The sequence below is a fragment of the Anopheles coustani genome, chromosome 2 (genome assembly GCF_943734705.1).
Source record: "Anopheles coustani chromosome 2, idAnoCousDA_361_x.2, whole genome shotgun sequence".
Taxonomy (NCBI): domain Eukaryota; kingdom Metazoa; phylum Arthropoda; class Insecta; order Diptera; family Culicidae; genus Anopheles; species Anopheles coustani.
In genome coordinates this window covers 14,080,365-14,368,722 of record NC_071289.1, presented here as the reverse complement: position 1 = coordinate 14,368,722, position 288,358 = coordinate 14,080,365, and the positions used below count along the sequence as shown (strand labels likewise).

Here is a 288,358-nt window from a genome sequence, read left to right as displayed (position 1 = left end):
GGAGTACCGCTGGAAGACAATGCGAATGAGTTGCCCCCCGAGCGCCCGAGCGCGTTCTTCCGACGAAGCGCAAAATCGATCAACGTTTACTAACTGGCGTTGGACAAGTTAAACAGGACCAAATTTAAATGACTTCAGCCCGGAGGTCATGAACGGAAGGAACACGCGGCGTGGAGTGGACCCGGCGATTCCCTCGATCCCGGTGACGCGTGACGTAGCGCTTTCCTTTGACAGTTCGGTCCGTCGGTTGGCCCGCGGGCTGGTTTTAATTAATTCTACCCTCCGGCACTCCTGCGGCACGGTTCGGTGCTCCTCGGCACATTCTTGTTGTCGTTGTTTTTCGCCGAGATGCTTTTTCTCTAAGTCGCACCCGTCGGGGCTGTGTTTTCCCGAGCAAAGGCCCGCTGAATGGCTTTCGGGGTAGCGGACTTCTTTCATTGTCTCAGATCTTTCATTTTCACGCTCATTTGGTGCGCACCGCGTAACCTCCGAGCGCGGCAGAAGATGTGGAAAACAAGCAGGAAAGGAAAGTTTTTATGTTAAGTGGTCGTACTGGATTGGTTCCGCCAACCCCGGCGGGCAAGACGGAAGGGCTTGTTCTTGTCGATCAACGCGAACGCGACAGTTCGCCTCGGACTGGCAACCACCTTTTTCTTTAATTATCGCGGAACTTTTCCCGGCGCGCTCTGTCCTTCGGGCAGATAATTACCGAGCGGGAGGAACCAAATGGGGGTGGAGGAACGAAATTCCCGGCCCGCTTTCGGGTCATCGGAAGCATTTTGATGAAGTTTAGTGGGCAGTCGACAAATTTTACAGGAAAACAAAAGAGAAACGATTACGTTCCCGCTTACAGCAAACTCGTCCTCGCGGCCCCAAAGGCACAAACATTCCACCCGGTTGTCATTGTGGCGGAAAAATAATGTGACTGAAAAAAAAGACAAAAACCCGCACTCGGTTCGAGTGGTGGAAAATGAAAGAAAACGACGAAAGATATAAAAAACAGAATTCCATAAATTTTATGCCCTTCACGGAAACACTTGCGAAACGATTTGTGGCGAGCGAATGAAACGTTGTTCTGTCAGTCGAGAGCTTTCCCGGTTTCTTCGTTGGGAAACGGTTGGGCGGGTAGGGAGCGACCGCAGCGACCAGGATGCCATCGTAAAGTTGGGTGTGAGTTTTCTGGCCGGTGTGGTTAGGAGAAGTTAAAATATAAAAATAAAAATCCAGCCCGAGTCAAGTCAAGTGTGCAAGTGGAAAGTTTCATATTGTCAAAGGAGTGTCGAACGGGAGGGAAAGTATGGCGAGAACTGAGTTTTCCAGTGAGTTTGTATCTTTGAAGCAGGTGGAAAAAAACACAAACGAGAAAATCTAATTTGCTATTGGCTATGGTTTGGTTTTAGAGATTTATTTAAAAAAAACATTCCTATCGAAAGACATAGAAATGTTTCATGCGACAAATAAACCGAGAAAGACAATATGACAAGGATTCCAAATCTTCAGGAGTCTACTGTAATTCTGGGTGTTTCACTCATTATAAGTGCAACCATTAATTTTATGCTCATGGTTAGTTAATAATAATCTAAATATTCGATTTCTGAACACAAAAAAGGCATTGCCTTTAACTAGGAGGAATTTTAAATACAACTTGAATGGAATTCTCAAACATGAGAAACACATGTACATGAGATTTCCACCTTCATCTCCGAGACGGTGTATGGTGTTTACCGCACCGACACCCTCTTGTATTGCCGTGAGAAAATGAAATAGTAATAAATTGCCACCGAATGTGCTTATTTCCTTACCAATTCACTTCACCGGGGTGAAAATAGACTTATCGCAACGAGTGCAATTAGCCTCGAACAGCTATTAAACACTGCTTACTCCTTGGGACAACCAGCAATTAGGAGCAACCTTCCCATCGAGCAGCTGTCACCTCCTATCTGTGCTGGGGTCGTATGCAAATTCACGTCCTAACGCTCCCTAGATGGCCATGCTCATGGCATGGCAATAAGACTTCCTTCACGAGCAGCGAGCACGTCGAGAGGCGATAACGTGATATGCATCGGGTTCGTCGCATGTCAAGCTGCATTATCTTAAGCGTAGGTTCCAGGCCTCCATTTTAGTTTTATTTTTCGTTGCCGTGCCCTGCACATGGGTGGGAGAAATAGTTTTCCTCGTGTGTGTGTTTCTGCTTCTTGCGATTTCCCGACGTTGGGAGTGCGTTACGGTGGAACGGGTTAAACTGGGAAAATAGAAACGGAAGAAATAGGAATATAAAAGTTGGAAATTAATGTGACACAAACGGAAGGTTCAAGGAATCTATGGAGTGAAAACAAAAAAAAACACAAAAAGCACAAAAGAGAAAGGGACATTCCCACCGAGAGAAGAAACGGTGATCGTTGAAAGGAAAGCAAGAAAACTTCTCCGAATGGATATTGTTTTCCCTTCCGTTCGGTTGCTCGAAGCGGTGGAAGCACGGAACCTGAGCCGGAAATGAACGTAAGAGCCCGGAAAGGCTGGCCGGGCTTCGGGTGAAAGGGAGTGCAGCGATGCCGGAAAAAGAAAGGAAAACGAGGCGAATTGTCAAGAAGTGCAGTTGCCGGAAGTTTCCGTGTCCTTTTGGGGGTTTCGGGTTGAAATTTGTAGGAGTCACCGAACAGAGTTTGTCGCGACGGGTCCGCGTGGGGGTTTCGGGCGGCGGCTGTGGCGGACAAAAACGATTCTGTTTGGACGTGGGACATGGCTGGAACAAACGATTTTTTGATTGTCACTCAAGAGGGTGGAAAGAAACATATTTTTCGTCTTCACAGTGTCGCATTTCCGTCGGAAGACTTGAAATGGAGGGTGCCGGCTGCATTTCTCTACAGTCGGCAGTGCGAGATAGCGCCGACCGAAAGCGAGATAGACGAGGTGGCAATTTCGCTCGGAACCGAGGGTGAAAAGTTATGCCTTGGAATGTGGGCGAATATTCAAATTTATTCCACGTCAGACTCCGCTGCCACTGACAAAAGTTGCGCTCTGTTGAAATGAGTTTTAGAGAGATTAAAAAACACAATAAATTCAAAGCATTATCTGTGTGAGGTGTTAATTGGGTCAACGACGAAGATAGCTGGCCTTTCAACCGGCATGTTTAAGGGTTTCATGTTGGGAACGGTGGTCAACAACTGCCAAAGTGTCTCGGCTCAAAAACGTCTCCTAAGGGAGGTGCTTTAGCATAGAAGATGCGAAGAAAAATCCCACTGAAAACGAGAATTTGGTCGGTTTTCCATACTTCTAACCCGTTACCTCCAGCAAGCGGCAAGATATGAGGATTAAAGAGAAGATTGTGGCGCAGTTTTCCCGACCTTTTCTCATCCCATCTCGTGGAGGTTTCATCCACCGTACGTCCCTCCGAGCAGCCGCGATGAAAGGAGCGAGTTTAAATATTCATATGAAAAACCATAAAAATCTTGCACGGTGATAAAAATTGCCACCAGTCTGGTCCGGGCCCGGAGCGTACGGTTAGGTTGCGCCGTTCGGACTGTCGGAGTCCCTGGCCAACGGTCTCGGACCCAGCGCCAAGGGTGTGGGGATGTGGCCGCCAGTCTGCAAACCAATAAAAAGATGTATGGTGAAATGCTAAAAATATTTATTTATTCGGTATGCTACTGCTATTGCGGTGTGTTTCCCTTGGTCCGACCATGCAGGGAAAGTAGCTTCTTGGCCAGTTTTTTTTTTTACCGTCGCTCGCTACTATCTTCTCGTGATTCCACATTCATCGCTTGCTGTTGCTTCTCGAATATGTATGCAGATTTTTCACTGGTTTATCTTCAACCGTAGGCTGCTCTAGGTCGCGGCGCAATATATGTATATGTGGGAAACCCCGCAGTGCCCAACTCCCCAGCCGGGATTTTCCCGAACGGCAGTGTGCCGGCAATGATGCGGTATGCATTTTGGATTGAAGATTAGGAAAACGTTCCCGCCACCCGGGAACGATGCTCGCAACCTCTACGGCTGCGGCATACATTTGAATGGTGAAAGCGCGATGAAAGAAATGCCTTGGCGGAGATAAAGTGACTCCCGCCATGTACGGGAGCATGTGGCGGTGTCAGATTTTATTGCCATTTTACTGACGATCGTGGTGGAAAGAGAGTGGATGGGAAATTCCTGGGTGGCGTACGTGCACGAGGGAAACATATTTACCCTGAGGTGGGGGAGGGGAGAGGGATTCGACGTGGAAAGCGTGTACCGTGCGAAATTAAATATCCATTTTAAAACATACCGAAAATATTTCCACCCGGATCCATTCCGGATGGGTTTGAACTGCCGCTTTTCACGAGCTGGTAAAATTGCTCAGTGTAGGGTGAAATTAGCATTTCAATATGAGAAATGTTCCACCAGTGACGTGTGCATTCCTCTGTACGGCTTCCATACTACGCCGTTTGGGATGGGAATCGCTTATTTGTTGCAGCAATAGGAATATGTTCTTTTGTGTTCCATGGATCCGCCATTTGTTAATGCTTTGATGAGAGTGTGTATTTAAACGACATCGAAAGAACAGGTTTTAAATTAAATAGAAGATTGAATAAGTTGAAACATCCAGCAAAGGACCTGTGTTCTTACTGTTTTTTCTTTCAATTTACTTGTTGATTATTGTTATCCTCAAAAATCTATTTCTGACCAATATGGCTTGGCAGTTAACTAACGGCATTAAGGAAAACCAAATTCAAAGTAAAATGCCCCTTTCAAAAGCCTTTGTAAAAGACTGTTAAGGTTAATAATTGCTGCTCGAAGGAATTAAAAGTCACTGCAATGGATTCCAAAAATGTCAACATTTTCCAAAGGACGGCTTACCCACAGTAGCAATGACCATTCCGCTTAAACCCTCGTGTGCCATTTCCCTCGATTATGCCTAAAGCACCCGGTTTAATCGAAATGGTTATCCTTTGATTTAGTTTTTGGTGTTTCGAAATCGAAAACCAACCCCAACCCGCCGGAACGGTGTAATTTAGCAAGAGCGAAAGAATGAAGCGGTTGAGGTTGGCTGCAATCGGTTTTCTTCTGCCCAACTGCAGGAACATTTGAACCCCCCCCCCTCCTCCCACCACCCCACCTATATCCCGGTAATGGAAACGGCTGTCCAACGATTCCGTTTCGGACCTCCGAGTGGCATTTGGAGTCGTAAAAATTGTCACTACTAGAGCGGGGCATGTAGGGAGAAGGAGAGAGCGAGAGTGGGAAAGAGTCAAGATGAAAAAGAAAAGCGAACCCGGTTGCCGGAAAAACCGCAGTGTACATACAAATTGAAAAATACCTGTCCCCCCAAAAACCCCAAAATTGGACCTGACCATTATCCTGCCACTGTGGTTTTGGGAGGGCAAGTTGGCTGGCGTACCTCCGCCTCCTCCACCCTCCCGGAGCAGGTCGACTTTTGTTCGAAATAATGTTCGATGATAGCGCAACACGAACGCGATTCGTAAGCTGCGTTTTAGGGTGTTCCGTTTGGATTTCCGATCGGAAAATTCGTGCAAAGTGCAGTGCATTCTGACTCCAACCGCGATGGGGTGGCGATTTTCCGCTAACAAAGCCCTGCACGGTCGGTTTCGAAACATTCGATCGGATGGCAATCGGCACCGGTGGAAAAAGGGTTCTGTTTTTTTCTCCTCCTTTCCCTCCCTCTTTCCCTGTTGTTATCTTTTCGTTCGCCGTTGACCACCGGCTGCGCAAAACGACCAAAACTGACCGGTAACAAGCGAGATGGTATTGGTTACCGATACGATTAGGCTTGTCGAATGGATTTAGAATGGTTTCGGTACGGGTGAAACGGTCGCCCGAAAGTCCCGGTTCCCGGCGCGACCGAAAGTGGATCCGGTGGTCAAAAAGTCCCCACGCCGGTAAATGGCCGTTAGTTGTCGCCGATTTTCGATTGCGCTTCGAAAATTGAGCCCACCGTGAACCGCGACGCCAATAATGGAGCGAGCTAGTATTCGGTGACTTTTTGTAGGATGTTCGGTGAGGTGGTGTTTTTTATCCCGATGCTCTTTTATCGCAGGATTATACGTTTTTGCGAACAACAAGTTCTGCTAGTTCGGATACGTTCAAATGAGTACCTCGTGCATCTTATCGAGAAGAAGAACACTGGAACTGTTGAAATGTCAACGGCAGATTTGTTTTTATTGCAGTTGTCATGAACATTCGTTGGCTCGGATTTTGTAGCACCAGATTAGGACGAACCGTTATTTAGCTGGAAGCATTTATGTGTTGTGCAGATATTCATGAACGTAACGCATTTACGTCTTTTATGTTTAACAAGCACACTCTATTCTTTAATGTTTGGTTGTGCACGTTTAACGGTACGCAGAATTACGAAAACTCTTTCCAGACATTTTGTTCAAAACATTAAGAATATTGAATATGGAAACCGTAGGAAAAAGCACATGAAAAACCTATACAAACGTCACTGATCGGAGCACTTATTTCGTGGAAAACCATCCAAATGGATGTGTTTGCAAATGGAATTACCATTAATCTGATCTTCCGTTGCGTGTCGAGTGGCACGGGATTGCAATTACTCTTGGCGGATTTTAATGCAATTTCAACCATTACACACACACACACACACACACCAACACACCTGGACAAACGATGGCGATTGTGATAAACGAATGGTGGTGGAACGTGAAAAAAAACCGAAATTATAATGAAACAAAATAAAACGACACTCTCACCGGAATGGGGGCGCCCGCTTTTTGGGGGTGGTTTATTTTGGCATTCTGGGTAAGTGTTTGCGGAAAATGCGTTATGCCTGGCGTTCGCGTTCCCACGGCACGGCTGCATGTAAACACTTGGGTGCAATTTGCAAGTTAAGCAATTAAACGAATAATTGGATTGTGGTGCGTTTTGCAGTGAGGTAGGAGAGGGAATTCGACATGCGGGAGGAAACTATCCGGCAAAACTGCGCTGAAGTGCACTAGGTTGAGCGAAAACATTACACATTTGGAAATGGCATGTACATTTTGCTTTCGGTAATGCCCTTACCCGGCTGGCTTTTCGCCAGGAAATTCTGGGTAAGATATTGTGATTTTCAAACAACCTTTTTCCCATAATAATCTTCCCTTTGGTTGGTGTTTCGAGGCCCGTTCGCTCGCGGACGGATGTCCTGTTTGGTCGCTGTTAATTTTACGCTTCACTTGCGCTGGCCGTTCCGGCGGAATGAATCCGTCTGTGGTCATGGCGAATTTTGGGCAAAGGCAAGGCTTACCTGCATGACGCCAGTCATGCTCATCATCATCATCATCATCAGCGAGCCGACCACCGGACAACCCGAGACAGGAAGTATCCATCAGCGAAGGTCGGTCACTCCTTGACCGGGCCGGCGTTTGGCCATCGAGTGCTCGGTTCGGCCGCCAAAGCCCACAACCCGGTGCCGAGCCGAGCGTATTAAAATGATGATATTTGCGATGCGGGAAATTAAACATGGAAAAATCTGGTTGCCGCCGCCGGCTGTTGACACAGTTGGGAAAATAAGTGAACCGTTCGGGCTCCGCTATCTTATGTGGAGGTTTTCCTGCTCTACCCCTTTCATCTACCCGTTTGATTCTCGTCCTTTCGTTTCCACTCGAGCAACGTTTCGGTGATGTGTGTTGTTTTGTTAGCTTTCGCCAGCATGCATGTGAATGTTGGATAGGCTGCCGTTTTATTCGTCAGCCCACAATGAATTTTTAAAACTTTTTCTTCCGTCAAAACACGAAAAGTTTTTCGAAAAAATGTAAATGTTAAATTTTATTAAAATGTGGTCAATCGAAAAATACTGGTTTCGAAGTAAAAGCCTTCGAAAATGTTTTTTCCAATGCATTGTTTCATGCCCAAACTACTTCAAACACCAAAGTCACGCCAAACAGGCCTAGGCACATCCCTGCAAAATAGGTTTGAAACTAATTTTTCTATCGCAAATCCAACAGCAACAGGCAAATATCGAAAACTAGTTTCCCATTCCGAAGCTCGCGAATGCCAAATTTAATAACCCACGTCGGCCTCAAAACCGGAAACCCAGCCGGTGGACGGCGAACGGAAACCGGGCACATCAAAGTTCACCCACGTTCGAGCAAACAGAAGGGCTCGAATGGTATCCGCTTTCGTTTTAATTGGAAACAGTTTTGAAATCGAAGCACGAAGCCAAAATGAGCTGAACGGGAGACGTTCGGTGGCGTATTGTGTGCGTTCCGTCGGCGTTCGGATTGCGGTAGGGCGTGAGTATCCGGTGCGGAGGGATCCATCTAGCCAGTGTCTAGTTTTGACAGGTTCAAAGTTCGGCCGAAAGACTACGTACGCCGTTCCGTGCATAATTCGGTGGCTCGTTAGCAAATTAGGCTCGGTGGGTTTCCGTTGGCATGCCGTGCCGGGGGTTGCGTTCGGGTGTTTTTCCGCTGGCATCCGATCCAACGTGCATCACGCATGGATAGAAGGGTCCTTTTTCAGGCATACTACAACCCTTTTCCCAGAAGGACACTACCCGGTGGACGTAGGAGTTCGTTGGGGTTAAAACGGCCGGATCTAATTGACGGAAACTGATTGTTCAGTAAATGCATGATAGTTGTTGGGATGTTATTGGAGCTTTTGACAAAGTTAAGGTAGCGAAAGATAAGCGTCCAAAGTCACGCTGGATTGTGTGTATTTACTTACCGCACGCGGGTTGATGGGCACATAACCTGAATTCGATTCAATGTCACTGGGTTCATCGGAAATATTGGAAACCTTTTTTTGTAAAATTGTGTATGGAAAAGGTCAATTGGCCATTATACATGTCTTTGTCATTCGACTCGTCGTGTTAATGGAAAACGCTTGTTTGGGGTTTGTGTTTCAAATCAGTGCTTGTCCCACGGTTGAGTCCCCGTCAGAAATCATTCATTCACCATTTCCATGATGTTGCTTTTAAAACATCTTGTCAGTCATTATGATGGCGAGTGAGCAATTCGTTTTGGATTTATGTGCATTTCACTGCACATTTGACTGCTCGAATGATAACAGTAGAACATTCATCATAGTGTTCTTGTTTATTTTTGGAAACTTTTCCGAAAAAAAGATCCAGCGTGGAAATTAAAAAATAGGACCGCTACTAACTCTCCTACAATTGTAGCAGTCACGAATACGTGCAGATCGATCATAAAAATCGATAGAAATCAAAACATGGGGTGAGAAAGTGCAAAAACCGGTCTCGATCGACACCGGTTGCTTTTCCAGACCCCTCCCCCCCATTCCTAAACCGGTAGTTTTAGCGGTGGTAAATGAAACTTCAATCAATCGTAATGAATGATTGTCACGTGAATTTTAATCGCTCCATTTTGCATTCAGCCCAAGTTCGGTTGAGTGATTTTGTGAGCTTTTTTGTTGCTTTTATTCGGCGTGTCCGTTCCACAGATTCTAGTTCGACGATGTTCGATTCGAGCTATACGTGCCAGAGTGTCGAACGGTGATGTGATTTTTTTCTGTACTTGAGCTTCACTTTCGTCCCATCAAGAACATGATATATTTACCCCCACGTTTTGGGCACGGGTTTGGAATATTCAATTTTTCGAAAGCTCTAACCGCAGCCCGCGCCGGATTGTGCACTCGCACACACAGCTGACCAGCCTATTTTTTTCCTATTGTCTACCAGTTTTTTTTTATACGCCAGCGATATGTTGGGGCCTCTATTCGCTGCTTCCGGATCATACGTTACGCATTGCATCCGGTACCGGAACGGATGATGGATGAATCGGGCCAGGAGGCACGCGACCGGGGAAGGGTCTTATGCAGCGATTTTGATTTATGTCAATTACAGATTTAGTGCTCGTGTCCAGCATGTCGATGGAGTGTCTGAGGGGTCCGGTAGGCATAAATGTTAGAGCACGGGGTTCATGCGATCTGTGTCCCTTCCGCACTCTTCTGTGTGTGGTGAGGTTATTTGTCAGAGCTTTTTCCTTAGTTTTTCCGATGCAGTGTTTTGTTTCTGCTTATTTCTATCCATTGTCGGCAATCGTTGGTGCAACTATTAATTTCCCATTTCGTTCTCCGGTCTGTACGGTGTTTTACGAAAAGTTCTCTTCGAAAACAAGCCTCCTCCGGGGTGAAAAATTGGTGGAACCAAAAGGCAAAAAGAAAACCTTCAACCACATGATTGAAATTTTGAAAAATCACCCATCGTAAACTGTTGAATGGACATCGTGTTGGACGGAGCCACCCAACCAGCATTCGGGTTTATTTTTTCCTCTCGCTGCTTTGTTCTGGTTTAGGTTTTTAGGTTTTAATTGGAACAAAGCCGGAATAAAAAGCATCCTTCAAAGAGACATCCTCGCACGACAGTACACTCGGGCCGCAAAATGAGAACACGTTGATTTATCCCCGAGCGAAAAGCTCGGCGACGCTCGTGTTCTCCCTTGACGGCCGTGCACTTTCGCATGCTTGTTTAAAATATATTATACTCTCCACTCACACCGTTCGGAAGCTCTTTCGTATGTGGATGAATGATGTCAGACCCTGTTTTTTTCCTCGGCCGGCTTAATTTCCTTCGCTTGCTGCTGCAGCTTCCCCGAGGAGGACATGTGCTGGCGTTGTGTGTGTGTGCTCGTTTTTTTTTGTGCTCCATAGCATGTGGTTAGTTCGGTTGGAAAAGTTCCGTTTTACCGCAGTGTCGCGCAGTGAAGACCCCAAACTAACCGCACCGACTCGACGCAGCCCCCGAGGCGGTTCGAACCTATCCATGATCGTTCGGCTTGCAAAAGGTGATTCCCCCGGACAGGAGGGCAAGCAATCGCTGGGGAATTTTGGTGAAGCACAAAACCTGGCACAAGTGAGCGTTATTCAAAACAGCACACTGTGAGCAAAAAGGGGTGGCCGAGAAAGTACATCTCATTCAGCGTGACAGCATGTTCTTACTGGGCGACCCGAAGAGTGGGCACATGAATCCCTTGACGTTCGCGGTCTTGTAGGATTCGAAGCCTCTCGGTTGCTCAAAAATAAATGTGCACATATATTGGATTATCGTCATAGGCCGGGGCCTGTTTGTGTTTATTCCCTTCCTTCTATTTTTTTGCGCTTTCCCTTCCAGATGGCCAGCGAGGATAGCAACATCGCAACACAACCGAGTGTTCGTCCACCTCCGGGGGGAGACATAAAGTGAGACACTGCGGAGCCACAAATTGCGCATTATGACAGGGACGGACGAATAATTTCGTGTATTTTCCCTGCTCTCCAATTCATACCCGATGTTCTTTGGTTTTTTGTCTCGTCCTCGTGGAAAGGCTTTTCCTGTACTTTGCTGTAGCAACATGTTTAATTAAGCACCCGGGGAGCCGTTTCAAACAGAGAAGCCGTGGCAAAAAAAAAAAAAAACAGGGAAAAGCAAGCTGACCAGCCCTTTTCCTCGCGCGGCATTTCGGTTCGGAGTATCGGTGCCGCTGCGGATACTTCGTGACTTTCCATCCTTGCAAAGCTCAACTCCCGGACCGATGCGGGATGATCCCGGGCATGATAATGACGATGCTCGGCTCGTGGAAAACTGCCGGTTGATCCTTACACTCTCGGCATGCAGGTTGTGTCCGATTGCTGCTGAGGCAAATAAATATTCAACGATCGAACAGTGAATCGGAAACAAGCAGTAATCGCGAGCAAACAACATGGGGTATCTGGTCAGAAGACACGTTGTTTATTTTACGTTCCACTAATGAATGGTAATGAAAAGCAAAATACGGGGCAACATCATGCCGAACTTTGCGTTGATCGGTAGTCTAAAGTTTTTTTTTTAATATACTTGATGTATACTTAAATCCAGACGTAGCTTTATGTATAATACGTCCATATAATTACCCATATTTGAAGTGGGCGCTTCAAAGTGTGGTATGGAATTTAATCAGCGCTGTGCAGCTCGACAGAGTGTTCCATCAAATGTGCCTTCTGGTTAATTATTTTTAGTTTAAATAATCACTCTCTGGCAAAATAAAAACTAGCACACAAAAACTTGTTGGAACACATCAAACAGAAAACAAAATGGAGCACCTGCTTTTATCTGGCCGTGGATAAAATGGGTCGGATTGCAAAGTTCGCCCGTGCTTTTACTAAAATGAATGTGGTAATTAGCGGCGTGCACCTACCGGGTGCAAAGTGAAAGTCACTCGATTTTCCATTTTTCCCCGGAGTGGCTCCCGGTGGCCGTCGAAAAACAACTCGAGTAAGTGTAACTCGAGAGCACTGGCTTGGTTGTCGGTGTTTTTAATCACAACCTTGCCGACGGTTGGGGCTACCGATTTTGGTTGCAAGAACTCGACTCGACTGGCCCGGTAGTAATTATGCTGGCCTTTTGTTGCAAGCCCCGGCTGGGGGCTGGGTAGAGAGAAGGGAGTGGAAAAATTGAACCATTGCTGAGTTCGTTGACAACTGATCCCATGGTGAGGTGTTTCTCCGTGCTCACCCGTTTCCCGGTGACGGGGTCGGCACTTACGATTCAATCGGCTTTAGCATTCAGTTCTCCTAACGCCGCCCCTTTTTCATTGGGTCCTTAATCATATGCTGTGAGAAGCACGGGGGAAAATAGGTGAGGAAAATTTGCATTTACTCTTATGCTTTCACTGTGCTTGCGCTCCGTGTGAAAGAGGTGGTTCACGTCTCTTCAAAAGCGGTCCTGTAATCAACGGGGTTATTCTATTCGAAATTCACTTTGCACGACGTTCTGTAACCATGCAGAGGTGGGGAGAAAATAAAAAAGAAACCTCATTCACCTCCCCTTCGTAGAAAGATGGCTTGAACTGCGCGAATGGTAAATCAAAAAGCTGGAAATTAAACTCTAATGAAAAAGAGTTCTCTCCCAGTCTTCAGCATTTAAATACTCTCAATACAAAAGCAAAAGTCACTAAAGGGTGCTTTTCGGTCGAACGGGGTGCGCCTTTGCGGAGGCAAGCCAGACGGAACCCTACCACCACCGGATTAGATGATTAATGTGCGCGATAGGAAGAAGTGACGTGTAATAACAATCGGAAACAGTCAGCGCGCGGAAAAAGGAAAAGTCTCCCCGTCGTCGTCGTCGTGTCGTTTTCGTTCTGGTGGAGCCTTCGCTCGGCTGCCATAATAATTAAGCATCGATTTCTTAGCATCTAGCGCGCTGCACTTCGACACAAATAATCCCAACGCTCGAGGGTACCGACGACAAGAAACACCTCCCGGATTGGAGTCTCGTTCCTTTGTTTAACGACACGAATTAGAGCGAATGTCCGGGCCGGAATGCGAGAACCGGGTCGTTCTTCGTTTGCCTACCGTGGTGACTGATTTAGCACCCAACGACCTCAAGAAACCGTGGCCGGTGCGCGACTTCAAGGAACACACACACACAAAGCCACACTTTATCATCGGCCAATCTAATGGATTCGTGTACGACAACAAATGATGATTGCTTTTTAATAGTCGTTCATTAAACGGTGGAATAGTAATGAAAGGCGCAGTCCCGGGCACGTTTCCTACGACGGCTAAGCAAAGTCACGGGTGGCCAACGTTCAGGTCCAGCTGCAGGTTCCGAAAGGATATTCATTAGCGCTGCCGAATGCTGAAGGAACGGAAATTTGTCTTTGCCCTGACGAGTTTCCGAGCGGGTTAAAAAAAGCGGACGGGCGTTGGATCTAAAATTATAAGATCTTATCGCTTCTGGTTCAATTATTGGTTTGAAAGCAGTCTTCAGGCGTTACACTGCCTTTTGCACTGTTGCACTTGAAGCGTTTGTCCTTGTTTTTATGTTTCATGCGGGGCAGATATCTGGAAACTGGTTCGGTGACAATCGGGAGAAGAAAATCTAATTTTCTTTCTTAATCTCTTAATGTACTTTCTGCGTTGCACTCGCAATCTTTCAGCAAGACATGTGTCCTCCCGGTTGGCGGATGTGTTTCCTGCACCGAAGATGCGTGTGTATGCACCGAGCCCGCCGTAAAGAACGTTAATGTCATCAGACTTCCGTTCTGTGAAAGCATGCCTGTCTTCTGTGTGCGTATGTTTGTAAGAGTGTGCCACATTCTTATGCAATTTTCCAGCAATATTCTCCGCACGTTAGTTTTCCCAATGCAAACCCAGCCCACCTCATTCCATCCGTGCGGGGGAAGGAATCTGCCCTCCCAAGAATCCTTTTTACGCCAAACCACGCTCACATGTCGTCGTGCGCTCAAGTGCTGCTAATATAGTTAGCGTCTTATTATAATTAAATATCGTGCGCAAGCGAACCCAGTTTGCAATTCCAGTGAAATCACGGCGACAACCCGAAAGGCATTTGCGGGCATCGTCACGTCGTACGACGGCAGATACGACTCGGGGATGAAAGTTTCCCCGAGCTGTAGGAGACAATTTTACCCTACCAATCAACTAATTTGCTTTACACCGAGCCCTGCAGTGTTTGAGGGAACTAGTTTCTTTTTTCATATTTAAGTTTCCGTTGCGTGATACTTCGGTGTAGGAAATAGTTCCTGAGGAAGTTATCTTAATTGTAAAGTTTTGGAACACTACGCTCCTCAGAGTTCTCCTTAGTAAGTTCTGTTTAACTACACTCAATATCTATAACGCATAAAATGTTTATCTATTGCATTTATATTGATTTTCGCCTTCAAGGACAGCTTCTTAGTTTACTCTAAACGCCTTGAAGGTCCTCCAGCAAACAAGCAGGATTCGTTTTCCCATCAATTGCTTTGGCACCCCCTACTGAGTGTGGAAATGCAATTCCCCTTCAACAACGCTTGTCCACGCCGGGGGTGACTTGTTGGTCGTAATTCCTGGAATTTCGAGCCATCGCTTCCTTCCCATTCCCAACATTCCTGGCCTTATTGTGTCGGGTGTTGTTTGATAGTCTTGTTACATTATTAAGCACCTTATAGCATGTTTTCCCAACCTCCCGCGCAACCGGGGTTTCCCGATACCTCGTTCACGTTCAAACCAACAAGTCCCGACTATTTGCAATTCGCAGAAGTAATAACACAGCAATTTCATTTTCCACGAACCACAACTACGAATCACTTGCCAAAGTGCAGCTCGGTCGATGGTCGGTTTTTCCATCCCGAGAGTGTTTTTTTTTCTCTATTTTGACCTGTCCAAGAAGGTAACGGTGCTCACCTTCGCTTGTAAGACATGTGCAGGGCTGGCAGGACCTTCGCCGGATGACCGAATGGGGAAAGCAGTGTCTAGACAAGCAGGTGCCAGGCAACCTGGCTGTAGGGCTTTTCCACGATGATTACGATGCTTCCGGGGTCGGTTGCTTGCGGTCGGTTTGCAGTTTATGCAAACTTTTGCACCTTCGCCAACCTACAAGTGAAGACTGCAAATTTGCACGTTGATAGAGTTTTTGGTTGGGCTTCAAACCGTTCCATATACGAATATGGTTATCACTTGTTTGAACACTTGCCAAAAGCTGAACCTGAGAAGTCGTGAAAGGGTATTTCAATTCTCAATGTCGCAGGGTTAAACGTAGAAGAGAACTATGATGCTCGTACTTTTAATTGCTTTCATTTACTCGTTTACCAGGTATGTATCATGGCGTGCCATTGTATCAAAGCAACCCTGATCTGGTCGCTGCCTCGCATGCCTTCCCACGTGGAGATTCAGAACGGCCAACTAGATAGTTTCCAACTTCAATCATTCGCACAAATTGCTACCCCGACCTGGTGAGCCTTCTAATTCCTGCGCAACTTCTGTTCAATCTCACTTATCTAAAGTACCAGCCACAAGCGTCAAGGTTGCCCGTCCTCCCGCAAGCCTACCCAGTTGGAGCGAAGTATAAAAGTAAACGGTGCACAAAAACACACAAACACACACACACACAATTTCCCTTCACACTGTCGCCCGAGCGACGAAGGACGATTGTACCGAGGAAGGAGTTTCTTATGATTGCTTTCTCGGCAAATTGGTTTTCGTGTGACTTTGAATCGGGCAGACTGGCAGACACAATCGTACCCCGGGAATGGCTCCGCTTGGAATGCTCGTTAGGTTTCGTAGGGTTTGCTCAGAAACTTTTTCTCTTACGAATGTTTCTCTTTCTGTGTGTAGCATTTGGTTCACTTTTTTAACAATGACCAACCATTTTTTGTCGTTAGGAAATTTGAGACGCCTTTCGGTACGATACGTTTTATGGATAGGAACACGCCGATCTTGTAGCGGCAACATCTACTTAAGGGTATCTCAAGAAACATGTGTTCAATGCCGCACAGATGCCACCGCTTGTCATCAGTGAAATGTAACAAACAATGCACCCCTTCGTCGTGCGATGATTGATGAAAAATCGTGTTCAACGGCGAATCATCATGTGCCGTGCTTATTTCATCTACTGTCGCACCACTTTCAGCCTCCGGTACTCATTTCAAGAGAATTCCCATTAAGCCTGGCACACTTACCGGCACTTAAGGTCAACCCAAGTATTAACAGCCATCTCGAGTCGTCGTTAGCCGCTTTCCCATGTCGTGGCCAGTAACTTCAAATCAATCTATAATGGCCAGTGGACGGACAAAGACCACGTTCAAAACCACTTCTACCAACGTACGGCTTTTTCTTTCTCTACTTCGCCTTTGGCCACAGCCTTATGTCAACGATGAAGGGTAGCTTTTCTTATGCTGCTTGTTTCCCATACAAAGGAAACCGAACGTTCGTCCTTCGGCTATCCTTCGTTAGCTTCGATAGGGAGGTCATCTCGAAGCGCTTCCTTCTATTTCCGGTACAGGCACTATTGTGCTTGCTATCGTGCCATGTCCGTACCGTCGATTTGTTAGTGTTTATCCACTAGTTCGAAAATGTATATCCAACCTCGTGCGACGCGTGACAATAGAATCGGTTCGCCGGAACTCGGTACATGCTATAACTTTGGAAAGTGCTCGTCAACTCCTCTCCACCGGACGATGCAGTTTCCCGGCTATGACCAGAAATAGAAAACGAAAGCAAAGGACAACCCAGAAGGCATTGAATTACAAGCCCCGATTGGTAGATTTTTATCAAAATTGAAATTTTATTATTTAGCCTCGCATTTCGCATCGGACAAGCTCCATTTCATTGCTTCGGCAAATGTCGAAATGTGTCCCGCTTGCTCCACTTTTTGCCTACCCGATCGTTGCACAGTAAGCAATCGACGGGATGGCAAGGAAATGCTAGCAAACTCTTTGCGGCTGTTGTTGTTTGCTGGTTGACGCCGTGATTTATTGCGACATATTGTGAAATATTAAATTTCTCCGGCCAAGATCGAACTGCGAACAGTGAGTGCGGTGCGGTGAAAAACTTTCAGATAAAGTATTTCCCTTGCAGGGGACCCTTGTGGTGTGGATGCACACGAAGAAAATAAAAATAAAACACCAGACACACCAGACATAAATGCAATTGGAGAGAAGTCAAGCAGAAAATGGGGAATCGTTTAAATCACAATGATAAAGTGGATATTGAAGTCGCTGAATGGTGGAAATATTAGTGGAAATAATTTATGTTTTATTTTAATTATATGTTTTGTTGATAAAACTGTTACTTATAATCTAGCCTGTAGCTTAACTCGTAGAAAGTGAGTTTTGCTTTGTATTACTAATCATAGTTTTTTAAGTTGTTCATTTTAAATACGTTTTGGTGGGGAAAGGGTTAAGGTTATTGAAAATGTATTATAAATGTATTACCACAGTTGTAATCTAATAGTATCTAATATTATAAAATGACTTTTTATAATATAGACATTTTAAGTGAAATCTGGTTATTTAATCTTCACGTTTATTGAGTAGTCATCTATTTTTACCTGGTTTTTATTAATTTTCGTAACACAATTATGTCTGATAAGAGTGAATAAGGCGCTTAGGAGTTTACTATTTTTAGTTTAGAGTTATTTTTGAAGAATAAAAAACCATCGGTCCTTACCATGTGCTAGCGGTTTGGAACGAATCTTAAGCATTCTTGAACCCAAAACAGTAAGCCATTTAGCCTCGCATTACAGAAATTGGTTTGCATTTGCGTTTGTAAAATCACCATGGTGTCGTTAGCGTTATCCGCCATCTTGGTCGCAAAAAGGATTCTTGCGCTCATTCGTGCCCTTTTCGGGACTGTAAGAGCAAGCTTTTTGCTCTGTTATTCACCGTTTTCCACCGTTCGGCGCTTGGAATCACTTTCACTACCAAATGGATGTTTTCTATTTACTTTTTAACCAAGTACGGGTTAAGCACTTTTTTATCGCCACCGGAGCCGACTACCAAATGGCTCCCAAGGATGGGAAAAGAATAACCATGAAGACGGGAGCATCCGCAGATTCAGTGAAACAATAGCACCGTATGTTAAACATACGCATAACGATATACCACGCAGTGTTGGTTCAACCGTAACGGCCACGAATGCCAAATCAAATATTTATTTTTATCGTGTACATAAACATTTGCCGTTTCTGTTTCGGCCACCACTCTGGGCAAATGTCGAATAGATATGGTTGTTGGTGAATGTTTATTTAATTTTTATTACCAACCGAAACGCAGTAGCATACTTAAGAAATGTGTTTTTCGTTTCGACCTTTGCTAAAGCTACCCAAAAGGGAAGGAAGCAAACGAAAGTCAGTCGGAAAAAGTGTTGCTAGAGGAAGGGGTAGAAGAGTGGCACCCAGGTCCAATGGCGAGCGTGGATTCTACATGGTTGCAGTCCGAAGTGATTGTTAGGTGTTAACGTCCTGCACCATTACTGGCCATGGGACCGAAAGGCCATCACACCAGTTCAGGCCATCGAAAAAAAAGGAGGGTCCATGCTGGCGCAAACAAGACGTTAACAGGAATTTTGCTATCTTGGTTCGTGCAGTCGTGAAAAAATTAACTAACGTTACACTTTCTGACCCTCGGACCGCTCATTATAGCTTTAAGGGCCATGATGTTTATGTTAGTTTTTTCCTCTTCTTTTTTAGACGCTCGTATCGCCGAGCAACTTTGTTTGAGAGCCTTTTTTGATAGACTTAGCTTAAGCAGAGAGGAAAAAAACGGACAAAGTATAATAAAGCTGCGCCAAGCTGACCGATGAGTTGGGCCGAAGGGCACAAGTAGAGAAAGTACCTAAGAGTAAAATTGTTTTTAAGCAAAGAAAGTCAGCTTCCAACTATGTTTTCTACGAAAAATCAAACTCGCAATGGTAGGCCAAGCGCGTTTGGCGCTTGTTTGTTGCTGGCATGGTACGTGTTAGTGCTCGAGAAAGTCAGGCATAATGAAATCTTTCAAATGCTCATAAAAAAGGTATAAATGTTACTTTTCGAAAGTAATCCACGCTTCGGAGAGGCAAACTTTTCTTCGAGCGTCTTGGGCAGTCCAACCAGCTTTTTTATGTTCCTTTCGGCCGCAAGATACCAACCGACGAGGCGTCCTATCTTCTCGAAGGCCGTGTTGAAAGATATCCTATTTCGGGTGGCTGCTGGTTCGGTAAGTGAAGAGAAGTATTCAATTTTTTGCCTTTTCCATCGAATTACTCTCATTTTCCCGAACTGGAGCGCCAATATCGATGAAGTAATCGCCTCGGAATGCGGCCCAGAGCGTCAATAATAAAGTTTTTTCTATTTGTTCTTCCACGAAGACGCGCGCAACCTGCGAAGTTTTGAACGATAGCAGTGCTCTAGGGAATGGGCCTGGTGTCGTGAAAAGCTTCAAATAGAGCCGGGAGGCTTTTGGTTTTGGAGCAAGATTAAAAATTGATTGACCTCCCGGGCGAAGGAGATTCAACTGGAGTGGCTTTATGTCGATAAAAATATTGAGTAATTGAGAGTTTTATAATGGTCTTCTATCGGGCTATTTTCTGAGTTTCTTTCCGTATATATTGTACATTTTATAATAAGAACTTATTTTAAACAAAATGAAATTTAGTTAACGTTAAGAAAAAACTCTTTAGATGTTTTTTTTAACATCATATTTTTTCAGTCATAGTTCGTCAAACTATTGGTGGAATCGGTTTGTGTTTAACAATTGCAAATCATCATGTACTAAATACATGAACTTTCTATAACTTAATGTTAAAATATTTAACTGTTGTTGAAAAGATTCTTTCGTGCTGTCACGAACCTCACTTTTCCGATTCGTGTTCCAAACAAACTGCCCCTGCAAGAACGATTTCCTTTCGCCATTTGGTTCGACTTCTGTGGATAGTTTCATTTCGCGCATAAATAGAGCTTAACGATCCACATTATGCAGCGTCCTGCAGCTACCCCAGCCCCTTGTTCCCATCGCCCCCCGGGCAAACCACACCAGTTGGACCTCATCTGGTCGGTCGCAGATAAGAAAGACGCTCGCTTCGCTTTGCTGGGCCGAACATAACCACGATACGTTTGACCGTGCCGCCGAGCAAACAAGAAGCGAACGGACCATAACTCAAACTATTATGGCAATTTTTCTTCCAATAGTTTAATGATTCCGGAATTGGCTCGGGCAACGGGGGGAATGCAGGAAAGATGTGCAGTGAAACTTCAAACGAGTCAAACGTTCGCACTCGTGGACAGAGCCGGGAAAGCGGGACGGGATGACGGGTTGTTCGTGTCGGGTCAATAATGTTATTTTTATTTGGCCCCGCAAAGTTAGATGATACATTTTTATCGCTTTTTAATGGGTAATTTACGGTGCGGGATTTATGAGCGCCGATGATGGAGACGATGGTGTTCGATTTCGTGGAATCGTTTTAAGGACATCTCCACGGAGCGATCTTTTTGTGGGCGAGTGCATTGTGAGTGTCTTTTGCACGGTGATAGGCAATCGACCGCCGGTTCGCAAGGTTACCACCGTGCAACACCGCACACAAATGATGAAAAATGGCCCCATTTCTCGGAACCCACCGAGGAGTCCTCGAAGCGTCAAGTGGCAAAGAACCCCAACGTAACGGGTCACAGGAGAAAGAGAAATCGGGGGAGAAGTGTGGGGGCACAAATGCCACGGATTGATATCAACCACCCGGCAGCGGCATCGGGGTGCATCCGGTTTCCTGTCACCCTCTTGTTCACCTTCACCTCCCTCCGCCGTCAACCGCAACGTGGAACGCGAAAAGCGGGCGAAGGATGATTGATTTTCAATAAAGCACTCGACGAAGCACTTTCCGTCAGGGATGCATTTTTCTGCAAATGTGAAATATGATTTTTCTATTCCATCATCAACTGCCGCTGCAACTGGAACTCTCCTTCTCCTCCCCCCCCCACCACGCGGGCACCCGAGCGGCGCGTTTGAGCGCATTCTTCCGCTCAAAGGAGCACAGCATTTCAATAACAGTCAAAGTCGATGTCAGCCCGATGATACGAGCATAAAATAGAAAACGTTAGTGGTCGGGCCGTCCGCGTCGAACTGGCAAGCGGGAGGGAGTGGTAGACAAAAGGGTAGTGCTCGAGTGTGCGGAGATAGTGTCATCAACCGTTGATGCTGATATGATGGTGACACTCGAGAATGCCGATGTCATGCCAGCCCGTCGGGAGCGTTGCTTTTCCTGGTTGCAAACCTAGCCTGCAGCGTTAGGTGCCTCTTCCTTGCTCACCCCGCCTTGCAGTTCGTATGTTCACACGACTACGCCTCTGTGGGGGAGGAATGACTTATGCTGCAACAACTACCTTTTCGCACGGAAATACACATTCAGAAACATCCCTGCTGGTGGAAGGTGCATTCACTCACGTGTCAACACACTCGCACAGAGTCGCATTTCGAGCTCAAATCACCCACCACACTAGCAATGTCTGTTCCGTCCGTATTCGCCTTTTGATTGAAGTGAAAAAGAACAATGTATGACAATTTGTTCCCTCTGCGGGGAGCCAGATCCCACGATGGTACATTTGAATTTTTATCTTAGCACATTGCTCCAGAACCGGATGTGGAACATAACACGAAGTCAAAACGCTTGGGACTGCATGTTGAACAGGAAGATAACACGTGGGATAGAAAACATATTTCTACGTTTGCGAATCTTTCAGCAAGCAGAGTTTAAAAGATCTGGTTAAATGCACCATGAAATTGAACCAATTTTTAATCTTTCAGTAAGAAGTGGAATTTTATACGCAGCAATGTTGAATTGTTCTCATGTGGAAAGGATATGCCATTGCATATATAAACAACAACTCAATAAACATGCAAATAAATAGATGTCTAAATTGCCGAAACATTGGTCCTAATATCGATTGAGATAACAATATGAAAAGGATCGAAAAAGATTTCAAGTATAAATAAACCAGCTTTCAATGATTGAGCGAGGACAAGTTAATCAAAGATAAGAAATAAAGCGTTAATACTATCATTTCCTTTGAGCCACATAACAGTCGATTTACTTCAACGATTTAGTTTGTTTCATTTGAAGTTCATATTCCTCACCAACGTAAAAGTAAGTTATTGGTTGGCTTCTAGTTTCACGAGGCAACGATGAGATATCGGGAAATAAATACTTTCAGTGTTCAGTGGATCCTTTTCCCACCTTCGTTGTTTTTCCATCCCCCACGCTATACGACCTCTAAACTAGCGACGTTGAAAAGGAAACGGAGGTGAATGAAAATTAATTGAAAACGAAAACAACTTCACGCTCCGGGCAACAGATATCGTGCCGTGTTGTGCTGTGGTTTCCGTCCTCCAGCGTCTCAGCGTACCACATTGACCACGTCCCGGCCGCGGTGGGTATCGAGGGCGAACGGTGGATGCAGTCCAACCTTTGCCCCCTTCGTGTGGATACCGCTGTACGCTTGTACGCTTGGCCTCGCTGGGGAAAAAGGAGGGAGAACTCATCGCTCCGGAAGTGCTCACTCCCTAGCGCCCGTTGCGGTCCGTGGTCGTTAGGACGCTCGAGTCATGTATCTAATTTCAATTTGAACTTCTGGTGTTTACGGTTTTATTGCCCGGTGATTAGATAAGATAAAATGCGCGAAGAACCGTTCATCGTGGGCGGGTTAACTGGGTGCTGAAGTTATGTGACCTATAAGGTGGAGTGGTTCCCCTTTCGCTCCTATGTTGATGGGTAATGCTCGTGAAACATGAATCCAACACGTATCGAAGGAAAGCCCCGACGAGCTTCCCTTGTTAGAGTTTGCTCGGTTTTATGATCTTGTTGTAAGTTTCTTGTCTGTAATCGTGAAGCTTCTATGATATTAAGTACGGTTCGATAGTGAATCTATTCATTTTATGATCATTTGAACATAATGTTGTTGATTATATTGCGTTTCATTGAGCGTTTCATTATAACCGATTGGAAGTAATTTTTCAGAGTAGTGTAATTACATTGGAAGATATCAAGATGTAATCTATCAGAAGAACAAACTGATGCTTTCCATTTCCAATTTGTTTACGGGCTTCAAACAGGATCTCATATTGAAGGAAAAAAAATTAAACCGATGACTAAAAACTTCAAAAAAGTTAAAAAGCCCCGAGAGCAAAACACACAACTTGCTCAAAAAAGGTAAATTAGTATTTCTCTACAAAGTATTCCCCAACGGACGGTGCGGTCAGTGCTAGTAGATCCTTCAAGCCAGGCCAGCAGCATCAAGTCGGTAATTGAAACTGAATAATTAACCAGAAAATTATTGCCTTTTTGCCCACCGATGCTGTTTTTCTGCTCCCCAGCGACTCAATAGGCGATATCATCGCCCGGCGAGCCCATTACGTTCAGATTCCGGACCTCATCCTCAACCTCTAGGTTCATCTGTGGAGGGGAGATGGAAAATGATTTGAATTGGGCCGGGTACTCTCCGTTCTGGCTTGTTCTCCGGTACATTTCTGGTAAGAAGATGGAAAAAGGTGGCTTTTTTCCATTACCCAGAAGCGGGTTACTTGGCCTCCCAGTTGGGGGAGGCCCAACTAACGAGTCAAATCAGAAACCCCAACCGGCTTGACGTCACTACGGTTCCTACCTTCGAGGATCGTGGAATGCTTCCATTTCGGACGCACGGGAATCCTCTGGAAGGATATTGATGAATAATTGATAAACCGGAAACGATGCAAAAATGGGATTCGTAAGAGCAAACGGCAATCGCACGGAAGCGGGATCAATTTTCAGCGCCACACCGAGGGCTAATCAACGTCGGCCACACGCTGGCGGTTGCCGGAATGCTCACTTTGGGAAAATCTGACTGCGGGACACTGTTTGTGGTTCGTTGATAGACGATGGGTCGGGGGCGGGCAAACCGGGGGGTGGATAAATAAAAATGATCGCAAAACCACGAACCCACCGGATCCCGGAATCGAAACCCGGGAGAGGGGAGATCGGAGTAACGGCGCCGCAAAATGGCGCCCGATTGTGCGGTTGGTGAAATAATAATAATTGACGAATTAGCCCTTGATTGCATCCTAATTTCGTGGTGGTAACATTAATCAAATATTAACGTTTCATAAATCAACCGAAACGAGCGCAAAACTATTTGAAAACTATGCTATGCTCGTTTGGGTTGTTGTGACACGCGCTTGGTAACGGATGCGACCCGCAGTTTTATGATTCGCTCCGCAATTACTGAAAACAGGCCTCGCAGGCTGTGGCTTGCGCGAGCCAAATTGAATCAGAACGACACGTGATGTTTTCAACATTAAAGTGTACAAATAACGAAAACGCTTCCCTGCATCACAAATGGCCCTAATTTCCGATGGTATTTGTGGTGGATTTACTATGTGCCTTTCTAATTCGGTACTCGGTCAGTACGATTGTTTGAAAGGGTTTGATCAGACTGATGAGGTCTTAAAAAATCATTTATTTTATGTACGATTTAACATACTTTAGTATGTTTTAAACATTTCACTTTGAAGCAACTAAGGGTAGTGATAATTTAAAAATAATTAACACTTGCATAATTAACCTCCGCAATTATTTTTAAACATCACAGCGTACTTAACGTCCTGTTCACCGCACAAGCTTCTAATTATGTTTAATTGAAATTTTGCTCAACAAGCTAAATAACATTACATTTACTCTGCTGTAATTAAGCGCGAAGCTCCGAGAGCGCGACGTTGGGTGTATTGAAGGAAAAATTTGTCTCAACGTAATTATGAAGCAAACCGCCCGGACCGCCCTTTCTTCCGGCCCCACCTTTTGTCTTGCAGCGAAGAAACCCTGTCCATACGAAACGCAGCGAAAGGTTGATAAGAAAAGCAGGAAAAAATTTATAACATCTCGCACCCGGATTGCACGCGCAAAAGCGATGGCCAACATACAAATTGATTGGTTTGCTGCTCTGCTTCTGCCGCTCTCCGGTGCAATGTAATTAAGATCGTTATTTCTTAGATTAATTGGATGAATTTTCCGTGCGCTGCTCGTAAGCAATTTTGTCGCCAGTCGGTGTGAAGCTGTGTACGTGCATGGGTAAGCGTGTGTGTGTGTGTATGGTGGTACGTGAGCCGTTGCAAGTAAAACAAACTGTGCGACTGAATGGGAAAATGGTGCAGGTGAGAACGAACCAGCAGCGTCTCGAAGGACACCAGGTGGAAGACGATGGCATCGCATAAGGGCCGGCAATAATTCACGGACCTGCGCTTCATGTTTGCGGCACATAAGCGCCACCGGCCCCGGTAATGGGAATCTCACCTGGCGGCGCGGGCCTCCGTGATTGCAGAAAGCTGGGGCCGGGCTGCAAAAAGGACAACTGCAGGTGGGAACGAAGAAAAACAAGAATGAAAAAAAAAGTACTCCAAGCCAAGGGTGAAACTCGTCCTCCGACCGGCGGAAGTGGACGTGAGCTCGGGAGGGAGGGTGGGCCGGTGCTGTTGTGTGTGACTTAATTTACGACTTGGTGAGTTTTATTTGTTTCCTAGCGGCTTCTCAAGAGGTCCGCTTTGCTGTGTAGTTACTTCACGGGTTGTTTTTCCTTCGCGCAAGGAATGCGTTTTATTTCACATCGGAGCATGTGTTTCTTAGCCTCGACTTTCCACGGGAAAACCGCCCACGAGTCCCCCGGCACCGGAAGTGCTCGTTTCGCTGTCGAAACGCCACCAAAAGGGGGGCCTTTTGCTTCTCACCTTGAGACGGTGTGAGGGTGTTTCCTTGGCAGAAAGAAGAAGTACCGAAAAGTGTCACCTTGCACACCGGGGCACTTCGGTGCAGGAAGTCACCGCGCACCGCGCGAAGATCATAAAGCCGAGATGCTCAACGAAGGGACCGAAGACGCTTGACGCCAAACGGGAAGGTTGTTTGTGGGAAAACTTTTCCATCCCCGGGTACGGTGTGGGCCCGCGTGCTGCATGAAGTTTTCCCTTATCGCACCGGAAGGCAAGAAACCGGGGAAAGACGTTAGCAACTTTCCCGCCCGCGCTCGTTCCACCGCCTGTCCACGAACTACGAGCATAAACTATATTGTTTACCACCTGCATTGTACCGTGCTGCAGCGCAAGTCGCACTGTTGCACATGAAGCGGAAAGTCGAAACTTAATTATCGCTTGTCACACGTGTATTCACCGTCAACATGAGTCGATGTGGGATGCGGTTGCGCTTCGACACGTACATTTCTCCCGGTTTGTGACCCGTTTCCTGCATCATGGGAAGCGGGAGGAAAAACTGCATCGCACGGGGGCTCGTTGGGGTAGGGAAAATGGCGTGCTTGTTTCAGCCGGCTAGTCCGGGAGAGTTTTCCTTCCTCAAGGGGAAAAGACTTCGGGGCACGTAGAAGACTCGTGGTAAATTTATTTTTGCAAAATTGAACCGAAAGATAAATGACTGAAAAATGGTGCCTTTCACTGGTTTCCGGAAAGGCGGCGAGACACCAGAGGAGCGCCCATCGGCTACATGTGTTTGCTGCGGTGAAACCTTTTACCGGCCACGAACGACGAAAAACGGGGGAAAACACCGGCAAGCCTGGTGCTGGATGTTGTGGGTTTTCCGGTTCGGTTCGGTTTCGCCTCCGATTGGGTATCGATAATTGTTGTTTGCTTCCGCTGGTGTAATACACCATGATAACACGATACGTGCTTAATGTTTGTTAGATTGCTGTTTCGAGCTTGTTGATGGGAAAAGTTGTGTTGCGCTGGTAACGGTTAAACACACGCAAAAACTAGAGAAACCCACCGGGGATGGGGAAATTCGGGGTAACTCATTTGCATCATGTGTGAAAGTTTTACACTAATTTGTAGCTAAACACATGATGATGATGATGATGATGACGATGGCTATGGTAATGATGATGAGAGTTTGCGTTGGTTTAAATAAAACCATGTCAATTAGTTTTTGGTTTTCTTCGCAAGAGAGAGCGTTCCTAGAAGGACGTATTATTTAATCGTAATGATGTATTTTTATTTCACCAATTGCATATTAAATCTTCCTAGGATGCATACCTTGTATTGGAATTTATAAGTAGTAATTATGTTTTTTATTAATGATATGTTTCAGCAATCCTCAATTATGTTTTAAGTATAATTTTCAATTAGAGGAGCGTGCTATAGTACATAATATATTGAATCATTATTAACAAATTAAATTCTGAAATTCGAAAATTATTTGAACAATTTTTAATACGTTCATTGTTTTCTGTTTTAATTGAAATATTAATCTTTTTTTATTTGTTAGTTTCCTTTTACATTTTATGTTCTTAAATGATAGAATTTTATATAGACTTTCATGCAATAAAAACTCTGAAAGGCGTGTAAAATATTTTTCCCAAATGATCTTTTTTAGCAGACATCCGTTCCGGACGCCTTCCTTACTTATGAACATTTCGGAGCATCGAATAAAAGCAACCAGAAACATGCAACTGCACACGAACGCACCCCGGAAGGCCGAAACGTAATCGTATTTGCGCTCTTAACTGATTATCAAACTGTCCAGCCATAAATTCCCATTTCCAATTCCCACCGAGCAGCGATGGCTCGTGCAGCGAGTCGTTAAAATCCTCGACCTCGGGCTCGGGCAGTTGTTTGCATTCCCCGTTTTGGCGCTGAGGCTTTGCTGGTTTCGTGTCCATGGGTTTCCGCTTGCTCGTGGCGGGCCCATGTGCAGTTCAGTGCGGCCTAGTAAAAAAGTTGACAAATATTACAAACGTCAAGCCGAACCTTCGAACAGCAAAAATAAACAGCCCCAACCAGAGCGGGTTTTTCTGCAGTGCCGAACCGAACGTGATATATGATTTCTATCGGCTTGAGTCGCGCCCGCTGCGTGCTTATAATTGAAGCACCACGAGCACATTCGCTGGATACACCAAACGAAGCCTTCGAGTTGAGAAATTGGCGAAGCTGGCGGGCGAGAGATTAATGTCGGATAAAATATATGTTGCATTTGTACTGTCGTTTATTTCATTTCTTCGATAGCAAAATTTGTCAAACGAGGAAACCCCGTGGCAAGGGGTGACGAGGCTCCAGCGGCTTCAAGGATTAAGCAACAATACTCAACAAATACTTGGGAAGGACAAAAACGAAGGGGAGAAACTACAATTCCGTCCCATTTCGAACGGAGGTTGGTCGAGCGCTCCATGGCACACATAAACGGTGACCATGCCTGATGCTGACCGGCTCCGGAGTGGCCCAGTAATCGTGCAGGGACGACGGGAAGGATGCTTTTCCGTCGGTAAATGAGCAAATAAAACCCGAAAATAGCACCAAAAAAGAGTCACGGCTCCAGCGGGCTTAGTGTGCCGTACTGGTGTTCGTGTGAGGGTTTCTGTTTGGTTTGCTGGGAACAACACAACCATCCAGGGTTGCCGAAGGGTTTCGACGTCCGAAGGGATGGGCAAAGGGACACACAAACACACACACACATGTATATACACATAAAATGCTATCGAAAATGGGTGAAACTGTAGGGGCCATAGTTTCTAGATTTAATTATAGATAAATGAAATATATTTGTCGATTGTTGGCATACACCGGGAACGCGACCGGACGAAACCGTGGCCCTGCGAGGGGGCTGGTGGCGGAAAAATGGCAGCGGGATTTGATTCCGATGTTGGATTACGTTGCAGGCCTTTTCAACCGGCGACCGAGTTGACAGTCGCAATGGGGAGCAAATTGTTTTTATCGATATCGCGCGCTTATCGCGACGGGTTTGTGTTGAACGCTTGCCGCCGATGTTGTTTTTTTCCTCCCCCTCCTCAACCGGGCGTTTTCCTTAGCTTTTCGGTTGGCCTGGTTGGTTGATTCCACGGTATAGTTTTTCATACCAACCGCGCCCGCTTTTCTCCCTCGGGCGGCAATAGTTTTATTGTGGTGGATGGATGGAACAAAATAAAGATTTCATCGCTGCTATCGCTACCGGATCGGATGTAACGGAATTGGAATGTTACATCAAACAGCGTCCGAAGAGAAATTCAAACATGAAAAATCCCTATCCATTTCTCCGATGTAGTTTTTTTTTTGGTGCCTTTGTTTTGCCCCAAACGGCTCCGCCAAACAGTTGCCATCCGGGTTTCGGTGGATGAGTTTTGGCTTAACTAAATTGCAATCTGATGACAGATAGCGCTGCATGGATAAATGAAGTGAATAGGGAGAAACACACACTCAGAAAAAAATCAAGTGAACCGCACCCTGGATGCAAAACTGTCATTCGTTTATTTGTATATTTGATCGTTTGCCTGATACTGTCCACAATGCGCACCCTGGATGCGTTTCCCCTGATGTAGGATGGCAGAAATTAAATTCGGTTTACTGTGCATTCGCCCGCTGGATTGCGTTTCAATTGAGTTTGCTTTTACTGAGTGCGAAAAATCGTTTGATTTGTTTGTATGAAGGGATTTCAGCAATGTTTGGATTTGGGGTTAGATTGAAAAGCATGTTTGGTTGAGCATGGAAAGCGAAATAAACTTGATTTTGCCGTACTGCTTTTTCTTGCAAAAGATAGAAACCTTTATGTAATGATATTGCAAAGGATGCTCGGAAAATCAAAATGAAATCTGCATGGAAAATTTTTAAAATTCCTTTTCTTTAAAAATTCAGAATAGTACGCTGTAAAGAATATTTCGTACAGCACACGATCATGTATCGAAACTTAATGAAACTTCTTCCGCTTCTGGTTCGAAATGAACGCTGTTCAACATTCACACGTTCAAAAAGTTTCCCCTCCAGTATGTCTTTATCTCGATCATTTTCCTGTTTTTGCCCTTTTTCCCTTTATTTCCTACAGTATCACGACATTGACGATACCTCATGTTAGACGAAACCATTAGCCCCGAATGGCCGGAACTAGATTTGCAAGCCTATCCAAGGTTCTTTCCTATGCTTTGATCGAGGAACAGGTCCGACCGCTTTGTTGCTTTGCTAAACTCATCGCTTCGGGCACTCGCCTTCCCCCCGGCCTACCGCATCATCAGGTGCGACCGAGACGAATCCTTTATCCGTGCTGCAATAATGCCGAGGGCGAGCGGCGGAACAATCACTGGAGTTTAATTAAAATTGCTTTTCTTTGATTCGTGTATTGGAGAGTGCGTATGTGTGAGAGGCTAGTGATTGAGTGTTTCGGTGCGTACGGTTAGCCAGCGTGTCCACGTGGCCCACAGCAGTACGACGCTAGCTGCAAGGTTCAGGTCAATTAGAGCTCCGGCTTTTCCGTGTTCTCAGGATCAATTTTCGCAGTGTTCGCTTTCCCATTCCGGGGATTGGAGCAAAAGGATACTTTTTTCCAGCGACACACACGCAGCCAAGCCGTTCACTGGACGTTCGGCCAAGACTGGTAGATCTGAAATACTACCTGACAAATGGCCAACGCCTTCTGTGTCGAACCGAACGGACCGAACCGAGTGCACCAGAGCCGGCCGTTCGAAGGATGCATGTCGCACCGGAAGCCGGACCCGATGCATGTCGAATCACTTGCTCGATGCAGATGAAGCAAGTGCTAATTTAAATTTGATTGAAGAGTGATGGCAATCATATTTCAAGCACAATTAGAAACCGTATTATCTCCGGTGCCATTTTGGCGCAAGTGCTCTTTCCGACGGCTGGTTCCGGCTTGCAGTTCGGCTTTGGTTGACTGTGGAAGGATGTTACTGTGGTCATTGGAATTCAAATGAGAATGGAACATGATGCAGAGCTGCAGCAGAGATCATTTTGATGTGCATTAAAAGTGCAAAAATGCACATGGGAATGGTTGGTTGGTATTTAAGTGCTTTGCAATTTGCTGAAATTTAAGCAAATTTGTAGAACCTTTTTAATATAACACAACTTTGAAAAACAGATTTAAATTTAATGAAATGATTTAAGAAACACTACAATCAGCAGTTTTAGAAATCAAGCGTTTTTTAGAGATTAAATTTAATACTCACATATGGTGCAAATTTTAATAGTATTTCTTTAATCTTCTTTGAACAACTTATTTTTTTCATTGAGCTTACTCATTTTATTTATATTTATTATCATTGTTTATTTCTTGCAAGAAAGAACCTGCTTGTCGATATTTTTTTATTTATTTATTGAGGTATGACGGACGTTGCCGTATTGTTAGAGCCAACATGCTCTAACAGACTTTAACATGCTCTAAACAGACTCTAACAGACCTGCTGGTCGATACTTAAAATATGTATGTATGTATAATATAAACAGAAACTTGTCAAATGTACAGCAAGTTTAAAAAATGTTGTCTGTCCAGACAAACTTTCTAAATTTAATCAAGTTTGAAATAAAGGAACAAATTAAAGCAAGCAGCCAACATAAAATTGAAAATACTGTGATGCAAATAGTATGTTTAGATAGGAAACATTGAACAGCATTAAAATAAATGTAGAAACCTTCTATGATACAGTAAAAAAAACTATTTAAAATAACAACAATTCAACAACAAAAGTATGAGATTTCCATGGCATTCAATTGCATTCTCGAGAACTCACATCACTCTACGTTTACTACGAATTCGGTTCCTTCCATTAGATTTTAAGATGATTGCCTGTTGTGCGCAAATGGATAAAACATTCCATGAAACAACCTCGCATTATACACCGAACGTGATCACGTGAACATTTTCAGGACCGATGACAGATTGATTGTTAATCTAATAAGTACTGGTTTGCTGGAAGCCAAAGGATATAAGTAAAAAAGACACCGGTATTGTTGTGCCGGGAAAGTTCAAAGTAAAATTCTTTGGTGCAGTTTCCCTTCGGCTGTGAAAACTCATCAGTCACAGTCGAGAAGTCCAAAGCGAAATACCGTTCCGAATGCCTTTTGCTGGAGGGATGTGAAAACCTATTCTTATCGAGGCAGGGGTGAAGGATTGAAGAAGGGTTTGGTTGTAAACATGATTGCTTGTGTCGCCTGAGAGTGCATCCGATTGAAGGTGGCTTCAGTGCATCGAACTCTTGCCAACATGGCTTTCCATCGTTTCGTCGTTTGGCGAACGAAAGAGGTGGAACAGAGATGTTTCGGCTTAGAAAATTCTCTGTGGTGCACCAGTTAAAGGGGTATTGGGGGCGGAGGGGGAGGGCTGAATGTAGGGGTTTTGTGTTCGTCGGAAATAGAATCAACATTGGTAAAACCCAACACAACCCACATACACGCATATGACCTCCGGACAAACATCCATTGGGATAAAGGGCGACCAAGATGTTTCCCCTTTTATCGCCAAAACACAGAGATTGCTCTTGGCCTTTTTCTTCCGGCTGAAGGGTAATCTTTCCATCGGTTGTGCTATTTGAATAGAAAACCGCACACGAAGCGCTTGGGTGGGGGTTTGGGTGGAAAACTCCGGACCGAGAACCCAGTTGCACCGTCGGCTTTCGAAAAGGCGGAAAGAAATCTTCTCTTGCGAAATGGATTTCATGCTCAATTTCTTTGCCCTTCTTCGTCAGAGACCGGAGCCGATAGTTTTCTTCACCTAACGGAGGCGTTTTTCTTTTGTTTTCCATCCTCGATGCAGGTAAGTGGCCCGTGTACCGTGACCTCAGTCGTGCCATTTCACGAACCCAAGATGATTGCACGTGCGGTTTGTTTCCGTAGCATTTAAATGTCTTGTCAGGCGGTTTTTCTTTCACACTCTTTTTCCCATCCTTCCCTTCACCATATGGAATGTGTAATTTGAAACGAATTGCAAAACAAATCCGATCGTTATCATCGGGGGTAAACGAGAGCAAACACGGGCAAAGAGTGTGTTCCACGTTATCGGCTGTTTTGCCTACCCGCCCAACGTGGGACGCATTCCGAATGCAAACGCCCAGATAAACCGCAAGAGCACGATGTGAGAGACGATGTGGGTTGTTTATTTTTAGTTTTTCGTTGTTCTGCTAGGAAAGGAATAAAAGATAACCGAGTTTCCCAGAGGATCAGGGGTGGGGATAGGAAAAAAATCGTACGAAAACCCATTGGTATCCTTTCTTTAGAAATGCACTTTCGATTCCAAATCGGGAAAGCCCGGAGCGGGTTTTAGAGTAGGAAAACTCGAATGTACTTTCCTTCTACGTACGGTCTGAATAGAGCCTGTATTGGATTGTATTAAGGTACCGGGAAAAAAAACCATCGGTTCAGGGTTGGCTGAACCATCCGACCTCCGAACGACATCCTCAACCGAACTTGGTCCAGAGTTCGCAAACGGATTGAGCCTCGGGATTATCCACGAGTGTAGATAAATTTTCGCCGTAAAAATTTCCCACCGGGCCCGGGTTTCCGGCAATTCGAAATAAAATAACAACGTCTGGCGAAAGCAGCCCAACATGGCCGTGTTCACATCCGTTCCGTTCCGCTCTCGGAAGGAGGCTGATAAAGTGTTCTCGATTTCCAATGCAAACACAAATTCAGTTTAATAGATTTTCGGCAGTGCCACGCGGTACGGATCGGTGTCCACCGAGATAAATCGGTATGTGTCTCGGAAGACAATGCTGCCGGTGGTTCTGGCTTTGCTGACGCTGTTGCGAACCTGGTCGGGAGGCGGGATGACCTCGCTTGTCTGTGCACACGAGTGGCGTCTAGTTGCATACGTAATGCATAAGTTTGCAACTCGCCCCCCTTCGTCGAAGATGTCAAGCCTGCCTGCGCGGTCGGAAGGTCAGAGAAGGGGGAAGGGAGTCAACCCCAGCCGGGGACTAACCACAGAGTGAAGCGGCCAAGCAGGGGCCACCGTCAACATGGGTTCCCGTGATGTTGAGAATTGAAAAATAAATAGATGCAAAAGATGCTTCGGTCGCTCCTGCAGCAGCGGCTGTTGGTAGCAAGTGGATGTGCCATACCCATCGGCAAAAGGGCACATCTCTCACGCCAGCGTGTGACCTCGACCATCGGTTCGAAGGCAACCATTGTCAGATGGAGTACATTCAATGGGAAAAATGTGTTTCTTTACTCCGTCGTACCGCCCGGGGTTTTTTCTTTGCGGTCCCACGGGAGAAGACAATATATTCATGGTAAAATAAACATAAACTTGGCCAGCATCGATCCGTGGAGCCTTGTTGTCACTGTCGGCGCCTCCGGTTCGGAGGGATACCGAGCCAGTCGGTATCCATCCCCCCTTCAACGCAATAACACTCCAGTGTGCCTGGACAATGTGTGAGCGCGATTCTTTTTTGTTGTTGTTCTTGAAAAGGTGAATTGATGGCCATGCAAAACGAGGGGTGCACGAGTTGAAAGTGATGGGAATATTTTATCAAGCGAAATGGATGACCGTAACCACCTACGAGGACGATAAATTGCTCAAAGTTCCCTAATGCCTGTGCGATAAAGCGCGAGCGAGCGTTTTCAGCTTAGATAAAGACAATTTATGCACATATCTATTTCCCGTTTGACACCGGAATGGGTTTTTTATTTGGCTTCCCTATGTTTATCGTTTGTTTAATCCATTTGAAACGGAAAAGATTTGCTTCACTTGTCGAAAAGTTTACTGACAGAGTTCAGTAGAGTCTTTGTAAAATCAATTGAAACCTCTCCTCGCTTCCATTTCAACGTCGCCCATCAATCAAATTTCGATTTCAGTTCACATCAGCGGCAGATGACTCTCCACGTGGAATCGCACTCTGGTTTTTGTCACACAGAAAGGAAAAATGATAAACCATAATCTATCGACGCCATTGCTCCACAATCCACTGTCCAAAGCGGATGAGATCAGCTATGCTTTCCGGTGATGTCTGAGCATTCAACCAGCCAAAGCTTCGATGTGGGTCAACGAGTCATTTGAAGAAGCCTTTTTTCGGCCATTGGCAGTCTCGGCTGTCCGATTGTGGCCAGTTGATTGCCCCCAACTCACGGATTGGGATAACTAATGTACTTTTTAGGTCAGTTCGGTACGACTTTTTGTTTGCAATGTTCATTTCGAATGAAGGAGGAAAATGCTTTCCCAAACTGGCAAGTACGATCGTTTCTGTTATATTTTTCCATTGGATCCATTGCACCGGAGTTTGCTCACGAGTTGTTTTAGCCTTTTTTGTTTTCTAATCGACTTCGACCAAATACCGGAACGTAAACGGAAACTGGCCCTCAGGCCTGGAAGATATTTTTCCCAGAATCCCTCTCGGGTGAAATAATCGCATTTGAATGGTCAAGCGATATCGTGACGATGGTTCGAATGCTCATACTTGCAACCCCATTGCAGCTCCACGGTTCGCAAAGATAAACAGCAAATTGTTAATCCTACTGACCCATTATCCTGCATCCAGGCAAAACCGTTCCGAGTCTGGGCCGCAAGCGTTCGATTTGGGGATCTGTCTTTCTGCATTTGTTTTTTTCCTTAACCGTCGATCGACAGTTTGAGGCCGGGGTACCGTTTCGGTGAACATTTGTTTATGTATCGTGCCAACGCCCGGCAGGAACCCGTGTCCCGGGTGTCTTCTGTCTTTATTACGGCCTGCGAAAATAGTCAGCTGCGTGGGGATCTCTCCGGTATAAGCCGGTGCACGGCAAGGAATCGGGTCCACACCGACGCTCGAAATGCATTTATAGCTCGAGATGAATTTATGGTGCTGATGGCGAACGCTATAGGGTAGGATTTATGGGTTCCTCTCGGATGACAATCGCGTCGATGAGACGATGAGGGAAAGGGCTTGCGGCACCGGCGCACAGGGGTAATGTTTTTCTTCCGTACGAGTTAGTAGTGCCCGCTGTCGATTCGGGTTCGCATTTCACACCGATACAGCTGGGAACGTATCTATTTCGTTTTTTTGTTTTTGGGTGATAGATTTACGATTTAATACCGAGTTTTGTGATTCGGTCTCGTTCACGGCTTTTGGGACGTTTATCAAGAGCACCGTTCGTTCAGGTGGTGTTCGTTCGAAATTTAAATTTATAGAAGACTAAAAAAAAGTTATGATTGGTTAAAAAACTATAGTATTTTGACTCAAAACGTTATTTAGAGCTGGAAAACTCATATAGCTAGCGACATTTATTTTTTTTTACAATATTGATTAAAATTGGATACAGCTTGCTTGATGAAATCTGTCAATACTTATGGTTCAAGATTGATACTGAACTGATTATGGTTTAAGATATAAAATAGAAACAAAATAAAAATAAAAGGGACAATAAAAATTATTTAATAAAACTAATTCTGAAATAAATTTGATTAGAAATTTAAAAGAAGTTTAACAATAAAACCTCTACTATACTAGCGTTTGACCATTGTTAAAAGTTAGTCAAAGCTTTTCAAAATTCACAAGAACATAGTAACATTTTAGACATAGGAACTGTATCGCCACTATAATCATGCAGGTCCAATGGCGTTGCCGAAGATATCCCACCCCAAAACGGGTGGTTCCTTTTTGGCATCACACACGCACACGCAAGATTGGTGCGCATCTAGTTGACTTTACGCTTTTTTCCTCGTGGTGGTTTTTCTCCATTACGGCAAACTGCCAGCAAGCCGACTCAAAGCTGGAACCGCCTACTTTGGCCACTGGCCAAAGCGATTTGGGTTTGGCCCAATGGCCGGCAACATCGGCTCCGCGTCCTTCCCGGTTGGCCTCCCCCTTTTTGTGGAAAGGGGGCCACTTTTCCCTCGGCTATTGTAACTCCGCAACGTACACATTTGGCATTCACGCTGCGTTCGTTGGGCGCGTTTCCCGCAGTTCCGGGTGCGGTTAACCGCGTGCGATGTTGCGCATCCGTCCCGGGTCCTTCGGGTGCAATTGAGTGCCGTCGCTACTGCTGCAAAGCGGAATATCATATCCTCCGCGGGGCAGTGTACGGTGGCTTGAAGCACACTTGAAGCCGTGGAAAATTTTCTCTCGCTTTCCTCCGCTGCGCCAAAGATGGAGATGACAATGGATCTCCTTTGCTCCGAAGCGAGTGGATGACGTAACGCGTGGCTAGCGGAACTGCGCCTCCGGAAGTGGATTTCACCGATGCCATAGATTACAGACCGAGGGCACGATAAATAATAGCGGCTGACTCGGTAGACATATTTTATTGTCTTTGGAAGAAATTTTGAGGTCAACCTCTTGGGATTTCCGCAACACTTGCCGAGAGTTGACGTGCTTGGGAGCATGTATGAGACAATGGATTTCAGGGTTACAGTACATGACGAACAAAATGTTCTAGGGTAAATTCAATGATCGTAAGGAAAGAATGTATTAAAGAAAATTAAAAAATTACAGAATAAACTTCTTGTAAATAAGTAAAGTTTAAAATTGTTAGGAGCATGTTTTGATCCAAGATAAACCACTTTTGATAACTTAATCAAATAATCAAAATATTGTGACAAACGTGAACCCATCTGTTGCTGATCACTCCATCAAAAACCCTAACAGATCTGGCTAGAACGGAAGACAAAGGACATGCAAAGGAACCATTCGACCCACGACGCCACAATACATCAGAACCCGCTGCGAAGTGCAGCCATCCGGAGCAGCCGAGGCCACGCCACGGCACATGCAAAGGCTGTTTGCGGTCAGCGCCGGTTCGGTGGTTTGCAAATCCAGTTGAAAGTTTCTTCTTAATGTGTGCGGTTTTCAGATGCATGAGGGGGGACTCGTGATGCGAGCGGTGCGGAGTGGTTCGAGTTGGCGAATTGCTGCAGGATTTCAGGATTACCATGAGTCCGTGGACGCCCGTGTGTTTGGGTGTGTGTGTGTGTGTAAGTGAAGGAAGGCAAAAGTCATGGAATTCAGTTTTGCTTCTTGCTGTGCTGAGCACGACTGCGTGTAGCGTGGACTCTATCGAGAAGAAGAAACACTCGAGACGCAAGACGATGGCGAAAGTTTCAACTTTGTGCCTCGAGGTAATACCCCGGGAAGGGATTGGGAGGGCAGGGGCAATTTAATTTGAATCTTTTGGATTACACAAACCAATAAACTGAACCGGTCGGGTGCCGTCTTTCACGGAACAAGGATTGGGTCAGTGTGTGTGTGTATGCAAGTTTGTAACTTCACCAACCTTTCGTTTCGTCTGTTTCGGATGGTTATCCTTTTTGGTACGGATCAACACTTCCATGCCGGAGCTGAGCGTCTCGAGCGAAGTTGTGATGCGGTTGCAGCATTATTACGGTTTTCGATTCAAATGGCTTGCTTCATTCACCCTGGCCATCCCGGACCCGGTGGTCAATTGCTTCCCTTGTGCGCCCACGCCGGAGATGGACCAATTGTCGGCAACAAATTGCGCCACCAATAATGGACCCCGAAAGGAGGGACACTTTTCCTACTCACTGCTTCGTGTCACAAGACAAATAGATATAACTTTTATACATGCTTTTAATCAAGCGGTGAAAAGTGTGAACAGCAGCAATTGTTTTATCCTTCTATTGTAAAATCTTTAAAATTTACTTTGAACTTCAAATATGTAATTTGTTCAATTTGGTACATTTAATGAAAACGGACATTGTTGGTAATATCTAAAGCTACAAAAATAGTTAAATAATTTTTCTATTATTCTAACAAAAATTTCCAGTAAACGGACATTGTTTGATATAACTAACATTGCAACAACAGTGAAATAATATTTTTATGAATTCGACTAAAATTGTCGTAAAGTTCGAACGAATTGAATCAACATCGCCCTCTCTTTAAGCACAATTATGCGTTTGAAAGCGTTAACACAGGAGTAATTAAAGTTTATTTTTATTTTTTCAAAAGTGTACTTACAAGAATTTCTAATAACAGTAAACTATGTCATTCATTATTTCTTTGGAATGTTTCATCAAAGGATTTCAGTGATCCGTTGCGCAACTTTGATTTCAAAGACATTTCAAAGACGTTTTGCTTCATTCTTCTGTTCAATTGGGCATTGTTCCCAAAAAAACAAACACATTAAACCCCTCCCGAAATTGTAAGAAGCGTATCCGAAGCGACATAACAAACCGAAGAATAACAGAACTATAATAACAGTATCATCGATGGTTCAATATAGTTTGCGTATGATAACGTTACATTGCTTGAAACGATTATCACGTACTTGGGAAAATTTTATTGATTCTGTTCGACGAACTAATCAAACGACTGGCGGGAGGAGGAAAAAAGGAACAACCCATCCAAAATTGTGTATCATTTCGCATTCTCCGATCGCTTTCGGAAGGAGATAACGTGCCCCAAGGCGATGAAAAAAAAGCACCCAAACGAATGTCGTACTCTGTCGTCCGAAAGTGCGATGGAGGCGACCCCAGTGGGAGCGGGCCACAGTTTTATGCGCAGCACCGAAATGAGCCATAGCCCAGACGGCACGGTCCGAACGGCGGAGATGAAATCATCCGCGTGGCGCCAGCATACGGGTGCCGCAGTGAAAAGAATGTACAATTTTTGCCCATCACCCGGGAACCCCTTTTCCGAAGGCCCTTTAGCCCTCCAGTGAACCCCGAACCGGCCAGCTTCCAATTGTAGCCATCCGTTTGTTTTATTTTTTCGCACGCTGGATGGGGCAGAAAAAAGTTCATTACATTTTATCGCTCTTATATCGAACTTCTTGTTCACCGTCTTTGGGACAGCTTGTCTTCGCCAAACGAGCACGACAACGACGGCGACGGCGAGTGAACGGCACGGAATCCCTCGGAGCATGTAACGGAGCGGCTCTCGGTAATTGTCCTTTTGCGATGAATGTTAAATAAAATGGCGCCTCTAGCCGTCCGGATCTCAACTGCCGCAAGAAACGAGGACTTGACGAAGGACACGACGCTGGGTCACTCTACGAATTGATGATTTGTCTTGATTTACATTTAAATTAGTTTCCCCCCTCACGGCCGGCGATCGTCGGTTTGTTCTTAATAAAATCGTTTGATTGGAGAAGCTCGAGAGTTGCTTGCTGGCGGTGGATTATTCTCCGCCGACGATGGATGTCCCGTGCTGGGTACGGATTCCGTGATGTGTAATGGAACAACCGTCACCAGCGACCTCCCTTAAGCCGCAGGCAAACCAATCTTCCGGCTTGCCATCGGAAATAATTCCACATCGGAAATGCTGGCGTTAAAACCTCCGATGCTGCAATTGCCCAAACCACAAGTCATCCGTAAAACCGCACGTAATTTCGTACGGTTGGGTAGAAATTTCCCCGCCTCGCCCCACAACCCCCGATTGGATCCGGGCCAAATGCAATCCGGATGTGCAACGAGTTAATGGTTAATGGTTGTCGTACGATTGCATGCGGCACTTGTGGACGAGATTGCCTTCCCAGACGGTAGCTTCTACTCCTTGCGGGTAGATTTTTCCCAACTACCCAGTTTTTTTTTCCTCTACACCACACGGAGACTAATTCTGCTGCAGTACGACGGTACCTCAACGAAAACCACCAGGCACCCGGCACGCAGCCGGCAATTAGTCGAAGAAAATGGAAAACAAACCATAATTAATGAGTTCTGCATGGTGCACAACCCGTACGATGTGCTGATGTGTGGAAATGGAGCCGCTGATTGGATTTTCCACCCCCAACCCCGGGGTGGAAAGCAGCAGTCCACAACATTGCGAAAATGTCTGGCCGCACGGGGGGAGGGAAGGTATCCGAGATTTTGTAGAAAACAAATGGTGCCGGCAATTGGAACGGAATAATTGGAGTCTTATTTGCGAGCCTTTCGATCTCGTTGGTGTGGGTGCGGGGAAAACGATGTCGCTTCAAGACTGATTTTTCAGCCCGGCAAACTACTAGAGCTTTTGCTGACTTTTGCAGAATCTTACTGATAAACTTGTCGACAGCGTTTCTTTGAATAGAAAAACAAAAAAAAACCATGTTCCTTGGAGAAAATTTCCTGGCGCGAAAATTCTTCTTTGGCAGCTTCTTCACAAGCCAAGCTGTCGCCTTGCGGAACTAGCGAAACCCCCCACAGGGAAATGAATTCCTAAGACATGCTCTCTTTTTCGTTGAAAAGATCGTCTTTTACCGTCAGCAGGAGGGGGATTTTATCGGATCGAGCTTCTCTTCGCCGGTGAAAACGTTGAAGAAATCCTTTATTTGCTTCAATACTGACTGATAAACAGCATACCGCCAGTCCGCATTGACTGTTTACGGGACACGAGAAAAGTTTTCGTTGCCGGATTGATTAAACGTTGCTGATAGTGCTTGACGGCATAACCATGGACATACTAAATGGTGGTCATTTAGAATTTGCTTGGCTAGTTGGGCTGACAATTTTGGAAAAAATGATTTTAAAATTATTTCTTTAAGGCTTATCAACAGTTTATGAAATTGAATTGTTTACCGAGTTTGTTCATCTACTTACTTTATAAAATGACAACGATAAATTAAACCAAAATTTGGTGCAATGTTGTGTCTCGTATGCAGATAGAGAAATAAATATTAAGTTTTAATACGATTGCAAACGATTTGATTATGCAGATTGCCGATTACGGTTATTTTCTCATTTTTTTGTTTGATTTGAAACATTTCAAAGATCCCAAATAGAATGATTCTGTTTCATGAAAATATAAAGAATCCTAAAATATGTCCATCCCATCCCCGTTCATCGAAGGATCGAAGACAAAACGAGATCCTAACAGAGTGCAGTTCAGCATCATTGGAAAAACAAGGCAAACAGTTTTTCCCCTTTTCGTTGCGGGAAAACTCTTTCTTCAACCGATACCAAACTTGATCAAAGCATCCTTCGACTCTGTGATGTTCTCATCTGGGAGGCTGCTCCTTGCTTGGTGTGTGAGAAAGAGAAGATAAAACTTTGCATTCGAAGGAAACCGAAATCTTTGGTTGAGCGAGAAAGTAACACAGCCCAGGGTTGCGATAAAGAGAGGAAGAGAGACGGCTCTATACGCCTGGGACATTATTTGAGATAGGAAAAAATGTCCTTCATTCACACTCACTTTTCCGGATGATGTGGGATATTTTCTTTGGTTTGATTCTTTGCTAAGCAACCAGTGAGAAAAAATAAGTCTTCTTCTTTGGTTCACTTCTTTTTAAATCGAAAAGCGGTGATCATTTTGTGTATCCTTCATTGTATACATTATCTTTTCTTGTTTTTAAAAGCCAACCCCGTCACATCCAGCGGGAAATTGTAATGATTGTAAATCATCAATTATCGTAATCGTTTCGACAAAAGTAAACATATGAACATCTTGTACCGTTTTGGAGTAAGGCATCCGGAGGGGGCTTGCTGTACTAAAGTAATTTTATATCACCTCTAGGCGTTCCCATTTGGTCGTTCCCTTGGTGCTAAGTACTTGTGGTTCCTGTTTTCCTAAAGGGACCACGCAAGACGCTGGTTGATGAATGTTGTTCAGCCCTTTTAATTTCAGGCCCTGGCATTGAAGTAATCAAGTATGCACTCGAGTCAATGTGATGGAAAACACCCCGGAGGGGTCGTGCCTGTCCATTACCTTCGGTACCGCCAAACGGATAAGACGAGACGGTTCAAGGTTACCGGAGGGAAGTAATTGCTCTGCTCAACAGAGTGCAGCAGTAATGAAGAGCGAACATCCGGCTCCAGACTCGGGAGTGGTGAGGGTTGAGCATCCGTGCGGTTTTGATTTGAAACGTTGGCTCCAAAAGGAAATGGAAAATTAAACAGTAAACGCAATGGAAAGGATTCGCCCGGGGGCAGGGGATAAACGATGACATTTGGTGCTAGCGGCAGCAATTCGTCAAACGTTCGTCAAGCACATGTTTCCGATGCTTTAAGGGTTGTCTTTGGAAATGAGGGGAGATGGAATCTGGCCCTGATGCTAAGAGTGAAGTGTGTCTCGGTTGTTGATGTTTGCCTCAGGGAGAAGGGCCATTGAGTATGTTTCATTTTTCTTTAGGGTTAGGATTTTTCGAGAGTTTCAAGTGGATGTCGGGAATAAAGGACAAGTGTACCGGGCGTTGATCACTTATATTATCTTGTGTTATAAATTGACATATCAAATTTGAAAAGAAAACAGTGATTTTATAGACAATGAAAATTTTCATTCTTGTTAAAACAATTTGTTTAAAAATATTTCATTTTTAGGGGTCATAAGGATTGAGCAATAAAGTAGCATATTTCAAATTACAATGAATGCTGTTGCTTATTCGATTCGGGTTTTTTAATTCATCCTTCATTTTTCTACTTCGTCTAAAGTTGAATTATTTGAAACTCCAACGAAAGCCATTTATTGTGCCGTTCCTTCCAGAAAACCCTTCCGTGGGAGCTGGCGTGGCCAAAAATAATTCTCTCCATTTGCAGCCTGATTCGATTCCAGCCAACGTCGGTCAATGCTTGATCCCATCAACCGTCGATTCGATTCGGTTGACAATTCGAACCATTCTTCTCGAGCGTACGCACCGATGCACAACATCTCTGGCAGGGAAAATCGAGGGAAGGAAGTAGGGCAGCAGATGAAAGGCGGGGGTGAAAAGTGTAGCCATTATCACCTTCCACCAGTCAAAACCGATTTTCTCAATCTCATGAAAACGAGACGATGAACGAGGCGGGACTTAGCTTTCCACTTTTTCTTTGTGTGTGTGTCCACCCCGTAGATGAGAAAAGCAAATCATTCAAATCGGATCAACACTTTTCGGTGGAAGCTGAAAGGATGCCGAACGTTTTGCGGGAAGCACGCGAGACGGTGTCCAACGTGGTCCACCCAGTGGGAGTGATGGTGGAAGCTTTGTGTTTGGTCATTCATTTTCCTACCCTACATGTCCTCTGGTGGAAGCGCCCGTCGACGTTGTTCGATGTCCTCTGGATTTGCATGCGGTAGGAAGTTTGGAAAAATGGGACGGAAAAAACAATACAACGAAGGAAAACAACCGAGCGGTTCATCGCATTCAACAATGCGAGTCGATGGTGACGACGAGACATCTACCTCGCTACCGCTAGACCATGACGTGCGGTGCATCGATACCCGCCGAGTTGATTCGTTTTCCATTAGGGAGGCAACTGATCCTTGGGCTTTCCCGACCAGGGTCCGGCCGGGTTTGAACTGGTCATGCCTTGGGATTGGTTCGCTTTCGGTCTTCGTTATTCAATTCATCCGTTTGGAGTTGGTTTGTCGGGCAGCGTTTTTCCGAGGGATAGCCGAGGGAAAGGAATCCGCTTGAAACTGTCAGGACGTGACTTTACAGGATCAATCTGCACCGCTCATACGCAGTGGGGAAAACGGACAAACGACTCCCTAGGGTGCGTCCCGTTACAGACGCGGGAACGGATGAGGTTTTTCGCACAAATTTTCAACCCCATGCGATCGCACCGCAGGGACACGTTTCTGTTTATGGGACAATTTTCCCAAACTTGACCAACTCGTGGGGGGGGGGGGGGGGAGGGGGGGGGGGAGTTGTGGTAGGTCGTCTCACTAGCATGCGAGAAACCGATCCGATCTCGTGTCGGGATAATTCATCCGGCTGCCCCGAGGGGGACTGATACGGCGTAGTGCATGGAATGAATATTTCAATTCGATCGGTCCGTTTAAGCTCCACGTGAGCGTGTGGTGGTGCTAATGGTTGCGGGTTGGGGGAGGGAAAGGGTAATCAGTTATAAATGCAGGCACCACGAGGGAGCCCTGATTCTGCGTACGGCTTCATTACGGGACGAGCAAGTTGATTTTCCACCGGCACGTTGCGTCGCTGGGGCAACTTCGTAACTCCGGGATGCTGACCGAACCGATGGTGGAGAAGCCGTGAGTGCCAGCGGAAGGGTTTCCCAGGAGGGTGGAAAAACGTTGCCATTGATTGATGAAAGTGTCATTTGAGATGATAACTGCACCAGCCTGGGGATCGGCCCTTGACGGATCCCGTGGTGCCTTTCGGGGAACTGGTGGTACTTGGCAATCACGTTCAGGTGAAACACGAGATGAAGGCTTGACGCTATGGTTGAGGTCAAATGAAGCTGGGTGGATGAGGATAAGTATGGTTAGGAAAGCGAGATTCCGACTGCCCTCGGGGACCTGTTTGTCCGGGAAATATGAGGTGGCATTAGTAAATTAGGGTTATACCCGATGCGTCATTGGACCGCAGCGAGTTTAATTTGTGTTATTCCCATTTGACGCTTCAAGTATCAATTGTTGTTGTAACATATATTAATATAAGGACTGGAATGTTTTTAAACTCAAACATTTCAGATGATAGGTCTATACACATTAAGCACGGTGAAGCACTATTAACAAGACGTGAAGAGTTGCTTCAATAATGAAAAACAAAACACAACAAGAAAATGAAATTTGAATTTAACGCTCCGAACAATAACTTTTTAAAAGTTTGGACTAGTGATGGTTTTTTGAGCAGCTAAAATGCCTATTTAAAAGAATCGAGTAACTGTTTTGGCTTGAGCGCTGTATTTCATGTAATTTTATTGTATTTCATGAACCAAGCTGAATACGATGTATGCATTTCATCAAATTTATTTATTTACTTGTAAACAGAAAAATTACAGAAAAACATCACATCATAAAGGACATGGGTGAATCGATTCCCTTAAATTACTCTAAAGTTTTTGTAAATCCTGTTCTGACTAACAAAACAGACATGTAATTTTATCATGTATCAATTGCATACAACGCTTTGTCATCATTTAGCTTACACAAATCCGCTTTTCGTGATTCCTTTCAGCATCCCTTTTCCGTGTCAAAATACCGCAGAACCCTACCATTCTCTGTATATTTGGTTGAAAAACACCATATGCGTGGCATCGCATAATCCCGTGCTCACATTTATTTATCGAACACATTGAGCAAAATCAATATACTCCTCGATCGTTTCACCCTCATTCGGCCGCGTCCACTTCATTACATTACCGGCGATCAAACACCCTTCGACATGTTGTCCCTTCGTTGGATGTCATTTTTCACCCCGCACCCAATAATCTGCTGCGGCAGTTTTGAGCGACCATTAACCTCCCGATGGTAGCGGCAACAATTGTACCGGGCCGGTCAATTTTTCCACCAATCGAGAAGGGGATTGTAGTGCGCACGCAGCCGACTTTCCCAACGGTTTTCGTCCGATTGCGGGGACGAGATGTCCTGTTGAATGTACTCGAATCGCGCGGGTGATGGTAAGTTATTCACCCTTCTTACATTATTTTCGTTTTGTTTTGCGTCACAAAGGGGGGAGGGTTTTCCCACCAGAATACCGATGTGCATCCCGCAGGGCGCGCTTTACAATGTCCCTCTTTCGTCGAATGTCTTATCAAAAGGACTCTTTAATCAAATATAGACAACCGTCGGTCGGATCCGAATTGCAACGCCGGGTTCCCTAGAGACGGGCAGGAATGTGATTTGTTTGAATTTGATATTCTCCCCCGTCTCTATTCCCCTTTGTCCAGGATTCCCTTCAGCCTTCGCTTTTCCTTACGATAACATCACGGTCACGAGCAAAATTTCCCCCGTTAATGTTCTCGTGTTCGGTTGTCAGCGGGGGATTCTGTCCCTAGCAAAGGGAGAGAAAGACTTTATTGACATCCTGCTCGTTTTCCCAATTGAAATGGCCAGTTGGTGGTGAACACTAGAAGGAGCGGAACGTGAAGCCAAACGTAAATTATTCACGTAGCAATTTTAACGAATCTTCGAGCCGCCCATTGGCATAATTATTCGCACTTTGGGAAATGAGGATAATGGAAATTCCTTCGACCTGCTATTGGTGGTACGGGTGAATCGGGTGGTGGCATTCTCTTTGGGAAACCTCTCAAACACCCTCATTACGAGTGCACAAATGTGACCGGGACGGTATTCACGCAAACTGTCAAATATGAACCATCGAAGCAAAACCGACCGTGGCGTTGTAAAATAAAACCGTGCGTGGCAACCGGAACCGCGGATAACGAACCACTGACAGGGTGCCGTAAAATTAATCAAAAAATGAAAAAGCAACGGAAATGGAAAAATCCACAGCCAGCAGCCCAAGACAACCACGGTAGGAGGATGGTAAGCCGATGGGAATTGAAGGCGGCGGCTTGTGAGAGGAAACACGACATGCTGCAGGCCACCGGGCGATAAGGCGAATGGCGAAGAAGGAGATCGTGATACGCAAGCCATACTTTGTTGTCGCCTGTCAAGCGCCTGCCACGTGTTCCAATGATGCGTGGAGGAAAATGGCGAAACCGGGGGGCCTTCGGGCGGCGGCATCCCATCGCCCCCTGTGGAAGCGGAAAATAAACGCATAAAACAATCCCACAGCAAAACAAAAAGCAGACAGCCGCAAGAAGGCATCTGTTGTTTCGGCATTGCGCTGGCGTATTTCTAATGTTTGTGCAGCATAAATTATTCATCACTAATGGAGCGAAATACCGTACCGAAAATAAAAATAAACGTTAAAGCCAACTGAAGCAACACCGTCGACGATGCGGACGAGCTTTCCGAGTGTCGGGGCGAGTCCGGGAGGAAAACCACTGGGCCCGTTAGTCGAATGGTCAGAACGAATCCGATGGTTGTGGCGTTCTTCGGAAAGATGACGACGGTGAACGGAGCCGTGTCGTGTAAAAGAATGCTGCACCGTGGAAACACATTCACGCGTTGTAATCGTAAAGTAACATAAAATGTTTAGCAGAGTGCCGACCGCGAAATGTAAATGCGAAAAATGTTGCGCTGCGCCAAAGAGACCGACGAGGCGAAACAGTGGCGTGGTTCGATGATGGGATCGCTTCCCGTACGGGATGCTTATAAAAGGTCCTGGCCTGGCGAAACGGCTACAAGACTCGTAATGCGTTTTTATTGCAGTTCAATGGAAAGGCATGTGGTATTGTGGCACTGTATGTTCCGTGTGCCAGCTGAATGGTGGAGGAAATTTAATACGGTACATTATGTTTGTTGTGGTAAGAGTTCTTCAAACGCACTGCTTCTACAGAAACCGTTAAATTATTTATTTGAAGTCATGAATATATTCGTGGAAGTTTAATATGGCTACCAATACTCAATTTCGAACGAAATCTGAATTTTTTTCGAAAGAAATTCCACAGCGATAAATGAGACTTTCAATTCAAGCAATTTAATTGTTTATTTAACCGAGTTAACAAAAATCAACAAGTCCTACTATTTCTGGAATTTCGGACGACAGATGCCAGAACACTGGAGTATCCATTCCGTCAAGGTTTATTTATGGAAAGATTCCCTTAGACGCCCCGGTGAGCCTTTCCAAGTACGATTGAAGAGTTTCTTCATTTAAGACTCATTGAAAATTCATTGGTATTCCTGGTAAGGCATTCTCATCCCCACCCTGCCCACCCGCCTCCCACCAGGAGCACTAGTGCAGAACCCACCTCTTGTGAAGAAGTTTATTTTTGTATGACTCAAGCCACCGAAAATCATAATTCTCAATTACGTTTCAAGAGTTTCCCCGGGCACCCGGTGGGCTGGGAGCTCGGGTCCCATTTGAAAGATGTGCCCGAGGAGCGCTTCCGGAAAAGGGATAACCGGCGCAAATACCGGAACCTTCCTGCTCGCAGTTCGGAATCGGGTTTTTCGTTTGAAGTTTCGAAGTCATCCATTACGGGCTGAATTATTCATGGGCAAAATCACTCAACTTATTTAAATTTGACTCAATTAAAAATGTCGCCCGGTCGGTTTTACAGCAGCAAAGCTGGTACCCCGAGCCGGTGGCCGAGCGCGTGGCCCTCCGGAATGCCCTGGGAATAAAAAAGCCAGACCGTCAGCTGTGTTATGATGGATCGCTTGTCTGGAATATTTGATTAGGACGTTTCTGTGACTGTGCGCACTTCAAAAACAATCCTACCGAGAAAACGTTATTAGGTTTTGCAAGCATACTCAACTTTGTCAAAATCTTCCAAAAGAATTCCATACCATCGTGACGCGTTGTTGGAGAGCGTTCATGACGCTAATGATTAAGACGCAACCCGAACACAAACGCTCATTACGCTGCGGTACGAGACGGCAAACACTAATCGAATCATTCACACTTTTTCGCTCACGAGCTGCAGAACAAATAGATTATGCCAGGGCGAAGGAAAACAATCCCTTTCCCCCCAACGATCGTCTGTTCTTCCACCGAATCCGCTAATTTGTCCATCGGTTAGACTGGAAATGGAACCAACCGTCGGTGGGGTTCATAGATGGCTTAATTTGATTCCCATTTCCACACATCATAATCGTTCCGTTCTGGTGTTCTAATCGAATTATGCAGCCGACGACGCTTTGGCTGCTGCGGTGTCTTGAAATGTGAGACGTTGTCGCCGCATTCTTGGCGCAGCTTTGGATGGCAACATGGCGTAGACGCTTTTCTGCTGTCGTGAACATGTTTTTGAATGAGGTTAGCAAGATTTGATGCTGTTTAAAAACATCGAAAAACGTATTCGATGGATATTCACAAGAGGAAAATAAATAATTATTTAAAAAATATGACAATTTCTTGAATGAATCTTTTGATATTGCATAAGACCCCAGCAATGCTTTGAATGAATGAATATCGACAAAGCCATGTGCCGACTATGTGATCGATTTCAGCCACCAGGTCTTGTCATGTGCGTATTCTTTTTATACGCTTATTTCCAATCACATTGTCCTGCGAAACGTTTTCCAAAAAGCGACGGAATTTTTTTTTCGATTCGGCCAATTTATATTCTTTGCCATCGACAGCCGGTTCGGGTTTGGGTTGTGGTTGTTTCCGTTTTTATTTGTACTCTTTTCCGCGCTCAGCTCGCACGGTGCTGCCCCAGCAACGGGTTGCAAGTTTTGGCCAGCTCCGCTTGTTGCTCGTCGAAGGCCATGTTTCGGTACCAATTGGCAAGTCAATATTTCACGATAAGTTATGACAATTTTATTACGTCTATTATGAATTATTGGCTAGCTCGGCCCGGTCGTCGGGTACGCTGATGCTTCGAGAAGATATCTTCGATCTGTCGGTAACTACGAGCCGGCGTGGAGGGGCGAGATAAGAGAGGGGACAGCGAATAGTGACGCGGCCGAAAACCAAATTCGTTTGATATTTTGTCCAGTCTCTAGTAGACAGCTGTCAAAAGTACCATTTTTGGAAATAGGCGGATGCCTTGTTGGCCAGTAGATTGCCGTTTACTATGTCATGTGTCTGGAAAATACTATTTGAATAAAACAGCAATTGTTGCCTAAACCGGATTCGAATATTCGTTATCCAAGATTGATATATAAGAGAAAAGGAAATGCATAGGACTTCATTATTTGAATCATAAATAACACTTCATTTACAATTCTAAGTGAAGGAACATGAATCTTATCAATTTTTTAAATAAACTCGTAATTGAATTCTGGTGAATTGATAAAATTAAACGTTGCAATAAATGGATTATAATGAGAATCATATTTCATATTGTTAACAGTCACATTCACTTCTTGTAAAAAAATAAATCATACATAAGAAAAAATTTTGAAACCTACTTCCTATAGTTTGTCTTGGTTGGTTGCTATTTGAGAAATATAAAATAACTCATTTAATGTTAAAATAACATTGACTAAAAAAACGCAGTTGAAAGCTTTATTTTTTAACAGAAATAACTTTCGTTATTTGAACCCTAATCCAGTTACGTAGTGACTTTTATCTAGTTTGTTTGGGTACTTAAATGCCCATATTTAGAATTTCAAAAGTATTCTCTTTGTTTTTCTCTCGACAGCTGCAGAACTGTCGCTGACCACCGGCGGAAGTCCGGCACGTCCGCTTTACCATCGCAGCGTGAACCGGCGAGTATTATAGCGCCACTCATTAAAACTTTACAGCCGCTGGATCAATGTAACTATATTTAAACAGGACAAAAAGTTTCCCTTTTTTGAACCTTTTGTTTTTCCGTTTTTATTTTTCCCACTACCACCTTCACGGTTTTCATGAAATTTAAAAGTAGAGGGAGTAAAGAATAAAAAAAACAGATACTCACACATACAGATACTTCACTTGTGAAGAAGATCCACCGGATTGGCGGTGTCCTTCTCGGACAGACCGCTCCGGTGGACAATGCTCTTAGCGATGGCCATTAGCATGCTTCCGGTTTTGCTGTCCGCTGTGTAAACACGGTTCAACACTGGCCGGGGTTCGCTCGCACAAGTACCTGCATAGCAGCCACTCCACGATGGGTCGCTGTTGCACTGTCCGGCAACCGTAATCCCCCCCAAAACCGTAGCAACCCGTTGCCACCCTCGACGAAGTTCGTTCGCGTTGGCTTTAAAAGGATCGAGTTTTAAGTCTCATTTCCGCCGCTTCCGTTCCACCCATGCCACTGTTCCGGTTTTAATTTTGATTTCGGTTCATTCATAAACCCTTGGCGCTTGTTTTGGACCCATTATCAACCATCCCCATGGTGAGGATACTACTTCCGGCGATGGAGGGGGGAAAACGGACTACAAGGCCGGCTCGTGCCTACATTTTTTATCATAATGCCCTTTATTCTTCATTTGCATATTAATACAATTTTCATGTCACCACCATAAAACGACACGGGCGCGGCCACATTTGCACAAACACACGCAGACCCGCCACGGACCCGCTGGAGTGTTCATAAATTTTCCAATAAAACATGTTTCCACCACCAGCTGGCTAGAGGGAGCCAGAGAGAGAGAGGAAACGATAAGGGAAGGTTGTTGGGGGAGGAAAGCAACAGTGAGCTCTGTGGAAGATGGAAAATTATGAACCAGCTCACTCATTCAATCCTACCCTACTGCCCTTTGCGGACCGTTCAAGAGTCGTGGTGTTTTTTTCTGTAGTGTAAAAAGAATTGAGTAAAAAGTAGTTTATTTTTCCCCGACACTCACTCATTGACGCCTTCGGTTCCTCTGGAGAGTTTTCCCGCTGTGAATGGATGACTATTCCTTTCACTTCTGACGCTGTTGGCGTAGGATAATGGGGAAAACTAGTTGACTTCTGCCAGTGGTAATTTTGTTGTGGAAGGTCGCAAGTACAATGTCTCTGATAACCACGTGTTTGTTTAGTTTTTTAACCGTTTTTTCGTTCGGTGAATCAACAAAACGAGTATAATGGATGAATTATCTTCAATTGAGTTATGATAAAAATATGCAGCAAGGTTGATGAGGCAACCAAGTGAAATTAAATGAAAAACATAGACATGTTACACAAGAATACACTAACGAGGTTTACGCTTCCAATATTTTAACACACTTCATCAAAAGGATAGATTAGAAATTTTCCAAGGCGTATCAAACACTCAACACATATCGCTTGAGAATGGGTCAATACATTGTACAGTCATCCGCATGATAATTTCATGACTTTAGGTACAAATAGCTTATGAATTCTTTACTTCTATTTATACAGTTATTGATAGGTATGATAAAGATATTACCATATTAATTATATTGGTTGATGTACTAAATTAGAGTTATATATTATAGTTATTTAACATATTTACTCTGAATATTGGATTTATAAACAGGTACGTAACATAAAGTATTTCAATGGTTTTAATTCATGGATTGTAAATATGTCATAAGAAACAGATGCTTTCTTAATGCCCTTACTCTTATTCTTGTTTTTATAATCATCATCTCTTATTCCTATTTTTATTAACATAAATTATAATGATTACAACGATGAAGAACCGATAATAAAAGGATGATTTAAAATAATGTTGAGTAAATACGTGTTGTCAGTGATAATTTTTTGAAGAAAACCCGTCCCTTTAGTACATATTACGTCATGAGATCCGTGCGAAGACGGCCGTCGACGGATGCCAAGAGCTTTTTTTTCCTAAGGGTTCTAAAACACGTGCCAGAGAGCTCTGCTTGTTAATTTCACCGCTATCTGAAACCATTTATACCATCACCCTGCCCTCGCCTTGGAAGGATGAAACAATGGACAGCAAGCACACAAAAAAGATGCTTGCATAAAATATACACTGGTAAGCCTGCACACTAAGCGCACCTCCCGACCCCTGAACGACCGTTTTCACGCACAGCATCTTCTCGGCGGCGAGTGTCATCCTTTCGCATGGGAAAAGGAAAAATTTGACCAGGAATGGGCTAATTATTCGGACAAGTCGGGCTCTCGACCGTGGCCCGGTGCGTTGGGCATAAATTACACTTTTCCTCGAGAGAAAAACATCGCTTCCGCTGCTTCGCTGACCTTCTTGCGGCCGTTTTCCGGCAGGATGGGAGGACACGAACGACAGTTTCTTGTTCCATCTTCTTACCCCCTGACGTCGACAGTTCACGGTCCAATTACAAGACGCTCGGGTCGGCCCCGGGGATGGTCGGTTGATAATGGCGTTTTCTGCACCCGAAAACTGGCCGTTACTGGCCGCTGCTGCCGCAGGGGAAAACAGAGTGAGTGTGACGCCACGACGCGGCAGAAGAAAAGCCACCCCAGTATTCGTTGAACGCTACGAAGGAGCTGCGGAAAGCAGATGGTGAAAAAAGGGATCCTTCACTGCAAACGGAAAGGAAAAGAAGAATATCTCACTTTCCTTTCGGTTTCCTCCACCCCCCTCCCAGCAGGCCCCACCCGCCTGAGAGCCCTCGCTTCCGGCAGTGGCCCGTTTCCGGTAGGCACGCACTTCCTGAGGCTCGCCGTATCGGCCGACCCGGGTGACACAACAGGCGGCCATATTTACCACGTCATTCCGCTGGCTGCGTGAGGCCGGGGAAATGGCACCACGGGGTCCCGAAACCCGCGCGGGTGTGGGATGACATTTTTCACCCCGTTCTGCGGCCCGCTGTGTCCGTTTCCAGCGCTTCCACGACGCTTTCCGGCAGCGCAGAATGATGTCATTTCTCACCGCATCCGCAACTCATTGGCGAAGGGAACTGCGCGGTGCGCGTCGTGGGGCGAGCACTCCGCGGGTCCTGGACACCCCTCTGCCCCGCGGTCCTCTACCTTGACGTTGTCGCCGTCGTCGTCCTCGTGGTCGTCGCTTTCGATGGCAGCTTCGCCGGACGGATCCGGGAGCGATATCGTCGCCACGGCTCATTTGTTCTAATTACTTATGCACCCAGAAGGTTGTTTAATTAAACGACTAAATTATTTATCGCCCACGGGCCGACCGGGTCGGGTACGGTGATGGTCCTTGGAAAAGGAATCCACAATGTCTAAGGGGGGGGAGGGGAGGGAGTTCCTTTCTCCGAAGCACTCTGGGCGAGCGGATCCAGCGAACGCTTCGCAACGTTTGTTTTCATTTTCCAAAGCAAATAAACAGTTGTACCTACCTCTCTCGGAAAGTGTTAAGGTGTGCATCGGCGGGCATTGTCGATGATGGCGAGGCAAACAAAATACCCGCTGTGAAGTGGGTAAACAAACGAACCCGCAAGCCGGGCGTTGAAAGTAGTCGACTAATGTGTCTTAAATCTGTTAAGACGCTATTTGCCCGCAAGAGAGTATGTGTGTGTGTAGATTTGTAGGCGAGCTGCTACACTCATTTCGACAACCGAAATAGTGTAGGTAAATGATAGAACGACAACTTAAAAGAAGTTGAACACTTAATTAATATAAAATCAAGTTTCTCATAGACAATTTTACATTTCTATTTACCATATAGCATTCTTAAGAATAGATCTTAAGAACGAACGTCTGTATCGTCATAAGAAAGTAGGTCCCAAGAGTGAATCACTGTTTGAATGCTGAAAAAACAATGCAACAATTCATTAGATTCATTTGATAAGGATGATCTATTTGATTTGATCCATCTGTCTTTAAAATCCTGTCATTTGATCTGTGTCTTTTGATAAGCAACTGAAATTTGATTACTTCTGTTGAAAAAGCAATGCTTTTAATTTGATTTGAATGTTCAGCCTTCTCCCTTTGGGTTCCGATCAACAAAAATGGCCTTTCCTGGGACGATCGTTTGATCTTCCCGGCAATCCTAAATATTATTTGGGGCGTCCATTTCCGAACACACCTCAAATGGAGCGCCCCCTTAAGCCTTCGAGGCTGTGGGTAGACTTTCATTAATATTAATTGACTTTTTGTTGTTCAGCTCGGTCCACCGAGACTGGTGAGTGAAATTATTCATCCAAGCATGGACTTTCAAAATCATAGACTCACACCAGTCCAGCATAATGCCAGTCTTGATTCTGCTTAATTTTATCCACACTACTTCAGTGCATCTCCCGTATACGGATCAAAAGTACACCATTTCTCCTTGGCTTGGACGAAAACAACATTCACGATCGTCACCAACAACCTAACCCTTGACGTCGTTTCGTCCGTACGAAGGCAATTTCAACCGACCTGGGGCCATTTTTGGATGCACGAAGATGAAAATTTGTAACTATCCGCAAGACCGCTCACTCCATGCCCTGTTGAAGCGGGGTTCGAGGAACTGGTTGCTTATCAATTAACTATTCATTGAGTGAGCGCACTCCACCATGAAGCCTCATTCTTCCTCTTGCTATCCACAAGCAGTTCATTTTTGTCTCAAGATCAAACGAAATGCCAAAGTGGCCAAAAATCCAGTGTTGTTTCTCACTCAAACAGCAAAGCAACAAATTGTGGTTGGGAAGCCTTTCTTCTCTCTTTGCCATAAGCTTTGGACATCCGAGAAGCAGAAGATTATCTTTTCGCTCTTAAGACCCCGACGATCCGACCCGATAGGAATGATGATTTTACGATGGAAAAGAAACGATGGTAAAATATTTATAAAGATAGCAAGTGTTAATTAAACAACTTCGGCTACAAGGAAAGTTGTCGGTTGAACCAAGGCCCAGTGCGGCAGGTCCCAGTGCGGCAGTTTCCACCGGCGACCGGGCGCCTCCACCGGGCTCCAACCCACGGGTGGGATCAGTGGGAAAACGGGTGTTTCCATATTAATTTGTTTTCCCTTAATCTTCACCTCCGGCCCGGCACTGGTGCGTTTGGCGATACACTCCTTTCGGGTTGTTTTCGCTCTACACTCTCGAGAGTACCCAATTTTCCACTGGATTACAAACTTTCCCGAGTGCTCCCGGGTCTTTGCGCGAGCGGTTCCGACAAAAACTCGAAAGTCTGCACGTCTTGCCTCCGTTTGTCAGGGAGGCAGCGCCTTGGTTGGAACCGTGCGGTAGCATGTTATAAATTTTAATGGTACATCACCTCCACTACGCCATAGTTGGTGTTCAATCAGCCCGGCCTGTACACTGGGTCCAGTCACATACACATACACACACACGAACGACCCTCTATCCTTCTAACCGGGTGAAGGATGGTTTGAAAATTTGAACCGTTAACGACCGCTTGCAGGCAATTCGTTACTCGTACGGTAGAAGGAGCGGGCAGAGAAGAAGCACTTTAGGAAAAGTTACACACTATCGTGTCGTTTCTTTCTCCCAACCACCCATGGTGTCCCGAAGAGGCAAATGCATGCGGTAAGGTCACGGAGAGTGTGCGCAAAAGTTTGGCGTGTTTCGTTTAAGTTTGTGTCAAAGATACTTCCGGCTGGTTGATCTGGTGTAAAACTAGTTAAAATTTCATAAATCTTCAAAAAGATTGCGGTAATGAGTTTTGAAACCGATGCCGATAGTGTAAAATTGTTGCCGTCGTTTGGTGGCGGGAAAACCGGAAGCCGTTCCCGGTGCGATTCTCGGAGGGCGTGTGTTTATGCCGAACACCATCCGCTGCGAGACGATCCAAAGTTTCACCCGAGCGGAACAACTAGTTAGCTGATTGTTGAACCGAAACATTTTGAGGAATTATGCTCGTGAAATCGTACATCCCACGACCACATCCCAGCACATTTTCCGGGATGTTTAAGGGTTTGAAAAGTGGGTTTGTTTGGGCTGATCTTCTTTGAAGAGACATTAGTGTACGTTGAAGGTTGGTGGATGGTAAACAGCAGCACTTTGCAACTATTAGGAGAAAGATCAGCATGCGCGCTGAAGTTGCTAACCAACTCGTTGAATGTTTACTTAGCTGTTTAATCAACGCGTGCATCCTTCACCTAAAGTAGATGGAAGCGATGAACCCGAAAACATATTAATTCGTACTCGTGATCAATTATACGCCAGAGCATAATTTTCATCACTATGCAGAGTTAATTATTTGATGTGAAAGCAATTTCTACCCTTTGTTTGTCTTTTTTCATTTTCCCGTATTTCCGCTCTTTTCAGAAGTGAAAATCTTATTTAATTGGTGTAGAAATCCCCTTGAATCGGGTACCTTTTTGATGTGGGACTAGCATTTCCGTAGCATTTGTTAGTGAATATGCTCCAGGAACAAAACTCTGCACGGTGCAAAACCCGTTCCGGAGGGATTCTGTGGAAATGAGGGAAAAAATTGGAACATGATCCCGACGAATGGGGAGTAAGCGCGAAAAAAATGGCTCACAATTTTAATTTGCTACGGGTTTGAAAATTACACGAAACCTTCAGAAAATAAAGCCAGAGTGTACGTTCATTCAGGCGCAGTTTGGGCGCGGAAGAAAAAATATGATGAAAACCGAGACGCGCTGCAAACGATGCCGTAGGAAAATTTTTAGCCTTTGTTTCATTTCGCTGACCACGGTGGAAGTCTGTATTTCTGGTCACGGTATTCAGTTGGTCAACGTTTTTCGATAGTCCGAACGACCGACTTAATGAACACTGCGCTTCGTTGGAGTCTCCATATGAACGAATGCGCAAATTTTGTTAAGTAAATGAGCAATTTGTTTTAAAGGGCGTGGAAACTTTTTTTTTCCAATCGAGAATTTTGTGAAACCTTCCAAATATTTTTAAAATTTTAATGATTTGATATGCTATGGCACAGCGGATCCGAAATTACTATTTAATGTATAAAAAAATGATGGAGAAAATAATAACTGAAATGTGACAAAAAGGGAAAACATATAGAAAATTGCTCGAAACATAACGTTTCAGATTCCGGATCCCACTTTGAAGAATTCTACTTTAATTTTTTTAAATTGAATTTCATTTCCTCTTAGCAATGCTGCCTTGGGTTGACTGAAATTTCGTTCCCTCGACGAGTGCCAGTTTCTTCCGGGCTTCGGTGCAATTTCACGCCGATTTTATAAAGCAATTAAACGAAATGTGTGGTGATTAAAGGAATCGCACTTTCATCAGTACTTTTTCGACGCCAGTCGGTAGAGTATCTTCTCGATTTCTTGCGCAAACTGTAGGAACGGTTCGTTTTACACTTTTTAATTCCACCGTTTCGCACTGTCTCGCTGGTTCCCTTTTCTTTCTCTGTTTGCCCCAATAATGGTACCTAACTGCAAGGGTACTTGCGCGAACACTCCAACTAGCGATGAAACTCGGTAAACGGATTGGGGCAAACTTTTTTTTTTCGTTCACGGATGGCGGGATGGATTTATTCCGATTTCCATGGCTGAGCCGTGTGGGTCGAGTGGGAAGTCGTTTTAATTAAATTAAACCGATGGGTAAACGATAGGTGTAATTTCAGGCCTTGTCGACTGTCTACACCATATATGTTGTAACTGGTTGGTGTTGGTGCATGCACATTGTACGTTGCAATTTGTTATTCATGAAAAATTCCTTTCTTTTGGAGGTACTCTGATGGAGCCGTTTTTAGGATCTACTGTCCCAAACAATTTAAAATTCACCAAACAAGTGTTCAACTGTGGACTGTCAAAAGATCAAATCTAAACTTAAAACACCTCCCACGAATTTTCATCTACACGATCCTCGAATGCGGCTACTACGGTTGAGGTAGTTTAATTCAAACCATTCCTAGTGCAGCATCATCTGGCGGAAAGTGTTCGTACCAGGGAAGAAATTGTTCCCACGGTACAGGATCTTTTCTCTTACCCAACACTCTCTTACACTCTAACGCCGAGCAATCAGCCCACCCTACCGCGCTGGAGCAACTCGTGGAAAATCTTTCCGCCCGTATGAGAAGAATCTCGTTCGGGTAATATTCGAGACGGAAAATAGGAAAATAAACACTCCGACGACACCCCAATCCGCGGGGAGGGGTGAATCGAGTAGGCGAGGGGATGCTAGAGCGAGACAAACCGGGGAAATTCTCTTTGGCGAAAGAGAGAAGCACCGTCACGGTGAACGACGAGCCGTGAGAGTGTGGACCATGTTTTCATCTCCGAAGTGTTTTCCAGCAGCATAGAATGGTGAGAGTGTTTTCACCGCAGCATCCGAAAGGACCAAGGGCTATCAGGGCTGAGCGAACGAGCGGGGAAGGGGAAGGGTTCGCGGAGTGGGATGACAAAACAATGACCATGATAAGAGTGCCGTTGCAATAATCAACATTTACCACCTCACGCCTTCCAGCCTCCGCTCCGATGGGTGGTGAATTTCCATCCAAATTGGGACTCACTCAACTCACCACCGTCGGAAAACTCGTGGTGAATATGTCGATGGAAATTTGCATCGCTTCCGAATCCAAGCAGTCCCTTCGGGCTCTCGCATTCACGTGTCGTACATGTTTTCGGCGCATGCTCCGCATGGAAATGATGATCGAAATTCAAAATTCGAACATACACTCATTTTCCTCTCAGTCTCTCGCGCTCTCACGCTATTCCCAACGACGTTGTGTTTTTCTGCTCATTTTCCGGTCGAGAAAGAAGCCACAAGGGTATTAGAGTATATTTTTTTGTCTTTATTTACCTTTCCCAGTGACTAGTTTCGAACACGGAAAAACACCGATTCGGCTCACAGTCGCCGCTCTCGCGTGGAAAATGAGTGTTGCTCTCTCGGAGTACAAAATTTTTCCAGTGCGAGCATCTTCAATGGCTCAGCGATTTAAATGAAAGTTCGTGCGAGCGTTCGGATTTAGTTGCAACCGTGTCCTTGCGCCGAAAGGATGATGGCATTCAAGCGCGTCTCGCGAACCTCGTAACGTGACCGAGAAAAACTTTTTCCCCGCAATCACTTACCGTGGCGGTCGGAAAACACTCCCTACATTACCCGAGGGAAGGCGAAAAGCAAAACGCAAACGTTTTAGAAAATTCAGCGTCAACGCGAGTGTGGTTAAAGATTTTCGCTAAACGCTGGTTAGTTCATGTGTATTGTTTTTCGTTTCACACCATCGTGCAAGTCGGTGGAACGCTCTCGATTCCGGACTCCCCGGTGCGAGGAATTTCGGGCAAAGTTCGGAGATAAACACCACCATACGCTCCGTCCCGAGTTACCGTGCAGCAAGTATTGAAAATTCGCTTGCCATTAGTTAGTTAGCCCTCAAGAAAGCGTGAAAATGTATGTGTTTTGGTGGAGGTGGCTTCCTGTCCGGAGAGGCGAATCGAAATTTGTTCCTAGTTCTTTGTGAAAACGAGTGTGTTGAAACGCCTTCCTTCAAGAAATAGAATTGTTCAAAAGTTCGCTCTAAACTTTCATCGGAAAACTTTTAATGAACACAATGTTATTGCACTCTAGAAAATCATAAGAAAAACTCGTCCTTAAGCAAATCGCTACATATTGCTTGTATTCAAACCATCTTGAAAAAGGTTTCCCTTGGCCTTCGTTCAGTTGGTTCCAAAATCGATCCATCTGTTCCGTCTCGTCCACTTTCTTTCACAAACGTCACCTTCTGAAATTCGAAAGCAAGTTGTCGAAATGCAGAGCCATCACGCAGCGTGTGCATCACGAACGACTTCAACTGCCACAGCTTGGAGCACATTTTCTGCTCGCACAATTTTTCCACCCAATATTAAAGTGGTACCGGGTGCGGTAGACGGGCAGACGGAAGAGCCCGTACCCGGAAAGCAAAAGAAAAACTACATAAAAATTGGAAGTGGGCGGACGGTATTCCCTTCATGATCCGCCACATCCGGTGATGCCGCTCCGGTGGGAGTGGAGGGTGCCAACGGAAGAAAATTTGTCGAAGGTGGAGGGAAAAAAATGAACAAAAGTCGCTCGAAAAAGTATCGAAATGAAGAAAGCGTGCCACAAGAAGAAAAAAAAAACACACTCGAAAAAGAATGTGTCCAAGGACGAAAGCGTATTACTTAAGCCATCGAAGCAACAGCGTACCGAGCCCGATCGTACCCGGTCGTACCCGGTTTTCCCCCTCAAAAGGGGGAAGGGATGGGACGTCGAGCGCAACATGAACGATGGAACGAACATCTTGCTTTTCCATTAAAGTGATTGCAGTTTTTTGGCCGAGAAGCGTCCGCCCTTCGCATTCGTGCGCGTCGTCGTCGGGACGGGTTTTCGGGCTCCCGGGAAGGGAAAGTCGTTTGTCGTTTTTCACTTCCCTCTTCCTCCCAGGGGGGGTGGTCCTCGGTATTTGGCCCGGTCGGGGGATGACACTTTTCGCTAAAGCCTGTAGCCTGTGTACGGGAAACGGTTCCTTGCTTTGCCGTCGAAATGGTAAGATTTATGTGCTGCTTCAACAATTTCTAGCAGCCTTCCTCAAAAGATTTCCCCATCGAAATCGACGGTCGGGCGAACCCGAAGCCAAGTCTAAATTATCAACCAAAAATGGCTCCTTCCACCATCCGGACGGACGAGTGAGCGGAGGAAAATCCGAGGCGGAAGCGTACACAGGGGAGCCGCTGTTCGGGCTTTCGGGGCAGCTGTTTTATCGAAATTGAAAATTAATTAATTTCCCAAGTTGCATCGTTTACTCCGCCCCGACTTCCGGTGTTGCGCCGAAACGGAAGAGACGGAAGACGGAAGCGCAAGGCGGCGGTGACGAGACCGGCAACAGCAGCAGCATCCAAGCTGAGGATGCCTCTGCACAGATTGTTGTCTTTTTTTAAACTCTCCGCTCACTGTTTCTTCGGAACATCTTTCAAATTTTCTTTCTATGTTCGGACGGTGTCTTATGTCCACCTTCGAAAAACGAGCTTCGGTTTTCGTTTCCACCGAAAAACAAAACGAAAATTGCCTCGATGTCACAAGTTCCGTTTTGTGTTCTTTTTGAAACAGTTTTCTCAAACCCCAAATGGGTAGGTTTCCTTTTCCGTGTTTCTTTCACGTCCTTTTGCGCCAGCACCGAGCATCTTCGGTGAGGTTCGCAGAAATTTCTGTAAGAATCCTTCCAACCTTTTTCCTCTACTGTTTCCTTGCGGTAGCGAAGGAGGTGTTTAATTGGCGCCGAGACGCTGACAGTTCGTGCCGTTACCGGTGGAAGAACCTTAAGTTCCGCTGCGTCTTTGTGGAAGCCAACGGTGGGGAAGCAAACAGACACCGTTGACATCTGCAGTGGCTAATGAGAGGCTCCGGTACTTCAAAGGAAACGCGACGAAATCCGGCAGAAAAGCGGTTCGTCTGCAGCACCGTGTCCTGTTGGTTATTATGAGACGTCTCGCTGCCAATGGGGCGCATTGTCTCGATGGTCACGTCGTCCCGTTCGCCGTGAAAGGGCAATGAGATGGAAGAAAATCTGGGGGGAGGATCCCAACAAGGACCTAAGGTTTGGCGACCGGTGTATGAGTTTGTGTGTGTGTGCGTGTGTGTGTGTGTGTGTTGGCGAAAGGACGCAGTGACGGTATTTCTCGGTAGCCCGTGTTTGAAGACAGGCGGAGCCATGGACTGCAGAAGATCCTTGAAAGAAGAACGCACTTCAACCGGAGCGAACTTCGTGAAGTGTTTATCAGCTGAAAGTGCTTAGAGAAGACCTAATGGTGCCGTGATATTTTGCTTAATTGGTTATGTCTTTTCCCGAGTTGAAGCCGTGCTGAGTAAAAGAGTGGATACTCTATTATAGTGCATTCGACTGGGGGAAGTAATTTATCTGAATACGATAAATAAACTATAAGTTTGTTTCTATAAGCCATAAATTCGAAGCATCGATCGATCCGAAAGTGGCCATTTTCCCAATCAAGCCGCTTTTATCCTACGATAAAAGATGAAACGAGTTTTCACTTTTCTTATCGCCTCCCGAACCGAAGGTGTGCCGTGCGATGAACATTGCGAAAACTTTTTGCATAAAAACTTGTTTTAAATTACGTACAACAAACAAGAGAACGCAGCGAAAAAGCAACAGAAACCGGGGACGCTCGGGGCCAGCCAGCACTTCCCAGCCAGCCCCCGAGTGTTGCTCATAAAATTCTATTTTAAAACTTGCAGAAATCACTTTAATTTCCCTCAACACACAACAACCACAACCGGGTTTGTCCTGGTACGCCGCTTGCTTCCGTTCATCCGTTCGCTGGAGCTAAACAAACGCTCAAGGTGTTCGTTCGTTCGTTCGTTCGGTCGGTCGGTCGCCTCACCGGGCGGGGGCTGATTCGGTAAAGTTTTCCAACCCCAACACCACCCCACGCCCACCACCATATATTGGCTGGAGGCAAATAAAAGCTCAAGCATTCGAAACCCGGCGCTTCGCTTGTGCGCCCGGGGAGAAAAAGGTTTGGGCTCCGGGCATGTGTTTCCCCGTCGAACGTGTGCACCAGCGTCGTATTGCAAAGGAGTGAAATAAAATAACCAAACCAAATAATGGCATGGAAATGTATCCCCTATGCTCGGTGTTTATATGTGTGTTTTATGGTTTGCTTCAAACAAAACCAAACGTACAGCAAATAATACAACATGAAAACAAAACCCCTCGATTGAGGCAAAAAGAGAACAAGAAAACGAAACAGCCACCGGTTCAGTTGATTTGCGCCGCTCGAAACCGGGTTTAGATTCGCTTTGTGTCTTTCGAGGAGGGGGAACGCAGGGTTGAAAGGAAGGAAAGAAAATCAGTTGCAATTTGCAAACTTTCTCGATTGAGAGATAAATTTATAAAGATCCAGCACATAAAAGTGAAGTTTTGCCAGTGTTTTTTATTCCATTCGTTTTTGCACTTTCCCGGGCCTGGCCGGGCTGGGGACGAGTGGAAACCCCTGTCGGGGTGAGGGCACCGGATGATGGCAGTTGAATTGTTTCGCTGGCATGACGCTTTTCCTCGTTGCGGGGGGGAATTTGAATTTGGTGCTCGCTTTCTCGACGAAATGAAAGGAACGCCAAATAAAAGGAGAGAATAAAATCGCGAAATATCGCGCACGAAAATTGCGATCCCCCTCTAAATAACCAGGCGGGGACGGAGGATGGGGAGGGGGAGAAAAATGGCTGCTCGCTTCATACACCCAGACGCAGATTTCGTTTGATGGCACATGGTTTGCCTGTTTTTTTTTCGCCATCGTCGCATTTTCCGTGGGGTACCAGGATGATTTTTGCTCGCAAATCTTCCCACCAGAGGCCGGAATTGGTTTGGGAATGTTGTAGCCGCGCCTGTAGAGCCGGCTGGTCGGGCGGGGCCATTCGAGCCTCCGGCCCAAATGCAATAAAGTAGTGCTTGGGGCCCAGAATGGTATAAGATTCTAGAGTGACTTTTTGTTTCGGTTTTGGTTTGTGCCACAGTTTTGCTGATTTGAATTTCGCCATCAATTCTGCCGAAGACACACACACACACACACAATCCACGGGAGACAGTTTTGTTTTGCTCGCGAGAAGAAAATCACTGAATCGCGAAAGAGGACACCGAAATCCACCCGAACCAAAGTGCGCGACGCGGGGGGCAACGGGAACGGTGAATGGGAAAACTTTCCGGCGACCTTTGCGAGCGCCTTGGGAAGGTTTTTCCGGCCGTGAACGGTATTATATTCGGCAATGTCTCACACTATCCGCCACCGCACGCGCCCCCGCTCACACTACAAGCTCGTCCTATTGCTATTTACATCCGCGCAGATATACGATTACTCTATGTTTTGCTTTGTTTCGAAACGCAAGAGGTCGTCCTGGGTGGGAAGCGTGTCGAAGACACTTCGGTTTTATGATGGTATAAATATTCCTCACCAACACGGCACACGCTCGGTGCGGGATTGGCTTTACGGAGGGTGAAGTGTTCGGGAAATTGGAACCGTAGTGCAAAGAAATCTGTCCTGAGAAGACGCCGTTCAAAGAGCGCTGATCATCTGGGGCTCGGGTTGTGATTTTATTTACCGAGCAAGCAAATGAAACCATCACGCGGCAACAGACTGACGGAAGGGCCCGAAAATGGGCTGTCTTAGCGGTGTGTTAGTACAAGCAGAGAAAGGGTTTTCCCTCTTACTGTGCGCGTAGCTAACAGTTGGAAATGTTTAAATTTATCTTTAAGCCTGTCTCTGTTGAGAGTGTCATTAAATGAAGCTTTGTTCATTAAACCCTGGACGGGCTGGAATGTGATAAATTTATCCACCTTTCTTTTTTCTAAATTATACGCAGAAAAAAACTGAATTCTGGAGTGAATAATACTTTACGAATGACCCAATCGCTAGTTTAGTTTTGTTTCGGTTTTTCACCATAAAGCCGCAAAAGGGTTTTGCCCCGACAAAATAATCGAAAATGTGCTGGTAATAAAGAAACAAAAATAAAACAAATCTTTGCTCCACCAGCAAAGGGGGGAAAAAAAACCGTCGGAAACGGAAAAGCGCAATATCCTCCATTTGTTGTCCGTTTCATTCAGCTTGCTTTCATTTTGTTCGTATGCCCATCGTATCGTTTTGAGGATTTCTTCTAACGCAGGTACGGGAAGTAGGGATATTTATTTCGCTCGAATCGAATTGGGCAATCGGACGGTTTCGGTCTGGTCCGTTGTAGACGCTTTGTTCATATCCGGATCCGGATCCGAGGGTCCGTGTGCCCCAAATGAATCCTCATTGAAGATGGACACGTTTCACACATTTGACGTGGAACACGTGGTAAGTTAAAGGCGGGAAAAAAAACATACAAGCATTGACCAGCTTCCAGCCTTTTTCGTGTTTCTTTGTGGGCTTTCCCATCGTCTCCCGGTTCCGGTTTTTTTCCGAGCTTCACAAAAATGGTCCATCAGTGAGCGTATTTGTTCACGAAAACAAAGCAGAAAAAAGGTATGCTTGGAGAAAAAACTCTCCTCCTTCAGAAACGAATTTTCGTCATTTCCATCATTCGCCCGACCGATGGGTCTGTCCAGGGGTTTTTGTTCCTTCCTTTCTGGGTTTCATTTGATGTTATTATTACGTTTCTTTCACCGCTTCGAAGGACAACGGACGGAGCTCAGTGTCAATTTTTGCGTACACACTTTCTTTTTATGCCTCCCCATTTCCACTCGGCAAATAAATGTTCCGAGCACTGGATTAGTATTTCTTCCGTCCTCGGCGTTTTCCGTTCTACGAAATCCGGTGTCGCGGCAACCGCCCGACGAAGACCGTTATCGAAGAGTTTTCCGTTTCGTCGGCGCGATCCTCAATGAAAAGCTTCCCTCGTGGGTGCCCCGACTCGGTGCGATATCGAGCCGTGGAAGAGCAGAGGAGAAAAAAGGAAAACAAATAAAAGGGACATTTTCCTAAGAGAAAAACTTTCATCGGCAGCCAAATAACTTGCCTTTTCCGAACGCCGAACTTATACCCGACAAATAGAGGGCACACCCGGAACGAAGTCCACCCGGCGAAACGTCGTCAGTGGTTTTTCGGGTAAGGGAAAGAAAAACACCAATCCCAACGAAATCCACACCAGTGAGATTGTCTTTTTTCGGTTGTTTTTCTTCTCCGCAGTCGAAAGAAATCTTCGTGCGAAGAAACACGGACGGAAAAAGTTCCGAACGAAATATCGGAACATCTCCGCGGTCCTGCGGGGAGGGCGAAAGTGTGGAAAACATTTTGATGATCTGACTTCAAACGAGAGTGAGAGAAAAAAGAAACATACAAAACTCGGGAAATCGGTTGAGTTTCTCAAGTGACGCACGGGGAACACTGGAACCCCGAGGAGGTGCGGTATGCGGGCGGACGGAAATGAAGTGGATGAGACGATATTCGATACGCGCACGGATGCAGCAGTTTGGCTTCCGTCGCTAATCCTTCAGCTTTAGCCCAAGCCAGTCTGAAGGTATGCTCGTGTCGGTGGCGTGGAAACTTTATTGTCTCCTACTTTCGCGGCGACACACGACGGCAGAATTTGCACCATCGAGTATCAAGCCAACGCGCACACACACTTACCCACAGATACTTCATACATGCATGGTGTTTAGGATGTCTGAAAAATCCACACTCTGCGGGAAGCCAGAAACTCATCCGAAGCTTTTCTTGTCGGAAGGAATATCTTCCTGCAGCAACCAAGTCAGGTAAAACCAGTCGGCGACGCATACCTGACCCGAGGCGATTTCTGCCAGAAAATGGCTGGGGGAGAGGAAAAACTCAAGTTTTCACCAAACTTGTGAAACTCTAGTTTGCTTGGGGACGAGAAGCTCGTTCGTTGGCGTTGGACCGATGAAAGGGCGACGCGTTGCGGAGAAGTTGCCAAAAATTTACATAAATAGTTTACAGCTGAGGGCAACGTGGTGAAAATTGTGTAGCACGCGACCCCAAAACGTTGACCGTGGCCAGAGGATGGCCCCGTCTCGCTTCCTTCTGAATGCATGTAACGAAAGAAAAACGGCAACTACAGAGAAGCTGTATCACAGATGACAGAAAAAGGAAAAACAAAGCAACCACGTGGAGACGGTGCCCTGCCGGCATCGTCAACGTCAGAGAGAATTGCGTTTGTTTCATCACAGCAACCTCTGTGACACCGGGTGCTGGGAAAAAAGTTTCCGATAAAGTGATTGTTCTCAGCTGTCCACGGCGAACCGGCATGGGAACGATGGTCGGAAATAGTTGTTCCCTACTGTGCGGCTGCCGAGAAAGGATACGAATTACCTCAGTCGAGTTTAGCCGGAAAGGAGTTTGGCAACATCTTTGAAACAAACCTCCGCACTTTGGTGGATAGTTTTCGCTCGGACAAGCCTTTCGTTTCCCCTCGACTGAAAGCCGACTGTACGCTCTGGTGTTTGTATTCTTCGCTGTGCATAAACTATGTTTCCGCTATTTCTTTTCCATTTTAAATGTGATTAGGTTTCCTCTTCCAGGCACCGAGGAGGAAAAAAACAACGCCCAACGCTAGCGAAATTGTGAGCGAGATAAAAGTGCTACTTTTGTGCCACGGCAAGAATAGAGCGCGACAGAAAAAAAAAGTTCAAAAGAATACCGCCGGCGGCAGAAGCAAAAAAGGGTCACGCAGAAAAGTCAAAAGCTCAAGTGGAGTTGCGGAAAGTTTAAATATTCCGGCCAGCAAAGTGAGTGGCGGCCCTGGCAGTGGTTTGTCTCGGTGGAGTCGGTGGCGGTGCGTGCATGCGGAGCGGAAAATGCGCCAACCGTGAACCGTAATATGATTTTTCCAGCAACCGTCAAAAGCCGCTCTGCAAGTGAAAGAACGTTTTAGCAACGATGGTACAACGCAACAAGTCAAGGTGAGTGAGGCGTGTAATCGGCCGGTCGGGGAAGTAAGTGTTCCAATCGAAACTTTACTTCGCTACACGGTCTGACACAGGCGTTCACATTAATGACGTGTTTGATAAATTTGTTACGGGACCAAAGGGCAAAGGGATGGGAGTCCAAACTTCAGTTAAGTTAATCGAAATTGAAAATCATTTTCCGAGCGGAGCCAACATACATTCCGTTTCGTTTTCTGTGTTGTAATTCTATGAAACCAGTGTTTGACCATTACCCAACCAACAGCACACATTGGAAACAGTGCGTCAAATTCAAAAGAATAGAAACATCCAGTCCGCTCGAACTGCTTGCCACAACAAACATGACAACATGTCAGCTTTCCTGCACAATTTAATTATGTACCACGATCCATTACGCTGTCGTGTGGAACAAGCAAACCCTACGCACGATTGGCTCTTTCCAGTAATGCCACTGCATTACCAACCGGCTGTGTTCCAACGAAACAGCAGTCTGAATGAATTTCCGCCTGCAATCGGACATCGATCGGCGGTCCACGTCGTGCAACTATTGGATGCAGAACTCATTCAAGTTCATTATCATGAAGCTGGGCACGATTATAGTGCAGTTTGGGTGTGTCTGTGTATGTTTGTAATACGAAATCGATTTGAATCGACCTCGTACCAGAGATGCACCGGAATGAGAATACGGTGCATTCATTTACACATCGATTTGTGAGTATTTGAGCGTTGTTGATTCGTTTCTGGTACATTCCATTATGATGTCGTTATCCATTTCAATTAATCAGTTGGCCTTAAGCTTCACCCGAGAGATATACTGGTAACTACTTAATTTGATCACATTGCTAATAGAATGTATACTTTTCATATAATCGCTCCTAACACTACATACCACGTTGCACTAAGTCTTAAACAGATTAAAACAACTTACCCTACATTCAATTTAGCTTAATAGCCACACAAAAATATAGTGTGCATTATAGCCACTTGCCCTAGTTCTATATTCCAATGCCAAGGTCTACGAAGCTCATTTTAATAAGAGGTACACGCGTTAATCTTTAATTAAAAGTTTTCCTTGTTCACCGCGCATACGACTCCGCATATCCTCGGGTTCGATGCATTTTCTTCGATGCTTGTTCGTTCCACTGACCAAGCGCCCAAACTACACCGGGTACGGGAAAGTATTAACGAGGATTTCAAGCCTGCAAAGCGGCGGTCCCGTTCATTTCCTTACACCTTGGATGCACCTGGTGCTCCAATCGCTTGGCGGCTTCTTATTCGCCGAACGCTTGCCGCTACCGAACGATGGACGGGCGCTACGAAATAATTATAAAACTAATTTCCTTCCCATCCGCTTCGGCGTAGTTGGCCACTGAGCGGGGGCGTCCTGTGTTGGCCTTTTCCCTGCACTGCCTGGACGGTTTTATGACAAGATCCCGGAAGAACTCGTAGCGGAACTATGCTTTGCCAGCTGAGTTTGAGCCACCACCTACCCCGAACGGTGGAGTCCATTTCGATCGAAGCGTATCATCGGAGGACTTAGTTTTGGAAGCCATTTTTTACCAAGATGGCCTGCTTCCCGGACGTCATCGTTCGGTGCTACGGCTAAAGTGGCCAGTCACTGGTCGGTATGGCAAAATGGTGTGGCAAGGTTTCTGTAACAATAAAGTCCACTTGCATCGATAGTTCCAACCATCCTTCATGGTCAGAGGACGAAGAAGGGAGATCTTTCCAAGATAAACGGTCACCAACCAAAGGGGGCATCGGCGGGTCAGTGGTGGGTGTTTTTGGGAAGTACGCTGTACGTTGCTCCTGTGTGCCCTGAGGAACGGTAATTTATATTCATAGGCAAGCATTAAAACACCATTAAGATAATAAATTACGTTTGATTAAATCTGCATAAAGCTGGCATGTAAAAATTGTTGTAAAACTTACCCACCTCCGATGGCCTTGCCTCGGCTCGCAAAATCCGACAGCGGGCCGAGCTCGTAACACATTCAAAAACCCTCACACATACTCCCGCTCCCGGTGGGCGAGGAAGGCGGAAAAATGGCAACAAAAGAACGAGAGTGAAACCTCGTTCCGAGCAGCATTACCGGGAAGGCATCTTAGGCACTGGTTGGAGCTACACTTTACGGATACCATTAAACTGCTGATGAATACACGAAACGGCGGAACGCTACGAACGGCTTCGCTCTCGCAAGAGGATAAAGCTCCGGCCCGAAAAAGGATGCCTTCGCCGGGCGCGGACTCGGGCCGTGTCGGGCTGGCAGAAGGGGTGAAAGTGATTATGAGTCGCACGTAAACCTCCAAGGAGCAGGCCCCAGACCCCCGGAGAAGAGGCGAGCTGGCGAGGAGGGAAGGATGATGGGCGAGTTTAGCTCCACCCGGCGGGGAATTATTAAAATGTGAAAGACGATGATGTGCAGCCCGTTATGGGCGGGCTGCTTCCTGTTGGCGAGATGGAAACCGTCCCGTGCCGCGTCCATTAGCCGAACAATGAGCTACACTGTACACTGCAGCATACAGGGTCGGCTTCAGCAGCAGCATCGTTCGGTTGTGCCCTTACCCGGGCAGCATCGTTAGGTTTACACAAGTTAGCACCGAAAGTTCGCCGTCGTAAAAACGAGCGAAAACGGTGGCTTGGCTCTTCTCGGGAAGGAGTTGATGAGATTTACCCACGGGTTTCTGCAGGTTCAGTCTGGCAAGTTTAGCTACTCACTTTAGGGGCTGTGGGAATGGTCGTTTGGCGCACTCTGGGCGTCACACTGTTTGTTGTGGCCTCATTGCCGCTCGGTCCCAGCCGGTGCCCATCAATGTCATTCACTGGCGCGAGCTGAAGAGACGCAAGCTTTTATGACGCAACTGCTTATGCACCGAAACGACCTTCCGTGGAATGTGCTCGAGGGATTGCCAATTCTCAGCTACTGCCTGCAACGGGGCTGGAGCCCCTGGTGGTTGGAGGCCGCTTTCTTTCCATGTTTGCTTCCGTTACCCATTTTGATTTGCAGCGTCAATCTGGAAGGCGAGGATGGTCAGGAATTAATTAAAACTAAGCTTAGCACACAGTCAACGTACCGCGGCGTATGGCTAATGTACGAAATCAATGTTACAAGCCCGAACTTACTAAATTAATACGCCTCACCACCTCGTTATAAGCACTCAAATTTCACTAATGATGGCTTGAATGTCAATGATAATTACTATGGTTCACATACAACACCAGGGTAAACACTTGAACATGATTAATTTGAAAAGGGTAGTTTTTACAACATGGTGTTGAACCATTATGAAGAAGACCGCTATTTTACTTCCGCACTGCCTACGGTAGAAAATGGGCAGGACATCATTATCCCCAGTCATCACACCTTTCTCCGGTCAGTTTTAATTGGTATGTTATGTTTGTATAATTAGGAGGGTCTGAAGAAAATGCAACCCTGCAGACAAAAATCCTGATGGTTGCAAGTTTCCACAGTACTTTTAAGGGTATACCTTTTACGGCCAGTCGTAATTAGTATCTCACCTCATGTTATGATAATTGGAGGACAATAAATCTTTTGAAAATGTAACACTTGAGAAAAAATTCTCACAACGCTTGCATGAATCCCAGTTTAGGATTCGGCTTGCTGTGCCGACTAGTAACTCTTTTACTCACCCTTGGGGTTCAGATCCTTATATGGGATTCGAATCTCTATGACGACTAGCAACTCTTTTACTTACTCATTCACTCTTTCGGGATTCGAATCCCTGTTAAGGATTCAAATCTCCTCGACGACTAATAGATATTTTTACACGTTTCAAATAACAAAAGAGGTTACTTAAAGATTCGAATCATCGTGATTATTGTTCACTCTGATTAACATCTTTAAAAAAAAGAGTTGTTATTCTCATGATAACTTGCGGGAGCTATGAACTCGTGATATAAGAATTAAAGAAAGTTAGTGAAACATGTTGGTTTCTCCTCTCCTATGAAACTTCCTACTACCGCAAAATTCGAGTTTGACTGATGCATAGAAGCTAAAAACATATATAAAATTTAAAAAAACAAACTAAAAAGCTAGAAGCTAAATGGTCATTATTTTCGCTGGCTGTTTTGCGGTTGACAAACGCGACCGATGAACCGGTAGCCCCCGGTTTTCCTAGCGACGGACGGTTCTCCAGCCCGGGCAAATCCGACACCACACCACGCGGGAAGCAACCGAAATACGAGCCCTCAACCGGCGCAAACGAGCGGAAACGGCAACAAAAACACTTTTGACCGCACCCGGGAAATTCGAACCTTTCTCGCACCCATTTTCCCGAACGGAGCATAGAGGCCGCCGCCAGTGCGTGATGCCGATTGAAAACGTTAGTAGCATTGAACGGAGAAAGAATGGGATGGCATTGGGGCGTGATGCAGGAAGCATCCTGTCGAAACGATCCACGACAGTTTCGAGCTGCGCCACCCGTGGCCACCACAAAAGAACCATCACGCACGCATCGTACCCTTTCCGGTCGGAATTGGATTCGCTAAATACCAGCTGGTCGCGTGTTTTTGGCATTCGGTCGCGGTTGCAATCGATGCGGCCGGCGGTCGATAATGGATGTTTTAATTTTCATCGATTCGCGCGGAATTAGTTTTCCGGTGAGCTTGAGCGTTTGCCGGGAGAACAAAGCGGGAATTTTGAGGATTTGTGCTGCAAAATATCGAGATTGAAATTTACCCACAGTTTATAAACAGCATCCAGAATTTACATTCAGCTCGATGCGTGCAAAGGGGCGAAAGCCCTTAAGCCGCTTCTAACAAAAGGCTTTATGGAATGATTGTTTTATGAAACTTTCATCAGCTTCCTGTTTACAATGGTCTTGCTGCAATGGAGTGGTTTTTTTTAAATCCTTTTTTCCAAGGGAATATTATTGTTCGTAGGTTCGTAGGTTGACTTATGATTCGAGCGAAAATGATTGCAGAAAAAACAATGCATGAATAATAATTTTGTTGGCAATGCCCCTCATTAGGGAGTTTTAAAATTTGCTTTAAGCTGTCAGTACTTAAGAACTAAAAACTTGAAGTTTTAACCGCAAATTGAAAAGTGCACTGTTAAATATATTAAGTTCTTTTTTTTAGTTTGAAATGAAGAAACATACAAATTAAAATCCTTGCACCAGCTAAAGAGCAGGGAAAGCAAACAAAGTTACAAAAACAAACTCATCAGCACACAAAAGACGGTTGAGAAAGGAAAAAGGAACGAAATTCCATCCGTCCAAGGGGGAGCAAAAGTTGCATCGTCAAAACAGGACCGCTTGGGCTCCAAACACTCCCCAAACAAGAAACACCACAAGATGTCACATAAAAATCATTCTTGTCTAGCGGTTTGCGTGTGTGATGATGCAATGAGCAGGAAGCCAATGGAGCTGGAGAATTGACGGGAGGGAAGACCGGTATCGGCTTTTCAAGACGAGAAACGAACGGGAAACTTTCTACCGTCCCCGGGCGACCGGGCCGAAAGGGGTGGAGTGTTTGGCAGTTTGAAAAGTTTTCCACCCACAGTTCGGTTCGGTTTTGCCGGGGCTTTCCCATTGGCCCTTGAGGAACGAGCCTCTAGCTGACAATCGAAAATTTGCATATGTTACGGATCAGCAGTCGAACGAACCGCTGGCAGAGGGAAAGCTAAAGAAAAGCTGTTTTTTTTCTCCCTCCAACACACACACACACACAAAATACACACACACACCCCGAACATTCGAGTGAAATGTGCATCTGATCGGATGGACAGCCGACGATGCCATTGGGGGCGGCCATTTTCCGAAACGTCCGGGTCACGCCGGGATGCCGAATGGTAGACACAATTTTTGCCAGCATACGGGCCCCGTTTTCCCTGGCGGGCTTCTGGTGGCCAAACTTTCCCCCTTCGGGCGCTCTCACAACGCCTTCCTCTGGCCGCGGGAGCCGCGCTTCGATTGGCCTGCCCGAAAGCGAGGGCTTCACTGCCAGTCTGCTGGAAAATCTGTTCCACACGAAGTGTTCCCGCGTCCGGCCGACCTTCTCGATTTCCGAGCGGTCGCTTTTCCGTTTTGCGGGGTTTTCGGGGCCCCGGCCAATGCAAAGTTCATTCCGTGACATCCTGCAGATGCTTTTCCCTTGCGTACGTACACCACCGTCGCCCGCTAGTGCTTGCCAGAGTGCCATTGCACAGTAGTGTGGGCCAAGCGGGAAAAGTGATCGCAGAATGTACGAAGGAAATGGGAAAGTTGCAGAAAGTTTTCCGTTTTATTTATTTTCCAATGTTGATCCCGAGACTCCTTGAACGGAGCCGGCGCGGGTTGAAGAGCCGGCCGAAGGCGTGTGGAAGGGGTGGAACAAAATGCCTCGGTTGGAAAAAGGTTGAAGAAAATTGTCTTCTCGAAAATTTCATTATCTGAAACTGCCTGCAGGGGTGTTTGTGCGGTTGGGTAGCTCGGCTCGGCCCCCAAACATTCCTTTTCCCCAGGCCCGGTTGTGGCCCATTTGGAGCAGTCCGACGGAAAGCGAAAGAGAAAAACTGCTCGGCAGGAAGAATACGAAGCCATCTTAATTTTAATGAGCATCGGTTTAAGTTTCAAGCACCATTAATGCAACCCGGTCGAGCGAGCGGCCAGCGAAAGGAAAACGAACAAACGCTCCGCACCGAAGGGAAGAAACTCCTTTTTTTCTGAGGAATTTCGTGCAACGGGCCCCGTTTTGGCCATTCCATCGCAGCGCTTTTAACCCTGCCATTTGGTGGTGGGGAGGCAAAATGAAACCTGGAGAATGCGACAAATAAAAGCGAACGGCAAATCTAAATAAAGAGAAAATGGCGGTGAAAATTAAAGTTCACTCGTTTGCCTACCGGTTTTCCCGGCTCGGGTTTCGTGCCGCATCGTTCTTTCACCTTTTGCTCGGTTCATCCCGACTCCACTTTTGGAGTACGCTCGTACGCGATCCAAAATTAGTATAAAAGTTTAGATTGTTTCCATTCTTTCGACGGAGAGGTTTTTTTTCTTTTCGTCCGTGCCTTTCACAAGCTCGATTGGAAAGTAAGGAAATCTCACAAAAGGTTGACGGATTTCACACGATTGTTCGTACGATTGAATGATGTGAAAAACTGTTCCCGCACGTGAGTGTGTGTATAGTTTAGAAAAGGTTTTGAGTTTTGGAACTGAAAAAGCAATTTGATCAATATCTAACCGAAAAACGTACAAAACCCAAGAACAAACAAAGGCGTCTCTGTGCTGCTTCTTACCAGACGGAAAGCGAAGGTGGAAAATAAACCGTCAAATGTGATTTTTCTCATCCACTCCACACTCCACGCTCCAGGTGGAAAATCCATCGCACCGATGGGTAAATAAATCCATCACAATATGTACTTGCTTAACCCTCCAGCTCCCTTTGTTGATGGAGCTTTAAGCTTTTCCGTTTCATTTTCTTTGCCCAACACATATGCACACACGTCTCCTGCATTGCGATGCGGAAAAAAAGTGAGTTTTCCTTTTCTTCGGTCCCGCCACGGTAAAGAATGGTTCATTGTGCACACACACGCACCAACACGTACACGAAAAAGAATGGCCATTATGCGTTCGGTTTTTGGGGCGAGGAGAAGCATCTACCATGAAGCAGAGCGCAAGCAGAGCAAAGCGAGGAAATAAATTACATTTTGGCTAACGTTTTGTTGGCCCTTCCTTCGCGAGGAGGTATTTTTCGGGCCGACCCGAGGAGGCAGGAGGTGAAACGCGGGCCTTTTGCTCTTCGACATTTCGGCCAGCACGAGTAAAAGACTTCCGGTTTGGGAGAAGAATCAGCTGCGAGGCGGAAGTCCATCTTGTTCGGCTGCACTGTTGCACCTAATGGTCGAGTTTTCCGAACTCAACGAGGTCAAGTGCAGTTGCTCTTGAGGTTTTAAAATAAAGAAAAATTGCTTTGAATGCAAGAGTTATTTTTTCATGTTTGAAAGCTTTTTCACTAGTGCCTACTTATAGCTCGTTGTTGACTTGACTATGTATGGTTTTCATTCTCTTTATTTTTGAAGGTTTCTAGGAAAACACTTTGGATTATTACTTGGAAGTCCCGAAAATATCTATAATGAATAGTTTAATTGTTGACATTAAAATGCTTGCAATGTCAAGCGATTGTAATCCGCTCGTCAAAAGTGTGCAAATGGTTCCATTATATATTCGCCCTCCAAAAGGGCTTTCCACATTCTTTGGCAGCTCCACCACGTGCACAGTATGTAAATCGTTATCAGAACCTTTCGCTCCCTCGGTGCATTAATTTTGCAACATTTAGAAACTGCTCTCGCATCAGATGCACCGCCAGCGCAGCCCGGCTATGTCGAGCGCTGGCGAAGGTTAATGAAAATCCCCCCTCCCGCGCTGAGTGCACTTTTCACGGGCTCTCACCGTTCTGCCGGAGAGATAACCGCGCATGAAGCGCACGCCTTAGAAACGAACGTTTGCAGCGCTGCATCGAGCCGGAAGGTGACGGTAACGATGCCCGAAAATTCCAATGAAGCCATTCATTCAACGTCCAACACTATCCTTCGCACTCAACCCCCCCCTCAGACGGCGACAAGAGTCACCTTTTCGCCCGGGAGTTTTCCCTGCAGGCCCGCGGTGCGAAAGGTGGTTTGAATTTGAATTTTTGATTATAATTTGTACGTGGAAATGTTTAATTTTGGCATAAATCACGTTAGCTAACTTTGACTTGACTTCGGCTTGGCCACTCCCCACTCCTCCCCACCCCTGCCCTCTCCCCATTGGTTGCGTTTGGTACAAAGCGTGCAGGCTTTTATACCGGCAAGCCGGAAAATCCGCAAACCGCCGTGTGTGTGTGCTGCACATTGAAACACGCACAATGACGCTCGCACACGTACACGGCACGGTTGGGTGCACACTCGTTTCCCACGCGTGGCACACGTACGCTCGCACACATCACGGCCACGCGGAACGAGCGATGAATTTCGAACCGGAATGCGGCCCCGAAAACCTGCCGAGCGATCCAATCCAACACCCGGGGATGCAGTTATGTGTGCACAGGGAAGTGAGAGGGAGAGAGACAGGGAGACGAACGGGGTCCTGAATGGAAAGCTCAGGTGAGATGACATATGCAATGAAAAGCCAACCCAATCTGCTGCTGCTGCTGCTGCGTCCTGGTGGCGCTGAAGCTGATGTGTAATTTTCATACCGAGATCCTCGCTGCCGGGTCCAGGACCACCACCCGGCCGGAAAAACCCCGGCAGCCTGATCTCGATGATGGCGTCCCTTCATCCGGTCGTTGAATATTTTTCGGCGAATGGATACACCGGAAACCGGAGGCTCGGGGCAGCCCTCTTCAGCTCATTGTTTGACGCTGAATGAGCGTTGTACGATAAAATCATACGTCGACGCATGAATATGTTCCACTTCCTCGGGGTGTTTGGGTGTGTGTGTGTGTGTGCCACGGACGGGTATGAGTGTTCATCATCCGAGCCAAAGTTTCTGCCAACCGAAGCGTATCAGGGGAGTGAAGTTTCATTTCGTACAACGAAATGGAACGCTGTTTTTTTTTCAAACCATACTGTTGAACCAGACTTTAGTTGAAGGCAGAAGAAATAAAAAGGCTTATCCAAAACCTTCCGAAACCGGGATTGCCTTCGGTGGCTAAAAACTCGCAATGTGAGTGTCTTTTGGGAGATTTTTGCAACAGTTTAAAAAGCTCTCTGATGAATGGCATATATTGAAAGTGGGAAAGCAAACGATCGCATCGCAAGCGTACCGCTCCATTTGTCCGTGCACCCGGTTTGGTTTTCCCGTCGGTCGGATGTAAAATACCTGTTTCCTAAGCACATGCACAACTTTTGAGCTCCATTGTGCCACAAAGAAAGGGGCTAATTAAATGTAACTTAATTGGCTATTCGGACATCGCTTATTGCAACTGTTGTCAACAAATTATGTAACAAGCAAAACTTTTATCGCATACAAAATAGAGAACAATTTTCTACATACAAATCGAGCAAAAAGTTAACGGGGGAAGACCGTTACCATAATGTGTCCGGGGGCAATTCCCCGTATCGTGCAAATCACCACCGCTCTCGTGCGAAGGTGATATAAATCTGTCTCATAAACTGGAAACATTTATGCGTTCGTCTCCCGCGTTTTTTTTCCGCCCTTCCCTTAGTCCACACCCTGTGCCACTTATCGTAATTTTTTGTGTCCTCTCCAGCCTGTAACATCGGGCATAATGGATTGAGAAATTGGAAAACGGTCGAGCGAGTTTTTCCCATTTGCCGTGTTTTCCACACACACACCTCCTGGCTGGAAGCTGGGTAATGCACATTTTTCCCACGTGCTGGCCGGTGCTGCACTAAACCGATTTATATCCCTGCTTTCTTCCTCGTTCTGCTTCCTCCCCCCCTACCCCTCCGCAAGCCACCAAAGCGTATCAATTTATTCAGATTTAATGACCAAAGCCGGGACAGTATTGAGAATTATCGGTTTTTACTGTTTGCCCAGCATACCGACCGATGCTGCCGTCTATGTGTGTCTGTGTGTGCGTGTGTGCATGGATAGAGAATAAATGTTCCATAACCGGGCCGACCCAGCACACACACACACGCATACGTTTTACCCTCCAGTGTCATCCCGGCATGCTGGGAAAATCCTTTCGGCCTTTCATCTCTCTCGTGGTCGTCGTCGTCGTCGTCGGTGTCGTAATGAACGGCGTACTGTAGTTCCCAAGCTCAGCGCCATCGGGCCAACGCCGTGGGCTGCAAAATTGTGCATAAATTGAATTTCGATACGAATTTAATTACGATAATCTGTGCTAGTGGACCGGAAGGGGGCAGACGAGCAAAAGGTCCCAATCGGAGCGAGGAGCGGACCATGCGAGCGGGTGGGTGGAAAAGAAACAACCGGACCCCCAATGCGAGTGGCCACTTTATTTCGATATATAGGCTTGTGGCGTTTATGTTTCTTGTACCGCTGATCGATATCCAATCGAAATGCTGATTCGATGTTACTCTCGCCATTCGTTCAAACCCGGGCGCCATATGGAAGCGCTCGGCGTGTCCATTTTGTGAAAGCGGATTGGATAAATGCCGATGGTTGCACTTCGGTTGCTTGACGCGCACCATCGAAGGGCCGAAAGGGGGGGAGGAAGGTTGGCCCCCGAAAAGCCCTGTCCGATTCGCTCGCTTTTTCGATTGTATGTGCTCCGTTGGGGGTGACCTGTTGCGGAACGATTTCGGATACTTTCCGGAAGCCTTTCATCGCATCGCCATTCGAGGGGGCGGGGAATTAATCTAGAATCGATAGTTGCGAAATAAGCAATCCTCTTTCACGACCTCGGGAACGGCCTTCCTCTCGGGGAAAACACTCGCGGGCCCCGGGTTAGGGGAGAAAGGTATCATTTCAAACCAAATGTGGGATTAAAGCGATGCGTTTATTCGGCGTGCACAGAGTATCGGTATAATTGTTCACCAATCTTTCCGTAGCTGTAGCCACATGTTTGTGCTGAGCTTGTGCAGAGTGCAGATACTAACCGGAATCTATTCTTTCAGCTTTCGTTGCAGCATGGATTACGTTAGTTTAGGCTGTTGCTCGCTGGCCTTCGTGCTGTACATCAACACGCTGAACGCGGGATTCGTCTACGATGACAGGTAAGCGTCAAACAAATCGCATATATCGGTCTTGATTACCTTCAATTTTGGTTTATATAGGTGAAACAAATCTTTTATTACATTATCTTACATGGGGTTTCATAATAAATAATAAGAATTATTTTTGTATTACGTGTGAAATATTTCCAAGAATATTTGACGCGGGGTTAAACAAAATTTTTTCTTCCTCTGGTCCTCAAAATAATAACCTTTCTTATGAACTTTTAAAAGCAAAACTCACAAGTTATTTTTTAATAACCGTTTTAGTTTCTTACGGGAAAACATTTTTATATCCAGGTTAATGGTTTTCAAACATAGTTCTAAATTATCCGTTACTGGCGATGTTTTATTGATTACCTATGACATTTTTTTTTATTCGTCACATAGTTACAAAACAAATTTACGTTTCTCTGCTTTCCAAGAAATGTTTGGACTTCAATTTTCTTCGAATTTCACATTCCGTGGCAGTAGTAATGTTATGATGATTGGAATATATATTTGAAACTCGTTTTCAATACAGTTACTGAGAATAGGTACAGTGTAAAAGCTAGGAAGGACATCCGTATGTCCCAGATTTCTTCGAATTTCGTACCTAGTTAAAATCAAACCACTAAACCTTACGGCCTAGATATTTTTAGACCATTTGCGAACGAACTCAACAGCATTCGAAGGAGCGGAAACGAACATTCATCCGAAATTACGCCACAAAACGACCCAATGCCGATTGGAACGGTGTGTCTGCTGGCAGATAAGTACATTAAGAAGATTTATATTCAAATAAACCGTGCTCACTTACACAGCCAAATGTGACACATAATAGATTATGCAGTGTATTATCGCAAACGCACCGCCACCCCCTCTATGGCCCCGTTCGTCTCGGGGAAGGAAAACCGCTGGCCGACTACAGCACGGTCGGCGATGGAGGAAATAGGAATCCCTTTTTCCTCGAGCCGGGACATCTTTCGTCCCTCGGCGGCGATGAAATGGTTATTATTCCATCGCTTCAGGATTATTTCTGGCCTTTCTTGCGGTTTGGCACCGACGGCGGCCCGTCCGTTTGGTAACCACAAAACCCAAACGCGATCACATGGACCTTCGGGGTGTAAGTGTGCGTATCTATGCGAGTATGTGCGCTTTCGGGTTGCGTAGGATTCAATTTATCTTCCCACACGCGGCCGAAGTAAAAGGGAAAAGGGCCCGTCAGGGTTAACCTCACCTGACAAACTGACGAGCCGGGCCTGGGGTTGTCAGACGGTGTCATCGATTTCACTTCCGAACGTGCTCGCGTACGGCTGCGAAGACGCTCAGTCAAAACAATCGTCCTCTTCGAGCACATGTGTGCATCCACGTGAGTGTGAGTAGGGGTGGGTTTTTGCCTTTCTCGCACGCACATAAATATCGAACGCCTTCGAGCTCTGGGTTATATGTGATAATGATCCTTTCGGAAGGAAAGTGAAGGAGGGGGAAGAATAGGCACCTTCCCCCACTTCGCCAGAGTTTAGTTATTCGAAACAAAACCTCCTGAAGGCCTTATGTAGATATGGAGCAATTTTCCACCTCAACTTGCAAACGACTTCCGCTACCGATTCGTTTCCGTACGCACAGAGGTAACTAACGATTATGGGGCGCTTTAAGTCGCCCTTGGTTGCCTTTTAAATCCACAACCCGTGTGCAAAGTGGTTTCCTCCATTCGACCGGAACCAGCTGCACATCGGTTTGTGTTTTTCAATCCAATAGGAAACCGAATGACACCGCTTTCCGCTTAAACATCGGCCACAAAACAAGACCCAAGAAACGCACGCGTGCGGGTAAATGGAACACAGGGTGAGGGGTTGATTAACGGAAGGACAATCTGCACACTAATTCCCCCGGCTCGGAGGACCCACTGCTACGGCGGTAGTGTGTTCGTGTGTTCAACACCTCGGCTCCGTCGGAAGGCCGGAAGTGATTTGTTTGGTGGAAAGTGAATTTGTAATTGTCGGTAATTTTCTTGTCGGTTAGAGTGAATATCCGATTCTTGAAACAGGGGGTTGAACAAGGGAGTCGGGGGTGCGTGTAGCCTGGCGGTGGCAACAACTGGCCAGCGGCGGTGAGATATTGGAGACATTATCGGCAGCCGAATCTGGGAACACGTAACGAGGTGCTACGAACACCGAATTCTCCCGACGAATCCGACAGCACTTTGACCCTGCGGGTAATTATGTACACGCTATCTTTCGTCACTTTCGCGCCTTCGAGCGGGGGGGGGGGGGAGGTTGGCAATGGTCCTGAAGGGAGGAATGAGCGAGAAACGCTGTGGGAATAAGGATGAGAATTTATTGATTGGTACCACAGTGATTACCTTCCAGCAATACAACAGGACACATTCTGCGGGTGATTCTCGGAAACAGTTTTGTAAATAGCCCTTTCCGGAGGCTTTCCCATTTAATGAAAGCAGTGCTTAGCTTGGGGAAAACTATGTTTTAGACAAACATAATAAATAGGTATACAGAATGTTAGTAATAATTACCAGTGTTAAATTCTCAGAAAACCTTCATAAAACCATCTCATCTGCTGAACATTTTCCATGATGCATGATTGTTACCAAGAATTTTCTCCTCACGTTACATGAATGAATCTTCATTTTAGACGCAACCATTCTATATAGGACGCTAGCATGAAGTACCGTCCAGCAGCCATCGTATCGGGCGTCAATGGATCGACCTGCAATGCGGAGTTTCCGGGAAAAAAGCCCACACCCTAACGAACGGGTTGGTCAATTTCTGCCGGGCGACCGAAAGAAAGGCGTGCTCGTTACGCCAGATGAAAAGGAAACTTTTTCACCGCCCGATTAGAACAAACGTGTGGCGCTGAGAGGACGTGGTCGTGCTTCTCTCGACGACTAATTAATGACGCATGCGAGCAATATGAAACCTTCCCAGCGGGAAGTCCGACACCAGCCCATCCGCTGTGATGATGATGATGACTATGATGAGGATGAGGATGAGGATGCTGACGGGGATGGGATCATACTGCAGTGTAGAATGGCTGGTGTTCGGGAAAAAAGGATCTGATTAATCGCCATAGGATGCTTTTTGATGGCTGTTATAATGGGCTATCGGATGGCTTGCGTTTGTGGTGAAAAAACGGGCATATTCGTTACCATATTGTTAGGAGTTTCATAATGCGGTACAAATATGAACCCCCGAGGTAGCTTGTTTTCAACATCTCTGAAAATGGTTCAAATTTGTTGATGAGTCTTTAATAATGCCAGTCTGGAAGCTTATTAAGCATGTTGTAGAAATATTTCGCTGATATATGAATATCGTAATTTAAAAAGGGGTAATTATTTTTGTGTAGGAATCTTTGTTGGAACAGATTCATTTAATATAAATTAGTTTGTTTTAAACATTTTCCTTAAAAATATTGTTCACTTTTAACCCTTGCCTTAACATTTTTATTTGGGTACAGTAAAAGATATAATCTGAAAAGTTAAGCATTAAAATACATGTTTTGCAATTTTCAGCTATTTAAAATCTTTTCAATCGCCAAAAAAGGGGGAAAACGTTTTCCGTGTAGTAACAAAATATATTTTACGATCTTTTGTGACCAGTTCAATACGGCAACTCTTTCTATAACGTATGCTTCAAACTTTTCTGTGCCATCTGCTGCAAGAAAAGTACATGCGACCCGGCCAAATACACCTGTCTAGCTATTTTGATCAAATTCCTCACTCGATGTGCACTCACATTCCACGAGGTACTGGGCGTCTCCATCGGACGGTCACGAACCGTTTTTCCGGCTGTTTCGCCTGCTGATTGCAGCTCGCAGGTGGAATTCCGTAATAGAGCTACCAGACACACCGGTCGGTGCTGAACATTTAGTGCTACTCCGTCTTGTCACTCACCTTTATTCCGAAACTCTAGCAACTCTTCCCCGCCGCTCGAATCCGGCAAGGAAAAATACACATGTCGGCATTGGGGCACGGGCAAGGGGAATGTGCTGCGCCACGGCCCTCGGTAGTCAAGCATCGAACGAACGTGGCTCTTTGTTTTGTGTCGGTTCTTTCAACATTGATAAACTATTCAATTGAACATGGAAGGAATGTATCAGCGAGCACAAATCAAACGAAAAACGACCGAACCGGAAGGGTGCGCGACCATCCACTCCAAGGGTAGGGGGGAAGGGTTGGAGTTTTGGACAAGGAAAAAAGTGACCAATTGAATCACTGCTCCCGGTAGGGGCTGTATGAGCGAAGCCAGCGCCCGACGGTTCACTCAAAGGGGTATCGGGCCGACGTGAACGTTTAGCGAGCCGATGTTTTCGGGGAAAGGACCACCGGGTGAGGGTCGTTGGACGAACATGACAAGCCCGTGTACACCGTGCTTCGCCGGAGAACGCGTGTCCCGCCGTGGCTCGTGTCGGAAACAGTGGAAATAAAGCAGTAACAGTTGGAGACACGGAATGGGAAAATTGAGCGCAACGGATCGGTTGTTCTACACAACATGATTCGAATAATGATGATAAAATGTTTCGGCATTCCATTTGTGTGTTTATGCGCCCTTGCATGTGTGTGTGTATGGCTGCGTTAGTCAGCTTTGGCAGCTCGCTCATAAATCATCCACCTGCTCGATTATTAACCAACTGACGATAAACACATTTACCTGTGATTGACGGAGAATTGTTTGCGGGTGGAAGAGAACAGAAAAATGTATCAGGAAAAACGGTAGCCACATGATAAGGAGGCTCCCTGACATTGTTCGAACTAGGATCAATTTGTATTGAACGAGCCACAATGTAGAGTAAAGAAAAAAAGCAACGGGTTTGATTGGGAATGGATTTGAGGGAGAACATGAGAATAATGTACGATGTAATGGGGAAACAATTTGTCGAATAAATATTGCAAGAAACGCTAGGATAGTATCGCTTGTTGAAGAATGAAGAGTGATTTATTTTGGTGTATGATAATTTAATAATGGTGCACTATCATGACGGGCAGTTAGTAAAACCTTTAATTGGTACAATATTTTCAAGATAATTACGAGAATTCTTGCTTTCTGTGTTTTATTAAACTGTAAAATTTTCACATATTTTCACACATCACAAACATGTTATTAATTTTCAATCATACACTGAAGTATACCATATTCTATCACATCCTCTGCATCAACATGTGGCTTGTCATTTATTCCCCATTTTCTAAATTACTTCTTCATTCTCGTCCCTTATTTGAGACCGACAAAGTTCGTTGGTATGAAAAATTAACCTCATGATTTTAAAGACGCTTTTCTGCTTGAGTCCCTTCACGGGTTGGCATCGATTTTTCCCTTTCTCCCGACTCCTAAATCCATTCTCACTGCAAGAAAAACACACACGCCCCTGGTCTGTGATCATCAGGCAGACAGTCACAAGGCGTTGTTTGTTCCGAGCTCGCAAATCAAGAAAAGCTTCACCAGTCCCGGAGACGACCGGGTTTGAGAAAAACGAAAGCAGACACGCGGTGGAGTTCTTTTCCCGCGCGACGGTGTGGGTTCGTTGGTTTCGGTGTGGTTCCATCGTACGACCACGAACATTACCGCCAAGCAACGATCCGGGTGACTTCTTCCTTTCGTCTACGGTGGCGCAGTATTATTCTCCTATAAAAGCAATCTAATGACAATGATTGATGAAAATTATGATCTAATGCTACCGAGGGGGGTTTTCCGGGCTCCGTTTGGAGGGTGGGGGTTTCCGAATGAAATATGTTTTGTGGTATTTTCGGTGCGGTATTTCCATGCCTTGCGGTGTACCGTGCATCGACCGATGGATTCTTCCATTTCCGCCCCGGGTTTGCGATGGAATGCGGGAAAAGAATGGAAAAGAGTGGAAAACCGTCCGTTGCCCCACGAAACGGTACGGTTGTCCAAATTAATAACGAACCCGATACCGGCGGCGGGTATCTCGATATCACCGAGCGATTTATTTCGAGATCGGAGCGAACGGAATTCGCTGCATGACGGGTTGGCATTTCGGGAAATCGGCGGTTGTGTTTTCTTGGGCCCCCTCCCCCTCACGAATTTTGCCAAACCTCCCAACCAACCGCCCATGACTGAAAGCGGTCGTTTTGTCGTGGTTGTAACAACTTCTCCGATCGTATCTGGCGCACCGGCCTCGGAGGAGGTCATTTGTCAGGAAATGGTCGTCTCCTGTCGGAAAAACTGAACCGCTGCATTCAGCCCCCTCCCGCTCGGTCGGAAAAGGGGCGCGCGATGGGAAAAGAAAGAGGCAACGTTGGGCCTGCTGCTGAAAGTGATCGTAAAAGTGATTTTATTGACCGATACGCCGAGTTGGCTATTAATTCCTGACTCGCATAGTTCATACCCCCGAGATAAGGTTCCCGGCCTGGGGCCGAGTCCGGTTGTCGTCGGGTTCGTTCGGTCCGGAAATAGCGCACGGTTTCCGCCATTCCATTCCGATCCGGCGGATGGCGAAGAAAATCGAACCCTCACGCAACCGATTTGGCCACATTTCCCGGCCGGCCGGTGACCCACATACATGCGGGCACTGGTACACACACACACACAGGCAACGAAGGCATAGTTTCTGCTCCGTCAAGCGATCAACAGTTTTTTCGATAGCAACAGTTGCTATTTCCGGCACCGGCGCCGATTCAAACCGCGGACGGAAGGCACGCAATGGTGCACGAAAGGTGCGTTATGGAAGCCTTATGGCGAGATGGCGGCTCTTGCGTATTTCTTACCATGTGCGGATGGAGATATTCATATGGTGTCATTCGGTGGCATGACGATACATCTGATTTATGAAGTGTTGTGAATGCATTGCAATTGATTCCATACATCAATGTGGGATAGAAGGGTTTTTTTATCGATTTATTTCCGTCGATCTATAAAAACAAATAGGAAGGTAGAAAAATTTAAAAGTTGCCAAAAACTCAAAATGTGCTAATATCTACACATCTATGGGACTGATTTATGTATTCAAGTCTTACAACGAATTATTCATATTGTTGTTTGAAATGAACAAGGATCATTGCTGAAGTAAAGTGCTTAATGTATACGAACTTAAGGAATGTTGATATAACTGAAAGGTATTACAAACTATCTGTACTATTTGTATTGTCAAAATATTTTAAAATAAGAGCAAAATTCATTCTATTTTAATACATTCTATTTTACCATTTATTCTTTCTCCCCGTTCACTTGCAATGCAAAATGAGCTCAAACTGAACTGATAATCGAATCCAAACGTTTATTGAAACAAACGGCATTAATAAATACGATTAACTTTTCTGAGTGCACGCATAATTTTGCAATACAGATAACATGATATTTTTTTATCGCCATTAAACCGTTTTTATTTGATCCTGATCTGCTATCGTGGTTATTTGACAAGTTCTGTTGGGTTACAAACGACGAACTGAACAACCAAACAGTTTAATCCCGCTGTCCGTAATCTGGATCAACTTTCAAACCGACCAAATCAGATAATTATTTATACAAAAATATTTACCACCATTTCTCTGCCGTTCCCAAGCCCTGGAGCATTTCAAAGTTCGTCCCCATCCGCCCACCGCGTCACAAATTTGTCTGATCTCTTTGTCGTACTTACTCATCCCAACGCCAGCGCGCAGATTAACGGACCGTAATGTGGCGCAGATTAGCAGCCGGCGGGTGCCGGTGTCGATTCCGAAAAAAAAGCCCCACCACCGGATCGACACCTCCCGCCCGGCGGAAAATGGAGTAAAATGAGGGACGGAAATGAAGACTAAACTGACCCAAGTTCGTCCATTTAACGCCGGCCACCACCTCCTCCGCAGCGGGCGAAAGAGGTCTTATCTTAATCGATTTAATGTGGTCAATTTATTTGTAGCCCCAGCCCGTCCGTGCGTTTCCGGCTCTGTCCCCCCCCATCCCCCGGTGGTGCCTCACTTAGGTCACGTTTCTTTCCCATTTGTCCCCGCCCGAAGACGGCCAACCATCGACGTCGATCGGCAACCGTCGCTAAGGACCGTTAATTCCCTGTGTAATCTCGACGAGATTAAGCACAAACACTTAATTCCGTCAGGAGTTTTGGCCGCGTGTTGTGCCGTTTGTTGTTTCAGGCGCAATTTACACTTGGCAGAGTTCACGCGCTGATGGCGATTCCGGTTTCCGTTTCATTTCGGATTCGTTTGTGCGCCGTTTCGTATCGAACCACTATTTCGCCCCCTCCGACGGTGGAAAACTCCTGCTAAATGGCTCCGGCCGATTCCGGCACCATTTTTGCTGAAAGCCCATCTCTTTGGGAAGACAAATATTTGCTCAGAACCGCTAATCAAAACGAACACCGTCCCTCCCCGGTGGCGCCGGGCCGGGAATGCCCGTTTTGCTCGATGGAGTGTAGCCAAGTGACACACCGGCAGAAAGCGGGAAAAAGGGCAATCGGTGTGGAAAAACAAAATGATAACCAAAAAATCCCCTGATTTGTCGATGTCTCGAATCGAGGGGTTGTACGCCGCCGATGGTTGGCGGCTTATGAGTGTCAAGAAAAGAGAATTAAATCCTAATTAAATCAAATCGTATCCGATCGAAGAAAATGATCTACGAAAGCAAACGAGAGGGTCTTGGGATGATGAAATTTAGTTGCCGTGGAAGCCATTATTTATTTACCTTTTGCTTTTTATGACCTTTGATGTGCGTAACAATTTATCTTCTTGTGTTACGATATGCCGACGGAAAGAAAATCGAATTTTTATCCAATTCTGATGATTCTTTCTGATGAGCACGCCCTTGTAATAGGTTAACAAGCCATCTGGAAACATGAAATGTATGAAACAATGTTCATCAAAGGCAGTCACTACAGAGATAAGGATGACTATAGGACCTGCTTTTATACTGCCTTTTTTATTTTTGCTGGTTCGCTTCAACGTGTCGATCAAATACGAGTAAAACTCCCTGCCTAACAGAAATGCACAGTGATTGTTTATTTGTAAGGCAACCGAAGTGTGACAAAAATCCACCACTTTCCAAACATAAATTGCTGTCCCGATATGACGCGGGTAATCGAGCGGATTAATCTAGTGTGATAAAACCATCATCAAATCAACATGACCATGAGCAATTCTAATCGTCTCGCTTCCGGTCGAATTGTGAAATGACTCGTCATCCTTATCTCCGAGTCTATCTCGTCATACACGAGTTCCGAATCGTTCCGGTCAAGCTTAAAGGTACTCGTGGGCCATCGGACGTGAAAAGACCAGGGCAAACGGGGAAGTGAAAAAGTAGCACGAACCAACTCATCCACGTTTACGGCCCGATCTTCTCGTCTTTGCAGTTCACCTTTTCATGTGCTCGAACTGGGAAACTTTTCGTGTGTCACGAGTTTATGCATGGTCATGATATTTTATTCCGTCCCTTGTTTCGCATTGTGTCCACGGTGTCAATGAAACCGTCGAAACCGTAGCTGTTGGTGCCGAATATTTCTTGCTTTGGTTTTCCGGAAAGAAAAGAAGTCCAGAACAAAACAAAACCTGCACAATAACGTGCTCTTCCCCTCCCTTTGCTAGGGGCGGGAGATAGCAATCTGGGCGATGGTATGCGTGTCGGCCGGGCAGGCGTGCAAGGGGGAATCCTTAGCGGGCTTTAGCGTTCTAGTCAAGCGTAACCTCGCCCCCGCTTGCCGCTAAGCTCTCTTGCGACCAGCCGGAAAAACCGCAAACGCCACCAAGGTACCAGCAAGGAGGCAGGGCGCACCAGCACACGCGTGCCCTGCCTTACCCTGCCGTGACGAAGCCATTTTTCCCTTTATGTCGACGGTACGAATTGCTAAACGAGCGGGAAAAAATTACCTTCAATGAAGGCCTCCCAAAAGGGAAAGTCAAAAAACGGGGGAAGGAAAACACCAGCCAGAAACGACAAAAGTAATGGAGGAATATTTTCCGGTGGATTCTAAGGCGCGTTTCGTAATGCTTTCCGATGGTGACGCTGGTGATCGATAGTGACAATGAACGTTTGGTGCTTAGTCTACCCGAACAAAGAGTTTTATACACCTTCAACATTCTTAGGAATGCTTCATGATGTCATATTGTTTCTATAAAATATGCTGGATTCTCACTTTACGAACAAAAGGGCTTCTATTGTCATGTAAAAATTGAGGAAAACTGTATTCTTCCAAAATAATTGTTTTCTGTTACATTACAAAAATAATAAAATTATCATCCTTCGATCCTTCGAAAATTATCAGGTTACATGCATTCCACACACTTATTCACTACGTGAGTCTTATTTATATTCTTGGAAAAAAAGCTAAAATACATTCTTATGTTTTGGTTTCTCTTTTCTCCATTCCGTGTTCGAACAACGTATCTCATTTGGGTGAACCTCAGAGCGTAAAAATGAAATGACCGTTACAAGCACTTTCTATCGAAGGAATAGCTTTTACCCAAGCGTATCGTGTTTGTAACCTTCGGATAAGGCATGAAATCATTAAGCCAAACACTATTGCTTTGTCGATGGTTCCAGACGTGCCAGATGGAGAGAAGAGTAGAAAAAAAGGCCGAAGGACGTCGAGAAACGTTAAAGTTGAGTCGTTGTGAAACTTTATTTGCTAACGAGCGGTGCGAAGTTTTTGCCTGCGGTTTATGTTGAGAGTTCTTCAGTTTCGACTCTTCGAACGCCGCTTGTTGCTTCGGTAGCCACACTAAGATCGGTTTTTATGAGCTTTTGGGAGTTTGTTTTTCCGACCAGAGTGGTTCGATTTCGCTATCGAGTTTTGTAGAAAGGTTTACTTGTACGAGTACCAACTTAATATTGACATTTCAGGAAAACTGTTCTGTTGCATAATCATTTGGTCAAAAATAACAATATCGTTTGCTGTCTCTAATTTTCCCAACAGTTTATAACCATCTAGCCTAGTGTCCAATATTGTGTGGTAAATTATCTCTTGTTTCTCCTGCTGGAGGTAAATAGCATGTTGGGTGATTTCACGCCGGCAACAGGAAACCCCACATTAAATAAAACCTCATTTTTGTCCGTGCACTTTTTACGAGCACCGAAAACAAAATTAAACCCCACCCCGCCCCGGGTGGCTTCGGCTGGGAGGGCAAAGGTGAAAACATGGCACTGCTTGCTTATTACCTGTGCCTGTCTAATGCAGTCCTCCGGGAGTCCTTCATCCACCGCCCGAAGTTAATGGCATTGCCAATTTCGGTAAAATAACAGGATTTAATTAAATTTTTTCCAACCACCACCCTCGCGCCTTTCCCGCTTTCCCGCAGTGTGGTGGTGGTGGTGGGCTTCGCCACTCCGGAGACCAACAGATTCTAATTTAAATTCGTGCCTTCGGGTGGCACATCGACGCGAATGGTGTCCTCCGTGAGAGTTGCTACCCCGTTCCGGGGCGAAAGGAAGTGCTCGAGCTGCGCACTCACTTCGTTTGGGTGTCTCCGTAACAGTTCGAATCTTGCGCAACGAGTACCGAAGGCCGGAAGGAGTGTACAAAGTAGCGGCATCAGGCACACTAACGAATTGTTTTGCATTCCTCCCTGTTCAAGCCGTGTCTTCGGCTTTCCCGTGTTCCCTTTTTCGTGCCGTGCCAGCACGTGCGCAGCGGACCGTTTGCCACAAACTGCAGCCCGAAGGGTGCGAGATTTTGTGTTTCCTGTCTTGCGGTATTGACACCCCTGCGAAAGGTTGTTCCGGTAAGTGAAGGGTTTGGTAGAGCTGAGGGGATACCAGGAGTCAGAGCGGGGATGGGTTTGTTAGGGTGCTTGGCAGGCGTCAATGATTATCCACCCTCTTCCCCCTCCGGGGGCCAACATTACACATCCCAACATACCCGCCTCCCTCCGAACCTGCCCTAAAGTACTCTCTGAAAATCTGATAATATCCTCAAAGTAATCACCTTCAGCCAGCACCGACCCGAGCCGCCTGCAGCTCGATCAGCAGAAGAAAAGCGAAAAGCCTTTTCCCGCCTGCCTTTCCTCGTCGGTTCCGTTTCACAAGGTTCCAGCTCAGCGTTTCTGCATTTCAATAAAGTTCACCGTCGGGAAAATCCTTTCGCCGAAGCACCGGTGGCAGGTAGGCCGGGAGGAAGTAGAGGCTGGGGGGCATATGGCCTCGGTAGAAACAGTGGTACACCCTCGAACGCCTCTCACAATGTAGCGAGGCAGGCACAAACATTCCTCCATAAACAGGACTTTCCCAAGTAAAGCGGCATCCGTTGGCAAACCACGAGTCAGACACTCCCTTCGCAAGCGGTTCGTGTGTTTTTCAGCGTGCATTTTCGACCTGCTCGAAGATCGGGTTTCCTTTCGCCCAGAAGATGCCAGCGAACAACCTTTCCATGGCGCAGTTTATGCAATGTAAGCCGAAAACCCGAAACGTTTCATAAAGTTGAAAGATAACAATCATTTGATTATGATTACGCTTCGTGTCTCGCTGTCTCTGGCGCGAGGGGTGTCAAGGTGGATATTTGCAGCGCTTGTAACATTCACCACCGGGCTGCACTGATAATGGTTTTCAAATGGCAGTTTTTTTTTCTCTCTTCAAATCGACCTTCTATCCATTTCAAAATCCTTTATCGAGCCCTCGAAAGAAGTCGCTCGACATTTTCTTCAGACGTTGGAATTTCCATACCTGCAAGACGCTGGTGTAATCGACGCGACCGAGTTTGCTTTCCACCGCCGGGGGAGGGAAATTGAAACCACAGAAAAATCGCTTTCCATCAGCGCGAAACTAGAAGAAGGCGCTTTGGAAGCATTTTCGCTACGTACACAAGCGGCTCAGGTTACATTATTGTCGGCGGTGAAGCGACGGGGTTTTGAACGGTTATTTTGTGTGCCGGGCGCTGGTCGTCGTCGTCGTTTGCTTTACATTTCTGTGGGTGTTTTATGGTTAGCACCGCTTTCACTTTGCAACCGCTTCGAATTTCCCTGTCAGCTCGCGTCGGTGGATGGATCTACGATTGTTGTCGTTTCGTCAGGACGTTGTTTGAAAAATATCAATAGCCACGAACCGCTTTGCCGGTGGCTACGGCGTTTCGGGGACGCATCGCTTACAACGGCGGTGTCCTTTTCCCAGCCGGGTTTCTTTAGACTTCCCGCACCGAAATGTTTGGTGAATGCGGCCGGATCTATTTGTCACGGTAACCCTTTTTCCATGCCGCAGGGGAAAGGCCGGTGGGGCTGAAGAAAGTCAACTTTGTAATCAATACGGCGTTTTGGTTTGGCAAGCAAACGCAGCGAAACCGATGTGCTTGGTTTTGTGGGTTTTCGGCGGGGTTGGGTTTGTTTGATGGAGGAGGAGAAGAGATACCTCTGTTTCATTTCTTAGAAAAACCCTTCGCAACTGGATTGGTTGTTTTTTCTTTTTAAATGAAGGAATTCGAATCAATAATCGAATGCATAAAATGTAAAATGGTTTATCTTTGAATGAAAAATATGAAACAAAAGTATAACTAACACGTTATCTAACCAATTATTTTTTGTTTTATTTCAGGTAATTTCTACGTCCTCTAAACACTCACATTATCTTCCAAAGAAGTTGTATTCAGCGTAAGTACAACAAAATGCTTCAATTCGAACGATAAAGAAATGTCTGATTATCCTTTAACCGCAACGTAAAGCTGCACGCATATTTTGGCCAAATCCCTGTCCCGATAGACTTGATCCGCGTTGTGAATAGAAAATGACAAAAAGCTGCGGAAAAGCGGAATGGAGAAACATTTCCCAAACGATTGCACTGTATATTTATACCACAGCGATAAGGTCTTCCACCTGCCCATGGCCAGCGAAAGGATAATGGCTTTCGGGACGAGGAAAATGACACAGAGCAAGCAGAGAGAGAGATGACGATTGACACATACAGGAAAAAAAACCCTTAGAAAAGGAAAACAAGGGAACAACAAAAAATGATCATCATTTTTATGACATCGGAGCGGTAATGGCATCGCGAAAAATCACGCCAGTCGTAATTTGCCGGTTCATGGTTCGCTGGCCCCACTCCGCGGCGTTCGGCGTTGGTTTTGTTTTTCCACCGTGACAATTCGATTTCCGGACGCGGGGGCTTTCGGGCGTGTGGCGCCGCATGTGGTACGTGCGATATTTGGGGCCAGTTTTGTGCGAACGACATCCACATGCATATATGAATAGTCGTGCGTCAGCCGGCGCTTATCATTATTATTCCAACATGCATTCGCGTAGATTGACAGCTTAAATAAACGATCCACGTGCGATGTGGACCACGATCTGCTACGACCCACCCGCAGCATACCCTTCCAACCCCCTCCTCGTCGCAGTGTTCGTGGGCTCAAAGTTATGCCGCTGGTTGAAGCTGAAGGGCGTAAAAACAGCCGGGACAAAAACTGTCACAATCTCCCATCACGATGACGCTGCGACACGATGCGACACGGGCACACTCAAGTCTGCAACAAAAAGGAGAAAAAACATGGAAAAGAAAAGCCCAAACAAAAAATAAACTTTACGACCACATTCCGGGCCGATCGGAAGCGGCACGCAGCCACGCATGCCATGCGGACCCCCCACCGGATCGGTTGAGGAGCGATAAAATTTCGGAATGAGTTATCCTGATGCGTCCTGCGCAGAAATCTCCCGCCCAGGCGAGGACACTGTCACTCGAACGTACAACGGCATGTCAGTCAATCGGAGCTCCGGGGTGGGGCCCGGGAGGGGACTCGGCTATCATTTCCATCAAGCTCTCCCGGCGAGCGAAACGTGAAGTTTCAATCACTTTTTGCAAATGATTTTTAGAACACGCTCATCGCCGATACGGTGACATTTTTGTGCGTAATCAAAACGCTCGCTATCGGTGATATTGAACGGTTTTATCACCCAACCGAAAACGTATCGACGGTGATAAATACTTCCAAGAGGGGGAAAGATACCATGCTTTAACGAACTCGTCGAACTGCACTTGAAGGAATTTTTAAAGGAAATGCTTCGTTTGACTGATGTGTACCGCGACGTTAACGTACTTTCATACTATTTAAGATGAAGCTACTTACTAAAATCAAATGGATTTTAATTGCGTTGAAATTAAAAAACTAAAAAGAGAACAGCCAGTCACAGTATTCTTTCTAAATACAATTGAAAACTGAATACTTTGTTAACAAATTGAAAACTTAATCTTTTACATACTTTAATTGAAAACAAGAGAAGCTAAATTTAAAATCATACTCCTCTTCCATGATAATCGGTTGAATAGGGCTATTTTCCTTTCCTTCCTATTTTTATCCACACCCCAAAAACTCAACGAAATTTTTCCGAGCTCCAGTTTTCGATTGATAAACTACATAACTTTCCAAGGGAGCCATTTGTACTAATGCTGATTGCTGTTTGTACGATCGCAATTAGCTCGAATCGCTTGTTCAACATTACGAGCAGTGTTTGTTGAGTTCACCTTGTTTCGCACCTCACCAGCAAACGTTCTCCTTCGGCCATCGGAATTTAACCGAAAGCAAAACTTAGCCAAAGCGTCCATTACCGCTCGATTAGCCTACGGAGGGAAAGGCAAATGCGCCGGTGGTCGGGACAAAGGCAAACGAAATAAAATGAAATACAACACCATAAGCTGATTGTTATGGGCACCAGCGTCGTCAACGCCGTCACTTGGAGCAATAAAACATTTTTGTAATTAACCATCGGCCATCGTTCAATGTCGCGTGGGACCGTGGTGGAGACCAGGCGAGAGTCCCTGTACCTCGGTGCAGGACAGCTAGTAAGGACATTTGGCGACCGATGATGAACAGATACCTCCGACGGACAGGATGGCTCTAGGTAAGGCAAATATTTACCGGCCACCTGCGGGAAAACCACGTTGCCATCTGTTAAGGGAAACGCTTGCTAGAAAGACTGACTTAAGTAATCCTGCTAGTGTTGATCCTTTGTATGTGTATGTGTACATAGGTTTGTGTGTTTGTGCTATCAGGTGCCAGGGCAACGTCCGAGAGCGATGAATAATTTCTTCATTAGTTAATGCGTGTCGCCCACTAGACCGGGGAGAAAACAATGTCCATTAGAACCACTACAAACGAAATTTCGCCCGGAAGCCGGTAGACATTTTTGTTTTTGTTTTAGTGCCACCTCGTGCCCAACCTCGTTCATTCGGGTAGTTCGCTAGTGTTCGGCTCCATTTCGTAGGTATGCAAACCGCTGGCATAGCGTGAGACATCCCATTTGTAAGGCATCATCCTTCGTGGTTCGTCCCCATGGGAGTCGTTATTGTGATTGTAATGTAGAATTACTATTCATAAGGTTCGGTTCGACTCGGGCTTGTATTAGGTTGCGCTGACGGACGCAAGTTACAAAAGTGTGGAAGTAAAGTTGGCTTGATTCCGAATGATGAAACTTAATCGTGCATAAAATAGAGAGGAAAATTAGGCAAACACATTTCCGAGAGGCATTATTTTCTTTAGCACCTCACTTTGTTCATTGCCTTGGATGTTGTGCTACGGCAGGCGAGATTCAATGCTCGGAAAAAGTGTGGTTTGAGAATATAGGTGGAAAACATTACAGACTCTGGAGAGAATCATTACAATAAGAGTCCTCAATGGTTAAACATTAAAACTATTTTATATCTTTTTCAAACAGAAAATAACAGTAATCATTCAATGAAAGAATGGACTTTTTATTCTATTATACTTTCGTGGAAACAGATATTTATATTAGAATTGAAGCTAAGAGGATTTTGCTCGTAATAGATTCGCAGAAAACATGATTTGTACCCCACCGTGCATTCCAAGAAACTTCCTCTATCAACATTATGATTCCATTCCCTCGGGGAAAACTTACGCTTGTTTGTAAAATTGCAGTAACTAAGGCTTCTGTTTGCGGCGTAATCAGCTTAACGGAATTTCCTCCTACTGTCCATTCGTCTATCGCATTTTTGGCTGCGCTTACATTAGGCTTACCTTTTTTAGCAGTAAAACAAAAAAAATCCTAACCACCCCCAGGTCCATTCGACAAAAGCTCGGTTTGGTTCGCGCCATCGACGGCTGATGACTTCAGCTCGTTAATCTGACGGTGGATTACATTTTGGCGTTGATTTCCCTCGAGACATGTCGGACGGATGGCACCGAATGTTGTCTCCCGAACCGAAGCGCTCAATTGGACCTTGTTCCGAGCATTTTACGCCCTGGCGTCAGGGTGAACACGTTTTGGGTGACGAATCGAAATCGAAATGTCGCCATTTTGCTCGGCTTTAGGAATCGAGCTAAGGCCATGCCGGGTGGATCGAGGATGGATCAGCCTGTTTTTATTGCTCATTTCAAACGAACACGTGGAGTGGAGTGACTTCCACTATTTCCAAGCCAATGTGCACCGTTGGCGAGGCAACGAAACAAAGCATGAAATTGTTCCAAAGTGTTAAAAGCGTTACGGATGGCTAGCTTGTTCGCTCGAAACGATAGGTAAAGTCGTAAAACTTTGAACGATGACCATCCGTTTAGTTATCGGCACTATTGGACGGTTTACACTGGCGTCCGCAAATGAGTTTGGTGCACAACACCCGGTTTTCCAAAGTACTGTTTTTACCAACAACTATAAAATCATCGAACACGTTAAACAAGGTCCAGAATTGCTGACAACTGCAAGAAAGGAAATGAAAATAACAGCTTGTGATAAACGTCGGTGTTAGCATGTTTTGGAACAAAGCTTGAAAGAATTGTGTTTGTTTAATGTTGTTTTACCAGTTGTCGGTTCTGTTAACTGAATTTCTTTTCATTTATTTTATCCGTTTGTCGTTTTTTTGTTTTGGCTATAACTATATTTGAACATTGAATTTAACACTTTGTAATGTTCTGCAAAATGCTATCGTCAAAATTTACATAAATGAGGTACAAATAATCACCGATACCATATGCTTCACACATTACACACATTACACCCCAGGGCTTATTTTTTGTGCTCGATCGACATAGATCGGCCAATAATCAAACCATAATTTACACATTTTCAGGTAAACGTAACACGTCACTACCATTTAAACAAATTAAATATTTTGTTGCGTGTTTGACGTGGAAGCCAGCCGGCAGGAATTCACCCCGTGGGGTGCTCTTTAATTGATTGATAATATCGCACTATTTGCGTGTTTAATTAATAACGACGAATCCATGTTTTTTTTTTGCGCCCCAACGAACACAGAACCGACCCGCCAGGGATCCCCATCCGTCTGCCCGGTCGGACGATTCAATTATAAGAAAACTAAATGGAATTTTATGATCACTAATTCCAGCCCGGGGTTCGGGTTGGGCCCACCGGAGGCCGTGTCCGGGGTGTGTCGTGCTCCAGTGTTTCGACAACACATTCGAATAATTTCATCAACTGTAATGGGCCAGAAATGGAAACTCCTGGTCGCTCGACCGTGCGATCCACTTCGGGCTAAATCCGCACCGGGACTCCCGTTCCCGACACATGGACCCGCTTTTCCACCCTCCCCGTTCGGTCACCCTCCCCGTTGGCGAAGAGTCGAAGTAATTTGATTAAATTTATGTCCGACCGTGTTTTTCCTGATTGTTGTCCCTGGATGCCGTCGTCGGGTGGAACGGTTGTTGTTAACGTAACTTGTTTTTTTTTCTCGTAAAGTTCATTCCCCGTTACCTCACTGGAGGGATTACCGAGGCCGAGGTTTTCTTGGACGTGTTGTGTAAACGATACCCCCAGGAATGGGTAAGGCTACACAGTCAACAACTTTAATCGAAAAAGCGACGATTCAACGGTTCGCCAACGGGAAAGAGTGTTTTAAAGCACGGCGCAGTTTGATAATTAAAACTGTACGAAGACCATAAAACCGAAGGTTTTGCAACACACTACATTCCTACTCCGCGGAATAAGTATCGGCAGTAAAATTTACACTCCTTTTCACGATGGAACGGGAATGCGGGAGTCGGCTTAAGGTTTGAAGTTTCTGCCAAGCCTCGACGCGCCACATCCCAGGGTGGAATTAGCGTAAATGAATTCCGACGGACTTAATCCTACGCGCTGGTGAAGATCGTTCCCCCGCCCACTGGCGGCCGTTTTCCATTCCACTTTCCCGGGGCAGCGAGCTCAGAACGAGCATGGGAAAATCAAAATCGAAAACTTTTCCACCCACCGTGGGTGGGAGGGCTAGAACTTTTGCCTGCCAGCATCATCGGCGTATCGTTTTTTTTTCCTCCCTCCCATTTGGTTCAATTCTACTTCCTCCTAATACAGTTCACTCACTCGTCTGACGCTTTCCCGCCAGCCCGACCGGACGCCGCCGATGCATTAACGCTTCGAATGCCATGAATACTTAACAGCTCCGGTGCGGACGTTTCCACGGGGAGTGTTTGCACCTTTTCCGGACGGATTGAATGAATTTGCTCGCTCCCGCTCTCGACGGGGAAAACCTTTCCCGATCCGATGGCGATGAGGAAAAATCCTCAATAATTTAAATATTTTAATCTGCGTGTGATGAGAGACTTTTGGCGAACGGTAGAGCTGCACGTGTTGGTTTCACGAGCTTTGCGAAAGTTTCCATCCTCAACCACGGGGTAGCCCTCGGATGGAAAAGATTGCTCGAAGCGTGCCAAAGCCGTCCGTCCGTCCGTCCGTTCGTTTAAATCCCAGCCGGTCTTTTCCTACGCGACGGCGAATTAATGACTGCAGTAAGCCGATATTTAAATTTCCCTCCGTCGCACCGACAGTGAAACCCACGAGTTGTTACCATGGTAGCCAAGAATGGAGAGTATTGGCGTTTGGAAAAACAAAAAGAAACCAACAAATTTCACTCTCCGGTCGACCGGCGTTCAGCTGTTGAATGAACTTTCACCGGGCTCCGGGAAACGAAACTTGTGTTGCCTAATCCCTGATGGCCCTGAAGGGCCGGAAGGCCGCAGGAAATAAGTTCAAAATCAGGTCATCCTTGCGACGCCCGATGATGCAGTCGAGGACGTGGCTTCAAATAAACTTTTCCCGGCACGCTGGAAAAGGGTTTCCTGATGCTTTTACCCGAAACCGCACCGTTTCACGCCACGTGACACAACGATGCATTCTATCATACAAAGCTGAACTCCTGGAAATGAAAAGGGTGCCACCGCTTGACCTAGAAACGAGGTAATTATTCAATAACCTTTTTTGACTAAAACACATTTATTGATCGATACACCAAAAGTCATCACGGGGCGCTGACCTGTTCAGAAACATCCATTAATCTCTCTATTGGCTCGCTTTCGAGCGACCATCCATTACGGTCGAATAAATGACTGCTATATTTGTCGCTGTCCAAAACAAACAAACAAACAAACAAAAAATGAATGATAAAACATAAACATACTTCAGTACAGGGTACATACACTCTTTTTCCCTTTCCACGGAAAAGCTTCCGGTTTGACCACCGGGCGCACACACGTCCGCACGCAATTTGTCTGTCACGATGATGGACATTATTGACACCTGATATGTTTATACTCACGTCGGACATTTTGGTGCGTTTGTGTCCATCCAACCCCTCTTGTTTTTCTTCATATTTGCACAGTTGACTCTTCACCGATAACGGTGATTAAAGCGTGTCGGTTGTAATGTTAGCCACGTCGAGGAATGAAAATAAATAAAACTGTTTTTGTTCACATCTACCAGGTCAAAATGGGACAGAGTGGGGTGTAAATAAAGTAGATACAAGTTTGGATGGAAAAAAGGACCTTTTGAGAGTGCACTGAATTAAACAATGGTGAAAAACAGCAAAGAGGGTGGAAAAACCCTCCTGTCAATATGGAGCAGAAAATTCACAATTGACCTCGTTTTCCACGCCATGGATTGTTGGTGGATTTGTGAAAGGTCAAACCAGATATTGATCAACAAATGTCCCCCACTTTGGGTTTCACCCTCCGCATGCGGCTTTCCTGCCCCCGCCGTCGCTTGCTCGGTTGGACATATATGCGCGTGGTGCAACATCAGCTACAACATCGCCGTCCCGGTGGGATTTTCGTGATGAATTCATGCGGTTGTAGAAATGCCTGCCCGCGCTTTTAATGAAGATGCATTCCAGGGAGCATCGCATGGGGTTGTCGTGATCGAGGACGGCAACCAGGGGAAGCAACCAGGGAGGAAAATTGTGCTGCATTGCTCGTTCCCATTTTTCATTTTGGATTAATTACAAAATCAATAACGTTATCATTAATCAGGCACCGACAGACACACTCGTCACGCGCTTCCACAGCTGTAAGCCGTGTAGCATACGGAGCGGGAAAATTAAGCCACGGGAGGGAAAACACACATTCAAGCAGAGAAGGAAACATACGTTGGTGTACTTAAAAAGGGGTAGTTGTCACTTTGTCATAAAGGTCGCCAATGACGCGTATCGGGTGCTCGTGGATCGAACTTGGTGCTCCGTTCAGGCGGTGTAAAATCCATTCGGGAAAATTCCCTCCCCATCCCCATCCTATGGTGGTTGCAGTTGGAATAAATCATCGGTAAAAATATCCCCATGCGGACGGGGGGCAGCGATGCGGTTGTGGAAAGGTTGCGTGAATTCATCACGCCCAGTCGGCTGCGTGCAGGGGGAAAACGCGTGTTTTCCACCATTTTCCCCGGGGGAGACGATCCACTTCCATTGACATTCGGCACGCTATGGCAGGGCGAATGGGGGTGGCAGGATTTTTCACAATTTTTGCCCCTTTTTTGCACCCATTGAGTAATCTTTCGCTGCATCAAAGGTGGTCTGCGTCAACCACAATGTGTGCGTGCGATGATTGAGTACAGTTAAACATTCCAGCTTAATGATAATATTAATTTCCGATGCACATCTGCGTGAAATCGGGTGCGGGTGCGTTGTTCATACACATGATTATATTTATTTTTGCTCATATGGAACTTAAATTAGACACAACCGCCTCTTTATTTTTACCCTTTATTGGCAGACTGTCAGATCGTAATATGGGAAAACATATTTTAAATCAGTCATGTACTAAACAGTAATAAATATGGATTTAAGTTTATTTTAACTTAAGATCACGGAACAAATCGCAAATGTGGAAGATTATAATTTCTAACATATTTGAGTAAAATTTTAAATCATCTACACTTTATCCACCCTTCATATTTGAAACCCAACAAAACGAATATTATAATTTCCGTTCCATCTTCGAAAACAATATTTGTCAATATTTTTTTATGTTTGTTTCTCACTTGCGCAAAGGTAAGCATCATGCTGATTTCTTGTTTTGCCTGGCAAATATTCAGTTTTTCGTTGGTAAAACACATTCTACAACCGCTTCACATCCAATCCTTTCACTGAACTTCATTAGATTCATTTAAGCTTCGTGTTTATTTATGGCTGCACGTTGGGTTTGTTTCCCTCTTTTGCTTTTCACTCTACTATGAAAGATTCACCGCTTCTTAGCTACCCGTCCGTTCATCCGTTCCTTGTTTCCAGTTTTGTCTATTTTTTTTTTATGCATCAGATATCCTCTACATCGGTAGGATCGCCCTTACCTCCGATTATTCTCAACCCCGGTCTTACATTATGCAATATCTTCGCTTCAACGGTTTAACCACCGAATCCGACTCGGTCCGCTTGCTGCTGCCGCTCCAAAACCAGCATCGCTGGTGGGTTTCCATCGAAGCCAGAATAGAGGTTTTTCGCTGCCTCTTTTTGTTAAGCATAACAGTGTACCTTGGCTGCGGCCGGCCATTAGCACAACGCCGAACAACGTCCGGGAATGAGCGCAGCGCCGCAGTAATGAAGGCAAAAGAATCCTTTCAGGCAAACGGTGGAATGGAAAAAAAAATGCCAAACGCCAAGCAAGAGGAAAATGGGCTCTCATCCTCGACCACGGCACGCTGTGAAATAAGATATTGGACTGCGACGGACTCGTTCGTCTGGCTGTGGAAAACTGAAGCCGAACCGCCCAACTCCCCCCAGGTTGGGTGGTTTTTGCTGCCATTTGTCCAAGGGAAAAAACCGAAGCAAAAGAAACCGAGCTGCTCCTGCTGCTGCAGCATCCTGTGGTTGTGGATTAAATAACAGTAGAATAATAATTTATTACGTGCTAAAAATTTCTAAACCATACAGCTCTCGGCAGCGGGTCGATGAGTTGGCAAGCGAACCAGAAGCGGAGTCCCGACGATGGCAGCCGAGACCGGGGATACTAAATGGCATCTGATTATTCGGTACAGATCGTCGCGTTCTCCGCGGGGAGCTGATAGCTCCGACTTCGGTTGATAAACCGAACTGCTTTTCGCGCGATGAGCGGCTTTTTCTTCAGCTTGGAGTGACGGTTTTTCATTAATTTAACAATTCCCCCAGCGGTTGCGTCCTCGAACGATGCAGTTCGCTTGGGAAAGCGGAAGGTAAGGCCCTAGAACAGGGGCGTGGAAGCTAACTGTCCAACCATCCATCGACCAAGCTCTCCAATGCTCCCGGCAGATTCGACGGTACGAGCGAAGCGACGATTTGTACGTACGATACCCATCATAATCCCCGCTGGCCTGGTTTTTCCCCGTGCTCCCTTCGGCGAACGGACAAGACTGTCACAAGTTGTCACCACATTTCGTGAGCGTATCTCTGTAACGCGAGTTGCAGCAAAAACGACATAGTTTCCCCCGACGCAGTAGGAAGGAACAACCGGTTACAAGGGAAAGATAGTGAAAAATAAATATACAGCACTCACAAGAGATCCTTTCGACGGAGTGATCAAAATCCTTCTTCCACGAAAAACCGGCAAGCTCTCGAAAGCACCAGTTCCAAGGAGGGAAGATCACTGACGATTATTGTTGGTCGGTGTGGAGTGATATTCTATTCTTGACAGGTTCTGTGAAACCGGCTGTTTTTCATCGTTACTGAGTCGTGTTCGGTTTTTTTGCCTTCTTTCCTGTGCGCTCGTTACAAAGAAACGAAATGCAAGCACTCTTTAATGAATGCGAGCCGTGGCCATAAGTCTATTTTAATGAACGGCACGGGAAAACGGACAAAATGACTGACGCTAAGGATGATTTCTCGGAAAAGTCCGTAACGCTGTCAGCATGGTGCGTGAAGATTCAAGATGGCATCTTACTTGATCTGGTGCTGGCAAGATTTTATGATAACATTTTACTGTAGCATCGACTCTTGCAAATAATAAACTATGGCAGATATTAAATACCATAGAATTTCATGGAAAGAATTTCATTTAAACATCGGCACTGAAAAACACGCGTCACCAATTAACGTAGGACAAAAAAGAGGAGTTCTTTCTAAAATTCCTTCAAACAAAGAATAAAAGTGAAAAAATTCTGTGAAAAACAAAAGGAAATCATTAGACGACCGGACAATGCACCAAGAAAAGGTAGTCTGGTACTCGTTTACCAGATGCTATAACGTTGGACCACAATCATGTGTTAGTCGTTCGTATTACGGTCTTGTGTTCCGCGAAACCTTCGGGCTTTTCGGCTGCCAAAGTAAACAGAAAAAAAACCAGTACGTTGGATGGGACGTGGAAAATGGGACACAGGCAAAAAGGAAGCCAAAATCGCCCAACAACTACCCTAAATAATCTCATTACGGTCATCAATTGCGCCCACAAGTTTTGGCGCCATGGCAAAGAGCACACACCCTGGTCTGGTCATTTTCCGTTCCCATGGTGTTGATGCGCCCAATTGCAGGAGGGCGAATGTTTTGTACAATTTCACAAACCGCCTTCTGCTCGACTACACTTCCAGCCTTTATTATTTTGCCCAGCGATGACAGTAGGACCGTGGGAAGAGTGGTGGAATCGTGCTAGGTAGCGCCAGGCATCACCGAGGAGCATTCTTTAGGCGGCGCAAAGTCATCTTCATTATCGCTCGACTCATCAACGGGCTCATGGGTTGCCATTGGAGTAAGGAAGGTTGGCGTAAATTGACGCTTAATATATTGCATATCGTGTGCGAGTATCCGTGCGCTTGAAGGGAGGGTAGATTGGCCCGAGAAAAACCAGAAGTGAGGTCCGAAAAATAGAGAACTGAATCCACCATAATGAGCCGCAAAACGAACGCGCCCTCTTTCGTCGTTGAACCCATCGTTGGGCGGTTCTCTAACGTTCCACCTCTCGTCGACATCCGTTTAATCGAATCGAGATGGGAGGACATTGCCGCCTGAAGATGACCTCCGCTATCGTAGATTCTCGTTACACTCGCTGCCAGCCGGGGAATTTGGCGAAAGTGAGTGCCTTTTGGAGGGCACATCTTTAGAGGTTGCTCGCTGTCGGCTGCCTTCTTTTTCTCCGTTTATTATGAACGAGGCGAGTCGCCCCGGGCCCTGCCACGGAAAGCCGGTGGCCGCGTCTGGCAAAGTGGTTTACAAATTTCGCTCGAGATGTTTCATTAAGCAGTTTTGGTCTAATTATTTCAGAGTTATGTGGGCAATAAAAATGCTCCGGATGCAAGGAGCATTTCCCCGCCGCTCCCCGATCGGCGTCGTATTTTTTACTTCACCTTCGGAAGTCCTTCAGATGGTCGCATAAAACGAGGCGGGCAAAAAAAACGGAAACACCCGAAAACGGCAAACGCTCTCGGTGGATTCCGTTGGATTGGAACCAACCGACGAATGACGCTCGCATTGAGCGGCCGCTTCTATAAACGCGGATTACGGGGTTGGCCTACGGTGAGGATGGTGCTTGGCCGTCGTAAATTGAGCCCCTACACGATGGGCTCCCAGGGCCTGGCAAAAGGACTATTTCATCTGTGCAGTCATTAAACCCTCCGCAAAGCCCAGGCCCGGAATGGTGCAAATTGGACACCATTTCGGAACCGATTTACGGCATTTCGTAGCCGGCGTGTGCAAGCTTGGATTGGGTCCGGCGTTGTGCTTCAGCAAGTGAGAGGTGGTTGCGTGTGTGTGTGAGTGTGTTTGTGCCAGAAGCAGTGAAAGGATTTGGTCGAATTAGTGGGATTAGGCGTTGGGCCGGTACGGATTGATGAGTAAAATTTATGAGCCGCTCGAAGGCGCTTCGCGACAGGCCTTTGTGACAGCGGTGGAAATCTTGCCGAAATCTTAAACACCGTGTGCGGTTGTGTGTGTGTGCGCGCGCTGTGGAACATGTTTTCCAGCTACGTATTTATCCCCACCCCATCAACCTTCGGCTCCGGGGGGAAGCCATTTTGCTGCAGCGTAAGTAGCAGCGTTGCTCATGTTTTTCCCATAAATCCTATTACATGGCTTCTGACGCAATCGAGGAAAGAGTTTGCCAGTCGCGGAAGGCCACCGTGTGCGGCCGGTGTTAAAATATCGTAAAAAAGAATTATCGCTTCCGCGAGGCTAGCGGGGAAGCTAATTATTGACAAATGACGAAAAGTATCACAAATCGTTATAACAGAAGTGTTATAGGTGCTTGGAGAGCCATAAAAGTCCATTCTAGCGACACGTTGAGGTTATGGCATTTCCGATATTATTCGGGATTAGATAATATTTTGGAGAGCTCCTGAACCTTTGCCATTTAATATAACAAAAATAATATTTTACTGCTATACCCACAATTTTTCGTAAGTGCTTTTCTTTGTGAAATGCTTAAAATCTGCAACACAATTTCGCTCACGATGTATTTTTGGAAAGACTACTTCTCGTATCCAAGGAATTTGCGCATTCAGGTTTACATTTTTTGCCAATTTACGGTCGACCGGTGAAAGTAGCAGGGCGATGTTCAACAGTTGAATTGCCCCATTCACTGGTGTCCAGTATGGCTGGCCGCAAAAAAACTTAATGGAAAACCTCCAGACTGAGCCTTTCCGTTCTTGTTTTTTTCCACCCGCAAACAGCATTATTCGCCATGAGCGCAACCGTTCGAGTGGATTTTGTATTTGTGTTCTGTTTGTCCGACTTTGGTCCTCGTTTCGTTTTTGTTTTTAACCGCACAACAAACAGCATCGACCTGAACGATACCTGAACGATGCCCGGAACGACTCCACAAACTTGTCTGAAGAGTAGGGCAGGTCGAAAGGAGGAAGGAAAAAATATACCCTCCTCGAACGAACAACAAACTCCACCCACCAAGACAATGTTGCCTACCGATGGCCGCTTTTTGTCGTTCGCTTTTGATCTGCGAGTGCTTCAGCATCTTCGACGGTTCACGGCGTTTCCAGCGCGACGTTCCGACGTTCCTTGCTGACCCGTCTTCGCCCGCATTCCTCGTCCACCGATGAAGTAGAACTCGAACTGTTCAAGTTCGAAAACAACCAGCACACAAAAAGCGGAACCGAAGAAAGCGCAACTTCTGCTCGGGCAAGCTCGCGGCGGCTGTTTTGTTTTGCCAGCGTTAAACAAACTGCTTTCCAGGGCACTGATCAGTTCGGGGCTGGTTTGGAGTGTTCGTTGTTCGAAGCAAAAGCACTTCGTTCTGCACGTTCCGTTCTGTGCTCCTCACAGTTGATTGCATCCGTTGGTCAAAGCTTAGAGATGTTTTTCTGTTCTCTGGTTTGACTTACTGCTCGGGAAAAGTGCAATGTCTGCAAGCAGTTCGATCGATTGGAGAAGACGAAAATCGATACTGTCGAACGTGTCGAAGTAATTTCATTACGGATGAAAAGGAAAAAGGTGGAATAAAGTTTTCTGCTGCTCAGCAACAAGCAAATTCAAGGTATCTTGTACTTAAAAATTTTTGTAAACTTTAAAAAGCTTCTTAAAAATCATATACCCAAAGCATGTTGGTTTTATGCAAGAAATTTAAGCTTTTTACGTGAAATTTAATTAAAAGGCAGGTATTCCATGCTCGAGCTAAACTGGGTCAACCGGGCAAAAACTAACATGGTCTGTGCATGTTTGCCAACGTGTGCATTTTAATTTTAATCCTTTGACATTCGACCAACAGGTTTCCGGTTGGGAGCAAACAAAAACCTCCCGAAAACCCTTCACTCGGCTTACAACTCGCCCGTTTGACTTTGCTAAGTACGAGCCCGACAAAGTGTTACATTTCGGGATGCACGAATGGCACAAAAAAAAACCATGTACGGTACAGTTTTTCTGCAAAGTTGAAGCCATAAATGAAGCACGAGAGAACTGGGGACCCGGTTTTGCCCCGCTTCGTGCGCCCTTTCACCGAAACCGTAGGCAAGCAACAATTTGATATTCTTCGCCCTTGCGCCTCGGTTGTCCTTCCCTGGGCAACATAAGCACCTTTCCGACGCTCGGTTGGATCGCCGGGGTCGGGAAAGCAAACAAATCCTCCTCTAGGGAAGCCATGCCGGGAGGTTTTTGCTCGAGGCCTGCCTCCGCCCGTTGTGTGGACAAATTTGTGCGAATGTGTTTGCTGGTGTCTCATCGGAATTCTGGACATTGTCACTAATATCCCAGCGTATCCGCACGTCCTCGCATTCGGCATGTCAAACGGCCGGAGTACGGGTATTGGGCGGTTGAAATGTTTGAAGAGTTTGTGTCTCAGCGCGCCTGACGGGGGTTCGTGTGTTGATTTTCAACAGTCTCGTCCTTTTCACCCTCGGTTGTTCCGCTTTTCCCTATCAAAACCCTTATCCGAAAGGCTTTACTTTAGCAAAATGCGCTGAAGAAGTGTTCGGTTGAAGCTAAAATGAAACGGCATGCATGTGTGCCTTGTACTAGCATAAACTACCTTACAGTGCGCTTCTGCTTTCAGTTTCCCCCTTTTCTAGCTCAGTAAATACCCACGAATTCGTTGGGTAAAGGGTGGTCGAGAGTGGACAAGAGAAAAAACCTGTTTTTCCAACGGCTTCCGTAAGGTTCCAGTCCAATCCCACCCCCTACGGCTGTACGTATTCTTTCCGGAACCTACGCTGTCTGCTCTGCGCATATGGAACCAGGCTTTGTTTTAGCTTCCCACGAGTCACCGCAGTGGAATGGCAACTTTTCCTCCAGTCCGATTTGCCTGGCCAGCTCCCATGTTTTTTTTATCAGTCGTTGCCGGAAAAAGAACACACACATACACCCATGCAACCTGATAATATTTTTATTCAAAACACACATGTCTCGCTCGGGGAAAAAAGTTATTCTTGTAGAGTTCACCGCTGGCTCCGGGTTTTTCCATTCCGTTTCACCGTGCAACACCTCGTGGAAAGCTTTTCAACTGGTAATGGTTCCGGGAGTGACATACAGTTCCCTCTACGAGTTGACGCCATTTTTGCCACTTCATCAACTCCGGTTTCCTTACCAGTTGAATTTTTTATCTTTACTATATGCAACCAGAAGTTGCGTCACAGAGACACTGAAAACCAACTGTGATGGTTTTATGGTAAAACATAGAGCAAATAGGTATTCCTTGAAGCAGAACGTGTAAAGTTTCACTACAAAATCTTACAACTGCTAGAACGGAAAAATGTAGAAGAGATCTACATTTATTGTCCTTATTATAACATTCGACTATCGCATAAACATACAAACCCACATCAATTTAGATTTGAATATTGCTTGACAAGAATCAACGTAAAAAGTCTATCTCATATTTTCAATCTCTCTAAACTAAAATGACCTTTTGTTCCAATGGTATTTCTATATAATACACTCCAGCTACGGAATGAGGACAAACTCAAAGATTGAACGAAACGAGAAAACTATTCCCCTGCCGTTCCATGCCTGTTTTAATCATGCCAGTATATTGCAATTCCATAAAAATGAGCATAAAATTCTTTTTCATACACTCGACACATGCAAAACACACGCGCAAGTTCATTCATACTGAAAAGAATGTGTTGCATGAGTGTTTATCCATATTGCAGCCGGTACATACTGTCCTATGCGCTGTTCTTTTTCATGAAGTTCATTTTTATTCTCCTATTTCAAAAGAATGCTTGCATTGCAATGCTAACCCTGTGGTAAACATTTTTTTTCCTCCTTTGACCAACAGAAAGACAATTTTCACGAGTGAAATAAAGAGGAAAAGTGCTCCGTGCATGCTGCATACGGTGAAAGAACGCCAATGATGGAAGGAGAAAAAAACCAACCCCGGAGTGTTTTAGGAAGCAACTGTTGCGATGAGCTTTTGAGTTTCCAATGGAAAGTGATCAGCTAGTGTGTTCGAGCTTTTTTTATCAATGCCATACGTTTTTTGTAGATTTTCCTTTGGTAATTTCGCCCGGGACCAGAACACAAAGGAAAGCTGAGTTTAACGAAGTCGAGGAATTGAACTGAATGAACTAGTGGATGAATGATACTGAATAAAAATGCAACCTGGAGTAATTTTTTAAAATTAAAGAACTGTTTTCACACGTTTCACTGCACACTTTTGCAGTGGTTGTGTCAATTACACTTTTTTTTTTGTTGTGTCAATTACAATTGTTTGACAAAAACTAATTCTTTCTTATCGGTTTCTATGTTTTAATATCGTGCCAATTTTTGTTATAAAGAAAGTAAATTAATTAATCGTTCCCAGTTTGGCTTAAGTCCGCAACTCTTTTACATTAAATGAGCGGTTATATTAAGTAGTGGAAAATGTGTTACAAGCGAAATTAACTGTGTTCAAGAAAGTAGCAGTTTGTTCGTTCACTTGCTACACACATTATGTCAAACATCTTCGGATTTCTTTATGCATCGATTCTCAAGAATACCTTATATTTAAAAGTACTGAGTAAGCCGGATGAAAGGAAACAAAACACTGAAAACGGTTGTCAGTTGATTTCAGTAAGTTTTGCGCTTCCTTTTCGATCTGCAAATTGACTTTCTTTACTGAATTTTTCACTCTCTATTGCCTGTCTTCGTGATGGAACAGAAGGGGAAATTAATTTGCGAATAATTAGAAATTTAATTACAGCAACCGATGCCTTGCAACTCATCTGCAACGGAAGGGTGAACTCGATGGATTTTCAGTACTTCCATCGGAAGCAGGCGCAATCGACTGCAAAAACACGTAATCGTGAAAGTGTCCTTCGCTGCCAGAACGCTATATTTCCAATTTGCCGTTCTTAGTTAAAGTGACAAGAATAATTAAACAGTTGATGGTCGGTACGTGCTGCTGTTATAAATGCAACTGACAGAAGTAAATAAAAAATATTCTTTTGCCTATCACAAAGGCATTATTTTTACAACTTTATTTGGAACGCCGGAATGTCAGCAAAATACTAAAATTAAAACAGAACTTAATTTGTTTTGTGATAACTGTGGCTATCTTTGCCTTCCCCTGATGTAACACATTAATTCAGTATTCGACATCCCAATCTGAAAAGCATTTATCATTTCTCAGCAACACGTGTGGATGCTAATGTGACCGCTAACACCACGGGTTCCTTTCGGTTATGTTCACATTTGCCATCAAATCTACATTGAATCGATCCAGTGGGAGAAATAGTCCGACCGTTATCTTTACCAATAAGTCTAGCTATGTAACAGCTTTCAGCTTCCCGATGGTATCTTGCCTTCTCCCCAGAGCCTATTTCGAGTGATGGTATCTCAGGGCCCCACAAGGATCGCTGCAAGTGTCGCCCTGGAGAATGTAATGCATCAGATTTGTACATCAAAAATCCTTCGATTAATCATGCCCCCTAACGTAGCAGCTTCTTGGAGATGCTTGATAGCCGATCATTGGTTTCTCTGTGTCGGATGTAAGGTGTAAGGAAAACCGCAGACTGCTTGTGAAATTTTCTTCTGCTTCTACTTGTGTGCGTTACACGAATGGGTCGAGTGGTGGGAAGGGTTGAAAAGTGATCTGTTGTGGGATTTCTATTCCGGCTTATCCATGCCAATATTCTTAAGGTGGGCGACATGAAGATTTATGATGCATGCCCCCAGCGCGATGAGGTGTTAGTGCTGGAGCTTCCTCGCAGACGATGAAGAGACCACAGCCACAGGAGCCTCGAGCCATCGTCCATTGGTGAGCGTTATGAATGGTTACAGGTTATAATATACTACAAGAACCTCATGGCAGCTTCCTGGGAAGCTTGTACCGATGGCTTTGCATCCGTTGAAGGTATCACCCTGATTGCATCCACCAACCATCGAGGGATGAGCAGTAGATTCTGGTTGCTAGTACACGAGCGAGCCTCCTCGCCTATCCTCGTGCATTCCCAGTGACAGCTTCCGGATTCCGCCGAAGAGCTCCCCCACAGAGGACAGGTGTTTAATCCTGTGTCGCAACTTCGACCGAAGAAGCAACAGGAAGTGCTTCCGATAAAGGCCAGTGAAGAAACTTTTCGCCTGCTGGGAATATAGGGAACGGTCAGTTGATCCGGTCAGTCCTTCAACCGGCCAGCTCGGCAACGGTTTCTTTCCTTTCGCTCGCCATTTGAAGGAGGGGCCAGATTTATGAGCATCATTATTAAACGACAGCTTCGACTTTGGTTCATCTTTTCGTTCCATCACCGTCGGCATGGGCGTTCTCGTAAGGCGCAGTTACCGCAGCTAGCCCACGTTGGTCAATAAACCAGCCGGGTTCCCCTCCACCGTCCACAAGCCTTCCCGCAAACGGCCGAAGGCGCTCGTGAGTTCCGGCGTCCGGGAGGTTTGCTTGTTCCATAAATCTTGTTTGCTTTCCTCTTTAGGTCGGCGTCTCATTTTCACTGTGTTTGACAGCCGACTTTCTTGCCTATGGGAAGGAGCTGCTACCCGGGTGCTTGCTTTTACTTACCTTCCGATGTGTCCCCGATGTCCCCCCCCCCCTTCTCTACCCACGTCTTTGGCTGGCTTTTAGGAAGTGGCTTCAAGGGTGGCACCCCCTCCCCGATGGCTATTAGCTTCATGAAATGGACCGACCGAAAGTCATCGTCGTACGATTGCCTTTTTCCTCTCATCAGCATTATACAGCACAAACATCCTTAACGATGGACCGTAGAGAGCATTGCGCTATGGCAGCTCGAAGGAGCGAAAAGAAAGCAACAAGAATGAAAACCATACACAAGGCAACCTCGGAACGGAACAGATTGTACCGTAATGCATCATTGACAGTTTCGAGTGGAATCTAATCACGGCTAGAACGTTTTAGATTACGCCACTCATCGGTGGGGCCATTTCGTGGCCAAAGTCGTGGGCCGTCACCGCCTCACAATGGAAGAATGTTCGGTTCGGTGAAAAAGTACTTCACGTTGATGGTATATGAGCGCGTTTGAGACATCGGCACTTAAGTGAAACTGAAGACAAAAATGTGAATCACATATAAACACAATGATCGTATTTTTTCATCTCGAATTTCAGAAACAAGAAAGAGAACTATGATGTTTTTTTATATGAAAAACCTTAAAGCTTAAAGCTAGGTATATTTGATAGAAACAGATTAAGAAATCCATCATTGAACCTTTTCCTTCTGTCAAATGTCCTAATTTGAGATGCGACCATTTGAGGTAAACATACCCAACATTTCCTCAGAACCGACTTGAAATCGAACTCCACTTTAATCTGCCTTCGTTCACCGATCCATCCATCCGTTCCCCATTTAAAGCCGGCGCGAAACCATCTGGCACCCATTTTCGGTCCGGACGGTTCGTGCGGGAAAACAATACTGTGCTAATTTTCCATCCATTTGCGACGCGTTTGTTTTGACCGAGGCGAGCGAGCAGACGAGCGCTGTGTCTGTGTGAGCGCGTCCGGTTTCGAAACCTCTAAGCATCCGGCCATCCTCCCGGGGTTGGATGTAAACCGAAAAGTGGCACACGGAAAGATAGACCGGAACCGGGTGCCGAATCCTTCCAATAATCTTGCCAATGGAAAGAGGCCAACAAAAACAAAATCCCCAAAAGCATGAAAATGGACCGAATACGACAAACATCCTGTTCAACCACCGTTTTCCTCTTTCGACATCCAATTCGGTGGACGATTCAGGATTTTTCTTTTCGGATTTTTTTTTCTTTCCCCTGAACACCTTTTCCCAAAACGCCCCAAGACCTCAAACACTCCACCATTAGCGGGCCCGCTACGCCAGCGTCTATGACACCGGAAGTGGGGCAGGTAGGAGACAATCCTCCGCGTGCTGTCATGCGGCCACTGCCACAGGACCGATCGAGGGACATCGTGGGGGTGAGGTTTTCCGCCTTTCCCTCTGGAAGGGATTTTCGTTTTCACTCGTTACATCCTGTGCCAACACCAGGAACATCCTGGACCCACTCCAGTCGTCCGAACGGGGGTTTCTCCCGAACCTGTCACCGGAACGGTGGGCAACGATAGGGCGGAAACATTACCCCACCACCCTTCCTTTTCCTTCCCTTGGGCACCGCGCGTTTGGTTTTTCATGTTCCAGTTTTGCGCGTCGGTTTCGGTCGGTTTCGCCCTCCCGTCTGCTGAACGTTCGAGTGTTTTTCTTTTTCGCCAGCACCGGAAAAGCATGTGATTGTGTTTACTTTATTTATTTGCAATCTTGAATGTCATCATATATCTTACCGGGGTTCGTTCGTTTACACGTTCTCGTTCTCTTCTTTTCTCGCTCGCGCTACCCTGCTTTTGGCACATAATCACATGCTCTCAGGTTACTTGCCGTTGGCCCAAGTCTCCAGTAGCTCGTTTCCCAAACACTAAACTTGCTTGAGAAATGGTGAAATGGGTTGCTGTGGAAGAAATCGTCCCAATGCCACCACCGGTAGCTGTCTGGAGCGAGATGATTTTCCTTGCATTTGCTCCACATTTTCCAACTTCAATTTCCCCGGCGCAGCACGCTGCACCGAGAGCGTGGAAAGTGTATTCCTTGCCTCAACAAACCTGCCCCCGACTGCTTTACGGTGGGTTGTGTTTCTTTGTTTCATGTTTATTGAATTTTTATTCCGGCACTTCTTCACCGACACCGTGCGCGGGTTGGGGCAGGGGAGGCAAGATTTATGTTGGTAATGTAATGCACCCGTTGCCCGAACGACGGTGCGAGCAGATCAAACAAAGCTCCCAGGCTGGTTGGGCGGGAAGCGATTCGACAAACACCGCTCATTGTCAGAATGCGAAATTACGGTGACATGATGGCGTAAATAGACGCGCTTCGCTCTCCACGAAGTTGAGGTTAGGTGTGGCCGACCGATGGTACATTGCGTTGGGATAAGAATCGTTGTTGGGTGCACAGAAGGTTTTGGCAAACTCAGGCCTAACCCAACAACGAACCGACAGCGGTGGCTGCTGGGAAACTAATTAGCGATGCTTGGATCGGCAGACCGTCGGAATGCACAAATTATCTCGGATGGCAAAGGTAGTGAGCGGTTTCGTACCTTAATCTCTCCGTCCAACGTGGAGTTGCTCGCGCGAGTATGCACCGATGACGGGATGCAGGTCGAAGAAATTCCGCAATCACAACCAGCAATTCCGGTGCAGTGAGCTTATTATCGTATCCCAGCGAAAGACGACGAATTTGAGGTTTGCAGCTGGGAGCGAGTGCGATGCGTACGCGTAGTCAAAAACTGTCTGCCCCGTGGAACCTGGTGGATATTCACAGCGATTGATGCTGGCTGCTGCCGCACACACGATGAACATTCCTTTTGTTTAGCCAGAACCACCCCAGCATTTCGAACCTTGACCTGCATCAAAGATGGAAAACGCTTCACCGCGAGCAATGACATTCCTAGTAAAACAAGGTGATACTCGTGGGACTATGGAATGTTGGCTGAGGTGAAGTGTATGGTTTCTTCTTCCATGCTCAAGTCGTTTCAAAACGATGTAAGGAAGATGTTAACTAAAGAATTTGCAGAACAAATAATTTCAAAAATGTGTAACCTTTTTTTAATATAACATAACAAAGAGGTGATCTAAAGAAGACGTTTTTGATGCTTTTAAAGATTTGGATATCATATTTTTGGAGCTGTTTTCGAAGACTTGCTATCACATAAACTAAACGTTAAGGATCTAACCTAGAAACAATCAAAATAATTTCACATGCAGAACCTTTTTTCATCTGTTTTTTAAATGCAAAACGAGATGTTTCAAAATTTTAGACAAGAGGTTTAGCCTTGTATCTCCTTCTTATAAAACTTTGACTTATTAATAGTTTGGTATAGTTTGACCAGGAAGGCTCAGTATATTTCATAATTTGGTAAAAATAATGTACTTTTATGTATCACGAAGAAAGTTGAAGCAAACATTGAATCAAGACAGTTTTTCTTTGGATCAACGAGAAGTGGTAACATTTACAGATAATGGTATTGTTTTTGAATACAAAAGAGGCCCGTTTAATATCCTTCACAATGCCTGATGTTTTTATTTGCTTCTTTAAACGATCCTACACCCTACAACAAAGTAGGGTTCGTTATCGTTGCATAAAACGCCAAAGTAATACCCAGGTGCAGTCGGAAGCCCTCCAGTCCTGCAACTGAACAATCCATCGTCAGCTCATTCCCGTACTCACTCACCCATTGCTAAAGCCGGAGGATGAAATATGTTCATCAACTCTCGAAAGTCAAGGGATCCGTGAGCCGGGACAGTACTGGGAGTGGAAGGCGCCTGTGTGGAGGCGTACTCGGTGATGGATTGAGCGCGCCGATGCAAACCCTACGCCGTGCGGTGCCGGAATGTGTGCATGCATGTTCATTTACTCACTTCCCGTCACGAGTCAGGCGCGGTATCGACCGTGGCCCACGGTACTATGTGCGCCGTAATGCGAAAGTTGATGGCGTTGTGGTTTATAGGACGGCCCAGTTGCGCCCTACGCTTGCCCCCGTTTCCCCCTTTGGTGTGGTTCCTGAATTCACCCAACGAACCTTGAACACATCAAGTGCGACCCCAACCTGCATAAGGGAAAATGGAAGGCGCGAATGGGTGGTCGACGTGCGGGGGGAGGATTTGCATCGACGCGAGCTGAAATGCAAGTAAACGTTAATAGTCTGCATGATCGATTAGTTCTAGCATACCGCGGCGCTGCAGCATAATGTCTCAACTTTCACTGCCACGCTGCGTCGGTGTTGGTGGTCGAGACCAATTTAATCGTGGAATATTTCGCTCCCGGAAGGGCAATTCCGGGTCGGTGGAACGCATCGGGTAGGGTCGACGGGGGAGGTACTCAACTCCGATAGGGATTCGCACTAAGTGGCTTCGTTGTCAGCGGTATTAATGACGGTTATCGAGCGCAACAATACGATTATTGTAGAAAACAGCATTCGCGACTTGGCTATAGCGGGAAGCGCTAGGAGATTGGAGTTGGACTTCTAAAGAAGGATTAGCCGTTTCGGTAGTCTCGGTATGCCGTTTTCAGGCTGGAGCGATTCACGATACATAAATGTGTTATGCGTAGAGTTGTTTTTTGCATTGTTCAAGAGATTCATGCATCTTTTAATGCAGGATAAGTGAGTCCCAAATTCATTTATGTTAAAAGAACAAAAAACTAAAGACCAAAAAATGGGTAGAGAGATCCCTCACAACAGTGAAAGGATCATCAAGATTCGTGAAAGTTCCGTAAAAGATTCATGAAGATTCATTAAGGTTTCTTAAGATTCATAAATGTTTGAAAATTCAAATCCCAAATGATCCATGAATCAATCGGAATGAATCTTTGGTGAAAGATTCATATGAATGAATCCCGCCTAAAGATTCATAAGGCACAACACTAGTTACATATTCATCTTCATGAATATTTTGATTACACGATTTTCTAACGATTTAAATTGGTAACGTATAACTCACTAGCTATATTATAAGTAATATTCTATATCTGGTCAAGACACGACCCCCTTGTTGTGATGTAAGTTAAAAAACACATTCAACCATGTTTGCTCAAAATGAACTCGCCCAACTTAATGCGTCCCTTTGGCTTCCGGAAACCGGCCCAGTCATTGTTGAAAGTTGCTTTAAGCTCCTAATGAGAAAATAATTGTATCAAATATGTGCATGGATTATACTTTATGGTTTTAATTTATAAACACTCCAGTCGGCAAAGGGGTGACGCCATCAACGCCGGCGGATGTGGGACGTGCGTGGGCAATCAGGTAAAGAAGGCCATTCCATTGTGTGTCGGAGCCGTTGCCCGAGGATGTCTCAGAGTGTGAGTGGTATGCAATAAAGTCTCGACTCTCGCCCGACTCTGAAGGTGGAATTAATATGCATGAATGCAAAAGCCTTTCCGGCGCTGCGTCGGGACGGGACTCCCGGAACCATATCGGATGGGCGCGTGAACGTGAATAATGCAATTGCAGTGTCTGGCGCATCGTCTGCTAATTCGATTCCGTCATTAGTGCCCTATTAGACGGGTACGGGTCTCGGATGCCCCGAAGACGCCACTGCTTCGACTGCTTCTTCAGGACACCTGGCTGACTCTCTCCTTCGCTTCTGTTTCGTTTCTTTCAGGCGGGCGATCCTCGGCAATCCGGATGTGCTCGGCTCGGGCAGCTGGTCGCAGATGCTGCAGAACGACTTCTGGGGCACACCGCTGACGGACTCGGGCTCGCACGGCTCCTACCGTCCGCTGTGCGTGGCCAGCTTCAAGCTGAACTACCTGCTGGACGGCTTCAAGCCGTTCGGGTACCACCTGGTCAACGTGCTGCTGCACTCGCTGGCGACGGGGCTGGTGGTGAAGCTGGCCCGCCACATCCTGCCGGCGGCCCGGTCGGGCGCGGCCGTCGCCGGCCTCCTCTTCGCCGCCCACCCCATCCACACGGAGGCCGTGGCGGGCGTGGTCGGGCGGGCCGATCTGACCGGCTGCATCTTCTACCTGCTGACGCTGCTCGCCTACATACGGCACGTCCGGTGGCGGCAGTGGGGCGACGGGCGGCAGTGGCTCGCCCTGGTCGCCACCCTGCTCCTCGCCGCGGCCGCCGTCCTCTGCAAGGAAACGGCCGTGACAGCTTTAGTGGTGTGCGCGATTTATGACATCATAAAGGGATACGCCGGATCCAGAGATAAGGTACGCGCTCCAACTGCACTCCTCACCTTCCATCCCCTTTGCCCGTTGCCTTCCGCTCCTCACAACCGAAACTCACCCCTTTAGTACATTTAATTTTAAATATGTTTTATGTATACCATTTGCCACATCCCCATTGCATCAACATACCCCGCGTTCCGTTTGTTTCGCGTTCGTCGCAACAATAGCCGTGTACATAAAATAACGACTTACGGTGCTCCAGGGAAGCGGATGGCTTCGGTTGCCACTACGTACGCTTTGTGGCAGTTGCGATTTGCTCCGGGGTACGTTGAGAGGAACACAGTATAGTACACAGTTGAACAGTAGAATGAGCATTACTAAGCGCATTTGCTTGTGAAGTATGGAAAGAGATCTAGTCTCTTTTTGTCCTCATATCCTGCGAGATAAACAGTGTGAGTTTTCCACGAAGCCAAATACTAGAGATACTTTTTTATATTTTTCAATGAAAATGTTTTTTTTTAATGGAAGTTCTATAACTGAAAACGCTTCAAACTTAAATTGAAAATAATTTATTTTGTTTCTCGCATCAGTTTTGTGATATGCAATATATTTGTTTAATTACATTTTTCAGTAATTTGTCCAACGAAATTTTGAAGATTTACCAAGTACTCTACGCTAAAAGTAAAGGTTTTGGTTATTAAAAAATTGTTGTAAAGTAAAAGGAATACGATCCCTACGTTGAGATATTTTTTTTAAGTTGAATAAAACCTGTTAAGTTGTTTGTCATTTTTATCAGTTCACTTCTAACAACAAACAAACATGAAAATAATGATATGACATAACAAACATGAAAATAAATATGTTTCCTCTCTTCATGGCTACATACAAAAACACCATTTGACTTAATTTTATAAACATCTTGCTTTATTCATATGCAATACGCAATTTTTATTTTAGGTTGGTTTCTAGGGTTTAATAAATATTCGACAACTTACAACAAGCTACACTTCCATAATCCTCCGCTAACAGTTTGTTTTGACAGTACAGTACTGCGATGCCGCGCAGTAGATCAGGCTGCCCGGGCAGGCCATCTTTATCTTGATAAACTTTTTCGGACTTTTCCGATGGCACACGAAATAGTTGGTGTTGTCCGCTGGATCCGGCATTCGTCCCTCCAACCGACAGCGTGGAACCGCCGGTCGGGACGGTTTCTTAGTAACCGGTGCCGCTGTCGTGGTGATCTTTTTCACCGGTTTCCTTTTGCCCGGCGCGGGCTTCCGCTGCACCGGTTCACCTCCGGCCTTCGTAAAGTCCATCGAGGGCAGGAAGATGATCTTTTGGGCCGGCGTTTGTAGGCTGCTGTGGAGTCGTAGTTTTTCTGCCTCCTCCCGAATCATCTCCACGTACCGTTGGGCCGTCCGTAGCTCGCTCTTGAGCTGACCGATGTCGGACGCTGAAACGGAGCCCTTCTTGCGCTTCATCAACGGACGTTCGGTGGCCGGTGGGTTGATCTTCGCCTTGCACGGTTTGTAGGACGCCATGTCACACATGCGCGAGTGTTTGTTGAAGGCGGTAAGCGAGGGACAGGTGTACGACTGGAACACACCGTTATGGGGATTGCAGATGTAGTACCGGAAGCAGTCGGTCTTGTTGGGCTGCCGACTACCAACCATGCAGGTGACAACGGAGATCCGATCGTCGTCCGGGTTCGCTTCCACCAGCGGCAACATACTGTCCTTGTACTGGTCGTAGTCGAACGTTGAATCACCCAGCGTAAACAGCTTTCGTCTAAGTTTCGAACTCTTCACGCCCGGAGGTCCATCTTCTTCCGAATTTTGTTCTGCATCGGTCGAATCACCATCACTTTTGTCATCCTCAGAACCAGTTTCTTCGTTGTCAAACTTTTCGTTAGACTCGATTGCACTTAGCTGATCGATTCGTTCGATAATATCTCTCAGCTTATCGTAACTACCAGAAGTTTGTTCTTGTGGAAAAACAGGTCTCATTGGGTTTTGTTTATAAAACATTTGTTCATTTGTGCTGGGAGATTGTTGCACAGGCGTAGCATCAAACGGAGACCAATTTTTGGTGCCGAAATTCGCTCCTGGTCCGCTAGCTGCCGATGGTACTCCTGAGAAAGGATTGTAACCGTAGCCTGGTCCAAAGGGAGGCATCATTTGGTACGAATCCTTTGTCACGTATCTATTGCCATAGGCATCGTAGAGGATCTGTTGTGGTTGGTTGTACGCGAATGAATCATTAACCGTTTGCTTTACTGGCACAACATTACCCATCGTATTACGGTCCATTTGGAATGGACCATCAAGTCCGGAACCAACTCCCGGTGTTCGATCGTTCATCAAAGCGGACGTTGGTTTTGCTTGATCTAAAACGGGACTAGGTGGATTAACTGGAGATCCTGCAGTCGCCGGTTGAACAGGATTCACCGATATCGGTATGAAAATCGGTTTAACAACAGGTTCGGCTGGATGTGCGACGGTAGCCGGTTTTTGATTAGCGATAGCTTGTTGAGAGATCTGCAAAATGCTCCTTATGATATCCTCCATACCGGGTGGTATTTTAATCGGCGAATTGTCCTTCTCCCCTTCCTTCTCAGTGGCCGGTTTTCTTTCCTCACTCAAAACCGCCGGCTTTGGCCACGAAAAGGTGGTATCCTTAAACTGGTTCCCCATTCGGTTCAGCTGATTCTGCTGCTTGATGATCTCCTTGAGGTGCTCGAGATGATTTTTTTCGCTCAACGGTGGCGGCTTGCTTTTACTCTTCACACCACTTTGCGCGTCGTAGAATGCTAGAAAAGAATCCAGCTGCTGTTGGCTCAAGATGCCCGTCGGATTACTCGGGGGCGGTTTCGTTACAAAGTTGGATGGTTTCTTTCCAACGCTAATGGGCTTTCGAACGACCGTGGGCTCTACGTTGAGCTGCTCGGTGCTTCCATCACCGCTCGACTCAAGCTCGTTGAACTCCAGCGATAAGTCGTTTGCTTGGACTGATTCTTGCGATCTTTCTTTACTCCTATCCGGAATCATGGTCGTTCCCATGGTGTTGGTGAAGGCACCGTTTAGGTTCTCAATGCCATATACGTTTTCTTCGCTATGATCATGCTCGTTCTCCGACGACAAGTCACATTCCCAGTCACTATCTGCAATTGTAAAAAGATAAAAGAAAGGCATCAATTTTAACGTCACATGACCTGGGCACTGCATTTTTGATTCTCCGCAAATCACTTTCGATTGGTGTGTGTGAGGTTTCTGATTCGACAGTTTTTTCGGTTAGTTTGTCATTTCAAATGGTTGATGAAAACATAAAGATAATAGAAAAGGGGCAGCCAAAGGGTTCACATGGGTTTTTTCAAACCCGATGTCGTTCCCTCGATCGTGCAGAATCAATTAACACCCTTCCGTCGGCTGCCGTAAATCACGGGTGGCGAGACGGAAGAAAAGTTTCACTTGTCACACTTTAGAACTGGGTTACATTACTAGGGTACGCTGTGGCGGCCAACGATCGGCAACCGGCAGAAATGTAGTCCCATTTCACGGGCAGTTACAGCTGCCTTCTTTGCCATCGGACTGTGAATTGATACGCTTGCTAATACGGCCTTGTTTGGCTGCTATTTCGACTCTCTTGGATTTCAAACTTCTAAACGATTATCTTCCAAAAGGTATATATGCGTTAGTAAAACTCACCGGGAACTACGCAGGTGCCTAAGTTTTGCATGTAAACTAGACCTTTCTGGCACTGGGCCGCTACCCAAGCATGACTTTCATCAGCTAATACTGTACACCGAAAGTACTGATCGCAGCGCGATGAATGCGGTCTTGTAGCTTCGATACAATCGTCTCGGGTTTCTACCACTTGCGCTGACGTGTAAACGATAGATGGCACCAAGAGTAACACTACTGCTGAAAAAAGTCTTGCCATTTTAAGTACAGTTTTATGCCAATTTTAAATACTTTGAGTAACACTATTTTAATATTCCTTTTAAATACACTGTTAACACAACGGTGACCGTCTAACTAGATCAACTGCATGCTTTGCGACATTCTCTCCGTTTTGCGATGTTTCTCCAATCCACTTAATGATTACACGATAATGTTCCGATAGTTGTACACATCCAAGATGCTGGTTAAAGTGGACTGGTGCGATGTTTGAAAATGTGACTATATTCTCTGCCTGTTGCAACGGGAATGAGATGAGACTGATTCACTGGAAGATGCTTTCCCCGGCTCAGCGTCGTGTGCTAAAGAAAGTAACCCGGTCTTAATTGAGTCGGGAACGCCACAGCATACTCGTATGCTTCAGCTGCTGGAGCCAACAACGTGCGATATGTGAAAGAAGCGGAGAAAAAGAAATGGTGAGCAGTTCGATGTTTCGCAGCCGTGATGAAGAGGTGAAAATTGTTCAACAGCTCTGTTTACTCGATATATTAGAGTAAAGTATCTCAGGCAACGCATGATAAACCTGGCGTCAACGACTCGTGAGCTTTCTCGAAACCACACTTTCACTGTTTTCACTGCGTTTGTGGCATGCACGGGTTTACTACAAAAGATTGATTGAATACTGTTTTATCTTTTAAAGTTTAGTGATGAGGTTTTTAATAATTGGTTGTTGATGATCGTTTATGATTGTTCAGCTGTTAACAAAAAAACGGAAATAGTAATGTTAGTATATTTATCTTAACATTTAAACATCCAAGAAGTTTTAAAACATACACAGCCCAAATATTTAAAAAAAACTGGAATTGCAACCATTTTCCTGCCTTATGCTCTACGAGCGATGAGTACTGTCATCAGTTATTTAATCGTATATTATGTTGTGGTAAAGAATCTTTTCCATCCTGTGTAGGTTCGTTCTTTTTTCGTTTGATTTAATTTTTCTATTCCATATCCAATTTGTAAAATATGATTATTTAACTTATTATCATGTTATTCTATGTTTATTATTGATGAGTTTACCCATGTCAAATTTCCTGTTATTGTGAACTGTAAGTTTGTACAACATACAGTAGAAAAGACCCATTCATAGTAGATCAGTGATTCGTTAATCAAAGTCATTCAACAAAAGCTGGCACAAATTCGTTTTTCTTTTGGCAAACAAACTCGAAGCCAATCGGACGAAAGCAACAGGATATCAAAAGTGAAACCTCCTCGGAACCGGGATGGTTATGAATTTGTATTCATGTGTGTGCTCCATTTGTTTGCGTGTGAGTTTGTGTGTGCGCCCATCCGGAATGGAGGATACGAATGAAGACGATAGCGAGACTGAATGAAACTATTCAAAGCTCCGCAATTTCGCAACCATTTTGGGGCAAAGCAAGCCAGAACGCGTCCCGTACGGACGCATGAAGAAGCGAGAAGAAAGTCCTAACGGGAGTGAAAAGGAAATTGGAGAGGAATAATCAACGGTACCATTGATCAAGAGCTGCAACCGATGCTTTTGTTGTCTGCCAGCTTTACGACCCGGTGGGTGGGTGAGTGGGTTTGTTTCCAAGGACCAGCTCTGACGTGCCCTTCGAGAGACGAATGAAACGAGAAACGGTGGGAGAAAAGAGCAACCCAGAACGAAAATAGCGCTCCAGGTGGGTGGTGGAAAGCGGTGGCTCAATCGATCGGGTATCAACGGGGGAAGCGAGCGAGGAGGAACGAAAGGGCAAAGCAAAATGGATCGAGAGCGCACGTCCTTTCGGATTCAGCTCCAGAATCGCAGCGGGACCGATCCGGAATGCTTTACAATCATCTTTCCCGGTGAACAACCGTGAATTTAACTCCATTCAAATATTTGCTTTCACTCTTCTCGGATTCCAATTCCCTTCGACAGACAGTTCGGGTTCGTCGGGTGTGGTGGCTTGTATGTGTGAGTGTGCTTTGGGACAGTACCTCCATCGCAAGGAGTTTTGCACTCGGGAGTGCTCCCCGGGTAGCTTTTTCCGAGGATTCGCTCTACGAGCCAGTTTTCTATTTTTCTTCCCTCCTATCCTACATCACCTTCGAGGGCTGCTGTGCTCGTTTTTCTCGCGTGATTCCTGTTTTTATTTAGTCTCATGTTGGTACGTTCCGGTGGAAGTATTTTTAGCCTTTCCTCGAATCTTCATTTTCTTTTCAACCCTTCCCTGAGCATTCTCCGGATGCAGATTGGTGCCGGTAGAAAAGCGATAAATTTGGCGCACGTCCGTACGTCGCGCACTTTGGCGTGGGGTGAGGATGGAACCTGCGCAGTCGCCTTAGTCTCACCCGACCCGGAGGTTCATTGACAATAACTTCCCAAGTGTGCACAAACGATTCGCCCGAGCGGACAAGCACGTTCCCGACGATCCCGCGCACGCAACGAGCGGTGAAGAATGGGAGCGAAAAAAAAGAAGCTTGAAGTGCCTGCCCAAGATGGTTCGAGTGGCACATTCGGAAGGATGGTCCCAGGGAAAAGGCGACCGGATAAACGGATGCAACTGCTGCTGCTGCACCCGATCGATGCCAGTGTGGAGGTCGGTTTGCATGTTCGCTTGCGTACGTGAGAGATTTCTTGCACACAATCGAATGTTCCTAGTAAACAGATTTATTTCATCCGTTTCGGATCAATCGGCTGACGAGCCCGGCTGGGCGTCTCCATCGGCGTGCTGCCTTTGTTCTTGTTCTGCGAACGTGCGCCTCCGTTCCGGGGCGGGGGAAAAAACGCGCAGCACGACCGGAAGGATTTATGGGACATGCTGCACATGACTCACTTACGGCGAAGGATGGTCAAATTAACTCTCTAACTATCCTGTAATGCGAAGGATCAACAGGACGACTGAAGGAGGGGGATTTGTCGATCAGTGAGTCCCTACATCTGTCTTTCGACGAAATTGTCTGCTGCTATCGAGTATCGGATTTTAGAGTATTAAATGGCAACGCTTCTTTTTGTGACCAACAAGCAAAAAGATTTCATTTGCTTTAGCACTGATTTCTCACCCTGAAACGGTACGACTTTTTTTTCTGTCGCTGCCACTCATCTGCATACATTTTCACTCCACTCAGCGACAAACACCGATCGATTTCATTCCATTTCCAATCGGGGCCCCCCGAATCCAATCAAGTGCAGCACAAACATCAAACGTACTTTACAACCGGTACGCAAATAGACTAGTGACAACCGACTTTCGCCCGGTCTCTTGGCTGCTCAAAGCTGCTTTCGAGCGGATCCGCCCGAGATGGCGTCGATGCCATCTAATATCCTGAACTCATTTTCCCGACCCTTTCGGAACGTTGGAATTTAACATCTCGCCTGCCGGTGCAGCGTGCTTCGGGTTGCGGGGGCTTTGATTTGCCCCGCATCGGTTTCCTTTTTTCGTATGCGTTTTCCATTCGCACGCAAACGACTTTGTACCCCATTTGCATTGATGGAAAATCCAGCAGCATGCTTGCACCCGTGGTGGGTGCCGGGGGTGGAGTGCATGGCTTAATTCGGCTCGATTTTCCGATCTTGAATTGAAGTACGTCAATTTAAGTTCACCTATTCCCGGAGCTCATGAATTCCAGCTCGGTTCGGGCTTTCGTCGTTGATTATGGGAAAAGTTGCTCCATTTTCAGTCCAAGTGGCCAAGGGGAAACACGGCGTGGCGATGACGCAAAGGGCACCGTTGATGAGCTCGTGAATGAAAGGGGTGAAAAACATCTCCTATTATCAGCCACTAGTGTTCCGCCACTACCCGTGTGTGTGTGTGCATGAAGAAATCTTGTCGAACACCAGTTGCTAGGTATCCTTTTGTGTCGCTTCGAGAGCACTCTTGCTAGCACACTTCTGTCCATTCGAGGGCCCGGTTCGGGGTTGAGACACGCTTTTTGCAGCACTTCCACCCAACAGCATGCAGCAAAATGCTGGCAAGAAAATTAATATTCTACACCACGCCGCACGCCGAACCGGCTGAACCACCTGAAGCGGGATCGCTCCGTTTCACCGTACACGTAATCGACACGATTGTCGAAGACGATGATCACAATAATAACGATGATGAAGGCGAGGTGTTCGGTCGCGGATCGGAGTCGGAGGGACGGGAGGTCGGTGGAAAACTTTTCCTTCGCTGCTCGGTGGTTAATGGCAAATTTTTCCTCCTTCATCTCACGCTGTCCGAACGGGGTTGCTCAATTTCCTTCCGCTTTGCGCCAGTCGCTTTTCCGCTTCCCATCAAAGGAAAATGGCTCGCTCGACGGGGTACAAAACATGCGTCCGGGGAGAATAAACGAGCTGGTTGTTTCATACGGATACCCCTTCCTTCGGTACACGGTTTCCCTCTTTCGTAAGAGCCTTGTGCTGCTGACTAATAGCTCGCAAGTGGACTACATCAGTTGGTTGCGAAGATCAGGCGAACGTTGTTAGTAGAGTGAAAAGACAAAGCAACAGTGTAATACCGAAGTGCTTAACATGAGAGCTGTAGAGATTGTTGGAAGGAAAAAAAATATCATAAGCTTCAAATGAAGACCCATCGAAAGAGTGTAAGAGGTTTCAGGTGGCTTCAGAGATGGTAGAAAATAATCTTTTCAATCAAACTTTTGGATATGTTTCGATTACACAGAGCTTTCATTCATACTTTTATCTAGATATTGTGCAAGAGTAGAAATTATAATTCTTTGAACTAGTTTTATCAAAACGCCGAGGCTCTGCCTATGTTTAGAATTGGCTGCAAATAAGAATTAAGAAATTGTGGCAATAATCCTTTAACAAGTGGCATACATTGAATAGAGTTAAAGTAACCCACTTTGTTTTTTTTTCTAAAAAACTAAGATCGGAGGATTTTCCGTGGAAAAAAGCGGAATGCAATCCAACGCTTGTAAACCGTGGTCAAAAACTCGAACGAAAAGTGCAAAAGACACGTGAAACTTAATCTCCTTACGGTGGATAAACGGGTTAAACCGACTCGGTTTGGCGGATGCTATGCTTCAACAACGTGCGTTTGTTAGAGGGTTTTATTTCAAACGCCCATGCAAACAGGGTTCAAAGGGAAAACTTATTGGATTCTGAAGAAAGAAACCTTTATAGTGCCTTCATGAAATATTTCTGACTGCCCACGTCGCTTCTAAAAGCACTAACAGAAAAACCATCAACTGGTAAAGAGTTTTTACAAGCAAACCAGTCGATTGGTGTGAGTGATCTTTGTCGAAATGCGAGCGAAATCATAAAAAATGTTATTTAAGGTCTGCAAAACCGGTTAAATATCATTTAAATATTTTATCGTTGTAGGCTATTGAAGAGAATTCTGAGAAAATTATTAAAAAGTATGATCTAGAGTAATTAAATGTGTTGCAAATTTATATGCAAGACTTTATTTTCGATGTGCTTCGTTGGTTTTTTTAAATAAGCCTTAAGTTGTAACTTTCTCGTAAAGAAAAACCAAACTACAAGTTCACTTCTACTTTTACAGTCCTTATTTACCAGTTCACTTTATCTAGGTAAAAAATTACCTCAGTTTCAACACTCCACGCAGACTTATGCTCTCCATCGCCGATGTAACGAACGAGTAAAGCCCACGGCTACAAGTGCTCGCACCAGCCCTTCAACGTTGGCAGCAAATCAATTGGATCCGCTGCGAGAATTATCTTTCTGAATCAACCATTTCATCGCCGATTAGCAGTGGCCACGAAGGCATAAGCCGCACATGGTGGAGGTGGGTTAAAAAAAGCACAAACGCTTCGATAAGCGAACACCCGAGCAGAAAAAAGGGAAAACCAATGAGAGAGAGAAAAAAAACCTCTGCACAAACGAATGATGAAACGGTTGATCGGAATCAACCGCAAACCGCAGAAGAAATTCACTTCCGTGCTCGTTAGCAATCGATTCCCTTTACGCCCATGCCGGACGGATTTAAACGGAAGCGGTGTGTACCACCGCAAGGAAATGAACGTAAAAGCGATTTCCAGAAATCAAGTGATGAGCCACCTCATCCCGCGGCGTCGTTCCCCACCTATCGGACGGTACCGATTGGTGGTGGGGAAAAAAGCAAGAAAAATTCCCAACGGGATATGTTTGCATGACGACGGGAGAATGGGGCGAAAGGAAAAAACAACACACTGTTGCAAATGGAAATTTCTGTTTGCCCAGTCATCAGCATTATCGGTCTGATGATGATTATTGAGTGTCTGGTGGCCCCGACTTTCCCTCTCGACGCTGCCCACCAATGCTAATAATAATAAACGATTTCAAGACCAAATGAAACACAGGTTCTGCAACGTGGCTACAAAAAGACGGTGAATTGTATTCGCCTTGGTTGATTTATTGTGTGAGAAATATGAATTAAATTTTTCACATTTAAAGAGCGGTTCAATATTGATCTGATTTGAACGATGAGCAATATATAAACCACTATGGTGGAAACATTTTTATTGAACCCAAAACTAACAAGAAATACAAAAAAGAAATGAACGAAAATTATATTAAAAGCAACAAGAAGTTTTTCTTAGTCGACCCCTGTTGCATGAAAAATGTAGCTCTTCGACCATTAAAACGACTGCGAAAGCTCCTGCTCCGGTAGGTTGAGGTTTTCCCCGGGTGTCTACAACTCTTGGCGTCGAATCAAAGCCAGCTCAACCGTAATGGGATTCTGCTTTGTGAGCTGCCGGGCCAGGGCTCGAATTCAATTTTACGGATAAGGATGAACTTCGAGCCACTGATAAAGGGGAATAGTTTACAAGTTTTACAATCAGTTTGCCAGGCGATCCCCTCGCACTTCTCTCCACTGCAATCGCTCGAAGCGCCCGCGCGTCTGGCGTCAACTCCCTTTCCTGAAAGCGGCCTCGGTTGCGGCAGCCATCGAGCGCAAAACTTTTGAACTACCCGAACTAATCAGGCTCCGTAACCTTTACAGCTAATTGGCAATTTGATACAGAATGGAAACCGAAATGAATTGAAACTTCATCGTGGTAGCAGGCGCCGGTGGGTAGGGAACCTTTATCACCTGTCCCCCGTTCGGGTTTGGGTTCACTCCTATCTTTCCATCAATCGGTTTCACCGTCCCTCGCCAAGCTCACCGCCCGGAGAAAGAAATTTTCCACCGATGGAGGCGCCTGGTGATGGTTGCTTTTCATCAGCACACTCCGATAGCGCTGGCATCTGATCACTCATCCGGGCGCAGAAGAACCTTCGTTTCGATCGAGTTCGGTGAAAAACTAAAGAATTTTCAATCCCTAGTTTTCTAACACCGAGTCGGAAAATTGGAGCCTGTTACTACTGTGAACCATTTAATTGAGCTTATCTTGTGTTAGGAACGTTGGTAACGGTTGGCAACGGGTAAAGGGATAAAACCATGAACATACTGGAGGAAAACTGCACTGCCTGAGTTTTAAAATAAAAAAGGTTCCTGGAAAATTATTAATTGAAAGTGTGCAATTAAATCAGAAATCTCAGAGTAGAATGATCGGAATTGGGAATTTGTACGCGATTGAACAAAGCTCACCAAGACGAGAATTTTTCAACAAAAAATTCATTTTATGAAAAACAATTGTGATACATTAAAATACAACTTCATTTAGATGAGCATCGTAAAATATCTGACGTACTACAATTATAGTGTTCGATAGTCATTTGTACGACCAGGTGTAAAACGACATTTCCCATGTAGAAAGGGAAGTGAACTTCTTCCTACAACAGGGAAACTATTTTCATTTACACTTCTTCATCTTACAACCACCCGGAGGTAATGGAAACCAAATAAAAAAGTGTTGTTTGCACAGTCGTCTCGTCGACTCAATCCAGCATTGATAAACGGTTGGACTTTTCAAGAAAGAAACACAGTGGGAGGAATCCGTTTCACCCACGGATGCATGAATGGTTTTGCCAACAATGGCCCGAGCGGCACCGGCAGCTGGAGAGCGGATAGTTGAGCAACTTTTCTCATCTCATCAAGTTGATCCCGATGCAATGTTGAAAGGAATAGTTATTATTTAGTTTTTATTGTCGGTTTTGCAACGCTTCTGATGCTGTTCGTATTTCGAGCTTCCCGTTTCTGATTTCCACTCCAGCTTGGCGGGGTAAAACTTTCACCGGATGATTCGATGATAGCAACGGATCGATCCACCGTTCCAGCTGGGGAGAGAGGCGTGTCGGCGAGAGGGTTAAAACTCTTGCTTTTCAGCGTACGAACCTCGAATCGAACAATGGGATGGCCTCGATGAAATGAAATTATTCAGACATATCCGATTCTTACGACACAACAACCTACTCTCTCCTCGGCAGGAATCAACAGCCACGAAGCCCGGCTTGAAGCCTGGGTGAAAAACGTTCCCCTACTGCGGTGAACGGGTTTCTTCTTGAACAACGTCAAAACTTCCGTTCGGTTGATGGTTGCAAGATTCCAACCTAATGAATCTACCTCGAATAGCCACCGGGTTTTGTGTTCGAGATATAGAATTTGTAGGCCAACGCCTAAGCCGAGTTGGGAAGGGAAAACTTTGCGCCCTTACAGCGACGACCCGTGCGTTGGGATAGATCGTTCAAAAGCGATCAAATAAAACTTGTAAGAACACCCTTCACCAATGGGAAGTTTTGGTATCCTGTTCAAAAGCTCCCGTTCATTCAGTTGTTTTTTTTTCAGGTCAAAGCAACCGTTGTGGAACGAACGTTGGAGTGGTTTGTTTGTCGGAAAGAAGGAACACTTCTGGGTTGTAAAAACCTGGCCCTCGATCTACGGTGAATACGCTCGTGGCGAATAAATTAGTTCCAGCAAACTGCAGCAAGCGAACCGATCGGAAAACTTTACACTTTCCATTCGCACAAAAACCGCGACGACCGTAAGAGAAGGAGTGGAGAAAGGATTAACTTTTAATACGCGAAGACGAACGGTACAAGTAGACGAAGGGAAAGCGATCAATCGAATCGGTTTTGCCGGACGGCATCGAAATTAAAACCCTCAAATCCATCCCCACCCGAGGTCGAATGGAAAAAAAATATCCGCCCCCCCCCCCCCCCCCTCCCTTCAGGTAGCTCAATAAAACGATGAAAGTTGAAAGTCACCGAAGGTATTAGCTTTCCGACGCAGCAGCACTCAATCCAGCAGTCGTTCAATGCGAGGTAAAAAGTTTTTACCGATCTCAAATGGAATTTCGCAAGTTGCGCCCGCTCCTTGCCATAAGTTCGACGCTCGGCGCCCATCCATCACCATCCTTGCGCCCCGCCATCCACCCAACCGATCGAACTGAAGACGCTTTTGGCCCTTCGCAACGACATCGCTCGTAAATGCGACTCACGTTCCCCGGCTGGCACCTGTTCTGTGACAATATTTGAACGTGTCCTCGGGACGGGATGCAGTCTCGAACCGGCTCGGACGGGATGGTCATTTTTCTTCCACCTTCCATCATATTCCATTAGCGTGCGGGCGCCATCCATCCGTCCCACGCTTCCCAATCAGAAGGCTACCTTTCGAAGCAATCATGTCCCGTTCGGTGTACCCTTCGAGCGTGTCTCCGTACGGACGAAGTTGAAATCCTCGAGCTGCTAGCCATCATCAATCGATTGCCACCATGCCATCCGTTCGCGTTTGGCTTCGGTTTTGAAAAAAGTGCAAGCGAACGCGTGCAAAGAAAGCCACCTCGTCTCCGCGCGAGGAAAGGTAAACCGGATGAGGTAAGAAATATGTCGCAAATAAAAATCTACTTGAGCACAAACATTGACTCTGTAATAGAATAATCCAGCGCCACTCGGAACGAACCTCGTGCTCGTGGCGAAGAAGCGACGCTTCCACTCGAACACTCGGCCCAACCCCAACCGCTCGTCCCGATGGGACGAATTATTGGCTGTATAATGTATTGCGCGTGTGTCTGCCTTGGGCTCTTCCTTCGACTGTCCGAAGACGGTTCATCGGGTGCTGGGGTGGTCTGTCTACTGTCCGCCCTTCTCCCCTTTTCCCACACCTAAATGCCAATCATCTTCGACCGGCGAAGGCAGCGAAAATCTTTTTATTCCACCATTATGAACCCATCAAAAGTCAATGATCGTTCCCGGCGCGTCCGTTTCTCCTCGGGACGTTCTGCATCGGCGGGACTAATTTTTTCCCATCCCTTCCCTCCACGCGTGCCTGTGCTCATGCGGTGGCATTCTTCCCATTCACGGTCGCTTTCACCACGTGGTGGTTGTATGATTTATTTACGCTTTAATTAAGGCGGGATAAATAATTCAAACCGAAACGAAACCGAACGAACGTTTTTCGGTAGGAGCCGTTTGCGGTTTTTCTTATGTGAGAGATAATTTGGGACACCAAGAACCGGGACTTGCTGGTTGTGTTTATTTTGGTTCTCGTTGCGTAATGCTTTATTAGTAAGAAAATCGAATAACTTATCGTGCCGGAAAGTAAGGCTAAAGAGAAAGCAACCATGTAGGCCATACTGATGGTAATGATTATTTCTCTTTACTAAAGTTGTGTTACCAATTTCATGTTATACATCCGCGAGTAAGACTAAAAAGCCAAGAACTGATCATTTTTGCCAAGAAGTCTTAAGCAAACTTTTCACATGCTTTAGCAAAAATGAACATTTTATTTCGGTAGACGAGTCAAAGCACCTGTCAAAAGGGTTCTAGTAGTAGAAAGTATTTGTTTTTTAAGAACAGGATGTCCAAACGCTTGCGCTAATTAGAACATGGAAGAGTTGTGTAATTCAGATTCCAATCCATGAATCTGAGAGGGTCTTTGCCTTTTCATTCATGAATCTTTAAATGTGAGATACATGAATCGCAATGATTCTTCAACGGGTGAAAACTGATGTGTAAAAAATGGGACACCCTTTTTTTTTTTTTTGATGGCCCATGAAAGAATTGTGGAGATTCGTGACAAATCCATGAAAGATTCATGGAGATTCGATAAGGTTTTGAAGGATTTGTTAAGGTTTGAAGATTAGAATCCCGAATGATTCATCAATCCATATGAATGAATCTTAGGTGAAATATTCGTATGAATGAATCTTACCAAAAGATTCATAAGCCACAAGACTAGAACATCGGTCATGAATCGGGAAACACAACTGGTAACTTACGCAAAAGGGAAAAAAATGGTAATGCAAAGGGCAGACATTTACCGGCTATGAAGAAGAAGTGAAGACTAAAACAATAAAATTAACATCATGCTTGGAGGTTAAAAGAAACAAATTTCCTAGAATTACACTAAAATGACGTTACTTCTTTCACTATTTTCTCGATCGTGTCAAGTGTCGCAATTTGTGCAACGTTCAATACCGCAAGCTATAGGTCAAATTAACCCTCTATGTAGGGCTATTTCCAGAAAATTTCCCAATTCACTCCCTCCCTCCCAAACCATCACCCAATCACTCCCCCCATGTGAACATGGGTTATCATCTTGTTCGGAAAACTAATCAGTATCTCATTACTCATCTCGTCCTTTCCCCTCCCGCTGCAGCACCGTGCCCGCAGCATCGGCGTTCTGGCGCTCGCGTTGGCCGTAATTGTGCACTGCCGCCTCACGCTTCCCCGGCCCGCGACGCTCTTCTCCAGCGCGGACAACCCGACGGCCAAGAGTGGCTCCCTGTGGACCCGCTTCCTCACCTTCACCTACCTGCCGGTGGTCAACTTCCGGCTCCTGCTGCTGCCGGACGTGCTGAGCTTCGACTGGGGCATGGACGCGATCCCGCGCATCAGCACCATCTTCGACCGCAAGGTGGCGCTGGCCGGTTGTTTCTACGCCCTGCTCGGTTACGCCCTGTGGGCCAGTGGCCGTGCGTTGCGGCAACAATCCCGGGCCAGCGCGTCGAGCGGTGGTGGTGGTGGTGTTGGGAAAGGCAGTGGGACGTTGCTCACCAGCACGAGCAGCTTCAATCGGAAGCTGGCCAGCAAACTCACCCTGCACCGACTGCGAGCGGAGGGCCCGGCGGTGCTGGCGACGGGCGAGCCGGACGGGGCGGCCTGTGCGCTCTGCAAGCACGACATCGGGCTGCGGCACACCGTGCCCTGCCGGACGCTGCACAACAACAACGCCCTGTCGTCCATCATCTGCGGGTGTGCGTACGCGCCGGCATGCAAATATTTATCACTCTCGCCTTCGACACTGTCCAATTATTTCTGGCGCCCGGTCCCGGGTGGCGCGGCAGCAGGAGGGGCCACCGGTACCGGTACCAGTTCCTGCAAAGGCGGCAGCAACAATAACAACGACAGTGCCAGCATCAACTTCAACCAGGGCTTCCCGGGAACGATGACGAAGAAGTTCGCCTGTCACTGGCCGCTCGCCGGCACTCCCCCGGGCGGCCAGGACAAGCAGCCGCCCCCGGACCCGTTCCCATTTTCGTTGCTTCCCGACCCGTCCCTCTCCATGTCCTCGTCCTGCTCATCCACCTCCTCGTCGTCCTCCTCTTCCTCCTCCTCCTCCTCCTCGTCGACCTCCAGCTCTTGCGCCTCGTCGGTGCGAGGCGACAGTCCGGACGCTTCCACGGATGAAAATCTCTCACGCGGGACGCCGGAAAACTCGCCGTCGGCCGCCCTGCTGATGTCGGTCGCGCTGCTGACGCTGCCCTTTCTTCCCGCCAGCAATCTGCTGTTCTACGTGGGCTTCGTCGTGGCCGAGCGGATCCTGTACCTGCCGAGCGTCGGCTTCTGCCTGCTGGTCGGGCTCGGCGTGAGCGGTCTGATCGATGGCCGTATCGGGCCGCACCCGAGCCCCCGGCCCTCCTCGGGCTCCTCTGGCGGTGGCAAACAACATTCGATCCATCGGAACCACGTCCGCCGGAACGCGTCCGGCGGCGGAGGTTCGTTGCGGAAGTGGTGGGCTACCGTGGTGCACGGTGTGGCGCGGGGTGTGTGCGTTGGTGATTGTGGTGAGTGTGCCACTCGGGGCAGTGAAGTGGTTAGTGTCCACGATAATGCCGCCAGCGGCAATCGTATCATCGTCAGTGATAACGGTGCTAACGGTGCTTCCGGTGGTCGGTTTAGCAAACATCGCCACCACAGAATCGTCAGCACGGGCGGTAGTGAGGGTGGTGGTGCTTCGGGAAAAACACGCCCGACGGTGGCCGGCCGCGGTGGTCAGCGTAATCGGAGCGCCAAAGCCGCCAACCGTCGGCGGCAGCTTGTGCTGGTGTGCGTCGGAATTCTGCTGGTGGCGTTCAGTGCGAAAACGGTGCACCGCAATCGTGACTGGGCGGACGAGGAAAGCCTTTTCCGCAGCGCGATTGCCGTCAATCCGCCGAAAGGTAAGAGACCCCCTTTTTTTCTGCTGTTCACCATTCCAAACACTGCAACAAAAAATAAACACTGGGTCTTAAATCACGTCCCCGAAAATAAAAGGAATAAAACCCCCATTGCATGGCACACCCTGGCAATGAATGTGAAAGGAACCAGCCTACCACCCCTTCCCCCTTCCCCCCTCCACCCCACAAAGAAAAGAAAAAAGGGATTTCCCTTTTTCCCTGGGACAAAAACCCATTTGGCGCCGAGGTTTGAGCCTTCCGGTTGAAAGTGGACGGTTGAACCCATGCTGCCCGTGCGTTCCCGGGTTTGTTTTTCCCTCTCCTCACCCCTCACCCGTCTCTGACTCAGCTTAAGTGTCGCACATAAAGACGAACGCGCGTCGTGCGGACATAAAAGATAAAATTTAACGCCCTTTTTACCCGCACGTTGCTTATCTACCCCCCCCCCTAGGCGAAAGTCTCATCTGCAAGGACCGATGACGAAGGCACACATTTTTTGCCCTCCCCCTCCCTTTAGCTCCATCAAACTGGTCACCCATCACTTCTTCCTGCGGCATCCATGTGGACGTTTTCGTTTGAAGTCTCGCAAGCGCCCGACCGCGCGGTTAGCGATGCGCATTCGCCAAAGCCATTGACATAAGCATTTTACGCGAATTTAAAGTGATTCAAGCGTACACACTCAACCGCCGGGTATTTACGGCCGGTAGAGGTTTGTGTGGGTTTAAAAAATTTACAATCATCCATCCCGAGGCCCATGCTTTAGTGTGCTTTCCCTTTTTTCTGCTGGTCATGACAGTTACATGCTCATACTGAATATACTGGAAAAAGGCTGGTTTTTCTCAGAGATTGGTGCAGCGACGTGAGCATAAAATACGGCCATAACGTTTTTAGGAAATAAACAGGCGAGAAAAAAATGTTATACCGCCATAATTCCATGTAAACTTTAAAAAGATTACGTTGCGCAAACGTAAATTGAATTTTCATCTGGAAGGCAAATTCATTAGACACATGAAAGTGAAACGAAACCGGTTCTATTATTTCTCGGTTCTGTATGTTCAACTCAAATCTCAGCGACGAATTTCCTATAAATTGTTTTTCCTGCGGCAGAAAAATCAAAGAGCCTTCGGATTAAAGAAGCCATCATCAAACCAAACGACGCTTACGTTCTCCCAATGGACTGTTACCACATATGGTGTGGGGAGGATTTCCACAATTTTGGATTGCTGAATCACTCAACCGCATTTCGCGCGATTGCGGTGCGATAAGGAAAATTCCCTCCCGAGTTTGACGAAGAAACTGTTGAACAATTCACACTTTGAAGAAGAAAAAAAAAACATCAACCGAAGTACGAGCCGATGAGAAACCGCATGGAATCAGTCACTCCGTAAGAGGGAAATCCCCGCCGGGATTCCTGGCTGCTTTGTCACCCGAACCGCCCCGGTTTTTCGGGGGTAAGCCGGACGTATTTTTCCTTTCGCACCAGTACGGCTTCCGGGGTGCGATCCGGCGTGGAATGGAAATCCGTCTTCCGAATGCCACAAGGTGGGTTTGGATGTGAAAATTGATTGAGTTCCAGGGAATCTTCGCTCTGCGACTGTATGTCTCCAGTGGCAGACGGTTTCGAACGGTGAAAGGCCAACCCGAAAAGGCTTAACCGGGTAATGGTGCAGCGTAAATCATGGGCTTGCGTGAAAGTAAAATGAAGAGCTAGAGGGTAAGATCTGTTTTTTCCGTAAGGTGCTACGATTTATTTGGCCTTCAGTTTAAACCAGGCTTGGCCAGTAGATTATGCTGAAGAGTATGTCTTTTGATGAAATTGGTACAAAATCGCTTTTTGATTATGTTGTTCACCAGTAAACCACGTGATTATAAGGAAAATATGTTTAATTCCACTCATGTAAGTAGATTACAATTTTGCCAGCAAAAGTCTGTTTTGTGTAACCATTTCCGGCTAATTAATTGATGGCGCATTTAACTGATTATATACCCTCCCCCCTCCTTCCCCATGGGTAATCAACTCCCACCCAACCCTCCTGCGAAACTCGAGACGGACATGTCGTTAACGATAATGGCGGCGGTGGTCAGTTGTTTTCCACTCAGCTTGATTACCCTGCTCGGGGTAAGCGGGACGGTAGCAAAAATTGGTGTCTGTTTTTGCTGGCCTTTTAAATCAAGTGCCCTCAAACCGGCAGCTAATCACACGGTACACATCATTCGCAGCGGCCATCATCGACAGGCCGGGGGGGTTTCCCTCGAACGCGAGTGCGCTCGCCGACACCCGCTTGCATAGTTTATGAAAACGATAAATCTGACCCCGGCAGCCTAATTGATTAATCACCAACCCCACCGACCCCGCCCATCGCCGCCTCACACTGCCAGCGTGGGCGACAAAGGAAACATGAGTAAGCCAGTTGGAATATTTCGGAAAATTCAACCCTCCAACGCAAAACAAAAAAAAGGCATCCCGACCGAATTGGGGAGTGGAAAGTAACAAGTATGGCATACGCGCGCGCGGGAGACGCAGGAAGGAACCATGCGACTGCAGGACGTGGGGAGTGAAAAAATGAATGATAAATCACCAACTGACCAACCATTCGTGGGTGTTCTCGATGGTGGCCACAAAACAGATAAACGACAGCTCGACTGCTTCCGTTTGTTTTCCTTCTCCGTTGCAGGGGGGAGTGGCTTTTTTTCACCGTTTTTGGCACCAAAACGATTCCCATTTGCTTTCCCGAGGGGCACCGTGGGGAGAGGGAGTGGACACTCGTTCCTTTCGGTGGCTTTTCATATTGCCGGTCAAACGTCTTCTTCATTTCGGTCGGTGTCTGATGGCTTATGGCGTACATGATTTGTCATTTTTCTGACCTCCAGCCACCGACCGGGAAGGGTGGTTGAGGGGGAGAGGGGGGAGGGGGTCACCGGCCCGCTAATGTTGTACCATTATGAGCTGGTGTCAAATACACGGGGCCACAAAACACTCCGACGACACGACGCATTACAATGGAGGGGGCGCACGTGGTGATGATGACGTTGAAATCGGTGCTGGCGACGATGGCCGACCGGAGACGGAACCGACGGGAACCGCAGCGACTCTCGGTTCAATGACAAGCGAATCATTTTTCATGCTAAACCGCTTAATGCTCTCCGGTGGTCAAGAAAAACGGCACCCGCTTTTTTGACCGATGCAATAGAGATGCACGAAGGCCACACACTGATAGGTTTTAAGAGCAACGAACATTGCAGGAGTTTTATTTAAGGAACACAAAAGGAAACGAACAGAAAAAAACATTAATTTGAAAAATCTGATATAGAATATGATAAAATGTGTGACTTCCTGATTAACTTAATTTAAGCAGAAGTTCGAATGTTGTTTAATATAAATATGCAAGTTTCAATTCGTCGAAGAATGCAAACATCAAAAACAATTTTGTTGAAAGTCAACTTTAAAACACTAATTATTTCAATTTCATTATCCTAACGACATACAGTTGCTCCCAAAATTGAAAGTACTGTGTCGATTTGCTCCCAATGATCTTGTAAATAGATTTTTATATTTCCAATTGGCTTTGTTTTAAGCCATTACCTAATAAAACACCAAATTTAGATCTCACAAAATTCATGATACACCGTTTAGATCCTTTGTGGCCTACAGGGTTCAAGACAGCTTGCAAACTTGTTCCACACGTAACTTGAAGTTTTCATTTTAGTTGCGAAGTGGAGGAGTCAAAAAAGGAAACTGGCATTGATTTGAGGAAACAAATTATTTCACTGTCTTGCAAAGTATATTCAATGCAAAAAAATGGTGACATAGTTGGGCGGAGACATTCTACAGTTCAGCATGTTATCGACAGATGGTGATACGAAGGAAAAGTGACGAATAAACGCTAATAATCCCAAAATGGTACGGCAAGAACCAACCTCAAGTATATAGCATAACGTAGTTATAGAAATTAAGCAGAGTACACTGTTGCTCATGCTGCTAAAATCGGAGCTGAAAAATGTGTATGAAAAACAGTTGAAGCGTCGTCTTTGAACGAAAACAAAAACTAAGTGAAAGTCACGCAAGAACAGCTGACGTGACCGAAAATCATTTTCCCTTACAGCAATCACGGACAGTTTGAAATTAACACGGTGGAAAAACGCACATCACGCTACCAACAAGTGCTTTGTCTGGTTTGTCCGGAAGGCAGAATCCAACATGGAAAGTGCGAAAGGTTGCTCGTCAACGCAACCGGACGAAAACGAGCGACGAAAAACCCGAACAACACCCGACTCGAATCAGTTGGTAACCACCTCAATCATTATTATTTCACAATCGCACTTTCTGTGATTTAATGCACTGCGCTTCCTGCGCAGTTCCCCGGTTTGGCCGGATCCCGGCGACACCCGCAGTGACCCGCATCGGATGCGCGTCAATATGGCCGGCTGATGGGTTTGTCTAGGAATCGAGTGAAAGTCCACTTCCACTTGGGATTGTCCGGTGTTACTGTCTGTCGCTGGCGACTGGACCTCACCGTTCGACGCAATCTCGACAACGTAATGGGATGAGTTTCACGTCGTTAGCTGCGGCCATACACCCTCCTCCATGCCTCCATTCCGGTTGACCTAGTGGAACACGCCAGTGCCCAGACGGGCGCAACAGTCGATCCGTGCGACAGAAAATCAATTAACAGCATGGGCGCCAACGCCTGCACCGCATTCCACCCCATCGAAGCGTATGCTCGTTTTTGTGTGTGTGTGTGTGGCATTCATGATCCACACGATCCCAATCGATGTCCCGTCGCTTTCCGGTGAGCGCCAAAACCGAAACCGTAGACCGTCAACATCGTCATCGTTGTCAACGTTCGGGGGAGCGCTCACGGGAACACCGTCCAGCGTGATTTCCATCTCCCATCAAAGCGTTTGGCACGATGAGGGAAAAAAAGGGTTTGGCCCATGAGACGAGACTTCCGCGACGCAAACCCGGACCAGGCAAAGGATGGCGATTGCTTTCCACGCAACAATGCGTCGGCTGATGGATTTGACAGGTTATGTTCCCGTCAGGAGGCGGCGCGTGACAGTTGATGCGCAGCATCTGCCCGATAGCCGTAGCCGTTGGCAACGGCGGAAGTGAACACTGGATAAAATTTATTACTACAACTTGATGATGCCGCGGGTGGAAGCAAAAGCGATCAAAGGAGCCAAGCTGCTGCTTTCAGGTGACAGTTGTGTATTTGATTTGCTTTTTGCAGAGTCAGACGAACACAATCAATCGGAAGTAAGAAATGGTGTAGAGTGAAATTATCAAAATACTGTAGTGCCTGCAACGTTTGATGAAGCAAAGGTTTGAATTAAACCTTCCATTCCATGATTGGCAACATCTTCCTCATCAAGCTGCATCCGGTAGAGCTTAATCCTTCGAAAGATTAGTGATCCTTCTGCGAACGAAAAAAAAACCTACGCGTCATTCACTTTGGTGTCGGCAAAAATTCACGTCGGAGGACTTCACCATTGCCGTGCCAAGAGCCTCAAAACGACCACTTCAGTGCGAAATGAAATTTTCATCCCCGAAGGTTCGTCCAAAAAGCGATGGCAAATACGATGCCGCACCGTAAATGTTCCGTTAGTGTCGTCCCGCATGTGTTTTGCTCCTTCCAGGTTAGGTATATTTCTTCCACACCAAACCTCACCTGCCCGGCCACGGAATGTGGCAGCCATTTTTGCGCACTTTCCGTCCGGTGGAAGGCACTTGGCTGGCCCGCTCTTTGCCTCGCGCCCTTCGCAACACACAATTCGCAATCATATTTTTCCAGTCAATGTATTTTCAATATTATAATCCACTCGGTTGGGCGGGAAATGGCACAAGCAGCGAGTGGGTGATGGAAAAAGAAATTGCCATCCACCTTCGCAGCATGAGGAAATACGACTGTATGTGCGTGTGTATGTGCCTTATCGGCAAAAGTCGAACGCAAGGTTCACTGTTAACTGTACGATGTGTTTGGTACGGAGTGCCCCGGGGTCGACGGGAGTCCTTTGGGGTAGGTTGCAGGGATTTAATCCGCAGAGAAAATCACTCGTCGTCGTCGTCGTCGTCGTTGGTCGCTGTCGATGCGGTGAACTGTGTCTGCCGAAGGAAGCTCGATGCATTTGCTCGCGTTGCATCCACTGCCATTCCCACGAATCGAAACGTCGTGATCTTCCGGGCATCGGGTTGACATGTTACTTTCCGGAGCAGCTGTCAAGTGATTGAAATGGATGTGTGTGAGCTGAAGCCGTGAACGACAGGGCGCTGAGGACGAGTTTTCACGGAGAGGAGGGTGCATTTTAAAGCAGAAGTGTCCTATCACACGGTACATCAGTGGGCGCTTTGTCGTAGTTTAATATTTAAATGCACAAACCTGGTGTGATTTTGGGAATCACTGCCTCCCGTAAGCTGCAAAACGATAGCTCCAATCGGACCAATGACCGACCAATTTGCTGCAAAAAATAGAGAGGAAAAACATTACCTTACCAGGTCAGCATAATCTTGGCTATCGATTCCGTTAGGTAACGAAGGATTCCCATTAAAGGGAACAAGCGAGGAAAAAAAAAACATCACATCGTAAACCCGGTCATGTGTAACTAACGGCCAACTGCCGCAGTGCCGCACACGGGTGCTCCCTGCTGAGAATCCAGAAGCACACCAACGCCTCTCACACATACACACACACACACATCCTCCCAGTATCAGGATTGCTATCGATGCGACAGGATTGAATGACCCGAAGCGAAGGTCGAACTTTTGCGCTGAGTTGCACTTCGAAAGGCGCTCATTCCCTCGTCGCCACATATCCATTTTCCCAGAAGCGTGTCCCTGGTAGTTGTAAAGGTAGGCCGCTAGTTCCGTTGTGCCACAACAAACGCCCACAAACACACACACACACACACACACACACACACACACACACACACACACCGAGCCGCACACATATGGATGCCTGTGGTTTCGGCACGGCCGTGGTCGGATGCCTTTTATTAGTTCATCGAACGGTGGATGAGCTCATTTGAATTTTATCGAAATCGTTTTGCCGGCTGTGGTCGGTTTTTGGGAGCCGAACGGAAACACATCCCCTCGAAACACACACATACACACACATGGGTGGGGAGAAAAGTGCTACCGGTGCGACCACCGGTAAACCGAATAAAAACGGCCACGAAAACCGCCCCTTCGGTGAGAGGGAGGTGGTTGGTAACGCGAGCCCTCTACCACCGTAGGCCTGAGGTGGAAAATTCGGAAAACTTCCACCACCCAAACGGTTGGAAGTGGTGGATGTGGTGCTAGGGAAGCGATTCCAATTCCCGGTATAGATTAGCGTGGGGAACAACTTCAGCCGTCGGTTGTGTCGATAGTCAAACGGAAGTTTTTCGGAGCGATTAGAAAAAGTAAAACACTGGAAAGTGGCAAAGGAACAGGCAAGTTCGGCCGAGGTGGGGATTATCAGTGTAAATGGACAGATTATCATTCTATTAGTCGATTTTTCCTACGCCAGCCAAACAGTGGTCATTAACCGTTGGTAGGGGTGGGAAAAGTCGGCACTTGGGAGAAGGTTTGTCTGTTTGGAAAGTTACGCCACATTAGTTTCAGTTTATCGTAGAGAGGAATATTAGTGCTGATGTTTTTACGTATCGTTTTGTTTCCCTTTCAAGTGCAGTTTGTACTTTTCCGATAGAAAATATCGAAAATATTATTGCCGTTTGTTTCACACCGGAAAGGCAAACATTTTTCATCCCAAGAGAATCTCCAAGCCCGGTGGGAAAACCATCCCACATAGATATCCATATTGCTCTACCAAGTATGGCAAACCGATCCCAGTGTTACTTCGTGGAGGGAAATAGTATACAGTTTGCCAAGCGACCGGGGTGAAATTGTGCAGTAAATTATATTTGAACAGCGTAACGGTTTATGGCTCCGTAGCTGTTATTTTTTTTCAATGGGAAAACTATGTAGAATGGAACCAAATTCAGAATGGTTCTGTTTGGAAAAGATTTTGTTTGTTTGTTTAGTTTTAATCTTACACTTCACTGGATGACGATTATAGGAAAACAACAATTATTGTGTTGCACTCAGGGAGGAGGGGAAAAAAATCCCACACGAATACTGACGAATAAATCTGGTTGGATAGTAAATTTCAACCGTTTTCAATTAGCAGCCATAAATTTCCAACGATTAGGGCGAGATTTTGGACCGTATCTCATGGTCGCTTTGGCATTTGCGCCGAACAGGGGCAACGAACGAACACATGTTATCCCGTGCATGGAATTCATAATCCCACACTAATGATCCTAATCCGGTCGGCACTACATCGCGCGTAATGCCAATCGATAAAGCCACTCTCACTGCAGCACAAAAAGGCTCCCCACCCCGCCCAACCGCCCGACGACGATTGATCTTTATTCACGGAACGTGGTCGTTGCGCCACGTCCCGCCGACGCGTCCCCTTGCCCGGCGGTGCGCTGACTAGACGGTGCTCCCGGCTTCAGGCCGGCTCCGAAGCGCGCCCACTCATTCATTAAAACATAATCACCCGCTTCATTCGCCATAATCCCACTCGGGCGCGAGTGGCACGATCGATTATTAATAAACAAACTCGACCGGCGCGGAGAAACGATGGAAGCGTGCCCGTTTGCCGATCCCGGTACGGCACTCGAGCCACTCATTAGTGGTACCGGAGGCAAATTGATTAAAGGTACAAATTATCTAAATCAAAATCATTTACCCACGATCTCACGCCGGCTAGAGGCACGTGAAATGGGCAACGAATTGACAGCCCATTATCAGGGTGAATTGCTTTGGAGAGTTTTCATGGATTCTTTTGGCCGGAGCTTGTGTACCAAGTAGCCATAAACAGTTGGAAACGAAAAAAAAAACCGAAAAGTGTCTGCCCAAAAGGAGTCGTAAACAACTCGTTTATTAGCTTTCTTTTTTCGACTGACACTACTGTTACTGATAGTGTTACTCTCTCTCTCCCCGAACTAACCATGGGGCATGGGATGTAAACAGTTTTCCCGGAGTTTCCCCAGAGTGGGCTCTGCCCAGAACGTGAGGTAACTTTGTCCACCCGTACACCGACAAGGCAATGCGCCAGGAAATAATCTACCCCGGCCCGGAGAACTGCCAGCTTTCCCAATTTTCACTCCACCCGTTTGTCGCTTCCGGATTTATTTCACCCATTTACACCGTATCGGACCGTTTCGTGCGTCCATGTGTTCATCTGCTGCGCCGGGAAAACCGTTCATTTTTTACTACCCTACCCGTGTGTTGCAGCTCCACTTTTCCATTTTTCTGCCGGAAATTGTGGACTCCGCACACCACCGAAATCCGCTTCCGTTTCGTCCCCGTTTTGCAAAGTTTTGGAAAGTGGGATGTGTATTTTTATTCTTTTTTTTTTTTGGGCAAGACAAGTTTCGAGGTAACCGAACGCGACCTACGACACGTGGCGCTCCGGAAATGAAGATATTTATCTACCCTTCCGTACGGTTGCCACTTGCTCTAGCGGGTTTATTCTGCATGCTTTCGACCCCGTTCACTTTACAAATGACCGCACGGTTCATGTTTTGATTTGTAAATTTTGAGCAACATGTAGATTCAGTGATCCTTTTCGCTCGCATCTTTTCCCATGGAAAACTCTTCCCCGATCGGGGGGTGTTCGGTTTGCTGTCAATAACCCATAAGGGTGGAGTTTTGATCGGAAATAATGAACGTTATATTTCACAGTATTTCAATCAATACGAACTTGAAGCAACGAACATTTATTGCCACGATTCAGTCTTTAAAAAGTTTGTTTACTATTCTTGGAGTCCGTTTTTTATGCAGTTCTAGTTTAATGTTCAGTTCGAAATTACCGTTTGCTATTTGTTAAAAAAAATCCCCATAATTTGCAGTGAGCAAGAAAACAATCACTCTATTTCACTTTATTCGAAGGTCCCTACTGCTTGGTTCTGTTTCTAGGTGATTGCAAAACTATTGGGCTTAACTGTAATCATAAGCGCCACACCGAAAAACTCACATGGTGGTTTGTGGATTCACATGTGGCGAAAATAGAGGAAAAAATAATCCAACTGCTGCCAACACCGAGTGGAGTATTTACGGGACACGGATAACCTCCGTTGGCCCGAACGGCCCATTTACCGGGCGTTAGCAAATCTCCCCAGACGCTGGGAAGGTGGCCGGGCCCCGGGGCGGAAGACCGGGAAAACGATTTTTGCTTTGCAACACAAACGGCACGGGCTAAACTGGAGGCGGAAAAATTTGCTCCAATTTTCCACGATCCCAATTGCCCACAAATTTTACTCCTTTCTCTTGCCCCCTCACCGTGTTAGGTTTGAATTTCCCTGGGCCCTTGGCTTCCGAGCGGAGATTCAGCCGCCTTCGAGTTCGTTAGCGCTCGTCCATTTGCTGGCCATTTCCCGCACGCTTACCGGAGAAACTGCGCTATAGCTTACACTTGGGGGGAGTGTTGGTGGAGGTGGTGGTGGTGGTGGTTCTTGCTCGGCACAAAAACATGAGGCCCGAGGCCACGGTTACGCCGGTCGTACCTGGGAACCGAGGTGTGAAAATAATGTCTGATCAAAGTTGCTTCATTTCACCCCCGGGAAGCGTATAAAGGCTTCTCGATTAAGCTTTGAAGTGGTGGGAGGGCAAACGCTCGCTTCCTGCGGTGCCAGCGGAAGCGGTAGGGCAGGTAATCAGGAAACGGGAAATATTTCTTCTTCCCCCCATCCTCCCCCGCCCGGGACCGTTGCATTTGGCCGCATCCGTTGCTTCGGCCCGATTAGCCATATCATGGTTAGAGAGGAGTTTGTGTGCTGCTTTTTTTTCACCAACTTTCACCATTTTTTTCCGTGCTCATCCTTTCGTGCACTCGCCCCGGCCCGGTTATTCGGCCTCCGGCGATGGCAAAAGTTATTCCCCTATCCACCGCACTGAGGAACCAAACCTGTAAACATATCACGGAATTTATATCTTCTCTTTTTCATGATCCTTTCCATCTCTTTCCACCAGTTGGGTCACTTTTGCCGAGTGAGTGTATTTGGTGTAATTTTTCATCGATGTGGTTTTCATGCTACCGCCCCAGGCCTCCCCCCTCCTCCCCTCCTTACCGCACCGATCCCACCTTGACCGGCGCCCTTTTTGGGGTGAAAATGGGTGGGTGTGAAAAAACATCACCGGGCGACAGACGGCGGTCTGTTTTTGAGGCAGAGCTTTTTTCGTCGGTCGCCCGAAAGGATGTCGGTCGGAGAATTCTACACCTTGTGACCTGTTCTTTCCCGTTTGTCCAGCGGTTCAAGCGGAGGACTACGGGTGGGGGATTCCGGAAAGCAGAAATCCTACAAAGACCATGAGACGACTACATTACGGAGAAAGAAGATGCTGAGTTCGTATTTATGGTCGGGTTTGGAAATCGTACGGAGTAGTGTTTTTTGATAAGGTTCGTCCACCCAACCCTACGGAAAGGGTTTTATAGGAACCTTTTGTGTGCCTTCGAGGGCCGATTTCAGCATGTGTGAAATGTTTTCCCCCCCACGTTCGGGCTTACCCGAAGAAGTTATTCACACAATTTTGACCACTTCCTTCGCAAGTGTTTTATTAACTTGGTCGACGATTGTATTACAGGGTGACAGTTTGGGCAAACTCTTTCGAGGAGATATTTCAATCGTCAACGACTGCTTTCATTCAAAAGTGAGATTACTTCCCTCACAGCTTTTCCTTTTGATGCTTCTTTGTTCCGTCCGATTCTAGCCAATTTTCTTCCCTGCCTTCCGCTGCTGAAACCAATTCACACTCTGGCTTACCACCGGGGTGGCATTGGAAAAGTTTTCCTTACATCAACCACATCAACCCAATGTCGTTCCAGCTCTCCAAAGCACACCAATGCGTCCTTGCCTCAGAAAAAGAAGACCTCATCCAACACACGGTGGTGGCCGACTGTGAAATTGTAGCTTGTGTTAACTTTCCACACGTTTTTTTATTCTGTTTCGCTACGCTTTACATCACGGTCTATTCCCTCGCCTTTAGGCTATCGAGCCAGTCGGAAAATTATCTCATTCGTTTGCTATTTCCCGCGCGCACGGCCAGGCCGTTTCCAACCTCGAAGCTCCCCGAAAGTTTTTCTTCCGAAAGGCTCGCAAAAGGTAAAGCCGCTTCCTCGTTTTTTTTTTCCTATTCTCCGTTTCCCGAAACCGGTTGTATCCGTTTTGTTTCGTCAAGGAATGGCACGCTGGGGTTCCGGGGGGGAAAGGGGAAAAAACGGATGGCTAGGCTGTCAATGGCGATGTTGGACAAGCGTGCCAAAGGGTGCTGGGAAAGTTCGGAAAATTGACGCCAACATCCGCGCGGCGTTTGCAGCGCTGGGGCAAGGGAGTATATTATCAATGATATAGTGGGCTAGGGAGTTTTTCCTCTGTTTTTTTTCTTTCTCGTAGGGAAACTATAAACCTTTTCTACACACAAAGTGCCCGGAAAAAAGGATTCGAAGTGGAAAGGCACGATCGCGGGAAACGACAAGGAAAAAAGTACCGAAACGAACCAATCTAGCCAGTGGTAGTTAATAATTTATGGTTATAAACTTGTCGGAATTATTATGAGCGAATGTCGTGGAATGATTTATGAGGGTAGTTATCGGCAAGCGGAGGATTTTTTTTCTCTCTCCCTCTCCCTCTCTCTTTCTCTGACTTCCGTTTCCCTTCGTTTTCACAAATGTTTTCCCCGTCCGCCAATGGGGATTCCTTTCCGGTGCTTTTTCCGGTACTTATGGCTAAGGTGAGCTTCACTTTTATAGTCACCAGTTCTATGGCCCTTACCCATTTCCTTAGTCCCGTTATCGCACGGGTGAAAGCGAGCGAGAGTTTTGATAATTTCTTCCGATAGTTTCCGAACCCAACCCAAGGTTGGGTGCGAAGGGGGCCGTCAAACGAATGTGTTAAACTTTTATGGAGCTAATTTTAGGTATGCTTCTATCGGGCCGGTCTCTATCGAACATGATTTAACACGTTGTTTAGTGTGCCGCCGTGTCGAAAGGGATGGCGCATGTTTGATTTTTTCTTCATAACTTATTTTGGCATTGAACAATCGTCTTATCTCTTCAATTTAACTAAAAGACTTGAACATGGAATTTAAAAGTTTCCACTACTGTTCAGAAAACCAAATCTAATTGGACGAGTTCTAACTTTCTGAGATTCAAAATGTGTATGTCTACCCAAGAATCGGTACAAAACCGTATAAACGCTACGAGTACGCAAATGATATGCATAAAGCTACAAGAAATAAAAAAAATTCGTTGCCAATAAAATGATAATAGAGAGAATTAATTTGCATGCGCAAGCCCAGAACCTTCCTCATACTCTAGAGCACCAATGTATTCAATCATTTTCAATCAGGAATCAATTTGTATCCACTCAAATGTGCAAACAAACGGACTTGATTCCGTGACTTTAGGTTGATTTATTCCTTCAAGTAGAAACAGCTTTTCATAAAAAAAACATGAAAAAATTAAACATTCCTCAGATACAAATCATTGATGACAGCTGCGTTGACACCGGCGGTAACGACACTGCCTGCTGCCAGTGAACAACATCCTCATTAGCATTGATAAAAATTTAGTCCTACCATCTGGGACGACTCCGACCGAGGGAACCACCCTCACTCCATTGCGAGTCGGAAAATTCCTTCCTCAAGAAATGATCGGTAAATTGAGCGAAAATCCGTCATCCCGCCCCTCGATCTCGGAAGAAATGAAAATTCCAGCCCATCCAGCCGCGAGGACCGGTAACAACTTCAACCCACAGCCTCCGTAAAATATGCGATAATCAAATGCCATCGTTCCGCCAGTCCCCAGACCCGTTTCGACCCCGATGGGATCCGGGGCGCAATTCAATCGCACCGTCGCGCGGGGTACGATGCTAAATCGGGAAATTTCATTCGCTTCGGCTCGAATTTCCGCTTCCCCCAGCCCGGTGCGCAGTCGAATTGGGTTTCCCAGGGAGATATTAGAGCACGCCCCGGTTCGATGGTTTTCTGACGGCGCTAGCCCCCCCGGTTTATTGAAATTCCTCTCCACATTGGCACGGACGACTCGAGCCAATTATAATCGATAAATTTTGATTAAAGTCAATTTCACCAATAACGCGCACCAGCTGGCCCTCGGCGAGGGGCAAGAAAGGGCCCTGGCTCCCGTTCAATCAGCAATTCTAATGAAGGTGCCTCGCCGATTTTACATCGAGCGCGCGAGTCATCAAACAACGAACCGGTTCGAACGCTAAACGGATGACAGGCAAAAACTGAAAGATCTTCGCCATCTGTAATGCTTTTTGCTTCAAATAAAACTCCCTCCGATGGTGAAGATGGACGTACTTCAAAATCATGCTTTTCAAGTATCTGGTGCTCGGTATTCACATGACGCTGTGCCTTCGAAAGCACTGGTCCTGCATCCGAAGAACGCTTGAGTCGACCTTTCGGCATGCCGGAGGGCAACATTCTCCACATCATCACTTTTCCGATGCGCGCGGAATATCGAACGAGCGGCGAAAGTTTGTTAGAGCACATTTGAAGAAAAAAATTTTGGAGCAAAAAATCGAATAAACATTCCGTCCCTACGTGGACCGGTGAATTTGAAACCTGCCACGACCACCCGACCTGGCAGCAGACATATTGATGGATAACGGCTCCCGGACACGGGTCGGTGCCATAAAAATGAAGCAAAACACGCCCTCCCCGACTTCGGCCGGCGGAGAACCAACGACGTGAAGTGATTTCGGCAAACGCACCACCGAAGAATAACACCCCGCGGGCCAAAATGGAAACGTGGGTCGTTTGGAGAGGACTTCTTGCCGCGAGGCGAGTTGCCGCCGATGTGGTCGGTTTGTTGTTTTTGAATTATGAGTCCGCACGCGGAAAGCAGAAGACGAAATGGCCCCTTCGACCGACGGCGAACGCTGTTGCTTCAACGTGCTGAGTTGAATTTGACAGTGATGCAAAAATTTTCCTACGGCAATTTTCACCACAAACCATTCCCACTCCGTTGCGTATTGTCAGTTACTTCTCATTCCCCTTGCTCCATTCTCTAGCCTGGCTGCCTCGTGGGGACGTGGGGGAAGGGTGCATAAATTTTCCCGACCGAGCAACAGCGTCCCGATGATGGCGGAGTCCACGGAAAAATAGGAACCTTTCCGCGGAGGGATGCATAAATAAAAGGTCGCAATCACTGACCGCGCATATAAAGTCGATGCGAAAATAAGACCGTGGCGCCGAAAGGTTTTTCTTCAAATGTCCAAGAAATGGATGGTGAAAATTTGGTAAGGCAGGCAAACAAAAACAAAAAATAAATATTCGGAAAAACAAAACACCGCGAAGGCAAATTCGTGATTCGCATAAAATTTACTGTCGCTCTCCGGACGCTTTCCATTTCGGGCGAACGGTGGCGACGCTAGGCGGTGGTACGTTTTGCGATTTAATGTGCGCTGACCTATTTACGGACAATTAGGAATCAATTTGCGACGGAAATTACTGCCGCAGGACTGCGATTCGTTCCGATTCCGAGGACTCTTCGGTGGGCACATAAAAACCGCGCGCATCGCTAGGAGACAGAATGGAAATAAATTATACCGGCGAACCGAACCGATACCGGTGCCTAAACCGCACGCTCTTCGAGCTTAGCGTGTACGAATGTTTTTCGTGGTGTATGGTTCTATTTTTGGAAGGCCGAAGGAATAGGTAATGGGCCCTGCAGGAAGGAACCTATTGAATTTGGCAGCTTGGAAAACTTGGTTTCCTACATAATTCGACATGCCATGATTGACGGTGATTTGTGCCGGGGAGTTTTCCTTCCAACTCGTTTGCGAGGCACGCAAAACTTAAACCGTGCGGTAAAACCACACCTTGAGCCGCTCGAAGTTTTGGGGCCCCAAAATGTATCGTGTTGGGAGAACAATCCGGGTTTCGGTGCACCCAGCCTCTTACCTACTTTCCTCTAGCAGGTTGTGAACTACATAATACATTTTCAATATTCAAATTAACCGAATTCTGTCATCATTCGGTGTTCGACTTCTCATGTTCTTCGACATGAAGGTTTCCTGCATAAGAGTTCGGCTGTTGTCTTCCTCCGAACTTTGCAGTGTTCTCCCACGGGTTTTACTGCATCGCCCACAGTCGATCAATAACGATCGAAGCCGACGTTCTTGGAAAGGTCTGCGCCATTCCATCGGCCCGGCCACCATTCAACTGGTTTTCCCAGCAGTGGAAAAATTGAGACAGAAGACGAAGGATAACATCTTCTCGCAGCCAACGAGCACAAACAAATGGATGGAATCGACCCCTTTCTACGAATGGGAATGGTGGCGACACCGGGGTTCGTAACAGCATTCGCCGGCTCCGGAGCACACCGGAGCGTAGTGGAAAAGCATACGGCCACCGGCACACGGTGGTTCGACAACATCGACCGATCCGGCGTGAACGGAACGACGTTATCGTGCTGCCGGTTGTCATTTGTTATCGTTATGCGCATACCTAGTTAATATAAATTTAATTCAATTCCTCCGTAAACGTCATTATAGATTCAATTTCAAGCCTCGGGATGGAGATAGTTTTGCGATCCTTCGTCGGGTCGTTCGGGTGAGCAGAAGGGGCGCTGGCGGGGAGGCAAAACGGGGCCCAGTAATGGACTTTTTCGATCAGATACCACTAAACATTTGTGAGTCGTTTTTCAAACCGGGCCCGTCGTTTCCGGCACTCATTTAAAGGTCACTAAAAAGGTTAGACACGGGATGAAAGTGTGTGGCTTTGGGAACCAGAGGGGTTGAGGAATTAATTAGTTTTCGTGTGGAGATTGACGTTTTAATATTAACCAGGACCAAATTTAAATTTATTTCATAATGTTTGGCTAGATAAAAATATACTTTGCAAATGTGACGCAACGAAATAAGAGTTTTAAAATCACTTACTAATTTTACTAAACTTTTAAAGATGAGTAAAAACTTGTTCGGCCTTGGACTCACTCGAGTCGCAGGCAATTTTCCAAAACAATTATTATCATCGTCAGTTCAGGTTACGAACCTCTAGTGCTCCGTAGCAATTACTGCCAGCCAGCTTCGTTCCACTTTTTCTCAAGTTGGTCAATATTTATTTTCTGCGCAACAGAAAAAGCACTCGATACGCATCGGTCCACTTTGCACAAAATTTTCCCCTCAGCATGGTTTCCGACGCTTTTGCAGCGTTCAGCGACAGTGACAGTGCGTTGATAAAGTTTTCTCAAGATTTCGGCCCAAGTTCGTTCGACCGGAAAAAGCTACACACAAATATGCTTCATTTGGGACCCGGAGGGAAGGAACGTTTCGTTCGGGGCCGGGAATGGGGAAGGAAGAATGCACGGGAAACCACCAACCATGACCATGCAAGCACCCGGTCGGTGGGAAAGTCCTTTCGGTTGAGTTGATCAATATATACCCCAAACAGGGTGCGCCAGGCTTTCGTGATGCAACATTTTGTTTTATTTACCTTTTTTTTCTATCGCTTTCGTTTCTCATTTTCAAAGCCAAGAAAATTAATTTCGATGGTAAGTTTCCCGCCCTGCACCACCCCCGTCGCCATGGGCGCCGTTGTTGCTGTTGTTGTTTTTTCTAAGACAACCATCGCCTACCCGTTTGGCGCACAGGCATCCCTTTTTCCGCTTCGATGGAACGAGGGTTCAAAAACATTCCTTCTGGCAAGTAGAAAGGAAAAGACTTTAACTTTTCCGAAGGTGGTACTTTAAATTTTCTTCCACCAATTATTGCTTGCCACTGTGCAGCACGAAAGCGCTTGATTCAGGGAATGACGCAAACCACATCACGTGTTCATGTATTCTCAAAACGAAATATTCCACAAAGAAAGTCTTCATTATTTAATGGTTTTTATTGTAAAGGCAATGTTTTAACAGTCCACTATAAATTATGTTAAATAATATCCTATTTGAAATAGTTTTCCTCAATCTCTAGATCACATTCTTAAAGCTAATGTTTTACATCCCACGGAGGTTTATTCTCTTTCCTGTACAATCGTGATAACTTTGAAATGGTATTCATGAATTGGGCGAAGTAGAATAATTATGTAAAGGATTTGTGACTTTGTTATCAACTGGAACTAAAATGCTCTCGATTTTTGGGCCTACATACGGAATGGCAAAAGATTAACGATCGAGTGTTTGGTGGAAAGGGAAAAGTTGATACCAAAAAGTTTTCCACAGGTCCAAAACCGAAGTGAGCTAACATCGATGAAAACGAGATTTGTTGAAAATTTGTTAATAAGGATCTTCGGGGTGGAAGCAGGCAGCAAAACCCAAAAGGGATTGCGTTAGGGTTTGAAAAGAGAAAACCTTTTCCACATACAGGTAGACAATCGTGTTGTGGATAGAATCGAAAAACCCACCCCACATGATCAGAAGTTAGTGTTTCAACATTTGTTTGCAACAGTTTAATTGATTTTAATCGCACCGCGGAAAGGGGTTTTCCCGGACCCAATGGAAACGAGTCACGAGAGATTTTTATCGCACGCGCAAGGAGCCGGCTTTAAAGGTAAGCCTTATTTATGGGCTTTCCGACACCCGCGGAAATCACCTTAACACATGGGATTCGAGGGAGTTCATCTCTTTTCAATCAGCATAAATTTTCGCACCGAATCCTGACCGAATTTTCACCGGTGAAATTGTTCGCGTCCAATCTTTAAAACGGTGCAAGGAGGAAGGTTGTGAAAAATCTTACCTTGAAGTTGAATGAGAATCAACGCGCGAAAGCACCGGAATTCACGCGTTGGCCCGAAAATCCTTCCATCTAACCGAAATTCTGATGACTCCAGCAACAACTCACCGTTTCACTGTTTTACAGCGCCATCCGCAGCCATTTGGGCGTCAGAATAGGGGTTTTTTTTTTATGCTAAACATCGCATTTTCTTACTTTCTCCTTTTTCGCTCCATCGCTAAATCTGCCCCCATCGTTAAGGACGTGTTGCCGGTTTGATTTTGCTTACACGACGTAACGCTAGCGCAACCTTCGTCACCGCGCCAGTTGATTTTCAATCCGCTGGATTTTTCATCGTGTAAACGTTGGCATGGAACGATGGAAGCAGCAAAAGCGAGCGAGCAAACCAAATCACCGTGTGTGCACGTTATTTACTGTAGCGAACCAGGTAATTTATGGCCCCGGTTTTCACGCGCACCGTACCCTCCGCAAGCTCGCGCGCGCCGAGGGGCGTATCTTCTGGGGACGAACATTTTATGCTGAATGGGAAGTTTTCGAAGGGGGGAAAAGTAATGTATGAAAAGCTGGTGGAGGCAAGCAGGTAGAAAAAACTCTATCTCACGTTCGGTAAATTGTTACCGAAAGTTGGAAGCTAATTTTTCTTCACCGTACCTCCAACCAAGCGAGTTCGTTTGACGTGTGCCTGCACACGCAAGCGTTCGGAGGTGAATTAATTAAACCTTGCTGGGCTGCTTGCTGCACTTGGCATTATTAATTTGGCCAGGCAACATTGGCACATCATAAGCATCGATACCACCCAATACCGTCCTGGCGAAGGAAAAAAAACCCCTTCTCAGAGGGGAACACTTTTCTTATGGAATTCACGACCCAAAGTATACGCCAAGACGACGCTCACGAGGGACTAAGTTTTTTCCCCGGCAAGCCAAAGAAAAGCCGGTATTATTACCAGCCGGCAGATTGTGTCTCGTGTGTGTGTGTATGTGCTGAGGAAACTCTCCAACATCAAAAGCTTCCATCGAGAGGTTTGTGGCAGATGGTGGCGTTCAACTGAAACAATCGTAATTTCGTTGCCTTCACCTTCAGAGTCGAAAAACCATCGGCTTCCGATTATCGCACGGTACGATGGATCTGTGTGGGGCACGGGGAAGGTGGCCGTATGGTGTCTAGCTCCCAAGGAGCCTGGCGAATGCGAAGGGTTGCATAGAAAAAAATATCAGAAATCCCAACGATGCCGTACGAATGTAGAAAATCTGCGAAAAATGAGCAAATTTCAATTCCATCCTCAAAACTACTGTCTAGGTAGAAATGTTTGGGTGTGTTTGTGAGTGTGTGTGTATACTTATGGGAAAATGCTCCACCTCTGCCCTCTTCCCACAACCAATTCCACTCACTCATTGGCACACATTACCAAGGGCCGTTGGAGTGGCGCTACATTTAGTATGAAAGGAGAAGATTTTCGGTACTTAGTTTCACCGAATCATCAGCGTGCGAGTTTCTCCCATCGCTTAGCTTTTCTTCTCGTGTTTGAAGTATCTTTGAGTGTATATATCTATGTGTGTGTGTGCATATGTGCCAGAGACAGAAGATAAGTCGCCCCATTACCCCGTAGCATTCCGGTGGAAAGGTGTATATCCTTGACGTTGGATCCTTTTGCGAACGTCAGCTGTTTTTGGGGGGCGCCCGAAGCGGTGTCTCACCCAGACCACCAGCGGAATGTGTAATGGCGCTAATTTTGTCCACTTGTTTTCTCCCCTCCGACCCACCGTTAACCACCGTAGCCCACGGTTGATTGCTGAAGCTAATGATTCCATGAGCGGTCGGAGCATGAATTAATGCCGGATGGAAGGGTGAATCACGGTGAAGCGGGGTCTGGTGAGGGAACGTTGGTACCATTACTGAGAAAAAAAACGCTTTCAATGCTCAAAAGAGCCATGAATGGATCTGTTTCAGTGGCAGCGGTATTTATCTTTTCAAATTCAAGTAGAGAGGGGAAAGATTTTGTCTTATAAGGATATTTTCATAAGTCGTTGTTACGTCGGTGTCTTCCCTCGTTTGCCTGCGAGAAACGGACATGAAATTCATTCGCCTTCGCTTCATGAACCGAATCGCTATTTATGAGCCTTACTTACGCTGCATGAAAGTCAAGCTTAAATGAAAAGTACGTACGCTGGCAGATTTTAAGTGTACTTGTACTCACTGGTTATTCCTTGTTTCACTGTTTAAAAGTATCTATGAGAAATCCCCATTCAAACACAAGACCTGCAAGTGTATTTTTTGTGTTTCTAATAACCGCAATAACTCTTGTGTCGTTAGTTTAAGTATTTTACTACCGCTGACCTTTATCACGTGTCAGCTTGTCAGATTTCGGTTGCCGCTTAGCAGCCGCTAACGGATTGCAGATATTTTGAGGCAAGCCGTTTTAGCTCGTTTTCTTTTTGACAAAGGTTCGACACGTAACGCTCAAAACTGGAAAATTCACCTCCTTCCTAATGGCCTTGAAGAAAAGGATAGAAAATCCTTTTTACTGGCACGGGTTTGGGTTCTACTTGGCCACTGTTTCAGTACGATCGTAAAGATGCCTAAAACGTTTTCTATGGAATTATCACGTCAAAAGCAAAATCCACTTTTGGGAATGACAGGAATTGACAATAATTCTACATAGTAAAATACTTTAAACATGCACTACAACCATCTGTTTGTATTAAAGAAAACAATCTTTATGAGGATAAAAAAAACGAAGTAACAAATTTCAGGTATAAAAGTAATTTCGTACCTTCATCATTACCTGGTCGCTCTTGCGGATGGAAATAACGATAATTTCGGTTAATGCCTTCGCGAAAGGTCAGCTTTTTTGAGTGATAATTTCCCTAATTGCATTGATATCAACACCATTCGTACCGCATCTTCTTACCTTCATCCTCGCAAAAGCTTGCACAATCTGTGTTTCTGAAAAATTTCCATCACATTTACTTGCCAGCACCAAAAATGGGTTCACCTTTACCCTTCGCGGGATGGGATGAATTATGTAGGGAAAAATGGGTTTACTAATGAGTCAAGTTGTGCTGCCGAAACCGATAAAAAGCATTTCTAACAGTTTGTTTTTTTGTTCTTCTATTTCCCTCTTCCTTCGGCAGCCCTCGGAAATTTAGGAAGTGTCCTTAGTGCGCAGGGCCGCTATCAGGAAGCCAAGGAGGCCCTGAAGGCAGCACTCAGCCATCGCCCCAACATGGCGGATGTACATTATAATCTGTAAGTATGCAACATGAAGATTTGACTAACTTTTAAGTTGCGTTATTGTATGGGTTTGAAAATGTCCTATGCTTTCCCTTGCTTATATTGCGTTGTTTTACTTATTATTATCATTTCAATAGTGGTGTTATCCATTGCAAGAAAACTGTTCGACTTCCAAACGAAAGGACTTAAAATCCTCCCAACATCCTCACCAGGCGAAGAAATATATTTTCATTTTAATGTGCCTCACCAATCCGTTCCATCGACCAGATCTCTTCCAGAACCCGACGGGGAAAACAAACCTCAGCCAGGCGCCAAAAGTTGAGTGGCTAAAACGGGCGAAACCGATTCTTTCATTTTGCCGCCGTTTCCCGGATTGGTAGGGAAAAATCGGCAAAAGCTAGCCACGGGGAAGAAAAAAGGCCGGGCGTAATCTATCAATTGAAATGCTAAACTCAATAAGATAACCTCTCCATAATGTCACTTTATTTCCGTGAGCCATTCGGTGGCACCATTCGGGGCAAAAAGTGTCGGGCACATCATGACGACCAGCGGTGGCTCAACCGAACCACGACGGTGCCGAACCGATGCCGGAAACCCGCAACGAGGAAAGGTTAGCCCTGGCGCTATAGTGAAGTGAAGGGTGGTAAAAGACAAACCCACACGAGGCAAAACAACCCAGAGGCCGATCAATATAAATAAGGAAAATCGAAAGGAAACGAATGCTATCTGACACTGCCCCGCCACGTCTTCCCCAGGCTTGACGGCGGAAGGAGCGGTGGATGCCGGTTTGGCATATGAATCTTGGTCTGGCAGGCTAAAAAAACGGGAAGATAAAGGACCCGATCAATATTCCCCACGATCAACATCCGCCCGGCTCCGACCCGACACTCGAGTGACGCTGTCTCGAGCCTATAAATTTTCCCTTATTTATTAGTTTAGCATAGGGAAACCCATCCGGTACCAGGCGCGGCACAGGAACACGACCCACGGTGGTGCTGCTGCTGCACGGGAAATGGAATGGCAAGGGCAATCTCTTGAAGATTTCATCTCGTCGGGGTCGCCTGGTGCGGATGAAGCGAGCTGAAAACCGTACGCCCCGGAAGAGTCCCTCGGATTTCTCTTGACTTCTGATTTGCGGCGACCCCGCACGCCCTTTACCTTCGCCACGTTCCAGCGTCGGCTGTTTATCGAACTTTCGCACGATAGCTTGGAAAAGCGAGTCATTCAACCGTTGCCAATCGGACAAACCCGGTAGGGCTTTTATCCTGCGCTCAGTTTTATGCCACGGAAAAGAGCATAGCAGGAAAGGGCGGAAGGCGCAACTCGTCGAGTGAGCGATAATCCAACACCAACCGGGAACTTTTAGGTCAACTTCTCGGGGAGCGGCGCGGGGAAGGTCGGATCCGCAGGGGCAGAAGGTTCAATTGATTGAAAATCCTACTTCAAAGCTTTTCATAAGGTTCAGATTAGCGGTTGAAACTCATTTCTGCTTCGAAAGGACACCAACAAGGAAAAAAGCATCCTTCCGCATGACGATTATTGAAACCACAGAACCTGAAATGTTCTCCACGTCGAGAGGGCGCTCGGCTTTTCAGGTGCCGTCGGTGAAATGCGGGTGGAGTTTCCAGCGGTTTTGGTTTCACTTTTATTTCTTTTCTTTATTCTGGCTATGGAGTGGGAGTATTTCTGGAAGATGAAGTAAGATACCTACATCGGGGAAAGAACTCGACGGCGTTTTAGAGAAATTTTTGCCTTGGGTTAAAGTGTTAAACCATCTCCAAGCGAACGTTGGTCTAATCCGGAATCTCTTTAAATCCTCTGTAGAGCAGGAAGGAAAAACGCTGTCCCACCTACCGCCTTTTTCTAGACTGGGAAAAGTTTCAGGAACGCTTTCCCCCCGATGTTGTCTCGTAATGTCTACGGTTTAATTCATCCTAAGACAAAACAGGACACTGGCTTAGCGAAGTATCTTGACGCGCGCTTGAAAGCACACGGCAAACTTACCCGGGTCTGCTTTTATCATCCATCCGTGACAGCGCTGCGCCCGGAGGGAGAGGACATTAACGTTCGCCACCGATACCACCAGCCTTTTCCCGAATCCGGAAGCTGTCGACATTGAATGGGACAAACCGCTGACAGCTTTATCGTGTCCGAAGCGCTTGCCCCGGAGCGCCACCGGCATCGAAGGCTGGCGCTTCCCTTTTCATCCGGCTTTTGTCTGGCATCGGTGCAGGGAGAGGCCAGAAACAACAGATAAATAACCACACTAATATATATGTTTGTTGCCGAAAGGCGAAAGATAGATAGGTTTCTTTTGGCCCAACCGAGAACTGATGAGAACCTGGACTTTTGGATCGGGGCATATTAAAGCTTCAGTTAAACTAGGACTAAAGAGATGAGAGATATTTCCAGTTTCGTGATACAAGTTCAACGTTTACAATTTTTAGTATTAAAATTTGAACTAATATAATACAAAGTTAATTTTAAAAAACGCCATGGCTTAGTGGTTGGATTTTCTTTTGGTAATAAATACGATCGCTGTAGAAAAATAGACATAATCCATACAAAAAATGGACTCATGATTTTCCCATTCGGACATAAGAAAAAACCAAAAATAAAACGGCCCATCAGCTCCAATGGGCACCGATTCAACCGGACAGGCGTTCAACTGGCTTAATTGATTTCCTTTCGCTGGAGACGTGACCGGTTTCTTTAGGTAATCTTAACAACCCGTCTCTCGGCTGTGGCTCGAACCGCCCCGGTTCTTGGCAGCAAAATATAATAAGCAATCAAGTGGCAACCATCAACATCGTGCTCATTGCCATCGTCGCCAGGCATCATCATCATCATCATCATCACCATCTTGGACGTCTTTCGCATGGCTGAAGTGTTCCGAGTGGTCAATAAGACCGGTCGATGCTCCGAAGCAGCTCGTAATGGAGTTGGACAGTTTTGACAGAATGCCAAGAAGTAGGGATGGCCTGCCTTTTCTTAAGCCCTGTTAAGAGCCGAGCCGGCTCAACCTGGCGTACCACCTGGGGGTGGTGGTAAATAATTCCTTGTGCGTCTTGTAAAATCGAATACTGTCGATAACATGGCCATGGAGAACGTTTTTGAGGCAATTAACTGTAAAAGCGGGGGAAAGTGAATACCATGTTTTGATGGTTTTATCGACTGTGTTGCACTTTATAGATATTTATCGCTGAAGTGACACCTTCTCGGTTTCTGTCATAAAGCAGGTCAAGTAATACAGGTTGTATGTACATTTGCAGAAAAGTCCTATTCATCTTAGCGTACTAAGGATTTACCACACAGCTTTCTTTAGAGAAAAGCTCGACTGCTGAATGCGCTATAAATCCATCTTTCCCGGCATGGAACTACTCAAAACGTGTGAGTTTTACATGGCTATATATAAAAGATAGACTCTCTTATCCAGTTCTATACTTCACAGCCCACCCACCGGCACCATCACTTGTTAGCTCGCCGGAAATTCCCGCTCCATATCGCACATACTCATAATCTTTCACAAAACGGAATGAGTCTGTGCGGAGCGAATGAAAAGTCCTTTGGCAAACTATTTCCACTCTTCCGCTTCCCTCGGAACGCTTTCTCAATGCGATATGTTACATGGCATGGTTGGTTACAGTCACAGCAACAGTCAGCAGAAAGATACATTTCTGCATACTACAATCGTGCAAAAAGGGCCATCCAGGGCAAAATGGAGAACGAGACAGAGCGACAGAGTGAATAGTGTTGGAAAGTAGTGTCTGAAAGGCCGCTCCGGTGGAGGGCCCGGAGGAAAAATATGTACGGCGAAAAAGAGGCGACTCGGCTCTATTTATAAAATAACTTCCCCAACCCACGCCCCCCGCCCGCTCGCATGCCGGGAAAGCTTTTCGTGACGTTCGCAACCGGTGCCGCGAGCGAAATGTATGAAAATGTCCTTCCCATTCGTTGTGTAAGGGTAAGCCCCGGTCGGAAGCTTTCTGCCACGTTCCTTTTTGCAAGTGGCGATGCAAAATGGCTGCGAACGACGCTCGTATGGCATTTTCGCTGTGTGAAAAAGGCAATGATGTTTACTTCCTTCAGCGCGACAATGGCACCACGAGCGAGGGAGGGAGGGAGGGATGGGGAAGAGGGGATAACTGTTTGCGAAGAAAGTCCGCCCCGCACCGGAGGGAACGGCGCCATCGGAACTGGCGGCACGGGTACTCATTATGAGCATTATCTTCCACTGGCACTGCTTTCGGCTCGTGAAAAGAGCCACATTATGAGCACTGCAGCATGGCGAACCCGTAAACCGGCCCGTGGAACGTGGGAAAAAATGGGTACGATAACAAACGTGAAATGCAGGGCTACGGCACAAGAGACAAATCCGAAAAATACGACAATCTGAATGGAACATTTGCAGCGGATGGGCATGAATTGTGGCCGGCAGCCCTTCGCGCACAGTGCTGGAAATGTGCAGAATTGGAGTGCCGATTCTTGTATTGCAATTTCTTCTACTTTTTTTTGTGTGCTTGCTCTGCTTTTGTCAATTGTCAATGTTTTTTTTTGCGTCCATCAGATGTTTATGATAGGAACCGACGAAGAATAGAAAACATTCATCCGCGGGAAGGAATGAGCAGCTTTTTAAGAAAAGGACGTGCACGATGGGGTACTTACGGTGACATTTCGCAGACTTTTGTAACAATCATTAGCCAGAATAAAAACGACATTATAAGCTGAAATGCAAAGACCCGTAACCAGAACCAGTATTTCCAATGGGTATGGTAATGCAGGGATAAATGTTTCTGCCATTTCAACATTCAAAAATGAAGTTTTCGATTATTCTTTTTCTAGTAAGCCACCCACAGAATAATAACATATTGATCATTTAAGACAATTTTCTTGAATTGTCTTTAAGTTGTTTAAAATGGTTGGTGATGAGGTTATAAGAAGTTAACCTACCTACAAAGTTTCCAACAAACACTGGTTTTCACTTCTATAAAACTGATATCTGTTCCTACCTTAAGAGAAAAAGAGTGTAATCAAGCTAAAAGTCAAAAACTAAATAAACAATGAAGCTCAACCAACGCCAAGTGCCAAATGGGACGCCAGAACCGGTGACCTCCGTCACGGTGAATGGTCAAAAGCCGTAACGCCGAGTGCTGTCGGAAACTCTCGCTGTGCACACTCCCTTTTCTAACCGCCTCGGCAGCATTTCCACCGACCGGTAAGTGGTTTTTCACTGTTCCTTCACAATCGCCACTCATGGTCCGCCCATTTGGCACGAGCAAATCCTTTACGGCAACACAAGCCCCTCCCCCCCCCCTCCTCCCCCCCCCCCCCTTGGACAAGTGGAAAGCGATAAACAAACATAGGTAAAGAGTACGGATGGAAGTGGAGTTGAGCGGACATGAGGACGCGAGGGGAGACAGACTGGTGCGAACGGCGAAAGTCAAAAAATACTTGCGGAAACGGTTCGGCAAAATGAAAATTAAAAATTAATGCGAACAAATTAAATAAACACATTCTAAAACTATAAATTACTTTCGTCGCTTTTCGGTACGGTTCGGTCTGCTCTGCGGCGTTCGCTGTTGAAGTTGTGCCGCAAATTCTGGGCTGCGAATGCAACCCAAGGACGATTACTTGGTGCAGGGGCCTGTTGGTTCGTGCCCGGCTGTTGTGTTCCATTTCCTGGCCCAGACGGGTGAAACAGCTTGCGGCTCGTGCCACCGACAACAGGCATGGAAGCTGACTTTGAATGATGGCGCTAACTGGAATTGAAGTTTGAATGGAACCGATTTTACTCCCCGGGGTCATGCGAGCATAATCTAAGTGGACGTAAATTGTTTTTAAGCGATCATTAAAATTTATTTGAGCTTTGTCAACTTTCAGACAACGGTCTAGTAAATTTGAATTCCTAATAATAATTTAGTTTGATTGAGTTTTATTAAGCGTCATCTGCAAACATTTTTATCCACTAAAATTGTTTAGTATAATAGACACAGATACAGTGTTCCGCTGCTCAAAAAACACTGCAATATATAGTGAACGTTTCTAGTGAACTGTCCTAGTTTGTCCGATTATTGCGCTCCGTGACAACAAACTCGTTCGCTTTTCCTCAGTCCACAATCATCTTCGCGAACCAAGCGCAGTTTCCCGCGTGCTCGGTTGAAAAATGGTTACGACGCAATGGCTCAAGCCCATTTCGAGTAGTCTCCTGCCAGCGTACGCGGCTTCCAGATACTAATGGGTCTTTTTAAATGGCCCACTGTGGGTGCAACATACTTTTTTTATGCCCACCGACACTGCTCGTGCAGCCCGTGTTCCACTCCGTTGTTTCGACGGAAGCGCGCTATCAGTCGTTGGTTTCTTCCGTTTCCGCACGTTCTGAATGGCTTTTCCTGCAAAACGGAGGAGCGCGCCCTTGAGGCAGCGCCGGTGATCGCGTTGGCGCCAAATATTATATTCACGTGCCGCAAACCGAACGACTTGAGTAAAGGTGACCGAGGACAATATGAGCGTGGAAAATGGAGCTTTCCCGAGATATGGGTGCCGTTTACGTCCCCCCGGGGTGGGGGGGGGGGGGAAAGCAAGCTGCCAGGCACGCAAAGTGGGCGACACTGGTTTTATTTATCCAAACTGTGCGCGTGCGGCCCGAACCTTTGGTTGGAAGGATTTTTGTAAAGGATACTTTTTTTTGCAAATGGAGAACATGTGTTCGCAAATGGGAAGACTTACGCTTATGTGCGCATTGACAAGGGTACTGGAAGATCCCACGAACAACCGTTATTGTGGTTTCATGGTTTGCAAAACGATCGATATTGTTTTGTTCGGGGTTGGGTGACCTTTTTGTCGTGGGAAGAAGATGTAAATAATTGTTTTGTTCAAAAGTTTGCTTTTCGTAAATAGAAAACCTTTTCCAACATCGGCAGATTCACACATGTGTACCGACAATTAGGTCGTTGAACAATGGTTTTGAAGCCATATTTGCCCTTGACTCCTTCATCTCATTCTCAAATATACTTAAGAAGGTTTTTCCAGTAATCGACTCCTACTACCGTTCGAAACTCTCAGACGTACCGAAATAACCCCAAACAAATGAAGCAGGTTATGTAACAAACAAACAGTGCAATTAATTACATTCGCTCGCTTTTGCACGTTACTGGATGGTGCTCGAAACGCTCGTCGTAATATCGAACATGGGATGAATTACTTCCTAAAAAAAAAGCTCTACCCTGGATCTAAAGTTGTTGACTCCACCGAATTAACCTTTTCGTTCGAAACGATCTTACACTCGAAAGCTTGACTGTTTTTACCCAAAACCCGAACCCTTATCGGCGCTCGAGCGGGAAACCAATTTCCCTCCCCCAAGGCAATCGGGCCCACCAATGTTTGTACAAATCCATCCGATGTTGTGGTTTTTCCAGTTCCAGAAACCCCTTTCCGGAGCGGAGCTCGATGTACGTACTCGAGTCGCCGCTGGCGAGCAGTTAGTTACGCAAACTACCGATGTCGATGGGTGCAAAAATCGAACCGGATTCGAAGTCGCATTTTCCTGCACCATGAGCTGACCGCACAGAGGAGGTGGAAAAAAGTGTTACCGTTCGCCCCATGGTAGAATCAATCCGGTGCAACGCGTTCGTTGGGATGCAGCAGTTGTTGCCCCCGGTGGTTTTGGGGAAGTTGATGATGCCCGACGTATACGTCCACGCTACGAGATAACAGGAAATGTGATTTCTCGACTGGTATGGACAGAAGCCCGAATTTATCCAACGCTAGGTAGAACGGATTGGTTCGATTAAAATACTCAACACTAAACCACCGTTGATAGATTCGTTGGAATGATCCATGGTAATGTAACTGAATTTATCAGTGGAACATCATGCTTCTATCGAAGCCACTCCAATGCTTTCCAATGTGATGTAATAAGTCTCATGTTAAATTAAAATGCAACGGTGGAGTTCTTTCCCCACTTAAGAATTTCCATCACTACGCGGACTAAGCATATTCTGACAAATTTTGCACGGAACCTGCAAATACATACATACCCCAATAAATTATTTCATGCCCTCAGCAAAGTCACCGACTCGACAGTTTCTTCTGCCAAGCGAGCATTCATATTCATTATTAAAACTCATTAAAGTTTCCCCCGCCGTCGACCGTGCTGGGAATGTGAGTGGAAAGTGGCATGGAAGGAGGAAAGCTACCGACCGCACGTCAAATGTTCGCCGGCCGGGGTTGCCAGAATCAGGGAATTAGCTCGTCAGTATGAGACACATTCACCAGGAAGGATGTAAAGGCAAGAATAAAATACGACAAAAAAACAACGCCACAAAAACTGCAGATCCTCTCCGTCGGCAAATGAATGAAGAAAAATAAATCCCGCAAACGAGCGCTTCGAGCCGAATTCCGAACCTGGCACGAGCGCACACTCGTACTCGAGAATGTCCATCAAACCTCATTTGTCTGGGCTTTCGCTCACCCCTCGGACCCGTCCCCGGGTTTGCAGCTGGGTGGGGGGTTTCCCCGCCCCCGCCGGCTAATCGGGCTGGACTGACGAGAAAATGATAGCCTCGGATGGAAGCAGATTTATCCTCGCTCGCTCGAAAAAACCCCAACGTTCGCCTGTTTCGTTTCACTCCAAGGACAACAATTTCGGGGTTCGACGGTCCCTGGCCGGTTGAACGGGGTATTTTTCCACCAGGCACAAGGATGTGTGTGGCGTGTGTGTGTGTGTGGCAGTTGGAAGCGGAGGATAAACATCGTGACGGATTCGTTTCGTACTGAGTAAATATTCATGTGTGGCATAATAAATTACTCATCCGTTTGCGTTTTGGTACGCCCCGTCCAACCCAACCACCCCTATCTCGTCGCCCGACTCAGCTTTTCCACCCCGAAACCTCTTAAAAGTGCCTTACAGAGCATGGGCACAGTGGCAAATGGCAAATGTGTCGTGTTGCTGGCTTGTAGGGTCGTGCCCCGAACAACGAACCAACGATGCAGCATCACTTTTCGAGAAAACGATAAAATTATGAATTTATAAGAATGTCTCTGCTTCACTCTACCGCCCCTCCCCCATGACCCTGTGCCTCCCCTCAAGCGCCCAAGCCAAGGATATTATATCTCCGAGCATGAAATTGGACACCCGTAAAATTCTCTTTAAAAAAGTGGGAAAAAAACCCAGAACACTACTCTGCCGTTGCCTTTGCCGAAACCGAAAAGAGATATACACACGGGTACCGGCACATGGCAGACGGAACAGACTGAATTGACGACAAAATAACCTCGGGTCAGGGAGCATCTGTGGTTTGACGAAATTGTATCCAGTTGTGGTGAGCTAAACGGTTTCAAAGAGCGAACAACGAAATGTTTCGTGTGCATGCTTCAGGTCAAACAATTGTGCACATCAGTCACAGAAACGATGTTGAAGTTTAAATGCGACCGAAAACACAGATTCTTTGTCCTCTTAATGTGTCAGTTGAAGAAAAACTCGGGTTTGTAATACAAACAAAATATTTCTATAAGGCATTAAAACTGAATTCCTCTCAAAGTTGCTACTCGACAGATGCATAATTAGAAAATTCAACACCGCATCATTTTATCGCATCCCATCGCGCTCTTACCCAGTACCAAGACCATCTTGATCAATCTCCATTTTTTGACGCCATCGCCCAGCAGGACACACTCCGCCAGGGTTCGCTCATCAAGCATCGATTGAAGTTTCGATCCACCCTCTGCTCAAGAGCCAGCAATCAAACCATCGTCGGAAACTGCTTCGCTTGTGAAAACTGACGCCTTGTAGTAGGTCCTTGCCACCGGGGCCCGGAAATCTCAACAAGGTGTCAGCCACACTCGCTGTCAATCGAGTCGCTCGGGTCCGGTGCGGCGCCGAGCGGCAACCGTTCCGGCACGCTGCAGTCGATGGTGTTTGATTAATAATGCATATTCATCGAATTGCAAACAGTCGGCCGCTGAATCGGCACTGCTCGGTGCGGTGTCACCTTTCACCCGGTTGCGCCACGCGGCTTGTCGGAAGGGGGTGTGAAAATGAGCGATGCATCCCTCACCCCTCGTACTACCACATCCGCAAAGCGGACCGGAGTTTCCCGGAACCGGAATGAGCGGTATGTGCTTGAAACGGGTTGGAACTTAAGTCTGTCCTTTGCTGAAACCTGCCGATGAGTGATAGGTAGATGGTACTTATCGCAACTTCCCCGTGCAGTCGATGGTGACAGGGACTAAAAGCTGCGAGAAGTGAAAACGGATGCTTGAGAGGATAGGGATGAGATTCAAACGAAAAAAAAAATATGGAGGAAATGCCGCATGCACCAGCATGCAGTATTGGTGTAATTTTGAAATTAATGGCGTCAGAGAGCACTTCAAACATCGGCTAAGGACTTGGAGCGCTCGAGAGCGAGCAAAGGTGTTTGATGGTAAACACTGAGTATCGGGTGGTGTTTCATAGAACGGTCGAAGTTTTTCATGCTGATCAAACAGGCCACTTTAAAAGATGCAGAACCTGTCAGCATACGAGATGCTCCTCTAAGTGACGTCAATGATTTAACCCATACTTTCGCAATATGTTGGTGAAGAAAAATTTATTTTTCTCTTGTTTTTGGTTTTAAACAAGTTTCTTGAAATGGAAAAAAATACATTACACGCAGTTACCTCGCTCAAGGAATGCAACGAAGCGACACAAGAAACACTTCAGCAGCACTCGCTCATTTCGTGCCAATTACACTGAAGAAGCACTCGAAGGCCGCCGTATCTGGTTTGTCGGCCGTGCGCGCGTCTAAATAGCAACCAAGGAACTCCTCTTTGGCGTGGCAAGCCACTAAATTATCACGCCCGGTCGTTCCGGCGTGGAAATTTCATCGTAGATTACATCTTTACTCGGCCTCGGCCCCGAGTGGGCATGCATGGGAATGGATTTCCAAGAAGCGCGCTTTCACAGGCTCCCTTTGTCCATCTTTTTCGCTAAAGTTGGCTAATTTTGTTTCCACTTTGCAACCACTCGCTGCTAGGTCGGATGTGTACAGTGGCGAATCTTGAGCTTTTAATTGCAACTATCTGAACGTCGGTGCGACGCGATGCACAATTTGAGGGGGAAATCCGCTTCTGAAACCAAGACCTTGCCTTTGGGAAGAGCATCCAACTGTCAGAGGGTCGGTTTGTTTACTCCTTTCATAGCGTTTCATTTGCTGTACACATCTTAAGCACAAAGGGTAACTTGAAAACCAAACTATAAAAATGATGCTCAAACATGAATCATTAACGTGGGTACGAATCCGTTGCTTGTTATCGTGCAATCCTTTACCCTTCAAGTAATGTTATTCATGCACGAGTTACGGTAAACCATGGGAATGCAATTTTCTTTTTTTTCCCGCAATGCAACTTTGACAGGGTTGTTCGTTATGTTTTCTCAATGTTGACGATATGTTCTATCCATGGAAATGGTGGTATGAAAAGCATCGATTTCTATTTTTCGGATTATAGCAATTATTCTTTTTCCTTTCCTATTTTTTTTCGATTTCATATGACTGCCACATACATTTCAATCTGCTCACGCTTCGTATATTTAATAATAATAATAATTTTCTCAGTTCGTTGAAGAAATGCTGATCACTAAATGATTTGAATTATTTGACACAACCACCCTTGCTTGCACATCAAGAACAACCTCTTCTGTATTTAGCAAAAGCGAGAGATAAACCCACAAACCCCAGATAAAACTATCACTTGCTCGCCATGACGTCTGCGTTGCGTCCGTTGGCTGTTTGTTGTTAAAGGGACAATATGCTACGTTTACCCCATGGACCACTAGGCCATTAACTATTCAGCGAACTGAGGGCTGAAAAATAGTTTGGTCTACAAGAAAATTAAATGCTATCAACGCTTGCGTCCACTGATAAACGGGAAAACAAGGGCTCCTAACAGCAGCAGCAGAAGCAGCAACAGCCAACAACATCGTTACTAGGCAAGAGAATTCCATTCTTTTAGCAGCTCGACGTCAACAGTGCTTTAAGGATGTAGAACAATGCGAGCACTCTGTTTCTGGCATGGCACAATGGCCATGCGTCTGCTGCAGGTTTTCCCGGAAGATTTTGCTCGTTGTCAACCGTTTTAAATGGTAATTCAAGCTGGCGCGGCGCCTTGCAAACACTCCCAACGGCCTCAGCTAAACGCCGAGTGGTGCATTTTTCTCACAACTAATGCGTCTGCTTGCGTCTCGCCAACGGAAAACCCCACTCTCCGGACGAGTGAAAGTGTGCTTCTTGCTTTCTCCTGTCTGTGAAATACACCAACAAGCACTATCGCTCGCAATCTGAAATTAGGAATAAAATGTTTTAACGAATAGCTAATTTTCATTTCACCCCCCGTCAGGTGCTGGGGAATGAGAATGAGATCGGCTGGAATTCGCCCTTCCAAACGTTTGCGAAGTGCAAAGCAAGGTCGGCCGATCGCGTCTTGTGATCTGTGCGATAAGCAACAAACATCCCCGTCGACGGGGAAAAAACTAACGATAATCTGTGAGCAGAAGGGATAAGACACCATCTTCCATCACATTTACACCGTGAGGGCCGGCAGAGGCGTAATGAACGCAATAATAAAATGTGCTTATTTACAGGCGGGCAACAAATTACGACCACCGTTCCTGCCAGACTGTTGAAGAGTAAGGAGAGGAAGGGACAGCGTGGAGCTAACCAAGTCAAAAGCATAAGATAGGGATCGATTCAAAGCCCTCTTTTGCTTGGAGGAAAGTGTTATTTTGTATCGACACGATAAGCATGAAGGACAAACGAGTAAACATCTATAAGAGAGTTCTATAATATAGTTCTTTAAAATTAGGTTCATTTTACCAATTGATTGCTTACTAAACATTCTAGTTTAGGTTGTTTTGATTCGTTTACTTTAAGTGTTGAACATGTATAAATATGACTCTTTCGTTGAACAGTTCAAACACACCACCGTTACGTTACAACTATTTATTTTCCTAACAATCTCATTTCCTATTTACATTTCCCGTTGCAGAGGAATTTTGCTACAAAACCAGCAAGATTACAACGAGGCTGTGGAGAGCTTTCGCAAAGCGATACGCTTTCGTCCATCGCTGGCACGTAAGTATTCCGCTGGATGTTTGTGCACATAATTTAGCAAACCCCTCATCGCCACCGTTAGCGTGTTGACGCTTACCTTTTTCCGGGGCCAGATTTACTTCTCATTCGCCTAAGCGGGACCCCCCAGGCTCCCGGCAGCGCTTGCGGGACACTTTTCGACGCAAAGTCTTTGCCGAAAATTCGTTCCTGTGAGGACCCTTACAGAGCGAGGGTGTTGGTGATGGTGGTGCCGGGAGCCGGTTGTTTTGAAAGCCTTTTGCCCCCAACTGCCTCCGATCGAAACACGAACGCCTTCTCTCGCTCGTACGGACGTATATTCTGACACTTGCGTCATCTGTCAGTTAGTGGGAGTCTTAAAGAATTCCGTCCGTCCCTATTTCAACCCCAACCCATTTCGGGGCTGAGCCCTTTTTTTTGCAGCCGGCATTCCATCCCACCTGCACCGTCCGGGCCTGAAGAGCTGAGTGGATTCTTATTTTGGGAGAAAATCCAATTTCATCCCGGCACACCCTTCGCAGTAACGACGCAACACCACCACCACTACCACCACCATCACCGCCATCGGGGTTTCCGATAAGGCTTTTGTCCTTTTCACGCCCGCCCACTCCAGTCCCCACCCAACGCAAGCAGGGTGCACACATGGCAGCACCATCTGGCGGGACGTCTTTTCCAACGCTGGGTTCCTCTCTCTCTCTCTCTTGGCTCGAGGTGGATGGCTCCATCCAATCTTGGCAAGTACCAAGAAGGAAACAGTGTGCAAGCAGCCTGGCACGGGTTGGTCGAAAGTGTCTTCATCCGATAGAGCGGACCGATGTCCTGCCACGGAAAGGATGGAACCGAACAGATTCGATACACCTAGACTTGGTTTTGGGGCGCGCGGGCAGCTCAAACCCACGTCAATTAGTGTGACTTATAGGATAAGTGTATGTGCCGGCCGGAGGTCGAAGCACATCTTCTAGCAACATCACTCGACCCTTGGGGGAGGTGCGGGATGTTTCGTAAAGTAGGAGGAAATGGGTGACGCTGGACAACCCCGGTTCCGGTTGGGTACCGGAAAGTAAATGGAAGCTGTTGGTCAGTAAATCGATGCGTATCAATGTTGGCAAGCTAGGACAAGATGAAGTGGATCTAAGGGAGGGGGGGAGTCGATAGGGGATAGGGGAAAAAATCGCCAGAAAAATACCCCCAGCGTCTGTCTAATGGGGAAGTGACACTAAGCTCTCCGTTGGGGATGACTTCGAAGGTGACAGTGAGAGTTGACTGAATGCCAGCATGTCCAGCCCAGCGTGTCCATTTTCCACTTACTTCCCTCCCAACCTCCCCCCCCCCCCCCTCCCCCATTTTCACTTCTCATCTCATCGGAATCCGGGCTGAAAAAAAAACCACCCGGTTCGGATGGGAGAAAAATCGATCGGAGGCTAATGACGCTTCGACGCACCCGAAAAAAACGGCGACAAGGGCGCCTTCTTCGAAGCCGATGGCAAATGTTGTCGAATCCCTTTGCCAACACGCTGTTTTTTTTTTTTGTTCGAACGACTTTCGGCCCCGTTTCCCTCCGCTTATGGTTCGGTGCGCTTGAGCTTGACGGAAATGTGCCGTGTGTCGCCAGCACACGGTAAGGTATTTGGGGTTCGGTCGATTTCCGGGCGCACACGAGTCCCTTGGGAGGAACACCATGTTTTACACTCGTTACACACACACACACACACACTCGTGAAGCGTACCCTTGTGACCGCGCCTCGTGACGCTCGAAAACAATCTGTCACACACCGAAATCCATCGGCCGCACCGCCACAAACCACCCGGTGAGTTTCGTTTCCATGTGGTGACGATTTGTCTTCCATCGGTATGTTCCGAATGTCCCTTCCTGGACTGCCTGGTGAGAGGGGGAACGGTTGGCCCCGGGGAGTTACGGATGGGATTTCGATGTCAAAAAAGTGAAATGGACCGATTACTTCCAAACGGAACGTGGAACACGAGGTACATTATGGTGCATGCTGTGGGTTGAGGTCAGACGTTCGTTGTTGTTTAAGCAACGAACATACCGACAACACAAATCGTTAAATCATTTCGAAACTCTCAGATAAAGTACATACACCTTTGACCTAGTTTTATTAAAACATCAAAATTAATATGAAAAAAATACTAGAATAGAAGACATTGAAAATACTCAAATGTTTTCAAAAGTAAAAGTTGATTTTACAAGAAAGTGCATAGTGAAAACTCTCTTATTTTCTCCAAAGAATATCTCAACATCAGAATTAAACGAATTAACACTTACTGCAAATAATTCCATCGTATGCTAAAAATCAAAATTTAAAAAATCCACGTCTTGATGTTGAGCATTTACTCGCTTTTACAACCAAGAAAGTGTACGATCCATCCCGTGTTGCAACCACAGTGCAACGCCGGCCATCGACACCATCGTGTACATGCATAATTAATTTAATTAGACTGAAAATTATTTCAATAGAACCCGATATGCTTACGGTAAAAGCCCCGGCATAGGTCGCAATCCGGCGAACGGATTTGGTTGTGGATTGCACAGTGTGGAAACAGTTTGGGAAAACTCATACGTACAACACTTGTCTTTTTTCGGGGAAATGTTTTGAACTCTTTCCATAAGTCGGTTCGTTATGAAGCAATTTTGTGTATAAATTGCATATCATGACAGATAATGAGCTTTCCAGCCCGAGAAAGGAGCGGAAAAATCACTATCCAAAAGTCAGAAATCGGGGGCGAAAGTGAAGTGAGGGAAAGCCAACTATACCTGGTAAACCACCGGTCGCTTGAGTGAGGTAAAAGTTCCCTCGTTACGGCTTAATAGAATACTTAAACGAAAAAGAAGAGAACAACAAGTAAAAGGAACCTGCATCCCCGAGGCCACTGCCGAGAAAAACGATATACCGTGTGGTGTGGGTTGGTTGAGGTTTTCCTTCGACCATGATTGGCCGTCGGCCCACCCCGCCGTCTAACCGTCCACCCACGGCCAAATGGACGTGGAACGGAAGATCGGTAAAGAAAACTGGGCCACGCTGAAACGGGGCGGCGAGCTGGTTTTAATGAGTCTCAAAGTACAGTCAACCCCCTCCGGCCAGCAGGAGGCCACATATGGGGAGGTTTCCGTGGTTAGCCAGACTAAATGTTTGCATAATCTATTCCAGGAGCGTGCATCTCAAAAGCACCTGAACACTATCGACACATTAACTCGAACCCACCCCCCTCTGTGTGCCTTGCGCAGGGAAATGCTTTTCTATCTCTCATGGACAACGGAAGGAGACGGGAAACGACCACCATCGGGTTTGAACTTATCGTCAACGGCCATCGGTAGCGATGCAAGCAAACCGGCTTCCCATGCCCCATTGGATGCGGCGAATGGAAAACGAGTGGATCCTCAACCCACCTCTCCTCCCACTGGACGGGCAGCGTGAAAAACATGCTTTTCAATTTTCCATCCCGATGGCTTTAATTATCGGCTGGCAAAAGTTGTACCGCGCTACCCGCTCGAGGTCTCTCCCCCCCACCCCCGCTGGTTCGATTTTTCGATACCTAACCGATCGTAATTTGCAAATTTCACCTTCCATTAATCACAATTTATTTTACCCGATGGTTCAACGCAGGCGGGCGGGCTTGGGTGGCGAGCGACAGTCGGGAGGAATCGATTGTGCGATTTACCAACACCTCACTGATTCGTTCGAGATCGAGTGGATTTGAATAATGATGATCGATCCCGGGGAAAGCTTAGGGCGCGGTAGCCAGATCGTAGGTAGAGTGGTCAAGTGTTTTCGTGTTTGTTAGTTATCATCGGAAATTTATTTGCTCTTGCTTACTGGCATCAATGTGTATCTGGATTTTCAAAGCATTCACAGTGAATTTAATCATCTTTTAACAACCCTCAACATACACCAGTGCTCACTACAATAAGCATTCCGGTAGGTTCAATGAAATATTTACAAAATCTCCTTCCAACAAATTTTGTTGAGCGATGTTTATCTCATCAGTTATAACACAAACGATCGAGGTGGTCCTGGTTTGTGGCACGACTTGTAAGTATTTAGACAGTTCAACAGAAACCGATCCGAAATCGGTATCGGAAAACCTTAACAGGCTCCATTATCCCATTTTTAAATTCTTTCGGAAAGAATCAACACCTTGACAAGTCAACAGCTCTTACAACCCAGTGTTACTCTGACTATCGGTATCTTGTGTTGGCTTCTTAAGTGTGATAAATATTTCACCAAGAACCCTATCGCATACGATCATTTATTCAGCCTTTCCAAACACACTATGTCGGGTTGCGTTCGTTGTGAAAGCTATATAGATATAGAACGGTCAGAGTCTTCTGGCAGCAAACAAAAGATATGCAAATGGGCAAAGATAGAGAGAATTAAAGAGAAAGACCAAGGTCAACAAAAGCTCTCTGGTACAGCTATATCTCTAGAAAATCATACACTTCTAGAAAAGACAAAACCCTTTAGACGCGTCCATCACCAATGGGAGAATTTATTTTCCGAAACCGCATCGTTCGAAGGCTCTGAGTTGCAGACAGTTTTAAAGACGTCAAGTGGAAATCGTGCCTACCTTCATCGTTAGCAGTCCCTTAACGGGCCGGCAGTGGTCGTCCATTTCCCACTCATGCCCTGATGGGAGGGAGCTTTTCTCCACCGATGCTTCTCGAAGAAAAAGGGGTTGAAATGAAAAGGTGTGATTCCGGTTTCTCGCCGTCATTTTTCTTCCCTCTCCTCCTGTTCCGAGCAAAAGGGCCCCGTGTGCGCCCCGAGGAGCGAGGAAAGTTTGGTGACCGTCAAATGAAATGGGTTGACCAATTGAAATGTTTTCCCTTTCGGGTTGACCATCCAACTTCACGAGGCACGAGAAGGAGCACCACAAAAATAGGAATGAAATTGCGATCCTAGCCGCATCTAGGGCGTAAGGGATCTTGGGGGGGAAAAAAACCCAAAGGGTCTCGAAAAAGAGTCTATTCCTAACAGATTCATCGCAGCGCGCAAACGATGACCGTTCGGGAGAAAGAGAGAGAGGGGAGGATAAAAGGGGCCCTTGGAAAAGGTATGCGTGAAATTGATGATTTCATTAATGTAAAACGGTTGACAGTCCGGTCCCCCGGACCAAGGGGCGAGGGGGGAGGGGGAAGATTTCCTTCGCGTCCGCCGGAAACACACCCACGCTCTCGGCTGGTGAGAAGGCGGAAATTGAATTGAAATTATACCACCCGGGGACCTGGACTTCCTGAGCCCGAAAACGACGTCCACGACGGCACGAGAAGGTTCGTTTTCGATCGTTCGTTTTGTTCGAGGGTGCCGGCAAACTTTCCGGCCCTTTCGCCGATGGACGGAAGCGGGGAAGTAGGTTGGAAGGACTGGGGGGAAAAAAAAAGTAAAGCCCGACGACCCGGAGTGATTAATCGTTTCGGTGTGGGAATTGAAGAAAGTAAATTATGTATGGAGAGTGACTGATGTTTTGAGGTCTCGGAAGATTGAGTTAATGTTCCGGGGGGAAGCACTATTAACAGGGTTGTTTCTGAAGCAGGTTGTTTTTAAGTTTTATTACTTATTTGGAAGCTTTAATATTATCTTAAGCTATTTTACAGATGAAAATATAAACGAAGAAATTGGCTTTGGTTGATAAAACATTATGAATTTTCCAAAAGAGGAGCAAAATTATAGATGCTTGATTTTCCACCCTCTAAGAAGCTGCAATAAACATGTATTAGTAGATCATTCCACCCACTTGTCGTGATTGTTTGATTAGTTTCTTGCACGAAACGGTTATCGGCATGCACTTCCACTTTTACAGCTGTTTCAACAGGATCATGAAAGTCACTTTCGTTACTTCCGTGGCAGAAACGGTACGGCAAACTGCAAACGCCAGCAGAACCTCTTGACACTTATCGAAATGTCCACACCGAACATGCGTTTACTTTTCCTCCGCCTCCTGTCGCTGCCACCCGATCCAACCCGCCCGTCGATGAAAGGCCCCGGTTCGATAATTTATGCGAGTGAAAGCTAACATCTTCCAGGTTTGTGCGGGTGGGTTTGCCTCGGGGCGCAAGCACCAGCGTATCAATCAAACTGGGTGGATCCTTCGGGGGACAGGTCCGATGAAAGACGGCACCCAACAGCATCATTCATCAACGCGCGAATGGCGGACCGTGGCCGGACGCACCATGAATTGAAACGCAATCAATTCCAATCCCGGAACCCCAAGTGATAATGTTTGCTTTCTCTCCCACCCCGCCTTCCGAAGCTCCACAAGAGTTGGGCGGCGGTGGTGGTGGTGGTTGTGGTGGTGGTGGTGTGCTACGCATCGGCACGCAGCCGTTGGCCAAAGCTAAATGAGAGCCTAATCAAACAGTTAAACAGCGGTACGGAACCGTCTTTCCCAATGCTGCTTGCGCTCCTCTGCGCTTGGGAATGTAACGCGCTGGCACATTGTTGATTCGGTCCGCAAGCGGCAAACACGCGCACGCAACGCTGATTGCGCGGTACGCCACGGTCAGAACAACCGGGACGCCGCTTCACACTCAGCTCGCCGAGTGGCCACATCGGTGGTTCGACGGTGCGACCCATAAATTAGTTTATATTTTATTAAACCCAACCCACCGCGTCACCCAAAACCACCCCGTCCGCCTAAACAGATATGACCGTCGCGCTGGGAAATAGTTTTAGTCACGCGCGAATGGACATAAAAGTCACACACACACGGAGAGGGTAATTGGTCCGTTTTTTGGAGGTTTGTTTGTGGAGCCCAATGAAAACGATGAGAGGGGCGCAAATTAGTTTCACTGCATCCTAATAGGATGCAATTGCACTGCGCGCTTACATTCCCCCGCACCGTTGAGGCACCCATTAGGATAGTTGGCAATAAAGGCTAAAACTGTTTCTGATTTATTATCACACAAACACACATGCACGCACCCTCCGTCAGTTTGCTTTTGGCAATAATTGGATATAATATGACAGGGTTCGGGGGAAGGACGCCGGTGGCGAAGAGAAGCGACCACGTCAGCAACTACCGGCGACACTCCAGATGGACACAACATTAGGTGGTCTGTTTACCTTTTCCCTGCTTTTCCCGCCACCTTCTTCCACTTAACAAATACAGCTGCACCCTGCGACAGTGTACAAAAGAGTTCTACCCCGAATGGCGTCGGGTTATTTAATTATTTATTTGTTTGTAATTTGTATAATTTAGATTTATGCTAGCGGCATTTTACGATTGATTAATCCCCGTGAAGCACCGTCGATTGTCACCATCAGCGGGTCATTGGGATGGGAAAGTGATGATTGAAATTTTCATTGTTTTTCGAACATCCAATCGGTACCGTCATCGAACGTGTTAGAGGAAGTTGACGCAAATAGGGATATGTTGTAGTAAAACGTTTTTGAAATTAATTGTTTTATTGGCTTTACTAAGTGTTGTTTACTGTTTCGCGGTTATGAGGTGTGGGGAAAGACACTTTTATTATTAAAATGTTTTTTAAATTTGATATTTTATACTCACACATAATGCCGTTGAAACTAAGATTTTATTAATCTAAATTTGGAGTCATTGCTTAAATCAGGGGTCGGCAAAGTTTGGCCCGTAAGAAAATTTGAGTGCTTCATACCAAAAACACATCTCAATTTTTTCACGATTTCATTTTGTTTTCTTCCCAAAATTAAAGATTAAAATTGTTGAACGAGGTGTTTCTGGTGTATGCTGCAAAACAAAATCCAAATTCAATGAAAATAAGTGTAAAAATGTTTAAAATGTTTAAATTACAAATAATGTATCTTTTACCTCCACTTTTTGTAATGTATACCTATTTTTTATGTTTATGTGTTTACGTTTTAAAAAGTTTATATCATTCAAAAGTACCCACTTTGAAAACATTAAATCATCGTTTAAGGTATCCGGCCCGCGCTTTCGGTTTCCTTTTAATCATTTGGCCCTTTTTAGGAAATGCCGAGCCGTGGTGCTTAAATCAACCCATCTTGTGACAATGCTCAAACAATCCAAATTATTGCAAATCGCTTCGTCGTCCTCACTTCCCATCCATCACTTATAAGCGCTCCGATCTAAGTTGGTGACGCTACAACAGACTGTTCAGTCGAGCAGCTACAATGGTGTAATTAGCGCATATCTTTCACGAGAAGTGCTCTCGCAACGGAATGACCACGACGACATCCGAGATCGCAAGCGCTTTTGAGCGAACGTCTGAAAAGACCGTCGTGAAAACAAGGTGAAATCAATTCCCGTCCACTTGCGACGTGTCCGATTGGACGGTTTCGTACCATGGATCGTGACTATTGTCACGATGTCAATCGGTAGCTCGCGACAGCTTGATGGCCAACTACATCGAGCCCGTCAAACTGGCAAACCATCGCGAATCGACGGACGGTCGAGGCTGTTCGGTAGTTCAGCTTCCAGAACGACCTCCGAACGGTCGAGTATCGGTCGCTGCCTGCTTGTTAGGTTGAGAGGGTTTACTTCAACATTAACCAACATCAGAAGGCTTCCGGAGAAATAGTTCACCGTTTCTCCTCAAATTCACGGGTTCGGGTTTTTTTTTACCCGAACCACTGAAACGATTCACCACTAGGCTACATGTAAATGCACAATAATGGCGTATTTAATCATTTTAGTTTATACGATTTTATCATTACCACCGACGTTCATGACGTCCGGTGATTCCGTTTACTAATACATTATTCGCAATAAATACCTTCGAGTGGTATTGTAATGCGAAAGCTTTCCCACGATAGCAAGGATGGTTGGAACGTTAACGCAATCGCTTTGGTGCATCTTTTCTCCCCCGGCATGCAGCAGAAAAGCATTTCCACTTCGTCAACTTTCATCGAAATGTTGCCCGTTTTGCAGCGTGGAAAACGATAAAATTCGCCTCCCTGCCGAAGAAAAACTTTACCCATTGTTTCGTGCGGTAAAAATAGCATGTACAAAAAAGGATGCAGAGTGCCCCGGTGCACGATACAACAGTGAGAAAGTGTGTAATTTGGGGAATCTCGTGATTCATGGAGGGTTTTTTTTTCCCCCTACATTCCAACTTCTATAAATATGCCGCCACGGTGCAACAATAAGAGGCTTACGGAGAATATGTACTCCGCCCCGTTCCGGGAAGCAAAAGTACCGAAAGCGTGGAGCAACTTGATGCTGCACGGAAAATGTGCAAATCTCCGCACATTGGAAAATAATTGGCTCACAAAGTACGTACCATGTTATCTCGTCGAATGTGGTAACATATTCTAGAGAGTGGGAATGGTGACTACCGCATTGAAAAAGGGAAATGCAAAAACCAATGAGGGAGTCCCGCAGAGCAGGCCATGCAGCTTGAAGGAAGTTAAGTTAAGCCTTAAAAAGCTTTTCGATGAAAGTAATTAGCACGAATTTCTGGTTGCAAACTGGGAGTGTGTTTAAAGTTGTCCAGAGCAAATAGAGCGTATCACATTTTGCATTAATTATTTCCGTGTGTAGCTTACTTGTTCGCCGTTGGATCAAAACTTTCCATGTGGTAGATGCAGTTCCGCTCGAAACACTTTCTCCATAAGCTCCGATTTAGGCGACCTTAATAGAAGAAATATGTCGGCCAATGATTGGCTCGCAATCATGTCGATTCCAAGTGATCTACGAAATTAAATTCCGTTCCCCTAACCCTGCCCAGTCTAGCGCCCTACACGGAACCCCCCCCCCCCCCCCCCCCCCCATCACCCTGGAGCATTTTTCACGAGTCAACAAACCACATATGTGATATGATTTTGAAGAAAAATATCTTTCCCTTCGAACCTAACCCGAACCGCCCTCGATTCTGCCCGCAGGACACAAACAAACAGACGTTTCCTCACGTCCAGTGCATGCCAAAACACACCCACACACACACACACACCCACTCGGAGTCTGGGACACAAACTAGTAGTACACTCGCTTGTCAACCTCGATGGCTGCGGTGCGAAGGGGACGAAAATATAAATGATTTTTCCGAACCATTACTTCCAATTTTGTGAAATAGATGATAATTCAACTTTGCTTTCCGATGCCGCTCCCAACACACACGTGGCCGAGCTCGGGTGTTTTCTCTGTGGCCGTTGTGTCGGATTTTCCGGGCTCTTCCAGAAGCACTCCCAAATGGGTGAGTGCTGTGCGGTAGGGAGCTGCGGCTGCGGGGGAGAGGTTGTTAGCTGTTCCGTTTCGAGTTTCGAGCGCCGTACAGCAATACGACACACCGACGAGGCACGAAATTGTGACAGTGTCCAGTTTCGCGTGCAAAGAGATTTTCTTTTTTGTTCGCCGCCTTCAGGCACTTTTACGGCAGATGAGTGCCCTTTTCTAAGCCTCCCAGGCCTCCGTCGGTTGATTTCACCTGAGCTAGGAAACACGGTGTGTGTGTGTGTGTGTGTGTATGTGTGTGCATCGTTTACCGTTTGAAATTTAATCATACCGAGGCAGAAGAGAGGGCACAATCATGCCACCCCTTTCATAACGATTTCTGCGAGCTTCGTTGGAGCGCAAAGACTGGCGCAAAAGGCATCTCTCAAAAATGGCCGTCCGGTGGATTGATGTCGGTGTGCCATCGAAACCTCTTTCCCTTCCCCGGCGTCGGGTGAAGCATGGCCAAGCAAGCAAGAGGATGCATTGAATAAACGTCATAAACGAGTCCTCGCGCCCGGTGAACCGACTCCGAGCGAGAGAGTGAGAGAAAGAGGGAAAGTCAACGGGTGGGAACAAACCGAGCTAGTGGCCTTTAAAATTTATGACACAACGACTGCTGCGATGGTGTTGCTGGCGCTGAACGATGACTGAGCCAACGTGAGGAAACCCCAACCAGACCTCGGTCACATCCCTTCGAGGCATATCGCACAAGCATCGGCGCGTCGGAAACGAAGCAAATATGAGCTAGTGATCAGGCTGCGACATGGTCAGGAGTCGATTTTTCCACCACCACTCCCTTTGCAAGAAGAACGAACCGTGCCTTGATTGGGCGAAAAAGGCTTGCGGAGTAAAAATGGAGGCGCCTGGTGGTTTGTACGGAACAACGTCCATTCGCCGATCGACGGAATCGTACATCTTTTGTGTGCCGTGCTGCCAAGGGACATCTCCCCCGCCCCAGACGGCTGCGGGACATCGTTAAGGGAGTTCACGATTTTACTTCAACCACGAAAAAAAAAATGAAACGGAAAAGAATTTCCTTTCGCCGCACCTCCGTTCGGTTCGGTACGTGATCAGATTTCCCGATATGGTGGTATGGTGCGTCAAAATGGTTTTCCGCCTGCTCATGTGTGTGTGTGTGTGTGTCTTGGATGGATAACAAAAAAAAGAGTTCCAGACGCATAGACACAGCCAGTCGCAGTATCACCTCGTGCGAACTAATCGGAAGGAATTTGTATTTCAGACTCAACACAACCGGACATTTTCCCTCCCCCGTCCTGTAGCGAGCGAAGAAATTGAAAGCGATGAACTTGCATGGAAAAACGTGGCAAAATGAAGCACCTTCCTTTGTGTGCATGCAACGTTTTTTTTTTACACTGAGTTGCTAGCGTACACTCACGCTGGGAAACACGTTTGCTTCGCGGTCTACATGGGTGGCTGCTCCGTGGCGGAAATTGGTTGGAAAAGCTAGCGGAAAATATTTGACGCTCGTTTGGTTTATGTCACGAGAAAGTGTACCGGAATGGAAGAGATATATTGTAACCGAATCCATTTGCAGCATTCGGTACCGATCATTAAACAATAAGTTTTCCACGCCTAGAGTGAAAGAATTGATCGCTTAAGGGGAACCCTATTTTTTACCTGTACTTGTTTACTCGAACATGCATTTCACCGCTTACTTTAAAGAAAAATTTTAAAAACACTTGAGGCTTGCACCGTGCAAAGTGTGCTTTATTCATTCGGAATGCAGAGATTAAAAATGTTTCTCTTTTTACCTGAACCTCCCCTGAAAGATTAAAGTTTTTTTCGCTTCTACTCCGGTTGGATGCATTGATCAAAAGCTTGTTCTAATATTCATAAGACACCTGACATTTGTACTCATTCAACGTTCATTTCATGGGATTTAGTTAATTTTTTTCTCACTTTTTATCCCTTCTGTTTTCGCCGGTCGGCTTTATGAACTCAACTTTCGCCATGTAAAAAGAAAACACAACCGTATTCAGCATCATTGGAGGATGCTGAGAGTCGCCTTTATCTACGCTCGGTTCTGCAACACCAACCACATGACACTTATCCCCAAACGTCAAGTGTGTGTTTGTGCACCGCGCAGCTTTCGTGCTCGGTGTTGTGCTCGGAAAAGATGAAAAGCGTATCCTTCGGTAGCCGCCCCCCCCCCTCCTCCTCCTACACCTCATCCGTTGCTCATTTAATATTTCATAGTAATTATGATTACACCACTTGCCACGGTATGGCCGTTTCGCAAGGGAGCATCTCCTGGTCCTGGAGGGTCCCACGGTCCGGGCACAAAAAACTAAAAAAGAGTCCCATCAAAAGAGGTCCTATCCCACGCCCATGAAAAGGTAGGACACAGTGAAACGACGATGCTCTCGGAGCCATCTCGTTGATTTGGTGACGGCGTATCGTTCACGCTTCCTTAATGCAACTCGTTCGCCTTAATGGATGCGACACCACCATATCGGAGTGTGGGGTGCTTGTTCCAGATCCCAGCGTCCCGGCCGTTGCGGACGGATGAACCATCTCAAGATTCGTCCTGCCGATGAGCGGACGTCACAACGGTGTGACTCCGGCGTTGCTGCTGTGCTGCTCTTTTTTTACGATTTCGCTCGTCGTAAAATCACGCTAAAAGGCTTGCGGGTTTCCTGCTGCCGTAATACGTAAACATCCCATCCCCGACGACGTGCTGCGCGGAGGTACCCGGGGTAGAAAAATCACACGAAGCCGTCAATCTACCGTACGGAGATGAATGCCATTATCCAAATGCTGCACAAATCCTTAGACGCGAGCAAAAAAATGGAAAAACAACCCATCGCTGTATGTTAGCGAGACATATAGCTGCCTATCTGTGGCGTGGATGAGGGGATGAACTTTGAGCGTGCTGCCATGGGGTTTCTTTGAACTATCTTTTCATGTAATGGATGTGCTTGGCGTACGCTTTAGATGTCACGGGACATAAATGACACTTCTTTTAGCTTACACTCGTTACTCAAAAGTATCGTAAATGTTTAAAAACCCGTTGAGATTTTGAAATGCAGTGAGAAGATAACATTAAAGTGCATGCACATACGTTGCATTTTTATTGGGTTACTGTTTCACTTACATTGACTATATCATTAATGATGTAATAAATTTCAGGGAATTAGTTAAAAAATTTAAATAATTAAAATGCTGCTATATTACATCATTTTATTGAACTCTTGAAGGAAATCCAATGCAATTCACGCTCGTCATATCTTTTCCTTACTTCACAGTCGCCTATCTGAACCTAGGGACCTCACTGATAGCGCTGGGTCGGTGCCAGGAAGCGGCCAGCGTGCTGCGGGAAGGCTCGAAGCTGGACGGCACCGGGCTTCGGGACCGGGCAGCCCACGAGAACGCCCGCATCGGTGCACTGCTGCAGCTCGGCAATCTGTATGCCGATCAGGGAAAGCTGCAACGTGCCCTCGCGGTCTACCGGGAGGCGCTGCACACACTGCCGGAACGATATCCGCCCCAGGTAAGCATTGAGCAACTTTTCCAACCCCCTTTATAGAAACGGAAAACCGGAGGTTTCAAGAACCTTTTGGTACGATCAAAACCATCTTTAATTTTGTGACCTTTCCCATATCCAGAAGCTTTTCGCTTCCCAAGGAAAGAAGCAATTTCACACCTTGGCCAGATTTACGGCTACACAACGTCACGTCTCGAATATCGTTATCATGTCGCTTCCAACCCGCACCATTCATCGCTACGCGCCTCTCCTCTTCCTCACCCGGTGCCGGTACCGGAAGTGTTGAAAAGCTTTTAATGATTTCCTTCCGCCTAGCTGCCAACACCGGATGGAACCTTTTTTTTACCATCGCCTCCCCCACGTAAGGGGCGTTAAATTTGGCATCGCGCGTACACCGGAAACCGAAAAACACAAATCCCCTCCCCCCCTCCTCCCCCCCAACCCTCGGGAACCGACTACGGAAACGTGAGCAACGCACTATGGAGCGAAAAGAGCAAATTGCCGGGATAAAATTCAGAATCAAATGTTTTGCAATTTTTTCATTGTAATATCGTGTAATACTATTATATTACACGAAATTATGATGTTTCGGGACAATCCCGCCAGGTGGCGCTGCAAAAACCTCATATTTTTGGAATTTTCTATGGGTGCATTATTTTTTAATTTTTTTTTTTTATACTAACTTAAAGATTTTTTAAAGTTTGATATAAAACAAACTAAATTTACTACAAACTTCCATTCAAAATATTGTCATCTGGAATATAATTGATATTCAAAGCATCTAACGCGGACATAACGTCTCCTAACGAAGAGCTACTATCTGAATATTCTGAACTTGTACCATCATCTTCTTGGGTTTGAATTGGCAAGGGACTGTTACTATTTGAGGAGCTGTAATCTACGAAGAATGTTTTTACTGCGTCTGGGTATGGAATTTGTTTTTTATTTTTCAACGATTTAGCCAGAGATATTGTTGAAATGTATGGATCGGATGATTGTAATGCTCTCATAAAAATGTCTTTAATATTGAATTCTCGTGACATTTTACGGGCGTGTTCTCTTCTATCCCTTCTGTATATTTTATTTCTACCTTCTGCTGCTTCCTCTCCTAAGGATCCCAATGGAGCTGGGGCATTTACAATGATTTCACCTACATGCGCAAGAACTTTATGGACAGTGGAAGGCATTTTGTACCAATTGTAATGATGTATGTAAAACTTGTATGTATCTTTGCAATATAGACTAATAGTTTTTGGATTTAAAGGCTGTGAACAGTTGATGGCTATTAAAATATTTCGAAACCTTTCTATGAGTTCTGTTTCTATTTGCAAAATATCGCTCAATTTTTCTATGTTTGAAAAAGCCCGACGACAAACATTTCCCGTCGTACTATTTCCACCCATTTGCCTTGGTTCATCTACTTTTACACCAAATTCCTTGTACATCTTTTCCAATACAATTTTTTTTCGATCATTGTACATGCTTTTAAAATTTTTAGTAACCTTCCATTTTTTAAATTCAATTCTGTACGAAATGTGAAGCAAGCATTCGAAAAATCTGATCCAACAGTGCAGTGGAGATATTCCATAAGATAAATTCTCAGGAGTTGGAATAAATCCATTTTCTAAGTGCTCTACACTGTTCATTTCGGTTGGTTTTGCACCACATATACAACATGTTTGCATAGATAGAGTGTCGGTTAAATATGCCAAAATTTTTCCATCAATTAAACTCATGTAAAATGAATAGTTTACCGTCACATTACTTGTTTCATTTAGCTGAATTGTATAAGGAACTAACCTGGTTATTTGGCTTTTGATTTCGTCTACTGTTTGTAAAACTTTTTCTTTTGACTCTTTCGCAAACTCGATCACAATTGGCCTGCAAAACCTAACACTTTGAGGCATCAAGTTTATCCAGATGATATCTGAATCGTCACTGATGAACGAAAGACGGATAGGCGTTAATGCCGATACTAATAAATCACTGTCTGATGCAGTATTTTCTCCGGAACCATGAAGCGGTTGATTGTAAATGCTGTGTCCACTAGATCCGTCAATGCCCCACGAGCACAATAATACGACGCTTAGTGAATCACACAAAGAAGATGAAAGGTGTCGCAAGATTTCTGCCTTTTGTATTTCAATTATTCTACACGCAGTGTGATTAACCAACTCTTGTAGATTAACTTCAGCTTTTGTTTCACTAATAGAAATAAAATCTTCACTTGGTGCGCAGGTTTTTTTAAGTTTGTTGATTTGGTAATATGACGGAAAAACTTTTTTTGATACTTTATGCAAATCATTATACTGGGATTTTGAGAAACTATTGTCTATAAAACATGCCAACGCTTCTTCGGCAGATACTAAAACATCACTTTTGGTTGTCATTGGCATAACACTTGAAGGATTTTTCAAAAACATGTCTATCATACTCATCAGCCTTAACTGCTTTTCTTTAAAAGCTAACAACCTCACTGAGTATAATTCCTTTTCGAGATTGCCGTTGATATCTGTCTCTTTGGCCACACTTCGACGTTTATTCCTCACGCAGAGATCATTAAACTCTTTTTTTGGCCGTCCACGACTTTTGTTTTCCGTATAGGCACTAATGTCAAATGGTTTGTTCAACCAGATTTTCGAATCCTTTTGAAAATTCTTCGAGTTTCTAGCACATTTCTTCAATCTAGCCTTGAAACTTTTTTCCAGTATCATCAACTTATTAGTCACTTTCAATTTATCACACGGTTTGATGCTTACTTTACTTTCAATGAACTGTAAAGCATACCCAATGTTTTCCTTGCAAGAAGCATTGTTTTTCAAAACGTTTATGATATCATTGATTATAAAGGAACCCATCGTGAAATTATTAAATCAATCTCAGATAGATTATTTACTTGAAAACTAAAAAAACGTTGTTCGTTCTCCAAGGAGCTTTCTGACAATTGGTGTTTATGCTGTTCAAAGTAAAGCTTGAATGATGTTTTTATAAACGAACGTATGTTATATATGTATCTTTTCAAATGCATACCGCTATGGTATGCCGTTCGAAGGTCAAAATTTTAACATCTACCTTAGCTGTTACTGTATGGTTAGGGTATATTGTTTTCAAAAGCAAATATTATCAAATATTTGTGTTCACTTCTATGAGTTATCCACCCACAATTAGCGGCGTTTTACCATTAGGGTAGAAAAAGAGTGACAGGTATATCTACCCAAAATTCACGGCTTTTACAGGTAAGGGTACAAACAGAACAAAGTGTTAGTGTAGGGTACATTTATTATTATTTATTATTTTAGTGTAGGGTACATTATTCCGAGGAATTTTGGGTATAAAAAAATGGGTTTGTGAGCTGTAGAACAAGTAAAAGCGACCTGATACATTCAAAGCAAACCAAACCAAGTTTCATTCTTTGCCAGTGACTTGGCTTGTCTTTCCCCTTTTATGTGATGTTCAATCACTACCCTGCTTCACATTTTTCATTGAATGAGAATTTCAAATTTGAATGCATTGAATGAGAATTCATATTTCTTACCACACATGATGCTGCATATGGCATGATGGAGGCGCCTAGTAGCTGATAAACTATAAGCTTCACATCTAAAGTACAGAATAACGTAAAGATGCGCGCGTATGCGCAAAAAAAACTATCATTTATTGTTACAAAACATTCTAGGCTATAAGTGGGTATGCATCATATTACAATCTTTCGCAATCCTTAGCGATGGCATAAGGTTAAAAACAGAAAATTGAAAAATTTTCCGGGAGTTTTGCGAAACAATGCTTAATATTTTGTGACATTCAATTTCAATTAGCTTAAACTGTCAATAATTTTAAAGCTTGATAATAAACCTTTCCAAAACTGTGCTTGGAATCCAATTCCGACCATTATTATAGGAGTTACAGACCTTCAAAGTTGATGGATTTTTTTCAATTTTTCACGCAATATTTTCACAAATCTTGACTTTGAGAGGCTGTTTCTCAGAACCTGGAAGAGCAGAGGCTCTAGTTTTTGGGTCATTTCTTAGTTTCATCTTGTAGTTTAAGAAAACATGTCTCTTTTTTCTGAAATCCAAAAATGAATTTTTGATTTTTATCCCGGCTTCGCTCCATCGTGCAACGCCCGGCGGCGATCGTTGGTAGCCCACCGGCGAAAAATTATCACCGGAAGTAGCAAATCCGGATATCAGAGATTTTTATAAACACCTTCCACCACACCCAGAAGGTGGGCTGGTGGGGAGCTAGAGCCAACCCGTCTCGAGGGGGAGGGTGTTGTATCCAGCGCCAGTACGATTCGTTCGTGTGCCGGTGACGTTTCATATTTATAGTTATTGCCATTGCCCTTTTCCTTCGACTTTCTTTTCCCTCCGGTGGCCGGCCAAGCTCCGTTTTCGAGCGTTTAACGCGATGGAAGCCATCGAACATTGCCGCCGTGGCTAGTGAACGGGAAAGGAGCTAAGATTTTCACTATTTCCCGCTGGATTTTCCCCTCCCCTTTACCATTTTCTCCTTCCCATCACATGGTGTCCTAGTTCGGTAATTCTCTTCCACACCACGAGTGGGCCACGCTGGTTCGAAAAGTGTTTACACTTTCCCCTCGTAAAACGAACCGCTTGATCCCGTTGTTTCGCCCTGGCACGTTGGCTTTTCGTCATATTTTTTCACAACAACCTCGTTAACTCGTAACACCCATCCAACCCCTGAATGAATGGCTCTTCCGGTTGGATTACTGGTAAAGCTTCCTATACGAAAAAGAACACTAGTTCTCGTTCAAAGAACTTTTAAAGTATACAAAAAAATACTACTACGTACAAGAAAATCCCTTTTTAGTACTTTTAATTAAAAAGCATTGAGTAATTTTTCAACATTTTACCAATAGTAGAGCTTCTAGTGGAGAAAGTTGCCCTTCAAAACCTTCAAGGTCTGAAAATTACAATCCCGAGCCATTCTTAACCTCATGTCTGTAGGTTCTGTTTGCAAAAGAACGCATAAAAAAAGGATTTCCTTCGTAAGGAAAACTTTCGTATTATATTTTCCCTCCTTTCTGTTGTATAAATTGGGATTTTTATTAGTCTTATAACAAACCCTTCCCGTACAACAACACCAAAACCAAAACAATAACCAAAGCCGACGGTTTGTCGAAGAAGAACTCTCGGTCGTTCCGCGCCGAAATCGTCCGCCACAATTCACGGCGATCCGCTCGGTGTAGTTTAGTTTTATTAGATCGACAGTATTTCCTGGCATTTTACGAGCAACCAGACAGCTGGTAGGCCATATACAACGCCAGCGTGGCTGAGGGTTTTTGCAAAACAGAGGCACCGAAACCCGCATACATGATGTTTGATGCGCTGCATGGCGTTTCTCTTAAGCCGTTTTAGGTTCGGCGTTGGAAAATATGTGAAATTGAAGGCTTGTGGTTGAGATAATATCGTGGAGATAATAAGAGTAGGCTATGCGTTTTAAATTGGCAAACCGTTGATGTTCGAAGCAAACGTCAAAAATGAATCGTTATATTTTTGCTTTCTGGTGTTCCAACAATTTAAAATGTTTTGAATTGTCTGTACTTGTGGTAGGTTTTATCCGGTTTTTATTGATTCGTTCATTTTCATCCGTCACCTTTCCGAATGTGGAATTCTTAGAATCGATCAGTAGTAAACATGTCTTCGGAACAAAATTTCACGAAATGTTGTTGGAAAAGGCAATCGATATTTTGGATACAAATATTTCCATTCAGAGATTTACTCTGCCCTGACACACTCCTTTCCGGTGAAAAGCGGTACAGAAGGACATACACACGAAAATAGACACACACCACAATCACTCAGCAGGAAAAGCGAGAGTGGAAAGTGCCGGCGAATGGTGGATTGAATAAAATATTCCACCATTTCCGAGAAGCGCAATGAGTTTGTGGAATTGAAACATAACTTCCATCCCGGAGGAAAGCCGCCTGCCGTCCGAAAAGTTTGCCTCAGAGTGTCCTTCAACGCCAACCACCATCAGCCGACCAAAAACTCTCGCTCTAACACACACACACATACACTGGTGCGCATCACCAGATGGTCAATCCAACAATTTTCTCCCCACTTTAGCTTGACCGGAAAACTTCGGCTATCTTCCGGAACGGGAACGCCGAGGGACGGCGGAGTCCGTGGGAGTAAAATATTTCCGCAAAATATGCACCGTTTTGACCCACTCTGAGTGCCGCTCATTTTCCGTTTCCACTCACCCTCCCCCCTTCAATCGGTCGGGCGAGTGAGAAATGTGGAAAATTATTCCACCAGCCGGCGCTTGTTGCCCAACTAATAACGTTCAGCTGATATTTGTATGCGGGCTTTTGTGCCCCGAAGGCGTCGAAATGTGAGGAAAACTGAGAGTGGATTTTATTAAGAATTTTTCCGACGCCTTTCCCGCACGTTTTGTAGCGTTTAATATAAATAGTTTGAAGTTTCGGGGCATGATTTAGATTTAAATTATTGCATTTCCCTCGAACTTATGTTTGAAGAATGTCTTACAAACCATATCCGAGCGCATGTTGAAAGTTAAATATTTCCAAAGTCAATTGTGCTTTATTTGTGAAATGAAATTGTTGGTAAAAATTTCCAACTCAAAACAAAACGCCCCATAAACAAAGCGAATATGAAAGGAAGTAATTTAAATATGTTTCAGTCATGGGCTTTTTTTCCTGTCCCATCTGAACGTTCCCCTCGCCCAACTTGCCCGAGGTAAAAATACATTTACAAAACCCGAACCGATTTGTTTGCGCCAATCCAACAAGTGAAAGTTTTCCATCCCAACCACCGTATGTCGCGCCCCACACACTTTGTGTCACCTCCATGGAGACCGCCCGCACGCAAAACCATCCCGCTTTCCCGGACTTCGTTATCGCTAAAGGACGAGTTTTCCGGTTCGGTGCAAGCGGAACCGAATGCAAAATGCTTCCTCTACCTAAACTTGTTCCGAGCTCCGTCCCGACTACCACGGGTTGTGCCTGGGTTGCGGAAGGTGTGTTGGGGTTTGTGTGTGTGTGTGTGTGCCGAGGCAACGGGAACGCGGTGAAGATAACCATTTTTGCTTGTGGGAGAAAAAAAATGAACGGATCCCGGTACACAATCTGTGACAACGAAGTTGCAAATGATTACACTTTGTGATAAACTGAAAGCTCATGTTTCATCCGTTTGTGGATAAAATTTTTCCCGTCACCAGGCGCCAAAACTCGCTGCTTTTGCACGACGGTTTTTTTTTTTGTACCGCGACGCTCCATGGTAGTTCGTGCTACGCTTTTGCTTGTTGGTGTGCACAGTTTAAAAAAAATGTCTTCCGTCTGAGCGAAAATTAAAGAGACGTACATTCCACGCAAACAATTTTATTAAAGATCACGCGCGCGAGAGGGGAAAAAAACGCCCAGCATAACCGACACGCCGGCATATCCGCCCCGTCGGGGATCCCCGGATGACGATAGACGACAAACACGGTAACACGCGCAGTTTCATTAGAGAAATGCCTTTTTGCCACGGTCTTGTTTCTTGGGGCATCGTTCATCTTCGCCGGGGACGCTTTTGGAAGGAAGAAACTTCAAAGAAAAAGCGCTTCCAGCCTGTGTGAATGACTCCTCAAGAGAGAGAGAAAGAGAATATGCGACCGGCGGAAAAAAAACGGATGTGATTTATGAAAACAAGTTTATTCTTAATTAGTTTCTAAGATTTATACCACGACGAACGCGGCGCTGCAAGGAATGAGTCATTTTCAGTGTTGCGAGAAGATGAAAATTGTTCCGTTGGTAAACTTTTCATTTGCTGCACCGAGCATCTCACTCGACCAACGCCTTGAAGGTACTGGCTTTCAGTCATCAAAATTAATAAAATATATTTGTATTGCAGAATGTTTCACCATACACCAACGATTTTAGAAACATCTTTTTTCTACCACAAAAGTAACTTTTGCATGAAAGCTCGCTAAATTCAGGGGAAAGAACAAAAACCTCGACTGTCCTCGCTCAAGCTTTTACTGTGCTTTTCGATGCGCATGTCATTTGCGTGCCGGGGGTGAAAATCCTCCGATCGAACCCGCTGCTCTCTGGCACAGGGCACAGCAAAAAGGGCACACACTTTCACGTGACTCGTGATTGAACAGGCGGCTCGAGATTAATTTTCGTCTAACTGTTGCACAGTTGGAAGAAAATCGATTAGCTGGCTTTAGAAATAATAATGCTCCTTCGCCCGGGACTAAATATTAGTTAAGGTGAAGATATTTGTTACATGTCTCTAAACCATTTTGTGGAACGTAACGCACCAGCAGCAGTTCCCACGGACAATCCAAACAAACTACAACTACCCAAAAAAAAAATGAACAAAATCAAAAACGTTAGCACCTCGTAATCCGTAAATGGTACCTCCGTTTATTGGCGGTGGATAAAAACCACTTGAAATGAGATGCGTGTAAACGGTGCTCCGAAACCATATTGACTTTGTTTTTCAATTCCATTTTCCTACCACGCCGAGGCACGGCTTTCGGCGAGAGTCAACGAAACAACCGTAAAAGCCACAAAAAAAATCCAAACCATCATCAACAAACTCAAACGGTGTCGAGAAGGTTATAAAGCTAGTTTAAATCTTTCCCGACCAATTCAATTCACACCGTAATAAACGTTTATCTATCTGGCCATTTCGTTTCGAGGAGTGGTTTTGCTTCTGCTACTTGTTCTTCGTCTTTTTTTCCCCCCCTTATTTTGTTGCGCCATCTCCGAACGATTTGCCCACCTGACGGGGTCATTCAGTGTCCCATGCCGGCCAGGACCGCTGAAATCGAATCTGACCGTTACGAGAAGCGTCGAAAGCACTCCAAGGTGCACGATAAAGATATGTTTATGGCAGGAAATTGACTCTTCCATTTTTCATTCCCACCTCCCACCGTACGTTGTTCCCCCCAGTCCGTCGGGGTGGAATTGGAACCATTTTCACTCCATACCCAGGCGCTTCCGAGGGAACCGAGATGCTACAGAATTGCTCCATTAAATTTTATATGATTTCAAATAAAATAAAATAATCAATTAAATTGTCCATAAGGGTAGCGATGAGGATGATACGTTCCCGGTTGGAAGCATTTTCCCACAGGTTTCGCCGCTGGATAGGAAAACTTCCTTCCTCCCCCTGCTTTCCACTGTTTTGGGGAAGCGCGTCCCCACTTGGGACGAATCGGCAGGTGATGAGTTTTGCTCCGTCCTCCGTCCAAATGGTGTGCCGGCGCGATAAGAAACCTCCAGCACTCGTAGATGCCACAATAGGAAGGTAGCTGCATCCTCGGTAGTTTAAAAAAAGAGCGACAACTTTTCCGCGTGGAAATTATCTTCCTAATGGGTTGCACGGGGTGCGCAAAAAGTTCCACGACATTTCCTGCACCTGCACTTTTCCCATTTTGCCCATCCAAGCTGCGGGTTCCCTTTTCGATTCCCGAACTCCTTTCACTAGTTCACCAAAGGTCTGCGGGAGGAAAACGGTTGATTCTTCCATCGGAGAAAGTCGTTTCAAAAGGATCAACCAACGGAGGATGTCACACTGCCCGGGTAGGAAAATTGTTGTCCAACGAACTGAATTCCTGGTCCGGTTTTGCATCCGTATGCTAATCATCCGGTCGGTACCGGCGAGCAGGAAGCAAACTTAATTTCAACTAAAGAATTTCCCCATCCTCCACACTCACAGACTACGCCAGATCCCGGGCAGCACCCAATTTACAACACACCAGAAGATCACGATAATTGTTTGGAGAGGAAAACTTTTGTTCCCTTCCCTCCCGCACCAAGAACCCCCCGACGTAAGAGATCGCATGGAAAATGGCAAAATTTGTGCACCCGCTTTCAACATCCTGGGTGGCTTAATTTGACTTCGGGTTTTTTTCTCCCCATCGAACTTTACGCGGGGAACAAAAAAATTTTGTGTGCAAAAAAAACAAGACCGTCTCTGTCGCTCGCGAAAACTAGTGCCCGGACGTCAAAGGGGACCGATCAAGTGCCACCGGGCCGTCGCGGAAAAGCGCGTGCACTCAGCCGCACACAAATTTCCCCCCCACAAAAACGAAACGGAATGGACGGTTATCGTCGAAAAACAGACGCTGGTAATAATTGGATAATCATTTCTAATTAGAATTCGAGCCGCGGGGGAAGGGAACATTTTCTGTGCGCCACTCGTGCAAACCGGGGAGGAAGTCTTCTGTGGCCCGAGACCGGGTTACGGGATGATTTTTCCGCTCAAACTTATCTCATTTTCACTCCTTTTGTGAAGAGTTTAGCATTCGCAAGCCATTTGGAACACACCGGTTTGATGATAACGGTTCACCTTGCGCGGATCTGTCGTCGTCGTGGACGATCAAAGCCATTTCCGTTTGGCCCGTGTTTCGTGATTGTGTGGGTTGGGATTTGTCTTTTGGATGGTTTCGATTCGTCTTTCAATGCATTTGGCTGGCTTGTTTGATTGCAAGTGATGTTCACTTTATCCTTCCGTTGAGGGTTGCAAACGTTAAGCGAGTAGCATGTCAGATGAGAACCAGTGCAAGGTGCTTTTCTTTTCATTAGTTCAACTAGAAAGGCAAAGGCAAAATTGGAAAAAAAACAGAAGCAAACTTAAGTGACATTGCAGCAATTTCACCGGTCAATAGTAAACGAAGCAATTGCAGCTTTTACGGTTACGAGCGACACATTTTTCCACTCGCCCCGGGTGGTTCCGTTTCAGCATTCCACTTGCCTCACGAACGCGCACGATTAGGAAAAGCGACCACCAGTCGTTTGGCAGTCGGAATTATTACGAGCTTAATGCTATTGTGCGGTATTGGAGCGCGGGTGTTGTGTATCTAAATGTGCAAAACGTGTGCGCTGTGTATATTTTCATTCCCTGGCACGGCTGTGGGAGTGCACGCAGGCCAAAGGCCATAATCGAACCGCGGAGTGGGGCGGAAGAAGCAGCACACGCAAACTTTCAATATGGAACACAAAATTGCTCTTTTGAGAGCGAGGAAGTAGTACTGTTTTTATTTTCACCCACGATTTTTCCCGATGTTCACCATGGTTTTTTTTTTTGGAACAATGCGGATGCGCCAATGGTGCATTTATGAAAATTGTTCCCGTTGCTTTTAACGCAATGGTGCATAAACGTAATTTGAAAAATGAACATTTTCTCCCATTGTTGTGAGCGTTGGAATTATTAACACTTTATTATGGAACTCTAGACACTGCTATAACATAATTCTGTATTTTTATTTAAACCAAGTATGTTTAGGTTCCTTTCCCACCAAAACATTGTTTATCCATCTCGTTTTTTTTTTCAACAAATTTCAAATTAAATTCTCCATGACATGGCAACCCTGTCAGCAGCGTGTACTAACAAGCCCCCGTCCACTGTTTTGCTCTCCCATTCCCCCCCCCCCCCCGCAGGGTATCTACCATCGACTGGGTGACGTCTTCGCCCGACTCAACCAGTGGACCGAAGCGGAACGGTTTCAACGGGCGGCCCTCGAGGCCCAGCCGGATCACATAGCGGCCCACCTGTCGTACGGCACGATGCTGGCGCGAAATGTAAGTGTCATGTCACCGTCCCCACCCCCCATCTCCCATCAACGGAGCTTCTTCCCCCGAATCATTGCCCCGACGAAATCATCTGACGAAAGTATGTTTATCTTTTCCCATTTTATTCTATACAGGGCAGCAGAACCTCCGAAGCGGAGCAGTGGTTCCGGAGGGCCCTCCGGTTGGCACCGGACGACGCCAGCGTACACCATCATTACGGTAAGCATCGACAAATCGTCGAATCGGAACACCCATTCCCCCCGGGTTTGGTGCAGTCGGCACGGAAAGCTCACACAAATTGTATCCGAATCGGTGCAATGTGGGTTATCTCAAAGCGGGAGACTAGCGGCGGCAACAACAACGGGTTACACCCACTCTCCCACTTGAAAAGATGTTATTGAAGCAGCACAAGCAGCAGGATAACGATCTGAGGGTGACTTGAAAAAGGGATTCACATCGTACGAGATGGCGTGGCAGTGATCGTATCTTGACCCTAGAACCCTGCAATCCCCTCCCCCCGGCAACCCACTCCGTCCCGTCCCGGGAACGGAGCCTTTACAGCTGCCTGCTTGGACACGTTCCGGATCGGGGTCCGTTCGTCCCGAGGCGCATTTCCCCCCACCTCCACCCGGCTAAGGAAATGGGATGCACACAAACGTCAATGCCATCATTAGTCTCTGTCAGGGGGGGTTTTCCCTTACATTTTTATTATTATATCTTCCACCCGACGTCGTTCTCGGGCTCGGGTTCCCAGAAACGAACGGATCCTACCTCTCTCAACGGCAAACTTTGAATATGTGTGTTTACCGGTTTGCATTTCTTCCTGCGTTTTTTTTTATTTTCACTCCCGTTTGTTAGCAGAAAATTCGAGTGAAATAATAACAACCAACTTAGAACCGCTTCACCATCGTTCGGGGCGGTCTTGGAACGGTGTTCACTCACACGCAACAACCCCCCCCAGTCCGAGGGTGCAGGGACCGAACGAGGATCGAGTCCGCCCGGGAAACGGGAACGGAAAGGATTCAGTTGCTTGGGAGAAGGAAACAAGAAGGAAAAAGATACGACCCCCCCGATTCGGTAGAGTAGAAAGTAGCACGGAAAGTCAACAAAGGCGGCACGATCAAGAAAGAAATAATTGAATAGAGATTGTTAGAGGAACTGAAAAATCTGACTCGAAGAATACAATATCAAGTATCCAATTAGGTTGCTCCAGTGAACGCTTTGCATACGAAAGCGGCACGGTCCGATTCGGGGTGCCGGAACATAAAATGGATCGAAAAGTGCAAAGGAAAGCAAGCGAAGATATCATATTTTACGCTTGATAATTTGTTTTTCTTTTTTAATATCGATCGATCACCCTGTTTGTGTGTTGCAATTCCGACGTTTTTAATTCGTTCCCTTTGCTCGAAAAAGCCAAAATAAGCTATATTCGTTTTAATTGCAATTTCGTTCCACTTCCGTTTTCGTCCGCCTCCGATTTCAGCTGAGTTCCTGTCAGCCCAGCGCCGGCCGGAGGAAGCGTTCCAGTATCGGGTGCGGGCGGCCGAGCTGGCCCCGGAGGATTACGCCCTGGTGGTGGCGGCAGCCTCAAGCCTCCGGTTGCACGACCGCAAGCTCGAAGCAGAACGATGGTATCGTCAGGTAAGGGCTCGACAAACGAACAACGGCTCATAATGCAATGCTCGCTCACGCACGTTTTGTATTCTCTTTCTCTTTCTTTTAATCCATCGACGCACACCACGGTAGGCTGTGAAATTGCGGCCACAGGAAGCCCGAGCTCACACCAACCTCGGTGCGATCCTGCACCTCTTGGGACGGTCACAGGAAGCGGCCAGCAGCTACCGGGAGGCACTACGGCTGCAGCCGGACGATCTGACCACCCTCTCCAATCTGGCCAAGCTGGGCGTACCGGCGATATCCTGAAATACGCCGTCCCAGCTGCACCCCGGTCGACGGCCCGGAAGTTGATCGCAACCACGCAGCGACGGAGGGCTGGAGTGTTGAGCAGGGCAACATCATCGAGGGCCAACCGACGGCCGAGGAAGCAAGGAAACGGACATTAAGCATCAGAAGTATCGAATGGGATTGCCGAGAGACGGAATTGATTGAAACTGTTGTTCAGACCAAGGATAGTTAAATGAGCAGATACGCATTGGGTGTTTAGGAAAAAGGTATTGCTAGTGAAATTGGATTGTACATAGGCGCCGATTGGAAGCTGTTTTGAACCGGATTGTTGGCAAGGGCTGAGAAAGTCGGTAGGTTTAGCTAGAGAAAATGGTTGAAAATTTGACAATGGAATTCTACGGCAAAAGAACAGACTAGACAACGGAATCGTTTTGAAATCGTGCGAGCAGGTGGAGTAGGAAATCGAATGTTTTGTGTTGAAAAAAAAAAAATGGTAGGAAAAGAGACCCCGGCAGTTAAAAGGCACGGTCCGGATTGACAACGATATTTTTAACGTAACGTACGTGGGGTTTGAAGGAGATAATACAGAAAACAAAAAAAACACAGAACGTTATAAACGCAGTTACCCCCTTCTTGGCCAAGAGTAAACAAACTCGCGCTAGTAATCATATATTGTATATACGAGTTTAGCAAATAGAAACCTGAAAATGAAACACAACTGTACATAGAAATAATCAAACATCCCAAAAAAGAAAAGCCGGACAACTATTGAAACAAAACAAATTACAAACTGGACGATACCGTTCAGCAACATCCACACACACACACACATTGGGTAAAGATTATCGAGCAATGAATAACATTTATTATCGAGCGAGGATAAACAGACACAATCACAGGCATTTAATAACATGCTGATGAACGCTGTTTCATGGAAAGTATGGAAACAGCTGACAGTCATGGTTATCAGTCGGTCGGTTAGAGGCAATAGTTATTTGTTTTCATTTCAAAGCAAAATTAATCAACACCTCGCCGTTTTGCAAATGCCAAACTGGACGCCGGAATAACAAACGATATTCGTAAACAACGCGTTTCCCAGTTTGTAACAGTACCAACCAACGCATCGAGTAAACAATAAAACCCAAACAAATAGCATCAAACAATCCAACATGAAATATATTTAATGCAGAACAAAGCGCTGGAATAAACGAACAAAGCAGGCAAAGAAACAACATAACGGAAACAATAACTGACCAGAGAAAGATCAGAGTCGAACAACAGCAGGCTGTACAAGGTAGCAGACGGATGAAGATGTGAATGCCGAGATTGGGCTATTGGGCCCTTGGGTTGTTTTTGTTTTCTTTTCCTTTGTAAACACGATAAATCTACCATCGACAAATATAACACACTATACGCGTTCGTGCATCCAGTGCATCCGAACTCAGCAAAACAATATACCAATAATGAATAGGCGCATGAGAGAAGGTATAAAGGCAAAACAAAAGAACAAATTAACAGAAAAGACAGAAAAAACACCCCCTCTCTCTCTCTCTCTTGCATACACAACCACACGAACAAACAAAGTGAACAGACACACATTTATAGGCGGGCCGAACGGAGCCGGTCTCGGGCTCGTGAACGACGGATACATTTATGAATAAAATGCAAATTTATTAATGAAAACTTTCACTTGGCATTGGTTTGTGTTTTTGTTGGATTTAAATTTAAAATCATTGCTCCGCACGAGATTGACGGAGCCATATTCATGAGCGGCACCGTACGACCAAATGCGTAAGTACATTTATTTCGGATGAAAAATTAATAAACCAGCCCGGTTCGGTATCAAATCAATTGGGTTATTTTGTAAAAGCATTTCAGGTGATCGTTCAAAGATACATATTTGCGTATGGCATTATGTGTTAAAACAACGCCCCATCACTTTTAAAATAAGGATGAAAAACAATTCCATTATTTTCTGTGGAAGTGTACAAACTCAGTATAATCTGCATCATTCATTAATTTTCCAACAACGTCCCTTCGGAAGCAATATTCATTCCTTTCACACCAGCCATACTTAATACCATATGCCCGCTTCAAAATCGGGAAGGAAGCAAATTTGATTTTCCCAGAAGCTAATCGAAGCCCCACGCATCAACGGTTGAACGCCACCGAGCCCCCCCCCCCCCCCCCCCCCCCCCCCACCCCATAGGCGGCGCGAAGCAGTCGAGGTGTCGGTGCGTAACGATGGCGGAAGCGGACTTATACGGAAGACTGGGCGCCTCCATGGCGCTGAACCCTTCCAAAACTCTATGGGGCGGGAAATCCAGTCAAGGGAGGGCGGGGAGGGAATGTAACAGCTGTAGTTTGCTTCACAGTGTAACCCATCATAATGCGCGCCGAAAGGGACGTACCGTTTGTAAGAAGCGGGAAAACGGAGCTATGCTTAATTATTCATATATTTACAACGGCGCCAATCATAGCAAGCGGCACACGTGGTGCTGGAGAAACATTGTCGCGAGGCAAAATTAAATTAGCAACCACCGAAGCAAGCCCTCTCCAGTGAGGGTTCCCATTACTTCCCGAAAGCCTGCTTCGATCGGTGTTGGTTGTGAAAAGCGATGGAACGAGGGTTCGAATTGTACCACCTTTCCGAAATGGCATAATCATAAACTGTCACTCTTAACGGTACACACGGTACACCTCATCTTTCGTCGGCTTCCTTGCCAACCTCGAACCTCTCAATCAACGAGCCAGCCGAGCTGGCACTCCTTTTTCCAATTAGAATCCCTCCCAGCCGCTAGCTGAAACCCAATCAGTTTACCAACTTTACGATACGGGTCTCGTCGAGATTAGAATATTTTTCATGCCTTTATTACCATCCAGGGAAATCAGTCGATTTTCGGCCGTAGCCGGTGGTACACAACCCCGAAATGGTCGGGGGTAAAATCCCATGGTCTCCGGTTCCGGTCGACGAAGCGACGGCTTTCGGTTTGAGGGTACGATGAAACCGTTCCACCGCACCCCGTCTAAGGCCGGAAGCACGGTAGACAACTTTGGCCTTTTATGAGACGGCGAAGCTTTAGTCACTTCATTCGATGAACCGAAAAGCTGGCCATCAATGGTTGATGGTTACGAGCCGGGCCGAGAGGTCGGTCGAAAGGTCAATAAAAGTATTGCACACCGATCAGAGCCAATGCCCGAGAGATGAAGTACGATTGTTAATGTTACGAATTGGAATACGGGAGTGTGCCCTTTTCTACTTGCCCGGGGCTGTTCCAAATGTCCTCAGAAAGTTACACCGATGGAGTAGTCTTGTTTATGGTTATTGGCAGCCTTTGAGGCGTACGATATGAGATTCTGCACAAGGCACCTTAAGTAGTTTGGCATCGTGCTGATGGCGTACATCTTTCTATATCTTCAGTACTCCAATAACAATGATTGAATTCATTTAAAATATCTTTTGATTTTTTTATAACCAATCAATGCAAAGAGGAATTATTGCTATCTAATTCTCACAAAAAGATCCTGTAAAATATTGCATATTTTCTTCTAGATGTTGCTCCAAAACTTTAGCTATAGCGTAGGAAGTTTACAAGAAAATAAAGGCACGGACTTTAAACCGACTGTATGAAAGAAAAAAAACACATGATACTAAAGTCAATTACCTTTGAAGCACACCACGTTCAACGCGTTTTCATCAACCGCAATAAATTTGTATTTGTTTCACTTGCCACTGACAGGTGGAAATTATCGTCGGATATAAATCTGCTCGCGTAACCGTCGCGTGTATGTTTGTGCAGCGTTTTTTTTTGTTTTCCTTTTTCATTCATCTTTCCCCAACAGCCCTTATCTTGTTCAACATTTTCATGCAGGTGTTTCGAGTGCGAAAGTGCGGAACACAAAATAAAGAAAGACAGAAAAAGGTTGGCAAAAATGTTGGAGGCTGCAGCCAGTTTTCCCCCCGACATACTTACTGTGCCTCTCGTAGCCGGGCGTCCGGACGAAGCGCCCGTGGTCCCTGCGATGTGATTTATCGTGCACACCGAATACGGGATACACAAGCGAGGGTTTCCAGCGGAAAGGCAACAAAATGCAAACATTACAGCGGTCCAAACCGGGTCGCACTGGACGGTTAGAGGTGGTGGAGACTTCGAGTGGTTTTGAGATGTATTTAAACTTCATAAAATATACGAAACAAACGACGTGAAGGTTTGTTTGATGACGGTATATGCCCAAAATGTTTCACCCATTTCTTCCCGAACAAAACCCAAACAAACACGTGCTCAGTGTGGCGATTTGCAGAAACCTTCATTATGGCTGAAGTAGCAACAATTTATTTCGCAATTTAACCGAAAAATTCTGCCACCAGGTGTCGTTTGTCGTCTAAGGTCTCCCTTTCTGTTTTTCGATATAAAATAATCACATAGTGAACCATGAGAAGGAACATACATTCCATAACAGTGTATAGTGATATGTTTAAATAAGCTGCATAATTCGTTTTCGCATTTGCATAATTCGTTTTCGCAGTCTTAAGTCGAAAGAAATGGGAACTGTAAAATTTCCAAATAAAATTAAAGTAATTCAAATTTCAAACCACCAGATTTCACAAAGGATGGCAGTTCGTTGCAAAGTTTAACCGGTAGCAATAAATAAAATTGCGTCCTACAAATGTTATATTTCTTAATAAAGTAATATGAAATGTTGGTTGCTAAATTTTTTCGTTATTACATTTTCATCATGATTGATTATATTTCAACGGTTCTAAGAAAACCTTGTACGTAGCATTTTTCCCTAGTCTTTTTTGTGTTTGTTGGATAACGCCAAAGAAGCCGGAACTACTTCGCACGTTCCCCTTCACACACCCTTTCAACCTGAAGGCTGACGGAACCCCATCACATTCCTTTAGTTTGGCTTTGAGATGAAAATTAATTTCTCAACCTAACGCGAACAGAAACCCTTCCCGTGTCACCCGTGGCCATTGGCAGCACCGCGGTAAGCTGCTTACGCTTTTCCACCAACCAAAAAAGGGGTGGCGTTTGGGGAGGGGTGAAATTTATTGACAGTATTTTTCATAATCTTCAATACACCACCACAAGAATGTCGGCCTCATCGGGCACTTCTTTCAATCCCCGGGCGCTCGGCGATGGCGGCTGGCAGTAGGATCAAGATAAATCCTCCCGTACCCATCCCTTCTCTTCACTCCCTTTTCAGGCCAGCCCCCCACCATCGCAAAGTCAGTCGCGGCAAATGCTGCTCGCTGTAAATTGCGGTCAGGGCATTAATCGTCATGAGTCGTCTTACAGCGACAGCCGGTGGTACAATCCAGCAGCTCGCTCTAGTTTAGTAAAGGATAAGCACACCCCCGCCCTTCTCCCCCCTTCCCCGCACTGCCCAAAAGCGCCACGACCAGAGCGTCACGACTCGGCAACCACAAACACCACAAAACGTGCAAATCTTTCCGTTGTTTCCGACGCGCCACCGTAATGCCACCGGATGCGGTAAATGTCTTTTCATTTTACCGGTGGTTTTTATTAAAAAACATAACCTCCACGCCGTGGGGGTTGATCGGGTGGCAGACGGATGCTCCAGGAAGACCACCCGGTGAGGGGAGCAAAAGCTAAAAGAAGAAAAAACGGAACTAAAGACGCCCTTTTGGAGCCGTTTTGCTACGAACAACCAGGTTTCCCAGGTACGGCTCGCAAGTTGCTCAACGGGGAGGACAAAGTGGAAAATAGTGAGAAAATATCGTGTCACGCAGGTGTCCTTTTTGCGGTTGGCCATCCATGGCGGGAATAAGAAGGCAAGCGGTTTTCAATATGGTTTAATTTAAAAATATCTCATAGACCATAAAGAAACTTGCTCAGGTGCTGGAAGAAGGTGAGCATTAGAATGGTTTAGTTTGAATAACAAAGGAAACCCTTTTAAAAATTGAGTTATTATTTTTATGCTTCTTTTGAAATCTTTTTCCAGGTGCAATACTAAATCTGTAAAATGTTATGCTAATTATAGTACACAACCACCGAAGGCCACAACAACCGCTAGAGACTGAAGCGTGTCTTGGTTGTTTTTGTTTTCAGGATAAAAAAAACCTTTCCATTGGAAATCTTCGTGTAAAAGCACACTCTAATTTAACACAAAAGCTTTGCGCAACAACAGAAATTCATCACGTAATGGAACACACAGCATCTCTTTCACGGTCCACGGCGACCACCCTCCTTGGTACTGTTGGTGTTTGTGAAACATTTTCTGAATTAATCTTCAACTCATATCACACCGCACGACCCGACCACCATTTTCCCTGCCCGCAGATAACCAGACCGTGGAGCGAGAAAATGTCGAGTTCACGTGAACGGTAAACAAGCTTTTCTACATCCCGGCTCGTCCGCTCGACGTCAGCAGACGGTGTTTTCCGGCGTCACAGACCCCGGCCTACACAGCCGCGGCCCGAACCCGGCTCCCAACCGTGTGCGCAATTGTGAAACAATGGAAAAGGACGTTTACGGAATGAGCGGCGGGAGGGTGAACTGCACAACAAAACACCTTATTTTTCCCAGCTTTATCTCGCTTTTCTTGTAAAACGCACGGTCTAGCGATCGTCCCAAGGCCATGCGAAAGAAAAAGGGCAGAATAATGGTACAAGAAATCGGTGGTAAATGAAATTCTCTTCAGTTGTGAGTGCTTCGCGCAAAACAAAAAGGTCAGAGCGCTAAGACTGCTGCCGGCTTTTCCTGCCCGGCTGTGTCGTTGCATTCCACGGCCGTGGTTTCGATGAGAAAGCTCACCACTTTCCAATCGGTAGGTCTTGTTTACACTTTTTAAGCACTTACCTGGTCAATCAACTATTTCAGTACCGTTCGGGGTTTCAACGGCAATCAGCTTACGTCAGATGTACACGAAAAACAAATCAATTAACATCTGTTTAAGTTTATATTAAAACCATAAAGTAAAATTAAAGTTTCCTTAAAATAACAAAACTCTTTTCGACACAGCCTGAGAAACAGAACTGAGACAAAATGACTAGTATGCTGAGTAAAGAAATTATCGTCGGTAAACAAAAAATCAGTTCTATAAACGTGTTGACCAAGAATAATGAAACTTATCAGGGGAAATCAATTCCTACGGTATAAAATTACAATGTCTTGCTTATCATATACACGATTTTTTCAAAAACACAGTAGGCAAGCGTATTGAAGCCCAAATGTAGGAAAGAAAAATGCAAACAAAATATGAATAATTGAAATTGATGACTATAAACAAAAACGAAAAATTTGAAAGTCAAAGTTTTATAACAGTTTGTTTTAGTATTCGTATTACTTTTAATTGATAGATTCAGCTATTGTTGTATTGAAAAGAAGTTCAGCTATTGTACTCACTCGAATGAATTTTCTTGTCTTTCGAATTGATTGTATGAACATTCACAAAGTAAGTCTGAATCATGACGACTCATAGCCATTCCACCTCCGATGGCAATGATGGTTGAAAACTTCCTAGAACGGGCACTATAATGCGAAAGCTATGTTTCCTGCATCATTTTCCCTCACCAAGGTGCGCTTTCCTGCATAAGTTCAGCTCAGCGCCAGGACAAAAATCAAACCGAAACCAGGCCCATCCGAGTACAAAACAAAAAAACGAAATCAATGGTGACTTAATGGTGCTGATTCACTGCATCTCAAAAAACACCCAGACATCAAGAAATTTCATTCCAACACGAGGCATTCCCCGTTCGATTGCAAAAATGTGCCTGCCTTGGTGGGGAAAATGTTTTCTTTAAAATTGCCACACTTCCGTACCGCGGGCGTTCGTGGCGCGCAGTGTTTTAAGGGCGGAAGGACACCAGCGCAACTGTGTTGCCATTCCGGTCGTCGTTCATCATCTCATTGGCAGCTATTTCCGGTTTGCGAAAAGTATCCAAAGAAAAACGTCATATCCTGGGGAGTTTGAAAAAGGGGCTTTCCTCCCACCCTCGGCTGCTGTTGACTTTCACAATCAGGGTTTTCATTCCAGGATCGTCGCAAGGCCCGGAGGGTTGGGTATTGCGGATCTCTGTTTTATTTTCTTTTTTGAAAAACGTGCCACCGGAGATGTGCTTTTCGCACGGTGCAACAACGAGTTCGATTCACTTTTTGCACACTGAAAAAAGAGAAGGGCATTTATGGACACAAACAAAAACTGAAGCAGAAATTTATTGAATCATTACGTGTATAAATTAAGGGCTTCAAATAACTTTGATTGTTGTCTCTGGTATGTTGTTGAATTTTCTAAACTTCTAAACTTCTAAAGTCGGATTCCTTTTAAAACTATTTCCACCTTTTTCGTCACTTTGAAACACTGTGCACAACTGGCAGCAATAATTTGCTCACAAGCCCCCCAACAGACGACGAGCAGCCACCTCAGCCCCCTACTCCATACCCCCACCCACACCAAAGCGGGAGGAGAAACTCCACCGGAAATCATTGAACGTGGCAAGCAGCAGTGGGACCGAACGGAAAGATCACCACCATCACCACCACCCCCACCCGGGCACGAAGACGCTCGGGCAAAAAGGAAAACATTTTTCGACAGCAATTAGAGAAATCTCTTCAACTGGAGCACGCGCGCCCAACCCCTTGGCAACCCTGGTCCAAATCGGGGAAAATACGGACCGGGGGCAACGGAAAGTGCGGCCAAAGAAAGTAAGAGAGAAAGAGTGAAAAAAAGGACGTGAGCAGAAAAACTGAACAGTTTTTCCCTGGGCGGCAAGCGGGAGCTTTTAGCGCTAGAGATTGTGGGGATGTGATTGCTTCCGTCGCCCAGCACGCGCACAATGCACACACACAGGGTGTTCCCCCCGTGTGTGTTTGTACATGCGACTCGAAAACTGACAGCAGCAGTCTGTCGAAATTAAGAACTAATCAGAGCTCCCGGGATTCCCCGCAGTTTCTCCGCTCGATTCCGGCGATTCGACCGGAAGTTCTCGAATTCCTTGCCCGCCAACCTCTTTCGACGTTAATTCCACAGCACAGGAGAAAAACAGCATTAGTTGGCAAGTCTACTGGAGGTTTCTGTGCGTGTGTATGTATGTTTCTTCTCAGGCTTCGTCTTTTCGATTTTCTACCGATCGTTTCCACCGTTTTCCCACAAGCATCCCCTTCCGAGCTATCGACGTGCACCGGAAACTGCCTGGCGAACCCGCGGGAAAAAAGAGAACTTATTGGAAAGGGATTGATTTACGAGCCAGACAAGTTCCCGACGGCACAACCACGTGAGGAACAATAATTTGTTGTTCGTTGTTTTCTGGTGGTATATAAGCTTGATTCCTTTGCGCACCGCGTTACCTTATTTTTTCCATTCCTCCAACCGGATGCAGTTGGTCTCCACTTCCATCCTCTCCGGTGTACTTAAACTTGTCGAAATAACTTCAATCCTATTTGCCCTAATGAGAACTCAATTGCAGTTGCGTTCGCTGCGGAACGGAAGACTGCGCCCGGTTGGTTGTGTTTGATTTTCCAATTTTTCATCGCCCATCAGCACCAATCGCTGCAAAGTTTGCTCAACGAACGCGAACAATGGTGTGAAGGCGGATGATGTTCATTACGGGAAAATTTCTACTACATCAGGACGCTAATTGGCACGTAGTGTTTATGAGCAAAATGCTGTTTGTTACTTCAAGTCATTGCATTACGGTTGCCTGTCAAAAGCTGTTTAATTAAATTTGTAAATTATTTTTTCACTAACCGAATTTGTTTTTCAGTTATAGTTTTAATAAAAAGCTAAATGTATAGATAAAAACACGCTATTTAATTCTTATAGATGATCTTCGATCCATTCCAATTATTCCAGAGAAAAGAAACAGCTCACATAATAAGAAAGACGATCGTCAAAGTTAGCATCAAGATAGGAATTGTGAACTAACGATATGGAGTGTATCTCATCTTTTCTTAAAATTTTACAATTAATTGAGATCTGTTTCAAAATTTTTTAATATTAAATTTTAAAAAATCCTTGGTTATGGTTCAACAAGTGTTTCACCTTACCTTTCCAGACAAACGCGTGAAAGCTAGTAAAATAGAGCTGACCTCTGGAAAACGGTGGCGTTAAGAGTATCGTAAACCGTTTAACCACTGCCACCGTTATTTCCAACTCGAAGGTGTGTACGCCGGATTTATGTCCGCACCGCGTTGACCGTCTTGACCGGAAGTGCTGCGGCGTCGGCTTCGACAAGCCCGGTTCGCGTGGCCCTGCGTGTGTTTCTGTCGTCTAGAAGATCAAGTGCAAGTACAACTCCCGACACGTGTTATTTTACGTCCCCAGCCCACCCCGTTGTCCGTGTGAGATTATTGCCTTCAAGCGGTGCGTGCCTGCATTACGCCACGCCTTTGGTTCGGCTGGAGCCAACCAAACTAGTTCCTTAACAATTGTTTCGCGTGATCAAACTAATTTCAAGGATGTGGGCAGAAAGTTTCGCCCCCACCCCTGCGTGCCCCACGGCCACCACGTAATGACGTCTGACAAAGCACGTCAAACTGTTGACGGGTTTCCGGTACGCTCCGGACCACCTCGACACCCGAGCGAAGCCATTCCCGTGGTCTGATTTATGCCCTCGGGTGGCGGGTTTTGGCAAAAGTTTTCCACCCCCTCCCGAACTCGGTGGTTGTGCCGGGCCATTTTCCACCCGTGCCTTTGTTGGCTAATTTTTACGGCCCAAGGCACCTGAATCGGTGCTGGCGCAAAGGGGAACGGCTCCTCCGGTAACGGTGACTTCGCAATTAGCGATTTAATATTTATTGTGTTTACATTACTGTGCGGAAAATGTGATTAATGTCGGGATGAGCAGGCGGAACCTGCCTCATTAGGCGGGGGAGGTTGTTGATGTGGCTGGCACTGGGCTGTGGGAGAAAGGTGTCGGATGCGGAGGGGGGGGGGAGGGCGCGTGAAGCGTGAAGCGTAATTTTCGATGGAATGGAATTAGCCAGATTGTTGGATTGGGGCTTGCGCACGTGGGGCGCTCGCGATGGTGGATTAGTTTCTTGACACGCACCACCTTGACGCCGTGACGGGCGTGAAGCTCGCCAGTGGAGAACAAAAACCAAAAGAAAGACATGATGTGACGCCGTGTTTGTGTGCGAGTGTGTGTGATTGTTTGTGCGCCCATCCCGATCGAGCGAGTGCGTGAACCGGCTCGTTTATTATGCAAATTAGGTGTGGCATTTCGAGCCGCCAGCTAACATGCTAACACCGGTCCGCCAGGACCTTGGGATAAAAGGGCGCGAACCTAATTGACGAATGAGAGGAACAATGTGCGGGAAATTCGCTTAAGCTGCAGATAAGCGGGGAAGTATTGTAACAGTCGGTTGAAATTTCACACCCGCCACGTTGCATAAGCTGAAAAGTCACTCAGTGAAGCAATATTACTTCCCCGGGAATTCCAATCTGGTTAGTGGAAAGCATTCCACTATGGACTTCCGATGGTAACAATTTTTCGTTTCTTAAATAAGATGTGAGCATCTTTTTTGTTTAGAAAAAAAACAGTGTTAATTTGCATAAAATGACAAAAAATCTAATCAAGTAAAAGCAAATAAACTAAACTACTTATCATTATGATAAATCTGCTACCCAAATATAAAATGAAACATGAGATAAACGATACATCCCATATTTCAAATAATAATTGGAGTTTTCTAATGAATTGCTTTAATTATGAAGTATATGTTTTGTTTTCACAAACAGTTATCACATAATTAGAGTTTAATTATTTAATTCTATTAACATGATTGTAAAATTTAAAATTTGTATTATCGTATACGCTCATGTTGTTTAGCCTGATGCCGTTGACCCAAAAGGTGCACATTGGAATACGTTCCCCTAATGACCAAATTCTACGAATCTGTGGGAAAATAAATCTGGCCTTGCTGATACGATTTCCTTCCGAACGGTTGCATGCGTTGGTTACATTTTCCAACCTTGTTTGAAATCTGCCCAACACAGACGTTGTCCCATTCGGCACAAACAAGCTTTATCATTTCACGTACGTGCCATTTGTAACGTCAATAAAGATAATGTCCGTGCAGCGGACGTGTGAAAATGGGTTTGAAAACAGCGCACCAACACATTTTGACGCCGGGTGCCACAAAATGGTCCAGGAGCCGAACCAGCCCTTCAGTAGGCAACACACCGCACGGATCGGACGGCCATCACAAAGTCTGGGAGCCCTTGAAAATGCGCCCATCACGATGGACTCACAATTCGCCACAAAGTTCCCGTATTCCTTTCGGTACATTGTAATGGACACATAAAAGTCACTAACGGGCATTCAATGCATTCGAATGCAAAGCCCTTTCAGGATTTGCTACCTTCCGACCTTCGCATCGTCGGATGCGCAAGGAAAATCCCAAGGATAACCCAGCCCGAGATCTTCCCGGGGCAGGAAGCTTACAATATCTATGATAATTTTAGATGCCATCCATTGCTAAGCCTTCGGTTTCTTCCTAGGCCCACTCCCGCGTCACGCGTGTGGCTTCCCTTTGTCGCAGAAGGCAGAATCCTTGCACACTAAATTCTCCGGCGGGCGAGTGGGGGAGAAAAAGGCTTTACGGAGAGGAGGAAAAAATATTCCATAAAATAAAATAACCTTCAATCTTGCTCCGATTCCAATGGATTTACATACTCTTGTTTTGCCGTTGTCGTGCATATCCTTTTTGACTTTTCCTCCACCAATGGGAGGGGGGGGGGGGGGATATGATCCTTAAGTTGTCGTTGCTGGCAAGCTTTAAATCGAGTTTGTTGTCAACGCATTTTCGATTGTGTTGCCCGGCTGTCCCAAGGGCGGAGCCGAGAGTGTATGTTCGACTTCGAAATCTCTTGTAAGAAGCAACCACACTAGCTTTCAGTTATCCGGCAGAGGGACAAAGAACCCAGACACGGCTGAAAGGAAGGAGGAGCGGGATTTTCTTTTTCTTCCGTATGTCCTACCATCGAAGAAGGACACGTGCAGATGGATCGTACGTGTTTCAATGTCCCTGCACTTCGTGCATGCCGGAGTTTCTTCGAAACCACGAAGCCCAAGGCATCGGCTTGATCTTGGGCTCTCGTTCCTTGGAAGAAACCTCTCGAAACCACCCCGGGCCTGGGGCTGAAGTTGGACCCCGCACTGTTTGTGTGTGTGAGTGTATGTATATTTAATGCCGGTAGACATAAAATTTACATGTTTGCCGTTGGTTCTCGGGATTGACTTCTGAAGGCATCCGGCCCTACCTGACGACACAGTCCGGGCCTCAGTGCCGTCTGCTGTCGTCCCTCCATTCGTCATTTTTACCGAGGGCTTCTGGCTTCAGCAAGCAAGGAGCCGTTTCTTTTCCAAGAACATTTATCCGAGAGAAGTTGGATTTATGCGAAAGATGGAACAATTTATGGATATTGAAGGATAAATCAATTTCGGACAAATTTTCATCAGCAGTGGGTCCGGTGAGAACCGGTTCCGGTTCCCGTGGCGATTCACATTCGATTCACGTCCGGCGACCACGCATTGTCCACCCACGGAAGGCTTGGGTGTCCGTTTGCAGTACTATTTTTCCTTGCCTCGAACAACAACCGGCCGGACAACCCACAACTTCCGTTTTTCGATAAACATACACGCACAAACTATGGAACGTCAATCTTCAATTTGGTCACGTACAAACGTTACATCGTTTCCGGTGGGGTGCTGCTGACCGGTTGATTCATCGCCGCGTCAGATTGCTTCGGTCCGGCCGAAAGGGACGTGCCACGCCACGCACCAATCATCATTCACATCATCGTCTTCATCGTCGAGCCCAAGCGAAAGAAAAGCCTCCCGGTTATCGACAGCGTCCCTATATGTGATCTCCGAAACACTTGCAGCTGCCTCCAATTTGTGCGCCGGCATCTTTTAGGATGATGATTTGCCACTCTGCGACCCGGAAAACAAAAGCACAACGTCACGATAATTGAACGGAAAAAGTAAAGCCTAATTTATTTACTTTTCCCTTGGGTACACTCTAACGGATTCCGTTCATGCTTCGAATCCTGTCAGTAAGCAACATGATGATAGGAAGAATACTGTTTCGATTTACAAAACTATGGGCGGGAGCAGTTGTATCGATCCCGAAGCTCATTTTGATGAACTACTAGATAACGAAACATAAGTGAAGTTCAAGTTGATAGTATAATATGGGATAATAACTCACCAAGTAGCAAAAGACTGGACATGGTATAAAATGGTCGATAGACTACTTTGAAATATCTACAATTTTGCAAAATAGTGAATTAATGTAGCATCCACACATAACTATGCACCATTAGAAGCACAATTGCCTGAAAAATCGAAAAACATTACAAACAGTAATAGAACCGAAAAGAAATATTGTCACTGAAAATTCACTGCTCATGATTTTTAAAATTTTTACTCATTAATTCTTGAATGTTAGCATTGCCATTTTTAGCAGTATCATTAGTTTTTAACTGTTTTTACTGTCAGCTTTATTTATTTTCAAAATGTTTCTCTCTTTTCATTGCATTCTTTGATTTCAACAACTTTTTGTTTGTTTTTGTGTTTCAAACACACTACAACTTGTTATGTTTAATTTCTCATTCGTATCATTCGGTATTTCAGCATTCAATATTCAAACTAGTCAATACATTCAAGTAGGTTTAAATTTGGATTGAAATAAAAATATTTGCTGAAAATAAATTTTAAAAAAATACGACTTACATAAAATCATTCCTATATTTAAGAAAAACCAAAACCGGTAGTTAGTTATGTTTCGTAAATTAGTTCTCAGAGATAACCATTGTCTAGTTCGGATCTTACAAACGATTCCTGCAGGTGTTCACACGCTTCGATTGGAGTAATCTCTTGAATTCAAATAAATTAAGCTCGCTCTTCACGGAATTTCTGTCATAGAAGACAACTCTAGCTTAAATTGCCTCCTCCATAGACTCTTGCCGCCATCCGCCACAAGCGCACAATTGAATGCAATAAATAATAACACCCAGCGCTTGGAATGGCCATTTTCCAACGAGAAGCAACAATGCGCTCTCCCCTTGCAAGCTACAATTTCTTCGCCGAGCGGCCGTGTTCGATTTGCACATTAATCGTAAGCCACATATAGGATTGTTACCTTGTAGTCGTATATCTCCTGGCTGGCTTGGCCGGCGGCGGAAATGACAAAACCTTCCTGCCGCCGTGCCGCTCGAATTTGCTGCCTTCCCCTCCTGTTGCCACTACTCTTTTCATAAACACTCACACGAAGAGTAGTTGGTCGAAACGATAAGGCGTTGGGTTGAACTAATTGCGAATCGCTTCAGCACGCCGAAAGGTCTTATATTTTGCACATGTCCAGCTTCCGGTGGCTGATGATGCTTGATGCCTACCCGGTGTGTTACCCGGTCTACCTGCTCCCAACCCCCGCGCGTTCGGAACCCTCCACGTTCGTATAGGACGTGCTGTGCTCGGATGAGTTATTCAGAGCACAGGCTCATTCATTTTGCAAACCATTTCAAAACATCAACCTGCTTTTGCTGCCCATGCCCACCGGATGCAACCCTCCCCCCCTCATGCCGCCTAATGACCGCCCGGCCGGGCTCCATTTCACAAATATCGAATCGCAATGCATCCATTATCGTTCCCGCCCGCTCTTCGGCCGCATTTCTGGTGTCGCACCGCCCCATTGCATTGACATCAGTTCCGGCAGCGAACTGGACGCGAACAAACAAGTGGCCTTAGCCTCGATTGCAACACTACCCTTTCTCCACCCCCCGGTGGTCCGAGGACGTCGGTGGTGGAATTTCTAAACAATATTCCCGTTTTTCAATACTCTCCCACCTTCCACTAGCATATTCATACACACTTACACATTCACACACACACACACACACACACTATTGACTGCTAATGATTGATAACCTTATGTTCGTGCTCAATGTGCTCCCTCGGTCTGCCTCTCCAAAAACATAGCCCTAGCTGAAATTCTAATACTCCATACATCAGCCGCCATTCGAGTTCGCGAATTCGCGCGACCAAAGTCCGCGGAAAAACTGATACTAGAGCGCTTCGAACGTGTACGTGTGCGTGTGTGTCGGTGTGCTACTATCATCGCCCGGGAAAGTGCCACTGATATGTGCGGCGCAAAACGTGGGCCCGAATTGTTATGGTGGCAGTTTCTGCCCGAACGCGGGCGGGATAAATCCGTCGAAATGCAAAACGAGCCACCATGAATTGTGGATGAGTGTGTTGAATGATAAATTTTCGCCACTTGCCAACTAACCGTGCGTTTATTCGTGTGGATTGGACACGGTGTGGCACGTCCGAATTCGCGGCGGTGAAGCGTGGATCGGTTCGATATTGTTCAAGGTTTTGAGCTTTGCATGTGGCCATTAATTGCATTCTTCTCGGGAGGAAAGTTGTCCGACATTTCTACGGCTTCTAACGGAAAATCATTTTCAAACGGCAGGAAAATCATTTTCATACTTTTCATGAAAACTATGCACAACCATACCCGATTTGAAAGATTAATTATTTCAGCCAACTTGTATGGGATTATTAGACATTTCTTTACAAGAACGTAAATCCAAACATTGGAAATTCAATAGCGCTATGTTTGTCGGAATGTTATCCTAACAACGCTACACAAACCGATGGTAAACAACATGCTCTCGGTTTAGAACGGACACACTCGGAGAAAGGATAACACCGACCGGGACCAAATCGAAATTTCTTTTCGGCTCGCCCGAAAAGAAAACTTCACTGCGAGTTGAGACACGGACACGGAAAAAGTACAAATTTCCTGTCATAACAAACACGAGCAACTCACCTTTTCCCAACAAACCGGGGCTCGCACTTTCCGTGGAGCCAAGGCGTGCGGAACCAGGGGCCGATGGGTATAAGGGAAATATTTTTACAACATTGTTGTTGCTAAGGTTGAAACCAATATCCGGCCCCAGCAGTGGCTAAGCATCACATCCGCAGGGGAAATTAAAAAATAATATTTTCGTCACTTCTCGTGCGATGAGCGGACGAGCTTTTCCTGTCGGTTTTTTTCTATTCTCTTTTTGCTCACCGACGACACCTTGTTGTAGGCCGTTATGAGTTGAACTTTGTTATTTTGAGCATGTTTCTTGCTTTGTTTCATACCACACTCTGAACCAACAAACCGACGGCGCAAGGTTCTGGCCTATAGTCTTTCCTTCCAGGGCACACAGTATTATGTTTGATGGGGCGGAGTTAGAAGGCACCAACTCGAGCACTCAAGAACCGAAATTTTTTGGTATGCACGTATGGGATGGGAATGATTTCTTTTTCCTCTCTTTTCCCACATTACACACATTTTGGGGAAGGTAACCGCAAACATTTGCACAGGGTGTGTGGTTCGTTCTCGCAAGCGAACTTCACCTTCACCGACCAAAGGATACTTTTACTCGCACAATTAAAGCAACCCATGAGGTGCGCTGGGTTGGTTGTTGCCTGATTTCACTGGAAAAGGTTTGTGAAAATCCACAATGAACCGTCATGTTTCCAAGGCAAAGTTCATTAAATGTAGCATATGGAACGTAAGTTCGCATGCAGAACCAAACCGCAGGTCGGTCCACAAAATAAAAATAAAAACCCCAACCGGACCAGCGTGCGTCAGGGGATGATTGTGGAACCCCTTCACTTTATGCTCATCCCTTTCCGAGAGTCATCGGATGGAAGTTTTCATTTTCATTCCATGACCCTCCTTGAACCCTGCAGTGCAATGAAAGACGCAACCCGTGGACAGGATGGAGAGGCGAGGGGTTGGAATGCATCATACCATGGTGAATACACTTCACTCACGTTGGCGTGAAAATGGGATGAAGATGGCATCAAGTTTTCGGGTCGGGTTTTTCCTCCCCCTCCCTTCGATCCGGTCAACCACCATGTTTCCATGGCGTCGCTGGACATTTGAGGATCAACGCCTGGTAGAACCGGAGTCGGAGCCTCGGGGCCCGGAACGGAACCACTGGATGTGAATGTGCACGCTCTGGCCAGATGGAACGGAATTTAAATGCTTGTCCAAGACAATCATAGTGGTTCGTTGCGGCGGGCAACCCGAACCCGGTTGGTTTTCATTTACAAATACCGGTCGAACCGGGGGAGCACACGGGGATATAATTGGTACAAACAATCCGAGAGGGTCTAACCAGTACAATGCTCTTTTTGCAAAGGGACCAATTTGAGGATGCAAAATTAGTTCATGATACAAGAATTGAAATCAAAATTGAGTATTCAAATTGATTTTTCAACGTGAGATTTGTTTGATTAAATGTAGATTCTTTTTGTACATGCAGTCATTGGAATGAATTTGAAAATTTGCGTATTTTTTGTACTATTTCAATGAAATAAGTGATTGAACCAGAAAATAATGAAAAAGTTATAAATTTAGAAACATGTAATTTAATTTAAGTATGTGTTAAACTTTTAAACCTTTGAGCTGTTGGCCAGACAATAATGTTTACGTCAACAATAACTATTCAATCGCATTTCTCGCAAACAATAAATTCAATAATAATGCAAACAATAACTATTTGTTCGTATTCATCGTATTCTCACGGGGAATGTGATACAATATTTATTTGAAATTAAAATGTCTTATTCGCTCCAATGGAAACATTTTCGTAGTATACCAATGTGGCGATCAGAAACAAACTACGCTCAACAATAACAGATACAAAACGAACATGGCAAAATTGTGTTGTATTTAATAAAAATGTATCTCTGGTGTATCATATTCAACATTAAAACTCACCAGAAATTAACCAACCGGAAAACAATTGAAACAAAGTTTCATTTCATACACCAGCTTTTGGAGAAATCGCATTTGTCCACCTTGCCGTGCGCTGGAATCACACAGTTCAGCATCTTCTTGTATTGCTTACCTTCATGTGGAAGCACTAACCCGCTGCCAAGATCGCTCGCCATCGGAGGACATTCCCTACATTTGATAAACCATTTCCTGCCGGGAAGAATGCGACGACAGGCGTCCAACAATGATGTCACGAGCCATTCACTTCGAGCCGAGCGTACGGAACCATTCGTTTGCACGAATCCGTCTCAAAATAAGCTTAGAATAGAGTGCGCCTGCCTCCGTTCCTCTGCGCCACTCGGTGGCCGGTGCTCCTTTGCGTATCCTTCGCCAAAAGCGTGAAGGAAAACCATCACCTAGTCGTTAAGCGTCTCGTATTAATCCGTTACTTTATATGCACATATAAATTACCGCCTCCGGCTACACGCCGTCAACTGTGCGGAATTAGAATTCAAAGTAATTTGCGGCGAGTACGAGCGTCCCAGTTCCGACACGGGAGCTGCATCCGAATGACAGTTGACAGGCGTCGTCCGTCCGTGCAGTGCCGGTGCAGAATGATTGTTGTTATGCGAGAAACAAACCTCAAAAGTGGTGCCAAGCCTCGTGTTGCTTGACGGGAAGTGCTCGATCTCGGGGACCGGGTCGCTGAGTGTTGACCACGGCAAGCGGCAAGCGGCAGCGCTCGGCGGCTGGCTTGAGGTAACGTGTTGATTCCGGTTCCCATTCCCGATGGAAGTACCCGGGATCCTGTTTCCATGCTCAGGAATCATGCTGATGCCGTTGATGAAGAAAGGAAGCATTCGAGCGCCTGGAAAAACTGTTGCCAATTTCGGTTCATTATTCTCGTCTGCCAAAAACCGACCCACAAATACACAACCACATACACAAACACACACAGCCACATGGGCACACATATACACATCTCTCATTGCGGAAAACACAGGGCACCCAACCGAGCGGCTGACACTTGCGAATGTCGACATTTGGCCACCAGCAACTGGTTGGATTGTGCAGGCGAATGGGTCGTGTTTTTCCCGCATTTCTCCTTCACACCCCCCCCCCCCTTCCTCCCCTCTCCCTTCCAACCCACGGGCTCCGATCCGGAGTGAAAATTAATGCATTTCACCACGATGATAGCACCCGGTTGAGTGTATTGAGTTCGTTTTGAAGCCTTTGTGCATCGGCGGTGCATCCGAACTACGGACGCCGCCAACGAAACGCTGTGCTTCTCCGTTTCGACCGTAAAAACGGTTCCATTTCGGTTTGTGGGTTTCCCGCGCCCTCCCGTGTCCCGGTCGTCCTACCCGGGTTTTTGGTAAGAAATTAACATTTGAGGTTTTTGAGGTGTAATCTGCCAGTAAATTGAATCGCCGGATGGCTGCATGCGTCGGGCCAGCGGATATTCATTGGGGCACATGCGTTTTCGGTGATAAAAGGGTACACTGGCGCTGGAATGAGAGAGTTGCGTCATCAAGAAGGTTGCCTCAACGTGGCAGTTTAGTAGAACACTTTTATTTATCAAAGGAAAAGGAACCGGAATTTATTTCATTCTTCAAGTGCATTCAAACTACACAACATAAGTGACTTCCTTGGCATGAGAAACCTTGACACAGATTTGGTTTACTACTTTTATCATCCTTTCGCTTGAAAAGCAGCGATAAACAGCTGCATGCAAAGTGCAGTTCGCTTGCCCGCTGGAAGAGTTTTCCGAAGAAGCTTAAAAGGTTAACTGCATTAAAACATTTCTCGCCATGAATTTTACAACCAGCTTGAGCTTCAATCCCGGCCAGTGTATTGAGCGGTGTCGTTAAGATGGTTTTTTTTGTGTTTCTCGCGTACCCTGACGTTTTATGCATCCGAAAGTCCACATTGCGGATTTTACAACCCTGCGCTGAAGCTCTAGTTTGCCAACCGTCTCCGCCGCGGGGTCACATTTTATGACATCCATCTGAAGCCCGTCCGCTGAATGCATCATTTATGCTACAGTTCCATGCCGAGACTGCGGTTCCCGAGGTTCCCGGGAACGTTCGGTTGCTCGGCGAAAGAAAATTCCACCTCAGCCCTTTAAGCCCTTCGTGTGGTTCTAATTTCTCTCATTATTCAAAAAGCAACCGCCTCTTTCCACCCGTTAACCGTCAATGAAATATAATAAAAAGCTGCCTTCCGGCCCCCCGGGGGAAAGGTATTGTGGATAATTTATGCAATCATTTCAGCCAGTATTTCAGTTTGGTAAAGGAAAATCGTTCTTTCTATTTGTGGCAGCGGGCTCGTGCTTCCGCAGCTACTTCTGGGGCATTGCTCCTTCGAGTGTTCCTTTTGATGAGATCATTCGTAATTGTTCCGCAGAAGCCGCAAAGGGCGTCCTATAGTGAGTAGCGATTTTTCATCCCCTCTCAAAGGCGGAGGGATTTTGGAAAAAATAAAAATGGTTCCACCAAAAGCGCGTATTTTTCACTTCGAACCATTGCAAGGGACCCTTTGTCTTCAGAAGGGGCATTAACATTAACGCTTTCATCGGGAAGAAAATGTTTCATTCTCCGCAGTCGTCGGTTAAATTATTCATTGCAATTAAAAGCTAGTTAAACTGTGTCAGTCAGCTATCTTTCTTCTAAGACTTGGTTCTTAGTAACTTCAATAAATACATATTCACGGTACAATGCTATATGGTACAAAAGTATAAAGTAAGAAGATGGAAGACATTAAAATCGTCCGTCGTTCGGCATCCACTAAAGTAAAATGTAAATGTGTAAAGCACCTCGTGACAACCGATCGATTTATCGCGCCGTAGGTAATACTTTTGGACGCTTTAAACCCAAACACTGTGATCACTTTCGGAGGTTTTCCCACAACTTTTTCCATCCCCCCCACCCATTCCCTTTCTTTGTAGTGTTTCTATGAGAAATTTAAATTTATTTTCCTCTTCAAATACCACCGTGACGATGTATTTCATTAGGATCTTTATTGTGGTTTTCATAAAGTCCTAAATGAAACTTGGGATTTCCAAACGGGTGGTGAGGGTAGAAAGTTTCCTCTACGGTGGAGTTATTTTCGGACAAGGAAAGTTGCTTGCGGTCAGTGGCCAGCTTGTGATAAACTTTAGACTATCCCAATCCTTTGTCTTGTGGTTAAGTTTTGTCTTTTGTTTAATCTTCATCCGAGGAGAGTCGTGAAACATGCTTAACTAGACCCAAAAGAGTTTTTGTTCACTAATGCAACAAAACCCTAACTTTATTGTTTGATATGTCACGTTAATTGTTTGGAATTTTTTAACAAAACTCAGCGAACTATTTAGAAACTTTTTTTTAAAAATGTAACTCGTCAAAGGTTATTGGAAATTCGAACATGAAAATTGCCTTCGTAGCACCCAACGAAATCGTTCCCTCACGAAGTAGCTGCTCAATATGTAGATGTGTAAAATGAATGACTCAATAAAATTTTACTCATCGACTCATCTGCGCCAAAACGTTACAGCCCTTGCGGCGGAACGGACGTTGAGAATCCGTTTTACACTCACGCTGCTTCTGTAGAAACCAATCGGCAGTATTCCCCTCGGGGAAGGAGACAATAAAACCAGAAAACAATCAACTGGCGGCACAATTTTCCCGAAGAAAAACCACCACCCAAAACCCACCTCGAATCGCACGTATGAGCAGGGAAATGGGTGTCCCGTTTATGCGTTATTACTTTGTCATAGTCTCTACGGGTGTGGTTGTGTAGCAAACACCCACAACCACGTGCGCGAACACCGGTAAACCGAGTGTTGAGGTCCAATTTCAAAACCCTCCTCTGAAGAGGCATATACAAGGGTTTCTTTTTTTTTTGTATATCATTTGAAACCATTCCCGCTCCGGCTGTAAATTTAGCGATATGGCGACGCCAAAACTTGGGACAGTATTTATTAGCGAATAAACGAATATACGATCTCCCTGCGGAAAATGCCTACTCGGTTTCGGATGTGGATTCAATTTTCATTCCATTCTGGTAAAGGGCCTTCCGGGCAGCGATATTTATGCACAGCTTCCCGGAATGGCGATTGGAGCGGGGAAACTCAACCAGCCGTAAGAAAATTCATTTCGCAAGACGCTGGATACGAGGGGTTGGTAGGTTGATTTTGAGGGCTGCGTTTTGGTGCGGGGTTTTGCAAACGGGCCTCCAAATGGGCCATATTTAACGGCAAGGACTTAATGAAACAACGTTCCATAAAATGGCACTAATTTATGAGTCGAGGGGCGAGCGAAGGAATATCACATTTTTATCATGCATTGTTTGCAAAAGAGAGTTTTTGATCAAAGTAAAGGTGTTGCAAATGCAACGTGAGTGAGAAAAACAAAGGAATTCTTTAAGAATTTCGCTAGTGGAATAAACTAAAAAATTAGTCCTTTATTCGTATTGGATTTTTTCACACTAAGTCTGTCACGTCTGTGGCCCCCCTTTATATCCTTTTGCCCGTGAGTTCCACGGGCAAAATAATACGTTGGTACTCAGCCCGTTACGTTAAGCTGCTATCGTTACAGGGTTTCTACAAACCATTTGTAACAAAAGGATTTATGAAAATGTTACATGGCTAATATTTATGTAGTGCAACTTTGCTTAGCCTTGGGTTTTGTTATGTTTCGTTTACGGAACTCTTAAGATACAGGCACTAACTTCTTGTTTTTCTCCATTTAACAGTCGCCCAAGCAAAGATCAACTAATTTGAAAGCGAAAACGGATGAATAATTGAAGCTATAAATATTCCACCCGAAACATGTCCCCGCCATTCGGATGAAACCGTATCTCGACGGGATTCGAAGTGAATCGACTTGAAATCATCAAGTGTATTTTCCAACCCTGCCCCTCCGTCGCGGACGACACTCGCTTTCCCTCTTCCGGGAGAAAGTTTTTGATTTATTCATTGACGAAATATTCCTTTTGAAGCCGGAATTACTTTGACTCGCGGTGTCTAATCGGTTTCCGGATGCTTGGGTTTATTGATTTTCCGGCTTTTGCGGTATTTGCGTGGCTCGGTGGTGCGTCGCATGTTTGCCTCGCAGCGAAGGGCACCCGAAAAATGCTCCCCGGCAGAATTCGCTCCCATTTCCTCCGGCCGGGGGAGTTATTTACCAGAAATACCATCCAATACCGCCGAATGTGACACACCGAGGGGGGTGTGCTTGGTTTAGAGAATTATGCCAAAGCTATGCTATTGATTTATGTCGCTTCATCGACAGTTGCCGTGCCAGAAGAAAGTCCTTCAGCAAACCGTGGGAGTATCTATTCAGGGAATTGATCAGAGAGAACGGTAGCGGTAACATTGCTGCCATAATTTCCACCCACCAGAAACGCCAAAGTGCCTCTTTCGGAGGAAGTTAACAGATGATTAGTTCCACACCAAAGGACCCTTTGGGGACCCAACGAAAAGGGACTCACTTTCCCCAACCAAAAGGAAGATGATGGCTCCTTGAGAGCAGCCCTTTCTCGTCGTCAACCGTGGCGTACGGTTCCAGCCCTTGCCGGCTCTCGGTATCAAATTGCTACCATTCATTGCACATTCCAGGCACACTTGAGACCGGACGAGGTGACAGAAATACTAATCAAAGCTCGCCAATAGATCAAACCTTCGGCCCCCCCACGAAGCCTCAGATGGTGGGGCGTCCTACACAGTGTCGTCGACCGCGCGAGGATGGATTAGAATGTTGTGGAGATAATGTAGAAATCTCCCCGGGACAGCGCCCTACCTAAGGCCTTTGCACTTTCTTTTGCAATTTGCTACCTCGAAGGTCCTGAAGGTCCTCGAGGCACGGATCGATTCGCCCGTTAGGGACGATAGCGATAGCTCCATTCCGTACTCCGATCAAAACCTTAGAATCCAAGCCATTAGCAACGACCGTGCTGATAGGAATACGAAATTGGTGCGTGTTCTCCGGACGACATGCCAGCGTCTCCCTGCCCTCCGTTTCAAATGGAGGGGATCAGCCCCTTGTCCATCGGTTTGCCCAAAAGTGACCGATAGTTGTGATCCTTCCTAAGGCGTTTACCTTCCGAAAAACACGGAACGCGTTCGAGAAACGATCCGAATGTGTGTATCTGTGACTTCACCCAGCCCCGACCGGTTTGTTACCGGAATTGATCAAATATCGACAATGTGTTCACCAACCGTTCGAAAACGCTCGTCTAAAAGACGCCTCCCCAAAGCGGACGACCGGATGCCGAAAAAGCAAAATTGGCCCGGAGAAGGAAAACCCAACTCCCCCGGCACCAAGGAGGAAAAAAAAGAAAACGTGAACATGACACGTGGAGAAAATCATTTTCACAGATCCTTCATCTTCCATCATCAATTGTGATTCCTCACACTCCAAACCGACGGGGCTTGGCGATATCAAGGTCGTACGAAAGTGAGGACACCCTTTTTCCCGCTCGCCAAGCTCGGGATTTGGTTCGGCCGATACCATCATCATCATCAGTCTCCGCCAAAGTGCTGATAAATTGCTGGAAAATATTACAAATTAGGCTACCATTCCATCATCGTTTACTTCCCCGTCCTGACTCTGTGTTCCCTACCCTGTCCCATCCATTCCAGCTTTCGTCCAAGCCCCCTCTAACGCGTTCCAGAACGGGTCCGCGAAAACGGTTCGCTGCTTTTCATTTCTTTCTATCACTTTTGGGCATGTACACGTTAGACTTTCCTTGGCGTTCCGGTTCGGTCCTCGAGGAGGATGGAGGCCTCGGAAGCGTCCCCCTTCCCCATGCCGTTGCTAATCATTCCATCCGCTTCCGGCAAAACGTTGCTCGAATCCATTTTTCCTCACATCGGGTTCGACCAAGGGCCGGCTGCCGAAAACGTGAGTGAATTCCTTAAACATCCGTCTCCCAAAGCTGTCAGATCGTGGGGTTTGAGAAATACTTCCTCCGCCACCCTGTGACCTGTTGTTGTTGTTGTTGAAGTCCTCAATTCCATCAAGAATAAAAAAAAACGGACCCGGTTGAACAAAACTGGTCCAAACAATTTCAGCTCCGATTCTGTTACGGAGTCAAACCTCCAGCACAAGTCTCACTTGACCAGCATCGCCTAATTCGTTTCTCGTTTCTGTAAATGTGGTCTGCCACATTAACCCTCTTACTTTCCTTTTCACCATGGAGGTATTTTTCCAAGCGTTCTTTTTTTCACTAACTTCGTGTGTATGTGTGTGCGCTCCATAGATTCATTCTTAATTGGAAATTCTTCTGGAAGTATAATCCATCCATCTCAACATTCTCTGCTGCTCATGTTGATGAGGGTTGAATTTTCGCATCAATTTTACCCAAAAATGTCATTCATCGCGTCAAAGGCTCGTCTCGCCGGGCCATGTGTGCGTGAGTGTTATACAGTGAGAGCGAAAGAGAGAAAATGAGAGGGGTAGGGTTTCCTTGCCACTTAAAGTGGGAATGAACAAAAAAAACACAGATTCAACGACGGTTGAAGGATATCGTGTGGAAATCAGATCAAAGCTTAGCATGAAACAAGTGATTACCATTTTTGCCTAAATTTTAACAAGTTCAGAACAGAGATTCAAATATGTTATGATTCGGAATGAAATTTAAATGATTAATCTAATACCTAATCTAATATAACCTAATCAAAGCTGGGCATAGTATCAATCAAAGCTGGGCATAGGGATTACAAGATTTGTTATTTTTATCTTGTAATCGGCATAACGATGTTTTTAAACAATTTAAATAAGCTTATTAAACTGGTTTTAATTATTTTTTCATTTCTTAACGGATTTTAAATCAATTTTTCTTTAGAATGTCGCGCATTAACGATTAGCGGTTTATTTTTATTTTTTGTCATATAGAAGTAACGTCTTTGTTACAATTTTCAAATGCACATGTTTTTAAATGTAAAGTTGATACAAAACTGTATCAAATCGACATGGCAAACCCGACATTGAGAATCACTGAATTTACCTATGTTTGTTATATCTAAGCACTCTAAACCTAAGACTTTTGCAACCACATAATAAACGACTCGTGACAGCTGTTGGTGTAGAGAAAAACCAAATTTTCTTCTCTCAACTTTCACTAATCCATCCACTAATTGCCCGTTTATCACCACTCACATCCCGTCCCATAACGAAAGTGCTCGTTACTCTCGCAGGTGCTCAAGAAAGCTCATCTACTCATCACGCCGGCATCAGTTATAATTCCCTCCATCCTCAGTGACGTTCCCAAAACATCCCCTCGTACCCTCGAATCCTTTGAGACCTCTGAAGGTATGTACGTCCCTTCGCTACACCGAGCACCGATTTCCATCCTCCAGAAGCTGGGCCAGTACTTGAAAAACTTTCAACATTAAATCACATCTCGGCAAACTTCCATCCCGTACATCCGGCCACACTGTCGCACGCTTCAACCCATTCGTCCGGGGAGGGCGGGAGAATGCTCGTGAAAAACCTTTCAAAACATTATACCTTTCTTACGCCGGTGAGTCGCCGCCTGGGTTTGCTGGTTTGCTTCGGCTTGTCATTTGCTTGGGCTAAGCATCGGGCAACCGTCTTCCGGTTGAGGAATGTGAGAAATAGCATTGAACGTTGAGTAAAAAGTTCTGGAGCTACTACTCGACTACGTGGCAATGCAGGAGGAAAGGTGTGATGTTGGTTCGTTTATTTTTTTTCAACAGCCTTTAGTTGAACACTTTCCCCCGTCAACACGACGAGTTACGATCCATTTATCATGCGTTTAATATTTTTATAGCACTTTTTACGACACATTAACTTAACAATCACAAATAAAAATATCTTGCAGCAATAATAGCCTTGCATGCTCGCTCCCGGAGATGCCGGATTCACGTTCGTTTCGATTTTCTTCCCCCGCCAAACCAGGAAGTTGGCGGGATGATGACGCCTTTGGGATCTCGTATGGCTCGTACACGACGGTGTTACCGTTAGGAATCCGTGTGGCTAGACGAATAGAGTCTTCCGGCGCTCGTCTACGGAAACACTAACTTCTCAACCCTGATTCCATCGCTCCCTCACTGTTTCCCAATCCAAACTATATACCCGTTTATATCATACACCATGTCACCCGTGTCGGAAAGTTGTGCAGCTCACTCACTATCGCTTTATACAACACACCCGGAACGTACACATGGTCGGTGATGCTGGATGTCGAGGGTTTCCGTTTTGCTTTAATGAAACAAGAGATGTTGCTTACTTGTGAATGTAAGTCATTTCCTTCTTTGGGTTTATTCACCTCACTCTTGATGCGACTCTTTAACGATGATTTATTAAGAGCAGTAAGAGGATGCATTATGGTGAAAAGCGTTACGAAAAGGTTTAATTGCACAGCAGAGAGTGAAAGTGAAGAGATATAATTAATAGTTTGTTTGAAAATGTTGCTTTGCGATGCTTTGAAAATGAAATTAAATCAAATTTATCGCAGAAACGAACTAAAACCTAATTCAAAAACATCTCATAAGAGTATCTCCTCTGCAAACTCTACATAAAAGAACGTACAAAAGCATTGCTTACTCGTGTAAATTTAAATCTCCTCGGTAAGAGCTTAGCTTTCGTACTCAAACGGAAAACGTTCACGCTAGGATAAACCCACGGAACCACACGGGAGGAAAACAATGGCATAGCAAATAGGACGCACAAACTTCCGCCTACGAGCAAACTCTTCCTTCGGGACATGTGACAAGGGGAGCGGGAAATAAAAAGGGAAAGTAAAAAAACAAAATACTGATGACTGCTGACAGACTTTGCAAATGGATGAAGAATAGATTGGTGGTAGTTACTGGTTACGACAAAAAAAAACCATAGACAAAAAGTTTTCTTCCACATCCGTGGCGTTTCGTGCCGATTTTTCCTATCCACATCACACATCCCACCCACGAGAATTGTGACGAGAAATTTTCCGCCCCGTTTGGGGACTAGTCCCGCGCCGAAGCCCACCGAACTGTGGTGGAAAACGCGAAATAAATGCGGAAAATGTCACGCTCGGAGCGCTTAGACAATGCGCGCGAAAGTAGGACGAACCCACGAAGGCGTGCTGGTTCCCGGTTTCCGGCACCTGTTTTTCCCGCTAAACGGCTTTTTCATGTTGTTGCCCCGCGAGCGCACACATCACTTTGTCTTACGTCTTATTTTGTTCCGCACGGCTCAAACCCCTTAGGGGACATAAATTCAGTGCTTTTCCTTCCGCCAACTTGGTCGTTTTTCTTCCCCCAAATTCATGGGGGAAAAAGTAACGAAAACACGCGTTACATATAGTTCATCACTGGGCGTACGAAAAAAAAACCGGAAGTAAATCTTACACACCGTATATCCGCACGTTCCTTGTTTATCTCAAAACAATGTTCTATTACCTTTTTCTTCGTTTACTGAAAGAGGGCCTTCCATCAACAAGCCCATCGAAAAAAAGAAGAACCTATAGTTAACAGATTGGAAAACTTGAGGAAGACACCCTGAATTCCATATAAAAATAAAAATAGGGAAAAGGAGTTCTTAAGAAAGTCAAAATTAATATTCCAATGTTAAAAATAAAGTTAATGATATTCTACAAAAAGAGAGACGAGTAAGATAAACCATTGTTTAAGAAAATGTGTCACTAATTTAATTAAAAAGGATAATGATGAAATGGACCATATTTCGCTAGAAAAATCAACTCCAACCAAAGAACCGTAAAAGTATTTGCTATCCTGTCGTTAATTTCCTCAGGTTTTTTGGAATTTTAACGGTTTTCCCCGACGCCACTCGCCATGTTTGCGAGATGCTTCTCAAGAATCCAATCATCACTCCATATGGTAATTAATATTCAACCTGAGCACGGATCATCGCACGTCTTACCGATGAATTGAAGCGCCCGTAAACGAAAGCATAATCTGCTTTTAATACCACGAAACGGGCTGCCCCGCCCGCTGCAACCCGTGGTTCATTTGAAAAATGAAATAAATCTCCAACTCCTACATCATTAACGAACAGTTTTATCTGCCGTGGATTAGGAAAATGTTCCACCTAAGCCGCCAAACCAGCGTGTACCTTTTCATTGCTTCCGCGTTTTAAGCGGGCGGTTTCGGTAGAAGAAAAGTGTTTATTGCCTTTCACTCCAACGCCGAATCGAAGCGCTGCTGCTTCTGTTTTCACTCCTGCTGTGGTTAAATCATGCAGAAAAGCATTAAAGAATTTAAATAAATTACGTTTATGAAGTTTCACTGCCAAATTTATTTACATGCACATTCGAAAAGTGCTCCCTTTTTGTCGGTCTTTCTGCATGGGCGGGGTAGGGAGGGGGTTTAGCTTACCCGAAACCCTTTCCCTACCGCCGACGAAAAGCGTGAAAATGGGAAAAGGGATCCAAGTTTCCCGTGTACATCCATCAACGCACATCCTTCGAAATTCCACGCTTGCCGAGTTTTTATCAGCCGATGCTTCGAAGAAGCGGCCACTCCCGCCTGTTGGTCCCCGGTTAAACGGAATGCCTCTTCCAGATTTTCCACCGAAACATGCATACACACACAGACACACGCATAAGTATCGCTCAATCTCGACGTGCGGTGAGCATATTTTCCCGTACCATACCATGCACAGCCTTTTCGGCACACCTCACTCACCGGGAAAAGCCATCGCAAACACGCACGCAAACCCGACTTGAGATTAGCATTCTTTATCCCACTTTTCACCCAGCTGTGTCTTTTCCATCTGATACGTTTTAGCCCTTTTTTGACATATGTTTTGCCACCCAGCGTACCTTTCGCTGCCGCAAAGCACGGCCACGGCCTTGGACGAACTCCCCGGGCGGTGTGTGGTAGGAAAAGGTAGCGCCGGAAAAAGCCAACTGAATGGATGGAAGGAGACGGGAACCGCTTGGGAAAAAGAAAAATGCTGTCATGTCACGAGAGTACGTGCGCCCCGGTCCTGACGCACCAGTCAGACACAGTTTGCTAGAATCCATTTTGTAGGCCTAAACCCCTTTTCTAAACCACGCAGCGTGCGGCCAATTCCTAACCTCCACCCTTCCCCCGCTCCACCCCATCGCCTCGTATGCCGGGCTGTCACAAGTCACATAAATGCCACCCTTACTCACCCTGTCAGCGACGCGCAAAAACTGTTCATTTTGAACTGTACGCGAGCTGACGAGCTGCTTCCAGAAAGGAGCTTCAACTTTTCTTACCAAAAAACAAAGTATAAAACAAAAATACAAAAAAAAACCTTGAGAAGGCTGAAGAAAATTCGTTTTTCTTTTCTGACAACTTTTCCACATCGCCCTGCTATTTTTCCCCGGGTCACCCGAACGATAACAGAATCGCCAACAGCCGGGAGGGAAGTAAAAAGTTCTAAATTTCACACATCATTAGCTTCCAACTCGGAGGAAAGGTTGGGTTTTCCCTTCCACAACCCATTCGACCATTTTCGGCTATGACGATCGCAGGTCACGATCAGACCTAGTCCCCCTTTCGTCATTTTGAACGTAGCTGATTTGAATTAGATAAAGACAGTTGAAGTTGAAATGAAGCAATATCACAGATGAAGCTAACAGACGATGGTTTTGGGAATGCATACCATGCCGGTTGCTTGGAGCATATGGTTGCAGATGAACAAAGCAGTGCCTTCCATGCATAGCCAAGCCTTATGGTCATTCGAAAGGATTTTTCATTCCACCACAGCACATCGTTTGTTTTCCTCTGATTTTATTATAACACACTGTTCGGGATAATATTTCTCGAAAAGAAATAAACATCACGCCTGAACGGACACCTAATACATCACAGCGTAGATGTTAATATTGGGAAAAAAGGAAGGCAACAAAATTACGCCATGCATCAGTGCGCGGTACCTGATTCAATCCATATTTTGGTAGCTTCACCTTCATCTTACGGGTCCACGCCGGCATTCAATATTCATCATCCTTGGTCCCGCTTTGCATATGGGCTGATTGAGTGAACAAATCGTACGGGCGAAAGTTATATGGCGAAGGTAGCAGTATGATTTATGCAACCTGGCGAAAAGTGTAAGCTAAGCAAGGACGAGCGAGTGAGTGGATTCTACACGATTTTATTACATTCTTTACGACTACAACAGATGTGCTTGAAGGAGAAGTAGAACATTATAAGCCTTGTAATCCAAGATGGTAGCATGTGAAATGTTCTCTTAAATTATGAATATTTCATGCTTGATGCGAGAACATAATATAAAAGGAAAATATATACCCAACATGTTAATGGAAACACTAAATCTCACCTAATTAAATGTAAATAAGTGGTTACAGAAAATACAACTTTGAAGGTATATCAATTAATTCGACACGCAAAACTCATCTTCCAAACCATCCTCTGGCAAGACTAGTTGTTTTGAGAACGGCGTAAGGTAAGTTCAAAAGGAACATTGGCAGCACTGGTACAAGTGAAACAACAAAGTACCAAACACCGAACACAACGCTCTTTATCATCCGATGACAATCTTCTTCTTTTTTCTATCTACCGACCACTTCCTCACCATTGCCCTGGTCTTCCGTATGGTTTATTCATTTTTAATGCAGCACACTCACGGAATTCATTTGTCAAAGTCATCATCGACAACAAGGCAACGGCCATGCTGCTGGTCCCGCTGCTGTGTTTCTGCCGCCGGATACAATGAATCCACCCTTCGCAGAGCCCATCTCCCATGGGGAAACGCCGACGCTGCTCACCGCCAAAGGTCGAAGGTTATCTTAATGCGAGGCCACGAGCTCGTCCACGCCACCAGTCCAATTTCCCAATGATAAACGACTGATCCTACAGGTGAATGGTACGGAATTTGTCATGCTCCTAATGTCAGGCCCGGGTCGCAGGCCACCCCCGCTCCCCGCCTCCAGGTCCCCCGTGGCCCCCCGGTTTCGACTGGCCATTCGACCGGCAGGGGAAACTCGCTAGCTAATGGTTTATTATGTCCCATCAAACATGATCCAGATGAGGCATTTTTCGGCAGCCTTCCGTACCTAACCCCGAGCGAGCTGGATAGATGGTGACTTGTTCGGAATGTATAATTTTCGGCCCACTGGCCCGTTGTTTTTTACTCCACCCTCGGAGGATACTATCCTTCGCGGAAGCTGCGCTAACGATATGCTGCTTGTTGTTGTTGTTGTTGTTTCATGCCCCTCCCACGACGCTGCCTCGTTAGCCTCGGCCTCTAGCCTCGACGCTACAGCGGACGATGAGAACACAATCTACCCCGGGAAATGGAAACATTTTAATGATGTCACAATGATCAAATTGTATCGGCCACTCTCCCCAGGGCCCGTTGTATCCGACCGGGGCAGGGTTCGCGTGGGACTTGAGCTGGCTGAATGCTAAATGACGAATGGCCATCGAGCGATCCTGCGGCGTCCGAAACAAAACGAGAAATGGTGTGGCCGCATTATTAATGTTCAATAATCAATTTTACCTATAAATTACCAAAAAAAAAGGTGTCTTTAATTCAGTACTCCATCATCATTACGAAATCGAATGAAGGGTCTTTGTTCAATGTTGTCATTTTATTTTATTTTAACCTTCCCCAGGTAAGGTTAGCGGCTGGACTGCTTTTAACAAAACAAATCAATCAACAAATCAAGCTTTTTCTTACTATTTTGATCAATATTTTTAACAAACATATTATGATCAACTTATGACATACCACAGTACAAAACCTTCAACGTTTTTCATCATAAAGATTATATTGAACAAGTAAAGTCAATATTGTTTAGCTTCTCACGTAAAACGGTTCGCTAGTGCGGATTTCTAACCTTCGATATATTTCCAAAAGTCCAAGGTCTTTTAGACTTGATACAAGTCTATGGAAATTTGCACACTTCTCCACCTTGTTTGCATGTGACGTACGCATGACGGACAAGGCCAGCGTTCTTACAGCGCCTTTCAAACATGCGCCCCATCCGTAGCTTGTTATCTTCTACCGTGAAACACAATCCACCCCGAAGGACATCCCGCACGGGAAAGGAAAGCGTCACAACGGGTCCCAGTACCGGCGAAAACGTTGTCGTACCCTTCGAGTCAGCCAAAATATATATTTAGTGACACCCGTTGTAAAACCCACCCATCAGCCGGGGCTGGCGCACCGCGGGGAGAAAAGCCAATTATGCAGACAGGCAGCGCGACTTGTCGGGTTAGATTTATGTATGTTTCGTATGCGACGCTGGTTCGCAGAAACTTCGTCCCCAACGTCAACCCGCGCTAGGGCCGGAGCGGTGGAAATTTATTTCCGGATAATGATATCCTGCTGGATCAAATGATATGTGTCAATTTACAGCGATGCTGAACCGAAAAAGGGTACCCTTCAAAATGGGATCGAAAGTGTGCCCGGCGCCCCAGCTTCGAGGAAAGGTTAACTCCAATGTAAATTCAACGTGACAGCATTGGTGTTGGGCGTTGCTTGGGTTTAGTTGACGGCTGAAGAGTGGCTTCATTGGATTGAGAAGAACCCTTTTGTTCCCTTTGAGTGTTGTTATCGTGACACGATTGAAGAAGGCCAATTAAGCTAGACCAATTTCTGCTAGGACTCGAATCAAACAACAAGATGGGATGCACGCTAAACTTTCGTAATTTTGTTTTCAAAGCATTATCCCCTCTATTTAGATCTACTATATAGGACGATGTGATAGTTTCTACATATTTCTTCCACTAACTACACTACATAATTCAACCATAACATAACTTTTCTCTAGCATTTTTACTTCAATCTTTAACGAACTTGATTCAGCACTAGATCAAAAAGTTTCTTGACTCTTTCGTCTATTTGAACTTTTCCAGTCAATTTTTGGATCGATCCGTTGTAGTTAATAATGTATACGCCTCGCAATCGACGACTTTGCTATTGTTTCGAATAAAGTTTTCTTCTCTTTCCACAAGGATCAACCATTTTCCCTCGTCATCGATGCGTTCTGAACAGCTCAGTCAGAACAGAACAGTCAATGTCAAGCAAACAAGGAACATTTGGGAATAAAATCCTCTCCCTACCTTTTTTTAGATACAATGAAAATGTCATCGAACTGGATATTGAAACCCTAGGTTAGCCACGGTCCAATGGGTTTCATCAATAAAAGTACATTATTGTGTTTTGCTAGCCACTTTTCTCACTTTGACGAAAAAGAAATGTTGAACGCTACTGCACTCTGTCATAGAAAAATATTCTTTTTATGACTGTCGTACTTAACCAGGAAGCGGTTAGCCTGGAAAAACTTTTTACCATGAGACTTATGACATACGGAGGACACCTGTGTAGGTCTGACTGTTGTAGTTAAAAGTTTTGGCTTTACTTCCCAGTACTTTGAGACATTCTCTATGTTACTTTTGTCTGCTTGTCATGTCGATCATATGACCGAAGATAATTATTAATTTTCTTTTCCGGAAAATACATTGTTCTTCTCTTATGAAACTTGATCATGTCTGCAATGTAATTCATACAAAATAATCAATTTGCTTGACTACTCATCAATCAAAAAGTGGCAGTTTATAACTACAACCATTTTGGAACATGTCAAAACCAAATGCATGTGCTTTCCAGGAAAGGATGCGAATTACCGGCTACGTCCAACTACCAAAGCATAGCACCACAGTGACTTGTTAGGTCACCCTTTTTCCAGCCCCGAACCTCGCAACAATGAAATCCAATCAACCACCTACCAGCGCTCGAATGAGGATTCTCTTGACTTCGCCCCCGTTCAGCTTCCACAGTGAACGAGCTGCTTCCCAAATGAGATCCACAATAATATGGAATACACATTTTCCACCAGCGCCACTATCCCCATTGAAGTGAGGGAGCATATGAAGGTGCTTGCAACTTTTATGTTTTGTTTTTTGGTAAAGTCCGGGTGCGTATAACATACCGGGGCGCACCAAAAATCGATAACAAATTTATGAAGTGTATGGAAATTGCTATCGCCATTAAGGGTTTCCACATTCTTCACGGGGCAAGCGAGCGCCAGTTGATGACAGCTTTTATCACTTGGCTCTTCCCAAAAGGTAACAGCACTGCGAGCATCACGATGTCCTTCCATTTTACGGTGACGCTTATTTAAAAAAAAATTATGTATAATTTTCATTTTCCTTTGCTTCCCTCTTTTAGGGAACATTTTGGCTTTTTGTGCTGGAAAAAAAACGATACCCCATCACGCATTCACGCATAAGTTAAATCATCTTGAAAGGGGAGCCAAACCCAACTGGCCGTCCCTAGGTATAGACGAAGCGAGAGGTTGCTGAAAAGGATAAATTAAAAAAGCAATTTGGAACCCAATAAACAGTGGAACGGAATAATGAAGCAGACGCCTCTTCAACACGATATGGGCTTGCTTTTATGCGTTGGTGTATATTCTTCTTGATTTTGATCCTTTTGGGGCAAAAAAAACCATTGTGTCGCAAGGGTCAAACGCCTGATTGTCCTCTGCTGATTTGTCTTTTCTTTGATATTGTGAGCAGTTTATAAAGCGTTTATTATGCATTAATTTGTGAATATGCTCAGGCGACCAAAAAGGTTCATTTAATTGAACAAAATTGTGCCTTAATGCTATGCTAATAACTGCCATAAAATTGTATAATTTTGAGGAATAATCCTGTTTGAAACATCTTTTCTCATTCTTGTGTTTTGTATATCTATGCACTTGATTCTGTATTTATACTATGTTACAACTGGTCAACTCAATAACATGCTTTGGAGGTTTCGGTAATGGAAGCTGCAGGGAGTAACAAAAAACCTTCCACACATATTCAACATCCATTTGAGCAACATTTTATGGAGCTGAAAGATTGAAAATTAAACAACATGAACAACAAAAAAAGGAAAGTCTCACAAATTTGACATCCATTCCCTCCTTATCGGGTGCCGCGGGAAGTGTAGAGGACATGAAAATGGCACTCAGCTACACGCTTCTTGGCCATTAAAGCATCGTTCGATCCACGAAACATATTCCCCTCATGCTGCGATGTCGAGAGCCCAGAAGCGCGCATGTAAAGCAACATGACCCCGGCCCGATGATGGTGCACCACACCCGGTTCGGTGAAAAAAAAAAACCTCCCGATCTCAAAATTTTCATATCATCCAGAGCGACAGAGTGGGTACGATGATATCCAGTAGGGAATTCAATTGCTTCTCCATTCGCGCTCCGTTACTTCACATTTCCCTGCGCTTAACTTTACATTCCGGAGGAGTGTTGTCCTTTTTTTTTTAAAGCTACAACCAAAGCCCCTCCATCACATACCGTCCCACGCAAACGCTTGCGCTCGATATTAATGATCCGTGAGCACTCACTTTGACAAGCGCGTGGGGTGTAATGGTTGGTTAAAAATGGCTGGCTTAAATATTTTTCGCTTTCGTTTTCTAACCCCCTTTCTCCACTCTGCAAAAAAGCGGAAAAATCGGTGTAACTGAATGTGGTAAGTTACAGGGGGCGCGGGAAATAGAGAGAGAGAGAGAGAGAGAGAGAGAGAGAGAGAGAGAGAGAAAAAAAATGTGAAAATTACATCGCCCTCGAGCACGACAAAGCGGCTGTATTTATCGGAACAGGTGTAGGAATTAATTTTTCCACCGCTTCCAACCCCAATGCCGCGATACCTTTCCGTCCGGAAAATAGCCCCCATTTCGAAGGTCGCAAAAGTTTATCCAAAAATTTCTCGCCACTTGCCCCGACCCGCCCTCATCAGCTAGGAAAGACAGAAGCGAACAAAATATGACGGAGGATCAAGGGAACGTTCGAAATTGCACAACTTTTCGGCACGCGGCAATCATTGGTGGCACCGTTTTCACGGGAGGCGGAAGATTGGCTCGTGATTAGAGCAGGAATTAATTTTATGGAAATCTCAGAACTTCCAAAGTTCAGGGGCTCGATCCCAACGGAAATCTAAGTATCTAGAGAGGCAGACCTTAGAGTAGAATCTAGGTGCGATATGGTTGTTATTTTCTCGTGCGAAGAAAAATGATTTACACCCGAGCAAACACAGCTGCTCGGCCGCAGATTGTAACCGCTCTGGGATGGGCCAATTGGCCGTGAAATATTCCCCATCAACAAACGCCTCGCGGATCGGCTTCAGCTACGGGCTGCCAGTTAATGGCTGCCGCGTGTACTTATTTATCCATTCAAACGGCTAACAAATAGCTTCACTAATCGAATCCCGGGATGGTCCGGGGTCGGCGAGATAGGTTCACTTTCCAGCCATCATAAATCATTCCTTGCGAAAAGCCGCAACGGAGAATATGCTTTCAGGCGGGCACACGTAATGTGGGGTCGGCTGCCCTGTCGCTCTCCGAACGTCCTCGAAGGTGGGCAGGGCGCACGCACACTGTGTCGATGATTCATCCAATATCCATCGACCGGCATCCAACAGGTGCAAGCAGTCGCCGGTGAAGCGTTTGCTCTCGCAAAACCTCCGGTCAATATAATAAAACATTCTGCTGAAAGCCGTTCACGGCACCGCTCGGTTGATGTTTACGCTGAAAGTGGTCCAGGTGGGGCGGATAAATGTGACCACCCCACCCATTGCCACACGCGCGCGCAACAATTCGCTTCGCCACACTTTGTGTACATTGCACCGGTGGATAAACTCCATTATCGGTACACGTCGATAACCCAGCTCGACGCCCGAACCCACCTTTTGGCCAACCGAACCAAAGTGCCACCCAGCGCTGCGGGGACGGGTTCGACGACGCTGCTGGCCGGTGGTATTAAGTGCAAATTTTCTTATCACTTAAGCAATTTTCCACATCAATTCCTCCAACCGGTCGGTTGGTCGGTCCGTCTTATACCGGCGAGCGGTGACTGCAACCTAAGCCGGGCGACTTGCCGAGGTCCATCTTTTATCGTTCACTGCATTCTGCTCGGAACGTTCCCATCTGCGGAAGCGAGAAGGAGTGAGTGCTCCAACCAGTGGTGCGGGATTAGTCCTGCCCCAAGCCTTCCTCCCAGGCACACGTTTTCGTCCATGCAGATTTAACAGGCTGGAATAATCCTGTCTCCTTGCCCCCAACTCTCGCCACTGCGCTTGGGTAAATAATAAACACGAACACACTACTACACAGCAACGTGTTACTATGAGGCCATCGAACGCAAAGATCCCTATGTATTTCGAGGATAACATCCGCAAGAATCTGTGGCAAACAACTTAGTGTTTACATACATGTTTTTATAGGGTTTCCTAGTGAACGGCATTTTCACCTTCTTGGTGTCACGAGTTATTGTTTCAAAATTCGTCTAATGTCTGGATCATAATCTATTTGAATTTCATATATAGTTTCAAACAGTTAGTTACAAATAAATAAAAAAATATTTGTTTGGAAGTTCGTACAACGAAAAGAATACAAGCGGTTGATGAACAGAATGGTGGGAATGTGGACAAAAGAAAGTAAATTTTAAATAGAAGTAGTAAATAAAGTTTATTTATGGAGATGACTACTTCTCCGCTAATCACATGGCATTATTGACGACGACTTCTACGATTTTTTTTTAAATAAAATATTTTAAACTTGCCCTCATTTAATATTCACTAATCCTTCGAATTTCGTTACAATTCAGGCCTATTAAAATACTCAAAGCAACTAACACTTCTCAGAATATGTGCTAGATTCACAGGAAACCAAATACTCAGAGACAAAGTTTGCCATTATCTTAGCTACATCTTACTAGGTTCAACTCAACAGCATCCCTTACGATGCTTCCGATGAAGAACCGACTTGTGTCTCCAAATGTTTGCGCCTGTAACATCGAGCGTAGAGGGAAGCTCATCAATCTCGCACGACGAGTGCGGAAAAACAACACAGTGTCTGAAAACGGTCACCCGAGGAGGATGCTTGCCTCCCGCCTCCGAAGGTGTGGACAATCTGCGGAAAGTTTCTGTGCGCACATTGCGGCCAGACAAGACAACTGAAAGAAAGTTACAGCGGTTTAGTGCTTCGTATAGTTATCCAACCGACTCGACTGCCTCGAGCGTCAAGTGTCGTCGCTTCCCAGTCGCAGGAGCTAGATCTCTTCCGTAAAAGCCAGCTGTAGTGGAGTCCACTTCAACCACGGCTAGCCAGTGGTACTCGCCGTTTTGCTAGCGATTTTTACACCGCCCGGAATACCGTCCACGCCGGAAAAGGGGAACCGGGTGTGGCAACAAATTTCATAACTTTTCTCATAACTCATCCTGACGAACGATGGCGTCTGCTGCTGACTGCTTTGTAATCACACAACATTAGTGGCGCTGCGATTCCGGAAGACAAACCCGGACCACAAGCGAATGGCGAAGCAAAGGCGTGAAGGCAACATTTTGCCGTCGGCGGGTAAAAAGTCCGCCGCTTCCGGTTTCTACCCCCCCCCCCCCCCCCCCCCTCTTGGAGTGTGAATGGTGTGATGGTCACTGCGTCCAAATCGGTTTGGTTACGCCTTTGGGGCCGGAGGACAATGACGAGCAGTAATTATGTTGGGACGCGTTGGCAGTCAAAAGCGCCAGCGCTGAAACGCGAGCCATATCCTGCAGACGTCATTGAGAATAAACAGCTATCCGCTCGGGGAGGAAATTAATCCCACGGAAGGTATGCTGATGATAAGCAATTATTTCCATCTCGCTGAGCGATTGAGTCATTAGATGTGACTTAGAAGGTTTTTAGCTGTTCGTTGTTTGGGCCATCCGATAGCATCACAACAAACTATGCGAAATGTTATTTATCCAACAATCAAGTATACTTGTAAGATACAAAAAGCAACGGAAAGTGCCAAATTAGTTCTGTTACAAAATAACGAAAGAACGGATAAGTTGAAATAAAGAAAAGATCGAAAAACTTGAAATCGCCTCAGGCGTTGTTGAATCCACCAGCGAAAAAGAAAAGATAAACTCCCTTAGAGCCAACATTTGCAGATAGTGTTTATCGGAACAGATTAAAGCTAAGGTTCAAATGCTTTCGAGTAATACGTTGAACAACAGTCTAAAGAGATAGAATTTGGATAGTAGAGCTGTAAGCAAATATTTTGAAACGTTAAAGACTTTATTTTTGCTCCTTATCTTATCTGCAATATGCAGTGGGAGTGTCTGCTTCCATAAGCGTTTACAAATACTTTTCCCCACTGTAGTAAATTTACAGAAAAACTTTCCAAATAGCAATATCTGAGCAAACTGCTGCTGGTAAAAAAAAAATAACGAAAGAAAGGTAAAAGCTCCCCCCAGTATTTCAAGGCACAAGCACACTACAATGAAAAAGCTACTTAAAACAAAACCCCTAACTAACGCCGTTTCCACAAGCAACAATTTCCTCACCTCGTGTGGTCTCCCGCTTGGATGCCGTTCGAAAGTAACCCTTCCAGGAGCAACAATTTTACCCCCTCGGGAATCGCACACAGACACACACACAAATACATACACACAGTTACACCCAAACACAACCATCCGAAGGGTGTTGAACCACTATAAAAGGATCTCCCGGGTGGGGCCGACCGGGGCTAGGTGCGCATGTTGTTTACACGAGCTTCCACTTTTCGCAAACCAACCCTGGCACAAGCTGTTCGTTGGAGCTGTAAGCTAAAGTTTCCACTTGGCAATGGTTGGTCTGTCCGGGAACAACATCTTCCACCTCCCCCCACCTCCGTACGGGGAAATGTTTTAGCACTGATTCATGCCCGAGGCTTTAAACCACCAGCCAACACCACTCCACCGGTGTGCTGGGGGGAGGGTCCCGGGGCACCTCCGAAGGGCGAAGCCTCACTCAAGAGCAGGAACAGTGCTTTTACATCATTTGCTCATCAACATACCGACACCAGTGCCCATTTTCCAACCGTTTCCCATTTGAGGAGCTTGGAAAACATGGCCCCTGTGTTGCTCAACATTTCAGGCTTCATTACTCACGCTGTATTAATTCACTCAAAACTCTCTAACCCCATCTCCGCACAACACGAACACGATCAACCATTTGCTGGGCCCTGCCCGACTCATCTCGCTTGGCACCTTCGCTCTTACCCCAACCAGACCATGAGAATGGTAATCTATAATTTGAACATCCACCAAACCGAGCCATCCACTGCTGCTGTTTCTGTTGCCAGCGTTGATCCATCATCCGGCGTTGCTGGCGAGTGGGGAACTTTTTCCCCCAACAAACCGGAAGAACAAAGCGCCAGAAGTCTCCTGGTTTTCCTGGCCAGCAGGAGGGGAGGAATTGTCCGGGCTGGCAGAAGGAACAATTAACGAAAACAATTTCTGCCAAACCGGTTGTCGTTAGTGAGCGTTAGTCTTAGAAAAACTCCGCAGACCAGGAGGTCGGGGTGTGAGGCTGGTGGAGGAATGGAGGAATTATTCCCTAATCGCTCAAAGTACGCTAATCGGGAGCCAAAGTTTTAATGGAAAAAGTGTTTTCGGTTGACCGAACTGGGGGAAAATGGGCTACGTGGGGGAAGGATGTTGAAACTCGAGGTTTCCAGTAGGTAATTAAACGATTTAATAACGATAACTTGCTATTTTGAACCGTGTTTTTTTTTTTCTTCTGCCTACAAGCAGCGCTGTTAACAGCACAACTGCTGGTCCGAATAGCGGAACATCTTCTGAAAGTGGCGAAATTTTATTTTCTTAATCGTCGTTCCGTTGAAAAGAAACGTTAAAATGGCAAACTTTCAAGCGCTTCGATTAACTTGTTCCCTCTCAAATGGTCCACTGGGCAAAACAGGAAATTATGCTCAGGGAGCACAATACAGAAATAATGACCGACTTCTCTGAGCACGGTAAAGTTGAATGCCCCACATTTGGTAAGCATTTCGACATCAATATGAGACTATATAGACTAGAAACAGGTTTTAGCTAAATTTGTAAACGAGGAATGGTTTATAACTTTCAATCGAAGCATACTCTAATTCAAAATTTTGTTCGAGATCCACTTTGAGATCACCATCATAATTAAATTTTCATAAAAGCATTTACATCAGTTAATTAGTACTTTTATTTTTATTTGTTTGTTCCCCGTTCAAATTAAGAAGTTCAAGCTAATAGATACTTAGAGATACGTTTTGTTGCTTGTTATTTGTTACACTGTATTTTTTTTAAGATTTTAACGAGTTCAAGAGGCCCAGTTTCTACTCAATTTAATTTAAATTTTCTATTTATTTATTTTTTTCGTATTTTAACACAAGTAATCATTACATCGCACACCCTCGTTCAATCCGTAATTGGTACGAAATAAAGTCTTAAAGTTTCAGCTCCCCAACGTCGTCACACTATGCTTTACTTTTGGGTGCATCTTTACAGCCGGTAGTATTTGTAACGCCTGTTTTTATGGAGGACAGCTTGCTCTCGACCAATAACATCGTTGTAATCGGACACAATCATAATTTTCCATGCCGTGGCGAAAATTTCACTCTCGGTATGGATGGAAAAAAATAAAGACAGCGAAAATGAACAACAAAAACAAGCCCCAACCAAAGCACACTTCATTGGGCATCGGAAAAACGATCCTCGGCGTGGCAATAAAAGTGACAATTTCGCTAAAGTCATCCTACTTTATGTGCACGAAGGGCCTTCCAGGGATCGATTTAATTTCCTTCCACCATTTATTACTGTATCGCGCCCCCTCCCCGAAGGCGAACCCCGCCGACGGTTCCTGCAAGAAGCTGGTCCTTTTCCCGAACACTGCACGACCGACCCTCAGTCGCGGCGGTTGGATTACTTTACCCTCGTCACCCGAGGGACTCCACGGCCAGCGCCAGACCGGAATTACAAAGTGTAAAGCAGTACCCTCCCGCGCCCCCAATCCCGCGGTAGTTTAAGTTTCGATCGCGTTTAGTTGCAGAGTTCGTCGTTCGGGTTGGTTTATCTTCCGGCCCTAAATGGTTGATGGGTTTGGGGTGTTCCCCTCCCGGCTGACTTTTCGGCAAACGTTGCCCCATTCTATTCCGGCGATTGTATTCGCCTTCCTCGGGAAAATTTACCTCACTTCCGACATGAATAACTCGCACACACACATAGACACCAACACAAAATTGGAACCGGTTTCGATTAAAATCGGTGACGAGATCGTTGGGGCTGTTTGGTGACCTTCTTCGCATGTTCTCGTGCCGCTTGTCCCTTTTACGTGAGCGGTTTCGTCCTTCTCCGTGAGCGAATATCGAATGCCAGCCGGTAATAAATAAATTTAACTTCTTTATCGACCGAGTGCCCCTTACCGGAAGCGATGTCAACGAGGGTGCCATTTTAAAATGGGTTACATTTTACGGCGTCATCCGCCCCTAAGCTTTGATGGTAAATTCGGTTCAAACGACCTTCGGTGATGGGAAGAGTATGATACGGACCAGAATCTGAAGATTAAACTGTTATGTTCTATAGAAATTTACTCCACCCAAGTTTTCAAACAATATTCCTTAAAAAGTGCCTTTGGAAAACAAGCAAAATGCAAGACAAGTTCAAAAAACGCATTTATTTTTCTATGTTCATTATAGCACCGTCAATGCCAATAAATCATCGACAGATTTTTTGTTAAAAATTCCCAAAATCGAAATTTACACTTTCCCAGCTGCCAATAAACTTCGCCAATGATGGATGAAACTTACTAGCACCAACTTTACAACTCAACAGTGTCATTAACATATCTTTCCATCGCCGAAAGAAAGTACGGAGTGCTATTCCTTTTTACAAATTCACCACAATTCCATGCTTTTCCCCTGCCGTTGGACGGGAAAGAAATAATCCCTAAACCACATAACCACTGAACTGAATCTGTCTCGAGCAAATACACTGCCAGAAGTCGAGACTTTTGAACATGAAGATGGCCTCGGGAAGATTACACAGCTGCTACCAACTACCCGGAGCACAATGTTTTATAAGGAGTGGTTTTTGTTTTTTTGCTTGGATTGGTGAACCAATTTCACCAGCACTCGTTTTTCTTCCATAGTTTTGAAATGTTTTTTTTTGTTTTCTTGTGAGAAATTTTCGTTCTTAAAATTCAGAAAAGAAAAGCTTAAATTACAAAGAAGTGTCTTCAAAAACTTCACTCTATCCTGCATTAAGCTGTAACCGAAAGCCGGCAGAAAAAAGAGAACAGTTCATGTTTGCACGAAAGATGAATCCCACAAACGTAAGGTTCTACAAAGAAAAGCCCTTTGCCACGAGGGGAAAAGTTTGATTTACGCTTCGAGATAATCCGGACGGCGCATTGAAGGGCATTCGTCCGAGTCGTCGCTGAACTGACGGAGCCCAAAAGTCAACCGATGAGAATCGCAAAGTGATGACCACAATCACAACTCGCCATTCGTCACCATCGTCATCGTGCAACTTTTTGCACAGCCGGAGAAAAAACGACGAGGTGAAGAATTTCCCAAAGTTTCCAAAGACAATGAGAAGAACTCCAACCAATCTATTTCAACAAAAGAATGAAATAACAATGAAAGAAAAGCAGAAAAACTACCTTGCGACAAAAAGGAAAACGCCCGATTGCAAACTTGTTGATCAGCCTGACGAGCGGTAGGACAGTGGCAAAACTCTCATTCAAAAATGATGGACGTGGTCGGTCGTGAGAATGCCGAACCCCGGAGCGATGTGCTCTGCGAGTATGTTGTTCTGTCCTTTGGCCGACGGTTGCTTTGTTTTAAAATTTATGCTGTCGTCCATTTTTTATGCCGCTCCACGCTCCCCAGGAAAGGGAAGAAAAACGCTCGAATTCACATCCACATCCACGATCCGTTCGGCATTCAGGACCCCCACCACTCGGTCGCCATTTGCCATCTCGTTCGCTTTGTTGACTTACATTGTTAGGGCAAAACGTCACCGGCTTCCACTTCGTGCCATGTTAAGTATTTTCTTTTGCACTCCTCTCGGTGCTTTTTTGTTATTTATTCCCTCCCGTAAGACGTTCGCTTACCGATGCGCTTCACTTTGCACGAGAAGCCGGGGATTTGTAGTCGAACGCGAGCTGGTAAGGGTAGCTCCCCGTCTGTATTTGATCTGATCATTATATTTACATCCGACGGAGACCTCGTAAAAAGAATGCTTTTCCATGGATAAGATATCCAATTTGGAACCGTACCGGCGGCGGGAGGTAGGTAGGAACTTACCACCGACCGTCTCGCGAAACATCATTGACGCTGCTGACACTGTTGCGTTCGGTTGACATTGTACAACATCAAAGCATAACATCGGGACGGTGGCACCACAACGCACGATCTTTTGCATGCCCCGCAGCGCCGATTCGATTGTTTTCTTAATTCGATTTTATGATCGTTATCAACTTACAAATTCACTGTCAACGCCAAAGTGCTCCGCTAACGAAGTTAGAAAACTTCGATTGTTTGCCTCGACGGGAGGATTGTGCACGGATTGCGAGTTTTAATCAACTTGTAACGCGATACAAATTTATCCGGCAAATAAACGAGTTCGAAATGCGGCGGAGGCTGTGTGTTGACGTTGCTATGCGAATGGAAACAGAAGAATCATTTGATTGAACGTAATGAAGCACTTTAGCGAAAGTTTGTATAGCTTTGAAATCGATGTAGACTGAAAAGCATGATTTATTGAAACAAAAAAGGTGTTACCGCAATAAACCAACTGTTTCTGCTAATAACTTTTTGTTTGTAATTTTCATTCTCTAGAGTTCATTTCGTAACTAACAATAACCTTATTTTCCCAACAGGAAAGCGTTAAAATGATTTCGTTGATTTATTTACATCCCACTTAAAGTTACCAAGCGGTTCAACTTTAACATACAATTCTTGAAATCGTTCATGTTTCACGAGAGGGTTTAAACTTTTGCTTACTCGGAAATTGTACCCTACACGATCTGGTACTTGTTACACGCAAAACCAAAAGAAAATTTTCCAAAGCGTCTACTCATGTTTTTTCCTTCTCTCCTTGCAAGCTTCAGTTTTCACGATGGTGCAAAACGTCTTCGTACCGTCGTACGAAAGAGAAAAGCACGCAGAACTTGGTAAAATTCCTGACATTTAATTTGGATATGACAAAAGCAGTTCGTCCGAAAGTTCAACATTAGCCACGAAGAGCCCACTTCTGCGGGGCGGATAAAAGAGACTTTCCAGTGTCGAAAAGCCTACGAGAGAAACGTACAATCGGTATGCGATTGTGTCTTAGGAATGGGGGAAAATAAAACAAACACCTTTTCCTAGTAGGTTTCAGTTTTCACATAGAAAAGTAAAAATACCCTAAACCTTACCCCCAAAGATACCGGCTCTTGATGTGTACAGCGGCATAGAATGAAATACGTTACAGGCTTCTACAATTTCGCTGACGTAAACGGATTTTTCTTTGCCTCCCTTTTCGTACTCTATTTGATGTAGTTTAAAGGTACTAGGTAAAACGGCCCGGTTACACGGCCCAGTTACAGGTCCCGGTTCCAGAGCCCGTTGACAGGTCCCGGTAACACGGCCCGTTTACAGGGCCCGGTAACACGGCCCGTTTACAGGGCCAGGTTACAGTGCACGTTTACAGGGCCCGTTTACAGGACCCGTTTATAGGACCCGTTGACTGGACCCGGTCACAGGGCCCGGTAACACGGCCCTTTTACAGGGCCCAGTAACACAGCCCGTTTACAAAGCCCGGTAGCACGGCCTGTTTACAGGGCCCGGTAACACGGCCCGTTGACTGGTCCCGGTTACAGGGCCCGGTAACACGAACAATTTACAGGACCCGTTTACATGGCCCGGTAAACGGCGGTAACACGGCCCGCTTACAGAGCCCGGTAACATTGCTCATTTACAGGACCCGTTTACAGGACCCGTTTACATGGCCCGGTGTCACGACCCGTTAACAGGACCCGCTTACGTGGCCCGGTAATACGGCCCGTTTGCAGGGCCCGGTAAAAGGCCCGTTTACTGGGCCCAACCTTATGGATGTAGTTTTATTTTGCGTTGGTTATTTTTATTCTGCGTTGGTTATTTTCATCACGTTGAAGAACCACCTTTCCCAAGATTAAATGCAATGTTCGATTCGAAATTGTCCCCAAAATCACGAAAACGTTTCATTTCGTAACTATTTCAAACTTTTGAATGAAACTGTATAGCAGTTTTCCGCTTTGCTTTATTTTTCGGCAAAGTAACCATCGATAATCAATGTAACCATCGATTACCAAAAATTCATTCAACGTTCATCAAACCGCGCAACCAATCAGAGCGCAAGAAAAATTTTCCCTTCCATCGTGCATCCTTAGTATCCTTAGCTACAGCAGCAAAGTGCGTGGGATAACCGGAACGTCGAAATTGTGCATCTCAGTTTCGCGCTCGCTTCACTCGTTCAACGGTGCTATTGCTATCTAAGCTCAAGGTCGAAATTGTCGAAATTGTCGAAATTGTTTGCATCTCGCTTACGTGCTCACTTCGCTCAATCGTACTGTCTAATGGAACCACTCAGTTAGCGGAGTTTGTATAGCGACTAGGTAAAACGGCCCGGTTACACGGCCCAGTTACAGGTCCCGTTTACAGGGCCAGGTTACAGTGCCCGTTGACAGGTCCCGGTGACAGGGCCCGTTTACAGGGCCCGTTGACTGGACCCGGTTACAGGGCCCGGTAACACGGCCCGTTTACAGGGCCCGGTAACACGGCCCGTTTACAGCTCCCGGTTACAGGGCCCGTTGACTGGTCCCGGTTACAGAGCCCGTTTACAGGACCCGTTTACCACGGCCTGGTAACACGGCCCGTTTACAGGGCCCGGTAACACGGCCCGTTTACAGGGCCCGGTAACACGGCCCGTTTACATGGCCCGGTTACAGGGCCCGGTAACACGAACAATTTACAGGTCCCGGATACAGAGCCCGTTTACAGGACCCAATTACCACGGCCTGGTAACACGGCCCGTTTACATGGCCCGGTAATACAGCCAATTTACAGGTCCCGGCTTCAGGACCAAAGCTTATGGATGTAGTTTTATTGTTGATTTTATTCTACGTCGGTCATTTTCATCACGTGAAGCACAACCTTTCCGAAGAGTAAATGCAATGTTCGATTCGAAATAATCCCCAAAATAATGAAAACGTTTCATTTCCTTCCTATTACAAACTTTGAATGAAACTGTGTAGCAGATTTCCGCTTTGCTTTGTTTTATTTTCCAGCAAAGTAACCATCGATAATCAATGTAACCATCGATTACCAAAAAAAAATGTTTCCTCTCCATCCTGCATCCGTAGTATCCTTAGCGACAGCACAGCGTTAAGGGGAAATTCCGACGCTCAGGGGAAATTCCTACGCTTAGGGGAAATTCCTACGCGGTAGGGGAAATTTCTACGCGTAGAAATTGTTTGCATCTCACTTTCACCCTCCCTTCACTCGCCTTCAACGCTATTGCTATCTAATGCCAACGTCACGTCTAACTGTAATTTAAGAGGGCGACTAGGTAAAACGGCCCGGAACACGGCCCACTTGCAGAACCCGTTTACAGGGCCCGTTTACAGGGCCCGGTACCAGGGCTCGTTTACAGGGCCCGTTTACATGGCCCGGTTACATGGCCCCGTAACACGGCCCGTTTGCAGGGCCCGGTAAACGGCGGTAACACGGCCCGTTTACAGGGCCCGGTAACACGTCCCGTTTACATGGCCCGGTTACAGGGCCCGGTAAAACGGCCCGGTTACAGGGCCCGGCAACACGGCCCGTTTGCAGGGCCCGGTAACACGGCCCGTTTACATGGCCCGGTTACATTGCCCGTTTACAGGACCCGTTTACATGACCCGTTTACATGACACGGTAACACGGCCCGTTTACAGGACACGGTTGCAGAATCCATTTACATGGCCTGGTAACACGGCCCGGTAACACGGCCCGTTTTCAGGGCCCGGTATGGAAGTAGTTTTATTATTAATTTTATTCTGCGTTGGTTATTTTCATCTCGTTGCCACCTTTCCCAAGAGTAAATGCAATGTTCGATTCGAAATTGTCCCCAAAATCACGAAACCGTTTCATTTCCTTTTGTATGCCCAGAGAAAACGGAAACTATTTTAATACGATGGTGCAAACATCATCACGCATAGGGTACACGGTGGTGCAAACATTATCACGCATACGGTATTTGGTTTCCCTTAGCAACAGCATAGCGGTTAAGGGGAAATTCCGACGCTGTAAAGGGGAACCTGACGCGTCAGCACAGTGCATCTCATTTTCGCCCTTCCATCGCTCGCTCACTTCTCGCTATTGCTATCTAATGCCAACGTCACCTTTAAGCGCAATTTTAGAGTGGACTAGGTAAAACGGCCCGGTTACACGGCCCACTTGCAGAACCCGTTTACAGGGCCCGTTTACAGGGCCCGGTACCAGGGCTCGTTTACAGGGCCCGTTTACATGGCCCGGTTACATGGCCCGGTAACACGGCCCGTTTGCAGGGCCCGGTAAACGGCGGTAACACGGCCCGTTTACAGGGCCCGGTAACACAGCCCGTTTACAGGGCCCGGTAACACGTCCCGTTTACATGGCCCGTTTACAGGGGCCGGTAAAACGGCCCGGTTACAGGGCCCGGTAACACGGCCCGGTAACACGGCCCGTTTACATGGCCCGGTTACATTGCCAATTTACAGGACCCGTTTACAGGACCCGTTTACAGGACCCGTTTACAGAGCCAGGTAACCCGGCCAATGTACAGGACACCGTTACATGGCCTGGTAACACGGCCCGGTAACACGGCCCGTTTTCAGGGCCCGGTAATACGGCCCGTTTACAGGACCCCGTTACACGGCCCGACAACAGGGCCCAACCTTATGGAAGTAGTTTTATTATTAATTTTATTCTGCGTTGGTTATTTTCATCTCGTTGCCACCTTTCCCAAGAGTAAAAGCAATGTTCGATTCGAAATTGTCCTCAAAATCACGAAAACGTTTCATTTCCTTTTGTATGCCCTGAGAAAACGGAAACTATTTCAGTACGATGGTGCAAACATTATTACGCATACGGTAAATGGGGGTACACGGTGGTGTAAACATTTTTACGCATACGGTATTTGGTTTCCCTTAGCAACCGCCTAGCGGTTAAGGGGAAATTTCTACGCTGTAAAGGGGAACCTGACGCGTCAGCACAGTGCATCTCACTTTCACCCTCCCATCGCTCGCTCACCTTCTACTATTGCTATCTAATGCCAACGTCACCTTTAAGCGCAATTTTAGAGTGGACTAGGTAAAACGGCCCGGAACACGGCCCACTTGCAGAACCCGTTTACAGGGCCCGTTTACAGGGCCCGGTACCAGGGCTCGTTTACAGGGCCCGTTTACATGGCCCGGTTACATGGCCCCGTAACACGGCCCGTTTGCAGGGCCCGGTAAACGGCGGTAACACGGCCCGTTTACAGGGCCCGGTAACACGTCCCGTTTACATGGCCCGGTTACAGGGCCCGGTAAAACGGCCCGGTTACAGGGCCCGGCAACACGGCCCGTTTGCAGGGCCCGGTAACACGGCCCGTTTACATGGCCCGGTTACATTGCCCGTTTACAGGACCCGTTTACATGACCCGTTTACATGACACGGTAACACGGCCCGTTTACAGGACACGGTTGCAGAATCCATTTACATGGCCTGGTAACACGGCCCGGTAACACGGCCCGTTTTCAGGGCCCGGTATGGAAGTAGTTTTATTATTAATTTTATTCTGCGTTGGTTATTTTCATCTCGTTGCCACCTTTCCCAAGAGTAAATGCAATGTTCGATTCGAAATTGTCCCCAAAATCACGAAACCGTTTCATTTCCTTTTGTATGCCCAGAGAAAATGGAAACTATTTTAATACGATGGTGCAAACATCATCACGCATAGGGTACACGGTGGTGCAAACATTATCACGCATACGGTATTTGGTTTCCCTTAGCAACAGCATAGCGGTTAAGGGGAAATTCCGACGCTGTAAAGGGGAACCTGACGCGTCAGCACAGTGCATCTCATTTTCGCCCTTCCATCGCTCGCTCACTTCTCGCTATTGCTATCTAATGCCAACGTCACCTTTAAGCGCAATTTTAGAGTGGACTAGGTAAAACGGCCCGGTTACACGGCCCACTTGCAGAACCCGTTTACAGGGCCCGTTTACAGGGCCCGGTACCAGGGCTCGTTTACAGGGCCCGTTTACATGGCCCGGTTACATGGCCCGGTAACACGGCCCGTTTGCAGGGCCCGGTAAACGGCGGTAACACGGCCCGTTTACAGGGCCCGGTAACACAGCCCGTTTACAGGGCCCGGTAACACGTCCCGTTTACATGGCCCGTTTACAGGGGCCGGTAAAACGGCCCGGTTACAGGGCCCGGTAACACGGCCCGGTAACACGGCCCGTTTACATGGCCCGGTTACATTGCCAATTTACAGGACCCGTTTACAGGACCCGTTTACAGGACCCGTTTACAGAGCCAGGTAACCCGGCCAATGTACAGGACACCGTTACATGGCCTGGTAACACGGCCCGGTAACACGGCCCGTTTTCAGGGCCCGGTAATACGGCCCGTTTACAGGACCCCGTTACACGGCCCGACAACAGGGCCCAACCTTATGGAAGTAGTTTTATTATTAATTTTATTCTGCGTTGGTTATTTTCATCTCGTTGCCACCTTTCCCAAGAGTAAAAGCAATGTTCGATTCGAAATTGTCCTCAAAATCACGAAAACGTTTCATTTCCTTTTGTATGCCCTGAGAAAACGGAAACTATTTCAGTACGATGGTGCAAACATTATTACGCATACGGTAAATGGGGGTACACGGTGGTGTAAACATTTTTACGCATACGGTATTTGGTTTCCCTTAGCAACCGCCTAGCGGTTAAGGGGAAATTTCTACGCTGTAAAGGGGAACCTGACGCGTCAGCACAGTGCATCTCACTTTCACCCTCCCATCGCTCGCTCACCTTCTACTATTGCTATCTAATGCCAACGTCACCTTTAAGCGCAATTTTAGAGTGGACTAGGTAAAACGGCCCGGTTACACGGCCCACTTACAGGACCCGTTTACAGGGCCCGTTTACAGGGCCCGGTACCAGGGCTCGTTTACAGGGCCTGTTTACATGGCCTGGTTACATGGCCCGGTAACACGGCCCGTTTGCAGGGCCCGGTAAACGGCGGTAACACGGCCCGTTTACAGGACCCGTTTACAGGGCCCGTTTACAGGGCCCGGTACCAGGGCTCGTTTACAGGGCCTGTTTACATGGCCTGGTTACATGGCCCGGTAACACGGCCCGTTTGCAGGGCCCGGTAAACGGCGGTAACACGGCCCGTTTACAGGGCCCGTTTACACGTCCCGTTCACATGGCCCGGTTACAGGGCCCGGTAAAACGGCCCGGTTACAGGGCCCGGTAACACGGCCCGGTTACAGGGCCCGGTAACACGGCCCGTTTGCAGGGCCCGGTAACACGGCCCGTTTACATGGCCCGGTTACATTGCCCATTTACATGACCCGTTTACATGACACGGTAACACGGCCCGTTGGACCCAGGACAACAGGACACTGTTGCAGAATCCATTTACATGGCCCGGTGACACGGCCCATTAACAGGACCCGTTTACAGAGCCAGGTAACCCGGCCAATTTACAGGACACCGTTACATGACCTGATAACACGGCCCGGTAACGCGGCCCGTTTTCAGGGCCCGGTAATACGGCCCGTTTTCAGGGCCCGGTAATACGGCCCGTTTACAGGGCCCAACCTTATGGAAGTAGTTTTATTATTAATTTTATTCTGCGTTGGTTATTTTCATCTCGTTGCCACCTTTCCCAAGAGTAAATGCAATGTTCGATTCGAAATTGTCCCCAAAATCACGAAAACGTTACATTTCCTTTTGTATGCCCAGAGAAAACGGAAACTATTTTTGTACGATGGTGCAAACATTATTACGCATACGGTAAATGGGGTACACGGTGGTGCAAACATTATCACGCATACGGTATTTGGTTTCCCTTAGCAACCGCCTAGCGGTTAAGGGGAAATTTCTACGCTGTAAAGGGGAACCTGACGCGTCAGCACAGTCCATCTCACTTTCGCCCTCCCATCGCTCGCTCACTTCTCGCTATTGCTATCTAATGCCATCGTTACGTCTAACTGTAATTTTAGAGTGGACTAGGTAAAACGGCCCGGTTACACGGCCCAATTACAGGACCCGGTAACAGGACCCGGTTACAGTGCCCGTTCACAGGTCCCAGTTACAGGTCCCGTTGACAGGTCCCGGTGACAGGGCCCGTTTACAGGGCCCGTTGACTGGACCCGGTTACAGGGCCCGGTAACACGACCCGTTTACAGGGCCCGGTAACACGGCCCGTTGATTGGTCCCGGTTACAGGGCCCGGTAACACGACCAATTTACAGGTCCCGGTTACAGAGCCCGTTTACAGGACCCGTTTACCACGGCCTGGTAACACGGCCCATTTATAGGGCCCGGTAACACGGCCCGTTTACATGGCCCGGTTACAGGTCCCGGTTACAGGGCCCGTTGACTGATCCCGGTTACAGGGCCCGGTGACACGACCAATTTGCAGGTCCCGGTTACAGAGCCCGTTGACAGGATCCAATTACCACGGCCCGTTTATAGGGCCCGGTAACACGGCCCGTTTACAGGGCCCGTTTAAAGGGCCCGGCAAACGGCGGTAACATCGCCCGTTTACATGGCCCGGTAATACAGCCAATTTACATGTCCCGGCTTCAGGGCCAAACCTTATGGATGTAGTTTTATTGTTGATTTTATTCTACGTCGGTCATTTTCATCACGTGAAGCACAACTTTTCCGCAGAGTAAATGCAATGTTCGATTCGAAATTGTACCCAAAATCAAGAAAACGTTTCATTTCCTTCCTATTATAAACTTTGAATGAAACTGTGTAGCAGATTTCCGCTTTGCTTTGTTTTATTTTCCAGCAAAGTAACCATCGATAATCAATGTAACCATCGATTACCGAAAAAAAAAATGTTTCCCTTCCATCCTGCATCCATAGTATCCTTAGCGACAGCAAAGCGTTTAAGGGGAAATTCCTACGCTGTAGGGGAACCTAACGCGTAGAAATTGTTTGCATCTCACTTTCGCCCTCCCTTCACTCGCCTTCCACGCTATTGCTATCTAATGCCAACGTTACGTTTAAGCGCAATTTTAGAGTGGACTAGGTAAAACGGCCCGGTTACACGGCCCACTTGCAGAACCCGTTTACAGGGCCCGTTTACAGGGCCCGGTACCAGGGCTCGTTTACAGGGCCCGTTTACATGGCCCGGTTACATGGCCCAGTAACACGGCCCGGTTACAGGGCCCGGTAACACAGCCCGTTTACAGGGCCCGGTAACACGTCCCGTTTACATGGCCCGGTTACAGGGCCCGGTAACATGGCCCGTTTGCAGGGCCCGGTAACACGGCCCGTTTACATGGCCCGGTTACATTGCCCATTTACAGGACCCGTTTACAGGACCCGTTTACAGAGCCAGGTAACCCGGCCAATTTACAGGACACCGTTCCATGGCCTGGTAACACGGCCCGGTAACACGGCCCGTTTTCAGGGTCCGGTAACACGGCCCGTTTTCAGGGCCCGGTAATACGGCCCGTTTACAGGGCCCGGTTAAAGTCCCGCTTACTGGGGCCCAACCTTATGGAAGTAGTTTTATTATTAATTTTATTCTGCGTTGGTTATTTTCATCTCGTTGCCACCTTTCCCAAGAGTATATGCAATGTTCGATTCGAAATTGTTCCCAAAATCACGAAAACGTTTCATTTCCTTTTGTATGCCCAGAGAAAACGGAAACTATTTTAATACGATGGTGCAAACATTATTACGCATACGGTAAATGGGGTACACGGTGGTGCTAACATTATCACGCATACGGTATTTGGTTTCCCTTAGCAACCGCCTAGCGGTTAAGGGGAAATTTCTACGCTGTAAAGGGGAACCTGACGCGTCAGCACAGTCCATCTCACTTTCGCCCTCCCATCGCTCGCTCACTTCTCGCTATTGCTATCTAATGCCATCGTGACATCTAACTGTAATTTTAGAGTGGATTTTCAGAATGTTTTTATTGCTTAGGTTTCCATGTAATTTAAAACATGTCCCATAATCTGACCGTTTCGGTCGCTTTTTTGTTGACCGACGCATCTTAACAAACCATCTACCAATCATGCCCAACCGTTTGGCCCATTTCAGGCTCTTCGTTGTTGAGAAATTCTTCACCCGGCATTCCAATCATTCACGACCCTTCGCAAGTATCTGTTTTGGAGCAGTAGCGTTTACCTCGGCCATATCCGGCCATTCACACGTCATCGGATGCTAAATCCAGATTCAGAGTTAGGCAATTTCTTACACCAAACCGAAAACATTCGCATTCTCCACCATACTCTGCCTTTAAACTTGACCTAATATTGCCAGAAAAAGGCCTGCAGCAATGGCCACAAGAAATCTATCAATCTTATTTTTAGAAAGGAATCGAAAGCACGAAAAAAAAAACGGTGAACACGCCTCGTCGATCGATCGGTTAACCTGACCTTTTTCCATCCCGTTTTGGGCATTCATAAAAATGGACCTTTTTCAATACTTACAATTTTATGACCATTTTTGTACGTGCTCATTGGCTCGGCGAAAAAATCGCAAAAATCGTTCGTTGTTGCTAAACCTTTGAAGATCTTCCCAGCATCGGCAGCACCAGCCTTCGGAAGCACATTTTCTCGAGAAGTTGGGCTGTAAAAAGAAAGTAACCTTTCGTTTGCCTACTTTTGTTAGAGTCGCACTAAAAGTTCTGTTTATCAAACAATAATACTATTCGAGTCTCGTTGTTTCCCAGTAGAGAAAGTCACTTCCCTAGGCACACATTCGTCATTTACAGTGATCCGACTTTTTGGGCAGGAGATTTTTCGCCCCCGAGCGTGTATTTTTTTCACTCACCCCGGCCCCTTCCGAGCTCCGAAACAAAAGCGGGCCACTGAAACTCGATTCTCTTCCCGGCTGAACTTTGCCCCCGAGTAGCCTGAACTGTAATATTGGCGGAGTTAATTTATCGTGTTTGTTTGACTTTGTTTCAAAATTTCATTTCAACTCGCAGCCCTCGGGGTCTCGGCCGAATTCGTCCAGCGCGCTCGACGCACCCCAGCGAGCCGAAAAGCGTCTTCCGACCGTCCATTGGTGGCCTCGACAAGTCGGCGTACCCTTCGTCAAAGTTGCGCCCGTTTCTGGTGATGTGAGGCGAATTGTTAAACCCGCCCCGCGTGCATGGGAGGGAAAACCCCCCGTTTGCGAAAGCAAACACCGATCCGACGCAATTTGGGCGTGTGATGGAGTGAAAATGGCTGATAAACTGGAAGGGAAAAGTTTTGATAGGTTTTATCTCCCCATGGAAATCGGCACCGACCGCCTGGCTCCCGGCGTGGCGGAAAAATCAACTCTCTCTCTCCCTGGCTTCGAAAAACAAAAGCGTTTGCGTTCCGATAAAACTCGCCGAATCAACGTCGGGCACGTTCGGAGGGTGAATCAACGTGCACGGGGCTGGGAAAACTCAAACCCGAAAAATGGTCGGTCAGAGACGCACCCCCGTTTCGGGGTTCTCTATCAGCCTCGATATACAGAGCGTTCTACTTCCAAATCAATCGTCAGCAAGGAAACCGGGGAAGGAAAGGTTAGTCTCTAATGAGATTAGATCATTTCAATTTTCTACACTCAAGCCCGGACGTCCTTGTCCGTGGATTTGGACGGGGAATTGAATTCGAAACTCTTCCCCAACTCCGCGGAAGGGAGCAGAGATATGGTAAAAAGGGGGTGCGGTAGGCAAATTTGCCATGAAATAATATACCGCTCGATCACTTCAAAGCACCAGTAGCCGCTGTGGCGGAAAATCATCAGTTACGGCAGGTGCTGCCAGCCAAATTGGCCCCACCGAGCAGGAAGGAAGCAGTAACAAACTAACGGAACCGAAGTAGCGCTAACCGCGGAAGACTCGTTTTAAAATTAGCAAGCTATTTTGCCGTTTTCTGCCTTGTTCAATTTTAATCCTTTATTTCAGCAATATAAATGCAAATTATAGCTCCCGAGGCAGCGAGCTGCTTGTTCCGCTCGGCCCCGTTCGAGATGGTGACGGTCTTCCCGTTTGTTCTCGGAGCCTTCCTTGAGCGTTCTCACTTTCTCTTCTGATCGCGCGGTGGAGAGTTTGCTGCCGTCGCTCCGTCACGGATGGCATACCGCTTAAATTACGCTACATTTCTGGACAACAAGGACAAAGCCCCGGCGTCGCACGGTAGCTGACAGTGGCGTTTACCACAATAGATCCACGATCCACGTCGCCAAACGGGGTAAGACCGGGTTCGCTGCTATGCATACAATTAGATGCTTATGAAGGATTTGCTGCTTTCAGGTTTCCACCGGTCGTCTCCTCGATTTCGTGGAGACGGCATTCCGGTGGATCGTATTTTGATGAAGATGTTGCATACATTTTGCAACTTAGGCGGTATGATGTCTTTTCACTCGCGCGCGCGCAAAAAGATACAGCATGAGCAGAAGCACTGCACGGTGGAGAACTGCTGTCGAGCATCGAGTGAGAATCATTCGCCTCGAAAGCAGGCGAGCGTTTCCTTCGGTTCGGTTAAATGCAGATTACGTTGCACCGTTCCATCATACCTGCCCGGAGATGACTTGTTTTTCGCGTGCAACGTCCTCTTTTCCCATGTGCTCCTAACATGCACGTAACATTTTGCCTCAGAAAAGCAATGCCACCACCGTTTCGGTAAGCGGAGATGAAGCGATTAGCTTTCCGCAGACTTTGTTGATAGCACGCACGCTTCCGCTTGCTTCCAACAACGAACTGCCAGCGAACTGCTGGCTCCAGTGCGGGCCGTTTTCTTTGCAGTAAATAAACACCAACCATGGGACCGAGCGACTTCACACATTCCTCTCTCAGAACAACGGCGTCTCGACTTACCTCAAAGGACAAGCCATACCGTACACCATCACGTGCCGGTGATCCGTGTTCCATGGGCTGCATTCATCAGGATTTATGATGGCCCATGCATTATCCAGCGATGGAACATGGTTGTGCAGAATCTCTGATAACACTGTTCGCCCGCGTACCACGTCCCAAGGGGCATCGAGATACCAAACTTTTCATCAACCCTGTTCTGGCTGATCCAGAATCAACCCATTACTTCTCAATCAAAAAGAGCCGCAGCAAAATTGCTGCATCCAGAAAAAAGCACACCCGTCCGATGCAAACCACCAGACGCGGGACGTTCTCTGCTGCAAGCAAATAGATTTTGATTACAAACGTGAAACGTTCTTTCTCGGTGACGGTTTTCCACGACAAAAAATTGAAGCGATAGGGTTAAAAAGAATAAAAAGGGGAAAACAGTGAGTTGTTGAATTACGGTTCTCGTTTTCAGTTATTTCTACGCAGACGAACTAGTTTTTACACCACTTCCAGCCTACCCAATTCGGATGGCTTAACGGTGGGCAAGAAAAAAAAACTGGATGAATAGTAAAACCAATCCACCAGTGTGACCATTACTAGCTACCAGACGGTAGACAAACGCATTCCAACGGAAAGTCTTTCACTAAAAGACTAATAAAACTCGCTGCAAAAAGCTCACGATGTGTGGTTGAGGATAAAACTTGAGTCGAAGGATTCAATTTCCAGCTGTACCAGAATGTGCAGGAAAAACTGCTTCGCAAAACAAGAAAGACGTGAATGAAATCTGAACCCAGGAGAACGGTCTCGTCCGCACATGATTTAGAATTCTACACGACGAAGCATCGAACACACAAAGCACCAAAACAGCGTGGAGGAATGAAAATCTGCCCTTTAAAAAACACGGCACTGGTACGCTTGGAGTTCGCATTTACTTTCTGCGCATCCCACAGTCGGTGGGAAAACACAAGCCCGAACCGGTAGAAAATAAAGGCACATCGTAGCCGTTGCAACCCGATCATTGACGGATCAACTTTCACCAAACTATGATCCTGAGGGAAACTTTATCATTCGTTTATCGCGAGTTGCACAACGAGCATTTCCGTGCCGAACCACCACTGTCCGGCGGGCATTCGGCTGAAAGCGGACACCGGGATGCATCTGTTCGGAACACACAAAACACAACACGTGATCGAGCTCTGTTTCACATAAACTGGAGAATTTTTCATCACGAAAACAACGCCCGTGCACGTGTGTTTCATACATGCATGCGATGGAGACGCATGGTGGTTCATGAGAAATTTGTCAGCAACAAATCATACCCGTATCAACGATACGTTAAAGCTGATAAAAATTTGTTCATTTGTTTGAAAGTTGATGCAACGCATACCGTAAGTAGATCAATCGATCAATCAAATAAATTTTCATAAATTTGATAGTAAAAACATCAGAACAACTTTGACAGTTTGTTTGAAAAACAATCATCAATCATTAAATTAAGCATGATTAAGCTTTAAGCATTAAATAAGATACTCGTGATCTTAACAAATAAAATATTTAAACTATTTTAACCTTCTTCTCATACTATACAACAACACGAAAAATATAGCCGAAAGTAGTGCTGTTTCCGTCCCTGGAAAACAAAATTGATATTTGACTTGGAAATATTCACCCTGTTTGAACTTGTAGATGCCAACCGATGCCATTCTTTTAATTTGAAGAAAGCCTACGAACATATCTGGGCGGGTTGTTGGAAGTTTTCTCAACATGGCAAACATGTTACTCGCTTGGGGCGTTCGGTGAAATCAGGAAGAATTTATATTCTCCAGAAGGTCCCCCAAACTAAATTAGTCGAATCTTGGATGAGTGATGAAATGGACCTTTGTACCACCACCACCAACAAACATTTTTCGGATTAATTTGGTGAAATTTCTATGTTATTTCAGTCACCGGCAGGACCCAACAAAAGTGGACCTTATGGTTTTACTGGTTTTGCTCTTGAGCAAGTGTTTGAGGGTGGTATTTATTATGCCGATGATAGACGCTCCATTCTCCCGACACACATCAATGAATAGAGCTTTCGAATTTGAATGTTAACTCAATTTCATTCTCACTTTCCTTTCGACACCCCCGCACCCACATCACCCGGCGGGCAACATTCGACTTGAGTAAGCCGCACTGATCCCGAGCCATTATTGCCTCGAAGGCACCGCCTCGCTTCCCGCACACTCCCACTTCCGCCCGCAGCCAAAGGTGAAAGTGGACGCTTGCAAACAAGTTTGCTGAAAACGGACGAGGATCCTGCCCGCCTTTGTGTGGCACGTCCGGCGGAGTGGGGGGGAGACAAAGGGACGTTCCATGCTGGGACGAAGATTGAAAGTAAATGCCGCTGCAAAACCGGAGAGGTTATACATTTCTACTAACTTGCGAATGCCTGGGGCATCCGGTCCTCTTATATCGACCGAATCCTTCGCTCCACTCGAACACAAGAGAACCCGAGGCCTAACGTTACCCTAATACCGTAGGCCCGGGGTTGACGAGATTCGGAATCATCCGGGATCGGTCCGCCTGCCCGGCGCATGCTTTCAAGTCTTTGGACCTTTTGTCCGAAAGCCACCCCACGTCGGTCGAAAACATCGAGAACGCTCGAGAGCGCTCGCATTCCCGCATCGGGATCGCCCTGCTTTCCCAGGCGCCGCAGCAACCCCCCACACAAACAACCCGCGCTTCCCCGTGGCAAAGCAACATTTTCGGATGCGATGAATGAGCAACAAATATTCATGATTCATAATAAATCTCAAGGATTAGTCCTTATCCAACCGTCTTTGCATATACATACACGATGCCGTCGGAAGCGCCGGCTAACACGACATCGGAGTACGGTTTTCATCTTGAAACCTCCCTCCTCCTTGCACCGCCCCGTGGATCACTTCATGCGTCTTTAGTTGACCGACATTCTTGTCGTCTCCGGGATCCGAAAAACTAACCTTACCTGGGGGCCTGCGAACAGAAGATATCTCAACGTAGAGCGAATACCTTATGGGCCAGTGTTGCCACCGTGTTACCTTACACTGTTGCGAAAGAAGGTACGAGTCCCTCCACCTAACGAACTTATATCAATGCATGAAATTTTTATGGCTGCTTATTGCCATTTGTCCTGCGCCATTCCGTCGCTTTGATGTTGTATTAGCAAGGGAAAATGTTTGTAATGAAGGATAAGTTTACTTACTGTTAGAATGCTTCTATGTTTTTACGAAATACTCAAACATGTTGTTTCACAACCTTGTTCCTTGTGCAGAAATTATAAAAAGTGATTTTTTGATGAATAAAACTAACCAAACTAATGATTACAGAAGAATTTATTAATAACTCACGTCTGTTTTAAATGAACAATTTCCATTAATCTCACATCTTTGCCCTTAGACAGGTCATCATTTTTGCAAAATCAAATTAAAACTTATAGCCACATCATTCACTCCATGCCTGAAACACTTTCCTACGGCATTATATATTTGTGTCCCACTCTCGGTTAACGTTCCCCCAGGAGTTCATTACAATACCCTGGTAGAGTGGTTTATGCAGATTACAATTAATCAACCCTTGCTTAAAACGTAAACAGCTCCGTTCGACCACCTTCAAAGTTTTTCCCCTCTCCATTGATGGCCTGTATTATGCTGGGCGTTTATTTTAACCTCACACTGCGTGGTTAAGTAAGTAATTGTAAAATACTGACACACACATATACATGGCGAGAAACCAAAATTAAAGAAGACAACACCGACACCGGAGATGTCCACAAGCGGTGCCTGGTCTTATCATTTGACCACAGTGTCTAATGAAAATTGACACAATTTTCATTAAAAAACAGTTCCTTGAACGCGTCGCAAGTAAAAGCATCCCTCCTCCTGAAAGCAGCATGGTCCCCGGAAAGACTCCTGCTGGTTTTTCCCCCAAACCGGCCACCTCACCGCGCGTGCTACAATGAGATGTCCCGGCTTGACCTCGATCCGCTTGTCAAATTAAATTATGTGCCATCGTCCGGGTGTTCACACGGCTAGCGCATTAGCATCCTTTTTGTGTGTTTCCTTTTCTATCGTCCATTTTTCTCTGCTCCTGTTGATGGCGCCACCGTTGTCCACCTCCCTCCCCCCGTTTGTGCTCACATACCTAGGAGCGCATCGGTTCGGTTCACTGTTCGCTTGTCACCGGTTGATGAAATTAAATTGATGAATATTCACTCATCATCACGGCCTGTTGTTATTTGCTTTTTATTATAATTCACTTCAGGCGCTCGCAGGAAAATGCCCGCAAGGGATCGGAAAGCCTATCCGGCCGGGGGCCGCTTTCGGTTGGAAAAGAGCAAGATTTGACCCGGTGGCATACGCGCCAAACCCGGAGCGACAAATGGCCCTCGAAAGCATCGAGCGTCATCCAGCGACATCCGGCAGTCCTCATTTTCATCATTATTCCGGTTCGGTCCCTGAGTGCGTAGCCGCTCTGGACGCTTGTTATTCCTGACCACATCCCACACACACAGCGGAGTACATTCGCACGGCGTACGGTCTCGTAGGAGCATAAATTATCCTTCCGCCTTTTAAACCACCACCGAGGCCGAGGCCTGCAACGGAACAGTCCAACTCATTTAGCTCCTCGCTGTGAGACTCTCATAGGCCAGTCTCATAGGTAAAAACGCGCCCCGGGGAGCTTACTCATTTGGAACGACCTCGGGGACGACCGGACGATCCGCATTCCGGAAACGTGACCGACTGTTCCCGAGTTTGCCGAGTGAACGGAATGCAAAAATCACGTCAACTGTCAACCCCCTTCCCCGTGAGGACATTAGCGTTTGGCTGCTTCGCGAACACAGGGCAACCTCAATTTGATGGCAATGCCCTCCAACAGGTACCCCAATGGGATGGGAAAAGAAAATCGCCAGCAACGGATGAGCGATGGTCTGCGCTCCATTAGGTGCAATTTGAAATTCCAAATCGGCCAAACGTCGAATCTCGGGACGAATAGTTCACCCACACTGGCTTTAGCGAGCTAAGGACGCAGATTCTGCGAGCAGGTTCGTGGAACTGTTTACGCGGCTCCTGACGTTATTGTAGGTGGTTCGGAAAATTCAACGCATGATGTGCGTTTGCAAGTACGTAGTTCGGAAAATCACAACACGGAACATGATTTCCCGGCCCGCTGACAATTAGCAGCAAATTCTAAAAACATCGGACCGTAATGACTTCTTCCAACACCTTCGCAATTAAAAGCAGAGTGTTCTAGCTTTTCGAAACTTCAAAATGTCATATATTTTGTCGTTGATATGTCGTTATATTTTGTGTTTGCAAATTAACCGTTTTGTACATAGAGAGCCGTTCCGGTTACATCATTCAAAAACTTGTTATTTTAAGAACTTCCGCTTCCGAAACTCTGTATTAGTTCCGTTCGTGAATCAAATCTGCACTTTGTTGAGATTGTTGCTACTGCATTTATGATCGATTACACGAGCGAAGTCATCAAATTATAGCAGCGAGCTTGTTTTTGTAGCTCGACTCATTTGGAATTTTACCAATGTGTGTATTATTAGCTGCGGCCAAAAGCTATAATAACATTTGCTCAATTGAATAAAAGGTTTACACACATCAATCAATGACATGAACTGAGTAAATATGGCGTTTTTTAACAAATGGCAGTAAACACGAAATTTGTAATGTATAGCCAGCCATGTTTAATTATTATGCTGGGCAAAAATGAATCTCCACATCTTCAATTAAAATATTTGAACGGTGTTTAAGACTGTAATTAACCGCCGGAACTGTAACGGAATGGAAATCGATTACGCTTTTGTTCCTGTTGGAATAGTGATTACAGACCAGGTGACCGGCGACGACGTCAACAATACGGGCGTACAATAATCAATCGATCTACCTCACTCCCGCGGCAACCGCAGCCTCTATCCCTGTTTTACCTTTCGAACCCTTTAGGCCTACTGCAAACCGGGCCGCGCAATGAGAATGCATTGACGCAATGACGAGCCGTAATAAGAGGCCAGCATTAGCAGTAATCAGGAGGACTCGCAAGCAAACACATCCGCCGGATATCGCAGCCGCACGAAACACAATAGCGCTCCAGCGGGTGGGTTGGTCCGGTGGTAAAGTGGATTTAATTATGTTGACTGCTTTTGAGGTTCATTTTGGGTTCATTACGCCGCTGTCCAACGTCGACTGCAACCCAATATAGGCGCTCGGTGTCCTTTGTCCTGTGTCCTTTCTGGTGGTCATCGTTTGCAGAAATTTGCTGATGGAACATCATATTGAAATTCGGTGTATGTTTGTTAACATTATTTTGAATAAGCTTTAAGCTGTTATAAAGAAAAGGAAACCTTTATCTAATGCTATAATAATATACTATTTTTAAAGTGAGATCCCTTGTTCCGGGGATTTTCTTCATCGGGAGAGTGATTGACACCACCACTCACAACAATTGCAGCCCAGTGCAATCCCACACAATATTTCTAACACGAAAAACGCTTCTCTCGCGGGACAGAATAAATTATAGAACGCCACTCCATCACTCCGGAACAGAATAACAATGTACAAATCTCTCCTAAGCTTCCCATATTATTCTCTACCGTGCGGCAAAACCTTAAACAAACCGGCGAAACCTGTCCCTGTTTCGTGCAAGTGCATACGAAACTGCATCGCATCAATTCCGTCCGCCCGGGAGCGAAAGAACCCCGACGGAAGGACACGGTAAAAATGTCGCTGCATTTCTTGCGCAGTTTAAGGATCAACGTTTAAGAGGGCAATTTATGAGCGCCGGCTTCGTTGCACCGAGGGGTTTGCAGGCGAGAAAACGTTTCGATGCCACTTCCTTGGTTTACATTTAAGCCGTCAGCTCAGCGCAGCGGTGGCGGGTACATATTATGATCATGTTTTAGTCAGTGCTTACAAAACACCGACCCACCACCACACCCTCGACCCCATTGGTGCTTTTTGGAGGATATTTTGAAGAAAAATCTCCTTTTTCCAAGCGATGCCAACCACTATCTCAGCCAAGAGCAAACTCGTCTTCTTGAAACGTGCTCAAGAGGTTGTGCCGTTAGGAAGCTTCCGGACTTACCCGGACGTCAGGGGGAACTCATAAACATGCCGCAGTGTCGTGCCTGGAGAGTGCATTCAACGGGGAAAAATATTACACACTTGCATTCGGGAAAAAAAACAATGGCCATCAAGAAAAAAACAGTGAAATACACTTTCCTTCCTTATTCGTCCGTCCAACTAAAAAAAGTAGGCTTACAAAACATGAAGAAAGGGAGGGGGGAAGTAGAAAGGCATGTCCTTAAAGCAAACGTACTCGGTGTGCCATTCTTCACACACGGTCCTCTTCAAAATAATCATGCACTTGTGCAACGAAGCGAACAATGCCGAATACGGGACACAAAAGTTCGTGCTCAAGAAAAGCGGGCCGTTTCCGGGGTTTCCCCCCCCGTGAGTTCGTCGAGCAAGTTTCCTATCCATCACTTAGTGTCCGGCCCCCTGTGTGGCAGTCCCGGGCGAGTGCCATCCAAAACCGAAAGTAAAATGACAGAAAAATGCTTTCGTAAAAGAATGTTTCGCCCTGTCGCCTCCCCTCCACCCACCCAAAAACGTGATTGTGTTTGCGGTGCAAAGAAGCAAGAACAACACCAAAGTGTAAACTTTTTCTCCCCCCACCCCCCGCACTCCCCGCGGGTGGACAAAACCCGTTTCCGCCTCGCCACCGTTCGATCAGGTTGCGGGAACTTTATATTATTGAAAAACTTTCACCCAAGCTAAACGGCAAACTTACCCCCAAGTCAGTTATCGGCTGTCGGCCCCGGGCTGTGGTGCCCGATTGGATCCGGTTCGGTCGTAGCCCGCTTCCGGGCTGGAGCCGGATACAGGTCTCCGGATCTATAGCGGTTCGCGTTTGTTTGTCCAATCGTTTCCTTCTCGGCCGATGGATGGGAGAGAAGAAAAAAAACCCGGAACGGCGGTTATGTGCAACCAATGGGATCGGGTTGTTACTTCGGTTGCTTTCGGCGGTGGCTGGAGTAGCGTCCCGTGGCCGTGCGGGTGTTGGCGTGCCGGCCAACAGCTGTCCGGGGGAATGATGCGCACTGATCGGTTTAGTGTGTAAACTTTAAATTAAAATCCAAACTTACTTTCTGTCATCGGTCTTCCGGAGGCAATCACCACCACATGTGGCAAAAAGTGAGGAAACGTGAAAGTCGAAATGAACGGAAAAATCGATACGGTCATGACACACCACATCCTATATTAAAAATCGATTAAAATGGATTAGAAAAGGAACCAATAAGTAATCAACAACTGGTGTACGAGATAAGACATACCGTGTGATAACTCAAATATATGCCTTCATTTAAAAATCACATGATTTCATCACTTTTGTGAAGGCTAAATTGTAAAAGTTGGGTACATAAGTATAACAAGTAGGACTAAACCTATCCTATTTATACCTTTTAAATAAAATAAACAAAGAGCAGGTTTTATGAAACACTTTACCTAAGCTGTGTTATAATTGTTTTTTGATAGAAAGAAAAAGTTTTGCTAAAAATAACACGCCATTTGAAATGAACACTATCTTACAACAAGAGTGGAACAATATAAAAACAAAATGTTAATACTTTTGGCATTAGCAACTACAAAACCCTTTTGGCCCCCATTCTCCGAAAAAAGTATACACATTTAAATAACTATGTTTCGCAATGTCTGTTAAATAAATATCTTGTTGTCTCGTAGTCTAGTCAAAGTAAAATTAAAGTAACTTTTCCTGGAACTGCTAATTGATTCCCTGATCACCTTGCTGTTCCATTAAACTTAGAATTACACTCGACAGGGAATTAATATCATTCCAGCAAAACAGTGTTACAAGCAAACCGACGACCGGGAAAGGAAGGTGATCAGCACGGAAGGGAAACAACAAGCCAACATGCGTTTTATCACCATGAAAGTAATTTTGCTTCACACATCATAAAGTTCAACAAACACATCACAAAAAGTGCGCACCGAAGAACGTGTTCGCTCTCCCCGTAATCTCGTGCTTCGCGTGCTTCGTTGTGCTCTGTTTGCCTAGGGACGAAGACTAAATAAAGTACCAAGCGCTAAGCTCAGCATTTGACGCGAGGCGTCCAGCACAACACCCTAGCGTATGCCATTCCACTTTTTCTAGGAACCGCCCCTCCATCCCTCCCTGTAGAAGGGACTGCAAATGCGTCCGATTATTGGTGCCGAAGTCATCTCGATTTCGTATCGTGCTGTTAATTTGCTGCGACTTTACTGCCCCATCCGAGGCCGGGGCAGCCAACACTCACCCGATACCATGGCGATGGCCATTACGTTTAATGATTCTCGACATCTTTGCCACCCTGCACCCCCTGGTCCCGCTTACATCGATCAATTCGCGCCGGACAGCCGAACGGTTCGGTTTACATGACACACATTTGCTCGCCCGCCACCATCACAAGCCCATTCGTCGTTTTATCGCGACGGTTTTAGTTACTTTTTACGACCAACAACAAACGACGCGCACTAATGTGAGGCCAATTTTCAGCATTTTCCATCACCGTGCGGACCTGTACCGCACCCTCCGCCTCGCAACGGTGTAGGGGTGTCGAGTTGTCCAGGCTCTAATTGTAACGCGCGCTTCACCACCGAACAATCGTTCGCATCACGGCTCGAAACGGCTCTCGGGAGACACATTTTCCGATTTCCTATGGAAAACTGCATCGCGTCGCCGTTGCAAAGCCCCCACCCCGTTTGGGGGGAGCTTCACCATTGCACCATTGTTCGACCGGGAACATAAACAGCTTTTGTTAGCTTATCTGTCCGGTTGTAGCGAGGAAAAATCGTTGATCGTTGTTCGTGAAATAATTTCCTTTGTGTGTGATGTTTGCTTTCCGGGGACCGATGACCATTCATGACCCGAACCGCCGTAGTGTGCCGCCATAGAATTTCAAGTTTCCCGCGAGAGTTTGTCGGCTAGCTGATCGGTGGAAAAATTCTGTAAATGCTCAGTAAAACACACTTCATCCGGTCTGCTACTAGGTGTAGCCTTATCGAAAATGTATACATTGCCAGCCTGAACCACCTCTGAAGTCAGTCACACTGGACACGGTTACTGCTGGTTGACCATACGTTCGGTGGTGTTTTGTTTGTTGTAATTAGCTTGCTTATGTACCCCGCTGCTGGCACCGTACAACTACACCTTGGGGGATATCAGTCAATGTTTCAGCGGCGGACATGAACCAAACTGTTTGTTGTACGCCAACGAAACTCGCGACGAAACTGACGGCGGAACAAAACGGCACCTAAGCCTCATCAACTTTGCAACGCTCAAACAACATTTCTCCCGCGTGTCTAATCCATCCTGCCGCCGGATCAAGGTTCCATTTGGCCAAACCGGCCAACCCGCCCGGTGGCCGGCTTTTGTCCGGAAAAAGTTCAGAGAAACGAAATATAAAAAAAAACGACACCAAAACGAATCCCCCATCACACCACTTGACACTGAGCCATCTTTTCACGGACCGGCGAAACCAAACAACCACGCGGCCGGCCGGACGGCGCGGACCGTAATCTTGTTTATCACACGTTTCATGTGAATTGAAGATTGATGAAGATTAATGTAAGCTTTATTTTCAATATCCGGTCACCTTTTTTTTTCTTTGTTTCGTTGTTTTTCCGCCTCATTGGGAGACTTAGTTTTACGCATATATATTTTGCGCACGGAGCTGGTTGTGCCTGCGGGTCGAGTTGAAGCGGTCGGTTGTTGTTTTACCGGTACACCTGAGCCTAAGGATTAACCATTTCGTGCGTACGAACTCAACCGATGTTGGGCAGGGTTTGATGTAAAAGATAAATCTGGAAGCACCAAAAGAAAATAGACTAATTTTGTCTTAACCAATGGTTCATGACATTTAAAAATCAAACATTATTTTCCTGCGAAATCACTACCTGAAAAGGTGAATTAAAGCCATATGCGCGCGGTTTACTCCCTACTGCTAATTATGATCTACCTAACAGATGAACCCCAGCCAACATATTTTCACCACTCCAAAGTCTAATTGATCACGCACGGTAACGGCAACGACAGTTATCCACGTCGTAATCCCACCGTAGACGGGTTGTCTCGTTATGAATATGAACCAAAAATTAACTGATTCCATCGATGGACCCCAAAACTACTCGTTACTAGGCTCACGTCTACCATGGCGATTGATTTATAATGGCTTTCGCTCCGTATGTCCACCCGGAACCGAACCCTCGTTGCTATGACCTCGTACAGTTTTGCACTCGCAAGTGCTTTTCCAACTCCCGAGCAACTCCCGGGCCTCAGTCTCACCGAGGGCAATGAGTGTGCATCCACTGCAGTGTCCTCCCCGGCAGTCAGCAAAGGGGAAACGACAACCAATTGGCTTCGTTAGGTGCAAATCACATGCGCTCGAATTTATTACTATTTTTGGACACCACACTTGCCTACCATGGATGGCCATCTCGTTACGGATGCTTTCCGATCGGCAAGAACCGGCGGTCTGCAATCTCCGAAACCTCCAACCCGTCGACGAAGCCAGTATGATCCCGTGCATGATTGATTAAGCCCTCGACGCGACGCTCCGACCACGCGAGCAACGACGATAAGCGTTCAGCCCCCCCTCCCCCCAAAACGTGCCATTTTAATCCGTAAAACGGACGAACGTGTGAGTGTGTGTGTGTGTGTGTGTGTCGGTGATAGTGACACGTTTCTTCTGACCATGACTGATTCCAGGATGGACACATTGGGCTGTCCCGGCGTTCGGTTACTCGATCATGACGCCCATGCAGACATGCACCATCAAGAATTCATAATCCGGAATCCGTGGTTGTGTGCATGTCACGCAAGGGTTTGCTATCGCACCGTAAGATCATTGAAATCAGCATGATTGAGTTCGAGATGACGGAGGGTGATGGAAAACCGTTGGCTTCTGAGTTACATTTGATCCAAAGTTATCTCATCAGCTTCAAATAGCAATTAATTATCAATTTGAGTGTGTAACTTTTCTGCCCCCAAAATTTTATTTTATTCTTCATGATTTATTTGATACAAAAATCATTGATATTTTTCGTTAAATCATTGTTCAACATTAGCAAAGGAAAGACATACAATTTCCTTAATACAGGAACCATTTTTACAGGAAAATTAATTACAAATAATCTAATGTTTCGTTAAAGACTAGCGAATAAAGTATGAAAATAAACTAACGAGAAATCAAATTTCACCTTTCATTGAAATTCCATCATTAGAACAATGAATATTGCTCTTCATCGGAACAATGGTTCGCAATTAAAAAACCCTTCCACCCCAACCCTTCCCCATTGATGATGTCGTTACAAATCATTGCTCACCACCACTGACAACCGGCGTTCATCCATCACGTTGCCGGGATTTAGCGATGCCACAAATGGATTTTATTAATTTATTAGCACCCACTCATGGAAAACCGTAGCCAGAGGTGCACAAAACACACACACAAACACACACTTTTTCCCTGCCATCACAGACAGGTGGGGCAGTGGGTGGAAAAAATTACCTAAACCATCAGCTCGCACTCGAGTGAGTTTTCATTTCCAGGGCAACCGGCTGAATAAATCCATCCACCCCCGCATCGCCCGTCGCGCCTTGTTTTCCCCTTCTCATCCAGAGGGTTTCAACTGTGGCGCAAAGTGGTGCCCAACGTGGGTTCCCTGTGTCTCACACGCTGGCAAATCTGCGGACAGACCAATCTGCCGTGCACCACCTACGTCTGCGTGTACGTGTGCGATTGATAAGCAGGACATTGTTCATTAGTCTAATCCTGTCGATGGTCGATACCGTGCGTGCACGCACCGGATACGGGACCGAGGCAAGGATTTGTTAAATTAGTCGCCTACAAACCTCACAGCCTGCACGCCGCAGGGATGATGAAGAGAGAAGGAGAGAGAATGGGTTAGTGCCTATTTTCCGACCGGCAACGTACGGTGAGAGGTGGGATTAAACTACGGAAAGAGTTTTTCGGTACGAAAGAGTGTGTCATCCTTACCACCACACACTTCCCGGTGAAACCTCTGAATACCCAATCACTGCAGCTGCACCGACGTGGAAACCATTATGGAATTGCAGCACTAATCTAGATTGACAGATGGGGAAAAGTGTCCTGGACCAAAGCTCCTTTTATCCCACCGATAGCATTGGGGCAGGGAGTGGGAGGGGAGAGGTACATGGACGCACTGGTCCGATTACCATTTCTCTTGATCACACAGTTCGTGCCTGGAGCAGTTCCAATCTCAACCAGACCTTGATGCTTTTTTCACGCTTTGTTTGTGTTTTTAGATGAAAAGCAGTCCCGTACATTGATATCGAACGATAAAGGATCCTATAAACATTAAAGCAACCCTCATTTATTCTTTTTTAACTGCTGTTTATTCTTTAGTTTCGGGAATCTAATCAATGCGATACAGCTGAAGCTTAAAAAAAAGCTTCTTTCACATGCCAATTAAATGAACCAAATTGAAACCAAACCTGTCTCAGACACTGAAATATTATACCGGCAACGTGGTTTTGTTTCTTGTGAGCAAATTAAATTGGCAGGCGATAAAGGAAAAAGTTCGTATAGAGCTGTCACTAGAGGGATAGCAAATAGGGCAGGCAAAAGTGTTGCCAAAGGTACCGGACAAAGGTAGCAAAATGGGACTTTCATGACGAAAAAAAAGGGAAATCGGATCCGAAAAGTGCTGCGTTGGCTTTAAAAGAAAATCATTTCTACCCATCGCCGGCCCAGGCATCCCAGCCCAACCTTGTCACACCGACCGGACGCATACCGGTGGCCGGTTCCGGTTAAACGGTAAACCACAATCATCATTCGCAATGCCAAACCGTATTTTGGGTTTGCGAACGTTGTAAACACCCCTGTATGGGCCGCCCACACAAAACCCCTACCGTCCGACGGATGCTCGGTGTCAGCCGAACGGTCAGCCCCGAATCAATTGGAAAGCACTGGCCGAGGACAATAAATTTAAAGGAATCCAATTTATCGCTCCGACCGGCTGCTGCCCGTTGTGTGTGTGTGTGTGTGGGGGGGGGGGGGGGGGGATTTTGCGAACCCGAACCCAGTCATGAGTTAATTTTTCCCGATTGCTTTCCCGGGCCCGCAGCCAGGACCACCTCCGCTTGCATCTCCAACAACCCTCGGGATCGATGGCGCTGGATGTGGAACATATTTTGTACCCAGCACCGCAAACCATTCGTACAGAAATGTCCCAAAATCAACTTAACTGGAACATGGGCTCGAACGAAAGAAAGAAATGGAAAGAAAGCTAAAAAAACCTGCCACAACAAAACTCATCGGTATCAGTTGCTTCCATGCGTCACATTTTACGATTTTCCGCAGCAATAATCCCCGGAAGGGCCCGTTTGCAAAACCCCAAACCCGAGCGCGTTTGTTTGTGGTGGCCCATAAATTATGCAACACTGATACGCAACCCTCCGGGAAGCGGTCGATCCGCTCGTTTTCCGATATTAATTTATTTTTACCTAAAGTTACTGATAACAAAATATAGTCTTTGCGCTCCTTGTTTGCTTTGAATCTTAAGAAAAACAATTTCTTATGCCAAATAAGAAAACTATATCCCCCGTCGTCTTCCTGAGCCCCAGAAGTAGGAAAAGCTCGCGCCTCCCGCACTCCCATTCAAAGAAGGCAACCTTCAATATGCGTCTACTTCGTTCCTAATGTGCTCAATTTGGAAAAGGGAAAACTTTCCCCAAACCAATCAGCGAAAAATCCTTGTTCAATTGTTCAATTGAAATCTTTAGCCTGCTTTCCTTCAATCAACGGCCTTCGCTCGTCGTGGCAGGGGAAAAGCGCGGACCGATATCCATGGAAATTAACGCTTTATCGAGATTTACAACGAAATCGAAAAACTTCCACCAGTTGGTGGGTTCGTTTGTTTGCTTGCTTATTCAATCGTTTGTTTGCGCTATCCACCCCCGGCACTCGGTTTGGAGGACTTGCGGAAGGTGTAAAAGCGAGCACGGAACTTCTGGACGTGGAACTCCGGGAGGGAAACTCGCGCCCAAGTCGCCCCCGCGCTAACCGTTTTAGCTAAGACATTCGTTTTCGCCTGGACAAAGGTTGGCTCAATTGGATCGAGGGGGGGGGGGGGGGGAGAGAGGAAAAGCAAAGAAAAGCTATCCTCCCCGGAGCCGGACTTGAGCCCGAGCCGAGCATTCATCGGAAAAGAATGAACGAATGCGATAGAGGAAAAGTTTCTGATTTCTCGTCAGTCTTAATTGGCATTAATCAGCTTACGGTGGGAAGTGATTTCCAACTGCCAATGAATGAAAAACTTGCCCACACCGAAAGCTAGTTAGGAATGCCTGGCCAGTGAAGGAATTGCGAGCGTGAGTGGTACGGAAATTCGGTTTTTCTTTTTTCTTTTTTGTTTAAGACACACCCAAACGAAATTCCGTTCGTCCAATTTTCTCAAGCTGCTTTCGTATCCCTAGAAATTGTATATCCACGAGAAAAAAAAAGGACAGAAATAAAAACACAAAGGAAAAACCATCAGATCTTGGGCCGAAGGTGAAAAGCGAGGAAAAACAAATCTCCTTGGAAAACATTTCTTAAGACAGAATTCCTCGATCTCGCACAGTTTATCGTTCATTTTCGAGAATAGTCCACAGGAATGCGTTGAGCTACATGTGACTGTCTCTGGCAAGAAGGAGGCCATTCCGATACCGGACCACGTTCCTGCACGTTGCCAAAGTTCATGCGAATGGAACACTGGTCCCGGCTACATCCCCCGTACCCACCTTCTCCCACCACCAACCGGCGTAACCGTCCACAGCCGTGCCCTTTGCGTCACGTCTAATTCCATTAATTTGTCTCTAATGAAAGGACGGACGACGTAGCAAACTCAGGTTGCTGCGAGTGGAAAACGGTAATTTGATAAGCAGCAAACAGACACCCGCCTCGGGCTAGCAGGACTCGGTTGGCAAAGAAATGGCTGCAAAGACGGTACCCGAGACCCGGATCGGCACGGAGAATAAAAGCAAACAACCGATGGGCACTAATGAAATTTAGTACTGACCAGGCATTAGGGTTTCCAAGATGGAGCCGCGTCGGTCGAACGGCCAGAACCGCAAGATAAAACTTTTGTCCCATCGATCCACTGGAAAGCAAAAAACACAAACACGCTCACGCACACACAACCACCTTCGCATTCGTAACAATAGCGTAACAAAACTGACCAACCTTTATCTAGCGCTCGCTGGAAAGCGGAGTAACTGCGTGCTGTGGAAATTTGTTTCATTAGAATCTTGGCAGACTCTTTCACCTGCTTACCATAGAGAGTGCGAGGGAGAGAAAGAGAGAGGGTGACACTCCACTCGGCATTTCATCTTTCTGTGGAAAACGCAAATGGAAATGTCATTCAATTTACTGGTCCGCCTCTAATTTAATCGAATTCCAAGCCACTCTTCATAATTAAATCGCACAACATCGATAGAAGAAATAACGTTGGCTGGCAAAAAGTCGACTTTGCAATACACGCCAAGAACTTCGAGGGTTCATGTTTTCAACGTCCCCAAGAGACTCGTTAACAAAGCACGAGTACCACACCGAACTAGAATCGCTTCCGTCCGTAGTTGATGATTAATTTCACCCTGAAATGCACCCTTTCGTGTGGCCACGGAGTATACGAAACAGTCATGTGCGAGTTATGCATTGATTTACTCAGGGTTATGAGAACAAAAACTAGACGCCTTGACGACTTCTACCTCTGGGCTCCAACGACTCCATGTGTGGTTGATTGAAAATTTCTTAATCCCACGAGCAAATCACCCGCCAACATGCGATGGCGGCTTTCAACGAGCCTAACCACGCGCTGATTTCTGTCACCCGCTCGAACAACGCCAAACGCAAGCATGAAAGCTCTTCCGAAAGCTTACGCCACCGACAGCAAAACAAAGACCTCCTACAGAAACCTTCCTAGGTGAATAGAAAGGGCCTTTCGCACACGCCACTTTCGCTCCGTCAAGCACCGACTTGCTTCAATCCACGCCCGAGGAAAAAATGCATTCCCGCGCCGTAATTTACACTCGACTCAGCACCTTAGGAAAAAAAAGGATGCGAATAAAAATAGTCACTTCAACTAGAGCGTGGGGCACTCACTACCCCCTTTTGCATTGCGAAAACTCAAGGGGAAGCCGGCATTAAAAGCGACATTTCCTTCGCGTTTCCAATTGCACACAAACAAATGGCCTTGTTATTATCGTGCCGCAAGCTTCCGACGGATGGCATTACACATTTTCCCACATATGCAAGAAATATGCCGAAGAAAGAACTGGCTTTGACTGAGGCAGAAAAACAGAAGGAACAATGTTCCCTCCACCGAAACGAAAGTCATCCACGCGATTACACCATGGTAAGGGAATGGGAAAAACAAGAGCTAAATTGTTTCCGCAGCTTTTTACCCTTCTGCTTTCGGTGGACGAAGTTTCTTTCTTCATTCTTTAAAGAACACTCGATAGCGTTCCGAGGGCGCCCAGACATCGTGATGTCCTTGCACGAAGGGTCGCGCAGCTCGTGGCCTTGTTTTAGGTTGCAGCACGGGTCACAGAGCAATAACGTGTGCATTCATTAACGGATGTCATGTTCGTTGCAAATTTATCACTCCAGTAACATGCGGCACGAAACTTTGCCGAACGAATCGGTTAGGCTTGTTGTAATTTGATTTGAAAATCGAAGCCGTTGATCCTTCGTACTGTGATGACGTGTGTTGTTGATTGGGAAAAACAAACATGGAGTTTAGTCAGCTTGGATGTTAGCACAGAGACATATCAATCAAAACCGATGTGGGCTCAAGTAATACCAAACAAAGCACATTGGTTGTAGATTTTCCCTCACCTGCAAAAAACAAGGTTAAATTCATTACACATTTTTCCACAATTTGCTGTTTTCGTAATCATGTCCTTTCTCCTCACAGTAATAAAATTTTAGGCAGGCTTCACGGAACAATAAAACACAAAAAAAGGAAAACATGTTTTTCGCCAAACACAAAAATGTAAATCGGCCAACATCGCCATGAATCGTCAGCAATTGTGCCTCAATGGAAACCCGACCCGGTCGCTACTTTACACGTCATTCTTCGCTACCTCGAAAGGCCAAGTGCCCCTCGCTGGGACATAAGTCGGTGAGGTAAAAGAAGGAATACGCTCGTTTCGTAGATTATTTCCTTCATTTATTTTATTTTTTCATTTTCTCGCCCCCCCCCCCCCCCCTCCCCCGCGGTTGAAACGGTTGGGAATGGGTCCAGTCTCGAATGGGGCAATGAGCTTTCCGCTGTTGGGGTGTTTTTTTTCATCCCTCCCGATCCCTCGCTAGGCTGAAGCAAAAGACAGTGCGCAACCGGGGAACCATTTAACATCCATCTCTTGACCACCTTTTCCTAGGTGAGGCGTCCGTGTTCCATCCCCTTCGATTGCCTCCACGACAGGACAACGAAACGGCGTGAAGAGCGGGAAAATTACGCCGGTTTAATGAATAGCATTAAGAAATCGAAGTTCAGCAGCGGGCGCGAAAGTGTGCAGTGAAAAGAATGGCCATAACACGCCCCCGGCCGGCGGCAACGGAGAAAAACTCCGAGCCCGGATGGTGTTGATGGAAATTATGTTCGACGTTATTGTAACGTTTCACTTCACGCCCGAACGGGGGTTAGCGGGTGTGTGTAGGGGGTACGGAAGGATATTTTCCTGCCAGCCCTGCAGGAAGGATCGGAGGGCTTTCATTACTTTTATGATGTATATTATCATAAAGATTTTCAAATTTCCTTTTAGACTTCCGAGATTTTTCACACTTTTACTCGTGTTATTTTCTTTTCTCTCTTTTATGTTTCGGTCATGTTCGAGAACCGAGCATCGTTTCTTGAGCCGTTTTCTTCGGAGAGGGCTGAGCGTTCAGTTTCCCAGTTTTTCCTCCCCCTCCCCCCACTACATCATTAGATCTTTTTCTACCTCGTTTTTTTTATCAGCAGGGTCGAACGGCGTCAGGTGAAACGGAAAGCGAGTTCGGGGGCCCGCGAGCAAGTGCCGGAGTTAAACGGTTTCCACTGGAATTGTGGATTGCCACGCTCGCCAGCTCGGGCGTCCTTTGACCCATTAGGTGGATCGCGATGATGAAGGAGGGGGCCCCAAAAAATTTGCAATCGACTGCAAATTGACGGAATTTACCATCCGGCCGATACACCCAGCACCATTTTGCTCGCAGGGAAATAAAATGGTGGGACGATCAAGTGGGAGGCCATAAAAAAAGAAGTGTACTTAAGGTGCTGCAACGCAAACATCGTTACGGCTCGAAGTGATTTATGAAAATTTCTAGCTTAACATAATTTCCTCAATGTACAATTTTATGTTGAAATTAGCCTCGTGATCCTTGGGGGCAAAATGTTTGGCTTGCTTTGAGGACATAATCAATGGGTGTCTTGTTTTTTTCTCGAAAATATATTATGAAATCAATTTTAATAAAGATATAATCATAACAAATATTTTAAAACTGTTAAGCAAAATATTTGATAATTTTATGTTCATGAAAAATTCCAATTCTAACACATCCATCTATTCACGTGAAATGCAATTAATTGATTTGACCAAAAATCACAGAAAATAAGCTAGCCAACATTCGACGCTGCAACGCACCCCAATTAAAGCTCGCAACATCAACAACAAACATAAAACAATACAGTTTAGTGAAACACCGCACGTGGTGTATCACTCGCCTGCCGACGGCGCGATGGCTGCGAAAACATTTTCGCAACATAAACACCGCTGCCAAACATAATTATGCCCGAGGAATTCGAAATCGTGCACCAATCACAACGTGCACCGAGCGACGGAAGGGCTAAACCGTGCCACATTCGCCCGGTCTGCTTCTGCCGGCCGAAGCAACAATGCGCTTTCCCAAACAGGGAAAACCGCCGGCGGGCGAAAGGTACCCGCGAGGATTCATTTATTTTTCAATCAAAACAAAATAACATTATCATATCAATGCAACGGTGGAAAAATTATGCAGATTTGTGCCATTAACCAAAACGGGCCCCGCGCCGAACGGGGTTGCCAAAATCGTTTACGGGCACAAGCGAAACCTCTCCCCCCTCCTTGTGGCAATGTTTCCGTCATGTTGCAAAATTTTCCGATGCAGCGTAACTTTTCCCCTCCACTTCCACGAACGATTCACAGGCAAACAATGGCCATAGCTCGTCGGGGCGCGGGGGGCAAGCATAAAACGGTGTTTCGAAATTCCATCAGCAGGTCGGTAGGGGGGAGCAACGGTGGACAGTTTTCTGCTTTCCCGGACATGTCGTTTGGCGGCTCAATCGAATTTCGATAGCCGACGACCGGTGCGTTTGAAAATGTTTGCTACTGGGGTGATGCATTGCACGGGTGGGAAAAGGGCACGGGACACGGGACGTAATAAACGTCGAGGGCAGTTCGTTCGGGAAAACCCTATTCCCGGGGAATGCGGCCGCCGGCAAACTGGAATCCGGAAAAAATCGTTTAGCCGCCATATCCGAAAATGCGCTACAATTATGCAGGTCACAATAGCAAGCATACCGCCAGCGACCACCGACCGTTTTCCACAACGGCCCGAAAATCCACCGCCCTCTCTCCGCCGCCGGAAACTCCCGATATGAGGCCTTTTTTTCGTTCCCACCCCCGGCGCAGAACAAAGGCGCCTACCCGGAAAAACTCTTATACGAAGTGAATTTTGATGATTATGATGATAATAATAAGCATATGGATTATGCATAGTCACGAAACGGTAGCAACAGCCCCCAGCCAGCACAGCCGAGCACACGAACCAACGACCTAAGCACCACAAACATTCACCGGATCAGAGCGTCGAATCAGTAGCAAGGTGAAGTTTTTCCTTCACAGTGGAGTTTTTCATCGAACCACAACCCAGACCCGACTCAACAACTGGTTCTCTGTTCTTCTCCCAAACACAGAACATTCTCGAGTTGGCTTTAAGCAATGCCAAAACAGTAGGAAAATTGTTGCGTTTCGAAAGGCACTCCCGAATAGTTTTATACGATCGCGCATACAACCGCTGCGTTAGCTTCATGCGTCATAAGTGGTTAATAAAAAAAGGAGGTTACTAAAAGCCAACGACGTACCGTGGCGCCCGGAGCGTTTCCAAGCACATTTTTCCGATTGCAACGGTGTGTGTGTGTGCGTATCACGAGGTCATTCATCAAACACCATCCATCAGCAGTATGATGGAGTTATAAGCGTCGGGGCTCGATGAAATAAGTGTATATAAAACAGCAACTGCGTGATGTGGATTCCTTATGCGCCCGTTCACTCATGCAAGCGCCCCGATGCAGATGGAACGGATACGAATCACATTCATAATCGTGCAATTGTTTCTCCATCGTTTCTGTTGTTTCCTTTTTTTATGGTCATTGCTCACGGTCACGATCCATCTTAAACAGCAGGGCGGTAAAAACCTGAGTACTGACCTTCGCATGAGGCGAGAAAATAAATGCAAATGGTTTGCGGAGGGAAAGCCTCGATGAAAGTGAAGCAATACGTTTATACAACCCGCGAAACTCTCGAAATGATCACACCATCACGACCATACGAGTCAGAATATTGATTATGTCTTATACTTTATTTACTGATCTCTTATTACAGTGTGAATTGGTAATTAATTCCAGAAAACAGTCTTCGAAAGATAACCCTAATGAACATTATCCCTTTATAATTTTCCCGAACTCAGATGGATTATTTCTATGCATGAAGAGGTATCCAGTTTGGTCCTAGGTATCCTACCCTGCCATGCGACCATGTGTCTTGGACCACCAATTTGATGAGCCAGCAGTGAGCACATTAAACCGCTCCATCGGATCTAATTGTTGATGTAATCCGTAAACCACGCCAACTAACTATTCGTTTTGCTTCGGGTGACAACTTTCATGTTTCCTTCTCCCCCGAAGAAGCAACAGCAACATAAATCGATCCGATCGATGAACCCCAAATGGACGCTCCGTGCCCCCGGTGCGGGTGCCATCCCATAAGGCACGCTCAATTGATCAGAATAATTGGTCATCGGGATTGTAGTACAATCCATTAAGCTTATCGCAACGATGCGACGCGTCGATAAATTATCTTTTGCCAGGTCACTCTCCCTTCGCCAAGGCGCAACACGTCCCACGTAAAATCCCCTTCGAACCCACCGCCTCCCACCCCCCGAGGGGACTCCACTACTGAGTGCAGCAACCTTCGCGTCCGCTTTGCCGGCGCGTCGTCACCATCGGGCCGTCCCCGGAATAATAATAAGTGGATTTTCTTTTTCTATTAAAATTTCACGCACCATCGCACCCGCCTCGGGACATGCCATTGCCGTTCGGCTGCGATGTCGCAGCATCTCGGAAAGGTAATTGCGCCCAAAGTTGGAAGCTTCGTCCTGTCCTGCGTTCGGACGCAAATGGAAACACACCATCACCGGGAGCGAAATCGTGGACTGAGGGCTGAAGGCGAACCGAGAACGGAAAAGAGAGAAGCAAAAACAACATCCTTACACCGTCGCGCGTTCGTCTTAATCCAGCCATCCAACAGCCCGCAGCCAATTGTCAACTTCCCGTGATGTTTCCCGGCCACGATTCGGCCACGGGTAACCCGGCACCGAAGGCAAATAAAGCACGACGAAACGAACCCCTCGGAACTAACGCGCGTGGGGCACGTTGGGGAGTGAAGAAAAAGGAAGCAGGGCAGGGCCCTGTTTCAAGGCAAAAAACCGAACGACCGAACGAACATCTCCCGCGAGAGCTTATGCATAATCTTACAAATGTTAATAAATCTTTTCCGCTTTTCATTTATTTTTCCACCATCGTGTGGCGCGCCTGTTGTCGTTGCGGCTACGCCACCGCAGCGCCCACCGAGCGAACGAAGGAAATGGACAAAGTGAGGAAAATTAAATCCACTGAATTCAAATCCACCCCTACTCACCCGCTACCGGCGTACGTCCACTCCCTTCGCGCGCGAGCAGCAACCAATTCCCCGTGGCATTGGCTCACGCCGGCAAGGATTCCCTAGAAATAAAGAGACTAAGGTATTATAGCTGTACGAATATATATATATAGATACATATACATGTCTCCACTCCCAAGCCATTCGCCCCCAAGGGCACCAACCGGTGGGAGAGGGGAAACGGAAACCTATTTTTTCAACTAATTTTCCACCCAACCACTGGCGGCATTTTCAATTTATCCCACCACCAAGACGACGGACTCACCGCCTCATCTCGCAAGGGTCGACACAAAAGAAAACAGACGGCAGACAGAATCGGCGAAATGAAAAACGGCTACCGTGGATTGGCAAAAGCACGACCAATTCCTGGGGATGGTTTAATGAAAGAATATTGCGGTTTTGTTCGGGGAAGCACACTGTTGGACAGATATTATCCTAGCTGGCGTGCGGCTTTTACGAGCAACGGTTGACTGATTAATGTCAGACTGGGCAAGTTCGGGCTACTGCGACCTTTGATGGCATCAACAGATGTCAAGAAACCACCGATAAATTGATCAAGAAATCTTTCCCATGATGCTTTTCACCGAAACAAAGCCTGCTTCAATTCGGTTGAAAGTTAATCCGCTTACATTCAACACGTCGCACGGATAAACCCTCTTTACCCAAAGGTGTGCACAAAACCTTTTATGTTATCATCAATCTAAGCATCAGCTTTGGGGCCATATTCCAGCGAACAACAACCTTCCGAGCCGAACCCGAACAGTCGGGTTCAATCGAACCACTCAAACCACCAACACAGCATTGCTACAGACTCACCATCCGAAAGCTTCAAACGCTTGCTTGGAAACCGTCGACTCTCTTCAGCTGATAATCTACAACCTTCGCCCCCTGCCATCTCCTTGGCAAACACCGATAAGCATAACTAATTCGTCGAAAGGCGGCCCTTTCCGCCGTAGGTGGTGGCAAAACAATTTCCGAAAACAAAACATCTCATCAAACGGCAAGATGTTTATGAAGTGCCAACCCGATGGAGGCGCCTGGTTGATGTTTTCTTTTAATATCAAATGACGTCCCGGCGATCGCGCGCGCGTTTCCGAGAAGGGAGCGTTCCAAACGTGGTGGTGTGCCGATTTCGTCTCGATGTATCGTGATTATATCATTCCCAAAAATCGATTCTATTTGCTAGAAAACGAGACGACACCGGGCGAGGTCCCGGGAAATGGAAAACCGGCGCAGATCAAAGTGAAATCTTCATTAGAATCGTGTTTTATCACAAAGCCTGAGTCGGCCCTGAGAGGTAGCGCATCGAATGCTGTTATCAGTGTGGGTGCATATGTTTGTTGGTGTGTGTGTGTGTGTGTGTGTGCGTGTTGTTGTGTGCCGATTGGAAAAACATATCCGACAGCAATGGCGCCCAAACGCTAAGCACATTGATCCAGTACACACAGGTTCGGATCACTTATGATAATCAGTTTCCAATTAGTATTCATTTCCTCCCGGGGTGCTCTTCCTCCCCGCTCCTGCCTCATTGAAAATGCGTTGGAAATACTGCTTGTACACACCAACACCTCGGACGCGTACAATCCATTATTCGTACGATCAGACTTGCTACGACTTCACTCTCGAACAGGAACCCAAACTCGAACCGTATCAGTTTCGGAGCATCGGAACTCTCCAACAAACATACCTACGATCTTCCTACACCACACTCAACCCTGGACTAAACCTAAGGTATAGGTATCAAATTAATTAATTTTCTCTTCGTATTTTTGTGACCCTAAAATATTGTACGCAAAATGCAATCCAACCCACGCTAGGATACGGCAGGTGCATGGTTCCAATGTTGCAGCCTGCACCCTTACCTGCAAGGCCGACCGCCTCTTTGAACCAATCCACATCGGCCAGATCAATGCACATACGGTGGGTTTTTTGTTCATCGCATCCTGCACATCCCAAACACCCAAAGCCAAACGAAAGAAAGCTGAACGTAATTGAATTTTAATGGTCAAACAACCTCCCGTGGAACGCACGCTGCAGCCTACCGGAAGCTTTTGCTCTGGATCCCGTTCCGCCAGGCCGTGTCTTTGACAGCCTGGGACACGTCCTAGGACAACCACAACGAGCGACGCGTGCCTACTACTTCAAACGCACCGTCGTACCTCTTGGACTCGCCAAAGAACACACCGTGCCCGAAAAGGTGGCCGAGCTTTCCGAAAGTGGCGTTTTTCGTAAAAACGACCGCACCGAAACGATGACGATGGAGTGCCATAATCGTTCCGTTGTGCCACCGCCGGGTAATTCGTATCCCCGACGGGATCCGTCGGCCCTGGTCCGGGAGTCGTACCAAATTCAATAAAGAACCAATCACTTTGGCGATAAATTAAATTTTTCAAATTGGTCTGTTTACTCGCAGGCGCGAGAGGGTCGACGTTGGGCGAGTGGGATGAAGAAAGTTCGTCAAATCATGCAGGCCAACTCCCTGCACGGGGACTAACGTGCATCGTCGGCGTAAGCCGGATGCATCCTTCTGGTTTGTTGGACGCCATCCGTTAAAGCCGGCTTTTGATTAAATTATTAACAAGGAAGGTTTCAATTTCTTTCCCCAACTCGCTCGCATCGTCGTTATTTTCTCTGTTTGGCAAAACCTAGTTTAGTTTTTCCTCCAACAGCTTCCACCGAGAAGAGAAAGAAAAATGAGAACGCCAGTATCGCGTTCAAAGCAGCATGTACGACCGAAATAATTGTCATTCACCCGTCCGATGCAGCGCCTCGGAAACGGGTTTTTCTCGAGAAGTGCAATAATGTGCGATGAAACGCACACGTGCAGAAGAAACTTCTTTTGCGAGGAATCCATTTTTTATATTGCCATTCTTGCAACTTTTTCCCAAGCGTACATTTTAAACTCAACCATGTTCGCCCGGCAGCTCGGGTGGAAAGTGTCTCTAATTAGAACTATTTACATAATTATCCACTTGTAAAACTTACTTTCAACACTTAGTATTTTTCCCCCGTCGCAACCCGTGCACAATTAGTTTTTTTTTTCAACTTCTTCCGCTTGCCTCTGCCATTTTGCTGTGGCCGTACGAAGGGAAATTCCTCAACAATGTTAACCCGACACAGGAGCGCGAGGCGACTTTCATCACGTGCCGGAAGCCAGTCAGAATCGTTTCACTAGTTTGACCAGTGTTCCGTCAGCGGCGATGGCTTTGGCCCTGGCCCGGGGGCTCGTTATAAGAATGCACCCTCGCCGCTCTTCCGGCCGCACGTTCGAGAAAACTTCGAAGCAACGCTGGCTTTGAAACCCATCCGAGGACCGGCGTGGACAGAAAAAAAAATCCCCCGGGGAAAAATATCTTCTCAGGTAGCCCCGTTCATGTGTTTGCCTGTTTTCCAGTTCCTTTCCACTGTGTTTCGGAATTTAATTTCTTTTTATTCTGCCCCGACGGGGGTGAAAGAAGAAATTGGTGAAACTTAACGAACTATCCTTGGGAAAACTTTTACCGCCGCGAGAAGTTAATGTAATTTGCTAGCGTTTTCCTTTTGCCCTTGCCCGCCGGTCCGTGTGATGGAAAACAGTGGAAGAAAAACATTTATAAAAAACTTCAATAAATAAAAGTAAAGTTTTGAGTAGTTGAATGGAAATGATGAACGGATCAATTCAATTAGTTTGTCCGTAACTTTAGATTGCAGAACCACTTTGGTCTGTTTGTGGGTGTCCTAAAAGCTTACCGGTGCTGTGAAGTTGGAAGTAAGAAAGGTTTCGAAAGCGGAAAATTGTACAGGTACATTGAACAACTAATTAAGTTTTTACCAAAAGACAGTTTAATTCTTTCCAAAAACACAATATAAAAATGGTATATCCAATTGGTTTTATTTGTTAACCTGTTTCATAATCCATTTCAATTGCTTTATTAGAAAATAAACAAATTGCTATCCTGAAATATAAATTATATTTCCTCGATAGAAAATATTTTCCTGAAGCTAGTAAAGTAAATAGTTTCGTCCACAAAATAAATTATCTTAAAATAAAACCCGAAAAACTTAAAAAACGGCAAGCAAAAATGCCATAGGCAGGTGGTTCAATCTCCCTATGTCTGAATCTCTGGAGTGTGCAACGTTCTTTTGCATGTTGTAAATTTGATTCGATTTGTCTCATAATCATTGGTAATTTAATGCTAGATTAAGATTTAATTCGTTAATTCTCTATTGATTGGATTTCATTTGTTAACGTGTCCAAGTCCACTTAAACCTGTTTCATCTGCTGTCGATTCAAAATTAGAGAATCATTCCCAGTCAAATTAATTGCTTGAGTTATGTATTTTTGAGCATTTGCTCAAGAATTATCTCTTCACAGCCATTAAAACGACGTACCGTGAATATTGAACTTCACTTCCAGCTCAATATGGGAAGGCTGTTTCACAGATGGTCTCCAACGCTTCTTAGAGAGCCTCCTTTTCCCGCAACACTCATGTTTGAACTGTGGCTAAACTTGCCTAGATCGAGCGAGAACATCGCAGCCCGTGCAAGGTGCGAACGGATCGAGCCAGGTTCCGTCCCGCACGATGCAATATTTGCTCGGTATTCGTTCCGGTTGGTTAGAAATGGGCGCTTCCACTTCAACACCCCGTCGCCGTGTGCTGCCATTACAGACGCCTTTCCGGGGCGGAAGCGCCCGGATCCGGGCACCATGCTCCTCCCACCATGGCGAGCTGATCGGCTGAAGTGTCGGCTATTTTCCTGCAGCACGGCACTGTAACATGTGTTCCAATGTGATAATATTTTCATTATATTTTCATGTAGTTTTAATTAAAACGATGCAACATGTGTAGCGAAGTGAAAACATTTTCATTATAGAAAGCGAACCACTACGAGCGGCGTCGACAGGGCACCCACACAGCACCATGGGGCGTAACGGGCCCGGGGACGGCGCGGGAAAAAAGCGTCTGAGCTGGTAAAAATAGGAATTCGTGCGTAATAGCAGTCACTATTAACCTCAGCAGCAGCAAGCTCGCCGACGGTGAGCGCTGGAAAATGGCCAACCTCCTTGAGCTTATGTTGCGTGCTTCTGGTTCAGTTTTCCGACTTTCGTTTTCCCCCACCCGCTTCACCCCGGCCCGACTGTCAAAACGAGTGCCGACGAGAGTCAAACATTCCATTCCACAGCAGGAAAAGTACTCGAGATTTTCTCGAATCGAACAGCATTTGCTGGAAGGGAAATCCTTTCCCCGGGTGTACGGAACGGCTGCGCCAGCTGACTTTTCCAACCCCGGGCACGTGCGTTTGCGAAAATTGTGTAGACCTCTAAACTAGCTTCGTTTCTAGTGTTGTGCTTAATGAATCTTTTGGCGAGATTCATTCATATGAATCTTTTACCTAAGATTCATTCAGATGGATTCATGAATCTTTGCGGATTCGAATATTCAAAGCTTAATGAATCCTTCGAAACCTTAATGAATCTTCATGAATCTTTCATGGTTCTGTCATGAATCTCCTCGATTCTGTCATAGGCGTGGACAATGAGACCAAAAAAAAAAAAAAAAAAAAGGTGGTCCCTCAACCGACTTTTGGTTGGTGACTTTACACCATTTGGTGTGTCTTTGGGATTCATGAATCTCGCGGCGAAAGATTCATGAATCCCTTATAAGGCAGAGATTCATTCAGATTCATGAATCTGAATCCGATTTACACAACTCTATTCGTTTCTAATTGCCTCGCCGCTTCTTGGAGACTGTTGAAGCGAAATTAATTTAATTGAGCCAGACAGTAAACTGATGCTTTCTAATTTTAAACCATGAGCTACCCAAGGCGGTACATTGACTTTTAGCAGTTCTATTTTAGCCAGTTTCTGAACGATTCCTTTTCATGCTATAATTAAATATGAATGAATCAATTATATCACTTTCAAATCCCTTTTGAAACAAAATATATTTCTGTAGTGTATGCCAATTTAATACAGTTCATGCTGCATGTTGTCTATTGTGTTGCGAATATGTGTTTTCCTTTTTATTTTCCACCAACAGCATTATAATTTGGTTTACTTCCACTTCGACGCCTTCCTGCCGTACTTCATCCTCCTAGCGAGGGTATTTATTCACCGATTATCTCCATTCTTGTTAGCCCTGTTTTCCCCCACCCATTCACTCTCGACAGGGTTCGGAAAGGGTTTTGAAGTGTACCCTTACCCGCCAGCTTCCAAGCCACTCAGGGTAACGTTGTTGGATGGAAAAATCGGACGTCATCAACAAACGAGCGCGCCGGACGTCGGGCGCACACTTTTTCACACACTTTTTCGAGACACTGCGCCACTTCATTTACATAATCCTTTCGTTTTATTCCACCGGCCGATCCTCGTGGCTTACGAGCGAGTGATTTTTCCCGCAATTTTTCCCACATCTCCCAAGCACCCGACCCCTTCTTTCCCGACCGGGAAACCCATTGGCTCAGCCAATGGTAACCAATGTTTTAATAAACTTTCACATTTCAACAAGTTCCCCATTTCTCCACCGATCGGCAGGAGAAGGGGGACTTTGGGTGGGGTGGTGATGGTGGTGCTGGTGCTTCCACAAAAGCAATTTTCATCCTTGATGCGAAGGGCAGCGGCACGCTCACGCCGGTGGCAGTGGCCACTACCGGGCTTGACCGTGCCATGGTGAGCGCTGTGATAATAAATGGAAATGAAAATAAGATAAATTCCTATAAACCTCCCCCTTCAGCCGTCCCACGGTTTCTTCAGCTTCAGCGAAAGAACCGAACGTCACGTCGGCCAAAGTTTGGTAATCATATTACAGCGCGTTTTTCGGTTAGTTCGTTCGTTCGCTCGTTCTCCTTTGGTGATCCCACTTCATTTCTGCCCGTTTTATTTCCGAGCGGCTTGTTTTATTTGTGCCCTCCCGTCCCCGGGCCCTAAGCGAAGCAGCTTCACTGTTTTGATGAGTTTCCCAACGCCACGCCAACCCTCGAGCCCTCAACAAGTGCGCCTGGGATCGTTGACTTCGCCAGCAGCCCAACCGACAACCACTTCCGGACCACCGTGAGGACAAAAATAACAATCCAAAAACGAAAACCGCACAGCATAACAATGGCGCTGACCATGGGGTAAGGAGGGGGGGGGGGGGGGGGGGGAAAGGAAACTAGCGAACCCAACCAGTGGCTAGTGGTGGGCTTCGCACGAGACTTCCATCATAATTTCATTAATTTGCCACAAAAACGAGAAGACAAGAGAATGAACGAAAATTGTCCCACAATTCGCCCTAAGGAGGCAAGGGCTGACTCTGTCGGTTTCGAAAAGAGACACACGCCGCACGGAAAGGAAAAACCCCCCGGTTCGTTCACAACTCTCTACCGAAGGCGTAAGAAAAACCGTCCCTTTCTCCGGAAGGATGATTTCGGAGCAGATGGCATCGGTTTGGGAGGGAAGGGCCATGGTCGAAGGTCTGTTCCCTTCTGGTTCTCGAGGACGCAGATAAGATTCGGACCGACTCAACACCGACCAGCACCGGAAGTGCTCGACCGTCCCCTCCTCTCACCCCGCCCGGTGGACTGAGGAATGATAAAGTTAATGTGTTTGTTTAATGATCCTCAAATCGAATTACATCCCGCCGATGGTGATTGATTGCGCTGGAAATGATATTAGGGAGGGCTTGCCGGTGCCCCCTCGCACCGCTCCACCTTTCTCCAGGCCCCTCACGAGGCCTAAAAACAATTGCCAGTTGCTCGTCGGAGCCGTTGTGCTGAGTTGTGTTCGTAGACTTCGCAGGAATTGTCACCCGGGAAGTCAGTTTTGGGAGCGACCTTACGGTAACTTGCAGAATTTTCTTTCCTCAGAAAAGCCTCCATAGAAATTGTTCACAGCTCTGCTGGGAAACGGTGGACCATTTTTCATTTTCTCAAATATGTATGCGTTTCGGTGGGAGTTTCTTGTCGCTTCCATCGGTGCCGTCCATAACCACCTCAAGCGGGCACAGCCTCAGGGCTGCGGTATGTTTCAATAAATTCTACGGATGGAAGCAATCAATCTATCGGCAGAATTTTGTTGATATAAAGTTACCGTCAACAAGTATCCCAACCTTTACCTACGCTGTGATTGAGGCACCGTCGGGCACCGGTACGTCGGTAAACAACCAAACGACGTGCCCGAAAGGCCCCGGTATGAAAAATTAGTCCGCCACGTGGCGCGAAGCGCGTTGACAGTGTCGGTCGTCGAGAAAGTCCAACGCAACTCTTTGGAGCGAAAGGCTTTTCCGCCTGATTGAGGCAGCAGCAACAGGCTCGAGGGGCCAGTTCGCTGGCAACGCTGGCGTCTATTTACTTTCGATCTTTCATCTATCAACGCTGTAAGCGTGAATTGATTGTATGGTTCTAACGTTCAGCGCTTTTCCCTCCTCCTCCGCTCGAAAAGGTTCCATTTTCAACACGAAATTTCTCCTGAAAGAGCTTCGCCGATGGTGGAAAATTTGTCTTCCCGTAACTCACTCTGTAATCAATCACCTGGTTTCAGTCTTTCGGGCAACCGATTAATCTCTGAGCCTTTGTCATGGTAACAAATCTGCGACCCAAAACTTCAGCCCACTCTTTTATGTTTTATTATTATTTTTGTAATAATATAGAGTGACAAAGTTGTTCGTTGAGGGGTGCGCGTTCTTGAAAATCCTACGCAGTTGAAAACGGCTCCGTCCTCTCGTGCCGAGTACTCGGAAGTTTGCTTTTCCATACGAACACGTCCAGTTTTCCTGACAACAATTGCCTTCAGCGGCAGCCAAAAGAAAGAGAAAAGTCGGGCGACAAAAAAAAAAGAGGCTACGAGGATCATCCGCCCATTCACATCTCAGATAAACGAAATGTGTCAATGTGATACTTCACCCTGGAGGGGAACGGTGTCGGAACAATGCCGTCCGTATGCCGGCTCCATCCCGGCACACCCCTTTTACATGGCCTTCCGTCCGCTTTCCACACCGGAGGGCATTTTCAAGTTTTTCCTCCTACCGTCGGTTTGGCCGCCTCGCTTAATGACGCATGAAGCGGAAGATCGACTGGCGTGAATTGAAATTTTG

General features: G+C 45.9%; 1 protein-coding gene across 1 annotated transcript; it reads left to right on the top strand.

The window, feature by feature from the left end:
• The first annotated feature begins 68,083 nt into the window (after positions 1-68,083).
• LOC131263162 (protein O-mannosyl-transferase TMTC2) lies at positions 68,084-197,710 on the top strand. Its single transcript, XM_058265320.1, has 11 exons — positions 68,084-68,105; positions 79,634-79,732; positions 117,808-118,363; positions 133,704-135,486; positions 157,362-157,476; positions 170,482-170,567; positions 183,998-184,242; positions 195,656-195,796; positions 195,922-196,006; positions 197,271-197,428; positions 197,534-197,710. The coding sequence occupies exons 2-11, from the start codon at positions 79,647-79,649 to the stop codon at positions 197,708-197,710; spliced, it is 3,432 nt and encodes a 1,143-aa protein (XP_058121303.1). The 5' UTR covers positions 68,084-68,105; positions 79,634-79,646.
• The last annotated feature ends 90,648 nt before the right edge of the window (positions 197,711-288,358 follow it).

What these genes read in the sequence shown, in the direction of transcription:
- LOC131263162 (XM_058265320.1), top strand. Translation starts at nt 79,647, where the DNA reads ATGGATTACGTTAGTTTAGGCTGTTGCTCGCTGGCCTTCGTGCTGTAC. An exon ending in ACGCCGGATCCAGAGATAAG is followed by an intron (nt 118,364 to 133,703) that starts GTACGCGCTCCA and finishes CTCCCGCTGCAG; the next exon opens with CACCGTGCCCGCAGCATCGG. An exon ending in GCACGATGCTGGCGCGAAAT is followed by an intron (nt 195,797 to 195,921) that starts GTAAGTGTCATG and finishes TATTCTATACAG; the next exon opens with GGCAGCAGAACCTCCGAAGC.